The sequence below is a fragment of the Cygnus atratus genome, chromosome 16 (assembly GCF_013377495.2).
Source record: "Cygnus atratus isolate AKBS03 ecotype Queensland, Australia chromosome 16, CAtr_DNAZoo_HiC_assembly, whole genome shotgun sequence".
In the NCBI taxonomy this organism is placed as follows: Eukaryota; Metazoa; Chordata; class Aves; order Anseriformes; family Anatidae; genus Cygnus; species Cygnus atratus.
Window position 1 is genome coordinate 14,081,477 of NC_066377.1, and position 279,763 is coordinate 14,361,239.

General features: G+C 52.4%; 5 protein-coding genes and 1 long non-coding RNA gene across 11 annotated transcripts; 3 read left to right on the plus strand and 3 right to left on the minus strand.

The window, feature by feature from the left end:
* Nucleotides 1-46,975: 46,975 nt before the first annotated feature.
* Nucleotides 46,976-113,977, plus strand: TOP1 (DNA topoisomerase I). The gene is made up of 21 exons (XM_035548020.1): nt 46,976-47,257; nt 47,884-47,908; nt 77,797-77,899; nt 88,040-88,166; nt 88,773-88,828; nt 91,524-91,619; nt 92,895-92,970; nt 93,992-94,089; nt 97,912-98,027; nt 101,355-101,476; nt 102,170-102,292; nt 103,826-104,013; nt 104,585-104,729; nt 105,800-105,943; nt 106,957-107,142; nt 108,387-108,455; nt 109,100-109,214; nt 109,944-110,071; nt 111,140-111,234; nt 112,015-112,164; nt 112,567-113,977. The coding sequence occupies exons 1-21, from the start codon at nt 47,225-47,227 to the stop codon at nt 112,667-112,669; spliced, it is 2,298 nt and encodes a 765-aa protein (XP_035403913.1). The 5' UTR covers nt 46,976-47,224; the 3' UTR covers nt 112,670-113,977.
* Nucleotides 113,978-118,278: 4,301 nt separating this feature from the next.
* On the plus strand, nt 118,279-159,625 carry PLCG1 (phospholipase C gamma 1). Of its 4 annotated transcripts, none has more exons than XM_035548021.2 (32): nt 118,279-118,564; nt 137,054-137,206; nt 138,304-138,397; nt 138,671-138,718; nt 142,059-142,143; nt 142,600-142,683; nt 142,888-142,910; nt 143,801-143,873; nt 144,559-144,660; nt 145,427-145,545; nt 146,216-146,301; nt 146,613-146,733; nt 147,163-147,331; nt 148,015-148,137; nt 149,045-149,146; nt 149,353-149,540; nt 149,740-149,940; nt 150,393-150,512; nt 151,104-151,284; nt 151,630-151,707; nt 152,396-152,499; nt 152,724-152,820; nt 152,897-152,969; nt 153,326-153,483; nt 153,970-154,066; nt 154,600-154,824; nt 155,312-155,460; nt 157,142-157,256; nt 157,432-157,593; nt 157,710-157,798; nt 158,337-158,524; nt 159,020-159,625. In XM_035548021.2, the coding sequence occupies exons 1-32, from the start codon at nt 118,363-118,365 to the stop codon at nt 159,060-159,062; spliced, it is 3,852 nt and encodes a 1,283-aa protein (XP_035403914.1). In that variant the 5' UTR covers nt 118,279-118,362; the 3' UTR covers nt 159,063-159,625. The 4 variants fall into 4 exon arrangements, with proteins under 4 accessions (XP_035403914.1, XP_035403915.1, XP_035403916.1 ...); XM_035548022.2 differs by having other exon boundaries at nt 152,900-152,969; XM_035548023.2 differs by having other exon boundaries at nt 118,280-118,564; nt 158,340-158,524.
* A 3,189-nt stretch (nt 159,626-162,814) lies between these two features.
* On the minus strand, nt 162,815-209,846 carry ZHX3 (zinc fingers and homeoboxes 3). 3 transcript variants are annotated; one of them, XM_050713932.1, is made up of 4 exons: nt 209,758-209,846; nt 191,728-191,834; nt 166,857-169,789; nt 162,815-165,415 (listed from the first exon to the last, which is right to left on the minus strand). In XM_050713932.1, the coding sequence occupies exons 3-4, from the start codon at nt 169,624-169,626 to the stop codon at nt 165,405-165,407; spliced, it is 2,781 nt and encodes a 926-aa protein (XP_050569889.1). In that variant the 5' UTR covers nt 169,627-169,789; nt 191,728-191,834; nt 209,758-209,846; the 3' UTR covers nt 162,815-165,404. The 3 variants fall into 3 exon arrangements, with proteins under 3 accessions (XP_050569889.1, XP_035403918.1, XP_035403919.1); XM_035548025.1 differs by lacking the exon at nt 209,758-209,846 and adding an exon at nt 193,039-193,152; XM_035548026.1 differs by lacking the exons at nt 191,728-191,834; nt 209,758-209,846 and adding an exon at nt 171,267-171,812.
* A 782-nt stretch (nt 209,847-210,628) lies between these two features.
* Nucleotides 210,629-211,519, minus strand: LOC118248779 (uncharacterized). Its single transcript, XR_004778857.2, has 2 exons — nt 211,276-211,519; nt 210,629-210,812 (listed from the first exon to the last, which is right to left on the minus strand). It is a non-coding gene; the product is annotated as an uncharacterized LOC118248779 (long non-coding RNA).
* A 4,951-nt stretch (nt 211,520-216,470) lies between these two features.
* LPIN3 (lipin 3) lies at nt 216,471-225,626 on the plus strand. The gene is made up of 19 exons (XM_050714086.1): nt 216,471-216,662; nt 217,112-217,207; nt 217,935-218,170; nt 218,314-218,421; nt 218,769-218,889; nt 219,050-219,458; nt 220,330-220,429; nt 220,538-220,707; nt 220,787-220,880; nt 221,052-221,121; nt 221,470-221,562; nt 222,007-222,068; nt 222,361-222,490; nt 222,730-222,878; nt 223,027-223,113; nt 224,178-224,330; nt 224,650-224,761; nt 224,845-224,948; nt 225,227-225,626. Exons 1-19 carry the CDS (start codon nt 216,471-216,473, stop codon nt 225,369-225,371), a joined length of 2,631 nt encoding a protein of 876 aa, XP_050570043.1. The 3' UTR covers nt 225,372-225,626.
* A 2,879-nt stretch (nt 225,627-228,505) lies between these two features.
* On the minus strand, nt 228,506-235,134 carry EMILIN3 (elastin microfibril interfacer 3). The gene is made up of 4 exons (XM_035548462.1): nt 234,947-235,134; nt 232,974-233,096; nt 230,948-231,195; nt 228,506-230,400 (listed from the first exon to the last, which is right to left on the minus strand). The coding sequence occupies exons 1-4, from the start codon at nt 235,132-235,134 to the stop codon at nt 228,506-228,508; spliced, it is 2,454 nt and encodes an 817-aa protein (XP_035404355.1).
* Between the last annotated feature and the right edge of the window lie 44,629 nt (nt 235,135-279,763).

Below are 279,763 nucleotides of genomic sequence, written 5' to 3' on the forward strand. Positions count from 1 at the left end.
CCACTTTTTCTCCATGGCTTCCTGGGCATTTGTGAACAAATGGATTATTCTTGGCCTTGGGATTACCAGGAAAGATGGGCTTAGGGTGCGTGGCAGCACTGCTCGGAAGCACTGACCCAGCTCGGCCTAGCACGGCCGTCCTGCAGCTGCCTTGGGGCCACAGCTCTGGGAGAGGCAGCAAAGCCCAGAGTGAGCAAAGCTGACCCAAACACCCACCCCGAGCACCCACACGTGTGTTGGTGCTGTATTTACTCCTGTGATGGCCACCAGCTCCTCTCCTTCTCGCTATAAGGCCGGGGATGACGGCAGGTAGTACAGCTGGCCCAGCTGTGCTGCACTGGTGCCCACAGGCCTTTGGTCCACATGTGGTTCCTGAGGAGAGATTTCAGACTTGTTCCCACTCTGCTCTAATTCCTCCCCCTCAGGTTTTCTGTACAGGCCGATATCTTGCCATCGCCCAGCACTCCCTGTATATTCTCTGGACTGTGAACATAAATGGCACTGCTGCACTAGGGTACTCTGTGACACCAAGATGTGGTATGCACTCAGCTGTCCTAGGTGCATCCTCTCCATGACAAATATTTCTGCTGTGGAGCTAGTTATAGTGCCACCACCCTTATCACCATTGGCCTCCACTAGGACTCAGCACTGTCCACCTCTGTATATGTATTTTGGGATATTTATATCATTGGGACACTGTCATCATCCCAGGTGATTTGCTCCTTAACCCTTGCATACACACAGAACATGGGCAATGAAGACTGTATAACTCAAGCCCTGCTCACAGTTTCATACATACTCTCAGAGATTTTAGGAAAATAAGCAAAGACCAGGATTCACACTCTCATCTTAATGACTTCATATCTTCTGACAGCAACAACATCACTTGAAAAGATTTGCCCTCAGGTGAGCTAAAACAGTGATGTTACTGAGAAGATTGCTGATGATCTTCCTTTGGAAGTGCTTCTCCATCCACCATCAGAAGTGAAGCAGGAACAACACACTCCTGATAAAGGCTGAGCTGCAGACGTGTGTGCAGGTCCTTGCTCCTGTAGACCCTCAAACCTCCCGGAGGGCCTTTGCACCGCTTCAGCTCACCTGGTTCCAGCTCTGCAGCTCTGCTGCCATCGTCTCCTCTCCCCTCCGTATACCATTTCAGATCAGCCAAGTTGCACCCCAGTTATTAACTGCTTTTGACTGACTTCTTAAGTTAATTATAATTTCACAATGCAATATCAAGAATGATTAAAACAATTAGCTTTTTCTCCCCCTTGCAACGCCTCCCTCTCTTCACTCTCCCTTCTCCTCCCTCCTTCTCCTGCCTCCTTTCACCCTGGAATTTTTTAGGTACGCTTCTGCACCACTGCAACAAATTGTATGGTAGGACCTGAAATTGTTGCCCTCTTAAATGCATTAAACTGTTCATAAAGTAATTTGCAATGCCAGTTACCAAACTACAGCGAGCCTCCCAGCCTGACACCTCCCTGGTGCAGAAGGATTCTTGGCAGACATACGCTACTGCAATGCTCTTGCTCACTGTAGTCGATGCCTGAAACTTAGGAGAAATCAATGCAATTATAGATATGAAGGTCCAATTACAGTGAAATGTGATCAGTCTTTATCTCTGAGTCCCTTCAAGAAAATCAGGGAGGCCTTTTCTTCTTTCCCTTGTGAAGGGAGTAGCAATGTGATACAAAAGCATCTTTTGACAGAAGAAGGAAGCAAAGGAACGCCAGTCATACAGCAGGCTGGTTCTGATGGTGTTCCCGACACTGACTTCCCCCTAGTACTGGTGAAATTATTCCTGATTTACACCTTTGTGCATTCATTGTGTCTGGTGAGCCCAGTCCCTACTGACACAGTCGTGGGGTTCCTGGACCTGTGCTGTGTGTGCGGTTGCCTCCTCCCTCAGACTCCTGGCACAATTTTGCACATTTGGGATTTTCCTCAAGGAACTATCACTTCCCTGGTGGGTGTAGACTGGTTTGGACATCCGCAAAGAACAGGGGAGAAGATGGTTTGCAGTCACCATGTAGGCAATATGGGAAGGTTCTGCCCAGTGACAGAATGCATGCTGCAATAACGTGATTTGACCAGGGCATTGACTGCTGCGCACAGGAGGTCAAGATGGACTCTGTCTCTCTTTGCTTTACCTTTATCCAGCACAGCAGGATCCTGACCAGGGCCAGGACATGGCTTTATTATACAAGTAGAAATAAGTAACCATCTGCATTAATAAAGTATGCAACCCTTTACCTCTGTTAATTAGGAAGCAAATAAATTAGAGAAAGAGGGAAAAAAAAAAAGAAAAAAAAAGATATATATCCTATATATTAGCTAATCATTTAATTACTGGAACTATATTAAGAAATACATGTATATATAAAGTATAAAATATGCTCCAGATTAACAAAATATCGTGGTTTATTTCTAGAACTGCAGAACATGAGTTTGCTTGCTCCCAGAGCCAAGTGTGAAGAAGACTATTTAGCACAAGCCTCCTAGCACCTTGCTCTGGGATCCCAAAGCACCCAGGAAGCGTTGACAAACAGAGCTGCCCATCCCCATCAGTGAGGAGCACCAGGCAAAGGGGAGCCCAGGAGCCCCGGTCTCCCATCCTGCCTGAGCTGCTCTGGTGTGATCCCCACTCCTCTTCTGGGCAGCACCCATTCACCTCCCCGAGCCTCCTGCCAAAAGCTGCAGGAGCCAGGTTGTCACCAAGCTGAGATCTGGGGACAGCAGGTAACAAGACAAGCTTTCCCCCATCGCGCTTGGATGTTCGACCCCCATCTCTCATGGGGTATTTTCTTTTCTCATCCCACCACATGAATTACAGTAAGTAATTTGCTTATCTGAGGAAAAAAAAATTCTGTTACTGTGCAGACTGGTTTTGTGATGCTGAATGAGCGTTGCCTGTTAGGGGTGTAAATTTAGAGTTAATCCTGCTTTTTGGTAGTGTGCACTTTCTCTGTAGTTGTTTATTCCGCATTTTGCGTCTGCCCCAGGATGGATTGAAGTGTTTAACCTTTGACTGCAAAGTCAGAAGAATGGCTCACTTGGAAGCTAAAATGTAAATAAATGGATGCATTGCTAAATAAATCAAACCCTAATACATTAAACTAGGGCTGATAAATGTCATGATTAAAATCACACATATATAAAGGGGGCAAAATATCAGACAGTGGGCTTGAAAGCAGTAATTTCAGGGTGTAATTCAACACAGCACATGTAATAGTAACTAAATTGTTTTATTCCTTGATTTTGCTGTACTAAATGCAGTGAATTCTTCCCACTATAGTTGCGAAGCGAACACTAGGTATTATCACAAACGCTACAAAAAGATGAAATATGGGTGATTTATCGATTGATAAAAAAAATCTTTTCTTAGTTACATTGACTAGAAAACACTCCAAACCTGATATACTTTCAATACAGCACAGAAAAGTGAGGAGCTGGTAAATGAACTGTCTCTTTGCCATATTCCTCCTGTAACTGCGTTTGCCTGAGCACATAGACAGAAAAAAAGTTCGTCTCCTGCCCAGGTACGTTCCCCTCTGGCACTAAATTACCAAGCACTACCCCCACTTACAGTCTCTAAAACCATTAGCAGTTAAGAGAAAATAATCCCTGCAATTTGTGAAGCAATAAGTGTTATGTACGACCGAGGAATATGCAAAAAGGAGCGCAGCCACGCTCTGCCGGGGAGCCCAGGCTCAGCTCAGGACTGCCACCTCCCTGCTCCTTGCAACATGCAGAACCGCTTGAAGCAATTCTTCTGTACATATAGATGTTCTCTTTTCTTGTGTCTTGTACTTACCGAGCTATCTCAGGGCGGCAAGCCTGTCTGCAAGGACTTGCATGCTCACACATGTCATTTTTTTGGCTCCCCTGAGGGAAAAGGTGTTGTTTGCCTCCCACGTTGGATTGAGCCCTCTGAACCCAGTGTTTTCACATTCTCCATCACCCTGCTGCGTGTGAATTGTGTACCAACTAAGCAGTCCTTTAGATCACCTTCCTGGATCATTTTTCCCTCCAGGTGCTGATTGAAACGCAAATGAAATACTTTTTTTCTACCAATGATGTCCTTTCCTCACGTACCTGCCTGCAATTGTTATTTCTGAGGGATCTCACCAAACAAGCTGCAGGTTTCTAAAACAGCCCCTTTTCACAGTGGAGGAACCCAGAGCAAAAATGTGTAGCCCTCAGATGTTTGGCTGAAGAGCTCTCTTGTTTTTCTGGGATTTAATCTGTGCCCAGCAGTGCAGGTGGGGCTTCCCTGTGTTTCCTAACCTGCCCCCTTTGCTTCCACAGTGCAGGCCAGCTCCCCCCCACTGGAGGACATGTCCTCCTCCAGAAGGCAGCCAGACCAATTAGGTCTTCCGTCACTTACCAGGAAGACTTGGCCTTCTTGGACTGGTTATTTAGCTCTCCTGCTTGTCACCTTGGGATCCTCCAAATAACCATTCTGTTTCAGCGTGTTCCCCTCTGGCACATTCTCCCAGCAGCGCCGCTCCATCATAATTCATTTCTGCATTTTAGGGGTGCTTTCCTTCCCAATCTCACACTGCCCCCTTAGACTTCAAGAGGCAAGGACTGAAACTGAAAAAACAGTTCCTGGGCCCTACAACTCAACCCAGATCAGTTGTGTGGTCGTGCCAGTGACATAAGGGCTGGAGTGAAAAGAGGAGGAGCTGTAGCACCCTGAAAATTGCAAGAGGAATAATTTACTAGACACATTGATGAGCCAGGATCTGGGCATGCACTTTAATTTTATTGGAGTGGGATTTGAAGTGTGTGTTCTGGTACAATCCTAAATCAAAATGTATTCCTAAAGGGAGGTCTAAACTACTTCTGTTTATAGATAACCACTTCCCCTCTCTGTCCTTGTACCAGCAAGGTGTGATCAAGGCAGCTTCCTAATTTATGAATGAGCTGTTGGGACTAAATCCCAAATGACACTGGGGGTTGGCATAAGAGCATTGTCAAGCTTCCACATCCCAAATCCTGCCTTTCCAAATAAGCACGAACTGACACCATCCAACACCTGGTCGTATCAAGAAAGAACTTCCTTTTGGAGATCTGTTTCATCTGCCGCTACCAACACATGAGCAATGATGATTATTGAGCAGAGCAATTAAAATAGCATAGAAATGGATTTCTTTTTCACCCGTGCAGTTACCTGGAAAACTTTTCATTCCCTATTGAGGTCATCTAGCTGAAATAATAGCCTGTGCAATGCTTCTGTCTCCCGTCTGAAGCCAGAGTCACCCAGACCCTCCCTGAAGCTGGAAATTAAGTTCTCCCTCCCTCCTTAGCCTCTAAACTTTGATCACGATCCCAGCAGATGCAAAATATTTGCAGTAAGAGGTGCCAGTGCCGTCAGCTCACCACAGCAGCTCCCAGTCAAAATGTTTGCATGCACACTTCACAGTATCATTTATCTTGAGGGATGTCAACTCTAAAAATGTTAGCGCATGTCACTGTCAAAGCAAATGCCAGAAATTAGCTTTCTTTCATCTGAAAGAAGAATAATTAACTTTGCAACTGTTTCCAAAAGTGCTAATTAATGGGTTTCACCAACTTGATTTGTCAGGATACATCTTGATTGGAACAACAGCTTGTTCTTCCCCTTGAGGATTATGGCTCTTCTTTTGGACTCTTTTCCTCATCCGCCAATTTATTGTGAGTCGAGAAAAATGGATGTCATTTACAACACAAAAATAAACACGCAAAAAAGGGAAAGCCCCAGAGACATGTTAACATTTATTAATTATTTGTGTACGCTTCTCTATTAAAAATAATGTAGGAACACAGTGTTCCACATTAACAGACTAATCTTTAAGCAAGACAGGATTTTATTGGCTGTTTAGCTTCCTGAATAACCAGGACGAGTCTTCACTTGAGATGTCTGCGTGTGGGGGTGCTCGGACTGGACCAGTGGGTGGGAGCTGATCTCCCTGTCTCGCCTTTAAGGTCACCTTCTGGACCAAACTTTAGCTCCAGAGAGCACATTTTCCTTATTTAAATTCCTCCAACAATTTGCACAACATATTTTCTTTACCAAGCTGTCCATGATATAATAACCTGCCTGGCTTTCAATACTGAGCTCCTTCCCCACTATCCTATGTCATTATTTGGATGCTCTCTTGCCACCGGGCTAGGGTCTGAGCTTTGTCTGCCCATGCTGAGGTGAAAAGTAAAATGCCTAATGAAAAGTAAAATGCCCACAGTGACCAAAAGGCTTCAGCCATCCCCATCCCACAGCCAGTCAGTGGGAGCCAGCACCCACTGCCTGAATCTCTGAGGCCCTTCAAAAACCCAGAAGCTCGGATGCATCTAACAGTTTAAGAGACCGTGGCCTGAAGAAGCAGTGGAGGTCACGACCAGGCTTTACATAAACTGCCTGACAGAGGGTAAGCTCAGACCTTTGTGTGTGTTCCTGGAAATATAAAGTAAATCAGGAAATCAAGTGGAAAATCCAGGAGGTTATTATTAAAAATCCACATCTCAATTATCGTTACAATAAACCTTACACCAGAGGTCATTTACATTCATGGTAATTAGGGAGGAAGGTTATGGGTGGAGAATAATGGTATATCAGCTAAAGAAGAATGTTATTGCAGAAAACCTGTGCCTGACACTGCTGCCCACAACGATCTGGCTGGGCTGGGGTGTGCTAAGGCCTGCGGTCATGCTGAGGCCTGCGGCCACGCTCAGCTGCAAGCAATGCTCCTGCAGCCACCCATCCTCTACAGCTGCCCCCAGCTCCCCTGGGGCTGCTGGGGCACCTGAACCTGTCCTTGCCCTTTCCAGGTGGAGGAAGGGTGGTATATAAAGGAGCTAATGGCACATCACTAGCTGGTTTGCTTGGAGAGGAGCGAGAGGAAGGGTGGATCTCTGGGACAGGTGCTGTGCTTGGTGTTTCTTTTGCTTTTGTGGTATGTTGGGCCCTTCTTGTCTGTAAGGTGGAAAAAAATAGGGTGAGGACATCTAAGTATGACTTACGGTCATGTCAGTTAGTTTCTCTCTCTTTCAGCTTTCAGACTTGTTTTAAGCTTTCTGGGGTCAAATAAGAAAACCTCCAGGTTTGAGGGTCCACTGGGATCAGAGCTCTGGGGGAGAGCTGGGAGCTCTGGTTTTAGTGTGGCCCTTCTTTGAGTTCCTGCAGATTGTGCTGGTGGTGGCTCTTCTCAACCTCTAGTGGGAGAGTGGAGGAAAATAAAAACCTGGAAGCCACAACTCAGTTCGCTAAAGGATAGCGGGTCCCTTCCATGGGCTGTGACCTCTGTTTTGGCTTTTGGTGAGCTGTGCCTTATACTTAAAGCTGGCTGTAAAAGGTTAATGAGTTACTAGCTGTGATTACAAGCATGTTAGGACATAAGGAGCAAGTGGATGTGCATGTTTAAAAGTACATCTAGAAGTAAATGAGGTAGTTATAACCCATGTGTTAGTAGTTTAAATTTCTGACAATTGATGCATTGAGAAGTTTGAAGTAACCTCATGTTTTTGAGCTGTTGATGAACTCTGTTGATGTGTCTGTAGCCTGAGCAAAGTTTTGTACTGGCTTCTAACAGTAATGAACCCCTGAAAATTTTAGTCTGGTGCTTTCCTTGAGGGGAAAGTGGGAAGGGGAGGAGAAGGTACCTCTGAAAGAAGAAAACAAACAGCACCACAGGATGAGGCTAATACCCTGAAGGAAATCACTGTAATGGTGAAACCACGTTTTCTTGCCACCTGGTCACAGACCAGCTTAAAGACTTCCAGCAACTTCACCTTCGGGGATGTCAGTGTTATTTACTGGATGTGTCTACTTAATTTGTTGCTATATTTACACTTACAGTAGACGCTAAAATCCTGTGTCACTGCATTTTTAAGTGGAGTCTATTTTTATCTGTGGAGGAAGGGAAGAATTTTGACATTTACTGGAAGCTGTGGGGTTCTTATCATTCTGAAAGAATGGATAAATATCCAGGAGTAAATCTCTCACCTACTTACTGTTGCTTTTTGAATTTCACCTGCGGTGTCTAGTCAATCCATTAGGTTAAATTTAGGCCAGCAAAAAAAAATATATATATATATATGGTTAGGTCATGATTTTTTATTGGCTTCCTATTTTAAATGGCCCTTTAATCTCAGCTGTTAATATGAGCATATTTGTTCTGGTTTCCCATTTACCTGGGACTGAACACATAAGAATCTCTACAAGAGCTGGCCAAAGTGCAAGTAGCAAGAATATTTTTATAAACTAAGTGAGGAAGAAAAAGTCCTTTTTGCAGGGTAGTTCTGTTGTCTAGTGCATTCCAGGGCTTTTCAGGTGCTGTGACAAGCACTGGAAATGGAAAAGAGTTGGGTGTGAGTCTGAACTGAACGTTGTTTGTGTCCTTAGAGAAACCCTGCTGTATTTTGTTACTTGTTAGCAGACATGGGAAGTTTTGTGATGTCTGTGGGACTGGATGTGAAGAGTAGCACAGAAAATGTTAAACCTGGGTTGTGCATGGAGAGGCAGTGCCTAAAATCACCAGTATTGTCTCAAAGGATGCTACTGGGGGCTTTGTCCTCTACTTCAAAAATCCTGTGGAAAAGAGAAATTCTCAAGATTTGGAAGGATGGATGGAATGGGAGTCCTGCTGTATTGCATCACTGCTGGATCCTTTAACAGGGGAAATAGTACTTTTTCACACAAATGTGGATTTGAGTTCTTGGCTGTAAGGCAGGTGCTGGGGCTCCTTGCTGCTGGTGGCCTCTGGAAATGAGGGGGGCTGGAACCCAGTGCGATGAGCAGCTCAGGAGGGAAGGGAAGGGACTTTCTCCTATGTGGGCTGAGAAGATGCCAAAGCTCTGAAAGTCAGTGGGGTTTTGAGTGAAGTGTGAAACTCCCTCCTTGCTGCGTGCAGGTCCCTACCCTGCATGCACACATGTGAGTGTAATGTGCTGTGGAAAATCCCATGTCTGCTGCAGATGCTGCATGCTTTGAGTCCTTAAGCTCCATGTTATTCCATTTTCAAGGCCCCCCTCCCCGAATGGCTGTGGGAGCTTCTAGGGAGAAATCAAGCTGTCTGCATGCAGAGGCTTGGCCTCTCCCCACAGTGCCAGCAGGTGAAGCTCCCTCGTGCTCTCCTCTGCGTTTCCCCAGCTTTGCTGTCCTCACCAGCACCCTCTCCTGCCTCTGGACCAGAGGTACCTGGGTCCTGAGGGTGCAGGATGGCTCCTGCGCAGCTGCCAGCAGCTGGGGTGGTGAGTGTGGGCTTTGCAGAGGGATAGTATGCAGATGACAGCTTTTGTCTCTGTTTACTGGAGTGCATCTTGTAACCAGATTCCTCCCCAGGGCACATCCCCCTTCCCGCCTCCCTGCTTGCAGCCCCTCTGGATTGGGCTCCTTTACTAAAAATTGGTTGGGAATGAAGGCGGGGGGAGAAACTTTATTAGTGTTATACATTATTTTCCTCCTCTCTGTTCTCCCCCCTTCTCTTCCTGCATGATGAATTGCCTGGTACTGAGATGGTAGCTCCAGCCCAGGCACTTAGCAATCTCCTCCTGGTCCCTTGCACAGACAGATGGGACGGCCCATGTCTTGACCGTGATTGATTAGCTGGAGAAAGCCTGTTGAGTGGAGTTCCATGAAGATTGATGCTTTCTCCTTCTAACAGCATTTCCAAAAAGTTTCTATTACATTTTGATTATGTTTATAGAATCTCACTGGTCTCCAGGAAGATTCAATCTTCTCTTTCCCCTCTCCCCTCTGTGCAGTGTGTGTAACTTCCCTCCTGTGCATATGCTGTTCATCCATCTCTTACTGTTATTCCTTCAGGGGTACCACCCAGAGGTCTCTTAGGACAGTTCCCTCCTTGTGTCCCCTCTGTCCCCCCAGCGAAGGCACCTCTGTGGTAGTTGTTGCAGACTCTTGTAGAGGCCACAGGTAAAGCAGGAGTTCCCCAGCACTGGGTGGTGCCTGCCCATGTGTGGCCTAGAAAAGCTATGCAGCAGGAGAGAGGAGTGCTTTCTGTGGCAGTTTGGTGGAGAAGTGGATCATGGAACCACCAGTGGTGCAGTATCTGGGTGAAGAACCACTGCACGAGGCTGTGGCTCCTACCTACCCACCGATACCTGCTTTGCCCAGCCTGGACTCTCTGTAGCTGGAGGCTCAGTTCAGCCACTTGCATCTAGGTTGGGATGGGCAAGTTCTTAAAAGCTACAGGGCCTTTGGTGACTGAGGATTGGCATGTTTCCCATGGAGGGAGCCAGAAAGATGAACTATTTCAGCATCCCAAGCCACCCTGTTGCAGCTGGGGGGGGGTGGGGAGACAGCAGAGCATGTCCCTGTGCTGGCTGCTCTTCAGCATCACCATAGGAAGATGTTTCTTCACCAGGCCAGACACTCTAGAACAGAGGTGGAAAGTGCACAAAGAAAAGCAAACAGGCCATGTCTTCTGATCACTCTGCATGGGCCTTCCTGCTTTAGAGCTCAGCACTCTTGGGGAGCCATGCAGAATGCAGCAAAAAGGCTGGTGCGGATGGCATGCATGTGTGCCGGTGGGAAGAGGCAGCAAGGGAGGCTTCAGTCCTGCACAGAGCAGTCTGTCTGGGGTTGCCCATCTAGGAAGGCTAATATATTTTTCAGTAGCTCCATAAAATGTGTAGATGCGATTCATAAATAATAATTCTGGTATGGTGCTGAAAGGTGTGCTCACTGCTGCACAGAAGTAAAGATAAAGTCGGTCCGACATCAGATAAATCAATTTTAAAAGGCTGGGCTCTCCAAACTATTAGGAAGCTTCTCAGCTGGTTCCTTATTGTAGCAAGTTGCATTTCAAAATACTAAGAAACTGGCTTTCCTGTCCTTCCCACCTTATTTAATTAAGTAGAGAGATGGTCTCTCTTGTAGAACAAAAGTCAAAGGCAGCCGCCTTTTTTTCTGCCACTGTGTCCTTCCTGGGAAGTGGAGCCACCCCAGTGGATGCCCAGGAGCTGCACGCCCATGTCTGCCCCAACAGTGGGGGCGATCCCACCACGGGGCTGTGCACACCCGTGTGGGCTGAGCGTGGTGCAGGAATGGGGAACTGCTCGTGGCTGCCTGCCTGCGGCTGTCCGTGGGGAGGAGATCCTCTGCCTGCTGCTCTCCCTTCCATCCATAGCTGAGAGATCACGGCTCTGTCCCCAGACTTGGGGTTTTATGGGTGGGTTGAAGGCCTTCCTGTGAGGCTGTAACCGTCTTCGCCTAGCAGGGGCTGCCTTTCCCAAAGGCGGTGAGCAATGCCCCAGGGTAGGCAATGCAGGGCATGGCTGCTACAAGTCGTAAATACAGGCAGGGGGCATGAAGCCAGTGTGCCTGGTGGGCTGGTTTCCTCACCAACCATCTCAGGAGCCCGTCAGGAGAGAGCAGATGCTCCTGTTAGACCTGTGAGGGAGGGATGCAGGGGGCAGCTGCTGCCTCCCATTGGGTGTGGGGTTTTCTGGTGGTCAGGAGCACTTGTGCATCTCCTCTGCCAACCGGTGGATAAATATCCCAGTGGAGTCTCTCCCTGATGGATGTGGGTGTTTTTTCAGCTGCAGCCACATGTTTGCCTGGCCTTGCACTGCTCTGAGCACTGGTGTTGGATGTGGCCACCCTGGGTCAGGTTCCCCCAGGGCAGGCAGTGGGCAGCTGGCAGAGCACATGGTGATGTGTCAGCAGGGCTTGGGAAGCCTGGTGGGCATCTCATAGCTCCTGGTTCCTCTCCAGGTGTTGCTGGGGTCGTGCTCTGCTAGGGGAAAGGCTTTGCCAGCCTGCTGGGCTGCCTGGCGTGGCCCTGTATCACTGGGTGGGCGCACAAGTGCACGGCTCATCCTGCTGGTGGGAATGGCTGATACCAAACTGCTAGCTTCTGCTTTAATTTTTTTGTGCCTCTTGTGTAAAATCCATCTGGGCAGGAAGCCATGGTTTGTGTGGCAGTTACAAATACAGGCGGCAGAGGTGTGTGCATGGGTTCCCCCTCCCTGGGCAGGAGATGCTGTGGCACCCTGCGACACAGCCCTACAAGCTCCCAAGGTGTCTCCCCCACCCCGGTTGCCTTGCCTGCCTGCCCCTGCCATCCCAGGCTATTTTTTAAAATACGGGCCCCGTTTTTTATTTCTGCATTTATTACAAATGCAAATTACAGATGAAAGCATCAACTACACAAACCATTACTCAGAGGAGCATCTTTCCAACTGCTGGACTTGGACTGAACAGCTTGTGGTTAATTTGCTATATAATCACTGCCTGCAACAGGAAAGCAAGTGCTTCAACTGTGCTAATATTATGAAAGGGGAAGTTAACCATAGAGATAAATTCTGAGGAGCTGCAGCTGGGATGAAAGAGGGAAATAAATGTAGCTGGAGTCCAGGCTTCACGCTTGCAAAAGTAGCTGCTTGGATATTTAAAGGGATAAAAGATAAGAGTTCAGGTTAAACGTGGTTTTGAAGTTGCTTTTAGCCTGCGTATTTTTTCCCCAGAGGCAGAGGATCCCTGCAGCTCCCATTGACCCGAGATCCGTGCAGTGCCCCGGCCTGCAGGCAGGCACACAGATGTAACGAACTCCCTGCCGCCCTGACTGCTGGGTGGCTTCCCAGGGCAGCTGCTCCCAGAGATGGGTGCAGGTCCTGTGCTACAGAGATGAGCGCATGGCAATTGAGCTGGCAAGTGTTTACTGCAGGAGGTTCTTTCCCATCGCTTGGCTGCGGTTTGGCCTCTTGCACAAAAGCCAGGGAAGCAGTTTTCCAGGGTTGTTATACGAAGTGTGTCCCCGTTGTATGGTGCTGCAGGGAGGGATCCGTGGTATCTCCTGAAACAGCCGCGGGTACTCAGCAGGTTCACTTACCCCAGACAGAAGAAACGCTGAATGTTTAAGGACAAAATGCTGCTCTGGGCTGAAAGCATTGCTGATTTGTAGTATTGCTGTGTACCCCTTGAATGTGCAGACCTCACCAGTGCTGGCTTAACAGCTGTGCATGAGACTGAAATAACCTGTAGACCTTCCCAAGTGGCCAACCCTCCTTGCCCTGCCATTCCTGTGCCTCCAAATGTACAGCAGTATAACACTCATGCTGTGTTGCAAAGTGCTCTAGGGATTAAAAAAAATGTTCCTGAAGATTATCTCTCAGGATAAATCTAAAGTTTTGTCTAACGCTTTTCTCTGGAGGCTTCTGAGAGGCAATAGCTTCTAGATGAGCAGAGATAGGGGATGTGCAGAGGAGAGTGAATCAGCTCAAGATAATGGGTGAGCTGGTTCTTATGAAGCAAGAAAGCTCCAGCTCCAGGAGCTATGCAGATTCACATCCACCTCAGCCCCTTCTCTGACTCTGCAATGTTTGCTTTGGGTTGCTTCTCACTTTGGTTCCCAGGCCTGGAGCGAAATTCTGGGTTGGGGAGAGGATGCAAAATGTCAGAGGAGATTTTCTTCCTGGGAGAAGCTGATCTGTCCTCTGAGCAGGGACTGAGGTTATTCCCATGGTCTCGTGCTGGGGCAGCTAAAGCATTCCCCAAAATGCTGAAGACCCCAAAAACAGGGGCACTGGAGGTGCTCCCAGGCTCTTCTTTAGCCCCACCACTGTGAGTAAATTGTGCTGACAGTGCAATCCCTTGGTGCTGGAAGAGCCTGTCCCTGCCATTAACTTGGCTAAGCAGCACCAGCAGAAAGTGCCACCAAGTTCCTCAGCATGGGAATTGGCTTTCATGGGACTTCCAGGCCCCCATGGCATATAAGCAGAGCATGCAGTGCGGTGCAAGTAGTCCCATCCCCTGGGATCACCTGGGGATATGAATGGCCATAACAGGGCTCTCTGCTTCAGGCTTTTCCAGAGCTGGCTTTGATTCTTGGACCTTAAACTTAGGGGGAAGTGTTCATTCGGCTTTTTCTTTATAAACCTACGGCATTTTGCCCAGTTTTGAGGTGTGAGCATTTCTTTCTCCGAGCTGATCGAAAGCTGCTGGGTAAAAGCATTCTCCTTGTCCCCTGCTTGCTTGCTACGAGACAGCCGTAACTCGCAGCGCTGACAACTGCAGCTCCACAAGTTAATCATCGACCAGGCAGGATGGAGATGCCCAGGAGCATATGTAAAGAACAGCAGGCTGGAGGCCCTGCGTGGGCAGGCAACGGGAGGGAGTCGCTGTTTGGGGAAAGGGGGGAGAGAAAGCGCGGGTGGCTGGACAATGGCGGGACTGTTGCGTCAGTGCTGGCCTTGCAGTTTGCCTCCCCAGTCAAAACAGATGAGCCATGAAGCTCTGTGCCCGGTCAGGCGAGGATGCTAGGAGGGCACGTCTCATGGGGCAGCGTGTGGCACGGTGCGTGGTGGTGTTACCTCTGCTGGATTTTGGTTATGCCGGCTGCAAAATGCTGAAGCGAAAATTGGGGATACAAAGTGCGAGAAGCTGCTCTGGGTTCCTCTGCCCAAAAGCTAAATGCGTCAGAGCAAACTCACAATAAGTGATTTAGAGAATAATCAATAACATTAAAATCACCTGGCAAGGAGAAGACCCTGCATTTTTAATGCATTTTCTAGATATTATTAAATAATATATCACAGGCAAACTCCTGAGTGATGAATTTGGCAGCTGTTTGCTAGAGGTGATAAATCCAGGTACTATCCTTCCCCCGCCCTCCTTCTGAGGAGGGGGTTGGCACCACTGAAGAATGTCTCCTTGCTTTTGGAAAATGTTTGGCGGGTAGACCCTGAAGATGTTTGGATGCCAAAGGCACACCCTGTAGGTGTGACGGGGCTTTGGGGTCAGGCAGATCTGCAGGTCGATGCACTAATCTGCAACGAGGGGGACCAAGACTTTCTAACCTGGAGTAGTCTCAAATGGCTCTGCATACGGGATGTCTGGTGCTGCTTGCTCAGCTGCCTCTCAGGGGCAGTGAGGCTGTCTGAGACACAGAGGGAGCTGTAAGTGTGGTCCTGGGCATGGGACCACCGGCGTGGTGGGGCTCTGAGCATGTTCTGGTGGCAGGGGAGCAGGATGGGGTCCTGGTGCTCTGTGCATGCTGGCTTTTGGTGTTACAGTGACAAGGGGTGAGCTGAGACCTCGATCTCCCTAAGCACGTGGGCTCATCTGACACCTGCTTCCCCCTGCAGGAGCAGAGGAATAGGAGATTTTAAAAATGATCATTCGCAAGCTGCCTCCCCAGAAGCCAGCCTGGCACCACCAGAGAGGCAGCCCTCCAACAAGCCAGCCTGCCAGGGGACAGCCTGGCAGTGAGGGGAGAGGAAAGGCATTTGTCTGGTTATTCACTTTTATCTAGTTACACTTCGCCTCTCACAGAAAAGCCTTTGAACATAAAATTCAGCAGTGACTTACAATTTTGTGGCTTTGTTTTAAAGCGAAGGCAATTTTTCTAGCCTGGAGATGTAACTGATCTTTTACCTTTGGTTGGGGTGTTTGTTAAAAGAAAGATAAAACACGCTGTCCATTGATCCGTCTTAACCCTGAGTTTTACTGTTGGTGAGGAGGGCAGGATTAACTGTCAGAGCAATGCTGCTTATCCCAGCGAGCGCAGCGCTTCTCCCTGGCACCCTGCTGCTCCTGCAAAGCAATCCTCGTGGGATTTCAGCAAGACCATCCCAGCTCCTCAACCACAGTGGCAGGTTGGGAGGCTTTTGAGTGCAGGGAGACATGCACAGGAGAAAAGCCCAGCAATGATCATTGAAGTGATTCCTTCTGCCTCAGGGAGTCCCCAGGCTGCAGAGGTAGTCTGGAAGGATCTCTGACTTCATGGTGTTCGGAGCTACTCCTGCTCAGCGCTGTTGGCAATGAGGTGCTGGTGACACGGTGATCGGTGTAAGCTGCTCTCATATCCTCTTACAGCAGCCTTTCAAGCACTGGTGTTTGGAACCAATAACCAAAATGTGAATTATCATGAGCAGCGTCTAGCCTCTCTCCGAGCCTTCCAGATATTTTTGTTCAGTTTTTGAGCGAACGCATTAACAGAGCGTGTTTTTTGGTAGATGCTTGTGTGTTTGAAATCTGGATGGCAAGCTTGCTCAACCTTAATTGTGAGGTTTAACCACTCTGCAATTCAGCTCCCTTTTCCAGCACATCTGGGAAGGAGACAGCGAAACAGAGATGCTGGCAGAGGTGAGGTGGAAGCTGTGCTGTTTTTAAAGGAAGATAAAAATGCAAACAAGGAGGGGAAACTGTGTTGCTTTTCCTCCATTTGCTGAACAGAGGAAGATACATGACTGTTCCATGAGCGTGTCCTGGTGCAGTCCAGCCACTGCTGTTCTGAGGAATTTTTCTATGTGCTCTTAAAACAGGTTGGTTTGAAATATCCACCAAATGACTCATGATATCATCAGTATCCAGTATCTTACCTGAATAATGATTCACCGCTGCACCACCCAGTCCTGTCCTGATCTGACAGCTGATCTAAAACACCCTGGGTACACAGGCAGCAAAAGCCCAAGACCCGTTTCAGTTTCTGCACTTGAGGGTACCACAGATTTTTTTTAGTAACTGTGCGGTGATGTTACTGGACTCCTAAATCTTAGGACTTGGGTTTACTGTCCATTTTAATGTTTTTAGTAGCCTTGCATTTTCAATTTCTTGTTTTTTCATAGTAAATCTGACACCAAAATCAGACTGCATTGCAATGACAAATTCAAGTGTTGAGTACGGTGTGACTAACTTGCTTCTGCAGAAGGACCATGTCACCGAGCCCTTGTGTAGAGCAAACTGAAATAGCTGAGGACGCTTTCAGAAGCGGGCTGGCTGGAGCCATTTCTATCACAGCGGAGTAAGGGATATGCCTCCAGCTGGATGTGACCTTCACTAACACAGTGTCTTAACGCGACTCGAGGCTGTAGTTAAGTGTGCCCAGGCTTTCGCTGGATGCTACAGGGTTTTGTCTGTCTGAGCACTTAAGTGCGTGTTACAAGGATGGGAGGGAGCACGGTGTGGAGCCTGGGGTCAGACCCTTCTCATCTAACAGCGTAGTCACAGCTGTATTCTGCAAAACCACAGTGCTGCAGCCCTCCTCTTGCTTGCAGCCTCTGCAGGCACCTCTGTTGGTAGGCTGCACGCTCTGAAGACATGCACCAGTCTCGCAGCCTTGCATGTGGAACAATCCTAATTTCCTCTGGTCCCTGGACTGCACAGAGCTCTGTGCTCTGCACCAGGAGCCTGTTCAGCTCTGAAACAAACCTATGGGTAGAGCCACTCTGGAAACTAGTTAAATTTCTTTGGTGTCAAGTTTTAGGGCACACCCAGGACTTCCCTCATAGGAAAGGGATGGCTGTTGATGGCTCTAGGACCAGGAGTTCCTAACAAGAGAAGTGCTTTCCTGTGCTGGGACTACCCTGAAAGCTGCTTCCTACGTGGTTGCCTTGGTTCTCCAATATTTGATAGAAAAAGATGGTTAAGTGGCAGCAGCAGCTGGTGAGGGAGCAGATGGTACCACCTGCATCATCAGATGCTTTATCACATTCTTTTTTATCCCACAAAGAGCGTCTGGAAAGCAGAGGAGAGCGTGGGAGCTGGTGTGGGTTGTGAAGGTGTGAAAAATCGCAGGTAGCAGCACTGCTTCCCTGCCGGGCTGCTGTTTGGCTCAGCACCGGGCTCAGATGGTGCTGGTGGGGAGGTCTGGGCCCGGCAGTGCCTGAGCCTGCTCTTGGAGGCATAAGGCCCTGGTGCAACCTGGTGGCTGGGGGTCAAAGGATTGGGAAGTTCAGCTGAGCTTTTTGGATGGCAAGCAAGTCCCCAAATTCACCTTGGTCGTGCCCATCCTGGACTCTACCTCCTAACCACATCTCAAAGGAAGTTTAGTTAGAGGCCTGTGATTAACCTTTCTAAGGGGTTCGGTTTGGTCACGTGTGAGTTCTGGGTTTCAGTGTTTCTGGGCCAGCCGGAGTTTCAGCTTCTCGCAAGCTACGCAAAGCAATAAGCTGCAGGTACAGAGGAGGAGGGAGGTTTATGTTTCTCAGCCTGCGTGCTGCACAAGCCAAGGAGTTATCCTGCATCGGACCTCTCCCACGGTCCATCAGGAACACCACACTTAAAAGAAACAAATTAAAGCACAAATCCCCAAACTGATGGGCTCGAGGGATGGCAGGGGGCAGTGACTCCCAGGCTGCCTGCAGGAAGATGAGCCACAGGGATGTTTCCTGCAGCAAATATTACAGAGCAGTGGGCCCCGTGGCAGGCTGGTAGCTACATGGCAGTTGTCTCATTTGTTTATGGAGCAGTCAGCAAAGCCTTTCAGTGCCCTTGGTTAATGTTTGAGCAGGAGGATGTCTGGGTGGGAGGCTGGCATGGGAGGGGAGCCCACGAGGAGGCCGGCAGTCATCAAGCCCAACAGGAAGAGGAGCGTGTAGGACTACAAAGGGGGAGGAAGCTCATTGTGTCCCAAACAAGATGGAAGATGCTGCCCGAGGAAGACAGCTAACTGGTGATTAATTAGAGGCACGCTTTGAATGCCGCATGTGGTTGAGTATTAACAGGGTCTCTGTTGTGCGGTCTTCTTACGTGGTGGTTTCATTGTCTGGCTGGTGTGGAGCAGAGGATTTGGTCACTTCCAGAAGTTTTGTGAAAATGTGGGGATTTCACCTTCAAGAACATAAGGAAAGGAAAAATTACAAAAGGTGAAAAGTCACCTAGAACTTATGATCAGAAGTTAAAAAAAAAAAAAAACTACATTTTGGGGTTTCGTTAGGGGCAAAGGAGGAGGCTCCTGTTCCTGAGTGCTCTGCTAGCTGCATCCCATCAGCTTGCTCTGGGTTTCTGAGCCCAGCCACAAGGGCCGTGCCTGTGCGGTGTGCGTTGTATTCCAGGCATGCCCGTGGGCCCCTGGCTCTGTATTAGTGTTTATAGGAAGTCAATGAGATGGAACTCAATAGAGAAAAGGAAGACTTTAAGAGTCACTGGAAGACAAATGTGAAGGTCTGGCACTCAATAACTTTACTGAATCGTATCTTTGTTGCTGTGTGGTTCTGGGTAGTAGGAGTACAAGAAAGGACAACAGGTTTGTCTCTATGGGCTGTTCACCTTTGCCTTCAGAGAACAGGGGGACGTTTTATTTATCTTTTAAAAAATGATATCCATCCTCTGCTTGATATGAAGTCAAGCGACACCATGAACTGGGAAGGTGTCAAAGGAGATGTCACGGGGTGCCACGGGTGTGCTCACCAGTTCTCCCCATGCACAAGTGTGTGCACATCTCCAGCTGAGACACTGCAGCGGTGTGTAAGGAGTTGGGCCAGGCTGCAGGGGAATTTTGCCTGAATGGCTTGGGCATCCCCTTGAGCACATCCCGTTGGTGGGTACAGGTCAGGCACAGGTTGGGCAGCTTCTGCTGGGCACGATGCAGGCTGGCCTTCTAAGTGAACCTCTGAGGCTCGCCATATAAAAAGTGCAGGTGAAACTAAAAAGTGCGAAGCAAGATGCTCAGGGAGAAATGCATTTGGGATGGATTTTAGGAGGTGGCAGGAGTGCTTGAGCACAGCCCTTCTGAACTTTCAAGGAATTTTACTGAAACTTTCGTCTCCAGCTATGTTTGTGGAAATGTGAAATGGCAATACTAAAAAACTTCTTCATTAATTGATAAATATAATTAAGGAAGGGCATCACATTAGTATTAATTTATATGGCTAATTAACTGAAGTCATTAATGTATACTAATGCATAGTCTTGCTATAACCCTGGGTATTTTCACTTCCTGAACAGTACATTTTTGTACACTATTGTGCCATGGATTAAACAAATGCTTTTAAGCAATAAAACAATCTAAAATCTTAGAACTGAATAGATGCAAGACAGAACTGATGGTGGGCGGGATTCTAATTCAGTTATATTCCCTTCTCTTTTCCCATAAACAGCTTTGCAACATGGGTTTAACACCTCTGGGACAGGTTCTGATGAAGTAGATCTGAATTAACTCCCCAGGTCAGACACTGGATTTATGAGCACCTGTGAGTGCTTGGATTGAGGGTCCTTGCTCTGTACACAACATTCTCATCCTGTAGCCTGTGTGTGTGTACCTCTGCTCTATCCTATTTGCACCAATGTGACAAGCTGCTGTTTCCTGAGCATGGATATTTTCAGGCTGCTAAGTGTCACCCTTACACCAGGACCATGTGTCAATAGCATAAAAGCTGGATGTGCATTTCCTTCACCCTTGCTATGGACAGCAGAGAATGGAGAAGGCAGGCTGCCCCAGGAAGATTGCCAAGAGATGTTTCCAAAGATGGTTTAGGGACATGTGGACGTAATGGCACCGTGGTACAGGGGGGACAACAGAGCACGCGGCTCTTGCATGAGGATCTGGCCTGTCCCGTGCTCACAGGGGAGAGAGGGCATTCATCTCTTCTCTCTGTTACAGCAGCCTGCTCCCTTGGAGGATGCGAGCTCTCCTGTCTCTTGTAGAGGCTTTGAAGAAAAAGTCTTTGTGCTTAGGGAGAGCCCAGGCTGCAGCAGTGAGCACTCACCCACCAGATTCCTCCCATGCAGGCTGTGGCAGTGGCAGCTTGCCATCAAATTCCCAGACCCAGAAAGTCTCAGCTGCATTGCTTCTGGCTGCAACCCAGCTCTGGTGCCGCCTTTCCCCTGGGGCTTGCAGGCTCTTGTGGGCTTGCGGTCCCATAAGGAGTGGGACTTGCTAAATTCTGCCTTTCATACGAACTCTAGCTGCAGTTGCACTGTGGGTCTGAATGAGGCTGGATTCAGATGGATGTGACTAAAGCCCCAGGGCATGAGGACAGGTCCTATGTTCACACAGAGGTCCTAAGGCCAGCCCTGAGGTGTTGCTACAAGCCTTAGGCCTGCGTCTCAGTGGTCCAAAGGGAACCTCTCTGCACATCTACACTAAGTGCTGAGCTGGTACTAATTACAGTTCTGCTAATTGCTCTGAACTCCACTGTCTAGCTGCCTTCCATAGCTAAAGCTTGGCCGTGGCTCTTGCTGAAGTGGAGGACTTCTTGGAAGCTTGATAAAATCTGCAGGGAGACACCTGCCAATCTTCATACATAACATCTTTATTTTAATTTATTGGCAGCACTTGGAGAAATTGGCTTCTCTGCAGCATCAGTTGGACTTCATTAAAATAATAAGAGCTAAGTTAGTAAAAACAAACCTGGCCAGTTGGCAACCTCACTTTTTTCAGGACTGATCTATGCCGAAAGATATAGATTTAGTCCATCTACAGTAATAAAGTCCCATGATCCTGTGGTTAAAATGTCTTTTACCCCTGCTAGCTGGTGCAATTCATTAATTATATGACATTTTCACAATGATCTCTCCAGAAGGCCCTGGATGCCAAGGTTTACATTACATTTTCAATTACAAAGATATCCATATGGTGACTCTGCAGTATGTACAACTGCCTAATGCGCATCCAAGCCCTACTGCAATGCTCACAATGTGCTGGTAAATCATTTTCTGGGTATGGGGCTCCAGCCTGGTTCCTGCACCGGTTGTGTGGTGGTGTTCACTGAAGGAGGGAGTGCTGGGGCTGAAGTGCAAATCCTTGTCCTTTTTGGACCATGGGATTTCTTTAGCCTCTTGGGCTGTGAGGATAAGTTTAACAGTCTGTTAGTGGTCTGGGAAATCAGCAGTGTTGCAGGTGGGGTTTTAGACCCAAACACAAATAGCATCATCCCAGGCATGGATGTCCCAGAGAGCCCCAGAGGAGCTGGCGAAGGGTCAGAGCCCATCTTCCTGTGCTCCCGTTGCCTTGCCCTGATGTCCCTGCGGCAGGATCAGCATTGCAGACACCCATTAAGGGGCAAAGCTGCGGTGTGAGGTGCTGCAGCAGGTATGGAGCTGGGGACGAGGGGGGATTCTGTGCTACAAGACAGTGGCCACAGCAGTGCTCCTTAATGTCAGGCTTCATCCCACCTCTACAGGATCAATTGCTGTTGTAGCAGCTGCTTAACTCACCCCTGAGATCACAGGTGCAATGCAAGCACTGCTTGGTCTGAGGAACTGTCTTGATTTGGATGGACTCCTTGGAGAAAACCTCGTTAAGAGTTCTCAGGTGGCTTGCAGCAGTCTGGCATTTTGGTTCATTTGGTTTTGATGCTCAGTTCTCCCCAGCAGCTCCTACCTGCCTTACGCATCGCGGTGACACCAGGCTGGCGGGGGACGTGTCCTTGGCTGGTCCTGGCGCAGGTCCTCCCATTGTCAGGAGTCGGGGCTGTTTGCACAGTTGCACTCAGATCAGCCCTGCAGTGCCTGTAACCTTAGAGCAGTAAACCAGCGGCATACATATAGTTGAACAATTATATGTATTGTGACTAAATTTCCCCCTGAAGATCTCATTCACGATGTTAGAGTGAAAGGATCATAAAATGAATTAATAGCTGATTCACTGTATAATTTCCTAGTTCAATATACTTTAGTGTACCAGCTAAATGAGCCATACACAGCATTCAGCTCGGCCAGTTAACAGCTTTATCATTGAGATCTCAGGCTTAGAAATAAAAGCAATTCTTCTGAAGTAATTGCGTCTAATTAAAAGAAACATTTAAAAAGTGTAACCAAAAGGAATTCATTTCAAATGGAAAATTAATGCTGAAAAATAGCCCTGAGCTCTCTTGTCTTTGCTAATAGCTAAGCATTCTCAGAATAATTAAACTGTTTTGAAATGTTGATACCTTCCCTGTTAGAAATGATTGCCACGGCCCAACACATTAGCAAGCCCTCGGTGTGGCCCTGGTCTGCAAAGGTGCAGGGCAGCCCAGTAAGAGCTGAGCTCAGTCTGGCAGGGATTGCGAGGCTCTCGCGTGCTTGTAAATTGGGCAGCAGACGGGCTGTTAGGGCACTGCCCCATGCAGCACCCTGTGCTTCCCTGCACCTTTCTTATGGTAAGGCTCAAGAGCAGCCGCTCCCCAGGCTGCTGCATGCAGAGAGGCAGCTCTGGCTGCCCTGCCTCGCAGCCAGGATGGAGACAGCCTCTTATGGAGTCTGAGCGCAGCACCTGCGTTGGGGGATGTCCTCTGCGTGATGGCAGCTCTGGCCCAGAGGGCAGAAATCGTATGGTGTCAGGTCTGGGTGGTGATTTTCTTTGCCTTCCATCTGTGCAAGAAGTGAATTTCCTGTTTGCTGCCTGGTCAGTGCTTTCTTGCTGCTCCAGTGAAAAAAGGAAAGGGCAACTCATCCTGGGAGCTGGGGTCTGCCCTGGGAGACCCTGCTGAAGCACAGCGGCACGACACCAACCTGGCTGTATGTGAGGCTGGAAGGATGGGTCCCCCTGTTAAAAGCAGAGGAACTTACTGAAAATACCTCTCAGTTTAAAGCGTATGCACTCTGCCGTAGTTACTCAGTTCTGCCCAACTCAGCTAGATGAAGCGTGCAGAGGCATTGCCAGGTGGAGCCTTCCTGCTGGGGTGGGCAGCGTGTATCACCCCACATCTCATCAGAGATATTTATTGCCCTGCTTGCTGCTTTTCTGTCGTTTTGCTTAAGCAAGAAGTTCTCTGATTAATAGTCTGGATCCGGCGGCACGAGGAACCATGAAGTCGGTGCAGCAGGGATGTACCATGCCCGAAATGGCTGTTGTGGTGCTTCTTGGCATGCGTCGAGCAGCTGGGTGCCACCAGCACAAGGGTCTTGCAGCAGTGGGCATGGCCCCAATAGGTCATCTGCAGTCAGCAAGTTGCTGTCAATAATTGCCAAACTCTCCCCAGAAATCATTTTCCTTTGACAAGTGACTGAAGGGGAAGAAAAGCGTTGAAAATGTCAGTATCTGGGTTTGGCATTTTTGCACTAAAGCATTTGATTCTTAAATTGAAGCAACTTCCCCTTTGGAAGCAAACACCAACAAGGTTAATCTATTTTAAGTGTTAAAAAGACCCAACCAAAATACTTGTGACCCAAGCGACTTTTTTTTTTTCTGGGTGATCAGGACACAAGTGCTTTTGAGAATTCAACTTTATAATAGTTCAGTGGGAGAACTTGTTCTTAAATCCTTGTGGGATGGGAATGTAGTTTCTCAGGCTGCTGTAAGTGGGAAGCTTGGGGAATCTTTGGGGGTTGGTGCTTGTAATTGCCAGTACCTTCTGAATTTGCTTTTATTATGTTATTTGGTAAATACGACAGAACTGACTGTATTCCTTCCAAGACTCAGTTTTTAAAAAAAAATCTCCCAGCAAATTCTGTGAATGTACAATACTGCAGAATGTAGACAAGCATTTATAGCACTGATCCCACAAAACAACCTGTGTGCCTGCTCGCTCCTCTCCCTGTCCCCAGCAGTGTGCTCTCTGAGGGGTTTCCTTGATCTGCTTCAAATCATAGCGAGCCAAAGTTTTCTCCCTTTCATTCTGGAGACCGAGCAGAAGGGCAGCATCTTTAGACAGGATTGTGCCTCATATAGTGTGGTTTTCTTCCACAAATCCTACCAAAAATACCACAATTTCAAAGGAAATAGGGAAAACTGATCCCTGGTCTCACAGTGGGTCAGTGAACACCCTGACCTGGCCAGCTTGCTAAAAATTCAGCCTCTATTTTCTGGATGATCTAGAACTTTTTTTTTTATTTTATTTCTGAGTTTCTAATTGAGCTAACATTATTAGAAGGTTTAAAAAAAAAAAAAAAAACCTTTCCCAAATTCCCTTTGCGTTTCAGTAGCTCTTTAATATGCAAGGCAGCAAGAGATGAACTGGGTCTAATTACGAGTCCCTGGAGTAGCCAGTCAGAAAATGAATTGATGCCTTTTTCCTTATGAACAATGCATGTACCACAAATTAGAGGCGCCATCACCAGAGATTTAATTACAAAATATCATTACTTTCACACATCATTTCAGATTTGGCCTGATCAAATCAAAGTTGGGGGGAGAAGGAAGGGGGGGAGGCGGGCGAAGGGAAAAACTGCACCACTAGCAGGGTCATTCGTTCAGGGGTACGTGAATGCAGGAGGGAATTGGAGTTGTTGAAGCTTCCCAAAAGGCAATTCTGTGGAGGAGCGGTGTCCGGGAGGAAATCGATTCCCTTCGAGGGTCAAGGGATGCTGCGGGCAGCTCGGCTGCGGGGATCCTGGGGTGGGCACAGCCCGGGGCTGGTGGGGTTTGGTGGGCTTCGCCATCGCCAGGAGATACTGCCCAAAAATTGTGTCTGTGTCTGGCTCCACGGCAAATACAGCCTCGACTGCAGAGGGGGATTTTTGTCAGAGAGGAGAAGCGTGATGAAAAGGTGCTATTGGTGTTAGCAGGGCTTCCTCTGCCTCTGGCAACAGAAGCTGTGTATGGGAAAAATAAAGGCCTAATTCAAGATGCGTGTAAGTGTACTTCAGGCATGCAGCATGTATGTGCCTGCGTCGTTCCTGACAAACCTCCCCAAAAGAGAAGCTGGAGCTAGCTATTTATGCCAAAGTGCACGATGAGTTTTGTCGGGGGGAATGACCGCCGAGGGAGGCCTGGAAACTCATCTGCTGCAGAGCTCAGCCTACTGCTGTGGTTTAAAGGTCACGGTGGTTACCAGAAAAAGGGGCTGGTGTGTGTTGGGAAGAGGGTTTGGCTGCTCTCGCTTCCCTGGTCTCTATTAACGCCTGGAGAATGCAGGAGTGAGCAGCTCATGGTCTTATTTCTAGCAAGGCAGGTCCATCCAGGTGCTTGGGCATCTTTCTCTATCGTGGTGTTTTTAAAGCAAGTCCTGTAAACCTTCAGAGCTTCCTTCAAGCTGAGCAGCCAAGGTGAGAGGTTCCTCCTTTTGGTCCACGTTCACCAAAAAGGATTCGCAGAGTTTGCAGCTTGGAGTGTGCCTCTCCGCTGCAGGAAGGTTGCTGGGTTGATGGTCCTGCGCAAAAATGGCAAATCTGGAGCACATTCAGAAGCTGGATGGCTCCAGCACTGTGCACTCACCCCACAGCAGGAGTGGGAATACCCCAGTGAAATAAAGCATCGCAGCCCTGTAGTGCCAAACGCGTCCCTGAGTGACGATTCTGCTGTTCCAGACCGACACTACAGCACTAGAAATCTTCATTTCCCACCCCGAAGAGAGCAGTGAGGCTGTTTTCCTTGGAGCGACACCTGCCTGGTGCTGATTTAGAGGGCTGGCTGCCGAACAGGGTCACTGATGCTGAGCTGAGGCCATAAAAGCAGCCAGCAGCAGGCGCGGGTGCTTGGGCTGGGAGGGCTGAACTGCTCAGCCTGGGGCTGATTTACAGCCCCGCACCCAGCCTGGGCCGGGGGCTGTGATTATTTCCCAGCTGGACGCACAAGCCAATTGCTTCAAGAAGCTAAAATGCTCTTCAAAATTTATGAGGAAAATGACGGCTTGTTGAATACATGATGTAGCGAGATGTAGTTTTACATTAACTTAAGAGGCATTTATGGGGCAATATTCATCTTCTCTGTATTATGGCAAGTATAATATGAGAGGATGCTATGTCATGGGGATATGAGACCTGACAGATTCGATGTGCACAGAGGGAGACCATGATGAAACAGATAAAGGCAGAAGGAGCCAGAGCTGCAGACTGAAGGTGGATGGGAACTGGAGCTGCCACCCACATCCTCCACGTGCAGAAGCTGAAATTGCTCCACTACCTCTGCAGAGCCACGTGGGCATCCCCCAGCTGATGTGAACTAGCCCTAAAGATCCCCTCGTAACTCAAAGCCAAGCCCAACTCAGCATGTGTGCTGCAAAGCTGCTCAGCTTTGTGTGGGTCAGCAGAGAAGTGATCGAGGGCACCCTGTGGATCCTTGTCCAGGCAGCACCAGGGGCTTGGACCACTGCAAATGAGCTACGGGCGTGACACAAAGAATAATTGCTTCTAATAATATTCTTCCTAATGGTTGGACTTTGCCATGTAAGTGCACAGGCTGAAAAAGGTTTGTGTGGTCTTACAGAGGAAGTGACAGCCTCGCTTGGGGCCGTGGCAGATAGCGTGTATAGCGCTGTTCCCCAAACAGAGCTGGGTATCAGAGCCCCTCCAGGAGGCAAACCCAGAGCTGCTCTTCTCTCCTGAGCATGCACATCAGGCCAAACTCTCCGGCTGCTCCAAAGCAAGCCTTCCCCATTCCCTACAGCCATGTAAACCCATAGCTGAAGTAATTCCCAAGTGATTTCTGTCCCCTGCCTTTAGCTGCAGGTGCAATTTTGCACTTGAAACTGTTTGACTTGGTAACAGAGACCAAGTTTCTATCTAAAGGGAGCTGTGGATTAAAGCAGTGCCTGTGGTGTCCTGAGCTTGGGGAGGACCCTGGGATGCTTCCTGGGGGGGGGGGGGGGGGGGGGAACGACAAGGTATGGTGGGTCTTTGGGTGGCTGAATGTGACTGCACGTGGTGCAGGGAAGGCACAGTTCCCTGCCCCTGGGGATAGGGGGCCAGCAGCACCTGGGCTTGCACCGGGTTAATGCAGAGCAGGGCACCCACCACGCAGAGCAGGGTTGCAGCAACGTTTGTGGAGAGCCAGACCTTGCTCCTTGAGTGCTGTGAGCACCAGCTGGTGTCATCAGCAAAAATAAAACCAAAAGGTGGTGGAGCAACTCCATTGCCCTGCTTTGATAGCTGGGGACCGGAGCAGCAGCGACCAAGAGCAGCGCAGGGCTGCCTGGAGGAGTCTTAGAGGTTTCCAGGAGCTGCAGCAGCCCCAGGGAGATGGGTTGAGGCTGGAGGAGAAGCCTGGAGAGGTCTTTGGCAGAGGAAAGGTTGCAAAAGCTGTGCTGAAAGGCAGAAGAACAGGATGATGTGTAACACCCATTACATTGAAGAGAAATTAAAGGGATTGATTGATATCAATTATCAGGTGCAATTTGTTGCTGCACAATTGACATGTTAATCACCTCCTTGCTGCATTTCAGCATGGCAAGATTTTTTGACCAATTTGAAAGGTTTACAGCAACAATATGATGCTGATTTATCTCTCCTTAATAAAAAAGTGATCAACTGAAACCTGCATCCATCATTCTGTTTATCACTCATGGTGATTTATTAACTAATTATACTTACAGTGGGTCTTTTTCTATAAGTATGGATAACAGAGCGATGCAGTGTCAGTGCAAGTCATAAATAATGCCACAGTACAGTATGTTTAATACTTGCTCCTAGGACCAGCCTGTAACGAGATGCCTTGATTAAGGCAAGCAAATGGCTTCGTTTGTCTGATTTCAGGACGGGTCCTGACATTGCACGCTGAGGAAGCAAGTCCATTTCTCACGTTTCCAGCACTGGACATTGCACAAATGGCCTGACCGTGTGATTCAGATCAGGTAAAAATGCTCCTGGCTTGGCCGGTTTTTGTGGGCATTTGCAAACCCTCACCAGACCTCATTGCACCCCAATGCTGGAAAGCAGCTTGGTGTTTCAAAGTGTGTTCTACAGAGCACGAACAACCCAATTGCAAGAAAAAGGAGTTCACTGTGGATAATAAAACAGCAGTAAGGAGCTGATAAATATCAAATTTCCCAGGAAAGGGCAAAAAAGGGGGGAGGGGGTGCTTTTAAGTAACAAGGTACTAAGCCCCCATATCTGATCTTTCAGTTTTGTCTACTGAAAACACTTTTTACATCTGCAGGCTATAGTTACTGGATAATACAGATTCTGAGGATTTCTACCTCGACAAAGATGTGGTCAGTGCCCTTGCCCTGCACAGGAGGATGAAGTGACTCTATCAAACAGCGCTTCCTGGTGATCGTGTCCTCCCAAGGAGCAAACTCCTCGAATGACACATCAGGCAGTTCTGTGCCGTGTTTCCAGACTGCACAGCTGAGATGTCAGTGTGATCCTCCTTCCCTACAGAGATATTACAAAGTGTTTCACCGAGGTGATGGCATTACCAGAGCAGTGCAGGAACAGGCTGGGCATTTTGGGGTCCTTTCCTAAGAAATCCCACAGAGCCCACTGACATTGTGAGATCTGAGCTGCAGAGCAATACAAGGCACCAAGTGCACAGGGCTGCTCAGCTCTAATGGCACTTTTCTTTTCCTAAAATCAATTGGAAAATAATTTGGGTACTTTCCCCAGCATTTTCGGCTTAAACCAGAAGCACCCTCTAAATTTCGCACCTTGATGCTTGCCCATAAGTGTATGTGTAGAACACATTTTTTCCCCTTCTGATCTTTTACTGAAAATAGAGTCTTTCTTAAAATAAATCCCATTATCTTAAAGGTTTTTTCTCCTCTTCATCTACCCCTGAATGAGGTCCGTGGTGAATATTCTGGGCCTGAACTCCCTTGGCCTTGTTTTACATAGGTATTTTTGGCACTGATGTTCTCTGTATTAAGAACCACATGTAAATGTAACAAACTGGCTATTTCCCATCACCCTGGGACCCTGCTGCCAGCCCTGCCAGTGACTCACTCTGGACTTGTCTCTCTTTGCTTTCTACTCTGAAAATATCAGATGTAGCACATATATTCTTTGGGAGAGAGCATCTTATTTTGTCTGGACATCTGAGAGACCTCGAACTAAGCCTCTGTTGTTGTTTTACTTGATTTTTTTTTCTCCACCCCAGTACCACACAGCTGCGTGGTGAGTACAGCTCCCTTGCCCAGTGAAATGCAGCCCCCTCTGGCACCGAGCAGCACACAGCAGCAGCACATTGCCACATCGCAGCACGTTGCAGGAGGCCAGACGTCGCTGCTGCCCTGTCCTGGGTCAGGAGTGTGGAGGGAGGGGGAATGTAGGTGGATGGCGTGTGATTAATGCTTTAACAGCAGCATCTCTTACCAAGAAAGAACACTCAAAACAGCAGTGAATAACGAACTTATTGCACAAGTAATAGTTCAGATGCAAGGCAGAAATGATGAAAAAAAAATCCTTGTTTGGAAATGTTTTAGCATGGTTTATCAGCACCAGTGCTGCTGGGCAAGGCGTGCAGCTGCGGAGATGCTGCAAAAATTACCTTACCTCCTCCTGGGGGAGCAAACAGCGACAGAGCCATAATTCATAGGGGGCAGGCAGTGCTCAATAATTAGGGCATCATTTACACTGAGCAGGTTTGGGGCAGGACAAGAAAGAGACACTTTGGGTTGTTCTCCTCCTTCCCCAGATCTTGGAGGGGCGAGGATGCTCTGGCAGGGCAGGGAGCAGGCGCCTTGTCCCATGTCACTGCTGTCGTCTGCCTGGGCTGCCAAGGTGCAGGGGAGCAGGAGGGCGGTGTGACAGCCACCAGCATGGGTGGCAGGATTGCCCCCTGCCCCAAGACCCCCCTGACCGCACCGGGGCAGCCACAGCAAAGGAGTTAGATTTACCTGCCTCGCAAGGAAGAGGCTTGCAAGGGAGCGGGCAAGAAAAAAATTACTTAGCTTCATCTTTCTCCCATTTTAGAAAAATTAATTTTTGAGAAACCTTTATATAGTTTCCCTGTTCCTGGTCCCTAAATCAGGCAGCCTGACAGCCCGTCCAGGGCTATTTATGGGCTCGCTTGCGAGGCCTATCCTGGGCGAGCCGGGCTCCATCTGCAGACCAAGAGTGCCATCTTCTGGGGGTCTGCAGCCGTGGTCCCGGGCTCTCCCCTGTGGTCGTGCCATAAATCTCGGTGCAGAGAGGAGTTTCGGTACAATGGGCCTCGTTTTTAGGATTCCCACCGTTGTGCACCGAAGTTTCTGCCGGCTGTGGGGGCAGCGCCGTGCCCCTCGCCTTCCTGGGGGAAACTGAGGCAGGGAGGTGGGAAGGGGTTCGGCTTCGCTGCCCTCCCTTGGGTGCACGAGCGGCCTGTGCAGCCTCTGAGACACCCAACAGCCCCCCATGGGGTCGTACCCCAGACTTGTGCTTGTTTTGAAGCTCTTCTCAGCACTGAGAAAACAGGGGCCTTCCTTTTCTTTCCTTTATTAAAGGAAAAATTATTTTACTTTTGTAAAGGCTTAGTCCTAGAAACATGCACCATAAAATACCCCTGGAATATCACAAACTCCTAGCCCAATCCCAAGGGAGGACAACCTCAGAGTAAACTTTTTGCTTAAAACTAAGGAGACGCCCCAGCCGGAGCAGCGAGCTGTAGGGCTGCAGATGGAAGGGGGTCAAAGCACTGCCGGAACAGAGGTGGAGGCAGTAATCTGGGGATTGTGCCTCTCTGGCAGAGGTTTCCAAGTCTTTGGTTTCTTTTTCTGTAAAACTCCTCACAGCTTTTTGCCGAGGTTTGATTTATGTGGGTGGGAAGGGCAGCAAGCAGCTCTGCCTGTGCCAGCCCCATGAGAAGCCGAAGAAATGCCCTTTTCAGCCAGCGTGGACTTGTTTGAATGCTGTGGGATGATTCCTGCAGCTAAAGGTGGAGCAGGAGCTTCCCTGGTGCCCAGCGCTGCTAAGCCCAAGTGGGAAGAGTAGATGTGTCCAGGTGATGGGGTGTCAAAAAATAGCGTCCCTTGCTACCGCAGCCCCTATAGCGTTGTGCTTTGGGTCCAGTCCATGCAGCAGCACGCAGGGCAGGCAGCAGCATGCAGGCAGTACAGCAGTGTGCTGTGTGTGGAGCAGCGTGCAGGATGTGCAGCACCGTGCCGTACCTACAGCGGTGCGGTGCTGTGCACCCTGTGCAGCTGTGCATGCCCAGTGCGGGATCCTTGCAGCGGTGCAGGATCCGTGCGGGATCCGTCCCTGCCAGCCTTACGCCACGAGGTGGTGCTCGGCGCTGCCGGGCTTTCTCCTCCTGCTCGGGGATTTCTCCATGTCGGAGACTCGGAAGGAGGCCTGGACACAGCACCGCTTCCCGCTCGTCTCTCGCCTTTACGCTGGCTCTGGTCGTTTCTGCCAGTTGATGGCTCCTGCAAGAGCATTGGGGGGGGGGCAAGAAAGCAGCCACACAGTGATGCAGGGTCCGTGGGGATGATACTGCTTCAGCAAGGGCTTCCACTGCAAACCCCATGCACCTGAGGAATCTGACTGTAAATAAGGCCGGATAAGTTCTCTGGAGGCTGCGTCACTCTTTGGGGTGGATCAGCAGGATCAGCTCTCTGCTCCTGAGCACTCTTTCCCCAACCTGACAGCGACCCCCCCAGTAGCAGTCCTCAGCCTCCCTCAGCATCAGTTCTGTCACTTCACTGCCTTCAGTGGAAGTCTGTCAGAAGGAATTTTGGCAAAGTCTCTGGACCCTGTGGATCTGTCAGGTCTCAGTGTCAGAGTAAAAGGGCAGGCAGCTGGAGAGCAGAAGGTAGGAGGAGATGGGAGTGGTGTAGCACCCCATAAATCGTGTCTTGGTGGTTGGAGCAGGTAGCACCCATCCGCCACCACATCAGCACAACAGAAAACATGGGAAGTTGCAGCCTGGTGTTTGGTTTGGTTTTGTTTTGTTTTGTTTTGTTTTTCTCTCAAGTGAGAATTTAGAGGCAACTTCCCTTTGCTGTGCCTGAGAGAGGCGTTGGGCCCTGGTAACTGTAAGGGGCTGGAAGTGGGAAACTCCAGCTCGTATCCCGTTGGCCTCCTGAGCAGCTGATTTAAGCCGTGTTTAAAAAACAAGCATGTGTAGTCGAAGCTGAACGGAGCTGAGCAGCTCTGCTCTGCAAACAGGAGATTTCAGACTGACCTGTGTTGTATTTTTGATAGACGTATACATAAAGCTGGGGCCAGATCATGGCTACGGGGGATGGAGCTTGGGGACTTAGTTAGAGCTTGAAGAGAGCAGGGGTGAGTTGAGCAGATCATTGGTACCTAGGGCAATGGTTTTCAAAGGAAATAGCAGGCGTTAGTGTTCAAAATTCCCTGCAGCTGAGTTGAATATCTGACTTTATTAGGCTCTGTTTGTAAATATTTTCTTGTGTGGTGAAAATACACAGTTATAAAGCTGAATCTCAAAATGCTGGGACAATTGCATGGGAAAAAAAAAAATCTTACCAAGTGCACCTGGATTGTTGCTGACTTTCAGTCAAAACAGCTGAACTTCAGGCGGGTCTGGAGTGAGTCCTGAGTTCCCATCCATTGGGTGCTGGAGCAGAGGGAATGGCACCTACCAAATCCAGTCCACCTGTGGCCCAAGCACATCCTGACCAAACGCTGCCTGGAAGCGGGCAGGGCTCGCTGCGAAATGACTCCAGTGATGGCTGCAGGGGAGCTGGGGTGAAACTTGGTGCAGTTTTCGGAAGAATGATTGCCGCCAATAATACCATAGGCAAGATTTCAGAACAAAGGCTTTTTCTCATGAGTTAGCAAAAGCAATGCTAGCTATTTACGATTTATACCTCCCTTATAAATTACATTTTAAGACTAGGATTCTGTGTCATCAGAAAAGATGCATTTTATTTTTATATAGCGTCTTTAACACACACTTAAGGAGAATGATAGTAGTGTCAGGGGCCCAGGGTGATTTTTTTTTCTTTTTTCTTTTTTCCTTTTTTTTTTTTTTCGCAGAAGGGTTTCAGCCTGTGAAGTTGGAAGTAGGGAGCTACGGTGGAGCTGCCAGTGACAGATTTAAGGGAAGGGGAAGAGGCAGAGATCAGCGTGACGGGCACAGTACAAAGAGATTGTGCATGTGTGGAAAGAGGATCCCATGGGAAATCCATGGCAGATCTGACCCCTGGAGACGTGTCAAGTCCCATGTGCAGATCAGAACGGCCCCTAACATGGCGTCCCATGTAACTGGCTCCACGCGTCCTCTCCCTGCCCAGCCCATCACGCAGCTACAGTTGGGAAGAGCTTGAGGGTCAAGCTGTGTTCGAGTACCTGTGGCTGCATCGCTGTGGGGTTGTGACATTCCCACGCGCAGGATCTGCCTCAATGCAGGACGTGGTCATTACCTCTGCCACCGTGAACTGTGCAAATCTTGGGTCATGCGGGGCCCTGGCCCATCTCCACAGCGGCTCTTGGAGTTTTCTTCGGCTTGTGGCTCTACGTGGTGTAAGAGCTGCTGCTTTTGTGGGTTTAGGGGTTGTTCTTAGAACACTAATAGGTCATAGAGTATGTCCTGCTGGTTTAGAAACTGGGAAGCAACAGGCTAGGCATGTTCAAAAATAAGTGCTCTTTTATGCTGCAATGCCAGCCCCATGATGCAGTCGCTGGGAATTTGTAGCAACATAGTTCAACACCTTTTCATCCCCAAAGTTTCCAAGATGACTCAAAAAAGTGAGGAAGTCATTGACTGGTGATACATTCACTCAACAGCTGTATTTTCCTCCTGTCCCTCTCAAAATTTGCCCTTACAAAGCAGCATCCGACCATTAGAGGACTTTTTCTAACCACGCAGCATCGGTTGCTGACTAGCGGTTCCTCAGCAGACACAGCCCTGACTTTTGCATGATGCTGCCTCCCAAGGTACATATATATAAATATATATGTAGGTAACTGGATCCCCAGGGCTGCTGCTTTTCTATCCACAGCCCACAGGGAGCCACAGGGAGGTAGCACCGGGGCAAGCATGGACGCAGGTATCGGCCTTCTCCTTCCTCCCGAGGGGCTGAACCTCCTCTGGGCTCGTAGAATCACAGAATCACAAAGGTTGGAAAAGAGCTCCAAGGTCATTTGGTCCAACCGTCCCCCTACTACCAATGTCACCCCCTAAACCATGTCCCTAAGCACCACGTCCAACCTTCCCTTGAACACCCCCAGGGACGGTGACGCCACCACCTCCCTGGGCAACCCATTCCAATGCCTAACTGCTCTTTCTGAGAAGAAATGTCTCCTCATTTCCAACCTTAACTTCCCCTGGCACAACTTGAGGCCATTCCCTCTAGTCCTATCACTAGTTACCTGCGAGAAGAGGCCGACCCCCAGATCCCTACACCTTCCTTTCAGGTAGTTGTAGAGAGTAATGAGGTCTGCCCTGAGCCTCCTCTTCCAGACTAAACAACCCCGGTTCCCTCAGCCCTCACAGGACTCACAGCCCTCACGGTTCCTCACAGGACTTGTGTCCCAGGCCCTTCACCACCTTCACCAGGAAGGATCCTTCACCAGGAGAAGCTCCGCACCCCGCTGCAGAGGAGAGGGCTTGTGGAAGGTCCACAGCTCCACAGCTCCCTTCCCAAAAGAACTGTTGCGAGACGGATTTGCAGAGATTTGTTTTTCTAAACTTTTCCTGCCTGTGCGGCAGGTTAAAGAGCTCTGAAATGGAAGGATGGGAAAACAGCATAGTGGGTCATCTCCATGGGAACGTCACGGGAAGATTGATACATGCCCCGAGAGGCGGGTGCACGTATTAGCATGTTCCAGATCCTTTCCTGCAGCATTTTAATTTATTTTCTTTTTCCTGCTGAGGAGGAAGAAAAAGAGTGTTTTCAAGGAGGAGTGAATGTGACCATCTGAAACAAAGAAGACCACGGCCCTTCCCTGCAGCAGGCCTCTGATGCCGCATCGGAGTGAGCGTGAGGGCCATCAGCTCGGCGTGGTGCCAGGCCCGGGCTCTGCACCACGCTGCTGTGTCGTGGCAGCAACCTGGAGGATCAGAGGAGGCCAGATCATCTCCACCGGCCTCCATTTGTGTGGGAGCCGCTCGAGAGCCCTGCTCTGCCTGGCCAGCGCTGAGGACAGCCAAAGCCACAACATCGAGAGTGATGCTGGGGTGGGGACAAGGCCTTTGATCTGCTGGAGCCAAGAATGAGAGGTGCATGACCTGACACAGCCCCCTGCGATCTCCTGCTTGTTATTCTCCCAAAAGCACATCACCCCGGGAAAAATCCGAGGCTTCGTTTCTGAGACCCAAGGTCTTTTCATGTGCAGCACCAACTGCACCTACTCAGGCCACACATGTTGCTCACCTGAGGCCCTCTTGCCGCTGCCATGAGTTTTTGGGCACAGGGGAGCCCGGCAGGTCTCCTAGAAAACCATGTTTTAGCTCAGCTTTCAGGGCTGCAGTTATCCTCTTGTCCTGTGTCTGCTCAGCACCCAACAAGGAAGATCCCTGGCTGTGACAGCCCAGCTCCTGTGGGCATTACTCCAAACTTACCAGTAACAAGAATAGTTTAAAATATTCTGAAAAAAACTGCTCTCAGCTATATAGTAATTAGTCATTAACAAATCACAACACTCAGGAGGAACTTCAGTGTTGCAAAGTCGATTTTAAGAGCCTAAGTGGAAGTACGTGGGTGCACAAAGGGAGCTGTACAGGTGGAGGATGTCTGGCTCGTGCTGCCCCAATTCGTTTGCCGGGGGGGAAACTTGGATGGCCGATCCCTGCGGGGCAGGGGATCAGCTTCAGCATCCTCGCGTGCGGCAGGATCACAGAGGAAAAAGCTCAAGGTGTGCATTTACAATAACAGCAAGAACACTGATGTCCCCTGGGTGACATTTCAAATGCAAAGAGTAAAAATCTCAGTTCCTGTTATAACTTTGTTTCTGCTGTAAACAAACCCAAGCAAAGGCCTCGAGCTGCCCGCAGCGGAGCTGTGACTCGCTGTTTATTTTCATTCCTGGTCCGAGTGGTCGAGGACTCAGCCACGAGCCGAGGAAGGGGGATGAGGAGCAGTGCCTGAAGAGATGAACCCGCAGAGGCGTTTCCCAGATGTTGACCCAGCATCAGGCATGTGAAGAACAGGACGACAGCAGCTATGTATGGCAAGGCCAATAATTAACCCAGCTTCCAGGATGTTCATCGGAGCCCAGGGCTTGTGGCAATGGAGATCCCACGCGCCCACCCCAGCTCTGCCCTGGGCTACAGTTCCATCGGATGTACCGTGCATGGGAAAAGTTTGCAGCACGGAGCCAACAGAAAAGATTTCTTGCAGTTTTGATTTCAGTCAGTCTTAACAGTTGTTCTTCACCAGCAATATCTGATTGCACCCTCTCTCTCTTCCTGCGTTAATAGGCACAGCTTCTTATCTTCCTTTCAAAGATGCAGTCGTTCATTAGCTGGCACATTTTGTCACCTTTGCACACAGAGACATGTAACTACTACGGGCATATTTTTGTCTAAAACATTAATCTCATTCCACCTTTATTTTTTAGTTAGAAACGTTGTGCTTGGAGGAGAGCAGGATGGGGATGCAGCAATGCGGCTCTGTCATCGGGGCTGGGTGAACACGGTGCCACAGTGCTTCCCTTGTCCCATACACAGGGCAGCCTCCGCACGCACAGCCCAGGAGTTTTCTGCCAATTCAGAATCACCTCTGTTAATCACTTTATTAATTGCAAAAATAAGCCCTTACTATGTATCACTTGGTTTCAGATTTTGGCTAGCTGTGGGAAAGATTGGCAGCCAGGGCACACAGGCTGGATTTATGGGCACAGGGCACAGAGAGGTAACACTTATTTGGGCCATGCTCCCAGAAGCTTTTAAACCAAGGCAGAGCTCTTAAAGACACATTTATTTTTTTGCAGCCAAGGGGTTGTCTGAGAATGAAACTGATGATTTTAAAAAACAAAAATGAAAAAAAAAAAAAAGAGAATTGAAACTGTGTAGGCTATTTTCATCCACCAAGATGAATGAAATGTGAAAAAATAAAAGAGGTTGCAAGTTCTGAATTCTAAAAATGATCAGTCTGAAAGCAAGAAAATCCAAGCAGGTGCCCTCAGCTCCAAGCACTGGCAAGGCAGGCGTTTCTGACATTTGATACCGGGAGCTTTCAGCAGTCACACGTGGAACACCACGGATCTGCTCTGCAGGGCTCTTTAATGACCAGATGAGACCCGCGACACGCGTGCGCTGGCTGCTCTGCGCTTGCTGATTATTCCTGGCTCCAAAGCCCTGCCCGCTCAGCCCTGTGCCCCCTGCACGTCCTGACCGTGGTCCCCCAGCCTTCGCTAGTCCCGGTGACTTGGCTGCGGCCACGAAGGGCCATCAGGGAGTGTGGGGCTCGGGGTTCCCTTCTGAAAAATGAACGTGGGGAGAGCTGAGCTGGCTCTGCACTGAGGTCCCTGCAACACTGCCCTGGAGCAAGCAGAGGGCTGGTGATAAATCAGGTCGCAAAGCCTCAGCGCTGAGCTGCAGCTGCTCAGCTGCAGAGCCTCTCTCCCAGCCATGCTCCTGAGCACGTCTGCTGGGACTTCTGCAATCCAGATGTTCGCAGCGAGCAGCTCCTATCTATTGCCCCCCGTCACCCGAAAGCTGATCACATCCAGATCCTTCCATCGGGCAGCAGTGCTAGGAGCCAGGAAAGCCCCTTCCAGCACAAAGGCAATGCTAATGTGAGGCTGGGGCCCCAGAGGTCAGGGCACCGAGGGCTGCAGAGATTTCCAGCCGGCTGCACTTGTATTCGGGGCATCCCCTGCCTTTGTCGGTGACTCTGACCGTCAGCTGCTCCGAGGAAAGGGGCAGCTGCCCTTGGGACGTGGAGCAAGGGACATGCCGGTGTGACTCTGCCAGTTGCCACCTCCCTCCCTGCTGCCCCAGCTGCCCTAGGGCAGGAGGGGCAGAGGATTCACAGCAAGCAGGGTTTGCACCATGGGGAAATGGTGAAGTGAGGCAAGCAGCAGAAAGCACCCGTTCAGGAACACCCCCAACCTCTCTAATGCCTGAAAATGGGCTCAGCTTGACAAAAACTTCCGAGGCTTAGTGAAGGACACCAGACTTTGAAATCTCACCCACTGGACAAGGAGCTGCAATTCATCCTGGTGAGATTACCCTGGTCAAAATCGGAACAGACTGAAGGAAAAAGGGCAAAAGCACCTTCTTGCCCATAAATTTCAGTTCGTGCTCAGGGGCCAGCAAATATCCTTCCATAACTGAAGCAGAAAATACCTCTGCCTGCTCTGCTGCTCCTGCCGCCAGACCTGCCTCTCCTCTGTCTTGCTCATGGCAATTTGGGTCGGTGCTATTCAGCTGCATTATATTTAAATTACTGGCCAAGCGATTGCATTGCATGGTCTTAAGCAATATAACCACATCCTGACTGCCCCCAGGGTGCCTGTAGCAGTGTGTATGTGCTGACGGTATGGATGCTTCTTGCCCTGGTGACTGCACAGACACACAAACAGGGCGGCTGGGGCTTCCAGAGGCGTTGCTGAAGTTTATTAGCTTTTATAACAGCCAGGAAGATAATTGGATCTCAGACACATGCCTGTAATTTGGTACAGAGGAGAAAAAAAAAATGAGGCTAGGTGAGGTGTAAATCAGGAGTAACTCCAGAGCTGCTGGTGCAGTCAGAGCAGGGCAGGGCAAGCCAGAGCACAGCAGGACCCAGGACATGGTGGGCTTTGGGCAGGGTCTGTATGGGATGCGGTTTCGCAGCGTGGTTGATGTCCGAGTGCTGTGCCTGGGAGCAGTACCTGCACCCCTGCCTCCAAAGCAACCCAGTGCATCACTCCTGCCTCTCCTGCTGGCAAAGCCCCCTGCTCTTCCTCACCCTGCCATTGCCCCCAGACCCCGATGGGCTCACATCCGTGGCCTCACAGAGCTCAGCACCTCTCCATCCCCACGCGCCGAGGGCGGGTGTTCTCATGGGATCCCCCCAGGCAGCGGAGAGGGGTGCCGTTGGAGGCAGCGCGCTGGCGGTCAGGCCAGAGGCGGCACTGCGAACTCTTCTGGATCCTGAGTCAGGAGCTGTCTGTGCCAGGTGGCCGCACCGTTACGTGACGCATCCTGCATCCCAGCATCTCGTGTGCCCCAGCTCTGCCCACATGCCTGGGAAAACCCTTCCAACCCCTCTCTGAGCCATGTTGGACCCATTAGCATCAAGTCATGCAGGAGACCTTCTATTTATTCCTTCTGATCTAGCTTGCTCTCAGCACGATCACCAAAAATCGCTTCCCAGGACTGCAGGGGCTGTGTTTTTTGTGGGCAGTGTGGGTGGAAACCGCTGTGCCATGCTGAATTCAGATGCACCCCCCTGGTGAAAGGCTTAGGAAGTACCTGCTGTCTGTGCCGCAGGTGCTGCCAGCACCTCGGGGCTGCGTGGAGAGAGGCTCAGATGCTGCCTACCTGAGAGCAGAAGCACTGATCCTGCCCCCGGCTGCCTGTATCCATGCCACATTACGCTCCTGGTTTCCCACGCAAGCACCGGGGTCTGCTCGCGCAGAGCTCCTTGCAGATGACCAAACCAGTAACAAAAAGGAAGCACCCTTATCACTGTCAGCAGCCTTAGATTAAATTAAACAGTTCAGATAGCTGCTTACCCACGCTGCTGTGCTATCTCCATAGCATCAGAGCTCTCTAAAGCCATGATTGTGTCTGTTTATCCCTTTCTGTATAAATATAGATATAGATGTAGATGGCACCGATCCAAGACTCGATCCCTTGGGCGATCCCCTGGCTGGTTGCGGTCCGTGCTGCTCTGTGTTGCCTGCTCTTGTGGACCTGGGGGGCTGCTGGCGGTGGTTGGGGTCCAGGGGTTACCCCGCAGGAGTTCCTCCATCCACCTCTCCTTGGCTGCCTTGACACCGGACATTACGGCACCTTCCCTCCTCGCAGCCTGCCTGCCCCACTCTGTACTTTGGTCCAGAAAAAAAAGGTCTGTTTTAAAAGAAATAGATGTTTTATTGTTGTGTTGTGGGCTTTATTTATTTATTTTCCTTTTGGGGGGCGAATGGGAGGTGTAAGTCTGCAGTTGGGTTCGTTTTTCTAACCTCAATGAGTAATTTCCCACTCGTTTCAGCCTCCTCTAGCATGAAGGTGTGCTCACATAAGGTATAATCACTGATCTAATTAAATTGATTTGCTACTGTGTTAAATCAGCACAGCTATACTGAGCAGATTGGCTCTAAGTTTCTATTCTGCCTCATCATAAAAATCATAATAACAACTTCAAGACATTAGAATTCCAGGAGAAAGTTACGCTTATTACTTAAAATTCAGTCTTATTATTCCTGGGATGTAGATTTTTGAAAGGGGCTATGAAATCCTTGGTGCTGGCAATATTTATCTTGATTTTCTTTTTTATGAAGATCTCTCCAGGACATGCAAACATTTACTAATGTTCCCGAAGGGTCTAAGGAGTTTATGAATCTAAAACCCACTGAAGGTGACAGCTCGCTTTTAGAAATGATAATTAATATAAATATATTAGTCCAATAAAAATCTCTTTATTTTAAAAATCTGCTTCATGATCGTTTTCATTCATGACTTGAGGTTTACTATTGTTTCCTTATAAGGTACCTTCTCTACCTCCTTCCTGACAAAGTTACTCTGAAGCAGTTATTTCCACTTGTGGTTCTGCAGGATTTCCTGATTACTCTTAAGATTTGGTAGCCGTGTTACAATATTAACATTGCAAGTTATTTTAGGAAATATTCGTGTTCTAGCTAATATCAAGTTAAATTTCAGAAGAGCAATACAAATATTTTTAAATAGAGCTATCTGTTTGGATACAACGTACAAGTTTGATCAGAATCACTCCAACAGTGGTCCGTTACTTTCCAGTTCAGGGTCAAAGAGCTGAAATAGCAGCTCACTGGATTTTCACGCAAGTAGCAGCCTTAACCCCGTAATGGGACAGCACAAGGCTTAGACAGAAGCATCTCCCAGCTCCCTTCATCCCAACGTGACACAGTCTGCAGCCACCACATCCCACTGCAGCATCGCACCCAGACATCACACCCAGGCAGCATGCTCGTGCTGTTAATCAGGCTGATGGGGTTAAACCTAATAAAAGCCCTGGCTCCTTTGAATCATCCTCAGCTGGTTAGCAGAGGATCCCACAGCTGCATTTCTCACCCCATCACCTGTGCTGGTAAGGAGGCTGCCAGCAGCGCTTGTGGGATGAGGAGCTGGAGCACAGCAGGGGTGGCAATCAGTTTTTACAGCCCCAAAGCCAGGATTCCAGATGGGGACAGGCACTGGGTCTGCCCCCTGAGATATGGCACGGCAGAAACCCTCGAAGCTGCTGTGGGGAGCAGAGGGAGCTGAGATGCCCGTGGAGCTGGGGTGGCCCCCGAGCCAGCCCAGGGACTCGCCAGCAGCCCGGTGCACGCAGCAAGGTGCAGAGCTGCCACGCGGTCCTGCCAGCCCACCCGCTGCCACGTGAAAGCAGCAATTTGGTGAGCACGGAAGCTGCTAGCCATTAGTAGGGCCACCTGTCACCTCCTGGCTCGGGGAAGAGCTATTTGCACATCTTTCAGGGTTTAAGCTCTGAATGCACCTCTACTAGCTGAAACCCCTCTGGGAGCAAAGGGGATGTTCCTTGTGGTTTAGGGGCTCTCCTTGAGTTCTCCAGGATGAGATGAGGGCTGGACTCATCACTGTCCCAAAGCCCCTGGGCTACAGTCTGTGGCACAAGTCTTGGGGTACAAGGGCAATGGTGCTCTAGTGTGCTGACATGCAGGAGGCTGTGAGCGTGGCGGAGTCTGGGAGAAGGGGGATTACGGATGCAGAAGCAGGGCAGGGAGAGAGAAAGCACATAGGGGTTGGGTAAAAACATCTCGGTGGACTTAAAGGTGGGTCTGCGATGGTGCCAGCCTCGCCCTCTGCACCTGGGGCCTCACCAGGAGCCTCTGCTGAATTTTCAGCTCTTACTGCGGATCTGAGCAAAGCTTTCCAAGCCCCCATTTCAAAAGCGCTCCCCGGTGCAGCAGGGGCAGGCTCTGGGATGCATCTGGCCTGGTGTGCAGTGATGAGTATCAGAGCTCCCATCGATATTTTGGATGGTTTTCGGCTGCTCAGATCTCCTGGAGCTCAGCCCAGCATTCTTCACGTGGCGCAGCTCCAGAAATGGAAGCACTCCAAGTGAGCAGTTTCTTTCCCAAAATGGGGATTCTTCTTTCCTTTGGATGGAAAATACTACAGACAGGGGAAATATTATCTCATTGTACTGTGGAGGAGCACCATTTATTAACTGTGGGTACCAGATTTAACTCGGAGTATTTTTAATAGCAGTTCTGATAGAAATAGAAACATTTGGACCCTTTCCTTGCAGTATCAGGAATCTGCATCACAGAATTATGTCACTATGTGAGAAATAGCGACCAAAATGGGTTGAGGGAGAAAACGAGGTGAAACCGGCTAGCCTAAATTCATGAGAAATTAATTCCAGGGGTATGGATTGTTCCTTACCTCAATTATACTTGCACCACAGTGCTCAAAAGGAGCCATCCTATTGCCTCCTACACTTGCCACGTTAAGCACGTGGCTTTTCTGAGGAATATGTGCACCCAACTGCATTCAGCATTAGGCAGCAGCAGCCACAATCACACAAAATGTACCTGGACTTCGTGTGTGGTAACTGTCATGAGAAAATGAAATTATTTATTCTTTAGATTATAATCCAAAATCTCTTCTTCCCGTTCCTTTTTTTTTTCTTAATATTGTGTATAATATAACCAACCTTTCTACCACTTGTGGCTCCCTTAATCGTGGCAAATGAGGGCATAATAAATGTCAACTGATATCAGCTCTTATTTTGTAACAAATAATTTCCCAGGACATCTGCAAGCCTCTCCCATCCCAGGTGAAACTCAGTAATTAAGACTGACCTTTGCAAGCTCCCACTTACTGTGGTATCTGCTGGTTCTGCTTAATTTGGTCCCGTCTTACACCTAAAACTGTGAATAATTGCCGTGGCTTATTAAAGTGTAAAATAAAGAGCTTCCAAAGCATTCAACAGTACATAATAGGTACAAATGTTTTGAGCAGGTTCTCCTAATAAAAAGTGAGAGGGGAGCCGTACATCTGACTGCTCCTATTTCGTATAAGTGTCACTTTGTTCTAGTGACAGCAGGGTTCAAGGATTACGCTGGTCTGGAATCCTTCTCATCAGGCAGGTCTCTCTGGCTGTGAAAAAAATGTAGACTAGCAATGTAAGTACCCAAACCACAGCCTTTACAGCAGAGCTAAAACTCAGAAATCACAACGGGCTTCTGAAGATGGGATTTTAGGGTTTAAATCTGTTTTGTAACTGGTCTTTTGTTAGCTCTCCATTGGCAGAATGAACTTGTTTTGTATTCAGAAGCTTTTTGTATTATTATTATTTTTTCCCTAAAACATTAGTGCTAGAAACTTGTTAGAGGGAGCCGCAAAAGCTGAGATTCTTAAGAAGTAACATCATAGAAAACAAAATAAGCAAGTTTGAATATCTTGGGACTGCTAAAAAATGGGGAGAGTTGGCAATGTTGTGCGCCTCGTCCTGCACTCTGAAGGAGGGTCAGAGACCTGAACTATTGCAATCAAAATATCAGGACAAGTACTTTATTTACTTATAAAATCTGCTTCGCATTGAAACTTAAAAAGCAGTATGTAGTAAAGTTGAATATAAAAGAATTAACTGAATGAACACTACATCGATGTCTTCACGTGAGGCTGAAAACAAGGCAGTGGCTTGGGAAAAGGGCTATGGAGGATCCGGGGATTTGGATGCACAGGTTTCGTGTCCTGTATAGGTCCTAGAGCCTCCCACTTGCTTTCACCTTCCACTTCCCAGCTCTGAAACATCTCAGCCCGAGCTGTTTGACGTGCTGTGGTGTTCCCTCCCCCTGTTGGCCGGTGACCTACTTGGAGCAGCGACGTGCTGCTGAACGGCCGCAGCTGCACCATCTCCATGCCCAGGCCTGGCACAGGTGATGAGCTGCAGTGCTGCCACCTGCTCTCCCAGATGGATGCTGGCAAGTGGAGGACCAGGAAGGACTCGGCTCCTGCTGCCTCCTGCTCTGGCCTGGGCACCACGATACCACAGAGCCCGTGCTGGCTGTGGTGCCCAGGGAAGGCAGGAGCCCTGGTCCTGCTGCGTGTGCTGGAAGCAACTCCCAGCTGGAATGGGTCCCTGCTTCTCTCAGGCTCTGCAAGTGTAGCACTGTGCGCTCTTTCGGATGACCTTTTCCAGCAGAAGTGGAGGATGAAGCACCCTACAAAGTCACAGCATGGATGCAGGCCTGGTCTGGAAAGCAGATTTCCATGCACAGAAGCAAGGACTTGGGCTGGAGCAAGCCGCAGGATCCCATTCTGACACAGAATCGTGTCAGCCTCAAAGCTGGTCAGGGAAAAGGCACCCACCTCTCTCCTAAAATGCGTGCCCTGAGCCTGAATACAGCAAGAAGCCCCAAGTGCACCAAATAAATTAAAGCTCACAGTTCACCAGGACCAAGAAGCAGAGGCTTTCCTACAGATTTTATATGCAGGACGATTTACGATTTAATTTAAACGTGCAGTTTCCAGCTGTTTCTTTTTGCAAGCAATCACCTAGGCTACATTAACCTGATGGTGACGTACTGCTGTCCCGGGGAGCCCTCAGAGAGACAGAGCGAGACCACAGCGCTCAGAGCTGCGAATTTCCCCAGTTATCTTGGCGGGGGTGAACACAATTTTGCCAGCGAAGCAGGTCCACACACCTTTAGCGTGTCGTTGCCAGCCTCTGCTGTCGAAAGGGCTGGCTGTACAGCAGCGTGTCTTTTGTGGGCTGTTCCCTTCCTTCGCTTAGAGCCTCCCACCATCGAGGGACGCGAGCTGTCAAGGGGGTGAGGGAGGTGCAGGAGGCCTGGGAAGGTGCTGCAGTTATGTTGGAGCATCACAGAGCAGGTTATAGGTTTGGAAGGGGGCTGTGAGTTCAGAAGGCTTTTTGTCATACAGCTTGTGGCAGTGGATGTGGCCACAGGTGTTACGCTTTGATACACCTCTGAACAAATTCTAATTCTCCCTGCCTCTTGGGTTCTGCCAGGGGAACAGCGGCGGTGCAGCAGCTCCTTGCAGGCTCTGGTCAGACCTTAAGCTGACCCTGTGGGAGACTGTGGTCGTTATCAGGACCTGAGCTCGCAAATCGGGCAGCTCCCTTCGCAGGCAGAGCTCGGCTGGCTGCCAGCAGACTCGCAGGGAGTGCAGTGCTGAGCCTCCCGTGCCGCTTTGGAGACTCCCTTTTGCAACCAGAAGTGCGTTCAGAAATGCCTCTGAAGATGGCAGCTGCTAGAAGAGGTAGTGATCCTTCCCTCCGAGCGGGGCTGGCTGCAGTGTGGTGGGGGTTGCGGCAGATCCCTTTCTTGTGAGGCCTCATGAGCAAGGCTTCTCGGGGGCCTGGAGATACGTAATCTTTAACAAAAAACCTGCTGCTTCAGAAGAAAGGGCTTTTAGGAATTTCCAATGCCCAAATCTGGATGTGCCAGACAGCTCCCGGGCTGTCCACCGTCACAAACCTCAGCTTGTACACCTCTGCATGGCAGTGAGGGTGGGCACAAACCTCTGGCTGCTCCGAGAGCCCCCTCTCATCTCGTTCTCATGAGCTAGGGGCAAGCACCTCTTCCAACAGGAGAGGTGTCTGAAACAGCCTTTTGACTATGTTTAGATTTAAAAATCTAACAGTGACTAAAGCAGTTTGCATAATAAACAGCTCTAGAGCCAGAAATATTTGTCTGCTCTGGTTAAAAAAAGGAAGTCCTCAGATCCTCTTCTGAAGACTGCAAGAAAGTGACAGAGCTTTCCCTTTGCAGCACATAAATATGCAGTGCAAATAGGTGGCTGCTGTCCCTGTTACATTTTGATGTATCTCTTCAGATAGCCTGGCAGGGCAGGGTTATTTTAGTGTCAAATCAAAGCCCTGCTTGTGTGTAGAAGCTGAGGAGAGGTGCAGGCTGTGTTGCAGGGTGGAAGCTCCAAGAAGACTGGAGGCAGTCCTGGGAGCCAGGTACCAGCCACGCATACTAAACCTGCCATTTAGCACACCGAAGAGAAAACCCCTTCGGTAGAGCTACTGCAGAGCAGGAGCAAACGTCCTCAGACAGGGCTGGGGTGGGGGGCTGTTGTTATAGGAAGGTACGTGATTCGTTCCCACGTTAGCTAAAAGAACATAAAGCTTTTGTTTTCTTTTGACCCCCAGTTTCCTCACAAGAGGAAAAATTAAAAGGCCTGTTCGTACTGAGAAAAAGCAGGAGCCGCTGAGGAGCCCCGCACGGTGCCGCCGCCCGGCTGAGGGGCGCTGAGGGGCCACCCCGCTCCCCCTCCCCACGCGGCCCGGCGCCGCCATGTTCCGCTGCCAGCGCGGGGCGGGGCCAGCGCGCCGGGGGGCGGGGCTCGGTATGCAAAGAGAGCCCTGCAGGGGTGGGGCGGGGCGCATGCGCAGCGGGGGAACGGGCTCTTACACAATGCCGCGGGTTCGTCCGGCGGCGGGGAGGGGCGTGGCGGAGCATGCAAATGAAGGGCAGCTTGCGCGGCGCGATTGGAGGAGAGGGAGGAAGGGGCGGGGCCGGATATGTAAAAATCTGTGCGGGAGGGGGCGGGCGAGTCGGCGGCGTTCGGAGGGAGCCTGAGGATGGTGACGGGGGGCGTGGTCTGTATGTAAATATACCCGATGGGGGCGGGGCTTGTATGCAAATGAGAGAGCTGCCGTTTCCTGGCTCCCGCCCCGGCGTTCTGTCTAACATAGCCCTGGCCCCGCCCCTTGGGTAAACGGCGGCGCGGCTGCGCAGTGCGCCGAAAGTCGGACTTAGCGTCTGTTACACAACGGCTGGGCAGCCAGGGGCTGCGCTCTCGGCGCGTCCCCGCTCCGCGCGTCCCCGGCGGCTCGGCTCGGCTCGGCTCGGCTCCCTTCCTTCCTCTGCTCCTGCTCCGCTCGGCCTCCCGCACCCTCCGGCATGAGCGGGGACCAGCTGCACAACGATTCCCAGGTGAGCGCCCCTGCACCGCCCCCGTGCCCCGGCGGTCCCCAGCCCCTCGCCGCCCTCCGGGGGGGGTCCCTGGGGGGCCCGGCAGAGCCCCCCCCCGCTGCCCCCCTCAGCGCTGGGGTTCGCGGCCCGGTGCTGCCCCCTGCCTGTCCCCCCGCGGGGTGACCCACGGGGCTGGGGTGAGCCCTGTCAAGCCGGCCTGCCCCCCCCCAACCCCTTGCTGAGCACCCCCCCGGGGACAGGTCCCCCCTGAGAAGCGGGCTGGGGGACAAGGGGCCCCGGGGAGAGGGGCAGGGGGCGGCGGGGCGACCTCCCCCCATCACCCCCATCCTCATCGCAGGGTGTTTTTTTTTTTGGGGGGGGGGCACCCCGGGGAGCCGTGCGGGTCCGGATCCCCCCCCCCGCCACGAAGGACACCTTCTGCATCGTGCTTCTCATTTGGTTATTTAATTCTCCTAAAAATTAGAAGGAACTGGGGGGGGGGGGGGGGGGGGGGAGAATTGGGGAGGGGGGGGGGGAGGAATGGGGGGGCATGGGGGGGGGATCCGTGGCCCCGGGTAGCTAAAGAACTGACCCCCCCTCCCGGGACGGCGCTTTTCACGGCCTCTCCGTGTCTCCTCTCCCCGCAGATCGAGGCGGATTTCCGAGCCAACGGTGAGTGAGCGTGGCGGCCCGGCCGCGCCGCGCACAGACATGGCGTCCCAGAGACTAAGTCCCGGCTCCGCGCTCACCGGCCCCATTGTTCCCATCGAGCCGCCCCGAACGCCCCCTGGCCGCCCCCCCCGGCCCCCCGCGACCCCCTCCGCCCCTAGTGGGGGCACCGGAGGCCCCCGATCCGCTCCCCTCGGCCCCGCCGGGGTCGCCTTTGGGCCCCGATTCCTCCCTGGAAAGTCGCCTTGTCGACGGTCGGGACTTAGTCTCTGCGCCATTTTCTTTTTCTCCTCTCTTCTGTGTGGCTTTCGCTCCTTCTCCTCCTCCTCCTCCTCCTCTCCAGCCGCCGAGGAGCTGCCCTCCTGCCGGGGAGCCGGGCAGCCAGCCCCAGCCCCTGCTCGGCGAAGGGGAAAGCGAAGTTGTTTTATTTATTTTGGGGGGTTAAATAAATCCCCGAGCCGTTTTTATCGCGGCCTCCCTTCCTCCCTCCCCCCCCCACGGCTCCCCGGCCCTGTTCCTTTCAGGGAATCCCTCCCTTCCCCTAAAATGAAAGGTGATTGCAACATGTTGCTCTTCAGAAGGATCTGCTGCATCCATTTTAAGAAGGCTCTTACTCCTTTCCTGCCTAGTTAACTGATGGAACTTTACCTTGCTGGGTGGGGCTTTTTAATTAAAATAAAAGCCCACGTTAGGATGAGAAAAAAAAAAAAAACCAACAACACAAGCAGTGCAGACAATTCCAGAAAGGTAGACAGCATCGCTTCCGTAAGTTTGCAAGCTATAACTGTTCATTTCATTTAGACACACTGGAGGAGTCCTGTGATTTTTTAAATTTATTTTTATATATCTGAATATATACATATATCTGTCTGTTATTTCTATTCATATATATTCCTATAAATTGTCCACTAAACCTCATAGCTACTGCCTTTTTTGACTGTACATTAATTTTTCCAGGATGCTAAGTGATCGCAACCCCCCTCCCCGTGCCATTAAGTGCCAAACCAAAGGGTCTGAGCCAGGTGGGGGGAACTGGCAGGGTCCAACCTACCTTTGTGTGCCTGTGTTGTTGTCACGCTCTTTGGGATGTTTGAGGAACTCTGAGCTCTCCCCTGAACGGTAGAGGACAAAAAATGCTTGAAGATGGCTTTGCTTTACTCAGTGCTCTCTTACAACAATATTTAGCATGCTTTTCTGGGCAGTGCCCATGTGCCCTGGTTGCTTTGTAGGATAATGTGTGTAAATATTTACAAATCTACGTTTGTGTGCACCTCTCTTTCTGTCCATTCATCGGAATGTGATTGTCTGTGTGCAGTTGGAGTGTGCAGTAGTTTTTGGACTTTATTCCCATTCTGATGCTATAGCAAATCTCTAGGAATAAATTTTAGCAGGAAGAAAAAGGCAAAGTGGATTTCCCAAGAAGTGCACTAGGAACTCTTGAGGCAACTTAAATACAAGCATGTATGTGAATACTTGTAGCCTTTTTATGCTGGGAAATATTTGCCTCGCGATCATTTCTATTTAGGGAAAAGTACTCCCTGGAAAGCTTCAGTTACTTGCTGATTTACATAGGGGAAATGATGCACATTCGACCCTTCCCCTTCAGCTTCCAGTGAAGCTCCTTGAGGGTTTTCTCTCCTCTATTATGACCATGGGCCATGTTATTCTTACAGGGTTTTAGGCATTCAGTGCTTAAAACTCCCCCGGTTTTGATTTCTACCATGTGTTGGAAGAATTCAGGACACAAATTTAAAGTAAGATACCTTGATGTAAAAACTGAATTCCTGGTAAATCGAACACACGCAGTGAATTTGTACCAGCGTAGGTATCAGCACCCTTTTCCTCCTATTGAAATTATTTTTATGGCTGTCACAAAACATTGTGGCCGATCGGAGGTCCCGAAAATCCAAAATCCTCTTCAGTGGTGAAAGGTGCGTGTAACCCTGTTGGTCTTGTTACGAGAATAATGCTGAATAGTCGCTGTCCTCCCTGACCTTGTGACCAGGACTGATCTTCCTGAAAACCTGTCACCTCTGCTTGTGCTGCGGCTTGTTTCCTCCACCCAGGAGTTCTTTGCACTTCTGTGTTGGGAATTGTCACGCATGGTCTGAGAAAAGCAGCTCTGCTTTAGGCGTAGTGGTGATGCTCTGGCTCTTATTCTAGTTTTCATCCTATTTAGTGGCAGAGAGTGGAAGTGGGTGGTGGGAATCTCAAATACGTTTTCTTCTTAGAATTGGCTTGTGCTTCGGTTATTGTCAGACGGCTCTGAGCAGTAGAGGCAAAGTTTCCTTTTAGGCTGCCTTTGGTCTTCACGTTTGGGGAAAGGGAAGTCTTTCTGAGGGCTAATTCAAACTGTTGAATGGACCAGCAGTAAACGTTTTCATTAACAAAAAGTGCTTTGGGTGACTTCTGATTAGTGTATCAGCCATAGGGCAACTTAAGCACTTGAAAGCTTCCTGTTGTTACAAATGTCTTTCATATTTAGGTCAGGGGACATACTGCCTTCCCTGTGATCATACAAGTTGTTGCAGCCGAAGCAGGGTGGGTGGAGGTGGATCTGCCAGCTGATTGCAGGTCACAGAGGAGCACGCTGGCTGTAGCAAAGAACTTGGATCTTATTACGGGCCGGTTTCATTGATAGCAGGATACTATTAGGTATGAGAGAGGATGCCACTTGTAAATATGTGTTCTTGGCTATTTCTCGACATCGAATAGCCAGATCCCTCTGGCTACTCTAAGCAAGAGTGTCCTGGGCAAATTCCAGCTTGGGTAATTGCATTCCATCTCGATATCCAGATTCTCCCTCCTGTTTAATTTGGCCATAGTGGGTAATTTTTTTCACCTTAACTGTATTTTTAGTGGCGGTACACACTGCAAAGAATTTTCCATGTTCAGCCCTAGCAGTGGCTGTTTGCAAACCATCCTGAGAACAATATTGTGCTGAAACAGTAAGTCTTTTCTGCACGTAACATCCTACAGTCTTCAGCATGCTAGAAGGGAAGCGGTAGTCTAAACCTGTCATTTCCAAGAACAGCTTGGTCATTGAAAATGACCCCTTCTTCACAGCTGTGAATGTTGAGTCATAACTGTGTACCCTGGAGTACAGAAGAGATTCTGATTTTTTTTTTCTCCTCACTTGGTGAATTTGAGATCACTTCAGATGTAAAACCTGCTTGGATTCTGTTTAGTTTAGCTTTAAGAGCTTTATTGCTAAGGTTGAGTATAACAGCTTCTTGCTCCTGAGGACAACGTTGAGACTGAAAGGAATTTATCTTAACTTTCAGTTCTCTTATTATGCTTGTGGGGTGCAGTAGATAAAACTTATTTTTGGTTGCAAAATGATCAAATTCAAGACAAAGGCTCCTAAACTGCAGTAACTGCTGCAAGTGCCGTGGCTGTTTGTCAGCCTGCAGGCAGAGCTGCTGTAAGATCCAGCACTTTTTTAAAATCCAGCACTCTTCTAGGTAGGAAGGGAAGGCATTACCCGATGTGAAGAAAGATGACTTGACCAATAATGATAAGATTGAATTTGCAACCATTAGAGTATGTTAACAGGAGTCATGTGTGAATTTGATTGTCTGTCTAGAAGAAGTCATCTAGAAGTCAAGCGTGTTTGAGTGGGAGGCTCGCTTTAATTGCGATTTTGGGATGGGGGTGGTGGTGAGTCCTTTCTGCTCCAGCTTGTGCTGCTTATCAGAAACTGGCAGGTTTTTTTGTTGTCCTGAATGCTTATATGGCACCTCAGTATATCAGGGTGAAGATTTGAAGGGGCGTGAGCAAGAGGGAAATGTAATTTAAATAGCCAGGGTGCTGAACAAAAGCCTTACAAGTTAGGGTATTTCAGCACCCTTGTGTTCCGCATTAAATTCACATTTCCTTTACTATGACAGAGCTGGGCACATAGAAGGTGGGGATGGCTTAAATGCTGACAGGCTGAACACCGACACAACAGAGGTCCTGAAGGTTTTTCGGTGGTTGGGAACCAATCTGCTGGCGCCCTGGTTTGTTCTTCCTCCCCTCTGCCTCGTTGGTGTCTTCTGGATGGGCAGGAGGATTTTTGGAAGGAGAGCAGGGTCACGTCCGCTGGGTCTGTGTACCTTAGCGCTGCTGCGGGAGCCGCAGTACCAAACAAACCTCCTGAAGTTAGGAAGCTGGAAGGTAAACTCTTGTGCTCTATCCCTGCACACATCAGGGCGAAAGCGTCTCTTAAGTTCCCTGGGAGCGTGATGTCATCGGCGCTTTTAAATGTCAAACGTTTGGCCAGGGATCCACCATACAAAAGGTAGCTAATGGTATTTAGAAGCAGATTGATATCTCCGCGGAAAATTTCCTTTCCCTTTTTTGTGCTACGTTCCTTAGGACGCACATTTCCACGTAACTTGTTCCTTCCAACACAAGCCTCGAATCTGCCTTCTCCAGCCCAAGACTCTGGGCGAGCCAGCGCTGTGAGCAGTGCTGCCCACAGCCGGTCCTCGGAGCAACACTCGGGGCAGTTTTAAATCTGAAACTTCAAATCTGAAAAATATTGCATATCAGACCCTGATCCTTGCAAGGTTTTTAATGTGTGTATGGTTTTTTTTTTTTTATTTTGTTTTGTTTTTAGCATTGGTTTCTAGCATCTCCAGCAATCTTTTGCAAGGACTGTAGGATATAACAGTGCAGCTTTCCTACAGGAGTCCCCGAGATGCTGGCAGTGAGGGTATCCTGCAGTAAGTTGATCATTTCTGACACGTCTCAGAAAGGCAGACTGCAGGGAGACCTTGTGAAATGTAAATAAAAATATTGTTGGTAAGCTGCTCTTGCGTATCATGCGCTGCATAAGTTGTTTGCATGTATTTTCCCAGCAGTAGCATCAGAAGGGCTTTGTGAAGACCTAGAGGTCTGTTGTGTTAATTGTTCCGACACGTTCAGCGTTCAGGTTAGGACTTAATGGGTGTCTTGTGGGAGTGGGGAGTTGAACGCATTTGTTATCTGCGGCCAACTTTTGTTTTTGTTAAAACTCAGCAGAATTACCTAAATGTGCTGGAAGATGTGTTTTGGGGGTTAATGGCCTGTGTGCTTTCTACTTTCAGATTCTCTTAAGATGTCTTTCCTTTTACTGCAGTATTAAGCAATATTCCTATCGGGGCTGCTTTGTTTACTTTGTAAAACATGAAAAAATTTCAACCAAGGAACCAATATTTATGTAAAAGTGTGGCTTTTTACATGGCTTTATGTAAACTAGGCACACGGCTCATAAGCATAATCGAACAAATTCAGATTTAATTTCATTTTACAACTGTGATTTCAGATATTTGTCGGATAGTTCATTGAATTCCAACCTCCTGAGTTGTGCTGTCAGCAGAAACTGCAATAATATGTAATTATAGCAAGTACTTAACATCTCATTGACTCAAATTCCTCTGTTAATGATTTCACTGGATTCCTGTTAAAGTAATACCTGCTGAAATAGCACAAGTCACTGCCCTCTTAGAGAGACTCGGGGTCAGATTCTTACTGATGGTGTAAATTGCTGTGATCCCACTAAAATCAGCGGAGTCCTGACATTATACCTGCTCCTTTGTTGTTGAACCGGAGGGATGGGCTTTAATGATACACTGACTTCTTTATGAAAAAGATAATTTAACTTAAGAAATCAGCGCAGATTTCTTTCTGCGGCTTTTCAAGATAGGATAGTTTCTCTTTCAAGTCTGCTTGAGCTGGCTGGGCTAATAAAATTCCTGATATCCTTGTAAGACATGCAGTCATTCAGAAATATTTATTGGCTTATTAAATCGAATTGCCTTTGCAGCTGCTAGTTTTATGGAAACTGCCCCAAGTTTTACATAAAACCTCACGCTGAAACATGAGAGCAAAATGCTATTTAGCACTGTGTATTCTGCTCCTGCCTGTGTCCTTAAAGGAGTCGTAGGTGCCCAAATCTGAGAGAGGATCCTCGTAGCAGAAGGCGGTGCGTATCACCTTGCTTTTCTGAGGCTGTTTTCTTTGACCGAGGCAGCGTCAGATGACAAATAAGCCCAGCCATGCCTTCTCCCTGCATGACTATCAGTTCTGAGCTGTTTAGCACCGTCAGCGTTTAAATATGGATCATCATTAGACTTCAAAACGCTTTCTCTCTCCCCTTAAACGAACAAGAGGAGGGCAGGGACTTGCTGGTATTCCAGCAGCGCCTGAGTTTGTTGCTGACCTGTGCTTCTGAAAGAGCAGCTGAAAATCACAGCTTAAAAACAAGTCTTCAGCACGGTGGGCTGAATCCTCCTGAACAGTATTCCCGGTTGCGGCTGTTCTTCCTCTGTTCTTAAATGCCTGCTCCAGGGAGCTCCCACTCTGGCTGGTTTAACACGGGAATTCCTGTGGTGCTGAAGTGCTCTTCTGGGCAGAGCCTTTTCTGCTCTTTCCCAGTTCTGCAGTTCTGCAGAGCAAGGTGTAGTGGCTGCCCGGTGTCTGCGGGGCTGAAATGTTTCTTAGCACAGCATTTGTTCACAATGTCCTTGCTGACACAGACGCTAAGTATTTCCAGTGGGTTTTATCGGGTTTATCGTTACAAATCTTTTCAATGCTAGCTTTTTAAACTGATAATGGTAAGGAGAGAGCTGCAGTAACATCTCCTGGTATCACAGAGGTGGACACTCGGAAAGTGACGTGAAGAAAGGGGTGAAGCTACTCCTGTGGTCCACGGGGTATAAAGAACAGTTGTTAGTTGCTGTTGGCCTTAGGAACATGAGCATTATGCGTATTTTTTTTTTCAAATTGAAATTTGCTTCCTAAATTTGGCCTCAGCTGACGAACAAGTGAGAGCTGCAGACCTGAGACTGAAAGCAGAGAGAACAGAGCTGCAGTCAGTCCTGAAACTCATTCTTTTGTAGCACCTGCGTAACATCAATGGTCCGCAAACCTCTTTGAGGTAAAAGTAGCATTTTGTTAAACCTCAGCCCGCGTTACAGTGTCAGCAGAGATGCAGGTGTGAAATGTTCCTGTCCTTGCAATAAGCAATACTTTGGGAAATCCTCCAGCACAAGGAGTGCTCCTGATGCTCTTGGGGAAGTGGGAGACCTCAGCAATTAGTTCCCCGTTAACTGCTAATAACAGAGAGGGAGCTCTGCAACGAGGGAAGGTGAGCGGAGAAGGGATTGCACCTTGAAAAAGAATTGCCTCATACCTTTGTGAGATCTGTTGCAGAGTTGTACTGACGTTTCCCATAGTCTCAGGCCTTTTTGTCTGTTAGAACAACACAACTGAGTGTGGAAAAAGAAATGGATGGATAGGTTTTGTGAAAACTACGTTTTATATCGTTGCTCCACTCGGGGGTGTTACCTCAATCCCAGCAGCTTCGCTTGAAGCTGGTCGCTGTAGTAGTTCAGCTTGCACTGACAACTGCTCTGCGTCTTCAGGCCGCCAGTTCCCACCCCAAAGGAGTCACAAGGACGGATCAGGCAGCGCTGAGCCTGCTTTGCTCCTGTCATGGAAAACTTTGGAGGCAGGGGCTGGGAAACGTCTGAAATACGTATCTTGATGGGATGGGGGCAGTGCAGGCTCAAATACGGGAGGCATGGCAGGAAAGCTGGTGTAGGTACTTGCCGTTCAGCTTCAGCAGACAGTGCCTCATCAAGAAAAACAACACGTCTCCACCTAAAGTACCTAAATCGTTTCTTAGGTTGGAAGGCCATAACCCCTGAAACTGGGATGATTGTGGGGTGAACAGGGGCAGCATCGGGCCATTGGGAAACTCTCTTGTAAGAAGGATCCTGTCAGGCTCTTAAAGCCAAAAGGTGCTTCTCGCAAAGCTGCTGATCAGCAGATCCTTTGGGCTTCTCTATCGATATTTTGGAAATGACTGCACTTGTTCATGTTCACGAGCTCACCATATGTTTTGTGCAGCTGTGAGCTGTGGGGGTGTGCGTCTGTATTTTTATCTCATACCTTCATCAGTGAGAAGGGGTTTTTAAGGAGCGTTACAAAAACAGCGGCTTCCTTCGGAGCATGGCAGAGTGCTAAGCTTTGTGGTGCCCACCAAAAAACGGAGATTAGCTCCTTTGTAATGGTGCCCTGCGTGGATGGCTGCCTCTTACAGACAGACGGACACAGACATACCCCATTTTAGCACGCAGTACAGCTCTCTTTGAGGGAGGACTGCTCCCATTCTCAGTGCAACCATAGTTCGGATTCCTCAAAATGTCCGTTTCACCTGTAACGCCATTTTTCAAAGATTTCCTACAAAATAAGATGCTGGTGACTTTCGCTAATTGCTGCTGAGTTCGAAGTCCCTCAGTCATTTGCAACATCACAGTAATCTCTGCAGCAAGCATCTGGGACCTCGCTAGTAAAGAATTCTGCGGTGTGAGAGAGTAAATGATGGGCAGAAATGAAATACGAGGTCTCATGTTCAACACGGGTAAGACTGCATGCGGCTCGTCCATCTGAAACAGACTGGGCTAATGCCTGAGCATTGTTCAGCAGCTCTGGAATGAGCTTCCCAAATGCTTTGTAATTCCTGAAGCCTTGGGCATGCTCCACTACTCAGCATATGCTGCATGGGACTGGAAGTTGTCTCGTCTCCATCCAAGTGTCTGTCGTTCTGGTGCAGCTGGAAGGTTGGTGTGGCAGTGCCTAAATGGAATAGCGTTAACAACTTTTTCAATATTTTTTTTTTTAATCAAGCAGGGATGTGCCTTTGTGGTAAGAAGTCAAGAAAATAATTAGTAAGAACGGAGTAATGCCCAAGCACAGATAACTTTTTAACTTCTCCTGGCGTTTGTCGCTTACTCTGATCTATTGCCTAGCACAGCTTCTTACACGAGAATATAAATCTCAGAGCGTTACCCGGGAGCTATTTTCTTCCTTTATTTGCAACCTTTCTTCCCTACACCTTTTAGATTTGAATGGCAACATGGTATTTTTTTCCTCGTGTGTAGCACAGCGTAGATGATCAGTGTTTTAGGGTCAGGGCGATGTACTTCGGCTGAACTTTTTATCGATGGCGATGTATCACTGCCCAAGGCTTATACTGCAATATTTGAACAAGGGCCAGGTTTGTCAAACAGCCGTTCGTCTTCCTCGGAGCTTGCAGTTCTTGTTTTGGAGAGATGGCTCGAGGTGGCCTAAAAAGACCTTTTTGGGAAGAGAATGAGGAAAAAGTGGAAGCTCACAAAAACATTTGTTTTCCTCTGGAATATGACAAATGCCTGTTGTGGGTTTCTAAGTATCAGAAATAAGAGTTCAGAAACCCATAGTGGTCTTGTAAGCGAAGCGCAGAGAGTTCTGCAGTTGGGATAGCATGGTAAGAGACAGGCTGCTATTTCTGCTGTCTGCAGAGCAGTTTTATGGGGGGAAAAGTACAAACGGTGGCAGGGGACAGGCTGTAATGTCGCTTGTGAAACAAGGTATTTGGGACACCTGATAACCAGGTAGGAGGGCTGCCTTGCTTGATCTTCGCTGCGGTGGACGTGAGTCAGAGGTGAGCTTGTCCTGTCCCCGGGGAATTCAGCAGCTCCACGAGCTGACGATGGTTATTCCAGCATCGGGCTTTGTGCGATGCTGCCGTGCCAGCTCTCGGCGCGGTCTGTGCTGCTTGGTGATCCTTCCAGGCTGTGCGAGGGTGCAGGGTCGAGTACAGAAAGAGACTTCAGAAGGTGGAGGCAGGGAGCACCGGGGAGGGACGTTCTGTTACGGACCCTGTGCCTGGGCTTAAGGTCCTTTGTGCCATGTACATTGTTATCCTGTCCTAAGGCCCTGCTGTTTAAATAGGCAGCCTGGGAGAGGGGGAGGGCTGTGCTCTTTGCAAAGGTGGAGAAGCGAGAACAGAGTGGGAGTGACTTCTCCCAGCACAGAAATGGGCACAAAGCTGTCTGCCTAGGACTAAGGTTCAATTCCAACTTGGACTTTTGTTTTTGATCTTTAATTCTCTCCAGTCGACGACTGAAATGGTTAGGAAAAAACAGTACAAAAAAACACCCAAACCTTTCTGCGGTTTCAGCTTATATTTTTAGATGCAGAATGCACCTCGGAGCTAAAGCCTGTATTTTTTTTTTTTCTGTACTAAATAATTTGACAAATATTAAAATGTTTTAAAATGTTGCATGTCGGGTTTTGTAATCAGTGAAACTGCTGGATTTACAGCAGTGAGATCAGTGGTTTCCCGGTCTGCGTGCGGGGTTCTGGCACCACGTACTTCTCAGGTTAGTCTCTTGCACCACACATGCCAGCACACACGAGTGTCTGCTAACTGTGCCTTGAGCAATAGGAAAAGCATCAGCAGAGCATATTGCGTCTTTTGGCAGTTTGTGAATCCTAGCAAGCATGTGAGTAAGATCAATTACCGAAGAGATAAAACAGCAGGGAAGGGCAGGTACCAGTTCGTACTTGCCTAAGAAGGTACCCTTACGAGTTAGACGAGCACTCTCCATTTTAATCGAGCCGTTTGGGAAGCTGGAAGCAGGAACCCTTTGGAGAGATCCGTGTGAGTATGATTCATTGCAACACAAGCAGCGTGTACAAAATGGAGGGATGGAGTAGCGCTACTGACGTAGGCTGAGGTTTGTACGCTAGAGTTAATGACCACCAGATGGGGAATAAAAAGCTGCCTGCTCCTCTTCTGAGGACCGAGAATGTCATTGGAGCTATTAAAATGTGCTCTCTGTTGTAACGCTTCCTTGTGCGCGGTAAACCCCTTTATGTGCGGATCAGAGTAAGCCTTCCTCACTGCTGTTGCCCCTCAATGCTTAGATTTTAGCTTCGGTTTTGATGGAGGATGAGGTTCCTTCGGTTTGGTACGAGTCAGAGATACAGAGGGAAAAGGCTTGGGTGCTTTCTGGCAGGAGGAGAGCGAGGTGCAGGTTGTGTTGTAGCGCGCTGCCGCGAACTGCCAGATCTAGAGGCAGCAGCTTCGTGTGTCTAGAAGTACAACGCAAAAGATGAACTCTTAACAAAAGTGACATTGATGCTTCGGCAGCGTTGCCCCGTCCCCGCGTAGGTGTCATCTTCATCCATCCTTTTAGCAAAGAAGCAGCGGCACGACTCAGGCGGGATACCTGCCAGTGCTGCTAACTCCGAGTCTCGCAAGGCATCGTGCTGGAGCTGTTTGGACACGGGCTGCAGCTCCTTGCTCCAGCAGATGGAAACACCTCTCCAGCTCTTCGGGATATCTTTGCCTCATGAAGGTGGATAATGAGTTTTTTGAAGAGTCTCTTTTCTTTTTGTTTTCTTCCATCCTCTGGTGTTCTTCCTACTCCAAAACCAGGAAGCCTCTTGGAGGAGCTAGCCTCTTGTCTGAGTCATAATATTATAGCTGGGTATGTCACCTGTGCTTTATTAGGGAAGCACAAGCAAGCTGTCCTTGAAATACCTGTTTTTATGAGTAGATGCAGTCTTCTAATTTAAAATGTGCTTCTCTCTGGAGTTTGATGGCTGTCGTAAACAATTAAGTTTTCCTTTTATCATCAAGTGGGCTTATTCAGCATCACTTGTATTTAAAGCAAGCTTCTTTTTAGGTTTTTAGACTGCTTTAATTGTGTAGATGTGAGGAGAAAATGGGGCTTAGCACTTGACGCTCTGTGCTTGGATTCTTAAGTTGTTGGTGGGTGTCTGGTGCTGAGAGCGTCCAGCACGCTGTGGTTGTGCTTGTCCTGGTCCATAGCTCGTCTTGCAGTGGTTGGAGACAGAGCAGGTAACAATACGCTGGCTACACTAGTAATTAACTCCTTAAATTGAACTTTATGCAGAAGTCAAGCACTGGAATTGATGATCAGTTTCTTGTTTCATAAATGAAGGTGTAAAGCTGTTGCTCTTCAGCTTTTCCAAGCATTGACTTCATGTCTAGCGCTTGCCCCTTCCCTCCTGCCCCGTCCTGTTGTTGAGACATTTGTCCAGTGCCGTGTGATCTGCGGTTCCTGGCACTGCTGTGCCTCGCTGTCGGGGCACGAACCTGTGTGTGTGCTGAGTTAAAAACGTTCTGGTTTTCTGTGCTCGTGAACGTGCCTCTTACTGTACTCATCCTGTGCAACTCTTCTCTCTGTTAGGAATCCGATTTTGGGGTTGTTTTCTGAAGCTGCTGGTGCTGCTTTTGTGAGCCAGATTGATCCGTTCTGCGTGCAGTTTAGCCAAGCAGGTTACGTCTGGTGCTGACAGCAGGGAGAGCTGGTTCGGAAGGTGGGTTGGGTCTGCTAGGAACGGATCGGTGTGCCTCGGGCTTTACTCACCGGCGTGCTCGGTTAGAAGGATCAACAACAATAACCCCTGGCCACGTTTCTGAAGGATCGGCAGGTTTACAGAGTTGTAGTGTGCTGAAGTCAGTGTGTTTTTAAACGGAGTCCTTTGTGGATTTGTGGAGAATGGAGCTGCGGAGCATTGTTTTGTGAAATGCATCCCCTGTAGCTGTATTTCCCAAGACCAAGAAACAGTGTTCAAAACAGATGTGAGCCTCATTTATTAATGTCAAAATCAGTTTGTTTTTAATTTAAGTTCTTATGTTTTTCTCCCTTTCTGTAAATACTCCACCCATCTACCAGGCACAGGAGCCTTGTCCTCAGATGCTAACCCAGGCTACGAAACCTTAAACCCCAGAGGGAGCTTGTTAGCATGTAGTTTGAGGAGCCCTCTTTGCATCACACTAGTGTGTTTGTGTTTTGGGAGGGCAACTGAGCCGGGGAGAGGAACGCTTCTCGGTTTCATTTTTATAGAGGAGTCCTGGAGAACAAGTCTGTCACCTTGCACATGGCAAATATTTACTTTTTGAATGGAATCGAAATAAATATGCTATTAGATTTTTCTAAGCTGAGTTTTTATAGTGCCCCTTTGTGTACACTCATGGTTTAATCTCAGCAGACCTCTGGAATTAGTCTTTGGCAATTAACTCAATAGGTGAATGCAGCCAAAGAAGTTCTCACTTCAATTGTTCTTCCCCAATACTGAAAAAAAATAGTAATTTTGTTGGGGTCTGTGGACTACAAACAAGTTTAATGGCATTTTTAATAGCTGTTTCAGAGACTGGAAAGGTAAGTTTTCTGCTAGTTTTCACTTTGGGCAAGGGCTGGTATTCAACAGGGCTTGCTTGTAAGCATCCATGAGTGTTTGAAGGCTTAAAGAAGGCAAATCAGTGGCGTGGCTCGTAGGTCTTATTTCCATGTTCTGAAGTCAGTGTCACTTCGTCAGCAAGCGTCAGTGATGTTTGCTCGGTTCTTCATCCTGTAAACTATATCCTAAATTTTAACCACCTCCTTCCCATCGTTCCTAAGTAACCAAGTAACAGTAGATCGGCAGCGTTGTTAGTGCTGGTATGCCATTTCCCAAATCCTGTGATCCAAATGGGTTTAAGTACATGCAGAACTAGATTCAGATCAAATTACTGATGGAGATTGATACTCTAAAAAAGACGTCAGTACAGAAATAAGTTGTCAAGTGTCTTTGTATACCGAGTCAAATGAGGTTTCGTCCCTGTTGGTCACTGCAGTTTACTCTTGCCCTTGCTCAAACCAGAATTGCTCTTGCATCCAGCTGTGCAGTAGTTCATAAAGCAACTTCTAAAGCACACCTTGATGGAACAAATGCTGATTTAACTGCACACTTAATCGTAGTGAAGTTAGATTTTTGAGAAAATGATGCTTGGCATTAGCAAACAGTTTCCTTGTGTTACTTGTGTGTGGCTACTGCTTTCTGCACTAAAAAAAAAAAAAAAGGAAGTGCAGTTTCTGTATCATCAGGGCAGCTGTCTTGCTGTAAAGTGCTAGAGCTGAGATTCCAGTATTCCTTACAGTGACTGTAGTGGCACAAAGTATCTCGTTTTATATTTTAATCGCTAGGTAACTGGTACTTTCTGTAAAATCTTTTGTCGTGAAAACCAATGTGGAACTGCTTTCCAGGTCACAGATGCTTTCTCGCGTAGAGGCTCCTGAACTATTTTGCCTCTTAGAGCTGCAAAGAAATGTCCTTAGGAAACCAGGTTAACCTAATAGTGTTTCTAGCCAATGTGGAGTGTTTAGTAACGTCACCACTAGAAGTGAAACGCTACTGTTAAAGCAGTTATTTTAATTTTCAATTTCATCATACCGTTATCTCCGGGGGTATCTTGATCTGTGAGTGCAGGGTGTTAGTCTTGGGGAGGGAACATGAAGTTAAATATCTCACATCTCTTGCTGATTTTCAGTACAGGTTATTTGCATTCATCCTTACCTTATTAGAGCTGCTCATCATGCAGTTTGCTCACTTGCAGGCTTTACGTAATACTACCACTATGCACTAATAAAGACTCGAGGCTCCCGTGTATCGCTATCAGTGCCTTTTCACATCTGATAGTCTCAAGTAAAGCTGATCACAGGTCACAGCTGTGATCACAGGAAAAACAGGGAGTTTGTTCTGGTCTGCAAGGGACTAGAGTACAGGAAGTAAGATAATTGCTAGCTGTAAAAGATCCAAGTTCAAAAATAAACTGGTACATTTAAAAACTTGCAAACAGCGTTGCCTAAATGCATGGAGGCTCAAACAGGTTCGAGTGCGTTCAAGTACTGCGGGTTCAGAAGCCCCTGGCGCTGCTGCGCTCCTCTGGGGCAAGCAGGTTCCCGAGAGGAAGGGAATGGGGGAACCCGGGCACGGATGGCTCCCGGAGCGCCTCGGTCTGGGAAGGGAAGGAAAGGCAGGAGGAAGGGCTGTCTGCAGAGGAGCAAATGCTAAATCACTGCAGTGGCTGTAGCTTTCAAGGTGGCACTGGTCCTCGATGTAAAATTCATCTTAAAATTTAACAGAGGTATTGTTTTAACTTTGACTCTAACAGTATTTGTAATAAACCTTTAAAAATTTGTCTCAACATAAGTAAGACTGGCAGTCAAGAAACCTTTAAAATATTTATTTCCTAGCATTATAGCTGAGCCGTTCAGGAATTAATTATTAGATTGTAAATATTCGTACCAGTTACCCTTGTTTCCTTTGCCTATTTCTGCCATCAAATGAGCAGGTGCAAAGAAATCTCTTAATTTTTCTTTTGGAACACTCCTGCAAATAAGCTGTACCATTTTGTTTTCTCATTTCAGGTTACATTAACAAGGAATAACAAACTCTTGAGTCCCTGTGGGTGCTTCTGTAGTGCTCGTAGTTCTTCGAGCATCTTTCTAAGCCTCTTACCAAGCAACTTCTTAAAATACCTAAGTGATGTCAGGCTTCGTGTTCAGAAAACTTGAAAAATAGTGCGATCGTGTTGCTGTAGCTGTAAAGCAGAACCTCTGAGATGATGGAAGTCATTAGTTAAGCACTTGCATCTTGAAGTGCAGTGATAAACCAACCATTGAAGACTCTTTGCACCTGCAGCATATTTCCTTCAGTTTGAACAGCTCATTTAGTGACTATGATAGTGGAAACCATTTGAAAGCTGAAAAAGGGAAGCTAACTTTCACACCTAGTTATTTCTGCATTGGTAAAGATGTATCTGCTCGTAAAATTGAGGAACAAGTTAACCAGAAGCAATTGGTTCTGTTCAGTTTTCAAGGATTACGCTTCTCTCCTTTTAATAGGGTTTAGGCGTGAAACAAAGTAAATGTTTTTCTCCCATTCATAAGTCATTCAAGGCATTTGTGAATCTTGTGTGTGATGGAATCTGAAAATGTTGCCTGTGAGTTTAATAAAATTTTGATATCCATCCAGAGATGCAAGCCATTCAGAAGGGGGGGGGGGGGGGGGGGGGGGAGGGGTTAGAATATGTAGAGCTGCTTTTAATTGAAGTTAGGAGTTTATTAAGCATACTGATCTGCGATGACAGGTTACATGGGCGTTCAGTTACCTGTGTCGGTGTGATTTAACAGCCGGCAGCTAGTGAGACTTGACCTGTATTTAACAAAACAGAACACCAACACGTAACAGGGATAAAATCAGTGACTTCAAGTAACACTTCCTGTCTGTTGGTTTGAATGGAAGGCTTCTGGTGGAGTGGGCGCGCTGCGTGTAGGAGCTCTACTTATTAGTCATGTAAGTATTGCCAGCACAGCCCTGTGCATTTTAAAACTCACATTTCAAGCTGCTGTCACCTGCACTGCTACAGAGGTGGCTCTCTGTGTCCTCGCTGCCTCCCTCTCAATAGGCTCAGGAGTACTGCGGGAAGTGCGGAAATCTCGGCTGTCATTAAACCTTTTGTTTAGTCCCGTGCCTCCTGTGTATTCCGGCTGGCATCAGATTTCTTCTTGTACGTTAATTGTGGCGATGGCTCCTTAAGGCGGGGGAGCTGCGTTCCCTGCCTTGTCTTGAGAGTGGGACTTGGGGCAGCGCCGGCTGCTGATGAGATGTTTGCAGACAACTGCTGGATTTAGCCTGGCGTGGGTGTGCGATCGCATAACTCACCCGCAGCGCAGGCGGAGGTGAGGAGGTGGTCTGCAGCCAGCCAGCGTGCCCCGGGCTTGGAAAAATGCTTGGAGGTGGGGGGGCACCACGGCACCAGCAAACGCACTGGCTGGGATCGCTGTGGGAGTTGCTTCTACAGAGAGGAAACGAACATGATAAAAGACCAATCGCTTACATTGTTTTGAAATAAACTTTTTATAACACTGGCCCATTAGTTCAGCTTTGTGGGCACGATATTAGGCAAGTAGTAGGATAAACATCTGATTCCGGAGCTTAAAACAGCAGTACTGCTTGGCAGAGCTAATTTCAGCGTCGTACCAGCCGCTTGCTGTCTTGCAGGCTCAATGTATGCCGTAATCCGGAGCAGTACGGAGGCCTTGGGCTGTTCCCAAGGGTGCTGCCGCCTCAGGCCTTTCCTGCCTACAGCAGGCAGAAGACCAGCGCTGGCCAAAGCCACATCTCGTTGTCCAGGGCTGGTTAATAAAGGTCTTTGCGCAATGCCATTAGAGCCTCTCTGAGGATGCTGGGCGCTGCTTGCACTGTTCCTGCGTGTACACGTGTGCATGATGCTGCCCGCTGACAGGAGTCTCGTCGCTGACTGCAGTAGGAGAAGCATTTCAATGCATCTGCTTGTTTTGATCTGTGGGAATTTGGGTTTCAGGGAGCCCCTGTCCTGGGTCAGGCCCGGGATAGCCAGACGTGCCAGCCCTGTCCTCGTGCTGTTGGGGTGAATGCTGGCTTGGTTTGAGCTGCTCTTGAGAATTCCCTCTTGCGCTGAGGAAGTATCAGGATTTCAGGGAATCTTTAAAGAAAAATAAAATAAAAACAAAACTCTTTTTAGTGAATCCAAAAATACTAGTGATTTACACAGCCAGCAAGTGAAAATATTTTTCTAGTTGACACCATTTGCAGAGTAATTATTTCAGACAACACAGCTGTTTTCCTGCTGGCTAATGCAGTTTTTAAAATTGAAACTTTACTTCTTATGCCTCAAAATGATACGAATCTCCTTATTTTTTAATATAGCTGAAGTTTCCATTATCTCCTCTAAGAGCTGGGAGTTAGTTTTCTCCTTTCTTCCTCCTGATTCACCTGTCTTAAAGGTTTGGCTGCATGCGGGAAGCAGCTGTTGACTTTGCATTACAAATTGTGTTGTTTGCACCTTTCTGCTACTGGTACAGAGAGCAGTTGGAGGCGGAAAAACCTTCTGCTAGGGGCACTGACTCAGCCTGTGGATGGAGTACAGTACGTGAAGTTCTCTGACTGCAGCGCAAATGTATCAGGTTGCACCGAAAGGTTTGCTTTGCTCTTGACCCAGTCTTCTGAGGTAACTGGTAAAGCTGCTCCCTGGGTGCTTTCTTGTCAAAAATTTCCGGAAGGGGTGATTCAGCCCACCTCCATGTGTCGGTGATGCAGGCAGGAGCCCAGTCCCTGATCTCCTTGCTGAAGAGCTAGGCTTGCTCCTTCTCCCACAGTTGAACGTAGCCTGGACAAGATTCTCCAAGCCGTGACGGACCCGAAGAGGTTCATCTCAGGAGGAGCTGAGCCTTTTTCTCAAGGAGCCGTGGATCAGCCGGTGCAGGCAGCAAGCGAGCCTGGTGAGCCTGGGCGCAGGGGCCAAGCAGCGGTGAGCTCGGCGATCCAGCACAGCTGTCACGTCCTTCCCGAGGGGGACTGCTGAAGTTCAGGGTGGTGTCCCCAAAGTTCTGCTGGATGAGAACTCAAGAGCTGAAAGGGTCAGCTAGCGGGAAGATAAGGGTTAACTGAGCCATGTTGCTTTGAACCATGTTGAAGTAAGGGATAGGTTATCTTCTGCAGCCGCTGATGACTCCGAAGTCTAAACATGACGGCGTGTCGCAACTACCCGGCCGCAGCGCGCTCCGGAGAAGCGAGGCAGAAGGCGAGCAGAGGCGGGAGCACCCCTGGGCCTGGCTCCCCAGCGGCTGAGCGTGACCCTGGGCCGCTCCTTTGTCTCCATCTGCACGGTGCGGACACGGCTCCTTTGTCTCTTCCTGAGAGCTGACTGCGTGCGACAGCGCTGCGTGGCAGCTCCTGTGCCAAGCCTTGGGTCCGTGCTGAAGGTTTGTTGCTCTCTGACTCCGGCAGTGGGATCAGTCTCCCTCGCATTATCCATTTGAACGCCCTTAAATTTTGCTTTCTTTCATCATTTTGAGCTAGTTTTATACTCCTGTATGCTAGACCGGCTCGTGTACGATCGTCCAGCCCTTCTCAGTCCTTCCTGCTGTGCCGGTTACGTTAACTGCATTTTGCACAATGGGGAGGAAACGGATGTGAATTTGGAGAAGCATGAGATTAGATGGTCTAGTAAAAATCATTCAGTGTTAGGGGATCCAAAGGAAATCCACAGGGAACCTACCTGCAGCTTCTATTTTATGCAACTTTTTTTCCCAAAGCTGATTCTTGTTTGTGTGTTCCCCGGCAACATTCACTTTATGCACCCATCAGCCCTCCAGAGTCCGTCCTGTACACGTCTGTTAGCTAATTGGAATACACGTTTGTAACGAGCGTAAGGCTTTTGGAACCAGGGAGGTAATGAAGCACAGGCTTGTAGCCGTCCTTTGTTTGCTCCTACATTTTGGATCTGATTGGGAAATGCAGACAGAGGCAGAGCTGACTTTGAGATGGGTCACTAGCTAGCCGCTACAGTTGTCTAGCTTTCCACTTTTCTATCTATTAGAACGCCTTCACTGACCCTGAAAAGTAATTCTGGGCTAGTCTGAGGTGGGAGGAGGAAGAATTGATGCTTAGGGAAAGCAAGACGGTGGCTGAACATGACAAGGACTAGGAGTGAAGCAGGCGTATACAAAATAAACTTAGACATGCTTCCAGCGCGTCCTGGAGTGTTCCTGAGTCCCCCAGTGCTCACTGGGTGGGTTTTTCCTTAGACCCTGCTCTGGCTTCCTGCTGTGCAGAGATGTGATAGGCCGTGCCTTCTGAAAATCAAGGCAAAAGCATATCTTCAGTCTTGCTGCTGCTTTAAAGATGTACATGCAGTGCGTAGCTGTGCTTATGCATGTGGGTAAAGACTTCTAAACCAACAGGAAAAAATGCTGAAACTATTTCTGCCCCAGTAAGGGAAGGAGTCTGTTACTGTGCACGCTAGTCAAATTCTGAATGGAGGAGGCTATGGAAAGTACTTCTATTCATAAGATAGTGTCGCCATATAAGAATAAACTTTGCTAGGGGCGAGAACAGGGTGATTCTTACCTTCTTTTCTTAAGAGACTACTCCTGACTTTCCTCTCTTCCGTGCTAGGAGCTTTTTAAGCTGTGTGCTGATGCTGGCAGTTCTGACTTGCTGTTTTATTTTATTCTGCTTGGTTAATGGAAGCATATTAATGGATTTCATTCTCTGACTCTTATTTATGCAATTACAGGAGAATGTTTTACGTCCTGGGAATCCCTGGAAACACATGTTTCTGTTCACAATGAATTTTTTTTCATTTTTGAATGCAAATAGTGGGTTGAAACTTCATTGTTGCCTCTCAGTCGGGAGCCCTTTGGCATGTGTAAGAAGCAGCTCTTAATTTAGCCTTTCTCTACTGATCAAACATGTATTTTCATGCTTTATAAGGCTTCCCCACTCTTGTCCTGTGTGTAATGTGTTCTAGTGCAATTGTTCTTGCAGTGATTTTGTGTTTTTCACTCAATGACTAAGATATGCTGCAGAATAGTCATATGTGAACATGCCACCTTTTTCAGAAGAGGCCATGGAGAAGGCACTGACAGGTCATTAGACTTGCTGCTGTCTGTGGTGTTGGTTTGCTGCAGAATACATTCAGTATAGCAATGTAAGGTCATTGTCCCTTTGTAACACAGAGCATCTCAATTATTTAAGCGTTAATTGCTGATAATCAGAGAATTTAGTATTACCTAGCAGGTGAAAATATTTGGTGCACAGAAACTGAGTGATTAATCCAGCTGGGGAAAAAAAAAAGGGCTCAAAACAAGTGTATTGAAGAATATCTGCCCTTCCCTTTCTGGATCAGCTCTCACAGCATGTCTTGCTTCATCTACCCAACTTCTGCAGGTTTGTTTAGATTGATGAAATGCCAGCAGTGGCATTTGCTTCAGGTTAACTTCATTCATGTCCCTGAGGCCTCAGTCACACAAGATAGGAATGATCAGTCTGTGTTTTTTTTTCTTTTTTTTTTTTTTTTCTGGCCTCCTTAACCTATCCATGATAAGCTTTATAGTTTTGGAAGGATAAATGAGCGTGCAGCTCAGCTTGCAGACTTGGTGCTGTGCCACTGTGCTCTCTCCCTGTTAGCACTTCTGTCACATTGTTTACCTTTCTTCCTTAGATTGAAGTTGCCCTGGGGTTTCGGTGGAGCAGAAGGTGTGTTAATCTTGTTTTGCAAACTTTGTATTTTAAAAGCTGTGTAAGATCCTTGCTTGCATAACAAAACTTCACTGGAGAGAAAGTGGAACTTCTCAATAAGTTCACAGGAATTGTTCTATTCCTATAGACAGAGGCTGGAGACATTTCTTCAGCAATTTATCTATTTATCGGATTACAAGATTAATGAAGAATGCAGCAACTAAGGGGTCTGTCTTGTTCTGAAGCCAAGTATCCCAGCAAAATCCTTTTAAGGAAAAAAACACAATATCTGTCTGCCCCTCTGGTGTATCTTGACTCAAATAACTGAAAAATATGGAGAGGGGCTGTAAGGTCACTGGCTTTACTCTTCCTATCAGTATTAGGCAGTTTTCAAGCTTTAGGAAAGCAGAACTGCAGGATATCAAGTAGTGTGGTCGGTTCTGGCTCAGCCCAGATGTTTGCTTGGTGGACTCCTTTGTGAACAGGAGAGGAGGATGCAGCAGTTCTTTGTCTTGGAAGAACTACCCGGGAAAACAGGTTGACTCAAATCTACTCAGTGTTGATATATGTCTTCATTTGAACCCTTGGAAAAGGAAGAATGCACTTTGCTGGAGTCGGTTTATTATTAAGTTACTGCCTTAGGATGAACTGTTTGCTTATTCTGTTGTACTTTTCCAGACTCTGCTCTCAAAGAAGCTTTCTTGTCTCTTTCCTCTATTTTTTCCCTTGTATGTCTGGAAAATAAATGATGAGTATATGAAGCTTCCAACCAAGAGCTGCTTTCCACTTGTGTTTAGTCAAAATTGATTTAGATGTTTGGCAGTAAAGCATAAAATTTGTGTCTTACTATAGTTTATCAGGGAAAACAGAGAGGTTTCTTTAAGCATCGTTAAGAAAGTGTCAGCCTCCCTGGACTGGTGCACCTGATCCAATGATACGCCTGAAGCAAAGTAAGTTTGTGGTAGCACAGCAACTGTACTTCATTTGAATTTGACTTCAGAAAGCGTTTTGAGTATTTAGAAATAGCTTTGATATCTATTTAGAGTCAGAATAGGCTGTCTAGTGTACAGGCACATCTGTGTAATAATAAAATGCAAAATATTATTGTGTAAATAATAAAATACGTAAAAGTACACAACAGGCCAGAGAGAATCTGCAGCAGTGTTGATTGCGGAGATGCCTTTCAACACTGTAGGTAAAGGATTGCACGTGAAGTTGATTTTGAAAGGTGTACATGTTCTTTTAATTATGGCACTCAAAACGAGGAATTGGAAGCCCAGCAATCTTGTTTTGCTGTTGTAGTGGTTTCCCTCCTTTCTTGGCACAAACTGAACGCCCGGTCCTGCTTCTTTCACTGAACGTCACGCATAGGAAGCACTGCTTGCCCAAACTGTATTTCAGTCAGATCAGATGATGATGTTCTGGTGAATTACTCTGATCGAGGTAATGGCTATGGGGGTCTCAAATCCTGGTCTCGGTGTTTTAGTCACCCTCATTTCAGGACTCCAAATATTTTGCAGCCAGCTATTGGAGAAATAAAACAGCACAGCAAACAGACAAGCAATACCTTTCCAGGGTAAATGTTTTATGTGTATTCTGTAGTTGCGTAAATAGGGCCATTAGGCCAGTAAGTGACTTATCCAGTTTCACATGGGAAGTTTATTTTAGATTATGGTTTTGTGTTCCAGAGTATCATCCACAATACCATCATCTGTCTGTAAAACACCTTCTGGGTATGTTTGGTATGTTTTTTGCTGCTTTTGAGACTTCTAGCTGCATACAGATGTTGTCCCTGATACCTGGATGCAATTCTGTTTTCTGTACAATAGGTTTTCTTCCCCTTTTTTTCAGCTACAGCAATGACAATCCATTTAAACAAAGTCCAGAAACCGTGTAATCAATTACTGGAACACCATGATCATACTGTGACTTTCTCCAACTGCAATACAAACATTGTAGAAAAATATAAAGCTCTTCCACACTGGTCTCTGGCCTTGTAGAGAGATCTTGACAAATTAAAAGAGCTGGGCAATCACTAGTTGCATGAAGTTTAACAAGACCAAGTGCCAGATTCAGCAACCCTGGCTGTATGTGTAGATGAGGACGAGAGGCTGGAGAGCAGTCCCGCAGAAAGGGATCTGGGGTTTCTGGTCAATGCCAAGCCAAATATGAATCGGGAGCATGCCCCAGTAGCCCAAAAGTCCAACCATGTCCTGGGGTGCCTCAGGCACGGCATGGCTAGCCTGGCGAGGGAAGGGATTCTCCTGCTCTGCTCTGCACCAGTGTGGCCTCACCTCGAGCACTGTGTGCAGTTTTGGGTGCCACAATGTAAGAAGGACTTAACGTTATTAGAGAGCCTCCAAAGGAGGGCTACAAAGATGGTGAAGGGTCTGGACGGCAAGTTGTATGAGGAGTGGCTGAGGTCCTTGGGTTTGTTCAGCCCAGAGCAGAGCAGGCTGAGGGGAGGCCTCATGGCGGCCTGCAGCTCCCTCATGAGGGGAGGCCTCATGGCGGCCTGCAGCTCCCTCACGAGGGGAGCGGAGGGGCAGGCACTGAGCTCTGCTCTCTGGGGATGGCGACAGGACCCAAGGGAACGGCATGGAGCTGGGACGGGGCGGGGTCAGGCTGAGTGTTAGGGAAAGGCTCTTCACTCAGAGGGTGATCGGGCACTGGGGCAGGCTGCCCAGGGCAGTGGTCAGCGCACCAAGCTTGCCGGAGTTCAAGAAGCATTTGGACAACGCTCTCAGACACATGGTCTGATTTTTGGGTGGCCCTGTGAGGAGCCAGGAGCTGGACTTGGTGATCCTGGTGGGTCCCTTCCAACTCAGGACAGTCAATGATTGATCAGGAAGGATTATTGTATGTGCCTTTTGAAATTGTAAATCAAAACATGTAAATTCAAGTGACTTGCCCAAAGCCATGACCTGTCTGACAGAGAGGATCCCCATCCCCTGTGCCTCAGACTGTCCAGCTTTCTGCATATGGCTGCCCTTCTGAGCCGTATGAGTTCTTCAGATGGGTTTCTGCATCTCCACACAGTAGCTCCTTTCTCAGATGAATGGTTTATAAATTGACCAGAGCCTCACAAAGCAACCTTTACACACATGGAATAGCAGTTGTTTGCTTAGGTAACCTGCCAACCACATCACTGTTCATGTTAAAGATCTTTGATATTGACTGAATGTTACAATCTTTCTACTTGCAAGTGTAATCTATATGTTGTCAAAGTTGCTCCAACATAAAACTGTTGTGATCAGATGCCTGAGGCAAAAGTACATGTTCTTTGCCAGGAATATGAAGAGTGTTTTAGACACCTTGAACTACGTTCACGTGTTTGAGCATTCATAGCCCTTCCAGGCATCATTTAACCAATTGAACCTTAATGAATCAAATAGTAGTCTTTTATAACCTGTATATGGGAAATTAGAACTCAGAAGTAATATGATTTAGGAAAATAAATGGTAACAAATGGTAAAATTTGACTTATAAAACTTGAAGGTAAGAGGCCTTTTTGTGATCATCTACACTTCAAGATGACTGCTTCTGGGAAGAGCCTGGGAGGAGGAGAAAAATCTGTGAAATTGTTTCATTGAGGTAATACAGGTATTTTTTGCTTTGCTTACTTTTATGTCACAACAAGTGAGAAGGAAATTAGGCTAAACTGTAAAAATGCTGTAGTTGTGTAGTAAATGGTCTAAGAGGTGTTTCAGCTGTAAAGAGACCACCAATTTCTCAGGTGAGGACGGCTCTTGAGAGAAGATTTCGGTTTGACCAGTTTTTGGAACAAATCCAGTATTACTGAATTATCTCTTTCAGCTGCATAATTTAGCAGTGGAACTGAAGGGTTTTTTGTTTTTTGTTTTTGGTTTTTAAGACTTTCTTCCCCTTTCCAGAGAAGAGACTGAAAAGTTGCATACATACAATCACCCTGCTGTAACACAATACATCCTCTATTGCAATTGCGAAGGATTTCTTGCTTGTGCTTCAAGTTTGAGATGGATAAAAGTCCCAGTAATAGAAAGCACACCACACTCCTATATACCAATGATTCTGAGAAAGTCTTAAAAGCTTGTATGTTTCTCTTGTAACCTGTAACTAGTATCAAGGCACTGGACCTGGGGCAGGAATTTCAGCCCATTTGCTAAAGCAGAAGTGTCATGGAAGTAACAAGTAGTTAAAATGTTTTTTTGACATAGTAGTGTGACTTTTCCCCCCTTTCTTCATACTATGTCTTCGGATTTGGAGACAGATTTCAGTCCCAAGAATCAAGTAAGCTTAAATTGCCATTCTGGATATCAGTGTAGATGGTGCTTTGAACAGACAAAATATCAGCATACTTACTAGATGAGGTATTTCTAGGCTGTCTAATGGAGAGAAACAAGTGGGGTATTGCTGGAACCAGAAGGAAAATACAAAAATCCCTTATCCCCAAAACTTAGCAAAATATAACAAAAGAACAGACTGTTGGCAGAAACCTGTCTGTAAACAGGTTGATAAAGTATTCAAATTGTACTTGAAAAAGCTTACAAGAACATGAACCCAAAGATGGCAAATACGGAAGGCTAGTAGATTTATCTTAAAAAGCTACTGTTGATGAGGAATTGGAGTTACCAGGTGTTAATTTGCCAGCTATCTCACTTAGTTTAAGAGAAATGAGAAGGGCCAGATTGTTGCTCTCATCCTTTTTTCAGCACTTAAAAAGATGATTCTAAAGCAAACTGCCAACGAGATTCTCCCAGATCATATTACTAGCTGCGCTGATTTGTTGTACAAGAGCCTATGTCCCTCTATGCAATTTCAGGGTTTAACTAGAAATGTTGCCACAAAAACTGAAATATTAATGTAAGGAGTAGGCCTGCTTCCCTTGATACGTAAATAAACTTTATTGGGGGAGCGGGGAGAGAAGAGTGCTCAAAAGGATTTTAAAAGCAAACGATTTTTTTGTATGAATTAAAAGAGTATAGTTCCCTGTACATTGGTTTTGTGGCCAGCCCAGCCCGTTAAGGCCAGGGTCAGTCCCATTGAGGAGGAGGCTGCTGGCACGCTGCCTCCCCAGGTGCCAACTGCCCACCGCAGGAGGGCTTTCTCTTCCTGCAGCTCTCTTCTCATCATGCTGTAGTTAAATAGATGCCTGGCCTTTTACAGCCCTGTTCCTGGATAAAGAGTAAAACTGCACTGTTCCAGTAATACGTGTATACAAGTATTGCAAATACGGTTATGACTCAGCCTTTCCCCAGAGACTTAATGGCGGGGGGGAGAGACGACAAAACAGGGCCACAGACCAAAAGTGCTTAGAATTTCCCATCCCTAAATCAGGCGTCCTTGTAATTAAACAGAGTTCAAAGATGAATCAACATACAAAAATGCAGAGCTGCTCGTGATTGTTGGAGGTACAGAGGGAAAGGCAGGAATAGCAGGGGGACTGCGGTAATCTTTTGGAGACATACCAGGCTCAGCATTAACAGACAGGCATCCAGTGCCAGAGACATCAAGCTCTCTAGAACAGAAGAGATGCCAAACGCTCTGTTTGGGTTAGTGGATACCAAAGGGAGAGCCTTAGGGGTGGTGGATCCCTGCCCAGTGAGCGTAACCCCTGTCCCTACTGTAACCTTGATGCTGGAGAGACTCATTGACTTCTGAAATCCTTTAAATGTCACACGGACGTTTGGGCATTTGAACTTTGCTCACAGTAGATAGTGGAGTCTGCTAATGCTCCTGGAGAAGCAGTCGTATTTATCTCCTTGTTTAGCACGAGAGGGAGCAGACATAAGGAAAGACATAAAGGGCAGGAAACAAATGTAAATGTGTGTGATAGTGTCTGACCTCACTCCAGCTCATGTGAGGCTGGATCTGGTCAATTGTTAGTCGGCTGCAAGCTGGGGGAGAGTTACTGGAGGCTGAAGGATTCTGCTAGGAATTGATACACTAAGCACATCAAAGAAGATAGACGGTAGTCATGAGCATTTCCATTGATCGCTTCCGTATTAATGAGGTTTGGTGTGAGGAGCTCCATTGTGTTCTAAAGTTTCGTTCTAAATTCAGTTTTCTGCTGCCAGTGTAATGTGGTGGAGAGGATGTCATACTGGTTTCTGTGAAGTGGGGACACAAACTGGAATAGCTGAACTTGTTTTGTCAGCCACCAAATAACCATCAGTTTGGTCTGCTAGATAAAGCCAGTCTGGAAAAAAATATATGACGTGCCATTGTGTCCTTTTTAGCAATCCAGTCTCCTGACCTGCATTCAGCTCCACCCTCAAAAAAATAAAAATAAAAAAAATCTGAGAGCTTTAATGCCTTCTGGTGATGTTCATGTGTCAGCTCAGGATTATTTAATAAAAGCTTTAGAAGTTCTCAGTCTTAACCTACCTTATGGCATGGTGTCAGAAAGCAACAGCATCGAGTCTGAGCGTTAGGCAAATATTCCAGAGTAATTTAATTCTTAGGAGATGTGTCTGGGAGGTAGTATGCTTGCCTGCATGGAAGTACTGAATTTCAGGTGTTGTCCGGTGTGTTGAGAGGCCCAGTACGTATCCAGTGTTGACTGCACTCAGGTTAAAGCTCTCCCACCAGCTTTTCCCTTCTGCTTGCAAGACCACGCACACAACCTCCTGTTCCCCAGCCGCTAAAGCCTGCCTTTTAGCCAGAATACCTCTATAAAAAGGCCTTTCTGCTAGAAGTCTTTCAGCAATGGAAAGCTAGGGAAGACAAATGCCACCAAGCAGAGCTAGTTTAAATTTTTTTTTTCACTCTTGTACCAGGCTTGCGTTGCCTGAAAGCAATGAGTTATTGTAAGCAGAGCAGAGGATTGCGTTGTTGGGCTCCAGTGACTCCATGGGTATGGCCCTAGAACTACTTCTCAAAAGCAAATACTAATTTCAGCTGGAAAGCACAAGTCAGTTGGAACGGCATCTGGAGATGAAAGGAAAAGACTGTTCTGTTTCGTGGGGTTTTGCGAAAAATGATCACGTGGCTCTAAGCTCTAAAGAGAATAGTACTGAATAGTTGCACACATTTTCCATCAGTTTGTTGTTATAAAAAAAATTGCGTGTTGGTTTCTGCTCCCTTAAAAAATGAGTATGTTGTAAAATGAGTGTGTGTATTTCTATGTGTAGCATCGTCGTGTTTTTTCTAGCGATTTACCTACTCATCAAGTGTCAATAGATGGCTGTTCGCTTCAGCCAGTGCTTTAGGAATTGGGGAGTGAACTCTGTGGAATAAAATGCAGGCAGTTTGCAAACAGCCTGAACTTCCAGCTCCTGGCTAAATTGAAGAATCTGAAGTGTGAAATGTGCTGCGAAAACACTTTTGCCAGTGAAATGTGTGTTGTCCTGGTGGGAAGGAGAAGGGTACCAAGAAATTGCTTCTTGGCACTTCAGAGAGCGTAGGTGTCCGGTCCCTGCACAGTTTGTTAGAGGTTGCTGGGAAATAGGTTTTGTTGTTTGGGTCCTCGCAAACTCTGAGGTGGTTATGCAGTAACACCAAATGTTGCACAAATCCTGCCACGTACCTGGGTATCAAAGGACAGAAAATTCAATCTTGCTCTTCAAATGTATATATGGCGTGGAGGGCAGCACCGGGCAGTGTTGCCAAGTTTGGGAGGATCGAGGCAGAAGGCAAGTTGGAGGCTTCAACGTCGACATTCGTGTGTTGGTTTGTGCTGTTAAAACAGCAGTAAACTGCAGGTGTGTGAAAGCAGCACCTGAAGTTAGGGCAGCAGCAGGTTGCGATCTGTGGAAGTGTGTGACTGGGGGGCTCCCCCCAAAAACCGGTTGAATATTTTGAGTTTGGAAGCACTGTTGTCAGGTAAGGAGAAAAATGGACTTGTGGCAAAAGACGTGGAGGATGAGGCGGTTCCTGGCTCTGCAGTGCATTTCCCATGCGACTGGGGAAATCTCAAACTCCTTCTGTTGCAGTTTCCTATTCTCATATGGGGGCAGTCGCCTTTTTAGAGGCATGTTAACATCTTTACAATTGATTAATCATGACTACCTCACATCCAAGATCTGTGGTGGAAGTGCTGGCACTATTATCCAAAAGCAGTTGCCAAAGTCATCACAGCCTTTTAGGTATCCTGAAGAGCTATTTAATTTTAGTTGCTTGAGAAATGTGTATAAAAAAAAAAAAAGAGAGAGAGAAGTTGAGGGGAGTGTTTTGGCATGGGTTACAGGAGTGACCTTGCCTGTAGGTGGTTGTGCCTTTTGTCCTGGGTTTGAGGTGCTAATTCAGCCTCAGCTCCTTCCTGATCTACTTATAAAGAACATTTATGGGCCTAAAAATGCTTGTCAGTGCTTAGTTAAAATTCCAACTCTGTTGCTCTTTCGCTTTGGCGGATCTTGTTTTCTTTGGTGCTTTGGAAGGACCTCATTGTTTATTGCACGGTGCAGTTGTCACCGCGGATGGAAAATGTTACTGGAAGTAGAAATTGATACCACTAAAATTACAGTGTTTGTGTACACTCAGTATGTGTGCCATCTCCTATTTCTGACTCGTCACTTAAATTGGACCAGTCCTGACCTGTGTAGGTGGGTTTCCACCAGCATGTGCTCATTACAGCTCTCCCGTTGCACTGTCTGGGCCCTGTTATGGAAGGGAGGTAAGTGTCTCCTAGTGTCTCCTGCAGGAGACGGCAGGAGGAGAGAGTTCCCTGTCTGTTTTTCTTCCTCCATCTTTTGTTTTCCTCTTCCTTCATCACTTGATCTTTCCCTCGCTGTGTGCCTGTCATGCCATGTGGGCATAAAAATAAGATGATTTTAAGGGGGGGGAGCATTGGTGCTCTTTGTCTAGACTAGATACTTGTGGAAATAGTGACTACATTTTAGATTCAGCAAGCCTAACGTTTCAGCTTTATGCTCCGTTTCTGTATCCTTGTAATCTATTTGACATGAAATATTGACAGGCATAGGAAGCCAGGTTTCCCATCTCTGCAGAAAGATTCAACTTGCTATAGCCATACTTAACTAGTTAACAAAATGGGTCATGTTTCTTCAGGATCTGTAAAGGTTTTAAAGATCATTGAACTAAGGACCGTATAAATGCAGCTGTTGCCAAGGTAAATTAACTTGTCCTGCAGGAACAATGAATCCATTTAGGACCTCTGAAAACTAAGATTTTTGTTACAAATTTTGCATCTCACGAAATACTGGAATGGGGTGGGGAAACATGCAGAGGTTCATGAGGGAGGCATGGAGTTTTCTCCCAACTTCATTTCTTAATTTTTTTTGCCTCTCTGCTTGCAGATTCTCACAAACACAAAGATAAACACAAAGACCGAGAACACCGGCACAAAGAGCACAAGAAGGACAAGGAAAAAGACCGGGAAAAGTCCAAGCACAGTAATAGGTGAGGAAAAAATTGACCAAACCCTCGTAGGCTAAACCTCTGTTGCTCATGCAATCTTAGAATTTACGAGTGTAGGTGATTAAAGTCTAAATTTATGTACTTGCATGCATTTCTATATGGGTAGCTTAAGCTGTGCATCTTGCAAATGGGATCCAATATTTTTGTATATAAGATTATTGTAGCATAGTGTGACTGAAGGTGAAAACTAGTTTAACCTCATCTTCATGGAGACTGATGAATTTTGGTCGTAATCTTTTGTGTGTTTGCAATTGTTTGTCAGAAACGTGGAGCTCTCATAAGTGTTGCTGTAAACCCTGCTGTTTTAGCATAGATGAACCTGATGTGACTACTCAGTCTCCCAATAATTAGTAGCATCTGGAAAAATGGTCCCCTGGAGTGATGGCAATGTCCTTGGCCTTTTCTTATAACGACTGAATATCTCAGCGCTGTCAGGCAGCTTGTGGGGTAATCCTTTTTACATTTGCCAGGCATTATGAGCACGTCTCAGCTGCTGGGTTAGATGATAAATCTGAAAGGATTGCCTGCTGGTTTGTCTGGTCTGCATGACAACTGCACTGCCACTGTCTGGGGAATGTGTGTCACGGGACTCACCTGCAATATCATCCACACTGAACATAAGATAAGCATTTGTTTACTCTGCGATGAGGGGGGCACTTGCAGTGGTGGTGGGTTCCACAGTCCAGCCTATCTCCTAACGTAAGGTGTGAATTATAAGAACCGGAATATGCAGGTCTGTCCTTGGTGACTTGGTATAACACAGTGTGGGGCAGCTGTGTCACACACAGGACGTTACACAGAGAAGCTTTCCCAGTTGTAACTCCTGACATGCAAGTGCCATGGAGTCTACGTTGCGTATTTGCAAATCAGGCACTGGAGGGTAAGTTTCTGTCCCAGCACTTGGTGAACGGCAGGGAGTGTTGGTTATGGCCAAGCAAATGTTCTTAACTAATGGCTGTGCAAATGTGACAACAAATGTGACAACACAAACTAAAAACAGATGAGTAGTCTGTATTAACAATTTCTATTAAGAAGCAAAGAAAAAAATGAGTGTGTGCTGAGCAGTGGGTTTGTTTTATTGGGGTCACGCTTTTCCTGTGACCTTTTAAGAAGTTGTATAGCTTTCTTTAGTTTCTTCTCCACAAATGGATGACAGGAAAAAAAAAAATCTAGGCAAATTAAGTTGCAGCATTTACTGGCTTCCATGGCAAAGACTAAATGCTTTGGACACATTGTTTGCACTTTGCTTTTTCTCATATATTTCTATTGCTGTGTTTTCTGATTTTTCTTATATTCAAGCATGTGCCCCAAAACGGATTTTGCCTCACATTTCCAAGTGTTTATCGCTTCACTTGGAAACCATTCTCCTGCAATCTTAGCAAAGTACATTCTTTTGTAAGGAGTAATGTAAGCACGATCTTTTCAAACTTCCAGAATTCATTAATGATTTGGCTTTCTCTGTGTAGGAGGTGGAAGGATATTTTTAACTGGAAGAAATATTTTTCACCAACTAATTATGGCTTATAAGTTGAAGCTGCCCGGTGCTAATTGTGTAAATAATAAATAACAAAACATTAAAAAGGAGATAAGAATGGCTAATGTGTTGTGTGAGTTGTAGCTTTGTCATGAGCTGATATGTAAACATTCTTTATCTTGAAGTAATTCCTCCCTCCCTTCAGCATTGCCTTGAAGTCCCTGTAAGAAAGGTAGCACTTTTTCTAGACACTGCGCTTAAAGCTTCCAGTTATTTTCATTTAAATATTCGTTTGTTCTTTGAGCACGATATACTGCACTTTTCCTTTCATAAAAGGACGCACCTGTGTGGATAACGTGACTGAATGCATGTTTTGCAGGGTTGTTCTTTGAGGCGTATTTTGGGAAGAGATTACATGATATTGCCTTGCCCCTCAGGCCGCTGCACAGGGTGGGACAGTTCCCCAGGCTGAGTGCACAGCTTGCAACATTTTTCTATGGTGTTTCCTGCGTTTTAAAACCGACACCTTAAAAATTAATGTATTGGACTGCTGAATCATGGAGGTGTCATTCAGGGAAGATAACGTACGCAGAAACGTGTGCAGTGCTCTGGTTGGATCCATCCTTCAGGAGTCTTCTAAGATCTGCACTGCCCCATTCGTGCTTACTCGTGCACGAGGCCTGAGGCCACTGGCGGTGCAAACCCAGCTGTCTTCTAACAAACCTTTTAGAAATAACTGACCCCGTAACTGAAATTTAAGCACTTCCTCTCCGAGTCTTTCGATTCAGCTGTCATGCATGTAATTCCATGAATATTAAGCTGCCCCTCTAAGGGTTAGAGTTAGGTAACAATTGTCTTATGGAGGAGATAGCCCAACAGCTCACAGCATGGGGGTGGAGGAAGATCTGTGATGAGCATGGAATTACTTAGAGGGGAGCACTTAGGAAGGACCTGAATGGAGCATGTTCTTGTGGCCCGATGAGTGCCAAGTGTTGATGTGGAAGGTGAGACTCCAAGGATGGCAGGGAGCAGACTAGTGAGTTACTGGACAGGATGGGGAAGGACTGGAGCAAGCTGCAGAAGTGTACAGTTAGAAGTCCTGTCTTTGAAAATGTGGAGTTTCATCCTAATACAAAACCTGGGGTGGTTAAACAGAACGTGAACCTGGGAGGGGGCAGAAACCAACAGCATCCATCCTGAAACTCCTGCTGGTCCTGCACATACTCCTCGATGAACTTCAGTTATGGCTCTGTTAATACGGTTGCTGTACAAAACTACTTCCTTGGACAGAACCAAGAGTAAATGAGAAGCCTGGGCTTTAGGATGGCCTCTGTGACTGTGCGACTGGTGTGAAATAGTTGGGAATCATTTCAGTGACTGTCAAGCGCCTCTCGCTATCTTGCTGCTAAGCAGACAGCTTGCAATGAACAGGTTAAGGGGACTATTGATCACTTGGCCATTTTTAATAGCTTTTGATTTTTACCAGCAATTGGAGGGGAGGAAGCTGCTTTGCAGGGAAATACTGGAGAATTGTCCCCTGTCTAAAGGGTTGTCTTTGCTGTGATGTAACAAGACAGAGTTCTTCTTGGAGGAAGATGTAAAGCACAGCAGGTGAGCAGAGGCAGTGGCTGGTAGGCTCTGAGAGGCTCTGCCCTGCTAATGGGAATCCCAATAGCCATACGTTTTGCATTTGGCAATGAAATGTGAGTGAAAATAGCTGTTGCTCCACTAGAAATTAGACAAAACTTACAAGGTACCAAGAATGTGGGATTTTCCAACGGTTTCTACCTGTACGGGGAGTTCTTACAGCATTTGATACAAACCTCTTGCTAAAACTGAAAATGAATCTTTTAGAAAATTTTCTTAGATTAATAGAATTGCACTCAATCCTTGAGAAGTTCCATTCTGGACTTCAAGTCATCAGCTTTTATATTGCAGGAGATGTTCTGTATCTTTTTTAGCTCTTAAAGAGGTTGAGCTGTGTGTTAGCAGAAATCCAAGCCGTTGTTGCTGGAGAAACTTGGGCTTGTACCTGTGTGATGTGTTGTGCAGCGCATGAAGCATCCCCTGACTGCTTCCTGAGAAGTCTGGTATTGCGTCACGCATTGCATGCAGTTTTAGAGCATTGTCTGGTTGCATCCAAAGCAGATCATTTTTAATGTCTGTCTGTGGTAGTTTCACCATTTCATCTCCTGCCCGGTACTAAAACAAGGTTTTTAAAATAAAACCTACGTCAAGAAGGCAGAAAAGCTCCCGAATAAATGTTTCCTGTATCCAGACTTTGAAGGAAGGATCTACGCTGTCAAGATAAATCCCAGAAATACCTAAAATAGATTATCTTAATTTCATACGGCAGAAGTGTGTGGACTGGGATGTGGAACTTCCTAATTTTGCTTCTTGCTTTCTTCCATTCCCACTCAGAGGGTGACACTCCTGTACCTTAATCACTTCCTTGTAGCTGTAGTGAACTGGGAGAGCCTTTCTGTGCCTCATGAGGGTCTTCTCAAAGATCTTTCACCCTCCAAGAAAGTGTAAAGCCCATAAAACAAAACTCAGAGAATAAATCCACATCATTATCAAGCAGTCACTATCAAGCAAAGTGTTTTCTTTTGTTCCTTTTCTCAACCCTTTATTTCCTGATTCCCCAAAGAAAATCTTACACACACTCATTAAATATAAATGCCGGTAGTTAAAAAAAATAAAATGAAACAAATCTGATGTGGCAATAGGTTTCTGATCTCTGGGAGTGAGCATTTCAAACAAGGAGACCATGTAAAATAATGAAATAATGGTCCCTCTGAAGCCAAGGCGCGTCAGAGATGGGTTTTGAAGTGTTCACAGTAATGAGTGTCTTTCTGCTGGGTGTCTTGGGCTTTGCGTGGAGCGTGGCCTGCGCCGTGCAGAAATGGCTGTGACAGTGAACGGGAGTAAAGGGGCTCCTCTCGCAGTGCTGATCCCTGCTGTCAGTGTGACAGGCATCTGAGCTGCAGGAAAAAATCCTCTGTCAGATTGCGTATTCCCTTCGTTTACAAAATCTCCTGTGATCACAGCTTGAGATGAACAGAAGCAGGGAACATACGGGATTTATAGACCTGATCTTCACTGGCATCTTCTGAGTTTTGTGGTTTTGCTAGGAAAAACAGATCCAAGGCATTTGCTTGTGGTGAATGAAAATAAATTTCAGTTCTGGCATCTCACACACCTCCTGACTGATTTATTACGTGATCCCGAACTGCGAGGAACTGTGTGCATGTGGGGCACGAAGAGGCAGAGAGATCTGTCTTAGGGTTTCAGCGCCCCTGTTCCCCTGGTGTGGGTGCTTTGGTTTTTCTCCCGCTCTTGAGTGCACAGTTGACCTCCATTAGCTTTCTAACGTGATCCCTTCTAGTAGCAAAAATTTCTGCTTTTTCATTTAATGGTGTACCTGATTTTCTAGCACAGGCGTAGAAAGTACTTGCTCTGCCTGATCCTCATCACAGTGTGCTGGGAGTGTTTGACTTCCGAGTATTTTTATCACCTATTGATTAATGCAGCTTTTTATCTCGTTCCCCTTGCTGAAAGCTTGATCTCTTATCTGTGAGCACCGAAGGAAAGACTCCAACTCTGGGAAAAAATGGCTTCAGATTTTTACCATATTGCTGAAATCCCAGCAGAACCATCGAGGCTCACGTGCTCATACCCTGTAATACCATACGACAGCTCTCTAGCAGCGAGCGCTAAACACTGCAAGGCAGCTGAAAACTTGTCCTTTGCTGGGGTGCCTCCTGTTCCTGAAACTCTCCCCGCACAGCCAGCCAGTCTTTGGTATGCGTTAGTCTGCACGTGAGCCCATTTTTCCATTAGTACCATGCTACGTCAAAGGAGACACGGGCCGCGTGACGTAGGCTTTGTCCCTTTGTGTTTTCAGATTTAGCTAAAGTCACAGCTTCCTTTTATTTTACGCTTCAGTTGTGCTGCAGCAGTTAGCGAGGAGGCAAGCGGAGCTCTGCTCGCGGCAGGCTCTGCTGCTTGCTGGTAGCAGCTTCTCAGTCACAAGCTAATTACAGCTGAGAAAATGAGAGAGGAGAAATAAGAGACGCTTTAGATAAAGCACCCTTCCCAGCTTGTGATTCTGAAGCTGGAATGGAAGAGGGCCTGGGAAGGGATTATTAACGTACACGAATGGCACCTGAAGAATGCAGCGTTGAATTACGGCGAAGCTGTTGTAGTTCGGAGAAGGAAGCTGTGAGCGGCACATCTGCCGCTCTTTGGAAGCGCTTTCCACTCGCGGCTTGCCCAAGTGGTCGCAGCCGAAGCAGCTGCTGCCAGGTGCCTGCTCTCCCTCCCTCTCCTGCCTTCCCGCGGGCATCCTCGCCGGGCACCGCAGCTGTACTTGCAGGGGAGAGGGTCGCTTCTGTTAGGTTTATTGCCTTGGGCACGTCATCCTGAAAGCTCCAGGGCCTTCCAATGCCCTTGCTCACGCTAAAACTCTGAGGCAGCATGCTAGCAAAAAGGCTGCAGTGCGCTAGGAGATGCACTGCTACTTGTCCGCCCTTTGTCTGACCTACGCCAGTGCCATGGGATGTCCCTGGGTGGTGCAATCCCTGGTTCTGCCTGCACCATGGTGGTGTTACGGTATCCTACTCGCTTGTACTTTACGTTAAAAACGATGAGTGGAGCAGATTGGCAGCATTAAGCACTGCCAGAGGTGCAGAACTTGGAGTGCTGTTGCGGTGCTTCAGTTGTAATGGCCGGGGTGCAAAGGAAGGTCTGGTGTTGCCGGCGAGGCTGGGCATTTCTAAACCAGCGTGTGAACAAGTGCGTTGTCGCCGGTTGTCCTCTCGTCAGGCTCACTTGCAGTGAAATTGCCTGTCTTCTGGGGGTTTTGCCGTCCTACCTCAGTGACTCGAAGCTGGTTTGTTGGCAGAAAGGTATGTGCAGCAAAGGATCCGCAGTGCTCTGAGACAGGGATTCAGGATAAAAAACATCTGGGTGCCAGTGGTATCAAGCCCTTCTTGTTCAGTTGTTCTGTTTGTTTGCTTTTAAAGAAAAGTGAGTTTTTTCCTCCGATTTTGAATTGGCAAGGAAGACAGACTTCGGATCTTTAAATTGTTCCCAATCCCTCCTAATAATAGCTTTGAGGATGTCTGGAAATAGCTTTCTGATGGAAGGCTGAAGCCTCTACTTTAGGGTAAGGATGGCATCCTGTTGCCTTCTCTTTTCTTTCGAGATTAGCGTGGTGGTTAAATTGTGTTCCCCTGGAGGCTCGCATAAGTGTCTTAGCTAACTGAAAGACCAAAGCTGCTCAGCTTGCTGGCTGAAGTTGGTATGTGACAAACTTGCTTTGCTTTTGGAGAAAAATAACTTATTTTTTTTAGGATTGTTGGTTGGTGACTTTGTTGTCAGCGTGTTCCCAAACGAGCTTTATCAAGAGACGCAGATTTCAGGCGCTCCCAGGGAAGAGTAGCACATGCCTTCATCTCTTCGTGTCACCTGGGGAATTTCTTCCAGCCGCATACCGGGGCCAAAAACCAGGGCCTCAGGTCTGGCCACCAACGCTTTTGTTTTGAAAACGAAGCTGCGGAGCGAAACCAGAGACTGACTTATCTTGGGTTATCTGAGCCCGTGTTGCTTCAGTGAGAAATCTGCTTCAGTGCTTGCTGCAAAGCAAAGAGGAAGGATGGTCTTGTGATTTATTTAAGAAAAGAAAAAAAAAAAAAAAAGAGGACAGACTGAATCAGGAATCCAGCCATCTTGCTTCTGACTCCAGTGATGGTAAATGTTAGCTTTAGACTGCATACTGCTTTTCAGTGGTGGCCGTGATGGTGGCCCTCTCAACAGGGACATCATTCAGGTTTCTACTGAAGCAACCAAAAGTTTTTAGCACTTTTTTCTTCCCGCAGTAGCGTGTAAGCATTCAGCACACGTAAAGACTGTCACTGCTTTTCTAGGCCAATGGGATTTTCTGCCTTTTTCAGTTTTAGCTTTGCAGGTGTAGATTGCCATCTATTAATCTGCTTTTAGTCACATTTTGTGTACTTCCTGGGCTCTACTCAGCACACTGAAAGCTAGTGCTTTTGGCTGCCAGTGAGAATGAGTATGGTGCTTCTGAAAACTTACCTTTTAAAAAAAATAATAATAATCTTTCTATTCCAAATTCCCAAGCAACAGGCACAGTCATGAGCTGTACCCTAGAGAGCTAACCCCATTGATGGCAGTGGATACTGTGCTTTGGAGATGCAAACTGTTGACAGAGTAGAACATGTTATTGCAAGTAGAATTTAAATACCAAATAAGAACAATAAAGTGTCAAAAGCAAGATGGATCTAAGCCCTGTGTTTCTTTGTTTTTGTTTTTCCTCTGTATGATGGTACACGTTTCTAATTGAAATACTTTAATCTTTGGTGAACGAGGTGCCAGTCTTGTATGCAGATAACAGAACAAGGTGTCAGGTCAGAATTTCCAGACTTCTGAGTTTAAAAAAGATTGCTAACACCCATGGGGTTTTGTGCTTTCAGTTGCTCAGTGAATCTAGTTGAAGCAAAGGAAGAACAAAATGGGTATCTCGAGTCTGAGATACCGATGAATAAACAGGATAAAGAAACTGGAACGTCTAATCTGAGCGAGAGTAGCAGGCATCTCCTGGATTTCTGAGGTTCAGTGTCGGGATGTTCTGTATGTACTTGCATGTCTTGATGACACCGTGTACACAACACGATCTGCTGGGTAAGAATAGTCTGCAGTTGTTGAACCTTCACTCACAGCCAACATGTGGTGCTGTGCGTCTGTCTGCAAGAATTTCTAGAGTGCCAGTGGCCTTTTAATGTTTAGGCATTTCACTTTGGTTTTATATGTAGCATAAAGAGAAGTTGCTAGAGAGTTAAAAATGAAACTGGTTTCTCTTCCTACTGGTCTCTTTTGATGCAACACAGTATATGAATGTACTGATTTCCTCTAGAGATTAGTTTTCTTACTTTATCCACTTGGGTTTGGAAGGCCAGCGTATATTTATTGGAGTATGCGCCACCCTAAGCTTGAATAATTGAAACCTTTCGTAGGTTCAGGGCCATTTGTGCTGGTGTTACGTGAGGTTCTGAACCTCGCTGGACTTTACACTGCGGCTGGGTGTGGGTTGACGTGTTTGTGACTGGTTGCCTTCCTCTTAGTCACACGCAAACGTTAAGGGAGCTGGTTAACATGCTGCTTGCTTTCTGTAGGCATCAAACATCCAAGCCTCCTGCAGTCTGTTTTTTTTTTTTATAGAAACAACACTTGAAGCCTATGTCTTCTTTAAACCTCCCCCTGGCATTCCAGGCTCGCTGTTTTCCAGGGCTGTATTCTCCCAGGTTGGTTTGGGCTTCACTTCAGTGTTGAAATAACCAAAGCTGCCTGCTTCTGGTACAGCTTCGCATTAAATTGCGTCTTCTGAAGGAGAAGCAGAGTGTCCCAGAGAGCAGCAGGGATGGAGCGTGCTGTCAGATGCACGTGTGAGGAGGAGTGTGAACTGCCAGCGTGAGGAAGGCAGCGGGCTTGGTGCCTAACCACGCCCAGCAGAAGAGAGCCCAATTTCCACTGTGCCTGTGGCTTGCTTGAGCCCGCTGTGATGCCGGAGTGCCCCCAGCCATATATATGGGTGTGTATTGGAGGCACACTGAATTGACAGGCTTCTTGTTTGGCTTCTACAGCAGCGCGACTAAGCCACGTGCTCGGTCCTTACAATTTGTACCGTGAGTATGGTGAGAGCATTTCCTCGTTTTCTGGCTCCAACCAGTCATTCCACAAGAAACTCATTTTCATTTGTAAGCAGGGGTGTTTCCTAGCTTGCTTTCTGGTTGAGGGGGAACGTTGGAAAATGCGATCTAAATTTACCCAAACGTCTCAGAAATCAAAAAGGGGTGAAACTGAATTTAAAAAGTACCTCAATTTTATTTTCCTTGGGGGTATCTTTTTCCTCTTTTCCGACTTGGGGCATTAGGCATGCAGTGCTGTAATGTCAGGCTGAGCTGTAGCAGAGCAGACGGCCTTGGAGGCTCCTCTGGTGGGTGCCCATCCCCGTCCCGGCCTGCAGAGCCAGGGGACTGCCGCGGTGCTTCTGGGGCCCAGCTGCTGAAACAGCTCCGGGTGAGGACTGCGGCGTTATTCCTGCCTTTTCTGTTTGACTTTGCATAAACACAAGGACACCGCATATCCTGTTCGCTCTGGTTTTCCCATCTGTTTGAGAACAGTAGAGATCAGCGATTTTCTCTTGGTTCCAGAGATGAGGGCTGTTAAACTTGTTGTCGGAACAAAAGCTCACATGGGCATTGACAGGATGGACAGCTCTATTGCAGTGACCTTTTATGTGGACGTAAAGAAGAAAAGCAGAGACGGTGGGAATTCAACCTGAAGCATTGTACTGCTTTAAGCGTAGCAGTTGTGGATTTCATTGGCAGTCCAGGCCGACGGGGTTTTCCTGATGGGAAGTGGTGGCTGTGGTTTTGCAGCGCGTTCCTCTTCCTCCTGAGGAAAATGGAAGACATGTAGCAGGAGGCTGGGTTGGATCTTCCTGTTCAGGCTATCACTGATGTTTTGGGGTTGGTAATGATGTGGGCTCTCTTTTTACCATTGGGGGTTCAGTGTATTGGTTACATTGCTTCGAGTGTCCCCAAACATACACTCTTGTCTTGCAGTGAGCACAAAGATTCCTCGGAAAAGAAACACAAAGACAAGGAGAAAACCAAACACAAAGATGGCAGCTCAGAGAAACACAAAGACAAACACAAAGATAAAGACAAGGAGAAGAGAAAGGAAGAGAAGGTAGGTGTCTCCTGTGGGACAGATGAGAGGATGGTTCTGGTTTATACTGCTGAATGGTGAAAATTCAGTGGGGTGCATGTGGCTTATGCCTCAGAGTTTTTATTAACCTGGAGAGGGGTATCCCAACACTGATGACTAGAGAGAGATGTGTTTTGTGGAGTGCTAGATGAGAAGATACAAGGGCTTTATCTGCAGGTATTGGGAATGGAAACAGTTCCTCAGTGGAGCTGCGTCTGCTTGTTTTACATTTTTCCATGTTAATATTTTTCACTTTGCCAAGCTTAAATTCAGAGACAAGGAAGGAAGAAAAAATCTTGTTAATCTCATTCCTTCTGTATGAGGACAAACAGACAAGCACTGAATGTTGGACTGATTATACACTTCAGTTCCTTCCATAGCTGGGAGTCAAGGGCCAGAAAATACCGAATCAACTAGTACTTACAGAAAATGTTGGCTCCTTGGTGCGTCATGTTGTTCTCAGGACTGCAGGGGATAAAGGTACCCTTTGGTTCCTTCAGCAAATTAAGTATCCTGCCTGTGGTATATGTTGGAAAAACAAGGTGCTCTGGGCAGTGCTAATCAGCTCCTGTTTCTCTTGTTTTTCAGATGAAATCTTCTGGCGATATAAAGATAAAGAAGGAAAAGGAAAATGGTTTCTCCAGGTAAGAAATAAGGTCTATGATCTGAAAAAAGTAGCATTTTTGGCTTTTTAGTTGCTCAGTTTTGACTACTCTCACATGGTCTTGGGGAAAAAATTGTGAATGCTTTTGACCCCTTCAGATGATATATCCTTCCCGTCTGAGGGAACTGGTAATTGATCCACTGACTTAGTAACTAGAGATGAAGCTGTTGAACACCTGGTGTCTGCCTGCACTTGCTGGCTTTGTCCAAGTATCAAATAGTTGATTTCTGCTCAGAACAGATTGAACCATGGAAAAATTGATAGTTGGACTTGAAAGCACCTCTGTTGTAGTTGTAAAAATGGGTACTTGAACCCTGCGAGTAGTCTTTTGGAGATGGGACCTTGTAAAGGCAGTCCAGATTGCCTTTGAGTGTCTTTCATGTGAGTGACTAGAGGCTAAAGCCTTTCCAGGTAAGGGAAATGGTTATGTAAAATGAGGTACCTTCAGAAAAATTCTAATGTCTGCTAAATTCCTCCTACTTATAGAACTTCTGGACTTAGGTGTTGGATCAGTCATCACTGAATAGCTTTATCAAAATCCTGAAGTGAGCAATTGTTAGCAAAATATTTTTTCTTAATATTTGACCAGCTAATATCTGCCACTTAACCAGTGGCTGAATTTAGACATTTTTAAGGTGGTGCATCTGGTCCACTGACATATTGGAGATGTATCGGGTGTGATAGGTGTGTCTGTGTGTGTCCATATCTGTTTTCAGGATGTGTTTTCAATCGTACCCATTTCTGAGTCCACTTAGAAAACCAGTAATTAAAAAAAACCTTCTTGTCTCACCATGTTCTGTGGATGCAGAGAGTTTGGGAGAAGGCATCTGTCTAGCCAGTGCCTGTTAGTGATTCTTTCCACATTTTGAATGTGCCCTCACCCGTTTCATTTTCTTACTCCTGTTTAAAAATGCAGACTCTGTAGTTATGCTTGGCACAGGAAAGAGGCGCCCTCTCCAGGCCTTTTGGAGGATACTCTGGAAATAAAGCAATGATGTTTAGGTGGTTTATGGTGTAGACTATTTTTATAATGCTTTCTGACCTCTACCATTTGGCAGAATTTCATGCATGTGCTAGCCTTGTCAGGGACATTGGATGTTCTCACGTCAAAGTAACTGGGCCTTCTTTTGGTCTGAGTGTTTTCTGTGTTTAAAAAAAAAAAAAAAAGCCCGGAGGAATCATCACTATTGTGCCTTCTTGAAGGCCAAGATCTGGCTAAGAGCAATTATTCTCCTGCTGAAATGTTCTTTTACAAGTTCAGATGGTTTTGATTTTCTTCTTTAAGACTTGGTAGCATGAGCAATATTACAACCTCGGGAACAATGCAAGTCAAGGTTCAGCTTGCTCATACAGCTCCTTTCTTTTAATATTTTCATGCTTTATTTCCCACTATTGCAAAACATTGGGAAACGTTTCAGTATTAAAATAGATAAAATTCCTAACAGCTTAATAAGCAGTACTACTAGGTTTCTGCCTGGAAGAGAAAACAAATGGGACAAATCTCTTTTACCATAGATGTTTTGCAACTGTCTGCGTGCTGCAGACTCGTGTCTTAGTTGATCATATGTGATGCCGCAGAAATGGCTTCTTACAGTAGCACGTATCTGTTTGCTCTGAGTTGCATCTGCCAGCACTGCAGTGGCTTTACAGCTGTGAAAGAGCAAACTGTCTTGTTCTGCCTCATGGACACATTACCAGCTAAAATAAGACTCCAGAATGTCTCTTGCTGTCTGTGATCTACAAAGCAAAATGCTGCTTTTTTTTCTCCCACCCCACCCAATCGCAGAACGTGTGTGTTGACTTGGAAACTGAGTCAATTTGATACAGAAATTTTGGATTGAATATGAATAGGAAAGCCCAAGATGGCACTGTTACTTTTTGTACCTGAGTAGAGTATCACTAAGTGCTTCAAAATGTAATTTTGGGCTCTTTGCGATGTCTTTTTATTTATGAAGATAAGTGAAATGCTTCTGTGAAATCTAGAAATAATGAGCATGTTTAAAGAGAGAGTCTCTCTACCCACTCATACCGTATTTTTCTGCTATTACTGGTGTCTGGGGGACATTATGGCTGAAAGCGTTGAGCCTAATTTAATATTTGTGGTTTGAGAGGAACAGGATTGTTTGCTTCCCGCAGTTTGGATAGTGAAAATAGACTAATCAATTTACCTTTGCCAGATCTTTGTTTCCTTCTCTGCTTTTCATATGCCTCAATATTTAGTTGGCAAAACATTCAGGAGAATAGCTTTCAAGTCTCTGCTTACTTGACAATCTTTTACTTTTATCAGGCTCAGTAAGGATATTGAGCTGAAACTACGTAACGTCCCTATGTGACTACACACATGCATGGATTTCAGTTTTGTTTTAGAAGTGCTGCAGTTGTTTTTCCTCAGAATCTCAAAGAAACAATGAAATCCAAGCTGTTTGTTGAACTTGATCTCTGCGTTGCTTGAGAAATAGCAAATGTGTAGATGCTGAAAGGCTTTTTCCTTGTGCTGTCTGTGGAAGTTCAGAGAACAATGCACCTCAGGTGTTTGGGGTCTGAGGAAGGCAACCCAGACCAGAACTGGAAGGACGTGTCTTTTTTGCAGATTATCATTTCTTAAACTGAGGTGGTGCTGGTTGCTATGAATCTTGCTGTTTGAAGTTTAGAACCACCTTTATTTCTTTTTGTAGTCCGCCACGTATTAAAGATGAACCAGATGATGATGGATTTTATGCTTCTCCTAAAGAGGACTCCAAACCACTGAAGAGACCTCGAGAAGATGATGAGTAAGTGGCCTGGGTACTGGTGACTTGAATGCTTGCCTTTAGTTTTCAAAGCAGAACACTAAGGGAGCAGGTAGGATATCAGATATTCAGCATGTGCTGGTTCAGATGTGGGACTGAAGATCTGAGACCAGTTGCCTTGTGCTGTGAGAAGTTCTATGAGCAGGGCAAGGGTAGTATTTGTGCTGTCTATGGAAAAATACCATTATCTGCTTCTGCAGATAGTGTTGGAAATTACTGCAGTGTTGGTAAATAATAATAAAGAAAAAAACACGCAGAAGGTAAATGGGGAAAAGACAGTGATGAAGACTGTAAAGCCTAAACCTGAACAAGTGAGGTATTAATGCTAGCTAAGTGGCTGCAGTGGTTTCTGTTGGATGAGGAAACAACTGCTCAAGAGGAAGAAAATGCAGTCAGCCTGTTCAGGGTAGGGAGGAGGTTTGCATGCACTGCTTGACATGATTCCCTTTTAAAAAGTTCTTAGTATGTTGTGGGTTATGCTGAGGGTTTGTCTAAATCGAAAGAAAAATACACATGATGTTTGATGTATAATAGCCCACCCAGTAAAATAAAAGTGCAGCTCCATCGTGCTGTGATCTGTCACCATCCATGTATGTCCAACTTTCAGATGGTGTGACCTTGTTAGAGGTCTCGAGTTAAAGGGTTGGAGGAGTTTAACCAAGGCAGCATTCTGTTCCTATGTGGTAGTTCTCAGTTTCCAAGAGAGACGGGTGTGACATCTTTTCTTTTGTGTAATCATTTGCTGCCTTCTGTTAAGTTTTCATGACCTCCCATCTTGTGCCTGCAATGGAAAGATTAAGAATTTGCCAGCAGTCAATTTTGCTATTGTTCAGACTAGTGGGGGATGCAAAAATTGGGCCTTGTGGGCAGATCCCAGACTGATGACTAGAAGAGGGGCAGCGGGTTGGAGGGGAACATGCCACTAAGCTTTTGCTGATTTATCCGATCCCATGCAATCACTGGGTGGCTGCTAATGCTCTTGAATGGGTTCTTCCTCAAGGAAGATTTTTGCTTCAGCAGTCTGAAACTTCTGGACAATTATTTGCAGCAACAGCCCATGTTTGTTTGTTTTCTGTAGGCTGTTCTCCTGGATAGGGATTATTCAGCCTTCTGAGAGAGCAGGGCACAAAATTATGTTCTTTAGAGATGAAATATGCCAGTAATAGTATGAACTTGCACACAAGTTTTGTATGTGTATGATTTTATTTTTATACTCAAAAGTTGATTATTTTCATCAGCTAGTCTCTGTTCTTACAGTGCTGAGTACAAACCCAAGAAAATCAAAACAGAAGACATAAAGAAAGCAAAGAAAAGGAAACAAGAGGAAGAAGAGGTAATGCAGAAGACAAGCTTGTTTCTTGCAAGAAAAGCAAGACTGACAATTTGGTGTTGAATTATGTAGAGCAGGGGGAATCTGATTCAAGGGAAAAAAGGCAGGGACCAGTCCTGGGACAAAGCTGCATGTGGTAGATCCACTCTGATGGTGCGAATTAACTTGTCTGTGCCATAATGGATAAAGTCAGGAGACGTTTCTCTCCTACACGTAAAACGAGAGATGGAGAAGATGCCTCTGGAATGTGAACTCACGGCCTGTTCTTGGCAGTTCAGTCTTTCTGTTAAGAAGCTTGCAGAGGGTAGAGGAGCCTTATTAACAATATTTGGTAGTTGCACAAATGATGTAGCACAGTTCAGAAGCAGAGGAGATAAAACCTAGATTAGCTGCTAGAAAGACACTTAAAGCTTTTAGATGAAGCCTAGGATGGAAATTAGGAAAGGGAGTTGGCATTGAGATGTTAGCCATAATTTGAGACTAAAGCTCTGTGTTGCTGCATCTAGCAAAGACACCCTTGTGAAGCACATGTTGCAAGCAGCCTCTGGTAGCATGGTTTATTCTCTAGTTTTTAATAGAAGTGTCTCTATAGTGAACGTATACCATACATTCCCCGAAGCCACCTTACAGAGCTACAGCTGTGCTTTGTAGCATTTGCCGGAGTAGATACAACTAATGCAGGCCCAGGAGGGTGTTCCTATAACTGAGCAATCATGTTACTGCGGCCCAGACTTGCTGCTTATCAGGTGAGGCACAATAACTGGCTTTGTGCACTTAACATGCCCCACTTCTATAGCAAAATAATTTGGCTTAAAACTTTGAAGTGGGGCCATCAGTAGACTTTGACTTAAGAAGATGGTCTAAGAGCACACTTAGGTATTGAGGCCGTGGTAATTCAGTTGTGTGTGGCCAAACTAATGCATCCCAAGAGACGGTTGTTTAGTTTTAAAGCATCTTTTCCTGGGAGAAGAGGAAGGAGCGGAATGTGGTAGCTTGTTCTAACAGCTTCTTACTCATTTTACAGGACAGCAAAGCAAAGAAAGCTAAGAGCAAAGATAAGAAAGTTCCTGAAGCAGACAAGAGAAAGAAGCCGAAAAAAGAAGAGGAGCAAAAATGGAAATGGTAACTATGTATTGATGATGTCTGCTACCCTCTGCACCTGCACTTTCCCTGTTACCTCCCATGCTGACTGAGTAAGCACATCTGACTTTTTGTTGATTCATGAGGATTTGTTCTGAATAATTGGCTTACTTTCCGGTAAGCTTTAAATAAACTTCTCATTGAGGATGTTCATCCTCTCAAGTAGAAGTGAAAATCCCTTCTTTGCTATACCAAAGACAAAAAATGTTTCTATCTGTAGAACAGAGAGGGTACCCATAACGATTAGCTACTGATGTTCTTGTGCCCAGAACCTGGCCCTTACTGACACTCTTCAAAGCAATATGAAAGCTTGTGAGCTTGGGCTATCAGCAGGAATGTTATAAATGTGTGCAAATGTATTAGCTGATATGGTTCTGATGTAGCTTTATTTTAGTAGGTCTTCTCTGTGTTGTATAAGGCTACAACATTGAGTGTCCACTCTGCTATTTGAGTTGGATGTCAAGTGTGTGCCTCTCAAAACCGGTCCTGTCTCAGGCACAAGAATAAACGCTGGTCAAGCGACCAGTTAAGCTTGGGCTATTTGGAAAATGAATTTTCAAAATAAGCTTTGAATGGAAAGTGCTTTCTTGTTCATGATCCTAAAGTAAAATCACTAACTGACGTTGTTTTATTTGGCACTTAAATTTTTAGAGCCTTTTCTAATAGATCTGAACTTCATGGTTTGTGTGGAAGACAGTCCTACGCTGCATCAGTAGTTCTCTATGAGAAAGATGCTAGATTTTTTTAAACTATCCATAGTAATATAATCTATTGTTAATGCTAGATTTGAGGAACTTGTGTGTTTTGACGTTATTACTTGTGTGTTTTGAAGTTCAGACCTTAGTACTTCCCTAGATTTACTGTGTATGTGGTTTTCAAAAGCGTATGTGTTTTCTGCACTCCTGTAGTCTTCTGTAATGTGTTTTTATGACCTTTTGGAGAAGATGTTTCCATGAGCTTTTTCTTTCCTCAGATCGTTTGGCAGTTCTAAATAGATCTGTGGTGTCAGAGGATTGCAAAGGCATTCCCTTAAATCCTTTCAGGCTCAGTCTTTTACATGTGTACACACGCACACGCACGCACCCCTATTGTTTCTATTATTGATTCACCTTTAAAAAAAAAATCTTCTGCAGTGTTCATAGTCTGCATATTCCTTTGATTGCTACAGCTTCCTCAAATAGAACATCAGCACTTGAGTATTTTTTCGTACTTGTCTTCTCTCCGAAATTTAGTTTTCAGGCCTTTCCCTGTAACTGTTCTGATTTTTTTTTTCTTAGCAGTCTGCTTTTTCTCGGTCCCTCTGACAGCACATTTTCAATGTGCTTTGACATTGAAGGAACTTGAAGTGAGAGAAAGCCACCAAGGGTCTCTTTAAGCCTAATGATCTGTCTTTTTTGACTTTGTGTCAGCTCTCCTTGCTGGTTCTGTCTGACTTTACTATAACTAATACCACAGCTCCCTTTTATTGTAGTCTGTATCCTTCAACAGCAGAGCTGTACTGGAAAGCCTTACAATTCTCCCCTCATCTGCCTCGGCAGCACAATTCCAGGTAGATGTGTTAAGCTCTGAGATTTGTGCTTACTGTTGAGGGGAAAACTGCCTTTGAAAGCACGTTTTGCAAAACCTGGCAGTAGGTAACTGCATCCTTCTGCTGATGGTTCGTGTCATCCATCTGCGGCTTTGTATAGCATGTCTGCTGGACAGGGTTTCATCTGCACTTCAATTGCATCTCTTAAGGGCATTTTATGTTCCATCTGAGCCAATTTTCTGAAAGTCTGATATCTTTTTTTGGCTGCTTCCTCAAGCGCTTGCTGCCTTGATCATTTTCATCCTCACTTACATGGATGCTTGATGCTAGCCGTTCCCAAGGCATTGGCATTGTTCATCACCACGTGGAGATCTTTCTTAGAGGTCGTTTTCACACCCTGTCAGCGTGAAATATGAGATCCAGAAGCACACCTTACGAGCACTTCTCCCACCTTGCGTTACAATAAGTTAATTACCTTGAAATAACATATCCCTGAGGTACATTCTGGTTTTTGTCAGAATTTTCTGTTTTCATTCCAAATGAAAACCAGTCCTAAACTACCTTCCTGAGTCACCCTGGCATTCGTGGATTTGGTGCGAGGTTTAAATAAGGAGCCTGTGTGACTGATTGGCACAGTTTCTGCTGAAATTAGTAAGGTGGTTTTCCTGACAGATACCATTCTCCTTGCTCCTGCCAAAACATTTGCAGAACGTTGCTCTAGGATCAAGAGCTACCACAGGCAGGTTTTTTTATTGTTTAAAACCAAATGAGGACCAAAAAAAGGGCTGAACTCAGGAGGCTCACTTCTGTCTTTTGTCTTGATGTTTACGTACGAGGTTTAGGAAGGTGGAGTTGGGGCTGAAAATGATTTGTGATCTCTTTGTGGCAAACTTTCTGGTAGTTGTGGGTTTAGAAACCACCGTATGGATCTCATGTTTCCTTATAGCCCTCCCAACAGGCGTAGTATGCTTCAGCTATCTAATTACCTTAGAATTACCTTACCTAAAGAAAAAAATCAGGTCTAGTGCTTCAGTCAAAGGTGGTGCCTTTCTAGCTAGAGTAAAATACCATCTCATACAATTGTTATTCTTCCTAAATTACCGACGTACAGGGACTGCTGAAGCATTTTGAGTAATTTCTAGCAGAAGCTCTTTTCTCCGAACAATGCTCATCTTCTGTACAGTGGCCATGACGTCTCATTAGGAATGAAGTATTTAATTGTGCGTCACGCTTCCTGAGATGCACTGCAGTACGTGTGCATTTCTTCTGGGTGCAGCAGCAGCTGAGAAGGAAACTACTCCATAGGGCTGGCACAAGGGGGAAGTTTAAACTTCTTGTATCGTCGTGGCTGCTCAACAGAGTGGTCTGGGTAACTCAAAGACTGAGCACTGTGACAGGTTAATGGTCTTCCAGTTGATTGATCACTAAGGTAAAACAGCTTTTCTCAGCAGGGGATCCTGTGCCAGCTGTATGGAGCAGGAATGTTCGGGTAATTGTGGAAGAAGCGGAGAGGGGAAGGAGTATGGAATCAGTGGCTTGGGCACGGGACACCAGGAGCTGGGGGTGGAAGCGGGCCTGGTGGGACTCCTGTCCCGTGTAGAGGAATTGCTGACCCTGTGAGTTTGTTCAGCTGGAACACGGGATTGGTGGCGCCTACCTTGCTGTGTCGAGAAGCTTGATGTGTCATTTACAAAACACTTTTTATAGAGGTGCTCCAAGGCAAGTTTGCTTTTTTCTTTGCTACTCTGCTTTTCTTCAAGAACACTTCTTCGTACCCAAAGAATTTCAATGAATTTAAAATGACAAAGCAGGTTTTAGTCTTGTCCAAGCAGGTTTGTTCTCATTTAGGTCGTAAAGGAACATCTGTTTCTTTATCTCTGCCCTTAATGGGATACTTGTCCACATCTGAAAGCAGCTGCGTAATATACTACAGTTGTTTGGCTTTGCTGAGCAGGCATCCTGGACCTGATGTTAGATCACAGCTGACTATAATTTGGCATGATCCTTGATGCTTTACGAGACTGAATTCTTCATTTTCTCAAGTTCTAAGCTTTTTCATCTGTGTCTTTGTGAAAGGAGGAGCAAGTGGCAGGTGAGGACTATTTGAGGCCTTTTGTTTAAAAAAAAAAAAAAAAAAGTGTGAATATTTGTTCTTGGCCAGTGTCTGGCACAGTAATGACTGCTTTCTAATTTTCTGTAGCATACTCTTACACCAACATAACAATAAAATGAAGACTAGGAACTTAATTATACTGGTTCGTATGTTTCTCTTGAAGGTGGGAAGAAGAGCGCTACCCTGAAGGAATTAAGTGGAAGTTCCTAGAGCATAAAGGTCCTGTGTTTGCTCCGCCATATGAACCTCTGCCTGAGAATGTCAAATTCTACTATGATGGTGAGTTAATCTGCAATTCCAGCTTGCATTCTCAGGGCATTGTTGCAATCTTCTGAGGAGATGAGGAGGTGGATTTGTTTCAGTGGTTAGTTTAAGAGAAGTTCTTCAACAGCTTAGAAAAGGACGGGTCTGTAGAAGTAAAGGGAACAGCCTGCTGAATTGACACGGAGATGAACTTGTTCCCATTCTGTTGTGGTAAATCTGTCAGCCTCATTAATAATGTGAGAGGGGGTCTTATGCCCAAGAGTAGCATTGTGTAACCAGTACAGTATATAATTAGAGCTACTTCGTCACTGGTCATCTTCAGGCTTGCTTTGTGTTCCTCAACATTATGAATTGAAATTTCCATAATCTGTAATTAGTTTTGTGATCATTCAGTGGCGTCAATGGAACAAAACTAGATAGTTTTGTTACAAACGATTAGGATCTTGCAGGAATGCATGAGATCAGCCTGATCTCAAGACTGTAGCCCTCCAGTGTATGTCATGCTCCCATTTAGCTGCTATTGTGCGTCGGAGAACTAATTGATGTGGGGTTCTAATCCGCTGGGCTGACTGGTTGTTAGAGGCTCATGTGGATAGGATTATATGATGTGGTGCCTGATGGAGACTGGACTTGATGACCCGTGTATTTCCTTCTAGTTCTGTGATCATGTTAAATGAAGGATCAAATTAGCCCAGGATTAAATTAAGTGGGAGGCATTTGAGTGGATGAAAATGTAGTTTTTGGCGAAGGGGACATCTGTGCGTGGAACTCTTCCAGAAGCAATGTGATATTTTCATGTGACGTGACGCATATTAAAATACTGAGAAATAGGCGGCACTCACTTTCAGCAACAAGGTAGTGAAATAAACATACTGCATCCTATTGAAGACCATCTCTAAGCAAACAGCACAATGATCAAGGATGCCTATTTTCCTCTAGCTGTCTTAGGGCTTGATAAGAAGTTGTAGCAAGGTTGGAAATATTTTTCTCCCTCTACTGAAGAATATATATGATCTCTCCTGCTGTCTAGAGAAGAAGAGGGGCGAATTATGCTATAATTATCCCTTTCGTGCAGGCAGCAATGAGCTTCTATCTTGCCACCTATTTCACAAAACCTCCTGGAAATGCAGGGATTTGTTGCAACCTCTGTCTTTGTCATGGCAAGAATTGATCAATAGGCTCAAAAATTAGGGGCGGGGATGGATCCTGGCAAACAAAGCAATCGCATACATCTTCCCTGAGAAACCGGGGGGGAAGGGCATCAGATGGCTGAGTTACACAGCAGCTGCTGAGACCGCTGTCTGTGCTTACAAGGCATTGTCTAATTTCAAGATTATCCTAGGATGATTTGTAGAGTCCAATAATCACACTGTGGCTGGCCAGCCAGCTGCCAGAGCTCACTGGAGGAATCCCTCCCTTGCCTGGTGATTGCACTGCAGCGAGACTGGCCCTGATTTCATCCAACACAACTGCGGGGCTATTGTCAGTGCTTACAATACCGCGCTCAGGGAGTCTGAAATGCCAAAAGCCGTCTTTAAGGGCTTGGCTATATTTTTGAGTGACTATGGGTTAATGAGCTACTGCTCGTACCACAAAGGCGGCTTGAACTTGTGTGTTTAAGGCAGCTTGAACTCGCTGTTTTTCTGTAGATGGACAAGATAACAGTGGAGATGATGGCAGTGGTGTTTGTCACTGCGGTGTGGTCTCTTCTGCCTGTTATGTCCCTGGGTTTGCTCCCTGACTTTCGGTTTTTACGACAGCAAACTAATGCTCAGGGCTCTGAAATAAATCTGTTGTGTTTTTTTTTTTTTTTTAATATATAATACTGTCACTGAGAGCTTTTTCAAACTTTTTTAAAAGTGGGAATTATGTACAATGAAATCTGTTTTAAAGCGATTAGGTAAAGATGACTGAGCCTGTACTACTCTTTAGCAATTTGGGAACAACTTTGGTCATTTAAGCCGCATAATGTGTTGCTTACTTGATAGCCTCTTTCAAGCTAGACTTGCAGCCTGGAAAAAAAACACTTCCCTTGCTGTCTCTCCCTTCCCCCATTTCCTGTTGTAGGCAAACAAATGTAGTATTTTAGGTTGCAGCTTACAAACTGGCAGAGTTTCTGTTGGTTTTGTTTAATTGTGCGATGTTCTCAGATCACTGGGAGGACTTTTTGCCTAAGTCCCGTTTTACAAGACTTTATGGATCTTCAGGCTCTATAGAAAACTCCCATGCTTTAATTTTGGAGATGCTGTAACTTTTCCAACCATGGAGTAAATCAAAAGCATGCTATTTTTTTCCACTAGCATAGGATCAACCGTAGTGTTTCTTGTATTGACTTTTGTGCAGTAAAACAGTCATTAAAAAATCCCCAGGTGCTGACTGCCTGCCAGCCCACGGGGACTTCAAATATTCCTTGCAACTAGCTGGAGATGTGAGTTGCATGCAAAGTCCTTCACGGGGTTCGCTCACATGTTGTCAGGAATGCTGTCTGGACTGAAAAGACGCTCAATAGGAATGTTAGATGTTGTTGAATCTACAGCTCTGGTGTTGCAGCAGCCTCCGTTCCCTTGTGTCCTAGTCTTTTTCCTTGCAGCAGTTTCAGTTTGTACTGCAGTCTTGCAGATAAGCTGAAATGTGACCCCCCTGCTCACCCAAAGCTCAGTCTGTCTCAAAAATGACTATCTTTTGAGCCTGATTTGGAGACGGAGGAACGCATTCCCACAGTGAAGGATTCAGGCTATTAGCAGAATCCTGACACATTTCCCTGCAATGAAGGGGAATTAAATATTTGGCATCGCTTTCCAGCCTATTTGTGGTGTGTATATATAGGAAGGGCTCTTCCTGGCTAGAAATAGCTAAAGGCTAGAAGGGGTGTTCCAAGGCATGTCTGTCTGTGGGTAGGAGAGGAACACAGAGCCTGTATTTCCCATATGTCTGAGTGCCGGAATATGAATTTTAATGAAATTCCTTGCCTCTTCCACTTCAAACAGCAGTATCTCCCCAGGAGCGTACGCACCACAGGGGAGGGCTCAGCACAGGGTTTCCTGCAAGAGGCCTTTTCCCCTTCCTGCCCTGCATCTCTCAGACCTCACATCAGACTGTTACTGCTTTTTTATAATGTTTAACTTCCAGAGAGGACTTTTTTTCAAAATCTTTGATGGTAGGTCAAGCAAGTGTGTTCCTCTGTTTCTTTTGCCCATCCAATTTGCAGTACTATGTAACACTTCTGTGAAAAACTTCAGAGTGGTAAAAGTATGCTGTCCTTTAAGGGAGTTACCGTGGCTTCTTTCTGGCTTCAGTTCCTAATTTTACCACGTGCTTTAAAAATACAACCTTTCTTTGTAGGTAAAGTCATGAAGCTGAGCACCAAAGCAGAAGAAGTTGCCACATTCTTTGCAAAAATGCTTGATCATGAATACACTACGAAGGAGATCTTCAGGAAAAATTTTTTCAAAGACTGGAGAAAGGTATGCGGGTAGTCTCGGGCTATGGTGACTGCAGGCGTGGCTGGTGTCTCCTCGCTGCTAGGCAGTGAACAGAGGCTGCTGTCCTAGGCTCCTGCCTAGGAGAGCTAGCTTGTGGCAACTGCAAGTTGCCTCAGGCCTTTGCCATGAGGTTTCCAGTTAGTCCTGCAGCTTCTCCAGGAAGGAAGGCCCTCAGATGTTTCTAAACTGAATGTCAGAATTTTCCGAACCAAATTTGCCTGTTGCGTGATGGGTTATAGCTGATCTGACCGTTAAATGCTTTGAAGGGCCTTCCTTATAGCAGAAGGAAGCCCTTTCCAAAGACCTAAAAGCCAGACGTTCCTCAGTGAACCTACCAGCCACAAGGTCAACCCTTTAGATTAGATGACCCAGTTCTCCTAGATGGGTTACTGGATTTTACTCCCTCAACAGCGCCAGCCCCTGTTAGTTGAGAGCGGTTTGCAAGGTGGTGCAGCATTGCCCAGGGCTTGCAGAGATGAGGCCACGCATTGTATACGCCCTGTTTCTTGTCCTTTGCTCTTTGACCTTAGCTGGAGTCAGCATGTACAAGAATTTGGGGATTCTTGGGGGATTACTGTGAGAACCTATGCGTTGTCTCTGTTTAAGCTGTCACGGGTAGGGTGAGCTCTATTATACGTGTATGAAAATGTAAAGCACTACTTTTCTTTCTGCAAGGAAATGACCTCTGAGGAGAAGAGCACTATCACCAACCTCAGCAAGTGTGACTTCACCCACATGAGCCAGTATTTCAAAGCTCAGACAGAAGCTAGGAAACAGATGTCCAAGGAGGAGAAACAGGTACCAGAGGGGATTATTCTAGGAGACTTCTTGATGCTTAGCTGGCTTGTAAACATCTTAGTGTAATTGTTCCTCTGCCTGCCTTGCCATTTATAAGTCAGTGTTTACTAGCTTTCACACTATTACATTCATGTTAATTGTAGAAATCTTTACTCTGCAGCTTAAGTAGTGCAAAGCACTGTGTTTGCAGCTGGACCTTCATCCTGACTTAAAATGATAGTGATCAGGGTTAAGGCTCCTGATCCTGCTTAGGTAAATAAAGAGAATAAGAGGTGTTATGTTTGATGGGACCCTTGGTCCCTGGCCAGTAATGAGCAGTGTATGCTCAGGTAAGGACAGATTTTTATTTTAAGAGTTCCTTAGTTTTGAAGGGCAAAATCGAGGATAGTGAAATGGATGTCTCAGTGATAGTTGTGAGTAAGATATATTGAGAAAAAATCTTTAAAATTAGGTCTCCACTTAATGCAGTTTTGTAATCAAAAACGGAATTTTATTTTCAGTAGCATGGCTACGGTGGCTTGTGGGCAAAAAAGTAGATTTTGAATGAATGAAACATACTACATGAAACGTACTACAATAAAAGTTGGAAACTGGCCTCAAGTTCTCAGTTGATCCTTTCCAACACTACAGCAATTCTCCTTGGAGTGAGGGGCCTGGTGGCTTGGAATTACAGCCTTTGGGGTCAGGAGTCCTGGCAAAGTAGAGAGCCCATGTCATATTGCTGTTTCAGTTTGATATACATGGGGGAGCCTTTCCCGGTTCCCACTCACAGTAACTATTGAAGTGGAGCAGAAGTGGCTTTTACTGTTAAGTTTCTTAGCTTGTGCACCAGTGCTGTCTATGGGACAGATAGTTTATTTTGGGCTGAGATGCTTTTATTTTTCCCTACTTTTCCTTCCATGTTATTAGAGTTCAAGCACAGAAGTATGCAGTGAAATCTCAGCACGTTCTTAGGAGACCGTGTTCTGCCTTTGAGACCATTTGCTGACACAGACTTCACATGCCTTTAGCAGCAGACTGGAGACATTCCTCTGCCTGCTTTCTGATGCTGAGTTCAGACACAGAAAGCTTTTTTTTCCCCCTATATAAACAACAAGATGTAATGTCCAGTGGATGTCACGTGCGTGTTCTGGGGCTGAATATAGATTCTAAACCAGCAGTACTGTGGTGGGGCTGTTGTACTTAAATGGCCTTTGTAGATGTGGTATGTGGTAGAAGTAAATGCTTCTGTTGTGGCAAAGTAGGGCTGGTGAAGATAAATATTAATCTGTTCCACTCAAATACAGGTTTTAAGAGGGGTTTTTGTACATTCTTTCCTTTTTTCCTGCTTGTCTTGCTTCTTGCATTTTATGAATACTTACCTGAGCAGTCTGCTGCCCTGTGTGTTGGTCCAGCGCTTGGCACGACCGGAGTATGGCTTTGAGTTGGTCTTTGGTGTTACTGGAGTGCAAATATCAAAAATATTCAGTCTTATTATGTAGAGATGTGTGGTGCTGGGCATAGTATTTCATCTTTGCTTTTGGCTTTTTCCAGAAAATCAAAGAGGAAAATGAGCGGCTATTGAAGGAATATGGCTACTGTGTGATGGACAACCACAAAGAGAGGATCGCAAACTTTAAGATTGAACCTCCAGGTCTCTTCCGAGGTCGTGGGAATCATCCCAAAATGGGCATGTTGAAGAGACGCATCATGCCGGAAGATATCATCATTAACTGCAGCAAGTAAGCACTGGGTGCTTTGCTTTCTAGTTAGGATAGCTTTTCTAAAAACCGGTAGGGGTTCCTGTGCAAGCATGTAGAGATACACATGCTGCCTATCTTAGACTTAACGCGGATAAGAAACTGAGTCATACAAGCAGAGACTGAACAAGACTGTCACGAGTTTCATGTAGAACATTGTCGACGCATTTTCTTCCTCATCCTCGTGTGCTTATACATTCTTTCCTGCTGCAAATGCCTACCGTTAATTTTCTACTAGGTAGGTTGTCCTGCTTTGTTAAACGCTAGAGGTTGATGGGCTTCTCTTTGGTCCTGTCCTGATAAACATCTTCACTATCATAGTGTCCACAAATCAAAGTTGGTCCTAGGAATGTGTTCCCACTGATAGCAATTACACTTGATCTTTTGCTACTCTGATTCACATGATTTCCCACTTGTTGAAATTTGTAATTGCTTTGCCTTGGTTTCTTCACCTGTGCTTTCTTCATGTGATGGTATTCATTACTTCTCTCCATTTTGAAGCTTAAAAATCTCTTTAAATAGCTTTTTTTGTTGTCCTCTTAACTCTGTGCAGGGATTCCAAGATCCCTGCCCCTCCACCAGGACACAAATGGAAGGAGGTTCGGCATGATAACAAGGTTACCTGGCTAGTGTCGTGGACTGAGAACATCCAAGGCTCTATCAAATACATCATGTTGAACCCCAGCTCAAGAATTAAGGTACAGATTTAGTTGATAATAGTGAGAAGAAAATACTGGTCATGAAGCAAATGTAGCTGTTGGCTAGGAGAGTGATAGGAAGTAAGTATCTTGCTATTTCATCCTGTGCTGATTGAATTCATATGAAAGTACACATGCTTCTGTTCTGCGTTGAAAAACAGAATGCAACTGCTGCACAAGAGAGATGAAATCTGAAAACTCTGTACCTATTGAAAAGCAATATTGTGTCATTCCTTGTAGGAATCCTTTACTCTTTATAAGCTGAAAAGGCGATAATTCACCCAAGAATTGACTTGTTCTGGTGGATATTTTATCTTCTTTTGGCCCTGATTTGGCCCCTGCCTGATCACGTAGTGAAATTCTAGCCATGGGCTGATGATTAGTCAGTTCTAAAATTTAAAACGTGGCCAGGTTACTGGCTGAGAAGACTGATAAGGAGCCCATGGCTGAAGGAAAGCAAACCCTGCTGTGGGAGCAAATAAGTGGACAATGGATCGGTTCCATAAAAGAAATGATGAGCCTGTTGAAAGATAAGTAGTATCCAGTTTTGGAGATAGAATTTAAGTTCTTCTCATAAAATCATTTTTCGAAGAGATTTTTTTTCCTGTATTGGAAAGGAGGAGTTTGTCCTACAAGTGTGAGAGAAATCTGTTCCTTGTTAATTTACATCTTTTTTTTGCTATGACTTGAACATATAATAAAACTGATGAACTGAACTGGTGGTGTTGCTTGTACGTTTTATGGGTATTTAATTAAACAGATGAAAGAATCTGAGCGTTATCTGAATAGAGCAGAGGAAACCATTTATATATTGAGGAGCACGGAAGACATAATGTCTCCTTGCGTCTCTATAGTTGCTTCCGTGCAAGCACTTCCATATCATGGAAATCTGAATTGCTTACAGCTGCCTGGCAGCATAGTTTGGAGCTGAGCTGTTTTAGCAGTGAAGTCTCAGTGCTTTTGTGCAATGAGACCATTTGCCACTCATACTTGTAAAACCTTGAGAGGCAGATTGGAACTGGTCCTCTGCCTGCTTTCTGATGCTGACTGTATTCCAACTTCCTCTGCAGGGTGAGAAGGACTGGCAGAAGTACGAGACAGCTCGGAGGTTGAAGAAGTGTGTAGATAAAATCCGAAATCAATATAGAGAAGATTGGAAATCCAAAGAGATGAAAGTACGGCAGAGGGCTGTGGCGCTGTACTTCATTGATAAAGTAAGGCTCGTTCCCCAGCATGCTCCCCCTACCTTTCCTGTCCTGTTGGGAATACTCGGGACTGCTGTGTGTCTGTTCCTAAAGCAGAATTGAGCCCAGTTACTAAGGTATCCTGAGACTTCCTGGTGGGCAGGGATCCCACCCCTCTCCTTTTCCTTCCCATTACCTGGAAATCAAGAGCAATAAACTATTGTACTGACTATGGCTATTTCAGGCAGCATTGTTTTAGCTCAAAATTCACAGCTGGGTTCCAGAATCTCCCAGTTGGATTACTGGGAACTTTGTGTGGACCTTTTGTCTCCAGCTGTTTCAGTTTTCCTGCTGGGAGTTCTGCTACTTGGTCACCTCATAGTCGCGAGGTTTCATAATTATGCTCAGTTTTTCACCGCAGAATAAAGAAAACTGAAGTTGTATTGATTCACTTAACACTATTTAAAGCCAGCTCCCATAGAGTTGTTGCCCTACTACGTTTGATTTTGACCAACCAAATTAACAGTTTGTGTTCAGAATGGTTTGATGTAAATGGGGGAACTTTGTCATATATGCTGTTTAAAATGTGTTTCTTTAGCATACTGTGAAGAGTAAGAAGGTGCATAACTAATGAACTTTCTGATTTTATATCAGGTTGAATTCACTTGGAAGTCAGTCTAATATTTTAAAAAACAGCAAACATTTTGAAATGAACTTTGTTAGTTGATCAGAACTACCCTATAATTCGAGTTAATTAATGTGAGAAAGCTGGTAAAACATCTTGCTTTAATCTTCCTTTTTAAAATGAAGGTAATTTGGTAGATTGATAGAAGACTTTTGGCATTAGTGTAGGGTTATTTAAAACATTTAAAGGCAACCTAGGGAGTTTCTGAGAATTTTGTTTTGTCCCTTCAAAAGCATATTTCTCCCTCTTCTACTGTGGACACTCCTGATTTGTAGGCCCATATCTGAAAGCTTCTAGTATCTATCCACTACTGAGATAGTTCGAAATGCTTACCTCTCTTGTCTTGGTGTAAATGTAGCTTGCTCTGAGAGCTGGAAATGAAAAAGAAGAAGGAGAGACAGCTGACACCGTGGGCTGCTGCTCTCTGAGAGTAGAACATATCAAGCTGCATCCTGAACTGGATGGCCAGGAATACGTGGTTGAGTTTGACTTCCTCGGAAAAGACTCCATCCGATACTACAACAAAGTCCCTGTGGAGAAGAGGGTAAGGCACCTCCACGAACACATACACAGTCTGAAATGCAGAAAAATCCGGTCAACGTGGTCTTAGTGGCAGTAAGAGGGTACTTTGTCATTGGTCAGAAAGCAAGTCAGTTGATGTCCTTCCCTTCTTACTGGTTGTGCCTTGGAAAGGGAGAAGGCTTACGCACTGATACTTCTGGTCTGTGTACATGGGTATCTACCAACCACGACTACTTTCTTAGTGTTATTTTCTTTATTCCTGTCGCCCACCAATTACTAATCTGTTGCGATCTTGGCATTATTCCAGAACAAATCCCCATAAAGCAATGTGAACTGGAGGGCACTGTCCAAAAAGGCTGCTTTTGTGGGTATAACCAGGCTTTGCACCTCACCCACACTTCTGCAGTTAGCACAGCATGTTAGATAACACGTGCAATACTGTGGTGATTGTAATGACAAAGAGCCGTAAGTGTCAACCTCTTGGCAAATGAAATGCTGGGGGGGAGATAGCCTATAGCTGCTATAGGAATCTAGAATTCTTATTTCTTTGTTTAAAGGGGGAAAAAACAAACAAAACAAAACAAAAAAAACATTTTTCAGTTTAAATTTATTTAGTGTTGATCGCTCTTGGTGTCTCTTCTTTAATGCTTATAATGGGGAATTGATTATTCTGGAACTAGAAATCTCTCTGTCTCTCTGTATAATGTATCTAGAGAGGAAGAACGTGTGTTGATGAGAAGCTGGGAACTAGGGATTTGGAGTACACAGAGCTGGGATTTGTGGTCTCTGTGTAATCAAAAAGGTTTTGATTATTTCCCCGCCCCAGTGAGACTTGTTTGGGATGGACTTGTGTCAAACATTTACTGCAGTAATGAGAAGGGCTGGGTTTTGGTAGCTTTAACTCCATGGGAAATTGCTCAGGGGTCTCTTTGGTCGGAATAACCATGGAGAGTAAGGGGAGTAGGTGGTAGCTTTGGAACCTCTTTCTCTGTTAGGTAGCTAAGCCAGAGCAGAATCGAGTCTTCTGAAATATGGATCTAAAGAGTGAGCATAAAGGACATCAGATGCTCAGGACTCAGGATTGCTGGGGAAGAACTTTAAACATAAGTGTTGTCTTGAGAGATGATGGCCTTTGCCTATTGGGAAGTAATGTCCAGCGTCATCGGTGTTGCCTGAAAACAGTTTAAGTGGTGTCTCGGCAGTGTTGCTTCTACCCAGCACTGTTCAGTCTGAGTGCCTTAAGACGAGTGTTTTGTCTTCTTGCAGGTTTTTAAGAATCTCCAGTTGTTCATGGAGAACAAGCAGCCTGAGGATGACCTCTTCGACCGCCTCAATGTAAGCACGTAGTTACTGGTGAGGAATGGTGGTAGAGCACCAGGCTCGCTCCGCACCAGGCAATAATAGCTGCTCTGTTCCAAAAATGGTTTCAGTAGCAGGTTTTGTTTCTTGTTTTTTTCAGAGCTGTCCTGGGTGACCTGAGTGAAAGACACACACCTGAGTGAGAGTCTCTCTCAATCTGGTGTCTGTATTGCTCACTGTGCCTGCAGGTTCCTGAAGTGATGGGCTTTTGCCCTGTGGAGCTTGGCTGGCTCTGACATGGGGAGGTTTTTTCAAAGTTCAGAAAAGATGATCGTGAGTTGACAGATTTTCAGATGCCATCCCTGGTTGCACATTTGGCACTGTGGTGGTTTAAGCACCTTCCCTGGGATGGGACAGGCATGTCCCTCCTACCTACTGGGAACCAAAACCTCTACAATGAAGAAAACTTGACTGTTTATGATACTTGATCCTGGTCTAATACTTGCTGGTTCTTTACTCACTTTTCCTGGGGTTTCAGTGAATTTTTGGCCATGGGGTGTCAGGTCTGAGTCCACTAGTTAGGTTTTGGCTGTGAACTGTGTGTCTTCATTAGCAGTGTGCCCAGAGGTTTCACTACTGAAGTCAGTTCTAATGCTGTCATCTTCTTTCTGCTTCTTTAGACCAGTATCTTAAATAAACATCTTCAAGACCTTATGGAGGGACTGACAGCCAAGGTATTCCGTACTTACAACGCCTCCATCACGCTACAGCAGCAGCTCAAGGAGCTCACTAATCGTAAGTCCTGTCCTTGCAGCTGTGAGGGGAACAGTTCCCATCCTGCAATCCAGACCTGCCTTCCTCAGCTTAACCTTGTATCTGCATACCACTGCCTGGTTGCAGTTCTCCCAGTGTAAATGTCAAAGAGCTGAAGTCTGACCAAAAATCTGCTGCCAATCTTTTGGGGGTAGCTGAGCAGCCCAGCACTGGGGCAGTGCAAAGCTCATCTGTGAGCATACTATGGTTTGCCTGCCAAGATATGCCTGGCTTTAACCAAATCTTCCACTTGTTTCCTCTTAGCTGTAAAAGGCTGTAGGTGGCAGGCAAGGCAGATACATCTGTAACAGCCCCATGTTTCTTGGCTGCTCATTAACAACTTCTCTGCTGAGCACCGCTCCCTTGCACTTCAACAACTTTACAAAATGGAGACGTTTGGAGGAAACTGAAGTCCAACAGCATCTTGAGTAGTATGGTCCTGCTGCCCTCTACTCACTCTGAGCATGGATGTGCTTCCTGAGTGGCAAATGTCTTTGTTGCTGTTGATGGAACCAGCACAGAAAGTTAGGGTTTGGGATGGAAGTGGTCAGGCTCTTAGCACTGTGGTTAGAGCGCAGTGTTGAGACTGTTCCATCAGAGAGCAAGGTCACTTCTGCAGTGGCTGTGAGATTGCAGGGATGGTGGGATGCTGGCTGGGACTCCTTGGCCCTGGAGAATACTGGTTGTTCACCACTTTCTTGTACTTTGCAGCGGACGATAACATCCCAGCGAAAATCCTTTCCTATAACCGTGCCAACAGAGCGGTTGCCATTTTGTGTAACCACCAGAGGGCTCCGCCGAAGACCTTCGAGAAGTCTATGATGAACCTTCAGAGCAAGGTACTGTAGCAAAGTACAGAGTTGCTGCATCTCACAAGTCATGTTTCCTTTCAGATGAGGAAAAATGGAAGCAGAGCCTGCTCTCCCCTGTCAGGAATTGATCAGTGCTGCATCAGAGATTGGCCTGCTTGGAGAGGCAGACTCTAGAAGCACAATATAGAGCTGAAAGGACCACACTTCAGTTAGTCGTCTTTTACTTTTAAAGACCAAGACCAGACCCTTTATTTGCCATCCATCACACAGCAGTGTTCTGCTGCCATCAAAATTTCAGGGCAGCAGCCTAGCTCTGATCTGCGTCCCCTAAAGAGCCCAGAGTGGACATCCGTTCCTACTGCGTGAATCCCAGGCCACTGTCAGTGCAGGCTGTGTACGTGGTGCGTTATGCCCCTCTGACCTGACCTCTTCCTTTGCAGATTGTTTCTGGTGAAGGCCATGAGGTCCAAAGGGGTTAGGTCTGTTCCTGGTCTGGCGTTAGAATAACCTTCACATAAGGACTTCTGGTTTGGCACTGCAGTGACCCCTGCTTCTGTAACACCTAACATGGCTGCCTTCACCCTAGATCTTAGAGCCTGGGGAATGGTTGAAGGGGCTGAAAAATGCTAAATCTCCCTGAATTCTAAACTTACCAGAGGAGAGCTGCCTGAAGCCTTAACAGTTTTCAGCCTGTAGGATTTGGTGGCAAGAACCCATCCCTGCTGAGGGAACAAGGATCATCCTTCTGTGGTGCCATCAGAGCTGGTACTGGTGGGACACGCTGGAGACACACTTGGGTGTAGCTGTGTGAGAAAGCTTCTGGTAGCTTTTTGTCAGCGCCACCGTGTCTTTGGCCTTATTTTGGGGGGAACACAATACTAGGGCCCTGTTTTCTGAGGGGAGCTTTTCACCACGATAGGACTTGCAGCAAACTGAGAGGCTAGTGGCCCATTTGTTCTGCAGAACTGTGTCTGAGAGCTGATAAATTCTGACCATGCTCACAAACTCGCTCCCTTGGTCATGCTGTCCAGGGGTGACCGTCACAGTTGTCTGCAGATTGTTCACAGTGCTGCCCTCTGGTTTTGCCTCTCCTAGATCGATGCCAAGAAGGAGCAGTTAGCTGATGCCAGGAGAGAACTGAAAAGCGCCAAAGCTGATGCCAAGGTCCGGAGGGATGAGAAGTCTAAAAAGTAAGGCTGGTGTTACGAGGCTGTGCAACGCTCCCAGTACTTTGAGCTCCAAATGGGTGCTTCAGCCCTGTGTTCTGTTTCCCCAGCCTGTGATCCAGGAGATTTGGGAAGACTTTCTCAAGCTTTCTTGTCCCCTCTTTCTTCTGTGCATGAAGAAATGGCCTTCAAGCTGAGGAGCATAGGGTGTCCCGACACTGCGGTTCCTGATGTGGCCTCTAGCATTAGTCTGCACTGTGTCCCTGAGCACCCGCCAGTGCCAGTGTAGCCACCCTGCTGCCCAGGACCAAGCAAAGTAATGGATCGAGCGTGCAACATTGCCATCTTTAAGGGGAGCCAGGAGTTATCCACTTGCAAATGCACTTTCCTGGATCCTGCTCTGCTCTGTTGGAAGCTCACAGTGCAGATGTTGTGTGCGCTCTGTGCAATAGTCACAGGGGTCCTGAGTTAAGGGAGTTCTGAAGGCAGAATCTCTATGTGACTTTTAGAGAGGGAAAGTTGGGCTGGATTTAAAGCGGGCGTAGCATCAGTATAGTTGAGGCTGTTGCTTCCAACCCTTTAAAGCAAAACTGCTGCTTAGGATTTCTGCGCTGCCTCTTTGAAAACGTCTATTCTTAATTGCATGTGCTGATTGTTTTGTGTCATTATCTGTGCTGACACAACTGCCTTTTGAGGCTGGTGGCATTGCTTATCTTGAGCAGAGTCCCTTTGCCTTCCTGCAGTGCTGCTGTCTCAAGCCCAGTAGGGCATCAGGCATTAAATATTTTTCCTCCCTCACCCCAGGACAGTGGAGAGCAAGAAGAAAGCAGTGCAGAGGATTGAGGAGCAGCTGATGAAGCTGGAGGTTCAGGCTACAGATAGGGAGGAGAACAAGCAGATTGCCTTGGGCACCTCCAAACTCAACTATCTGGATCCCAGGATCTCTGTTGCTTGGTAAGCATCTGCCCTGGGCTGTGCTGGAGGGAACTGCTCCTTCCCCTGTGTGCAGTCCCGCAGGTAGTAGACAAGGGCTGTGGCTGAGAGCAGTGCCCCTGTGCACATAGAGACAGACCTCTCTGGCCTTCCCTTACATGTTAAAATGGTTTGGGGAAGCTTTAAACGAATCTCTTGAGGCAGATGTCATGTGCCAGCCACTGCCAGCGCTGCACTGGGAGGTGGTGGGTCAGAGAACCTGCAGGGTGTGCTGCTGGGAGGCTGCTCCTGCTCAGCTGGGCGGTTTGTCTCGCAGCGAAGCAGAGCTTGGAAGGTGCTGGGGGAAGCAGAGCAGCTCTGCTGCACCACGAGGGGCTGGGGGCCTGTGTTGTGCTCACTCTAACGGCATCTCCTCTTCTGCAGGTGTAAGAAGTGGGGAATTCCTATAGAGAAGATATATAACAAAACCCAGCGAGAGAAATTTGCCTGGGCTATCGACATGGCAGAGGAAGACTATGAGTTTTAACCTGTTTTTAATGAGCTGAATGTTATGGGGGAAAAAAAAAAAGGGGGAGTAGCCTGGTTTTTAGGAAGATTGATAAACTGTGAGCCTTACTTGTCCTTGGATATGCTGGGGAAGGGGGAGGAAAGGGGCAAGTGAGCATCAGATAAAACAGCCAACATCTTGTAGAAAGCATAACCTGGAAATATCCTAAAGGAGCTGAGCCAGTTGTCCTATGGACAACTTATTTAAAAATGTTTCAGAGATCCAAATTCTAGCTGTCTGGTTTGTGTGGTTTTTCTCTTGAGGCAGAGCAAGTGGATGGGGGATTTGTCAACCTTCCGCCAGGCAAATTCACCATCACACTGAGAGCGTGGGAATCTTTAGCTACTGTATACAAAATCCAATTATATTGGTGCGTTTTTACAGTTAGGGTTTTGCAATAACTTCTATATTTTAATAGAAAATGGACTCCTTAACCCCTGCCCTTCCCCTCCCCCTCCCGCCCCATTTCAGAATTTAACAAAAAAAAAATTTAAGAAACCCAACGCACCTGTTACAGCTGTCACTTACAGTCATGGAAATACCCAATTTTTTTTAAAATTGTCACTTGAAACAGTCGTGGCATCGGAACATGAATTCCAAATATCCACCGCATTTGTTCAAAGCAAAGCGTGATGGGAAATCGGCCTCCTGACTTTTGAGTGTTCCTTTTTTTTAAATGTGAATTTTTATTTCTTTTAATTATTTTAAAATATTTAAACTGTTTTTTCTTGATCTTAAAGATCGTGTAGATTGGGGGAGCGGGTGGGGGGGGCCGTGTGATAGGGAGATGCGTGTGAAATCTGAGGACAAGTGAAATCTGCAACTAATGACATTCCCATCACCCTTTGTTCTGAGCACGCTCTGTACACTTCAAGAATATCTACTTTTTAGGTTTGTCAGACTGTTTTACCTTTTCCCCCCCTTTTTTTCTAAGCCCCACTCCCCTCTTTTACTTGAAAGATTTTATTGTGTAAAAAGAAGTTTCACAGGTCAATAAATTTCGAGGGAAATGAGCATCGGTCCAAAAAGGAAAATAATCGAGATTTTAGGGCTTTTATTTTTTTCTTTTGTAATTGTGTAAAAAAATTTTAAAAAATTAAAAAGCAGAATTTTAATGTGAAACCTTTTTTTGCTATAATCATTAGTTTTAGAGGCATTGTTAGCGTAGTGTGTGTGCGAAGACCATTTCCTGCAGCCTTTCCTCAACAAGTATCTTCTATTTTTATCATGAATTCCCTTTTAATCAACTGTAGGTTATTTAAAATAAATTCCTACAACTTAACTGAGTGTTGGCGTCCGTGTGTTCTTTCACCTCAGGCCCTGGGCCGAGGTCCCCAGTCCTGCCCCTAGCTTGGGGGGCTGTCAGGCTGATGCCACGCTGGATGGTCCCAAAAATGGGGCTGAGCCCCTGTCCCCGCAGCCCCGTAGAGCGGCTGCTGCCTCCACGGTGAGGCCTTGGAGCCTCACTCGTCCCACCGGGGCTGCACAGAGGATGCTGAGCGCATGGCAAGGTGTGTGGGGAGGGACCAAGCGACGTGCCTCCACCAGGGATGAGTTGTGTGTGGGTTCAGAAGGATGCCAGGGATCTAAAAATGAAGCAGCTGGCTGCAGCTGGCTTTTTGGAGGGGACGAGGCTTCCCACGGCAGCTGGAAGCAGTTGCTGCAATGCTTTAACTCTCCAGTGCCTTGTGCTGAGTCGTGGTGGCCCTGTGGGCATCTCTGCTGTGGTGCTGCCGAGGTTGGTCAGCGTGTTTTGGAGCCTTGGTTAGAGGCACGGGGAGCTGACCGGGCTGTCCCACCAGCCTGGGATCTCGCTGCTTGTTCAGGAGCTCGTGTTGGTGCCAGGGCTTCGAGGGGTCCCTCAGCATACCTGGTTCCCAAATCTTGTCTGCGCTCCCTACGTGGCAGCGTGCTTCCCTGGCTTTGTGCAAACCGCAGCGAAACAGCAGCAGCCTGACCTACCGAGCTCGTTTGGTGCAGAGCCGTTCGGGCCCTGTGCTCACCTCGGCCTGGGAACCCCTCGCCCCGTGGGGCAGCAGGATGGGGTGAGATCCGAGCTCCTGGCGTGCTCTCTGCTGCCTTCCACCAGCCCTGGTGCTGGGAAGCAGCCTGCGGGGAGCCGAGCCTGGAGCAGACCCCGGCCCCTTCCCCAAGGCTGGAGCAGCGCTTTTGGGGCTCCCAAACCCCCCGAGGGTGGCTGCAGCGTCAGGGCCAGCCCTGCCGCCCCTCCCCAGCCTGCCCAGCTCCCTGCTGGCATGTTTGGAGGTGCTTTGTTGTGGCTGCGAAGCCTCACGGCTTGGCAGCAGGCACCGTTTACTCTCTGGGGCCTTTCCAAGGTGCAGCACAGAAAATGCCAACTGACGAGGAAAAGGGCTCATTGTGCTCCCAACCTGCCCGTGCCTGGAACAATGCGGCCCGTAAAAATATCCTTTCTATTTATACAGCTTGCCCGAGTGAACCTCCCGGATCCCGTGCTGCTGAGCAGGGAAAAGTGCTTCTCCCCTCCCCTGGCAGCTCAGTGTTGATGGAGAAACGGCCGGGAAAGCTGCTGCGTCCTGCTCTGCATCCCACCAACGCCACCCTGGAGCACCCAGTCCTCTCCTGCCGGGGTGCCCCCACCTTGGGGTGCCACCGCTCGGGGCAGCTTGCCTCCCCCAGCAGTGCTGGGCCGGGTGCTGCCCTGGGGTGGGCAGTGGGGGCTGAGCCCAAACCTCTCCTGGCATCACGGGTGGTCCTCCTGCTCCCTGTGCCGCCGGGGGGCTTTTTGGGGGTCACCTGGGAGACGTCGGGGCCAGGCGTGCGGCTCCTCTGGCTCCCAGCCGGATGGAGGGAGGTGGGTTTGGAGCAGGGGGGACCCCAGCCCTGTGCCCGTGACCCGGTTTGTGCTTGGCAGTGAGGGAAACCGAGGCAGCGAGTGGTGACGTGACTGGAGCAGGGGACAAAACGCCCCTAAACTGGACCCCGTGTGCTGCAAAACCCTGCTGGCTGCGGCCCCATCCCCCTCGAAGCCTTACGGGCTGCAAATTGGAACCAGGTGAAGGCAGGAGGTGAAAGAAAGTGCGTGTGCCTCGCAGCCACTTCGGGCAGCGGGCTCAGGCTGGGGCAGGTTTCCCCTCGGGTGTTTTATATAACCCAGCGGGGTTCTGAGGAGCCTGGAAGGGGCAGCGGGACCCCAGGGGCAGGGCGAGCAGGAACGGGGGGCACTCGTGCAGCAGGCACTGTGCCAGCATCGCCAGCTGCATGGCCCCAGCGGGTCTGCTGAGTCCATCGCGGGCAGGAAACCTCCTCGTGCTGCCCTGTGTCTGCTGCCAGCACCCCGGGACAGGGCAGCTCAGCACCACCGCACCTAAGGTGCTCCAGGACTCTTTCTCCAATTGCTGCAGGGCCAGAAAAGCTCTTCCCCAGGTGATTCTTCTCAGCTGTTGGGTTGGTTTTTCACTTGCCCACCCTGGGGGCTGTGTTTCCAAGTGCAGCAGCGCAGAACAGATGGGGTACAAATAAATAACCCCGGGGGGTTCACCTCTCCTGGGGACTGCAAGGTGCCAGGTACCGCTTGGGCACCTCCTCACGGCGCGTGGTCCCTGGGGTTTTGTGGTGGTGCTGGGGCACTCATGTCAGAGGGATGGTGAACCAGGGTTTTGTTTCCCTGGGTTTTGCTCCCCAGCCCCAGAGCGAGGCTCTGGGCTTCTCCAAACAGCGCCTGCGAGGAGAGACTTGCAGCAAGTGCAAGGGGGAATTTCTCCAAAAGCAAAGCGCCCCCAGCCTGACCCGCTGCACCCCGACCCCAGTGCGGGGAGTTGGGCTGGGACAGCCGGGGACCCGACGGATGTTTCTGCTGGGGGCGATCGCTGCTGCCCGGAGCAGGAGCCGGCACCGCCGAAGGATGCTGGCAGGCAGCAGGCAAACAAAAGCGGGTTTGCGTGCTGCAAAATTAAACCGTGAAATTCCTCGGCACGCAGCATCGCGGATGCTGGAAGATTATGCAAGCCTACAAAGCGATTAGGCAAACTTGGAGAAGAAAAAAATCCAGCCAAGACACCTCATCACAAGGCTCCACCGCCTGCCCGAGCGAGCCAGGTCTGCGGAGCCGGGTGGGGGGACACGGGGGGCTCGGACTCCCCCAGCAGCATCTGCCCATGCTCTCCGTGAGCGAGCCCAGGAGGTGTTTGGGAGCAAGGCAGTCACCTTTTCTGCTTCTTCGATGGCCACGCTCCCTGCTCAGGTTTTGCCCTCAAAAACAAGGGTGTGCCCGTAACGCTTGGCTATTTCAAGGGCTCTGGGAGCCGGCTGCTTCGTGCTGGTCCCGAGCGGGGCCGCTCCACCAGCAAGGAGCAGCTTCCCTGGGGAGCAGGGGGCCGGGAGGAGGCCCCCCCCGGGCTGGAGGCTCACCTGGCCACCTCGCCAGCGCCGTCGCACTCCATTGTGGGGCAGGTCCAGGCTCTTATCCCACTGTTGGTCCTTTCCTGCCTTCCTAATGCCCTAGAATTGGGTAGGATCCTAAACTGGGTAGGATCCTAAACTGGGTAGGATCCTAAACAACTGTGAACCTTGTAGGGCTGCTCACGCATGTCCCTGTGAAGCCTCCACGCGTGTAGCTGGGGGTACGTCCCGTCAACCTCCCCCGGTGCCGACCCCTGTCCACACCACGCTGCTCTCCGGCACCGGGGCCGTGCTCGCCCTCACTGCCTGCCGGGCTGGGCGACGCACCCGGCCACCAAACCCCAGGAAATCACGGGCTTTAACCACATGAACGGAGCGAACCACCCCGAAACGCTGCCGAATTCAACTGCTTATTCCCTTGCAAAACCCCGGTTTTGTGTCCCCTCCGCCACGGCCTGGGCCCCCCACGCCGAGCGGCCCCGTTGGCCTCCCCCTGCTACGGGGCACGGCCGTGGTCCCGCACGGCTCCTGCAGCTGTTTGGCAGCCGCACATCTGCCGGCCAGCTGAGCCTGGCTGCGGGGCCGGGGTGCTGCCTGGGGGGCCCGGGGGGTCTCTGCCCCCAGCCCCGTGCCGCCGCCTGCTTCATCCGGTGTCCCCAGGTGCAGCTGCCCCCCCCCCCCAATTTGTCCCCCAAAAGGTCCGATTTGGGTCCAGCCGCCAGTGCAATGCTTGCGGGGAGGTCTAGGGACCTGCAGCCCCCCGTTGCCCTGAGTGTCCACCCCAGGTTGGGCCCCCCCCCGCCGGGGGCCGTGTCCCCCGGAGCACGAGGGGCACTGGGGTGGGAGCACGAAGCTCTGGGGGCTGAGCCGAGGGGCGATGGCGTGCGGCACTCCACGGCCCCCCAGTGCCGTGAGGAGGCTGCGGCGTGCCCCTGTCACCCCCCAGAGTCCCCCGCTGGCTGTGCCGCGCACCCCACGGCCCCCCTTAACCCCACGCGTGTCCCCCCGTCCCGTCCCGTCCCGTCCCCCCCATTCCCCCCAGGGCTCCCCAGATGAGGGGAGCCTCCCCGGCTCCCCGGCCTCAACCCCCCGCGCGTGGGGGCGGGCGCGCCGCGAGGCTCCGCGCTCCTCCTCCTCGCTCCTCCTCCCCCCCTTCCTCCTCCTCCTCCTCCTCCTCCTCCTCCTCCTCCTCCCCGCCGGCCGGGCGGGCACGGGGCGCGGCGGCGGCGCTGCGGGCGCTCCCGCTCCCGCTCCCCTTTGTTCGGAGGCAGCGGCGGAGGCTGCGGGAGCCGATGGCGGCCGGGCCGGGCAGCGGCCCCGGGGCGCCCAGCGAGGCGGAGGCCGCTCACCTCTGCCGCAGCCTGGAGGTGGGCACCGTCATGACCCTCTTCTACTCCAAAAAGTCGCAGCGGCCCGAGAGGAAAACTTTCCAGGTGAAGCTGGAGACCCGGCAGGTCACCTGGAGCCGAGGCTCCGAGAAGACCGAGGGAGCCGGTGAGTGAGCGAGGGGGGCTCCCCCCGACCCCCCGGGCTCCCCTCGGCCTCCCCCCGACGCCCCGGCCTCCCCCGATCCCGCAGCCTCTCCGCCCCCCCCCCGGCCCCCCGGTGTCCCCCCGGTGTCCCCCCGGTGTCCCTCGCCGCCCCCCGGCCGGCCGGGGAGAGCCGGCGCGAGGCAGGAAAGGCAGGACGAGGTTTTCCTGCTTCCTGCGGGCGGTGGGCTGGGGGGGGGGGGGGGACACGCAGCCCCTCGCCTCCCTGCGGCTCCCCGGAGCTGCCCCGGGGGGAGGCTCGGTGGGGAGGGGAAAAGCAAAAGGGGGGTGGGGAGGGGGGAAATAAAATAAAAATCAAAACCTAAAAAAAAAAAAAAAAGGAGCAAGCACCGCTGCGTGCCCGGCGTCCCCGCGGGGCGCAGCACGCGATGATGGGGACGGTGGCTGCTTGTGGTGCCCGCGGTTTGGTGGTGCCCGGGGGGAGCCCAAAGGCCTCCAGTGGGCTCCAGCAGCCTCCTGCGGCCCTAAGCCCCAAGGACGGGCGCGGAGCGGGCGCCCCTGCCCTTGCTGATGGCACCTCGGGGCTGTGGCAAGGACAGAGAGGAGGAGGCACGAGCGCTCGTTGGAGCCCTTTTGGGGTCGCATCTCGGAGCAACAGATGAGAGGAAGCAGAAGGCGCACGAGCCACCCCCAAGCGCTGTAACGTGGGTCCTGCCTCCTCGCATCTGCCCTGGGATGCTGCGGGGTCAGGGTCGGCGGTGTCGGCCTCGGTGCAGCCCCCGCGAGCCGTGGTGGTGGCGGTGCGGGGTTAGGGGCAGAGCAGCGGTCGGGCAGGGCAGGGGAAAGGATTTGTAAGAGCTGTGAGCGTGAAACCACGGAGATAGGTGGGAAGGGGGAGAGGAGGGAGGCCCTGCGCTAGAAAACTTCCAGCCTGGGTTTCCTTGGCTGCTGCTTCGCTGTTTTATTTTTTTATTCTTGGAACTCCCTGTCCCACCCCGAGCGTCCCTGTTCGGTGGCCCCGCGCGGGCGATGGGGTGCTGGCCTCGCCACGGGCCGCGGTGGAGGTCGTTGTCTTCTGCTGGCCCTGAGTGACAAGGTTGGAAACTTGGAGTCTTACCGGGGCCTCCGGCGAAGGCCGGAGGTGGAGGCGCCGGCTGTGCCTCTGTAGCAGGACCCTGAAATGCCGGGGCTTCCAGTATGGGGCTTCGGTTCTCCTGCCCACCTGGGAGCCTTCTGGCTTCTCCCCAGCAGCATCTCCAGGCACGTCTGGAAGGAGACGTGGGCCCCGTTGATGTTTTGGTGATGCCGAGTTTTCCAAGGAGCTTTAGGGCAGCGGGAGCAAGGGAGGAGCCTGAGGTTCTCCATTTGCCCAGGCTTTAAGGCACGTTTAAATGTCACCATTTTTAAGGCATGTTTAAAAGACACCGGTTCGTGGTGGGAACAAGCCCTGGGGGGACCGACGTTCCCGCTGGCCTCCTGCGGGCAGACCTCAGCACCTGCTGGAGCCTCAGGGAGGCTGGGACCTCACCTCGGGGTGAAGCTCTGGCTTCGGCACCAAAGCTGGGGCAGCGACGATGGCCGTAATGCTGCGCCCATGAGGGCTTCTTGTGCTCTGCCAACGGCCACAGGCTGATCAGTAAATCAGAGAGCGTGTCCCAGGGACTGAGACAGTTACATGAAACTCCACGGGTTGCCAGCGAAAAGAAAAATGCTGGTTGTGAACTCGGACCAGCTGGGTCCCTCGCCCCACCTGGGGAGTCCCCGGGGGGCTGCCCCGGGGGGAGCTGTCAGCCTGGTGGCCGCAGGCTCCGTGTCCCTGCACGCTCCTCGCGGGGCACGCATGCCTTTTGGCACGGCGAGGTGGGAGAGGGCGTTACGGCAGAGCTGCCGTTTCCCCAGCCCCAGGCTGGGCTCCTCTGGTGTTCCCCAGCCCCTCCTCTTGCCCCGCTCCCTTTGCGGGACTTCCTGCATGGAAGCGTGGCAGTTCCAGGTGGAATTAAGGGGTTGTGTGCTTAAATAGTGCCTGTTGGGCTGGCACGGTGTGCGGGCAGGCCAGGCAGTGCCACGCTGCTGGTGTCCAGCGTTACCAGGCAGTTGGCCAATTCCCCCGGTTCATGGGATTTGGTTTCTGTGTGGAAAAGGGATGCCTGGGAAAACCCAGCTCCATTTGGCATGGGAAACGTGCTGGCTTACTGCCCTCCTGGCTCATCCCACCCTTTACCAGTGCAGTGTTCACGTGGCCACGGCGTGAACCAGCTGGGGAGCTGACCCGGGGCGAAGCTTCCAGCCCAGGGAGCTCCGGCCAGGAGCAACCACCGAGCCGGGCCGGGAGCAGGAGGCTGGGGCTGACGGGGAGGGTTGGGGATCGGTCCCCGCGGGGGTACTGCTCGGGACGTAGCTCGCATGTGTGCGCAGCTGTGAGCCGAGGAGAACAGGCAGCTGTCAGGAGGTGTGATGTGCCTGGGCGTGGAGCAGCATCTCCGCCGGGCAGCGCCGGGGGGTCTGCAGGTCACCAACTGCACAGCTCGTGGGTCAGGAATGAATGGTCCCGTGTTTCCTGAGGGATGGAGAACGGAGAGGAGCTTTGGATGCCCCTGGACGCAAGTTGGTTGTCTAAGTAGGAACGATCCTGCGTTTTTTATCCGTTTTGGAGCAGGAGAGCATCTGCGTCGTATCACAGAGGTCTCAGACTTGGGTTGCATCTGTGTAGAGTCCGTGTCTCGGTGCAGGGCCTGTCTCCCCGAGCACCCCAGCGTGGCGGATCCATGCTCTGCCCCCGGCAGGCTTAGCAGCAACGAGCTGTGCGTTTGGTGGGCAGCGCCGGGGGACCAGGCTCCACCACCCACCTCGCTGCAGGACCGGGGGCCGCAGCTCGGGAAGCCCCACGCTGCGTGGGAGGCAGGGCAAGGAGCGGCAGGGGGCTCGTCCCCGGGTGGCTTTGGGCACGTGGATTGAGTCTGTGGCGTGCCGGGAGGAGAGGGCTCATGGGCACGGCCCTTTGGTGCTCCTTGGCGCGGTGCTTCCAGGTTCAGGGCATCCGTGGCAAAGCTCTTAGTGGCGGCGAGCTCGGGGTCGTGCCTCGGGGGTGGCATCGCCGTCGGTGCTATTGAGCGCTGGATGCGCACGCAGAGGCGCAGGCGAGCGGGTGCCCTCGTTGTCCCCACCAGACTCACCCACGTCACCTTCCTCCTGCCTGCTGGCCAGGGTGCCAGGGCCGGGGGGACCCTCGCTGGTGTCACAGCCCCCTCCGTCCTCGCTCCGTGACCCTTGTGTAGCGCTCTGTGCGCGCTGCATAAAGAGCCACCTTGTGCGCTGGGCAGCGCCGGCCGTCGACGCGCGTCCCCCCGGGGACCGGCATCGGGCAGCAGGCAGAGCGGGGCTGCAGCCAGCTGGGCGCGGGGATGAAAAACCTCTTCTGTCCCATCCGTGCCCCGCCGCCTGCTTCGCCGAGAGCCCCTGCATGGCCGGGAGCTGCTGGTGGAGCGGGAGGAGGGGGAGACCTCGGGAACGGGGGGAGCAGCTTGCTTTATAAAGCTGTGGCCTCCGTCTCCCGGGCGGTTTTGAAACCAAAACAATGGGCGAAAAGCGATCCCGGTTCGTGCAAAAAAAAAAAAAAAGTTGTCATTTTTTCAATTCCTATTTGTTTTTATCCAAAGTGGTTTCAGTCAGCTCGAATTATCAGTGCGTTGCTTTCGTGCTAATCACCTCTGCAGAGGGTTTGGCTGTGATGGTGGGAAGAGCTCTACTAATTTTATATTCTTTTTGCTAATCATCCAAAGCAAAGTAGAGCTAATCCCTTGAGTCCTTTGTCTTTTATGCATTTTTTTTTTAAAACTTCCTGCGTTATGTAATTCTTTTTTAATGCAAAAGGGTCCTGCCTTCATAACTTCACATACTGGGGGGTTATAGGCCAGTTTCTAATTGATCTGTTTTCCTTGAAACACGTCAGAAAATTCAGAGAGCGAGCTGAAAATTTGGAGCAGATGTTTGTTTTATAGGGGAGAGAGGGGGGGAAGAAAAAAACCACCTCGAGAAAACCCTGGATGCATTCTTGCTTTCAGTGAAATGAGCTCAGTCCCGTGGAGGTGGAGGGAAGCCATCGCACCGAGCCCAGGCCAGTGCAAAAGAAAAGGCAGGAACAGTAAAATACAAATACTACAAAGAGACTGAAGGGCAGCTCATGCTCACCTCGTCCTTGTGAGCTACGTGCCTCTTTTGTTAACCCACCAAGGCACAGCAAAAGAAAAAAAAAAAAAGCCATCCAGATAAGCTTTGGGGTTTGGAGCCCTTGGGATTCCAGCAGGAGTGGCTTTGGGGAATCAGCAGGCTCCGGAGTGGGACTTGCATGGGGAAGCCTGGGTCGGTGGGCTGGGACCTGTGCTCTGTGTGCTCCTGCCGTGGACCCGTGGAGTCTGTCCATCCGGCTCCTTCCTTTGCCAGGCGGCCCCTTGCAATGTGTTGCTTTTTTATGGGTTTTAAACCCAGTAATGCAAACGTGCTGGGGAGGTTCTGTGCAGCATCGGGAGGGTGAGCAGCAGCCAGTCCGGGGACCCCGAGCGCTCCCGTCTTTAAGGAAAAGCGATGAGGCCAGCCCTCCTCCCAGCCCGCTCCGAGGGCAGGCAGTGGGGTGCTGAGCGTGGTGAGAAGCATCCAGAGGAGCTGCATCTGAACAGCTGCCTCGTGGAGGAGACCCTCGTGCTCCTGGTGCCATCAGCCCCCACCTCCAGGGGCAGCTCCGTTGCAGGGTTTCCTACGTGGCTGTTAACGTGCCCTGTCTGCGAGCCTCGCGCTCATCCAGCACGTCTGGTGACCTTCGCCGCTCTTTTCCTGAGCCTCCCGGTCTGCACCGCGGGGTGGCTGCTCCTATCAGTGCTGGCAAAGCGTTCGCTCGGCCCCGTTATCTAATCGGGGCGCTGCGAGCACCCCGCCGGCGTGCGGCTGCCGGCAATACCCATCACCGGCCCCCGGGAGCGGGCGGGCGGCCTCCTGCCTATCTGGCAGATTGCAGGGGGAGGCGAAAAGGCTCGCCCGCGGTCTCAGCGGGAGTCGGTGCTGAAGTCCCTGTCCCCAGGCGGTGCGTGTGGCAGCGCGGGCTTGGCCTCCGGGTTGTAGCCAAGGTGCAGCCTTCATCTGGGTTTTGTGGCCCTGGGAGCGCAGGCACTGCTCTTCAGCTGAGACGTTCTCCTGCAGAGCTCCGGGACTGCTGCGTCCCCTGGGAGGTGACCGAAGTGACGCTGCTGCGCTGCGATGGGGACACAGAGCAGGGACGCATCCCCTTGCAGTCGTCCATGGGCCGGATTCGGCTTCCTTTCTTGAGTGCAACCATGAGCATCTCACTGCTGTGAAGATGCGGAGTGGGAGAGGAGGTGCCATGGACAAGCCACCAGCTCCCCAGGGAGCTTTTCTTGCCCTGAGCTGCCACCGTGTGAACGCTCCACGGTGCTGTGAGCACAGCAGGAGCCCTGCGAGTGCAAGCACGCACCCTATAGCTGAACCTTCTCCTGGTGTCCTGCCCTGAAGGGCTGCAGCGGCTCAGCTGGTGGAGAGTAGCTCATGAGACTGCTGGAGCTCGAGCACATCCATGTGTCCGTGTCCGGAGTGGGATCCCACTCGGATCGCTGCGAACACCAGCGCTGGACATCTCTTCCGGGTGTTCTCGGGGTCAAAGGAGCCAGCAGCGCCATCAGGAGCCGCAGGGCAGCGCTGCCACCAGCGGGGACAGGGCTGGGTGTGCCACGTGCTGTGTGCCCCTTCCTGGGCTGCTGCGGGCTGGACAAGAGCTGGCACGAGGTGGGGGGACAGGGGTGGGTGCGCAGGGGGCCAGGAGGAGCTCACAGCCCCTGGTGGGGAGGTGCAGGCCTTCAATCACAGGAAAGAACGCGTGGCCCGGAGTTTAAACCATTGGCTAAACCTTATTACATAATAGAAGGAAATGGGTGAAATGAGTGGGGAGGTGTTTGTTTGTGTTTTTTTTTGTTTTTTTTCTTCTGGTGTGCTCTCAGGTTTAAGGGCAGTGGAAAGCAGTGAAATGAAAATGTAAGCCCTTACAGTGCTTTGGGAAAGTTATCCCCCTCCCACCCGCATCCCTTCCACTTGGCCTGACAAATTTGGAGAGCTGGTGGTGGAAGGATGCTCCGAGAGAGCAACTGGCACGACGCCTGCCTGGAGCAGGATGAAGGCAGCGGGTACTGCAGAAAGGTTCCTGCGTTTGACAGGTACCTGCGGCTGTACGGCGAAACTTATTTGGTATCTGAAAGCTGGATGCTCACGGAAACCTGCAGCTGTTCGAGCAAGCTCGTACCAGGGAGGCTGGGCGGCTCATTTCCGTGTTTGATGCTGGCTCCCTCTTCCTGGTGTCACGTATAGGATCGCCCTAATATCTCACACATCCTCTGCACAGCCATGGAGCCCTGCTACGCGTGGGGGCAGCTTCGGTGCGCTCGCAGCTGCTCCACTGCTCGTCTCCCACCCGCCGTGTCTTCTGCCGCCGAGGTGTCCCCCTGCCCAGAGCCATCAGAAAGGGGGCACGGTGACAACAGCTGCTCCCAAGGGGACTTGGCAGCGCTGGAGAAAGCTTCTTTCCTCCAAACGGTTTTAGTGCTTAAGTTTTGTGCTTTGAGGATTTTTATGTTGCACAAAGAGCTGCTTGTCAGGGGAAACACCCCCCCTTTTTTTTTTTTTTTTGAGAGGGAGATTTTTGATGCTGATTCAGATTAGAAACTTCGATTTCTGAAAATTTTCTGCCCTTCCTGAGGCTGCAGGGTGGGGTGGCACTTCTACAGGACAGCCTTCGCCCTGCTGGCTTTGCTTTTTATCCCTCTTTTCCTGGCGCTGTCCATCTCCGGGCACCTCAGTGCAGCCCCGAGCCCCACCACGCCGAGGTGGTGTGGGGCCCTCTCCCAGCTGGGATGGAGCTGCAGCCCCTGCCGGCATTGCAGGGGGCAGGGGTGGGCACAATTCAGCCTGCAGCGTGAAACAGGGCTTCTGGGGTTAAGTCATTTCTGCCCCTAAAAAGCAAAAGCTCGAGGGATGGAGCATCTCATGGAAGCTGGCAACGTGAAGTCTGGAGGGGCCAGCAGGGCTTTACGAAGCTGACAGCCTGCACTCTGAAGTCTCACCAAAACTGGGATTTTTGAATTGCTTTTCGTGCTGAGTGTGTGGTCAGGTGGCTTTTCAGCTCCATTTGGAGCTGTGCATTCTGGGTTTAGCTGGCTGGAAAGCCACGTAAAACCATCCAGACTCGAAAATGGACCTTTCTCTTGCTTTCCTCTGCAGCTCGTACCTTCTATTTACAAAAACTTGTGGGTCTGAGGTTTCAGTCAATAATCTCTTCTCGTGTTGCTAATGTGGTGCCCAGGAGCGTGCCTGGCGTTCTGCAGGCAAACCAGCCCGCATTGTTGTTTTAAAGATTTTCCAGACAAAGGTCACAATCCGGCAAGTGGGCTCCCACAAAGGGGATGCTTTGCTGAGCTGACTTTGCCTGCAGGCCTCGAGAATGAGGAGGACAGCAGCGCTGCAGCAGTGAAGTCAGAACTGTGCCTGTTGGGCTATTTTTTCCCCCACCACTGTTACAAAGGCATTTACTTTCTTGAGCGTGACTTTTTTTTTTTTTTTTTTGCCTTGACACATTAAATAACCATTCCTGGATTGTCGCAGGCTGCCATGCTCTCTGTGGTATCATTTTGCATCCTCTGGTGTGAAGCATGTGGTGCTGCCACGCTGTCTTCTGCCACCAGCCTCACCTGGCTGCTGTGCCCCTGGGCTGCTGCAGCACCCGGTGTCCGGTCGTGTCCCTGCCACAGGTCCCCTGACTCACCCCGGGGCATGTTGCAAATTTCCCATTTCTCTTCCCCAAATCGTGTAAGGAACTGTCAATGCTGAGACCACAACGGCCAGGACCTGAAACCAAGGTCGCTCGCCTTCCTGGCAAGCATCTGCTCCACAGTGGGCCCTGGCTGCCGACCCCTGTGTGGGGCAGGAATGTGCCCCCCCTGCTTTGCGGACCTTTTTGACTCCTTTTGTGACTCTGCCAGCCCAGGGCAGCGGTCGCCTGGGCTGGTTTTGGATGAAGTGATGCGGGCAGGCTGGGCCTGCGTGCCAGGGCGAGCGGTTTCTCTGTGTTCCTTGTCCCCGAGAAGCCTTCACGAGTGCGCGCGTGCTGGAGAGGCATCAAGGCAGGCTGCTCCCCGCGGGGACGCTGGGTAGAGCAGCTGCTCGAGAGGCTTTTTCCTGTTTACTCACTCCAAGAAGTGCCGGGTAACGTGGTGATTAAAAGACATCCCTCCTGCCTGTGCCTGCGTTGTCCTCCTCCTCCTCCTGGCCCTGTCTGCGGGGTCACCATGTCGCTGCATCTGCAGAGCGTCATAAAGATGGCGCAGGTTATTTGGTCGCTTTGCTGCGTGCGTGCTGCTCTATTTCCCTCCTCTTCCTCCGCTCTCTAGCTGCAGGGTCTGCTCTATTGATCATCATGGCTCTTGCAGCCAGTGTGCCGGGTCCCAGGCCAGGTCCCGGGGCGGACACAGGGTGTCCAAGGGGACTTTCACCCCTCCACACCCTGCCTGCACCCCATGGATCTGCCTTCCAGCTGCTGGAGAGGCGCGGGGCCGGGTTTGTTTGCCAAGCACTCAGGCACTGCCTGACGACATGGCCTTTCTCCACAGGAGCTGAGGGCGAGCCTCAGAAAGCCCTGGGCCGAGTCAGGCCACAGCAGGTAGTCCATGAGCAGCTCATCAGTAGGGCCAGCCCTGGTGAGGAAGGCTTCCTTTGTCCTCCTATGGCTGGGACACAACTCAGCTTGCAGTGAAGCCTCAGAAAGTTTACTCTTTCTGAGAAAAAAAATGGGTTTGCTGTTAACCCTGGTGCAGATCAGTGCATGAGCAGGAGGTCTCTGGTGCTGGGGACCAAATACCTCACAGGTGGGGTTTAAAAATACACAAGCAGTAGCAGAGCCTGGCTGTGAGGCCGTGAAGACCAGCACCAAGAGCTCCTGCTTCTTCCACGTGAACTGAAGGTAGCGCCTCGTCCTGGGACATGTCTGCCTGGTGCTTGGATGGTGCTGTGCCCTGGTGCCAGGCTGCTCCAGTGGCCGCAAGTGACTCAGTACCAGGCAGGATCTTTATATTATTCTCTCCTTCCCAATTTTACTCCGGCACTGAGGAGCTCAAGCATTTGCAGCGACAGGAATAAGCCACCTCGTTGGTGCTCATTTAGTGTTCCGGGCAGCAGTCATCTTTGCTGTGAAGTTACTGTCACGGAAACTCAATTGCGTCGAGGGGTGGGATGGATGAAAAGTGAGTCATGGCATCTGAGCATCGCTGGCATTTGCTGTGAGTGTGACAAGTCTTCTGTTTCCACTTCTCACCTCTGTGCTCGCCCCGTCCTGGGGACAGCCTGTGGTCACTCTTGTCTCCATTTACCTTGTGGCGAGCCATGACGCTCTGGGCACAAGAGCCAAGAACATAAAACCCCCCAGAGAGCCGCAATGTGAGCGTGCTGCTGTCGGGCACCCAGCTCCACCGTGACTCCCAGCTGGGCCTGCCATGCCGGGAGCGGCGTGAGGCCTGCCCGTCCTCCCTGCTTGCTCTGTGCTCTCAGCCCCATCCTGTTCCCCTCATGTATGGTGCTGAGGGCTGTGCTGGCAGTGGGGGGGGAGGGAGGCGTGGGGATGTCTTAAAACATCGCTTTAGGCTCCAGGAGGGACATGGAGATGCCGCCTGGCCCCTTGCCTCCCAGACGCGGTGCCATGTCAGGTGCCTCCCCTCCATCGATCTGCCTGCGTCTTCTGCGGTACCTTTCGGATCTGGTTACCACTGCACGTCTGCTCTGCAGGGAGGGAGGGAGGCTGGAGGAGCTCTTCAGCCTCCCCCATCCTCCCCCCCTTTTATTGCCTTCCTGTAAGGCCGTTATGCTCCTAGCTGGGGCAGGGCTGAGGGGACGGAGTCCTCGATACCAGGCAGGAGAAGGTCACCTTGGGGTGGCTCGTGGAGCTGTCCCGGCCCTGCCAGCCATCCAGCAGCACTGCTGCGGAGCTTCCTCTTTCCATGTGAGTCAGTGGAAGCTTCTGCCTCTCAAACGGAGCAGGCCGGTGACTGAGGGCTGCCGCCGGCTGTAATTTATCAGGAGAAGGGATGCATTTCTTTAAAGCAGCGTCCAGGCAGGCCAAACCCAGGGCTCAGCCTGGCTGGTGTTGCTGCTTGGGATGGACACACGCTCCCACACCCTGCATGGTGCGGGTGCAAGAAGACTGGGGGCTTTCATGGTGCAGGCCTTGTGCGTGGTGGGGAGCAGGCCTGGCCAGCACCATGAACACCCAGCTTTGGCTTCAGCAGCAGCCAGCGATCCTGGCACAACACCCCCAGCTTCCCTGGACATAATTTCTGTGGAAAACAAGAGGGGACGCAGGAGCAGCCCTGGAGCAGGGGATGCCATCCGGCTGCCTCCTCCCCATGGGCGGGAGGGGAGCAGGGCCCTGCCGCTGCCTCCCTGACACCACCAATGTCCAACAGGGGCAAGCGGTGTGTCCCTGACCCAGGCACCGGGCTGGGGGGGTTCTGCCTCGTGAGCTGTGACTCTGCGTTTGTGTTCTGCAAGGATTGTCCTGCTGCCTGGGGCTCAGCCCTGCTCGTGGTGGCTGTCCTGAAGTGGGGTGCCTGCACCCCACTGGAGACCGACAAGGAAATTGCAGAGAGAGACCTCAAACTGCACAATGGTGGCTGGTGGGAGGGCGCCCGGGGGGAGCTATCCGATAGATTTGCCCTGTCCTTGGCCTTTCCTGAGGCGTGCCCTGCTGGCCAGCCCAGGGACAAGGTGTGGGCTGGGTGTGCTGTCACCAGTAGTCACTGAGGGGATGTCTCCACCCCGAGGTCCCAGAGGCTCATGAGGCACGGAAGTATTTGGGGAACTGCTGCCTGCAGATCTGTGGGCTCCTGGTGCTTTGTCAGGGGCTCGGGCTGTGGCAGAAACAAGTGGCTATGTCTCACGGCTGGTGTGCCGTGTCCGCTCCCCTGCTTTACTTGCTGCTGTGGTTTCTTGGCCTCCTCGGCTCAGGGATGGGCACAATGCTGCCATGTGTGTAGCACAGCGGGAGGTGCTGAGGGCTGAGGTTCCTGTGGCCTGTCCCCACAGGTGCCGCCCAGGGGACTGCAGCGGAGGCTGAGGAAGGAGCTGGAGCACCCCGCCAGAAGTGGACGCTACCTGGCGTGAGAGGTAGTGCCCTGCTCGGCCATATGGCGGTGCTGGGGACGTGGCCTGGTCCGCAGGGCAGGGAGGCAGCTCCCGAGCGTGAAGCCGGCCCTAGGAGGCTGAGACAGGCACAGTGGAAACTGCCAGCCTTTGCATCCCCGCTCTGCTGGGCTGCGGGCAGAGATCGCGAGATAGCGGCATCCTGCTTTGCTCACTTGGGGGACCAGCTTTGGGTTTTTTTTTTAACACATGCCTTCTTGCAGCTGAGAGTAATCTGGAGAGATGTGCTGATGATGCAGGATAGGCAGTTGTCAGCCCCCAGCCACCTCTGCTGCTAGCAGCAGGAGGATGTTTGTGAGATCTTGAAGGTCGCCTGCGTGAGGCCGAAGCTGGTGGAGCAGCAAGGCAGGGGCTGCCTGGGAGAGGTGGGAGCTGCTCTGTAGGGGCAGGGTGATGCCCTGGCACGACCTTTGCCTCCCTGCTCCAGCCCACAGCACCCAGGAGGGAGGACAGGCAGGCAGTTCCTCATGTCTTGCTCCAGACCGCATGGCTGCAGAGCTGTGAAGGCTGAGAGAGAGAGCCGGGGATATTCAGCCTGGGGAAGAGAAGGCTCTGGGGAGACCTCATTGGAGCCTTTCAATACTTAAAGGGGGCTTATAAAAAGGATGGAGGACTCTTTACTTGGGTAGATAATGATAGGACAAGGGGGAATTGTCTTAAACTAAAAGACGATAGACTTAGACTAAACGTTAAGAGGAAATTTTTCACTGTAAGGGTGGTGAGGCACTGGCACAAGCTGCCCAGGGAAGCTGTGGATGCCCCATCCCTGGAGGTGTTCAAGGCCAGGCTGGATGGGGCCTTGGCCAGCCTCATCTAGTGGGTGGCATCCCTGCCTACGGCAGGACATTAGAACTAGATGATCTCTAAGGTCCCTTCCAACCTGAGCCATTCTACAAAGCACCTCCAAGTCCCCTGCGCATCTCCTTGTCACTTCCTCTGCCCACGATAAGGATTTTGGGGGGGGGGGGGGGAGGGGGGGGGTTGGGCACAGGGAGGGGGAGCAACCAGAGTTCAGAAGCCACAGCACACGTGATGCCGAGGTGCAGCCGAGAGAGCGGCAGCTCGAGGCGAGGGCAGGAAGCCCCAGTGCCCACAGAGCAGCTGTTGGCCCCCACGTGCTGCCTGCGCTGCTGGGGGGGCTGCTGCTGGGGGGGAATCCCACGAAGCACTCTGCCCCGTCCCTCCAGCGGCGGTCAGCAAGGATCTGGGCCCCGGGTTCGAGCTATTCGCAGCCATCCAGGCGGACTGGGAACTCCCTTGTCCCATCAGAGCTGTTTGTTCTGAGCATCCTCCCTGCCAAGGCGCTCTGTGGATGCAGCTGCCTCTGCAGCAGAGCCATCGCAGCAACCGCTTCAGAGCAACGCGCAGCAGCTCAGAGCAAACACTGCAGGTTGCTGCTGCGGGTCGCGGGTGAGATGTACCGACTTGCTGGAGCAACCTGAGGCACAACCGAGCCAAGTCTGGAGGGGAAAATAGCTTAACCTGCATCTTCTCCTGAGACCGGAGAGGTTCCTGTGCGTGCATTGCAGAAGCAAGAGTGGTGGGACCCAACAGGCCCCCAAGCACCAGGGCTGCCATGTCCCTCCCTGGGGCAGTAGTGGCAGTGAGAGAGCTTTTTGAAGGGTTTTCGGGTGCCTCACTAAAATGGCAGGACGTCCGTTTTCGGTTCACAGAAGGGACTGGGGACTTGCTGGGGCATAGGGCTCTGCTGTGCCAGCATTTCTTTTCTTTTGGTTTCCGTGAATGCCTCAGCCCCGCAAAGGAGCCATCAGGTCGGATTCGAGGCCCCAGCTGGTTTATTGTTTCTCTGGCTGGAGCAGCCATCTGCTAATGCTGTGGGATCGTATTCCTCCAGAAACCTGAGAGCTGATGCACTGAAGCACTGATGGCAGCGCGGCGTGGCCAGGAGGAGGGTGCAGAAACCCAGCGCTGCGTCTCCGTGCACAGACACTGTTAATTCACCGTTGCACTGCCTGGTTTCGTCTTGTCTATTAAGGAAAGCTCGTGGAGCTAAGGCTGAGCTGTTACTGTGAAAACCTGTACTAATGAGAGATGCACGGCTCTTCCCTCTGAGATAGGTTTCTAATGCGGTGAGGTTCCCGCTTTCTTTTGGATGGGATATTAGGCATTGTAGCCCGCTTCTGGTATTCACCAGGGGCACAGCACGGTTTTGTAAAAGCCGCCTTAATAACGACTGCGGTCCAGTCAGGTTCAGGCTCAGATCGTTGCTGCCTGCAAGATGCCCGCATCATCCCTGTTGGATGCGGCACAGTGCACAGCAGACGCGCCATCAGGAGGATTTCAGCATCATGCAACCCCCGGCACCTGAGTTGGCTGCGTTTTGGCAGGGACGGATCCACGTGTGGACACGGGACGGGCTCACGCGGAGCCTCGCAGACGAAGGGGGCTCGCTGGCTGCTGCGGGGCACGGCGCCTGGCTCCAGACCGCGAGGTGCTGGAGGCTCTGGCCCCGCTCCAGCAAAGCACTTAGCGCTCGCTTGACCGTTCCTCTGAAGCCCGGTGGGATTTTTGCGTCTCCCCGCGTGGCATTCAGTTGCAGACAGCGCGCCAGAAGCAGCCCGGGTAGGGCGAGGGCAGCCCAGCCTCCTGCTGCAAACCTCTGCAGCAGCCAGCACCAGCCCGAGCAGCACGTTCAGTGGGCTCCTATCAAAGTATTCAGGGGGAAATACCACTGCTTTATTTTATACCCCGTGCTGTTACGTAATAGATTTCTCTGATTTCTGCCCCCGCACACACGTACAAGACGGGTCTTTTTTTTTTTTTTTTCCATCTTCCTCACTTCTCACTTTCCCTGCGTGCCGGACCTCCCTCCTGTGAGTGATGGGAAGGCCAGAAATAATCATTGTGTTCAGGGCAACGTACACTGCCAAAAAGCATGAAGACATTTCTTGCTGGCTTGGTACTGGAGGAAGAAGCCCAAAGGCTTCTCTGCCGCCACAGGACAGGATCAGCCTGTGCCAGCTGAGGTCAGGCTGCAGTGCGAGTGAGCGTGCGGCTCTCCCTGCGCTGTTGGTCCCCACGCAGCCGCGCTGCACCCAGATGTGCTTGCCAGGGGGGTGGGTGGGTGGGTGTTTGCTTGGAGGCTGTCCCTGACAAATCCATCCTGGAAGGTAATCTCACCTAAATCCTGTTTTTGTTTTTTTTTTCTTCTTTTTTAATCAATCTGACATCTTTCCAAAAACCCTCTGGAGGTGGAGATTTTGCAACCCTTGGAGCCTGTTGCAGGGTGTCCTTATCCTCATGCGTTACAATGCCCGATCCATCACGGGTTATAAGCGAGGCTTGGGTGAAGTTCCAGTTGTGAACAGCTGAAGGGTGGATCTGGCTTTCATGTAACCAGAGGGGAATTTTTTTTTTTCCTAAGTGGTGCAGGGGGTGGGTCTGGGACCAGCTTTTTCTTTCTGGTGTAACCTGCTCCTGCGGAAGGGAAGGCTGCTGGCCCAGAAACGCGACCGTGTCCTTTTCGAAAAGGCATGTGGAGGTCAAGGCTTTCTCTCCCTCATCCTGCTGCTGTCCACGTGGGATGAAGACCAGCGCCTGCTTTCTGCAGCAGCTGCTCCGTCCCACAGCGTGCTCTGGGGCAGACCAGCGGGGCGATGAGATGTGGTTCACCCCGGTGACAGGTTGCCTCTCTTTGACGGGTTTATCCAGGGTTATCTGGCACTTGTTCCTCCGCCCTGGCACATGTGGCCCCACCAGATGCTCTTCCCCTAGTCCTCGGCAGCATCCCTGGTAGGTCATTCCCAGCACAGACCCACGGTGCGGTGGGACCTCGAGCTTCCCCGTCCGTCTGTCCTTGAGGGAAGCCCAAGAGAGAAGAGCATGGTGGCCATCAAGGAAGCCACCTTCTCGGTGGCCCCTGGCACCTGCCACAGCAGTTGTGGTCAGGGCAAGCTTCGGGGCAATAAAAAGAAAAGTGAGCGGCCCAAGCTCGCAAGAGCATGGAGAGAGGTGGCAGCAGGCTCTGGGTTTCCTGTTTGCCTTCCGGAGGGTGGCTGGTGTTTGCTGAGGTATCTGTGTTTTACTGGTGGCCCTCGCAAGCAGAGGTGGAAATATTTATGGGCTGGGGTTGCTTTGGTGTCTGGAATAGGGTGCCAGGCCTTGGCGCTGGTGGGGAGGGCTGGGGAGCGTGGCATTGGGGTGTGTGGGACAGGGTTTCGGTGCAAGCAGAGGGAAAGAGGAGACGTGAGACGTGGCTTGTAGGCTTGCACCCTCTGCTGAAGCAGAGCTGGGGCGGCCTTTCCTCCCCTCCCCACTGCCGGCTGGCTGCTGGTCCCAGGCTGGTGCCGGGGGCTTGAAGCCTGGCAGGGGCACAGCTGGTGTGGAGACACCTCGCATATTCGGGATGGTGGCATCCGTGTTCGCTGTGCCTCCTGCTGAAGTCATTTCCTTCCAGGGTGCAGGGGGCCGGGAAGGCGCTTGAGTCACTCGAGGCAGTGGGGCTGGAGGGGGATGATGGTGCTGCCGCGCGGCAAGGTGCGAGCTGCAGAAACCAAACCCTGAACCGCCTTCTCCCCAGCGCACGCGGGCGTGTTTGGGAGGATGAGAGAGATGAGCAAGCAGCTGCAGGCACGCGTGGGCTGGAGCTCTTTACCTGCTCCTCTGCGTGCATGGTGCTCGCGGCAGTGCACCCCAGGAGTAGCCCGCACCCCTGTGCCTTCGTTGGGTGCCCCGTTTGCTCTGGGGGCTCTCCCTGGTGTGGATTTTTGGCGATGTGGTCTGTAAGGATAGCTCGCAACCTTCACAACCCCGCGGGCACTTTGCAGCGAGAGGCGGATGCGGGACAGAGTCAGAGCGCCGCGGTGCGCCGGCACGGTGCGGGGTTAGGCCCTTGGAAGGAGGCTGCCGAAATAGCAGAGACAGCACATGCTAGTGGTTACCGCCTACCATGCAAACCAGCTCTTTCCCACTGCTTTTGTCAAATCCTCCGACAGGAATAGCCTTTGCTGTGCGTGTGATGGATGCAAAGACCGCAGCTGTGATGCATTTTTTATGCTAGCGATAGAAGAACATGTCATGCCGCTAAGGTTGTGAGCACGTGGATGGATTACGACGGGGCAGGCTAATGTTTGAACCTCCAGACAGCCAGTTTCTAAAGGGCAGGTGATGCCTTAGAAAGGCACAGCCCTGCTCGTTTTAGGGAGCTCGTTCAGCTGCCCTTCACAGCCCAAGGAGCTGCATCTCTGTGCACTTGTCCTTGGTTGCAGTGGCCAAACGGGGTCTCTCTGTATCAGGAAATGAGGGGGCTGTGATCGTGTCTGGATGCACACCGCTGTGCTGCGTGGTGTAGCCTGTCCAGGGGTGAAAGACCCCTTGACAAGGTTTCAGTGGGATTCTCTTCTTTATACATGTTTTGGTGCACATGTAGAGTGCACAAGCCAGCACAAAATGGTTTTATAGCAAGCATCCAAGGCTGCTGCTGTGACTGCTTCAACAGCAGTGGTTTAAAAAGGTTCCCCAGGCTCCTTGTGCAAGGTTTGGGACAAGTCTCCCCAGCACCAGGCCACATCTCCCGGCTTGCTGTTGGGTTTGCTGGGAGCAGGCCCTTTCCCCCGCGAGCCGGTGCAGCACTGCCAGCCTCTGCTGCAGCTGCTGAGCAGGTCGTGTTTCTGTCTAGCTCTAAACTACAGCAAATTGGAATGAAAGGCGAGTCGATCCACAGTGACTGCCCTAAGTGGAGTTTAATTGGGATGAATTACACGCCAGGTTTGCAGTAATCGCCATCCCACACTGCTCAGAAGCATCGTCTGCTTTGGAAACGTGACTCAGAACTGTTGTTATTTGATTCCCCCGAGCATTTAAGAAACTCTTTTTCCAGGAAGCAAAGATTCTTGGGTTTGGGGTTTTTTGTTGTTGTTGCTGCTGCTGCTGTGTTCTCTTTGTTTGATGGTAATGAGCGTCCTTTCCCAGAATTTCCTCTGGGGAGGAGGCTGAGGCACTCTCTCCCCAGCATCCCTCCATCTCCTTCGGCTCGCCTCGTGTTTAAGATCCTGGCACGCTCTACCCCGCTGCAGCTTCCCTCGGCCGTGGTGGCTGGGGTGAGTTAGCTGCTGCTTTCCTCCTCCTTGAGCGCTGGGGAAGCCGTAGCTGTGCCCAGCCTGGTTCTCACCTCCCTGCCACGTTCCTTGTCGCACTGCTGCCCAACGTGTCACCTTTGGGGGAGCTCCAGGAGACAGCTGCTGAGCTGCGACACCAGCCCCGCGGCCTCGGGAATATCCAAAGGACAGTGCTGTCCCCGTGTCACTGCTGGTGCTGCCCACTCTGCGGCAGCCTTGGTCTCAAAGAGAAGCTGGAATTGTTAAAATAAAGCCCGTGGGACTCATGCAGATGAGGGCAGGTCCAGGGGTCCTGGTACTGCTTGGAGCGGGACAGGGGATCACCTCTCGAGAGATGGGAGAGCTGTTGGGGCAGGGGAAGGTGCCAGAAACTTCAGCCATAATTTAGGGGGAAAGGGGAGAAGGGAAGAAGAGGGGTCACAGAGTTGTTTAAACCAGGAACCGACTCAGGTTTCAATATCGAACTTGAATTTGGATAGGAGTGGATCTTGAACCCATGGTGTTTGTAAGACGCAGAGGCTGCAAGCAGGGTTTCATTGAGCTGGGCAGAAGGCTGTGCCCCCAGAGGTTTCACCCCAGCAGAAAGGCTCTCGTTTAAAAAGAAAACAAAATGACTCTCTTAAAGGCAAAAACCCCTGCAGTTCACAGACGTAGGTTGAGCAGAGGAAGAAAGAGTGGGGTGTGAAGCTGACGGGCGAAGGAACCTGCAGGAACCAGAGCTCTGCCCTCTGCTCCTCGCGACTGGGGAGCGCCTGGGTGAAATATCGAAGCCTCCCTGGGGACACGGGGACAAATAGGGACAGGGCTGGCTGGGGAGGCTTTCTGGGGAACCAGCATGAAGGGGCTGTGCTCGCAGGCTTGTGTGTGCATGGTCTCGTAAGTATGCTGAGAGAGAGGTAGAGGCAGGTACCCAAGAGGTCGGCTGCTTCTGGGGATGTGCGGGCGCTCAGCAGGCACCCGTCGTACCCTTGCTTTCCAGGGAAGCGCAGCTGGGGCTGAGCCGTGGAGAGCTTGGCACCCTCCTGCCATAGCCACCACATACCAGGGGGCAGTCCAGCTGCACAATCCATGCCCTTCCTCCTACTCTGATGTGCCATTTAGGATCTACAGAGCCTCATCTTCTTGGGAATTTCAACTCTTCACTGAACTCTTATTTTTCCCCCTTTGTCTCGTAGTGGACATTCGTGAAATCAAAGAGATTCGCCCAGGAAAGAATTCGCGCGATTTTGACCGGTACCAGGAGGATCCATGTTTCCGAGCGGACCAGTCTCACTGCTTTGTTGTCCTCTACGGCACAGAGTTCAGGCTGAAGACCCTCAGCCTGCAAGGTAAAGCACTCGCGGCCCCTGGGCAGGGCGGGCAGGCCCTTCACAGACTTCCCAGGCATCCTTCCAAGGGTGAGCTGGAACAAGTCCCCGGACACATAGATACCTTTTTGGCCATGCTGAGGGGATGCCTTTGGAAGCAGGTGACAGCAGTTCCCTGACGGGTACACACTGAACCAGGCTCTGGTTAAGTCAGTTAATTCACCCAGTGTAGCCAGAAGTTACATGAACTGAACACCCTGCTTCAAAACTTGCAGTAGTGTTCTTATCTCAGCTTGGCATGTCAGTGCTCGTCAGCTGAGCGTCATCAGCCGTACACATGGAGGGTTAAGAGCTCGCTTGTCCCTGCTCTGCAGTCCTGAGCAAGGAGATGTGTCTGGCTGCTGCTGGCGGCACGGGGTGACTCTGGTGCCTCGGTCCCAGCTTTCCTAAACATCTCGTCCAGTGACTTAAGCCGGACTTGGAGCACCCAGCCTTACGCTTTGCTGCTGAAAGAGCAGAGCCTCATGCTGCTGAGTTTCCTCTTGTATGGAAGACAGGCTCGTAATCACTCGCTGCAGTTCAGCTGGTGGATCTGCCGTGTTCAGCTAGCAGTACTCATCCTTGGGTCTCATTTAGACCCCTGTAGGCAAGCACAGACGCAGGCAGTCATGCTGACCCCTGAATGTCCATGGCACATCTGCCTTCTGGCTTGTGCTGCAGCCCGCAGGGACAGAGCCAGCCCTTCTGCCCTCGGGGAGGCTGCAGCAGGAGCCGGGGGAGGCTGAGGAGGAGCTGGCAAACCTTCCCGGGAGCTGCTGGCCCCTGTCACCCAGCCCAGCCTGGGCATTGCTCCTCGGGGACAGAGGTGACACCCAGCTCTCAGGAGGGGCGTGGAAGAGTGCAGGGGCGCGGGGTCCAGCCAGCCACATATGTCCCGGGGGGGCAGCAGGAGCTGGGCAGGGAGAGGAGCACACCAGAGCGTCTGCAGGGGTGGGAGCTGTTGGGAGGGGGAGAAGGAAGAAGGAAGGCATTCAGGACACCGGGGGTAGCCTCAAGAGGGGCTGGTGACCTGCCTCTGTGTCCCTTCCTCCCATTTCTCCTCTTCCTTCTTTCCGCAGCCACATCCGAGGAGGAGGTCAACATGTGGATCAAGGGGCTGAACTGGCTGGTGGCAGATACCCTAAGGGCTGCCACCCCGCTGCAGATTGAGAGGTGGGGAGCTTGTCCCTGTCCCGTGCTTGTGTTATTTTCCCTTCTCCATCCCTTGCGGTGCTGCTCCCACCCTGGAGCGCTGTTCTGGGGTCAGACCTGTACAGCAGCACGTGGTCGGCGGTGCCCGCAGCAGCTGGGCTGGGCGATGAGGTCTCCTTCCCCCTCAGGGCCGCAGTGACCTGGTGCTCCTGTATGAGGGGCTTCATCCCATTGACCTGCCGTCCTACGGCATCTGCAGCCAGGCAGAGCCTGACCTCGTGCCTCTCCTTTCAGGTGGCTCAGGAAGCAGTTCTACTCGCTGGATCGCAACCGGGAGGACAGGTAAAAATGGAGAGAAAACGCTCATTTGCACACACATTTGTACAAAGAAGCCTCACCCTACCCAGTGCCAGAGTCCCCGTGTTTAACAGAAGCCCGAACCAGCCACTCAGCGCTGCTAGAGCCCCCAGGAAGCCCCCCGGCACGGTGTCCTCCCAGCCCCTGCTCGGTTTGGGTGCTGGATGAGGCCCCTGGTTTGCAGTTCTTGCAAGAGAGGGCTTGAGCTGTAAGCACCTACCTCTGGCTTAAAAATCCACAGCAAAGGCTGGGGTCTCTGTTGGGTCCTGTAGGGTTTTAGTTTTCACTTCCAAGAAAGCTTAATCCAAGCTCCAGTACTTCCCTGGCTCATTTTCACTGAATTAAAAAAAAATATATATCAAAAAATTATCTCATTTCCCTGACCTGTTTCTCAGCGATTTGGACCCAGGAAGACCTTGAGACCCCGTAGCTGTGGAACACCCTCACCCCCAGCTGGCAGCACCGAAGGAGCAGAGCTCCTTTATCCTCCTCGAGACCTGTGGCTCACCCAGCTGCGCCCTTCATCTGCCCAGGCTTTCTGCCCTGGAAGCAGAGCCCCTTGTCGGGAGCCGAAAAACCTTCCAGGGGTCAGCTGGACCCGGCTGACTAGGAGACAGGAGTGCTTTGCCTTGCTGCAATCCCAGCACAGAGGATGCTCTCAGCTGTTAATCCCCAGGGTACCGGGGGAGCCTCACCTCTCCTGCTCCCCCTGCTTAGGTCAGCCGGGGAGGTGCCTGTGGGTGGCAGCGATGGCAGTGCTGCAGACACAGGCCCTGTCTGTCCTGTCCTGTAAGCAAAGAACTGATGTGGCCGAAATTAGGGTCTGACTTCTGTTGTCGTTGGAGGGGGAGCGTGCTGGAGGTAGCCGGCCCCATCCCACTGCTCGCAGAGGGTCATGAGAAACCCGGGCTAGATGTCCGTGCTGTAACAGCCTGCCGCTACCAGGAATGTGGGACCAGCGACTCCCCCAGTCCCTCCTGGTTTTGTCTTTGCAAGGATTTGTGCCGTGGCGAGAGCAGCGCGGTGCATTGGGGTTTGGTGGAGGAGGGGTAAATCCTCTCCAAGGCAGAATGGGAAGGAAAAAGGCACCTTTAATCCCCTGCAGCTGCTCCGCACGTGCCACACACCTTTCAAATCCCGGCTCAGGTTTTATGCACATCGTACTGGTGTTCGCTGGGGACTGGGCACGGGGGGAAGGAGGCAGGAGTGCGGCTTGCTGGCTGCTTCGAGCAGAGCCCTCGTCCTGCCGCTGCGGCCGGGTCCTTGGTGTGCATCACTGACCCCTTTGTTTGAAAACTCTCTGAATTCAGCAATGGGGAACGTGTGTGGGGGTGGCTGCGTGGGGGGTTGGAGTGTGAATGCAAGAGAAATGGAAAAAATTGGTCCTTTTTCTCATCCGGTTACACAGTAACGCTGCTGAAATGGCATCGGGACAGGACGAAAGAGGCTGAACGTACAGCTTCGTCTGCCCAAGGCACGTTCAGCAGTCGAAAGGCAGTCTCTTACATCTCTCCTGTTGTTTTTCTTAATATCATCTTTGTATTAGCATTTAGAATTAAGCCAGGAAAAGGCCATGTATTCTTTATCTGTCAGTCAAGGGAAGGGGATTAAATGCAAAGCATTTAATTGAAAGAGCTGCTGCTCCAGCCCAGGCTGTGAGCGGCGCACAACAGAAATGCTGCAGCGTAGAGGGGGAAAGCAGAAAGGTTTCAGGCCTCCCCATCCTACAAGCATCCGTGTGTTCCCTGCAAAGCAGAGACAGCAACTACAGGTCCCGGACAGACCCTTGGATGATATCTTCCCGTGACTTTGGTGTCACTTTTTGCAACACTTTTTGTCACTTTTTGCACACTTTTGGTGCGCTTTTTTACTTCTGAGCCAGGCAGCGGGGTTTGAAAAGGGAGCGAGGTGTTCTTTAAACACAAACCACCCGCAGCACAGGCAGGTTTGGGGCAGCTGAAGGCCTCGTTCCCCATGCCCACCCCCTGCTGGGGTCCCAAGCCAGCAGCGGTCACCGGTGGCCGCGTGCCCCTGGCCAGAGCCCACCCAGCCGCGGGCCTTGCAGCGCACAGATGCTGCCTGTTTGCACTGGCGGCCGTGCCTCTGGGTGTTTGTTTTTCCAGGAGAGGTTAGGTGGGAAGAGGAGGATAACAGGATGCTGGTTTTTTTTTTCCTAGCTCCAGGGGAGGCCATTTCACCTCTGGCTAGGGAAGCTGCCTGAGCCTGGGAGCAGAGTTAGAGCACCGGGAGCGGGGAATGTTTTCATGCCCTTGGAGAGGGCTGGATCCGTCCTCTGGCTTCTTCATCCTAAGCCCTTAAAAAAACTTCCGCAGAAGAAGAAGAAAGTTTTTGTGTGTGTGTTGTGTGTTTTTTTTTAACTTTCTAGTCTCAAAATAGTACCAAGTTATTTTTCCAAGCTCTCCAGCACTTTAACCTTATTACTAACACAGTAAATAAAATCATCCCATGCCCTGCCTTCCTACCAGAAACAGAGGGGAAATACTGGTCGGAGCTTTTACACGGTTTGTTCTTTCCTCTCCTTGTTTTGTGACCACGATGAGCAGTGCCTTGGTGCAACACCCCTCGGGGAGAACAGCCCACTGGTGCTGGGGCAGGGCTCTGGCGGTGGCCGCTGCATCCCATCCCTTCCTTCCTGCCAAAGCTCCTTTGTGGGCTCAGCATCACAGGGAAGGGATGGCCCATGGCACACAACCAGCACATATCACATTGTCCCTGGTGTATTTATTTGGGCCCAAGTCCGTGAGCGTTCCCAGTGCCAGGCCTGCCTTGCAGGATGGGGCAGCATCCTCCAGGGTCCCGGCTCCCACTTGCTTTTGAGGATCAGGCACAAAAGCACCACTGGTGATCGCTGGGCAGACTTGGAGGAATCGTTGTCAATGCAGGCGCTACCTCCACCTCCTTCTGTGTGTCAGGGATCAGGTTTTGGTCTCCCAGCTTCCATGCTGGGGCGCAGATGCTATAAAAGTGCTTCTGCCCGGTCGCTCCCAGCAGCCGGCAGGCGCCATGTGCCCGCTGCAGCCTCGGCTCCCAGGGGCCACATGGGGCGAGGATGCTGGGGCTTGCCCCGCAGTGCCAGTGGCTTGCAGGAGCTATCTGCAGTTCCCAGCAGGATGTAGGCAGCCCTGTCCCAGCTCTGTGCGCTCCTTGTGCACAGCATACACGCGAAAATGTAAAACATTCTTCCCTTTCGCCTTTGGGTCCCAACCCCAGTGTGCTCCCAGGGATGCGCATCCGTCCTCGCCTTTCACAGCTGATGCCTTGGTCCCAGAGCTCCTGAACACGTTTTCCCTCTTTGCCCTGCCAGGATCTCTGCCAAGGACCTGAAGAGCATGCTGTCCCAGGTCAACTACCGCGTCCCCAACATGAGGTTCCTGCGGGAGCGGCTGACGGTGAGCACGTGGCCCCGCTGCTCTCCCCTTCGGGCTGGGTCCCTGGGCAGCACCGCTGCCTGCCCGCGGGTCAGCTCACCTAGGAAAGGTCCCACCAAAGAGGAGCGTGCACCTTGTCTCTTGCAGTTTCTAGATATTGCAGATATTCCCTGCCACCAAAAAAGGAAACAATCTTTTTGTAACTATTCAAGTAAGCTGTAATGCTTCCTATGTGGGTGAGCCTGGGGAAGCACGTAACGGGGGCTTAGGATGCGCCCATGTCCTGGGTGCTGTCAGGGTCCCGTTGGCCCCAGTGGAGACATGCGAAGGTAGGAGGCAAAGTCTGGCCATGTTCTGGCCTTTCCCTCCTCCTCTGCAAAATCCTGGGGGCAGGTGACACCCGCAGGTGACAGGAGTGCAGTCCTCTTGCTTGTGGCCCTGTAAAACCTCGGTGTTTGTGGTTTTTTTTGGCTGTAGGACGTGGAGCAGAGGAACGGGGATATCACGTACGGGCAGTTTGCACAGCTCTACCGCAGCCTGATGTTCAGTGCCCAGAAAATGGTAAGAGCTCAATTCTCCAGGCTGGGGCAGGGGAAGCAGAGATAATATTTATTACTGGGCATCCCCTCTTAATTGCCTTCTTAGCCCTGCCTCCCTCCACTAATAGCTCCCGTTTCCTACCTCTGGGCTAGGGAAGGCAGGGAGCATGTAAGTTATTGCTTTTGCCTGAGAGCCAACCTAATGCCTGTGCTTCTTCTTTTGCAGATGGACGTCCCGTTCCTAGAAAGGTGGATAACTTTCTTGTGCTTGCAGGGGAAGGGGCTGCTGCTTTTTGCTCCATTGTGTGCTTTGGTGCCTGCAGCAGTGGGTCTGGGACGAGGCATGCTGCGTGCTCCTTGTCACAGCGCTGCGTGTGTTTCTGTGCGCTGTGAACAAGCACCTTTGTCGTAGATGTTTCAGGTCAAGTTGGGGCTCTCTTCCTCCCAGATGCCCCGCTGGGAGCCAGCTCAGGTCAGCTGCACCCAAAAAAAAAATTGTGTTTTTTTTGTGGAGTAACGAGACCCCCTAGAAGTTTCCTCCAAGGTACCCTCGTGGTTGGTGCTCACTGGGCGCTGTGGCCGTAAGCGATGTATTGCTCTTGGGCTCCTCTCCAGGCAGTCCCTTCCCTCAGCTGTGCACAGCACTGCCAGCTCCGTGTCTGTTTTCTTGTCTTGGTCCCAGGCATGGCCCCTGGTTGTGCACTACAGCTTGGTACACCCCTGCCCTGCCTCCCTGAGCCCCCAGCCTCTGAATACCTGGAGGTCTGGCCTGGCTGCAGTCACCCTTGGCAGCCCCAGTCCTCTTTAGCTCTTTTCACGCTTTCATACAAGAAGAAACCCTGTTTTTGTACAACTCAGTCCCTCTGACGACTTTTGCTGCCCTTGACTGGAGTTTCACAGCCCTTGAGCAAAGTTTCACATCGTCAGCCCCTTGCTGTGAGCCCTGGGCTGCCCAGGAGCACCGGACGAGGAGATGGAAGCTCAGCTGCCGTGTGTTTGCCATCGTGCCTTGCTGACCATCGTGCTCAGTGCACGGCGTGGGTCGCCTGCTGTGCCGCGTGGCTTGCGGGTGGCCTCTGGCGCGATGCTGCAGCCAGGTGTTTAAGGAGTGACTGACGTTTCTCTCCTTGTGTTCTCAGGGGTGGAGAAAGGTCCGAGCACTTCAGGGTGTCGCTGCTGGAGTTCCAGAAGTTCCTGCTGGAGTACCAGAGGGTGAGCTCGGGACGGGCGAGGGGAGGGGATAGCTGTAGGGACCCGCTTCTCTGCGGGGCTGGAGTTTCACCAAGTCCTTGGGGCTGGTGCAGAAGGCAGCCAAAGCTCCCTGGTCCATCCTGAGCAGCAGCTGATCAATCTGCTTGCTGCCTTTGCTTCTAAAAGCCATCTTTTGGAGGCATTCGGTGAGCTCAGTGTGTGCTCAGACACCCACGTGGGTGCCCGCAGCCTGTTTGCAGAGCGTGCAGACCCTTCTTGCAGGCTCTCGCAATGCCGTGCCTCGGGTGGGAGCACAGGGCCTCTGCTGTGTGCCATTCTCCCATCTCCCACAGCTGCAGGGAGGACAAAACGAGGCAGCAGAGACGCAGCCGTTCGGGTGACTTAATGCAAGACAGCCGGGGAGAGAGAGGAACCAAAGGAAGCCACGCTGGCTTCTGCTGCGGGGGGAGCTGGGAGAGCAGACGTGTGCAAAGGAGCTTTCAGGAAGAAAAATGCACAATGCCCAGACGATGTAGACCACTTAAAAAGGGGCCAGATTGCTGCAGTTGCGCACTATCTGGTATTTGTGCTGATGTTTGAATTCCCAGGCAGCGATGGTTAAAGCTTCTAGTTGGGCAAGCTGCTGTGGTTTTGAATAACGCTTCCTGAAACGCTTCCTCCTTGATGTCTCTTCTGGGGTTTGCAGGAGCTCTGGGCTGCAGATACCCTCCAGGTACAGGAATTCATGTTCAACTTCCTGCGGGACCCTTTGAGAGAGATCGACGAGCCGTATTTCTCCCTGGACGAGGTACGGCACCTCGGATGGGTGACGGGAGGGCGGGAGGTGCCCAGGGGAGGGGGGCTGCGTCTTCGCGGCGTGACAGTGCTCGAGGGGAGGGTGCTGTAAGCAGGGTGATCCCATAGGGCAGCCGTTTGCTGAGCTGCTCAAGGGAAGGTTGGCACAGGGAACGACTTCTGGGGCCTCTGCTGGTGCTGGATGTGTGCAGCTGGGAGCCCTCCTCGGGCACTTCATTTGGGGAGTGAGAGGTTACCCAGGGGTACACGTCCTTTTGCTCCGTGCAAGCATCTTTTCAAAGCAAGGAACTTTGTTACCAGCCTTGCTGGAAACAAAAGAATAAAAACAGCTGGAGATCACCATGTCACAGGCCCTCTGGACCAAGTCCCATCCAGAAGTCCCTTGATCTGCGTGGCCGTAGTGAGCTGTTGCTGCCGTGTGAGCTGCAAAATAAAATGCAGAGCTATTTATTTGTCTCCATCTGGGGCAGTCTAAGGATTTGTGCGCAGATATCTGGCAGGGTGCAGAAGATAGGTGCTAGTGCCTGGAGCTGTGTTGCTCAGGCACGCTGGGTCACGTAGCTGTGCACTGGGCAGGATTCGGTCAGGCCCCCGCTGCCTGGTCCTGGTGGAGCCAGTTGGCACCTCGCGTTGCAGGATGCGGTCTGTGCTGAGCTTAGGAAATAGCTGCTCGCCAAGGGCGAGCTGTGTGTGTGAAACTGAACCGCAGCGCCCAAAGCCTCCGCATCAGTAACACGCTTCTGTTTCTTCCTGAGCAGTTTCTCACCTTCCTGTTTTCCAAAGAGAACAGCATCTGGAACTCGCAGCTGGACATGGTGTGTCCGGAGAACATGAACAACCCCCTCTCCCATTACTGGATCTCCTCCTCGCACAACACGTAAGGACCCCGGAGTGGCTCCCTGCGCCTGCCCCTGCCCAGCGTCCCGTGCTGGGGGGCTCTGGTCCCAGCGAGCTGACGAGCAGCCCTTTAGACATGGGATCAGCACTTCAGACACCCTCCGTTTGGTGTCCCAGTCCTCCCTTCATGGTTGAGCCATCCGTGTTGTGCTCTGACACTGGCAGCACAGCACATCTGCACAGACTGGGCTTTGAGGTCCCAGGCTGTCTCTCGGGCAGTTTCCTTCCACGGGCACCATCGCCTTGCACAGCCTGTAGGAGGAGAGGTGCTAAAAAACAGGCAGGCTGAAATTGGCCATTTGCTTCTCCCCTGGTGGAAGCATTCTTTGCCAAGGGGCACACGCACTGGCTGTGCTCCCCGTTTACCCAGTGCAGTGGCAGCACATCAGCCCAAATTTAAAGGACTGAAAGCCTGGGGAGCAGACGGTGGCTGAGCTCCTGCCTGCAGGGGCTGGACCAGCTCTCAGAGCAGTGGCAATGGCGCTGGGTGCAGGGGTGTTGTGCCACTGGCATCGATATCCCTCCTAGGGCTTGTAGGAGCCATGAATACAGCCCTTGCAGTGGGGATGGAGCCGCGAAGGGCTGCGATGTCCCAGGAGTCATCCCCACCCTGCCTGTGGCTGATGTGCTCATCTTCCCTCACGTGGCAGGTACCTGACCGGGGACCAGTTCTCGAGCGAGTCCTCGCTGGAGGCGTACGCCCGCTGCTTGCGCATGGGATGCCGCTGCATCGAACGTGAGTACCGGTACCACCAGCAGTTTTGTCGCCGTTGTCGCGACAGCTGGCAGCGGTCGGCCAAGTCTCCGTGCGGAGGCAGGGCTGCAGGAGGCGGTGTAACCACCGCGGTGGGCTGGAGGGGCTGAGGCCGTTCGCTGCACGGTGCTGCCTGGTGCCTGCCCGAGCCCTTGGTCCCCCAGAGAGGGCTGGCCTTGCACCTCTCTCCTTTATTTCCACCCAACGCGAGCTCCCAGCAGCGCCCAGTCTCGTGTCCGTGTCCCGCCAAGATTGCAGCCCCTGGGCTCATTTCCTCCGTGGGTCTCTTTCAGTGGATTGCTGGGATGGTCCTGACGGCATGCCGGTCATCTACCATGGACACACCTTAACCACCAAGATCAAGTTCTCTGACGTCTTGGTCACTATCAAGGAGCACGCCTTCGTCACCTCCGAGTGAGTACCGCAGGCACCTGGGCTGCCACGAGCAGAGCTGTCAGAAAGGCAAAGAGTGGGCAGGCACCACCTGCAGCCAGGCGAAGCCCACCTGTACCAGGGACCTGGCACAAGACCGTGCATCTAGGACTCAGAGAGAAGAGAGCGTGCTGTTGTGGCTCCAGCCAAGGGGAGATTTCACCCTGAAGAGTCTCGTGGGAGGGAAGGCTGTGGGTAAACCTCAGCAGCTTGCCAGTCCCCTGCCCACAGCCAGTGGTGGGGACACCTTGCTGGAGGCCATTTACACTGAAGGCTCGAGACAGCACAGCTGCAGACGCAGCACAGAGAGGTGTGGGTGCAAACTGCTCTCGGAGGGCACAGAAGCCAGGTTTTCAGCGGAGCTTCCTGCAGACATGGCTCCAGTAATGGCAGCTCTTTTCCTCCTGCCAGTTTCCCCGTCATTCTGTCCATCGAGGACCACTGCAGCATTGCTCAGCAGAGGAACATGGCTCAGAATTTCAAGAAGGTCTTTGGGGACATGCTCTTGACCAAACCAGTAGATATTTCTGCTGACGGGCTCCCCTCTCCAAATCAGCTCAAGAGGAAGATCCTCATCAAGGTGAGCTCCCTTCCCCAGCAGGGCTGATAAATGGAGAGAGTAGGGGCAGGTTTGGCTTTGGGACCGTGGGGAGCTGCCTGCTTTTGGAAGGGGTTGGCTGTGGCGTGAACCCTGAACCGTGGTTGTATTTATGTCAATGTCCCTGGTTAATTCTACCTTGAGAAAAAGGGTTGGGTCTGGATACAGATGGGAATTCCCCCAAAGTTTTAGGGTAGTTTGGCTTCAGGTCCCTCCCGTAGCCCCATTTTGTGCGCACTGTGGGTGATGACCTCTGCCTGCTTCACCGCTGGAATTTCTCACTCTGGGGTTACCGTAGCCCCATACCAGCCGCAGAGGACACCGTCTGCGTGACTGACAGTGCTCGGGGTGGAAGTGGAAACCTGCTGCTGAAAGCATGGGGAGACAAAGAGCTTCTCTTGCTTTGTAGGAGCTACTGGGACATGAGCCCAGCAGCTGGGTGCTGCCACGGGAGGATACTGGTATTTCTACTGCAGAAATCACGTCCGGGAAGACAGGGTGGCACTTATCTCAGTGCCATGAGATAGTCTCTTACCTTGGTCCTTTTAGTCTGGGGGGACCCGCTGCAGGAGACCTGGAGTTTCAAGGCTGTTCACTGGGAAACCCGTGCTGCTTTTGGGTGCCCGCTCCCCTCGAGGTGCCTTACTCACTCTCTTGTCCCACAGCACAAGAAGCTGGCTGAGGGCAGTGCTTACGAGGAGCTGCCCACCTCCGTGATGTACTCCGAGAATGACATCAGCAACTCCATCAAGAACGGGATCCTCTACCTGGAAGACCCCATCAATCACGTACGTGTCCGCCACCGCTACCCCAGGCTCCGTAAATGACACCACGGGGTGCTCGAGGGAGATCCCTTACGCGGGGCCGTTTGCCCCTCCTGGGCCTCAGGAGTGCCAGACCCACGGGTCGCTGACGGCCGGGGGAGTTTTGATGCTGGCTCTCTCCTGTGCTCTCCCCTAGGCGTCTCCCGCCGGCCCTGCTAGCGTCAGAAGGCTGAGCTCAGGGAGCTCTGGGCTGGTGCATGGCAGCCGCTTCGCTGCTCTTGCGCGACCCGCGTAACGCGCTGGCTGCTCCTGCAGCAAGTCGTGGCGGCAGCCCAGAGCCGGCTGCCTCCTGCCCGAACGCTTCCCGCACCTAAAGGAGCATTCTGCTTCGTAAAGCGCTGAGCATTCATTTCAGCAGGTGTGTTTACTTACCCGCAGTCTGCTTTTTCAGCTGCTTTGCTTTGATGAGGATCTTTCAGGCAAAAACGTATATGAAAGAGCCATTTTTTTTTTTGGAGAACAGCGGCGCAATGGTAAAGCCGCACAGCCGTCTCTGTTACCCCCCATCTCTGATAGCCCCCCTGCCGAATCCATGCCCAATGTTTCCTTTTTGCAGTGATTTGCTCTTCATTTGGTCATCTTTTAATACACGCTGGGGTGGCTGCAGCATGATCTGCAGTCACTTCGTGTGTCAGACCTGTCACGTGCAGGTTTTTTTCGCTGCTGATAAACCCATGCTTCAGATCAGGGGCATGCCTTGGGAGCTCCTGTTTCTCTCCACTGAAACCGGTGCTGTTGGTGACTCTCCTTCCCAAACCCAATCACCCCCCGCTGCTTGTGCTAATCGGGAAGAGAAGATCCCACCAACGGGTGCTGGGCCAGCTCGGTGCTTCCTCAGGGGGCCTCTTGCCCAGAGTTTGTCTCCTTGCAGGAGTGGAACCCGCATTACTTTGTCCTGACCAGCAGCAAGATCTATTACTCGGGGGAGACAACCAGTGACCAAGGAAACGAGGATGAGGAAGAGCAGAAGGAGGTGAGGGCTCCCTTGTGCGATGGTAAGTTGTTCCCCTCGGGAAAGGAACTGGCTGCCCAAGGGGCTGAGCACCTCCACTGCCAGCTTCAGAGGGAGATGCTGTGGTGGGAAAGGTGGGAGCCGGTTCAGAAAGCCGCCGACCCTGGTTAAAGCCACGCACGCGGAGCAGCCCCCGCTGACCCCAGTCTGTGCCTTTTTCCCTCCAGGTGAGCAACAGCACGGAGCTGCACTCCACGGAGAAGTGGTTTCACGGCAAGCTGGGAGCGGGGCGCGACGGGCGGCACATAGCCGAGAGGCTGCTGACGGAGTACTGCATCGAGACGGGGGCCCCCGACGGCTCCTTCCTCGTCAGGGAGAGCGAGACCTTTGTCGGGGACTACACCCTCTCCTTCTGGTAAGGGCTCGTGAGCTGCACTGCGTGGCGCTGCTGGGGTGGTCTTCACCTCGGCACAGTCCCGGTGTGCTGGCAGCATTGGGCAGTGGGTCCCCGGTGGGGCACCGTGTCCTCCTCAGCTGCACCGGGCTGGAGATGGGGCTGGTTGGTGCCGTCTCTCCGTGGACAACCCCGGTTTTACCCCATCCCTCCTCTGCAGGCGCAACGGGAAGGTGCAGCACTGCCGCATCCACTCGCGGCAGGACGCCGGCAGCCCCAAGTTCTTTCTGACCGACAACCTGGTGTTCGACAGCCTCTACGACCTCATCACCCACTACCAGGAGGTGCCGCTGAGGTGCAACGAGTTCGAGATGAGGCTGACGGAGCCGGTGCCTCAGACCAATGCCCACGAGAGCAAAGAGTGAGCGCGTGGGCGAGGAGGGCGAGTTGCGTCCGTGGCAGCTGGGACCCCATGGGAAGCCCACCCGGGTCTCCCTGCAGTCCCTGCTTCCCTGCTGGGGCTCTGTGGTCCCCTCCTCACTCCCCAGTGTCACAGCAGTACAGCCACCAGCTTCGTCATTCCCAAAGCTGGCTGTCCCTATGCGAAGAGAGGACTGTCAGGCTTGGCTGAGGTTCCCTCACCTGTGCCACACATCACCAGACAGCTCTGTTCCTATTGCATCCCCTGCCCGTCCCACAAAGGGAGAAGACAGCCCCCGTTGCAGTGTCCCCCGCGTGGTGGGCTCCTCTCCCTGTCCTCCCCACTGGGACCCAGGCAGCCTTTCACGGGGCCGGGGGGGAGCGGCGCTGCGCGCTGTGAGCTGCGCCGGGTGTGTGGGGACCCGCGCCCAGCGCCGTCTCTTCTCCCGAAAGGTGGTACCACGCCAACCTCACCCGCGCCCAAGCCGAGCACATGCTGATGAGGGTGCCGCGGGACGGAGCCTTCCTGGTGCGCAAGAGGAGCGAGCCCAGCTCCTACGCCATCTCCTTTCGGTGCGTCCTGGGCAGAGCGAGGCAGGACGGGGTGCGGGGCTGGGGGTGCGGGGAGGGGGCAGGAGCGATGGGGGGGCTGTCCCTGTGCTTTCCTTCTCCCATGCCGTGCCCGCGGGCTGTTTAACCCTGCTCCAGAGGGGTGGGAGGCCGTGTCACAGCGCAGCTGGCACGCTGCTGATGGAGCGTTTCTGGCCTCACGTGAGCCCCTCCGGAGCTCTTGTCTCACGTGGATGGCCTGTGTAAGCCTTTAGGGCCACGCTCCTCCTTTGCCATGCTGGTCCTCATGAACCCTGCGGGGCCATGCTGTTTTCTGCCTCTCTCCCCGCCCTGTATCCCTGTTTTTGCAGGGAAAGTGGCACCTGGCTGCGTGTCCCCATTGCCCTGCATGGCGTGGAGCATGCCTGGCTCTGGTGCCGGGGTTTGTGGCACACTGCGGCCGTGCAGATACATCCCCGAGGTGACACACAGGTGCTGGGAGATGGCTGCGCACAGCAGCCAGCCTGGGGACACCTTTTTTGGGTTGTCTTTATGTCAGGAGAGAGCCCCTCGTTGTGCTGTGTGCCCAGCGGCTCCTCTCTCTCCACGTGCCAGGGCGGAAGGGAAGATCAAGCACTGCCGCGTGCAGCAGGAGGGCCAGACCGTGCTGCTGGGCAACTCCGAGTTTGAGAGCCTGGTCGACTTGATCAGCTACTACGAAAAGCACCCGCTGTACCGCAAGATGAAGCTGAGGTACCCCATCAACGAGGAGACCCTGGAGAAGATAGGGACAGCGGTGAGTGCGGCTTTTTGGAAGGGCTAAGCCGAAGGGTGATGGAGAGGTTCTGTTGTGAGCTAACGCCTTGAAGCAGCATTGTGTGAGCTGTCTCTGTGCTTCATGTGGGGTTTTTTGCACCACCTCTTTTTTTGTCACCTGTTGGAAACATGTTGGCTTGAGCGAGGCTTCTTGCTGCCCCTCTGACCCATGACAGCCAGGAGTGTGGCTGCACACCCGTTTGCTGGGTGCAGCATCACTTCTGTGGGGTCGCACCCTCCCCTGAGCATCTTCCCCATCTCCCCCAAGGTAGGGGACCTGTTCTGCTGAGCCACAGCTCTCATCACTGGCCCTTTGCTTTCACAGGAGCCGGACTACGGAGCCCTCTACGAGGGACGCCACCCCGGCTTCTACGTGGAGGCCAACCCCATGCCGACCTTCAAGGTACGCTCCCACTGCTTGTCAGGGCCAGCGCTGCTCCCTGCAGCCCCTCTCCATCCTCTGCATCCCTCCCTGCCCCATCTCTTGGTCTCTGTTGGGGAAGGCAAGGACGAGGAGGACCTTCCATAGGGCTAGATAAGACCATAAGACCCACCTCTCTCTGCCACCATCTGTTTCCCTTTGAAAGCTGCCAAGGGTCATTCCCAACCAAACGTTGTTCTTACCAAGAGCTCAGTGGAAGATGAGGACTGGCTTTCCTGCACAGCTTACCACAGCTTTCCAGCTCCCCAGCCTCTTGTAGGGTTTAGCATCTCTGGGACCTGAGCACTTCCCAAGTGTCTCTGTTTTCGAAGAGCTTTGTTATTTTGCACAGTATTTCTAGACCATGCAGGTAGGCGTGCTCTAGGCTGGGTCTGCAGGTTCCCTGGCTGTGCTGTCTCTGCTCAGAACTCTCTATACCAAAGCTAGCAGTGGCTCCTGCAGAGAGGAAAGTGCCTGTGCGGGGCCACACCAGGCTTCTGACCTCTGTGGTTTGGTGTAAACGGGGGTCTTGATTTGGTCTGCATCAGTGGGGTCTGGTGGCAGACATGCCTCAGTCAGCCCGCTCCACACCCCCATCAGTGGTGGGATTTGGTGGCCTCCCCGTGACGGTGCCAGCTGCCCAGCCTCACCGGACCCCTGCTCTTTGCAGTGTGCAGTCAAAGCCCTGTTTGACTACAAGGCACAGCGGGAGGACGAGCTGACCTTCACCAAAAACGCCATCATCCAAAATGTGGAGAAACAGGAAGGAGGCTGGTGAGTTGATCCCGATCCTCCTTTTTCCCTAAGGGACACGGTCAAACCATGGTGTCACCATCCATGCAACGGTGTGTCCCCTTTGGGATGGGGATTGCCCCCAAGCCTGCCGTGTTCTCCCAGAGCCTGAAAGCAGATGGCAAAGGATCCTCAAGTCACCTGGGATCCCAACCCAGGGTGACCTGGGGTCCCACGGTGGGTGCTGATGCTTCCCTCTCTTCCAGGTGGAGGGGAGATTACGGCGGCAAGAAGCAGCTGTGGTTCCCCTCCAACTACGTGGAGGAGATCAGCAGTCCCAGCAGCCTGGAGCCGGAGCGGGAGGTGAGCTGGGGAGGGCAGTGGGGAGGAGCGCGTGTGCGTGGTGCCTGGCGTGACCGTGCCTGCGCTTCGCTCCCAGCAGCAGCTGGACGAGAACAGCCCCCTGGGAGACCTGCTCGGAGGCGTGCTGGACGTGCCCTCCTGCCAGATCGGTGAGTGCCCTGAGGGACAGAGGAGATGCCGTGCTCTGTATGTGGGGTTTGTGGGCTGGAGGGCCTTTGGTGTATGCCTCCAGGAGCCCCTGTGCCCGTTGCAACTGAGCGCACGGCTGCGGTGCGTGCTTGTAGTGTGCTCGGCTGCTGGGCTTGGGCATCTCCCTGGAGCCCGGCTGCAGCCTAGGAGCATTTGGTGCCTGCGAGCAGCCCTTGGGGCCATGCTGAGCTGCTCCAGCACACCCTGAGCCTGCTCTGTCATCCCTCTCCGCTCCCCTGAGCCTCCCCTCCCTCCCTCCCAAGGACTCGGCCCAGCTTCTGCTTGTGACCATTCTTCTGCCCCTTTCCCCGCACAGCCATCCGCCCCGAGGGGAAGAACAACCGCCTGTTCGTCTTCTCCATTAGCATGGCCTCGGTGTCGCGCCTGTCCCTTGACGTGGCAGCCGATACGCACGAGGACTTGCTGGACTGGGTGAAGAAGATCCGCGAGGCGGCCCAGACGGCCGATGCACGGGTGAGCCTGGAGAGCCCTCAGCAGGGGAGACGTCTCGTAGTGTCCTAGCAAAGTTGGGGGATTCCCATTGGCACAAAGGGAGGCCGAGGGAGCAGGTTTGGGTTGGTGGGGAGGGCGGCGAGATGGCTGCCAGCAACTCCTGGCGGGGCAGTTGCAAAGAAACTAGAGCCGAGGCCAGCTCTGCACCTGGGAAGGTTCGCTCAGGGGTTGTGGGGTGGGCACCAAGAGGTGGGGCACCTCCATCCATGGAGGGCATCAAGCTGCTGGTGCCAGTCCCTCTCCAAATGAAAGCCGGGACCTGCCAAGGGCCCTTCCCTTCCCGTGGTGCTTCTGTGGTGTCCCCCCTGCCCCATGCGGACCCGCTGGCTGTGCCCACACCGTGGGCAGGAGCAGCCCCACCAAGCCAGCACTGCCGCTGGTGAGCTGGGATGTCCAACGGTGCCACTCCCAACTGGCCCTGGTGCCTCTCTGTCCCCCTCTTGGCAGCTCTCCGAAGGGAAGATGATGGAAAGGAGGAAGAAGATTGCCCTGGAGCTTTCGGAGCTGGTTGTCTATTGCCGACCCGTGCCCTTCGATGAAGAGAGTGAGCATCTTCTGGTCTCGTGCCACCGCAGGCAGACCCCGTGGCGTTGCAGACCCCGCTCTGTGCCCCCAGGGTGCTGCCCTGGCCTTTGGCTAGCTTGCAGCTGAGGATAGGTGTCCAAAGCAAGCTGGAATGAGTTTAAATCGGAGCTCTGAAAACATCCTCCACCAGAGGGTGGAGGTTCCCTTCCCCATCCTTCTGCTGCTGAGATCTGGCCCCGTCCTGAGCAGCCCCTGGGGAGCGTCGTGCTGCGGCTGTGGTGGCAGAGCCGTCAGGGCCTTCAGCCCGTTGCCTTTGGCACCCAGCAAACCTGCTGAGAACAGAGGAGGGGCTGCGTGGCTGGATTGTGTCTGAGCCAGGGGAGGAGGAGAGGACAGTGTTAGGAAGGGGCATGCGGTGGTTGAAGTGTCTGGAACAGGGATGTGCTTGTGCCTGGAAGCCAGAGCGCTCTGTAGCGGCGCTTTTCCCATCACGAGCTCCTCGCCTGGCCTCGATCACGTTCCTGGCTCACTCTGTGCTCTGCCTCCTCCCAGAGATCGGCACAGAGAGGGCCTGTTACCGAGATATGTCCTCCTTCCCCGAGACCAAGGCAGAGAAGTACGTCAACAAGATCAAGGGCAAGAAGTTCCTGCAGTACAACCGCCTGCAGCTCTCCCGTATCTACCCCAAGGGCCAGCGCCTCGACTCCTCCAACTACGACCCCCTGCCCATGTGGATCTGCGGCAGCCAGCTGGTCGCCCTCAATTTCCAGACCCCCGGTGAGGGCAGCAGGCAGGGGAGGGTGGGTGGGCTTGTCGTGCCCCCAGTGCCCTTACCTCATCCTGGCAATAGGAGGGGCTCTGCAGTTCCCACTCTAGGTGCCACCCTTACTGGGAGCCAGGTCAGCTGATGAACGCACCAGAAAACTCTTTTTTATTTTTATTTATTTTTTCCTGCTGGGTTTTCATTGCTTTTGTGAATTAAGGCATCTTGCAGGTTGGTTTGGCAAGTGCTGGAGGCAGCACAAGAAAGCAGAAAGGAGAGGGAAGGGGAAGAGGGGACGAGCCATGGAGCACGGGGTAGCTGGGCAGACCACATGTGAGAAGGTCACTGCACGGTCCAAGCGCGTGCAGGGCTTTTGGGGTTTCGGGGAAGATGAGCTGGGTTCCCTTTCAAAGGGCATCAAAGGCAAACTTTGTGCAAGGCACAAAGACCCCAGGAAAAGGGGAAGGGGCCTAGGACCCACCTCCTACCTGTGCTCCCCAGACAAGCCCATGCAGATGAACCAGGCCTTGTTCATGTCCAGCGGGCAGTGCGGGTACGTCCTGCAGCCCACCAACATGCGGGACGACATCTTCGACCCCTTCGACAAGAGCACGCTGCGGGGCGTCGAGCCGCTCTCCATCTCCATCGAGGTCAGTGCCCACCTGCACCCAGCCCTGGCCACACGCTGCGGGTGGGAGAGGGCTCGCTGGGAGCCTGGGGTGCTGCTCGGGGGGTGCTGCTCGGGAGGGGGGCACCCGGGGCATATCCTGGGAGCCCTGTGGGACGCTCCGTCCACCCCGGCAGCCTCCACGGCCGGGGTCTCAGAGCCAGCAGGTGGCAACCACGCGCCGTGGGTGCCCTGGCCCTGCCACCAGCCCTGGCCCGCAGGTAGGTGGCACAAGATCGTGCCCTGTCCCCTGGGCTGCCAAGAGGCAGAGAGGGACAGCGTTGGGCTCAATGAGGCCGTGTCCCCTTGCTCTCAGCTCCTCTCGGGAAGCTGCTTGTGGTCGGGGTGGAGTTTTCTGCCCCGTTCCTGGTGAGGAGAGGGTTGGGGGCAGCAGGGCTTGGGCTGCAAATGTTGAGCTTGCAGGGCTGGGGCTGAACTGCTCTGGTTTCAGCTCACGGAGCCGCACTGCAGGGGCACAGGGCAGCTCTCCAGGCATGCAGCAAAGCTTCTGGAGGGGTGCGGAGGCGGTGGCAGAGCCAAACCAGACCATTCCCATGTCAGGACCGACAGCGGTCCTGCTACCCTGCACAGACAGCCCCCGTGGCCTTGGAGTCGAGCTGACATGTATCTGGGTCGGCAGCCTCCTTTGCAAGTCCCTTTGTCTCAAGCAGCCCTCGGGACAAGGCAGTGGGGATCCTGCCTTTAGTGCTTACGGCTTTCTGACAGCATGAGCAAACTCCTGCTCCTCCGAGGCCATTGCTGTTCCGGAGTGATCCCACCTAAGAGAGCCACTGCCCTGCAGGGGAGGACACCCCACTGTGTCCCGTCGGCACCATCGGCCCCTAACTCCCTAAAATTTCCTGGCACCGTTTCTCCACACCTCCTGTTTCCCAAAGTGCTGCTCCCCAAACTCTTCCTGCACCTCGGGATGGAGCTGCACCCTCTGGGTGTCAGGAGTCACCGTGCTGCAGCCTGCTGCTGTCTCCTTTAAGAGATGGGCTCAGCCTTTTGTCCTCTGGCAAAACTGCCCCGTGTCCCCTCCGAGGCCGGCTTCCACAGGCGGAGAAGCCACCTGAAGCCCAGCACGGCTCCAGGCACATGATCCAGCGCTGGCAGCGCGTCCTTCCCCTGCGACAGCAGCGTGCCGGCGTGACATATGGCCCTGGCAAGAGGGAGCGGGGATCTCTTGCTCCTGCGAGGCAGCAGGTCGGCCTTTCAGTTGAGCACAGCCTGCGCTCAAGGCCAGCAGCTCCACGTCCTCCTCAAGCCAAGGCAGCAAGGCCGAGAAGCTCTGACAAAGCTGCGGGTGGCCGACGCCAAGCCCCAGCCACGGCCACGAGCCCCAGCTCGGAGGAGGCGGCGCAGGCTGGAGGAGCGGTGACGCGGGCATGGGCCGGGCTGGGCAGGCTGCAGGCAGGACCGGTGGCAGCTTGGCTGCCTGGCTGATGGTTTACACGTCAAATTGGGGATTGGGAGCACGTCGCAGCCTCCAGGTCTGGGAGCTGTTTCTCTCCTGGGCCAGATAGCACCTCGCCTCTAACCACCAGGTGCAGCCAGGGTGGTTTATCTGGAAAGAAAATGTCTCGGTATGCAAACAAGTGTTTTTTTGTTTTTTTTTTCTTTGTTCCCATCTGTAACAAAGTCCCTCCTGTTCTCTTCCCCAGGTCCTGGGGGCCCGGCACCTTCCCAAAAATGGGAGGGGAATAGTTTGTCCTTTTGTGGAGGTGGAGGTGTCCGGCGCAGAGTACGACAACGCGAAGCAGAAAACTGAGATTGTGGGTGAGTGTGGCAGGAGAGGTGACACGGATGGGTTGGGTTCCCCCAGAACTTTGGCCTCTCTCCTGGCTGTATCGTTAGGCGAGGTTTTTGCAGTAGCAGGAAGGGCTGGGGGGGGGGGGTGATGGTCAGACACCCCTGCCGGGGCTGCTGTTTGACTGTGGTGTTTTTTGCCCAGCGGACAACGGCCTGAACCCCCTGTGGAGCCCAAAGCAGTTCCACTTCCAGGTCAGCAACCCCGAGTTCGCCTTCCTCCGCTTCGTGGTGTACGAGGAGGACATGTTCAGCGATGAGAACTTCCTGGCCCAGGCGACATTCCTGGTCAAAGGCTTGAAGACCGGTAACGTGGTCGGGGAAGCTGTGTGTCGTGTTGGTCCTCAGCGGTTTGCTGCCCACATCCCGAGAAGGGAGATGTTGCCTTTGCTGCAAATAACGCTGGGGCTGTCTCCACTGTAGGTTTCCGAGCTGTACCTCTGAAGAACAACTACAGCGAGAACCTGGAGCTGGCTTCCCTGCTTGTCAAGATCGATATCTTCCCCAGCAAGGTAACTGGGTCACACACACACGGGCTCCCCTCAGCAGGGTTGTTTGGGGCAGATTCTGGCCCAGGCTTCATTTCTCTTCTCTAAATCCCATCACCGGTGCCGGAGGAGGCAGCTGTGGCTGTCCCAGTTCCCATCTGCTCTCCGGGGACATTGCAGCTCAGCACCATGGGGGTGGCAGGGCGGCAGAGCTCTTGGAGACAGATGGCTCTGTCATTTCTTCACTTAAAATTATGCACTGGAACAGGCTGCCTGGGAAGGTGGCGGTGTCCCCATCCTTGGAGGGATTTAAGCGATGTGTGGACGTGGCACTAAGGGACATGGTTTAGTGGTGGGTCAGGGTGAGGGTTGGTCTTGGTGACCTTGAGGGTTTTTTCCAACCTGCACCACTCCTCCACCACTATTAAGGCCAGCACAGCCGCACCCTGCACACCCTGAGCCCATCAGCCCCGGACCCCATGGGGGTCAGCTCTCAGCACAGCCTGCTCTAGGGCACCGTGCCATCCCCAGCCCTTCACTGCTCTGTCTGCTCCCATCCAAGCAGGAGAACGGCGAAATCAACCTCTTCAGTGCCTCAGCCCTGCGGGAGCGAGCTGGGGATGCTGCCAGCCAGCTGCTGGCCAGCAGAGGCAGGGAGGGCTCCTTTGAGGTGCGGTACCAGCAGCCGTTCGAGGACTTCCGAGTCTCGCAGGAGCAGCTGGCTGACCACTTCGAGAGCCGGGAGCGAAGGTAGGCCAGCTGGAAAAGACCCTGAGCGTTTTGGGGCTCCCTGGTGGGAGCCTAGGCCTGAGCTGCAGCCTCATGGAAACAATTCAGGTGGACAGGTGGGGTGAGGTGTGGGGGAGTCACTGCTTTTGGGACGGTGAGGGGGTGGGATGCAAGGTGGGGGTTGTGCTGTAGGAGCCGTGAGCTCTTCCATCCTCAGAGGGGCTTCCTAACAGCTTCTCCCCACCATGGCCAATGTGCCAGGCCCCCTCCTTGCAATTCAGGCAGGGAGGTGGCAACAGCATTGGCTTGAGAGCCCAGCTGGAAAAAAATATCCCAGCTGATGGGAGCTGGGGAGGGAGGGACAGGGCTGAAACAGGCAAGGAGTGAGACGTTGGGGAGGATGCAGCACCAGCCCCCTGGGCCAGAGCATCCCCAAAGGCACCAGGCCGCGGTAGCTGGGGAAGCCAGCACCCCTCGTCCTCCCAGCGCCGTGTCCCCTGTCTGTGTCCCCTGCAGGGTACTGCGACGGACCAGGGTCAACGGGGACAACCGGCTGTAAGGACAAGCGGCTGTAGCACCGCTCGGCCGCCCGGGAGCACCTCCCGTGCCTGTGAGTCTCACGGCACGCTGTGAACTGGTTTCTATGGAAACGGCACTGCTATGGCCTACTTTCAGGCAGCTTTTCCAGTTTCTCTGCTGAAGTGTGTTCAAGTGGAGAACTAAAAAAAAAAAAAAATCGGGGGAAAAAAAAAACAACAACCAACGAACCGCCCCAAACACCCACCAACCTTCACCACGAAGCCCTTAATGAAGTGTATGGATGTGCACAGCCTGCCAGCCGCCGAGGTGAGAGACAAAACTGTCTATAATTGCAAGGAACGAGACGAAAACAAGGGAAAAAAAAAAAACAAACCACACCACCCTCCGTCATCTCGGCGCTGCCGGCATGCGCGGGGAGCCTGCGTGGCTCGGGCGGCTGGAAGCCGTGTGCTGCGGGCTGCGGCCCGGTGGCCTGCACCGCCCGTCCCGTATAGCCACTGCCTACGGGGCCAGTAGTGAAACTCAACGTTTACAAGGCCGCTCTAGCTTTAAATGACAATAAACGTGTCAGTATTACACGCCTGCTGTCTCCATTTTCTGGTGGTTTGCCCCAGCGGTGGGACCGGCCACTGCCCTCACCTTGAGGTTAAGGCCATGGGGAAAAATAGCCCCGGGTTTAACGTTGTTCACCCAAAGGGATGAGATCAGAAGCAGGGGATGTTCCCCAGGGAGGTTTTGGGGGAAGGATTGATCTGTTTTGTGTCACCTTTACAGCCCAAGTGGGCCTGCAATCACCAGTCGACTCTTGCTCGTATTTTACGCTCTTTATTTAGGAACAACCAAAAATGTCTGGTTTCATTTCAACAAACTGTACAAGCAAGCGCTTCCCCTCGCCCACCCTCACATCCACATATACAAAAGGAAGGGAAACTTGCCGTTCACTTCTCAGAAGTGGCATTGTTGCTACAGGGAGTTTGTGCCCTCAGAATAAGAGCAGGTAAAGTCCATAGCAGGTACAAGCTACCCTAGCCCTAGTAATAGCCACAGCCCACAATCACAGGCAGCTTCACTTTTTTTTTTTTTTCTCCTCTTTAAAATCTTTACCAAAAGTAAAAACTATTTCCTGTCTCACACGGTTGCCAAGGTGACCATCGAAAATTGTGGTCTTAAAAAACACGATAAGAACCCCTGGGAACCCCCCACGCCGCCCCGGTACAAGACGGTTTCACGCAGCAGAGCCGCTGCTCCGCGCCCCAGCTACACGGCCACCCTTATGAAAGGTCCCGTTGCAGCTACAATTACATTTTTCTTTTGGATAAATCCAAGCAAAAAAAAAAAAAAATTCCAGGTCATTCAGCACCAGCATGATTTCTAAATAATAATAATTAAAAAAAAAAAAGAGACCCCATTAGGCTGACTTTGTGGTCTGCTGAGAAACAAAGTGATCAACACGCTGTTCCCAAAGTCTCTCTTTTAGTGCAATGTTAGTATGTGCAAGGGGAGTTACAGCCACGTACCCATAACACCACCAGCCAGATGGGGCAGACAGAAAGTGCAATTTTTAGCAAGAAGTTTTCTATGCCATGGATTCCTAGCCTGCCCTTCACTAGCACCAGTGAGCAAGAGTCCTCCTAAAACCACCCTCCATCGGTAAAGGGAAAAACTGGCTTTAATAGTGCCATCAAAATATGGCCAAGGGCAGCCAACAGAGCACTCTACTGGAACAGGCAGCAAGAAAAAAATATAAATAAAAATCACTCCTTCTTAGGTAACAGCGCTCACTTGCTCTGCTTTAAAGTTTTGTGATGCCAATCCAGCATTCCTGGCAGGGAGCACTGCCAGTAAAAGATACAGCAGAAACTAAACTTGCAAGAAAAGGTACAGCTTGCAAGTCCCCCCCCCCCCCCACCCACTTTTGAGTATTGCCTGATCTTTCCCCCTTGGTTGTGATCAACTGAGAAATTAAAATGGAGGTTACTGCAGTGAGCTGAATCACATCAGGCCACAGATGAGAGCTGAAAAGAGTGGAGCCAAAATTAATCTGGGATAACAGGAGAGAGATGTTTAAAAACCTTTCAAATACTGCCCAGTTGACAGGTATAGTATCACCTTAACTTGCCAATTTGTGCCTAAGTGCTGAAAATCATCTTTCTCTTCTGATTCCCAGCAACCCCAGCTTCCAACCATCATCTCATCAGGGCTCCTCTGAACTGTTTCTGCAAGAGGGACGGAAGGGGAGGGAGGAGTGCAAAACTTCTCCCTGTGACCAGAAATTGTTGCTTTGCATTCAAAAAAAAATAGCCAAAACCCTAAATGGAAAACCAGCCTAGCAAAAATTATCCAAACAGACACATCGCAGCTCCAGCTTCTGCACGAGCGCTGCTCTGCCAGGTGAAGGCTCTGCATCAAGCCCTGCATCTGACTACGGGGTTTCAAATCACAGCTGCCAGCAGCTCCTGATTTTGCTGGTGCCCAAGAGAAGCCCCTGGCAGGGAGGGGACAGCAGACACGTTAAATACCTGCAGCTGGAGCTCTGTGTGCTGATGTTGACCGCTGCATGCCGTGCGCTGAAGCAAGCACTTGTGTCCACTCCTCTTGCCAGGGCTGCGAGCCTGATGTGCAGCAGTGCTCTGCTCTCAGGCAAACAGGAATAATGGCTCTCAGGAAATAGAAGCCTGTAAATCACGGTTTGTTTAGTGTTCTGCTTTAAAAAATAAAATAAAAATAATGATTTCCAGGATGCAACTTAAGGAACAGAAAAATTAGCTACCCAAATAGAACACAGAGCTATGGCTAGAAATCAAACAGCTTGGCCTGCTGATACGGATGAATAAAGCAACTCTGTTCCTTGCATCAGGAGAACCAGCAGCCCTTTCTGTGAGTGAGCCACGCACAGCACAAATCAGGGTTTCAGGTTATTAAGCAATTGGATTGTGACCTTAATCTAAGCAGCCTCAGAGACAGAAGTAACAAGATTCACGTGGATTAAAAATGATGCTTACTACTGTGCTTATCAAGCCTGAGCTTGCACGCAGCTGATGGAGGTGAAGAACTTAATTCCCTTCCTTACCGATGCTGGCTACATGACCTCTATCTTACACTCCTCCTTTCAAGTCAAGATAGTCATCTTTGATTAGATGATGATAAAAATTGACACTAAGTGTAGAATTGTGGTGATGCTTCCTCTTACCACCAGAAGAGCTGCTGCTGGGACTGTGGAGCCACCTCTCAATTATTTCTTTCAGTTTCAGATGCAAACATATTATTTGTAATGTCCTGCACCAAAACCTGAGTCTGTTTGGAGATGACACCTGCTTCTCTTCAGCTTCAAAAGAGATGTGATAGGGAAACAGAAGACCACAGAGCTAAAACCCTCAATGCTTCAGCTTATACTTTCATAGAGATTTCAAGTCAACTAAAAATGCAGATAACGAGGAATGTGGGAGTTAGAAAGCAAACGATTACTTTTTGATTTTGATTTTTGTCCCTAAATCTCACCCTCCCCACGCAACGAGCCTTGCCAGCCCGTCTGCTCGGCCTTTGCGTACGAGGGGAGCCTGCATGGAACCACTTTTTAGAATTCCTCTGACCCAAAAGAAAGAAAACTCCTGCTGTGCTTGTATGAATGCATGCAGACAAAGCTCAAAAACCTCAGCAGCTTCCAACCCTCAAGGCTGTTTTTTCTGCGTACACCGGGAAATTCTCCCTCCAGCTCACAAGACTTCTCTTTTCTTTTTTTTTTCTGGAAAACTGGCCAATACAATCCAAGTGCAAAACATCTCAGCTAGTGCATGGAAAAATGGTTCAAAGGGACCAGTTCACACCATCGTCCTTAAGCATTTCTGTAGATGGAGTGGGGACCACTCTTCCAATCAGCCACAGGCCTTTAAAGTGTACACCAAAAATCCCACAGAAAATCACCTTGAATGGGCAAACTACATTTCCAACATATTTATATAGCAAGTAGTTAGTAGAAGTGTACATTTTTAATGTACATCTTAATGCGATAAAGAATCAATGGCATATCTGAACTGTATATATGTGTACTTAAATAAACCTGCATGTACATAGACAATAGAGACTAAATTACCTACCTGTATTTGTTCTCTGAAGGCAACAGTGAACACGCACACACTCTCAGGCCACAAGGCTCCCAGGCCCAGCACCCTCAGCTCTAGCACCACCCTGCTTCCCCCATCGCCCGCAGAGCTTGAGGGCACGAAGGATTTCACCCACGAGGGCTGAATCCTCGGGGTGACGGGCCCAGGTGAGGCGGAGGTGGCGCTGCTGCTGGCCCTGCCTCGAACCAAGGCACGGCTGACAGCAGCGCTGCTAAAGAGAGAAATTTAGGGAGCCTGCTGTCAGCTCGTGGCATTTTGGGGAGGATTCGTCTGGCTGCTAAGGGGGGTTACAGTGCAGGCGTCTGAGCACAGGCACCTACCGGGCAGGCACGTACCGTCAGTGAGAGAAACGTTCCCTGCAGCACTTGTCAGATGGAGCCTCTCCCAACATGTCAGTAAGGCAGCCTCGTAAAGAGGGGACGAAGAAAGAATTGGAAAAGCAAAAGCAATTAAAGGTAGAAATCAGACACCATCTTTGGAAGAGGTTCTGAAAGAGCTTTTTGTTTTTAAAACAGATTTTTTGTAAATCTCTGGATCCGATCCTTTGGGGCTTGCTACCCACCCTTCTAATAAATATCATTTACCACCAACAATAAAGTCTCCCACATGAAAAAGTTCTCACTAAATAAAAACCTTCTACAGAAAAAGCTTGGCTGAGTTAGCTTGGCAAAAATAAGGAGCCATGACTACTCTCCATAAATACATCAGCGGATAAACACCAAAAACTATTTAAGTTAAAGGACAATGTTGGCTCCAAAACAAACCAGGAACGAACTGGCCACGAATTAATTCAAACTAGAAATTTAAAGAAAGTTTCTAACCATTCAAAGGCAGTGAAGTTCTGGAATCGCCTTCCAAGAGCAAAAGTGAAGGCAAGACATGGAACCAATTTTGAGCTGGGATTTGATTAGTTTATGACAGGATGGTCTGACACAGCATTTGGCTAGACTCGTAGCTCAAGAGTGCTCTTCTAGACCTTGTTTTCTATTAGAAAGGAATATTAAAAAAAGCCTTAAGTTGCATCATGCAGCAACCACCCGAGACAACACGGGCACATGAAAAAGCTACAGGTTCTGAGAACCAGGAAAGTGAACTGGGAAATTAGTTTTGGCCTCGTGTGAAATAGCAAAACACTGTGGATGGACCAAAAAATAATAATAAAAAAATACCGGAGCAAATACTTGAAGTTATCAGTGCTGCTGCTGGAGGATCAGTTGTGTAGGGCTGAAAGAGGGAAACTTCCTGACTGCAGAAGAGCTGCTGCCTCGCAGATCCCTTGGAGACAACAATAACTTGAACCACTCGCAGCAACTCTGCATATTCTCCCTATTTGTTCTCCGAGGAACAGCTTGTTCTCTCCGAACAATGAAAAGGATTCCAGGTCAGGATGGAAAAATTATTATGTGCTAGTTCTCAGTGATTAAAGGGAGACTTGGAGATTTAACAGCCTGCTGCAGTCGGTCTCCAAGAGCGAAAGGAAAAATATTTTGGCCAACAAGGGGCAAATGACACCGAACTGCCTCTCCTGGGTTTTCGGGGTCTTGGACCTGCTACTTATTGGAGAGTAATGCAATGCCAAATCTAACCTCATCTGTGTGGATGAACACCTCACTGAACTCCCACCTGACTTAATGCAAGACTGGCAGCTTTCTTCTCAGGTTCTTTTCCTTTCCTAACGCACACGCTCACACATACACACCTGTGCGCACACACCCTGCAGAACCCTTCCTTGCCAGGGCTCAAGGACCAAAAAAGGCAGAGAGGATAGAGGCAGCCATGCCAGCCTTTAGAGAACAAACACCTTAATGGGCAGATGAAAAAAAAATGTATTGTGCCATGATAGTCCATATCTAAGCAACGACCTTGTTTACACAATGTCTGAGATTTCGTTATGCTTGTATAGGCAGCTGTAGGCATCGGTATATGAGTATGAAATCTGAAAGTCCGTCCACTGGAAAGCAAACAAGAGCATCCTATTTCCTGGGTGCGAGCTGAGCTCACGGTCCCCACCTCTGCCAGCTCTCAGCTGTCTCCTAGGCTGGGCCAGAGAGCTCTGCGCTGGGTGCCCAGTTTTTGCACGCACTCTCTCTCGTGTGCTGCACTCAAAGGTCTCATTTATGGCAGTGCTTTATCACCGTGTCCTGCTCCTGAGGTTTGTATCAGGCCAGCCCATGGTCTTAAAGACCAAAAAACTTCTTCTCAAGGGTAAGAGTGGATCCTCTGGGGCAGGTGGTTTGAGTTCAGTCTGTTTCTGGAAAAAAAAAAAAAAACACACAACAACACAGGTGTCAGAGATGCTCCAGCATGCCGCAGGTGCCTGCAATGCGGGCAGAGGTGCTGGGCGGGGAGCAGGGGGTGCAGGTGCACCTCGTGATAGCAAAAGCAGAGGCCTGATGGAGGCAGCTGCAGAGCAAAGCCAGCCCCAGGCAGCTCGGTGTTGGGATGGGGCAGGAAAGCTGCAATCCTTGTGGGAGCAGGGCTGGGTCTTAGCCACCAGCAGGACGGAGGAGGAGCGTAGCCTGCAGAGCTGCACGTCCTTGCCAAGCACCTCCGAGCCTTGTGGGGTCACAGAACCTCACTCTGGTGGCAAAAAGCCACGTCTGGAGGGTGCTAGCAAGGACAGCCACCCCCCACCCTTCCCCAAACCTTCTGCTGCACTGCCTTCCCAGCCTACTCCTCTGGCCACAGCTGCTTCCCAGTGATGCACATCCAGACTTCTCTGCTGCAATAAAGGCAAGTCCCATTCAAACCCACACTTCATTTCCTCTGAATTACAGGGGGAAGGGAACCAATGAATTTTTTACAATTTTTTTTAAAAGGCCTGGCAGAGGTGTGTGGGAGGACCCAAAGCCATGCAGCAGGGCTGCAGCAGCTGGTGGGAGGAGGTGATGCTGGTGGGAGGAGGTGATGCTGGCTGGCGAGGGGCTGTGCAGCAGGACAGGGCGAGCGCAGCCCTCGGCCATCCCCATCTGGTGGGAGCTCTGCCAGGGAGGAAACAGCCCCCAGCTGCATTTCCAAAGAGCCCACAGAGGGCTTGGAAACCACCTCTCTTTTCCTCCACGCACGCCTTTCAAAAGCAAGCCCTGGAGGAGGGGTAGGGCCAGCAGCTGTAAATGCCACTCCATCTCTCCGTGTCCCCTCCTTCCTTGCGGTCTCTATCTGCCCTGCCCAAGCCCTACTAAAATGACAACGCTCACATCTGGAGAGCCGGCAGCAGCTCACAGTGGGCAGCAGGAGAGGGAAGGGGGGAGGCTTTTGTCCACACAGGCAAGGAAGTGAGAGCACCCACGGGCTAACCGTGCTGCCTGGGGCCAGGGGGAGACATGGGAGAAGCTGGGGGCAGAACTGGGAAACAGCAGCCAGACTCCTTCCTTCCCAAATATTTACAAATAAATATTTTTACAAATAAACCCAAGGGCCACATTCCCCCAGGGCAGGTGAAGGGAGGGGGCACTCCCACTGGTTTTGCTCCTAAAGCCAGGATTTGGCTTCAGAAGGGAGCTTGTGGCACCTTGCCAGACCCTCTTCTCCCCCTTTCCTGAAGGAACCTGGGGGGGGTTCCTCACTGCTTCCTCTATTTAAAGCCCAAATAGCAAGCCTGGACACCAAACCCCCACCTAGAGCACTCAGTGCCTCGTGCTCACCCAACCCTGCCCGCGGAGACCTCGCACAAACTGCCCAGGGGCCCTTACCGAGCTGCGCGGCGGGCGGCTGCACGGGGGCACCGGGGGGCTCAGCACCACCCTCAGGGCCGCCTGGCTCCCAGGGCTCGCTGTTCTCCGACACCTCTGAGCAGGCGTCGTACGGCCCCTTCTGGCTTCCCGTTTGGTCGCTGGTGCTGGAGAAGGCATCCTCGGAGGCGCCCCTGGTCTCCTCCTCCGCCTTCAGCGCAAACCACACCTTCACCTGCTGGGCGCTGAGCTGGGCGCGCTCGCAGAGGCTCGGCACGTCGTCCTCCTGCAGCGCCTTGTGCTGCTTGTAGTAGTCCTCCAGCACCTCCCTGCCGGCCGGGCTCACCTCCACCAGGCCCGGGGGGAAGATGCCGCGCCGGTAGTTCTCATACCACTTCAGCTGCCCGTTCTTGTAGCCGTACCGACTGTCTCCAAACCAGCGAATGACCTCAGCCCGCGGCAAGCCCGTCTGGGACACGATGGCGTCGTACTCCTGGTTCGTCGGCCGCTGCGTCTGCACGAACATTTGCTTAAGCAAGTGCCGCTGCTGGGCGGTTTTTTTGAAGTTCAGTTTGGTTTTCGGAGGGGTGGGCGGCCGGCTGGAGCCGCTGTCCCCCTTCTCGCTTGTGGCGATGCCTGGCGCTTCGCTCTTGCCATTGGACTCTGTCACCCGGAGGTTCTTCAGGTTGATTTTGATGGGGCTCACTTTCCGCTCTGCCGAGTTTGGGTTGTTGGTAGAGGCATCGAGAGAGCCGTTTTCGCTCAAGGCCCTCAGGTCATCTGAGGAGTCTTCTCCTTCCCCACAGCCGTTTTCAGCCTCCTCTTCCTCCTGCTGAACTGCCTCCTCCGCTTTTTTGTTCTCTTCTGCCACCTTCTTCTTCCTCCTCTCCGAGAACCAGCTGTCGATCTCCCTCCGTGTCATCTTCGTCTCGCTCCTCAAGCGATTCACTTCTTCATCTGGAGGAAGAGGATTCTGTGCAAAACTGCTCTCCAGGGCCTTGAGCTGCTCGGGCGCGCGCTCCTTGTACTTGGTGGGCGTGAAGTCGGGCGTCTGGTGCCAGGCCTGCCGCCGCGTCGGGTGGTGGGTGACAGGCGTGGCCGCAGCTGTAGACGTCAGCTCCGCTCCCTTGGGCGGCACGTCGAAGGGTATTTCGGGCAGAGAATCGAGAGCACTGTCTCCGGGAAAGATGGCTCTGCCGCCTCGCATGTTCCTGTAATGGTATCTCCTGTCACTAAACCATTTGCGAATCTCCTTGGTGGACAGCCCAGTTATCTTGGTCAGCCGCTCGACTTCAGCCTGGCCGGGGAACTGATTCCTGCAGAAGCTGCCTTTCAAGGCAGACAGCTGCTCGTGGGACTTCTTGTTCTTGTAGACGTTGGGGTCCAGGAAGGTTTGCGAGGATATGGCGGGGCAGGCAGTGAGCACTGACGGGGCCGCGTTCACCACCTTCACGGCCGAGGCATTGCCGGAGCTCACCGTGCTGTGCTGTGCCGCCGGCTGGGGCTTGGGAACTGTCGTCACCGCCAGGGTGAAGGAGGAGCTGGTGCCTTTCAAGCCGTTGGCCATTATGGGCTGTGTGACCAGCAGTCCCCCCGTGCCCTCCGGCTGCCCCACCACGTGGCCCGGCAAAGTGGCCTGGATGAGATGCGGGACGCTGCCGGGGTTCGCAACCAGCGGCGTGTTCAACACAGTAATGGTGGGCTGCGGCACGGACTGAATGACCGTGTTAAACATCTTCTTCCTGGCGTCTTCTATCTCCTCCGGCGACCAGCTGATGCCCTGCTTCAACCGCTGGGCCGTAAACCAGATCTTCAGCTGCTCTTCTGGGTACTTGGTCACCACGGTCAGGTAGCAGAGCTCAGCTTTTGTGGGGTAGGGGAACTTGTGGAAAGAGTTTTTCAGGAAGCTGTTGGAGTCCATGGCTGCGTTGTATGTGGGAATGCTGCTCAGGGGGATCATCACCTTGGGAAGGGACTTGGATGTAGGTAGCTGCTGGTGCAAGGGTGGTTGCTGCTGCAGTGAAACAAGTTGGGCAACACCCGCTGGCAGAACGGGCACGTTTCCGAGGATGGAGCCGTTCACTACATGAGATGATTTTGTCGAACTCGCGGTGGGCTGGCTGACCGGCACAGGCCCGTTTGTGAAGGAAGGCTCTCCGTCTTTTGTCTCCGACTCTCCGCCCAACTGACCGGACACATTCTCCTTCAGCGTGTGGATTTTTTTGGCCTCTGGTTTGCCTTTCATTATCTTCATGATGGGGGTTTTGGTGATGATAATTTCAGATTGACCATCCACTACTTCCTCGGGGACCTCTCCCGGAAGGTCGTGGCTGCTGGCAGCATCACAAAGACTTTGCTCCACAGCCGTTCGATTGTCCTGCTTCACCAGCCTCCAGACGAAGCTCATCTCGCCAGCATGCGACTCTGCGTTGTGCTGCGAGAGCCCTTCGTGGCTCTTCGCCAGGAAGTTGCACGCAACGCACACAAACGCGGGGTCTTTGCTGAAGTCCAAGTGCTCAGAGTCCAGGTGCGCAAAGAAATGGTGAACGTCTTGAGATCCGAAGTCACAATACTTGCAGACAAAAGTATCGCCCTCAGCAATGCTGCGGTGCCCGTTAGACAAGGCTCCACTGTTGCTGGCACCAGCATCACTGGCTGCCGGCCCTTCTGCGGGAGCATCTTGTTGTGTTCCTTCACGATCGTCTTCTGCAGCCTCCAGCTCAGTCTCCTGAAGCACCAGAGTTTTTACTGGTATCATGCAGGGAGTCGTGGATTTTCTCTTGCTAGCCATCACTACGATTAATCCCGATGAGATTATTTTTTCTTTAATTTAAATTAAATTAAAATTTAAAAAGCGCTATTGCAAGTGCTCTGTGGTCTAGATTCCAGCAAATTCATGATGTCCCAAGGAGTTGTTGTCAAATGTTGACAAATGTTCATATTTACCACTGAACCTGAGGACAAGGAGAGGGAGGAGGGGTTAGTTCCCTTGGCATGAGACAAAGCACAGCTATCCTGCTATTTAACTGTTTCACTCAACAAATCATTCTCAGTGTCTTTTGCTGGAAAAATTCAACTTGACCTTGGATTTACCACACTTTCATACACGCAGTCTGTGAATTACCTGTTTAGAAAGCAAACACACAAAGCCAGAAGCCAGCTGTGACGTGGCAGCGGGGAGAAGCTGACCACACGACTCCTTCTCCCCCAGCTGCTCCCTGGAGCCCGCTCTCCCCTTCCAGCTCACAGCCCCAGCTCCCTTCCCCTCCTCCAGCTCGATCCTTTTACCCCCAAACCCACGAAGCAGCCAGTTCCACCCACACCAGCACTGGACGTCACAAGGCAGATCTCAGGGCTATTTTTCCCCCCAAATCTCTTACTTGCGAAAGAATGCCAGGTATTCGCAGTGCCGTGCGTGCACAGCTCCCATCCGCTGCTCGGCTTCATACGCTCCCACGCAGTGAGCAGCAAAACCAAGAGCGATTTTCCCAGCTACGCAGTGCAACCGTGCAATGCCTATTTTACAGCCTGTACCAAACTCTCCTTTGAGGAGGACACGGGCTGGGACGTCCCCTCGCCATGCCCTGCCAGCCCCAGCACCGGTGCTGCTGCGGGGAGAGCGCTGCCCCGGCTCCCTGCACGCCCGGGTGCCCGCCGGGCTCCCAGCCCCTGCCTGCTTCCCATCAGAAAAACCGGATGAAAATCAACATGCTCCCACAGAACATTGCGATTTCTTCAAAATCGGCACTTTCCAACCATCCTGTCGGAAAGCTGCTTGCCAGCTCGAAGCACCATGCCTGTGCCAAAGGCTTCTGCGTGCAGAAAGTCCTGGAGCTGCGCTGCAGACAGCAGCGAGGCTGCAGCTGGAGCCACGTATTTTAGCCATCCTCGCTCAGGAAGCCAGCAAATCATTTCTGAGATTCCCTCCCCACGCCACGCACATTTTCTTATTGTTTTAACAGCATCTGCTGGGTCTTTGGCTGGAACTGCAAGAGAAGGTAAGGCCCCCAAAAGAGCTTTAGCCACCGCCGTGCCGCTGGCCTGCTGCGGTTGTGCAATCTGCACAGCGGATGCTCCATGCCTGAGCTCACGACCCGAGGGCAGTGAAGCTGGCTGCTGTCGCTGGCACCAGGAGGCACTTGCCAAGACGGGTCCTGACGACAGGGAAGGCACGTCTGACCGAGCAGCGTCGCTGCCTTAACCCCCTCACCAACCTTTCTTACAGCAACTCTGCTTTTTTTTTTTTTTTCCTTCTTCTAAACGCTCGGATAAAACTGTATTTTTCCAGATTGCGAGGTCACTCGGAGGCACATGGATGCACTGATTCGTGTTACAAAGACTCCGTGCCAGATTTTCCTGGGATTTACAATAACAGAGAGGGAGCTTTATAAAAACACTCGTAAAAACTTAAACTATAAAAAAACAACTTACCATCCTACCAGATGACCCCAGAGCCAACTCCTACCAGTTAAAGCAGCTGTGCACCCGGAGCTCTCATGTCAGGTATGCCGAGCTGACCCCATGCACAGAGAAATGAAGACCAGGAAAATGACTTTGTGGTGCTTATGCAAGAGCGACTCTGCCTTATTTTTGTTGGTAGCTTTTAGACCAGAGGAATGAAAGATCCTAAAACAAAAATCAGACTGAGGAAGTATGATCTGACCTCTGTAACTTCATTTGAAATTTTTTAAAATGCTGTTCTGGAAAAAATTATGTCAGCTTGCAAATAGGAGAGCCCGGCTGGGCAATTCTGGGCTCAGCAACTCTCCGGCACAATTTAAAAGACTGATGGGAAAACGTAACTTCCCGTTAATGTGGGCTGATCTGAGATTACAAAACAGCCCTGTAAATAGCGTTAGTCATCACTGAACTTGGCGTCAGAAAAGACTGTTTGCTATGCTAAAGCTTCATGAAAAGCTAGAAATTATAACTCGAAAAAATCTATAAATAAAAAAGCATTAAAGCTGTGACCTGGATTTAGACGGTGCGAATTTCATGCGCTCAATACCTGCTTTATGCTGCTCTTATCCCACCTTCTCGTGGTTAGTCTTTCCCTCTGCAGAGGGCCAGAAAGTTATTCATGAGCATTAGCAAGCAGAATACTTGGATGACTATGAATGGGCTTTGCTATTCAGCAGGGAACAGCATCAATTTGACACCAATCCCAGGATCCTCATTTTTGATGCTAAGTTAAATATTACACAATCTAGCAGGGTATGATGACCTTTCCAAGTCGAGTCAATTAGGAAAAAAACAATGAGAATGGCCTGAAGGCTACAAAATATAGCTTTAAAGGCTGAAAGGAGTTTGGTGTCACGGAGGCAGCAGTAAAAGTGAATTCTGTTGCTGCACAGAGATCTGCAGAGCTGCCTTCCCCTCCTTTACTGCACCAGGTTTGCACCGATGCTGGTTTAATCTCATCCTGCAGCTCTCACGCAGGCCAGGGAGAAGCTGCTGGGCACTTTGCGAAGTCTTTGGTTTCCAGCAAACGGCCAGTGGAGATCCAGTTCCAGCATCGCTGTTACTGGAGACAGCTCACGTCTCAGATGGATCTTATGTTGTGGTTATAGATTCACCACAAAAAGACTGTTTTTATCTGTCGACGGGGAGAATTTGATACAGAGCAATCGAGATGCACAAAGCCCCCCATTGTGCCCTTTTAGCGGAGTGCCTCTTCAGAGCATGCAGTCAGAATTATTTGGGGTAAATGTGAACGGTCTGACCCACCTACAGAGAACCTAAAAGCTCCGCGTTTCATTTACCCGCGCATTTGCATCAAGCTCAGTGCTCTCTCCAACAAGTTCTGTTAAAAATGCAATCAAAGCAGCACCAGCCAACACAGCTCTCCTGCTGGGGTTCCAATATTAATGCCACCTGAGAACACAGATTGCAAATTTAGCTGGAAGTGAATCACAGTGCCAATTTACTAGGAAAAAAATTAATCAAGTGTACTGTTTGTCCGTTTCATTTCCACGGAACAGTTGCATAACCACATGCTAAGAGCAGGTTTTATTCACTGCTCACCTTCTGGAATGTACTAATGCTTTAATACACCACTAATATATAACAGAACATACAATTCACTGATCTCTGTCATTGAAACAAGCAAAGATGTTTAACGGATAGGTTAAATTAATGGCAGAAAAATTACTCAATTAACAACCAGCCTTACAGCGGGACTCAGTATACCACCACTGCGAATGCCTCCGACCAATTTGCACAGCCACGTGTGAAGGACTCGATTTACTACGTATTACTTTATGATTAACTGGAAGAAAGATGAGCTGCGTGGAACAGCCACCCTGCTGACAGGAAGAAAAAGGGATCGTGCCTCAACTGATGGTCCCTATTTAATCGACACCTGCTAATTTAATGGAGGGGTAGCATAGCGAACAGCAGCCACCACTCAAATGACCTGCATACCTAAACCTGCTGCTGGAAATTCGAAGGAAAAATGACTTCAGGCAGAGTCCAATGGATTTGGCACCCGAGATGCTCGTAGGGAACTAACGAATGGGCTGCAGGCACGGCCGCCTTCTCAATGAAGCATCGGGAGGGGACTGGGGGCAGATGCAACCTCTGAGGTGGGACCCACGCACGTGGTCCTGCGACGTGGGGGACCCCTGGCACCTTTGCACCAGGCAGGCACAAAGCCAGACAAGTGGCTCAGGTTGGCTTGTGGTTCCACAAGACGTGCTGGGCGGTGATATAAACACCCCTAGCGACTGGGAAAGAAGGAACAGAGGAGGAAGACGGAAAATGTTAAACTCAGGATTGCTGTCTGTGAACACGGCACAGCATTTCTGACCAGCCCTGAACCCCAAACGCTGCTCGAAGCGTTCCCCCATAAGGCATCCCAGCCAGCTCCTGTCCCAACGGCAGGCCCAGGTACACGCCACCAGCTCGCCCCAGAGCCGCTCTGGGTCTGCCGAGGAAAACAATGCCGAGAGACTGGTCAAAGTGAGCTTAACAACTTCAGAAAATTTACTTCTGCAGAGATTAACAAAGGGAGGTTTCGAAATCGGCACTGCTGAGTATGAACTTTCAGCTTTTTCCAGCTTGGCTGGATACAACTGGTTTGGTTTTAAATGTTTCAGTGAATTAATGAGTTAGGTTGTTAATGCAAAACATTCGTTCTGCGCAGCGCCAAGGTCCCCAGTTAGAAGATTAATTTTGTGACCTTTTGCAAACCTCGCCTAGAAACAACAACAAGGAAACCCACCACGTGGCATCAAAAGACATCCAGCGCACGGCCCCGCAGCAGCTGTGGTCCCCCCATCCCATACGGGGACAGCAGCTCTGCCCCCAGCCCAGCAAACGCCAGCGATGCTCCCAGCAGGGACGTGCTCCCCACCGACGTCCTGGATGACAAAATCCTGCCGTGGGGACTCCGGTGCTGGACGCAGCTCTGCCGAAGCATAAAGTGCTCGGTTAAAGGGGGAAAAAAAAAGATCAACACCAAAATAGAAGTAAAATAACAGTTTTCTCAACGCTTTCTGTGCCTGCTAGGCAGGCAGACACACTCCCCAGGTCAGGGACAAAGTTGATGTTTCTGTCTCATAGGGAGCCAAGCACAATATTGGCACTTCAAATAAAAGCGGCTTGTTTTTCAGCTCAAACTCTGCAGGCCCTGGTTGATATCATAACATGGAAAAAAAAATTAAAGAAGGAAAAAAAGTTGCCATTTGAGTGTTTTCTTCTCTTCCCTTTATGCCCTACCTGCAGCTAGGCCCGGAAGACGCAATCCTTCCCTTGGGAAGTCACCTGTGGACTCCTCACCTTTCCACCAGCAATCAGCAAGCAGAGGACGGCAGGTAGAAAAATTTGGAGGTCAGCAACCCAGAGCCGGTGCTGTCAGCAGCGACCAGACGCCGGGGGGTGAGCTGCCTTCCCCCTCCCACCACCCAGCATCCCAGAGGGAGATCCCGGCGCATTTCGGAGCGGGGACCCCACAGCACAGCACAGCACCGGGTGCCAGAGCTGGGACTGGGTGCATTTACCTGGGCGCTCGGGAGGGCAAGGGAACACCAGGTCTGTGCAGCACGGAGGGCACAGTCCCTCTGCTGCCACTGGCCACGGCAGTCCTGGGACTCTTTTTCTTGGGTTAGTCATTAACATTTGTTTTGCATTTCGAGTCCCTTCATGAGAAATTATGTAGGAGTTCATCAGCTATATTAATTATCCAGCTTATTGCCAAAACATGCCCTGCTTGGGCTGGCGGGAGAGGGGAAGGCTGGAGCCTCCTGTAGTTCCCAGCTGAGAGGAGAAGAGGTGAAGGTCTGTCCCACGACAGCTCTAACCAGGGCTTCCTCTCCACAGCCCTGGAGCCATGGGCTTTGAGTACAACAAGAGCACAACAAAGCATGGGGTGAGGGCGTGCGGCAGCAGCACAACCCAGAGAAACCCCGTTCATCCGTCCCGGGGACATGCTACGTGGATGGACACGTGGCAATGACTGGCAAAGACCTCTCTAAGTACTCCTGCGTTCAGCACGGACAGACGCAGAGAGAAGAGCCCACCTCTCCAGAGCACACCTCACCTCCTGGGCGTGGACGGGATGTCCCTTTTAGCTGTGCCAGTGTGGCTCTGTATCAGAGAAGAAAAGGCAGGATTGGGCAGGTTGCGAGGCAGCACGGAGCCCGCGGAGCTCCCCCGGTCCCGGTCTGTGGCTGTGCATCCCTGGGACTGCAAGGCCTGCAGCTGGAAGGGTGCTCATGGCATAGATCTTCTCCAGCAGCCTAAAAGCACCAGCACCAGAGCATCACCCAGGTGAGCAGCGCGCATCTCCACACCGTGCCTTCGCCTAGGGTGCGCGCCTATAGGTACCACCTGCCTGGGGGCAGTCAGCCCACCACTTCTCTGCCACCCAGAGCCCACACCGAGACCACCACGCACCTCATTCTGCAGGGGTTTAACCCTACAAAGGACTGCCAGATCCCGTGAGGGAACACTTAATGAGACTCTCCCCTTGGGCACAGATCGCTGCTGCGCTGCAGGCACTCCAGTGTCAGGTGCGCTCGGCAACAACAGGAAGAGCCACGAGCAGTAAAACAGCAGCAGCCCGAGACAAGCAAAGCCTCTTCATATCTTATTATTCGGTGCCACGCAAATGTACAAACACACGCACCGATTTCAGCAGTTTCAAGCTCCCAGCAGCATCGCATAGTCAACATTTGTGCTAAGGAACAATTTCTCTTTATGCCGACTGTTCGGGGTGCTTTGTAGCTTACGCCTGGCTTTGCAAAGGCATGCACAGTTTACAGGCAATGGAAGCTGGCTGGCTGAACAATCGCAGTCATTCTCCATTACTTGGCAGGCCTGAAGTAGAAAAGCGTCATTTTCATTTAGGGTAGTTAAACAGAGCTATTCATTAAAATTTCGTCCTTCTACAAGCTGCTGCACCTCTCCATTTAAAGCACGCCTGTAAGAGAAGACCTCTCCTCTACCCTGCCGCATTTTGCACTGACCTGTTTCAAGTCATCACCGATTTGTGAGCTACCTTTTCGGATTGGTCTCGTACTTTCAGAACAGCAGCAACTTGCCTTTGTCTTCGTTACCTGGGTAGAGGCTGCTTTTCTCCATTAGCACTCAGGGAGTAATGGTAATTATCTCAGCTTTTTTCAGATGAGCACAAACCCGAGCGAGATGGAAGGCTAGAGAGGGGTGGCTGAAACGGAACGCGATTAGAGTATAAAAATAGGTCACTAGGATAATATAACCTTTAGACTATTGGCAATGTGCCCCCCTTAGAGACAAGCCTGTGTGCTATATTTCAATAGAACGTCAGGAATAAAAAATACACCACACATCAAAACAAAACCAATGATCATCCCTCCGAGCTTTGCGTGCTTCTGTGTGAACGTTACCACCACTAATTCACTCACTCTTTTTCCTCTGCTCCCATCCATTTGACCAAGGACCAAATAAACGTTATGCAATCACACCCTTGACATCTTCAAACAAAAATCTCTTTTAGCATGCAGGCTTCATTACAGATTTGCTCCGAGTCACACTACCTCAGCAGGGTTTACACTCCCAGCGTCCCGGGGACCCACCTCCACGCATAGCTTCGATCCTCACATTTTGTCCATGTTGCAAAACATTCCTGGCATTGCCCCAGAGGAAACGATCTGGCAGACAGACAATCGTCTATCCACACAACCAGCTCTGAGGTGAACGCTACCAGCAGAGGACACCACACAGCATTAACAGGGCTTCAAGAAGTCCCTCAGCTCATCGGCATCTGCGTCCCCCATCACCTCGCACTCGGCTGGTGAATACCAGCAGATTGGCTTGTGCCTAGGCAGGGCCAGTCATGTTTGCAAGTGCACAGGGGCTCTGATTTCAGTCCCTCGTGCTTTCTCTAGGAGGTCTGCTTTTGCTTTAATTGTGAGAGGGATCTCTTTGTGATTGCTGCTTGATCACTGACATCTAAAATGGCCACACATGGTCAGAAGGGTAATATTCTGCCACATCGTGTTCAGAGTTGCACGTGTAGAGATTATTGTCAAGTATCACCATTTAGACAGAGCAAGATCAGCTTTGGTAGAGTTAGCTCTTTGGAATCCATGTGAAAACGGACAGATTAAGAACTAAAATATACCTTTCTGTATTTTTATTATTGGAAGCTGTCAATGAGCTCCAAGCCAAAAATTGGGGGATCTTGGAGTGAAGACTCATGGTTCCCAAAGCAAAACAAGAACCAGAGTTAGAGCTTGGTCACTGTTATGGTTCTGGCAAAAATACTTGAGTCTTCTAAATCAGCAGGAGATGCTAGGAGAAACTGAAGAAGCGTTCACAGGCCTGAGCCCCCTACAGCAAGAGAGCAGACGAAGCACACAAGCCCGCTGTGCTCTCAGCACAGCTGCAGACTGCCCAGCACCAGGGCAAGTCATTTTGTGGGAAGCCTCTAAACCGCATTTCCCAAGCACTTCTGCTCACAACCCCACTTCCAGGTTTGCACATCCACTTCCAGATGGGTGACCCTACTTAGGGGCCACCACCCCGAGCTCAGGAACCACAGCTCTAGGCATTATCACAACATTTACTGCTACAAGAAAACCAGCATCAGCTTTTATTTCGTGACTGAAATGATCCCACTGCAGGACCACAAAAACAAAAGCCTGCTAGAGGGTCACACAGTTTTCTCACCAAGCATCCAAGGCTCTTGTGCAATGAAGAAAGGCTTGCTGAAGACAGGCTGATCACCAGTTACTGAGCAGCCACATAAGGGCAGCGATTCCAGGGAAATTGAGTGTACGGTAAAGGATTCCAAGGTCCAGATTTTAAAATGAGATGTGGGACATGAGTGGGAAGGACTAAACTGAGCTACTAAATAGCACCAGACACCAAATGTGGGGTGCTGGAGCTGATCATCTGCAGCACCGACTGAGGACTATTACAGCACCGCATCCCCTTCCCAGCTGAGCATTTTTGGATTACTTCATTCCCCATGCCCTTTTGCAATATGCTAGCTCTGTGAGCTGCGTTGTGTTCTGGCTCGCCATCAGCTCCCATTTCCCCACTTACAGTTGCTATAACCAAAAAGACAGCTGCAAAACGCTTCAGCTGAAAGCAAGGAAACAGGGCTGGCAGGTCGGGATCGTGGATTTTTCTCCCCCCACAGATCCCGCTTCAGAGTTGTCCTTTCAGACGCAGAGTGCAGCCGATCGCTTTTGCAGCTTATTGAATACGCTGGTTTATGGCAATGTTTTTCTGCTCACTGAACTGGCTCATTCTTTCAGCAGAACAAACTGTTCCACGTTGAGGCAGGAGTTGGCTGTGTTTTAACAAAGGATTTTTCCCTTCTGACAGTGTTTTGCAAAAGACCCAAAAAAATGAGTTTGGAGCCAAGTTACAAAAGGTCAGGAGAGGCTAGTCAAGCCATGGGTGTAGTTCCTGTATGTCACAGCCAGTAAAGGAAATGGGTGGGGAGAAGAGAAATGGCATTTTGAGCTGAAATAATATGTATAAAGTCATTATAATGAGGAATGGGCTTTTGAATGAGGATGGCAAGTATGCCAGCACTGTAATTTCTGCTTTACAAGGGTAGGCTCAGGTCTCTGCAATCATTTATCCGTGTGAAGTATGTATTTGACACAGTTCGAGTAGCAACAGTAGCGAGAAAAAGGCAGTTTTGCTTGCTTCCCCTCCCCAAGCTGATTTCAAGGCGCTACCATACTCTCATCTCCCATCAGCCAAATGAATATTCAGGAGGCTTTTGCCGAGAAAACACCAGTCAATCATCAGCACAATGCTGGGGGAAGAACATACTACGCTGAGAAACGCACGGGGGACTGGCAGCTCATTCCCTGCTCTGCTTGAGCACCCCAACCATTCCTAATGCGGGGCAAAGCACCGCGGTGGAGGCCTGTCTGGTGGAGGCCCACCATCTTGGCAAAGGCCCGCCATCCCAGTGAAGGCCTGTCTAATGGAGGCCCACCATCTTGGCAGAGGCCCGCCATCCCGGCAGAGGCCTGTCTGGTGGAGGCCCACCATCTTGGCAGAGGCCCGGCCCACGCCGCCGCTGTTCCCCGTCGCCCTTCCCTGCCACCCAGCAGGACAGGTGAGCCCAGGGCTGCTGCACAAGCAGCAAAGGATCAGGCCCCAGGCTCCCAGCAGCACTGCCCTCCCTGGACTCCAAGCCACGTTTTCATTTTGTTTGCAAGCAACGAAAGGGTAAGTGGTAGAATTGCAGCCCCACAGGGCACAGCTACCTAAAAGGATATCACCGGAGGGTGACAAAGCCAATTTTTCTGCTTTGGTAAGTCTTCAAACTCCAACTTCTGGGTTATGTTTCCTTCTGCATCAAGACCTCGCTAAGAGGAGCTGACAACAGAGCTTCCCTCTCCTCCTGTGGGAGCTGGGACCACAAATACTTTCTGTGATGGACGACCAGGCTTCTGCTGCAGCCCCGCTCCCCCTTCGGCAGTGCCAGAGTCTGTGCCAGGTGTGGGGCACAGGTGAGCCACAATCGCCTACTCTGGTCCTGTGGATGTTGAAAGGAGGAGAGCCAAGGGGCTCTGCAGCAGCTGACAGTATGTCATGCCTAATGCTTAAGCTTTTCCAGGCCTCAGAGGATCCCTGAATAGAAAGACACCACCCGCCACTGGAACACAGCCACTTTTGTGGCTGGAAGGGGCAGATGTTCAACCCCATACAACAATGCAACACAACAGTTGAGATTGTAAGTGAAGAATGCTGCATCCACTTAAAACTGAAGAGGGAAATTAGGGACACCATCTAATTCTAGAGTCACCATTGTCCTAATGCTTTGAGTTCACATACCTACTGTGCAAGAGGGGCACAGGGTTTTCTTCCATTGCCTTAAATAGCCAACATCCTGGCCCAAAGCATTGAACCACAAGAACTTCAGAAGCATATGGCCAGACTGGCAAGTTTTCAGCTCCTTCAGCTGGAACACAGTTTTCCAAAAGAGCCCGGCTCCTTTTTAGTACCTACATAAGTGACAAGACTTCCAGAAGTCCCCACTTCCCAACAGTTTCTGCTGGCACACAGCGGGCCAGATCATTCAGAGGGCTCAGCTTCCAAATGGCCAAAGCCTTTGCTGAGATGCTTGATGGGAAGCTGAGCTTCAGAAGTCTGCAACACAGCAAGCATCAGGTACTTCACCACCAAGAAGAGTGGTTATGGAGAAATATATAGCCCAACCACCAAACCCTCATTCACTGACCCCAGATTGCTCACATGAGACAGCCTTTCTTCTCCCCTTCTTTAAAACAATCACTACCTCTTTTAGGATTGACACCAAGAGAAAAATGGATTGGGGATTTCATTCTAGATTTCCATGGGCTGGAGATACCAGAATCTCAACTGAGCACCTGCCAGCCAAAAGCAATCCCTGTCACCTGCTCTTTGGTTTGAAAACTAGATTTGTTCAAAACCATTTGTCAAGCCACTCTGGGCAGCAGGCAGAGAAACAGAACAAAGTTCAAGGGTTAGTTGTGATATGAACCGTGCTTGTCAGGATTCTTCACTTCCTCCGGCTGTTTAACGAGACTTGGAATGGATTATCCATGGAGAGGCAATTATTTTTTGCGTTGAAAGCTCACCATCCTCTGTAGGTCAGCTGTGAGCTAAAAGCATCCCAGTTATTTACTGCTGGAAGCTGAAGGAATTTCCTTACTCTCTGAAGACAGACATTTAAAATTAGTTTCAAGTACAGTTGTGATAAACAAATCACGTCCTCCTCCCCTCCCCCTTCTGTTTTTTTTCTGCTGGATTTTTAAACCATGCCTGCTGGTCTCACCGGCCATTTCCGAAGCTGCCCTCTGCAACTCCTTATTTAAAAATCCATTCACAAGGATGCAGGGGAATTATGCAGAGCAACACAGACATCTTCCGAGAAGAATCAGCAAAGCCAGAACCCTCTTTTCCAAGCTCTCCCTTAGACTCTTGATTCCCCAGAGCCCCCAATTTTTGAATTCCTGATACCATTAAAATAAATAAATCGCCAGGAGTTTGACTATTCTCACGGCGGAAGGTTAGGAGTTGGTTCGTTACCTTATTGCAGGGAACATGGGCTAAAAATCAGATGCCGAGGCTCGTTCAGGACTTCAGCTCGTTGCCGAAAGTCAGCTGGTGGTGCCTCTCGCTGGGTGGAACATGAGCTCACCAGCCCACTTCACGTATGCTACCAAATAGCTGCTGGATGCAAGCAGCTTTTGGCAGCCACGCGGGGAAAACGAGAGGTGTTTTAAGGTGGTATGACGGCCTACGTAAAGGGGCTTGGTTCGGGGACTGAGGTTTCCTGCGAGCCTTTATTCAAAATATTGATGTACTAATTAATTTGTTGATCACAAGGCCTTAATATGAGGAAACTCGGTTAAGAAATTCAGGCGTGCTGGAAGAATTGCTTCCTTGCCATGCATTAGCGACTATACCCACAAACTGCCAGCAATCACTAAGCCTCCACTCTGTATTCAAAGCTCTATACAATAGAGTTTATTATTTTTAAGCTTTTCAGACATCACTGTAGCGAGTTTAAGAGCACTATTTGGAAGATTAAGATATGAACACCACCATATTATTCAATTTAGTCTAACACTGAACACTTATTTCTGTAAGTAGTCACAGCTAACACTTCGTTTCCAACCGCCAACAGAGAGAAATACTTACAGCTCTAAGTCACATTTCAGCATGGTCTTGCAAACCAAATTTAGGAAATGAGAACAAGGAAATTACTATCATTATGCAAATACTGCCCAATTACTGCCAAGCCATACAGAACCTGTCTTCAGGTCTCTGCCATAGGTTTTGAAATTACACACATACAGATCACAATCAGGAAAGCCCCACTTTCCGTGTGTGCAACCGAGTGTGAAGTTATTAGTACATCTCCAACAGCTGTATTTTCTAAGTACTCACTATTTTCTCTGTTCACGCGGACACAGAGAGGCATGTACCTCTTGCTATCGCCTGTAGCAGCAGACAGTCAGGCAGCTGTGGGTTTTAACAGCGACATGCCAACCCCACAGGCCCCACTACGTGTGGGATTTGGGTCTCGTTCCCATGCTATCAGCCCGCAGGAGTGCCAAGAGCAGCAGAAATCTTGGTTTTGGCCCCACAGGTACTGGCTCACCTCGAAAGTGTGATGCTTTTTCTGTGCAGCCCCACTTGCAGAATTAAGGCAGCTGCTGAGCGGCATTGCCGGCTCATCTCCTGAGCTCCTATTTTGGGGCCTCTGTGGATGTCACAGAAACACACAACAACCAGGATTGGGAGGGACCGCTGGAGGACAGCTGGTCCATCCCGACACTCAGAGTAAAGAGTGTCCATCAATTTTTAACCAGGCAGGCAAGGCTTCCTATCAGTACCAAGCCTGTTTCCTATAAACTCCTGCTGCATGGATTCAGAACGGCTTTTTGGCCACTTGTGTAATTTACCGAGACCATTAAGTAATACTTCTTTCAAAAATCCAGACGAATTGCCCAGAGAAGAGAGAACAAAGAAAAAAAAAAAAAAAAACATAAAGGCAGGCAGGTTCCAGGACTTTTTACCCCTCCCAGTGACAACAGCAAATAGAGCTTACTAATAGCTGGTTTATTTGCCCAAATCAGACATGCAGACAGGTGACAAGGGGGAGTGATGGGAGAAAAAAGAGAAAGGGCTTGTGCCTGTTTTCTATCACGATGCTGCTTAGATGAGAGCTGATTGCTGCATTTTGTCCTCTTGAAACCATCCCACCCTTTGCAAACAACTGTGCAAGCTGGAGTAGATGGGATGCAGGACAGAACCAACATCCTTCGAGGGGAATAAGGGAATAACCAGGGAATTAAGTGAAATGAGAGTCAATTAAAAAATCACTTTGCCTATCTGAAAGCTCTCATTTCATTAGAACTGATTTAGCTAGCTTGGAGAAAAGCTCTTTCAGGGGTCTAGAACTTCCCAGCCTCTCAAGTGAAAGTGGAGAAGTTCTCATTGCAAAATCCCAATCTATAGCACCCAAAGCATCACAGCCTATGCTATTCCCGCAGAGAAAGAGGGAATAGCAAAAAAGACTTTTTTTTTTTTTTCCAAAAGGCTCGCTTCTTCTTCGGAGAGAAATGGAGGGCAGTCTCATTGCAGCAGTCTAAAACATTCCCCACCATCATTAGGATGAATGGCATAGCATAAATTATTAACTCTGTTCAACATAACTCGGAAAATAGCACGAGAGACCAAACTGTGGGAGGAGTCAGCACAGGGGACCACAACGCCAGAATAACGGTTGCGCTGTGTCAGCAGGCTGTCTGCAAATAAAGGAATCGGGCTGGCTCAGGGGCTTGGTAACAGCATGACGGAGCCGTTCGTTTCTAGGTCAGCAGTTCAAATCAGAGCCACGCTCTGGGAGATGGAGGCACGCTTCTAGACAAGGTGAATTTACAGGATCCGTCCAAACCCCAGCACAGCTCTGCCTGCTGCAGCGTGCAACCCGTCGCTTCTCAGTGCTTGGGGCAGGACGAGCATTTGCTGAGACCGTACCCAGGAACTGCCCGACAGATTTTCATCCCGAAGTCCTGGCTCCCAGGGCTGGGACATTTTGTAGAGGCGTCCATCTAGAAGAGTGCAGGTGCTGGAGGCCACGGGGCTGCAGCCTGGCCAGGGCAGCCTGGGCACCCCAATCCCAAGCAGCTGCAGCCGCAGCTCCCCGCTCCCCCAGATCCACGGGGCAGCTGAAGGCACCCCGGCTGTCGTGCAGATCAACAGGAAAACAGATGCACAAAATACACCGTGAAAAAACACACTGCGGCACTTAAGTTTCACAAGAATAGGTCACTTTCTCAGTTACTGTCCCGAAGCTGTTCAATGTTACTTCATTTTAATTCCGCTTAGAGTTTGAAAGCCCATAAGTTGAAGTTATTTAGCTACTGCCAATTGTGAAAAAAAAAATAAAAATCCAGACACTGTGGACAAAGGAGGCAAACAACAACCCAACGCTGTTTCTCCAGGCAATTGTTTTCTTCCTTGGGCTGGGAGAGAAGCAGACTTGGAAGCACCTCAATGATATTGCAGCAAAACGACAGCGTGTCAAGCTGGATAAAGCTCAGGGCAGCAGGAATTCCTCCCATATACAAGCCCATAATCACCTGCTGGGAAGAGATTAAGTGAATGGACGTCTGCAATATCAGGGGAACAAGAGGAAGAAACGTTAACGGTGTGCAGGACGCGTCTCCAGTCAGCTCAGAAGCACACAAGGCAGCTTCACAGTCAAACCCTGCAAGGGCAATGTCCTTAAGATCAGTCACGCAAACCTTTGTATCAAGCTGCTTACTCGAGTGGCCAGCGTTAGGCAAAACAATCGAGAGGTTCATTAAACGAACTCACCCTGGATTAATGCCATAAAACTGTACATACCTTCCAGTGACAGGTGGAAAAACGGTTTGCAACACCGTCCCAAACACTAAAGAGCTATAGTCACAGCCTCAGTCCCTTCCAGACCATCTCCTTTCACACCCAAAGGACTTCGCCATCACTAGGGGCAGCCCTCAGAATTCAGGGCCAGCGGCTCCCATCTGTACCCTTCATCCTCTCCCCCCTTCTAAATTGGGCTCGAGCCTCATCACACCTGGCAAGTGCTGGTGAGTGAAAAGCTGCTCGTGAAGATTACACACCTCCTCGATTACACACGTTCTTCAGCAATGGTCCCACGGGACCCCAGCTGCCCCCCAGCCAAGCCTTGCTCATATTCAAGTTACAGTGAGGAACACAACGCCTGTGTCCCCCAGAGCATGCGGGTGTGCTGGACGAGTACCCCAGGAATCCATCAACATTAGGAAATTGCAGCTAACCTCCTCATCGCTCCCCTCCTCTGCCGTCAGTTCTTGCCATGGCACATCAGATTTTCCCCAAGGGACACTTGCCTAGCCTCTCCCCACAGCCCCTCCTTGTAGGGCACCCTAAAAGAGGGCTCTGAAGGCTCTCACAAGGCACATCTGTGGGATCTTACTTCTAAACACGTGCATGCCAATTTGAAGCTCAACCTCCCCAGCACACAAAGTTGTGTGAACCAATAAAAGACCCACAATATAGTGAAGTCTACAGCCTTACACGTATGTGTCCCAGGGTGAGGATCATAAAACCCAAGAAGGTTAGACTGCAGAAGTGCTTGCATACAGTGCACTCCCTATACTGGGGATTCGATTCTCCTCCCGGCTGCAGGCAGAACCTACGGGAAGACCTACCCAAAATCTCCATGCCACCTAGGTAACAGCTTCCAACTTTCCCCAAAGCCCTAACCTGAGGGTTACAGACCCCGGAGGAAGCAGTCCCAAGCTGCTGCCCTGCCCCGGACCTGCCCAGCCTCACAGCACCGAGCAGACACCAACAGCGATGCACTATTTAATAGTTCAGGCAAAGATACCCTGGAGAGGAAAGGGTTTGGGGTTTTGGGAAGGGCTGCCACAGACACGCAGAAGCACAGAGTACACAGTGCCCCTCCACTGACCAGGCAGGGCTGAGATGAAAGCCAAGCTTCTCTCCAAAAGGGATGGGTTTTCCCAGCTATTGGGCCATGCCTCTTTCACAGACGATAACATCTTCGCAGGATAAATACACCGAAGATGAAAGAGCTGGCCCCAACTTACATTCCTAACAGCCTGCTGCTAGGTTGCGTTGGTGGGCTCCTCAACGGCGGGCACAAGCCATCGTGCCCGGCTGCAGAACCAGAAGGAGCGATTTGGATTGTAACACCGAGGGACTCCAGAGCAAGCCCCTGCCTCCCCTGCCCTCCCACTTTTCAGGGATGTTGGGAAACCTAACGCTCTTGCCATTTGGGAAGCGGTAACAGGGAAGGCCAGCACTGCTAACCCCACTCTAGAAAAGAGGAAACAGGCATGGAGAGGAAAAAGGGTCTGGCCGAGGTAAGTCCCGTGGGCTCCAGCGGGGAGCAGCTCCAGGTGCCAGCATCTCTGTCCTCAAAGCCATCACCTCTCCCTAGCATCCACCAGGGCCTAAAGCAGAAAGGCAGTGCAGGAGCAAAAGCAGAAGAATACTTTAAAGGAAAACTTCACGCAGAGGTCAGAGGAGCACCAGAAACCTGCTCTACCAAAACCGGCCGTTGATTTAAAGCTAATGGGAAAAAAAAGAAAAAAAAAAAAGCGATGCTGGGGAACGCTCAGGGAGCACACACCTTTGTAGCACGTCTGTGGCTGTGCAGGAAGCTGCAGGTTCTCACAAAGCGAGATAAAGCTGTTTAAATGGATCATCCTATTCTCTTTTCCCCATGAGAACAGAAGAAAGGCCCATAAGATGGTTGGGCCTTCTGCTCTGGGCTCTTCATTCGCTGACCACGGAAAAGGCTCTGACTGCCTTCCCACTGCCACAGCACTCCTGGGCTGGAAGGGAAATGCTGTTACCGGCAGGTTACAGAAAGGGAAATGAGGCACTGAGCAATTTTAAATAGCTCGGCCAAGGTCGCAGGAAGCTTACTGCAAAGCAAGAGATTGAACCCAGGGCTTGCGAGTCCCAATCCAGTTATTTATCAGAAATCATCCTTCTAATAGATCACCTCTCGTCAGAAACCCTCCTAGTTTGCATACAGAGATTATGCTGAATTATACTGGCACAGTGAATTTCCACTCCAGCCCAACACGCTCAAATTGCTGTTTTGGAAATAAAATCAAAGCTGCAGCGTGGAAATAAAATCAAAGCTGCGGCGTGTTCAGCATGCCGAAGCAGACAACTCCCTCGGTGCTGCAGACAGCCCCACCACCACCAGAGTGCTTCTAAGACTCCAGATCAAGATAAGAGGCTGGTTTTGGTTCACAGTTAATCACTTCGTTTTGAAGGGTGGCCTCCCATGAGTAAGCCCTTACCGGTTGGCAAGTTTCACCTCGTGTTTGCATCTTCATTCATAAATACTTCTGCACGTCTCTGGATGAAGCAGTGTTACAGCCCTAGTGCTGCTCCAGTCACCAAAAAGCCTTTCCCTTTGCACAAGGCCTCACCTTGAACCCGGTGTGCGGTCAGTCTCTGTGTTGCTAAAACAAAGACTGAATGCATTTTATCTGGGTTTTTATGGGCCACAGGCACAACTCTTCACCTTCCCAAAGAAAATCTGCGTGGAGCCTACAACACCCCTCAGCCCCAAGGCTCTAAGCAGACCCTAGTCCCCAAGTGGAAACCCTTTGGTAATGCCTTCCACACCCTCCAGGTACCCTGCTTAAGCAGAGCTGCTTCAAGGCATCCCAGTGGCACTGCCAAAATCGTGCTGCCTTGGGGATGCGGGGCTGGGGCCAGCACGGGGCAGGCGGCAGCATCACCCCTACCCATGCCCCAAATCCCGCTCAGCTCCAGCACCTCAAGCAGCAGCACAGACAAAACCTTCCAGCAGGCAGATGCACTTCTAATACAACCGACAGTCAAACCACATCTGGGTATCTACAGAGCTCAGGTAATTTTCAGCTGATGACAAACAGTAAAAGCGTGAGGCAACAGGCCTGGAGAGGGCCGCACAAGGCGGAATTTTCTTTTCCATGCACTACAATGCAGGCTGCTCGGTGGGGGGGTCAAAACTGCATGGGTCTAGCCAAGAAGTTTATGCAGTGTTTAAGCATTCGGTGGCCTCAATCTCCCTGTGTACAAGCAATTTAATTTGTCCAACTCAAATTGTACACAAACTCCGAGCAGCTATGTCAATAAGAAACAGAGCAGCTCTTCTGGGCGGAGTAGGAAGGGAGAGCTGAAGGGAAGGGATGCAAGGACATCAGGAAAAAACTGACTTGCTAGTTGGGAAAACTTCACAGTTACACATCCTGAGTGGGCAGATGTGAAGAGGAAAGCAGAGGTACACACACCACTGCAGTCGGTTCCCAAAACAGCCTCGCAGCTACACGGCCACCTGCTTGGCAATCCGTGAGCTTTGTCCAGAGCCCCAGCCATCACCTTCCTAAGGGGCACCAAAGTCTGTCAGCTCAACAGAAAAAATAAGATAAAATTAAATTAAATAAAAGAGAGAGAACTTGGCCGCCACCGAGATTGTTACAGAATAAAACACCCACCAGAAAATTAAATGGGTAAAGAACAACCCTGCTCCACAAAGCCTTCAAGTGGTGAATTCTTCACGTTGTTCTGCTGCACGCAAACACTTGCTCTAATGAGAAGTGTCTCTCTCAGGGTGAAAGACTGTGGGAACTGAAGATATCTTTCTCCCATCTCTCCTCCACTGGATGAGCAGAGGCAGCCGCTCGGCAGTAGCAGATGACAGCCGTACGAGCACGACGGCCCTGCCCTAGCCGGGTCTGCTTTTCAGGCTGCTCACCAGCAGACCCTGCTGTGCCTCCTGCTCCTCTGCACACAGCCTGACCCCAAACCCAGGTGAGGAGCAGGCTCAGAGCTGTAGCCGGGGCTGGAGACGTCCTGCAGAGCACCCCCTGTACTCACAGTGGCAGCACCACGGACTTTTCATGCCGCAGGTCCTGTCCCCACTGCACCTCGCCGTCTGGTAAGGACAAATGCCTCATCCTCTGCAGGAACCAGCCCAGCACAGCCCTGCGGGAGCACCTCCAGCAGGTCATCTTGTTACTAACAAGACTAAACCAGCAGCCTCCGGGTCCTCGGGCCCTGAACACGGCCCTGAAGAGGCGTGACATGAACAATGCCAAAAATTTCCTTGCTTTGAAACCCAACCCCTGCTTATTTATGTTGCAGGAGCACCTAGGGGCCCCAACCAAGCCAACATCTGCCCTGCAGAGCTCTGCCCACACCGTGGGCCCGCGGATGTGACGGCCAGCTCCGCGGCACCACGCAGCCCATCGGTGCACAGCAGCAATACAGCCCGGCCCCAGCCCGGCTGGGGAGCAGCAGGAAGGGACACCCACGCCAGACACAGGGGACAGGTGCTGCCGGCCAAGCCACGCAGATCCCGGCACCCCGGAGCTCCGCTGGTGGCCACCTGAGCTCGTTGCAGCCTCCCAAAAGCCAGCAGACCCTCCAGCACAAACCCCAAAGCCCGCTAAGCCCTGCCAGCTGCTAACCCAAACACTCAAAGATTGATTCTTAGGAAGGATGAAATCAAGAGGTAAATAACATTTCCAACACACCAGTGACGTGCCAAACACGTCATCCAGCAGACCGTTGGCAGGCCAAGAGCATTTTTCACTGCTCTGACCTCCTGCTGCCAGACCCGAGGCAACACAGCCGTGCAGGAGCCAGCAGCACGGGGCTGGGGTCCCCCGGCCCCCCTGCCTTCCCTGGGCCCTCCAGGGAACACAGCAATTCCCAGGAGGGAAGGAGAGCCAAATAAGTGACGGGACAGCTCAGTACAGCCCGCTTTGTTTTGCTGCGCAAGCCAAGTGCCGAAAGTTGACAACTCCAAACATTTCCTCTCTGAAGGCATTAAATTACCATTTTCTTATTTCAACGTCTTCTACTTGCTTCGGCATCCAGATACACACTTCCCAAATGTACTGCTAGGAATAGGGTGTTGTAAACAAAGTTTTACAAAAAAGGAAGGTTAACACACAGCATATTTTTCCCATTACTTCAATACATCCTGCAAGCTCTCCAAGCTTGGTAGAGAAAGAGTCTATTTAAAAATCTAGGGTGGGGAAGAATTAGCTCACCAAAACCATAAACAGATTTGCTTTGCACTTTTAGTCCAAGAGAAAAACAAGACAGGCTATGTGCATATTGATGCACACAATAGCAAAATCATTTTAAAAACAAATGAATTGGGAGGGAGAGGACATCGGAGAAGGGTGGGGGAAAGGAAGAGTTGAGAAAAAGGGGCCAAGCCCTAAGCGCAGAGATCCTGAGAGTTTGGTTCTCAAAGCTCCTTCAGAAGATACTAGAAACCCTGCATATGCCAGGGCACGGCTGCGAGCATGCAGAGGGGATGACACAATTTGCTATAATGCCACGATCTGTCTCTGTGTGCAAACCTTTGAGTAATAAAAGACATTAATTTCTGCAGATGAAACAAAGGAATCCTTTCCATTTACCTCGTGACCTTCCACACGAATAATCCAAATGCATTATTATAGTCGTGGCAAACACTGAGGGATGTAAGACTTGATCCCCTTCTCCCTACTCTTGCTCCCAAGAGGCTCCGACTCTGTCCAACAAGCTGGGTTGTAGAGTTAAAAGCTTTACCTGCTTCCTCTCACCAAATTCTCCATCTCTAATGGTAAGACAAATTGTGAGAGAGCAACCACATTCCCTGCACTGGCAAGATTACCAATGCAAGGTATTTGAGGGCCCACCTAGCATGCGATCCATCAGCTCTCAAGGCAACTTCAATGAGGACACTTCTCAGGAGACTGAGCAGCGCACGCAGACACCTGTGCTACAGCAGGCTCCGTTAGTGTGTTTCCAGGAGCTGAAGAGACTGGGTTTAGCCTGCAGAACTGGAAGTGGGTCAGGGAAGCTAGTAACAATAAGAGCACCAGGCCATTTGCTGCACTCCTCACAGGTCACTGACCACTGAAGTCCAGGGCAAGCAGGCCCCAGGCATGGCACAACTGGGGTGGAGAAAAAAATCAGAAATCAGTCTCGGGGTGGAAAGTCCCCTTTCCAGAGGGACACTGTCATCTATCTCACAACCATGAACTACGGGAAATGAATTCTCCATCGGTTAACGTCTGCTCACTAAGGCTTAACCACAGAGCTTCATTTCTTGCACATAAATTAACTCTGCTCTGGTATGAGACCCAGTTTCTTCTTCAAAGCTCTGGAATGGCATAATGGAAAAATGGAGGGTTATTTCCAACCACACATTATCCACCCACAGAAGGCAAGGGTGAAATGCATCGCTTTCCTGACCCTCTCACCTGCAATACAAGGCAGATGCACATTTGTTAAGTTGCACAGATTCACAGGGCTGTGGGAAAAACAGACTGGTCTAGCACAAATACACAAGCACCAGCCAGGAGAAGAGTACAAACACACAGGACGTCTGAACTCTCTTGTCAAAGGCACAACATCCAGATGCAAGAAAAACTGCCCCTTTCCTCAGGGGCTGGTGGGAGCACAGCCCAAGACCTATACCAAGTGTGCAGCAGGGAGCAGCTCAAAGGTTAGCAGAGCAAACCATTATGTGATCATTTATTTCAGCCAACGGGCTAGAAAAGCCATCATGAGAAGATCTTAACTACTTTGAAGCCTTAAAGAACGCCCATCTTTCCCCTTTCCTGGTGGCTCACAATTACTACTGATAGGCAGCCACCGAAATCAGTAATTAACCCATAGTTATAAAGCACATAGTTGTTTTATTCTTTCATGTATTCCATTGTACTTCACAATACAAGGGTACCTCCTCCAATTAACACAGTTCTACCTGATCTTACCAGCACAGGAGCAAGTATTCACACCAAAACACCAGATTTCTCCATCCAAGCTAGGCAAGACAGAACCGTGCACCGAACACATCATGTCCTGACAGTGCAGGACCTACCTGCCAGGCGGACCACGTCCTTAACACGTCACCTTCCAGTTCTTCTTCTTTGCTTGCGCGCATCTTTGAAGTGTCAGCAGTCGCTTCAGCCGTGCCGAGATTCAGGGCTGGAAGAGAGCACATTGCACCAAAAATTACTGCTACGGCTCCAAAGGAGAAGGTGACCCTTGGTTAGTAAACACTAACAGTAAAACCTCTACACCAATCAGTTTAGTCAGCCTCCCTGCTCACGCCATCCACCCCACCTTCTGCAATAAACCTTCAGCAAAGCACCCCAAAATGCACACCTCCGATGTTTTCTCCCACTCGATTAGTGAAGCTAGGGCTCGCCAGAAGTTAACCAAGCACGCTGACCCAGCTGCCCAGCACTCGACCACGCTGCTCTTGCCCCAGTAAGAGGAAAATAGAGGAGCACAGCGAGCTAGGCACCGGAGACTATCGGTAAGCGCTCCGCTCATTAAGCGGGCTGAGGACTAGAAACCCCAACGAGCCAGGGACATATTTAGGGAAGCAATCACAACAACCTGACCAATATGCCGCAGCCTGCATCTATATATAACCCGCAGTTTTACTTTTAGCTATGTGCTTCCTCTCTCCCCTCCGTTTCCTCAAGCTGCCGCCCGTCCCCATCCCCGCACCCGCAGACGAGCAGTAAAGCCAGCCCTATGTATTTCATCATTCCTACACTTAACCATATACAGGGATAAACGGCCAAGAGGATTTCTGGGCCTAAGTTCAGGCAGAGGGAGAAAACAGCATATCCAAAAACAGAGAGTCACCCTGGAAAAAGGTGAGCCAGCGCTTGCAGCGAGGATGAAAAATAGGAAAACTACGCTGCGAGTCCCAGGCAAAGGAAAATTTTCACTTGTTGACGGCTCCCGCTAGAGCGTGGTCGGTGACAGGTTCTCCTCGCCCGACGTGCGTCACATCCCCAGCACCAAGTCCAAAGTGCCTCTGCTGCTTCAGCCAGCGCACAGCCTCAGTCAGCCGGCCCTGGCCAAACCCCTGCCGCTGGTCGAATTCCTTCTCTCAGTTAGGACCTGCTCATTTCACAGCCATTTCACTCCCAAACATCGGTTTCTCCCATTAAAATAAGTAAGTGAAGTGGCATGGAGAGATTTAACCAAATAACTAGCACATTCACATGACAACTCAGGAGAGCGCCTCATCAGCCCACCTCAAACCCTACAGACAAGAAGCTGCTGCTCTGGCTGTAGCATCACAGACAGGAGTCCTAGCAGGAGTCAGAAATGAAAAAAGACGAAGAAATTGGGCAAGTGCTGAAAGATGAACTCATGAGCTCTCGCTCACCAGGCGCTCCGGTGTTCAGACACACAGGTCTTGGTCCTTGCTGCAAAGCTGTGCTTGTACAAAGCTTCCCCGCGCGCTCACGCTGCTGCTTGCTGTGCATTATTTTCATGATTTAATGAAATGCAAAATGAGCACAAAACTGGGGGAAAATTGCAGCCCTAAGTCGGGCACACCACCGGAGCTGAGAGAACAAGAAAAAACACTTTAAATGCCTGCTAGATGCCACAGTTTTTTCTTTTCCTCCTGTAAAACGAAGGGAAGGTTTATTCTTAACCAGTTAGGTTTCAACACACTTGGAAAGATCCCACTGTTGAATGCCGGGACCTTGACATAACAGGTGACAACCTCTTACACGCCAGAAAAGGTTTAACGTATAATAAGAAACAAATATTAGACTGCTGATCAAGTGGTTTTTATTCCAGCAATTTGTGTAATTGTCCTGCAACAACTTGCACAACAACACAGTCTCCAAAACTACATGATAACAAAACAGCCCCGGCTGCTTATCTGCCATTCCTTCTTTGATAGCAGCAGCTAGAGAGCCCCAACCACAGAGCTGGTGTCTGTTATACCAGCTCTCTTGGCTATGGTAGGTTTAATATCATCTGCATGCTCATTTAGGGATGAAACATATGTCTAAGATTTTAACAAACAAGATTTCTTGATCCTCGGAGTACCTAAATTAAGAAGAGTGACCTTGATCATAACAGTTTGATCATAACACTTTGCGCTTCCTGCAATTAAAGGTGTTTTAAATAGAAACTCCGGCTTGGAGGCACAGAAAATCTCAGTTTCCCAAAATCTAGTGCTGAAAACATGGAGCAAAAAGCTTGCAGATTTGGCAACGCGAGCCACTATTGCCCTTTGCAGCTCCTTCTTGAATTGCCTGAGGCTTAAACTTCAAGTAAAATAACGCATGGGAGAGGTGGGGGTACGGGAGCACGGGCTGGGGTTTCCTTGGAGCAGTACATGCCTACAGCTCAGCTGCCTATCACAGGAACTAGAAGAGCAGACAAGGATTACCAAGGAATGTTTTTTTTTCCTAATTTCTTGCAGATATAAAAATCCCAGGCACATCTGATACCAATGACACACTCAAACTTGTTCAGGTCCTTCCACGTCAGGGATTTCCGCTGTATGCCAGAGCTATTAATCATAAAACTTTGCATCCCTTCTGCCCTTCCTTTCAAGTATTTCAGTTTCCTCAGGATTGAGTAAGTGCCTCAGAACCTGCAGTGACTGCTTAAGAACGAAGACAAACATATTCCCAAAACATTAGGCTTGATGCAGAGGATAAATCATCCTAATGTACCTGTGGTTTTACAATCTGTAATGTCTGAACCATCTGGGATGGGAGGCTTGTAAAAATAAGGAAGGAAGGAATTCCCAAATTCCTGTGCAGGATCCACTGCTGCGTTTGAGCATACACTGGGTCTGATGTTTAAAACTCAAAACCACTGTAAAGCTCCAAGAACAGATTTCTGGGTCTTCCTTTCACCGGGTAACCTCACCTCAGATTTTTCTAAATGGCTGTTGGCCCTCTTCCTGCTCCATTTTGGGTCCTTTTCGGCATTAGTGGAAGCTGAACAATGCTGTCCCTGATCAAAGCTTCCTTACAGAAGCAATGCACAGGCCAGCCTGATATCTGCAAACAGCAGAGAAGGTACAACAGGCTCTCACCAACCCGCCCTGCAGGAGGTCAAGCCACAAAAGAGCAAAATGATCCTTAAAAAGATGGAAACATCCACTCTGGTCCCCAGCGGAGTGCCAGGATGCTTCACCTTTTTCTTGCTGACTTTCTTTTCTTGTGTTTCTGGGACAGGGAAGCAGTTCAGACGTGTGTGCACTTTGCACGACTCCTGCTCCAGCAGAGCCCAGCAGGTCCCTGCAGGAGCATGGCACTTCATCCCCGAAGCAGACCGCGAGGTTTCCGCGCCGTGCTGCTCCGCGTCCTGGCACCCACAACAGAACAGGCCTGCTTCAAAACATCCTTCTGTTCCCTCCAGCTGCTGTGCCAGCCCTGTTTGTGATGGTCACCAGCGAGCAGCTTTCACAGGTGATCCTGAACTTCCCTTTGCTGCTTAGCACGTCCTGAGCTGACCCACGAGCGGGCTGCTCCTTCCTGGGACACGACCTCTGCAAGGCAGCAGGAGACATGGTTTGCTCGTGCGCCTAGCACAAGCAGTATTCTGGTGCGAGCACAAACCTCAAAGCAGCTTCTCTCTGTGCTCCATTTCAGTAACTCACGGGCTGCCTGAGCCCCGTGAGAGCCAGCGAGCCCTGAGCCAGGCTCCTGCCTGCAGGGTTGGCTCCCTGGCTGTGCCACGCGCACCTGGGGGACACCATGAACACAGAGCTACGCGACCCCGGGCTCTTCTTAGAGCAGATTAAAGGTGGTTGTCACACCTAACAGGGAGTGAAGAGCTCATCTATACCCTGAGACCTAGGACGATGTGCTGCGACGCCAGTTTGCAGCCAAGAAAAGCTCCTTCCTGGCCTGGGATTGTGCACCTCACTTGTGAACCCATAGCACTCAACAGCACTCGTCCAAAAAGGCTTCCAGCTCCCAAGGTACAATTATGGGACCGAAGAGCTACCATTTAGGATCTCCAAAGTGGCTGTTTCTATTTCTCCAACACTTACACTGAGCTGGGAACTTGTCTGTACTGATACTTCTTTGAAGAGAAGTAGCTACCCCACAGACAACACCACTCGCGCCCCCTCTCCTCCTCTTCCAGCCCAAGCGGACCCGTGTCCTGGAAAGGCTGTATCACCCAGAAAGGCAAGTCATACAATTCAGCATCCATAAAATTTAATTTTAGAAGCAAAGAGCATAAAATATTTCTAGCCAGCATCTGCTTTTGTAGGGAGACATGCAAACTTATAGTATCTTTAGTCACTTCGATCATTTTAAGCGCCAGAAAATTTAAGCCACGGAATGCAATTTGCCATCTCTTGCTTATTTTAGACTGAAAACAACCCTTCCTAACCTTACCACGCCAGGCCAGTGCTCTGCAGAGGGACCACAGGAAAGCATCTGGACAACTCCCACTCGTGGGAGAACAAACTGCACCTGCACCACGGGCGCGTTCCCATCACTCAGTATTAGAAACGGATTTCTAATGCATTTTCATCTTCCAGCAACTGACGCACCACAAGCTCTCTAGATCATCAAACCCAGTGTTTAACAGTTGTCACTTTTAGGAAAAGTATTTCTCAATCTGAACTTTTTTCTCTGCAATTTAAGACCATGATCTCTCGTCCCGCTCCCTGTAAACATGGAAAGCCAACACCACCTTCCCTTTCACGCACTTTTAGGTACCTGTAGATTTACTTCCTGTCTCCCTCTTCTCTTATCTGGAGCCAAACAAGCCAGGTTTGTTCAAATGAGCGTTTTCCAGACCTCCAGCCCATCTCATTACTATCTTTTGGACTTCCTCCAGCTGACCTCTTCCCCTGGGCTAAAAACCGAAGAGGACACCTTCCCTTGGTGCTCTGCCACCATGCAGCCACCTGCTCCAGGATGTTCACTTTCAGCTAAAGAGAGCCTAGTTTATGCCCAAGCAGACACAAGCATGGCCCAACTCACATCTGCCTTAGTCATTTTTTCCACCACAAAAGGAAGGAATTAGGAAATTATTCTCATTAAGCTAAAAATGCCTATTGCAGCATTTTAAAACTTTTAAATCCTATTCAGGTCAGATTAAAAAAAAAAGTGGTATACTTGTGGTATGCACTAAAGCTCAGCAAACTGCAGTCACCTTCTCCCTCCAAGAGAAAAAAAAAAACAACAGAGCAGACTCTCACTCCTCTTGTTTTCTTTTCATGGCCCATAAAGATGCTCTTAGGACCACAAGCAAGAGCTAGGCAACCAAACTCCTAAAGATATAAAGAGATAAATTAGGAAATTCTCAAATGTCAAAAAATGCTTGTACGCCATGGTCATGAGGGTCTAAGCTTTCCTTAGAGCCGTCAGTTATCTGAGAGCAGAAATCATGGCTTTTGTTACAAGTTTTACATAAGGCATAACGGTGCTCTGATCGGCTGCGCCATTATTCGGTTGAGCTGAACCAGCAGAGCACCGGCTTCCCTTTTGTCCAAAACCCTCAGGTCTGCAGCATTCCCCTGGGATGCGGGAAACAAACGCCACTCCTGCAGTGCCCGAAGGGTTTTGCATCGTTGGCTTCAGCTCCCAGTGTGAGCTGGGATATTCAGGGATGGGAAACGCTGTCGGTGTCTCCTGGGATCTGCTTCCCGCTGTGAATAACGTACCTAAACGGCCGGGAACCAAGGGACAGAGCGGGTTCCTTACCTCATGACTACAGCGGTTACCTGATGGGCAGGACATGCTCCTTCCCTGCCCCATGAGGGTTTATGCTTGCATCCAGCATCAGGACCAGGACTTGCCGCACCACCTGCCTGTTTCCTAGGGGCAGAGGCACTGCTAGGAGGGAGCAGATGTGGATGGAGATCCCCCCGGCACAGAGGAACAACCACTGATGCTTTATTCTGCTCCTTTTGTGAATCCAACCATCTTCTTCTTCCCTTACCTCCAGGTTTTCCCAAACGCATTTACTGGTCTCATTTCCAAGCAGTTTATGGGAGCAAGAGGACAACAAAAGCAGCACTTGGGATCAGGGACTTTCCCCCCAAAATATTTCCCTTTGACCAAGAAGTTGAAGCGCACTGGGACACAAATTAGTAACGCTGCAGACCTCAACGCTCTCCTCTCCCGCATGCAGCATGGCTAAAGCCAAGGGGTCCCATTATTCATGCAGGGACCTTGCTAGCTCCGCAGTTAGCAGAGAAAAACCACACTGACAGTCCTTGTGCTGTGCACAAAAGTCTTTTTAAGGTTATTTGTCATTTAAGCTGTCAGCTTGAAATCTAATTGTTATAAAAAAATGAATAAAATATTATATATTACATTCGTAGGCTGCAACCGCTGCCAAATTCCTCTGTCAATTTTTACGGGATTATAATCACATTCCTCTTTTAACGTTTTACTCTCTTGCTTCAGTGCCAAAGAGCCAGTTAAGCTACGCAGTAAACTGGGTACTTAAGAAGAGAACATAACTATGATTCTATAACAATCCAAACCAAAACTGAAAACAGAGCAAAACGCCACTCTCCCCTGCTCCAGGGAAGTCTCTAAGGAAAATCAGTGTCAGGTGCTGGCTGTAAAGCAGCAGCCAAACCACTTTCAGACAATATTAAAGCAGGTTTTACCATTAAAAATGTTTTTCTTTTAAAGAAAAAGAATTTTTAATTGTGGGGGGAAGCGAAGCTCGAAGCTCCTGCCATCCAGAAGCACGCAGGTCTCGCAGGGATCGCAAACAGCTCAGCACCTAACGTGACGGAGCGGGCACCTGGCAGCAGAGCACAGGGAAGAGCTGAATGCTCTCGGTTTTAACAACCCTTTGCTGTTACATTTGCTACTCACAAACCCCATCACCTCGTCGTCTCCTTAAACTCTCCTGCTCGAAGCACCAAAAGTTCCCTGTGCTGCAAATGAGCGCTCGCTGCCTTGGTGGCTCCAGCACCAGCCCAGAAAGTGACAGTCGTGTCCATGTCCCGTCTCCTGCAGGGACGTGGCTGGCTGGCTCCTGCCTAGGGACATTAGGGAGAGTTACACAAAACAAGGATTTCGGCATTTGTTAGTCAGCATCTAAATGTCTTCTTCCCCTAAATGCCTGGAGCTCAACTAGGGCTCGCTAGCACAAAGAGGACAAACAAAATTGTCTAGAAATGGAAGCAAAACTTTGTTTGCCCAAATTAATGGGCAACTTTTACATCAGTAACACAAGAAAAATGTCGGGCTTGGTTTTCTTCCCCCTGCGAGGCACTTTGCTGCAGGACAGCGTTCCTTTATAAAAGCATTCCTCTGGAAGCACTTCTCCTGTGAATCTCCCCATCCGACAGCTCCTGTTACAAATCCACGATAAAAGACTTATTCAGCGAGCTTTGGCACACGAACAGCACCCAAACTGTCACTGCCAAGCCATGCAACTTTATCACAGGCTTCATAATATTAGGAGAAAAGAAAAGATGCGCGAGCTGGGAGCACCAGCTAGGAAAAGCCTTGGCTCCCAGGGTCATGAGAAAGTCAGATTTCATCGGCAGGGGGAAGGACACCAACAGAGATAAGCGTCTAGACATCACGATTCTGGAGGAAAACTCCCAAGCAGGAGTGCAACGTGATCCAGACTTCCAAGGACTGACAGATGAGCACCTTTGGTGTATTATCAGTGCATTTTGCGCTGGTGACTTTTGAATTTTTGTGGGTTTTTTTTTTGGTGGTTGGGAGCCACGCTGGCAATTTTAGCTCTAGAAGCACCACCTGGACGTTTTCATCCCGAACGCCTCGCAGGCTCGGTGCCACAGCACTTAACTGCAGGCACAGGGGCAGTGGTGGAGGGGATCTGCTGGAAGCAAGGATGGAGACGTTTTGCTTGCCTTTGCTATTGAGCTGATCTAACCCTTTAACCCGCTGTAAAACCCGAGGTCTTGCTCTCCTCGCCACCCTCCCTTCCCTTGCCTGCAGCCTCCCCATGCCCCTCGGCCCGTGCCAGACCCTTCCCAGAGCCAACCCGGCCAGCAGCAAGCTGTCTGCTACTGCTCCCACACGCCAGATCGGCTGCCTCCAGAGCTCAGACTTCAGTTTGAAGCAGAGCAAGGGGAACACAAACGGAGACCGACCCCACGCCGGTGCTCAGCAGGTCAGCACAAACCAGGCAAGCACCAGGAGCTCGGGGGAAAAGCTTCCTGCTGCAGAACCAGGGCACGGAGCTCCCGAAGCTGCTGGTGAGACCTTCCAGCAGCATCCAGGGCCACGATATCCATCATTTCCAAGGATTTGGTTAAGCTAGAGGCACGTTGTGTGCTTTGTCCACCCTACACATATGTGCATGACACCTACGGGGTATCTTTGCACACATGTACACGCAGCTTTGCACGGCCCCAAGTGCAGCTCTCCTCCCGTTCTCCTGTTCTTTTCCTTCTGTGCCAGGAAGAAACCACACAATCGGACCGGACTGGGCATCCGCGGCACAAGGGAAAAGAAATATTTCAGCCATGAATAGATTTTCAACTGGAATCTCCCAGGAGACGATATTAAAACGAAGGAGGAAAGAAATAAATAAACAGAGGAGAAAAAGAGTCAACTTGTCAGGATTGGCTCTGCCAACTCCTAAAACCGTAATTCAAGCCCCAAACACTGTGGGATCGGCTCCAGGTCAGGAGATCCTGGACAACAACCAGGATAATGCGAGGTGCTGAGGGGAGGGCACCTCTGGACCCTCCTCTGCCTGAGGATGCATATTTTGCCGCTTTTTTTCAATTTTTTCTTAAAAAAAAAAAAAAAAAAAGATTTTAGCTGGCCCAACTGGTGGGTTCCCCAGATGTGGAGTTTAACCCCCAAACTGTAATGTACAGCAAGAGGAACAATGCCATAAACGCGTGGCTACGTGCCACGCTGATCGGGTCTAGTTCTAAAACCGGTTCACCCACCGGTCCAAAAAAATATAAATATCCCCTCTGTTTTTCAGTGCAATATTCCCAAGCTGATCTGGAGAACCCAAGGAGTCACCAGGCTGTAATGAGAGGTTTGTTGCAAAAGGTGTTTGGGACGCCTGTCAGCGCGGCCCCAGAGCTGAAGGCGGCTCTGTATGTAAGGTACCCGGAGCACACACAACGACAGCAGGCTGGTTTGGGGCTTTTATTTAAAAAAAAAAAAAAAAAAAAAAAGTCAGCTTGTTTATTCACCTCAACTGACCTTCCCTGGCCTCTGTTTCGTGAGAGTATTTTCAGCCTCTAACTTGATTAATGATGTTTCAAAAAGGAAAAAAGAAAAAAGCCATCAGCGAGCCGATTTAAAAGATACATTTTTATCCATTGCTTATAATGTGATTACCAGCTAAATCTTGCCTTTTTTTTTTTATTACAAAAAAATAATCGGGTGCAGGACGTGCATATTCACTCATTCGTTATTGCAGGACTGTTGACATTAGTTTTTATTTTTAGAAAAACACGAAGTGTTGAGGGGAAGTGAAACAATGCAACACTTCTTTGAGACCGTCCCTAACATTAGGAAAACATACAAGGAAAATACCGTGGCGATCCGCTCGCATACCTTCCAACAGGCTTCAGTTTGTGAAATAATAAATCCCGTTGCAAAGCACTTGGACAGGCCTGACTGTTTAAGAATAAAAAAAACCTGACAGCTGTACGTCACCGTATCCCGAGCCTTTGGGATGGAGGGCAGACGCGAGCAGTGCAGCACAGGGATCCTGGGGACCTGCTCCCTGCGCTGGCATTAAAACCCCGGGCAGCAGCCACATCGCCCTGCAGAAAGCCCCGGCGGGGTGACAGGGCAACACACACCTCCAGATCTAAGTGGTTGCACAGGTGGCTCCATTCAATTCATCGCATTTCTTGCCTTTTCGCTGTAGTGCGGTACACTCGTATTTAATACTTGTAGGGCCAGGGTTTAACAGGCTATCCCCTGCCTTCCTAAATGACGTATTTTTAGGTCTTCGAGCACCGAGATGTATCAAAACTTTGCAAGTATCGCTGAAATTAAGTTTAAAGTGGAATAAGACCACCTCCAAGCAGGTGCTCTCGTTCAACAGCTGGCAGCAGCGGCGCTGCTTCGCTGATCTCTTCTGCGCTCGGAGGGTGAGGGTCGGGGTGCTACAGCCGGAGGATGGCTGGGACCGTTCGAGGAGGGGAAAACCAGCGATCAGCAGATCAGGCAACCTCTGCTAACACGAAACATGAGCACGGGTACCTGCCTGCTCCTGGGGCACCACGCACGGCCACAATTCAGTTTCCAGAACCCCATTTCTTTTTTTTGGTAATTGCACGGAAAACTGCTACGCCGCACCTACCACTTCTCACCATAAAGATCACTGCACTCAGCTTCGGGAAAAGTTAATACTTCCTCCCCACCTCATCTCCTTATTAAGGTAAGATGTGATTTTTGAAATTAATTCGGAAAACAGTGCGCGTTCACTGATCACCTCAGCAGTCAGGGCTTCCTTCACACAACAGTTACATGCTAGTTATTGTAGCGGGGGGATTATTTCCCATTCACATTTGGAATTTATGGCGCTGCAGGGGATTAAATTATTAGAAAAATGCAAAAGAAAAAAAAGAAGACGTTTTAAACTCAACGTAGTTTTCTTTGAATTTTGAGTCTTGTGCCTACGAGGAACTGAGCCAGCCCAGCTCAAGGCAGCGCTGCCAAGCACTAAGGGGCAGAACAAGAAGCCTGTCCCCAGCACGGATGGTGTCCATAATGCCATCCTCTCCTGCCTCACACTAATCATGCCCTTTCCCACACGGCCAAAACCTGTAATTAAAAGGCAAAGCCTCCTGACGCGTGGGACATAAGCCTGGATTTCCAAACGCAGGACCTGCGTCTCACTGCGAGGAGGAGCGCCAGGGCTGAAGGCAGACTCCACCAGCAGCTCGGCTCCTGGCGGCTTCAGCCCCTACCCTGGGGAGGGCAGGCAAGTGGGAGAGGGCAGAGCCCCCGACAGCCACCACCACGGGCTCATTTCTCAAGCTTTCAGGTCTGTCTGCAGTATGTCGGTCACCGATGGGGACCCTCTTCTGAGGGCCCTGCCAGAGATGCCCAGTTTTGCAACGTTAAAAGCTCAAATCCTATTTACTCCCTCGCATCACCTCGCCAAGCACACACATCAGTACGCTGGTGTCACCTACAACAGGGCACTGGGGACACGAGGGACGTCGTGTTTGCTTGGTGGCTGTCCCTGAAAGCAGCAGCTCCTCCTCGTACTCACCCGCTCAGCTCCAAGCGCTCTGCCAGCATGTTGGGAACTACAATGGGGGGTGGTGGAATTAAAAGAGAAAGAAGAAAGAAACCTATCCCAGATGCCGGAGAAGATCAAAGTGGGAACATGAAAACTTTGAAGTTCTTTAAACAATCGAGTCTCTTCTCCTTCCCAAGCAGTGGCTTTCCTCCTGCTCCCCACGAGCCGCTGGGGATCCACAGGCTGTGACTAAGAAAAGCAAATTTACTGCAAATTACTGCAACCTACAGCTGTGACGTTCCTAAGGGAATCAACACCGCCCTGGAAAACACGCAGGTGTCCCCAGCTCGGAAAATAAGGCTGAAAACTACACCTGAAGAGCAGGCATGACGAAGCAGCAGCATGGACTTGCAGCAAGGCCAGGCACTGGGCTACCACAGGGAAACTTATTTTGCCACCATCGTCTACGGTCACAGGCACCCCCCTCGTGTTGAAGGCACCTTCAGGCACCCCGGCCAAGCCCAGCCCTCCCAGGGAGGCAGAAATGCTCCAACAAACAGGATCCAGACCAACCGCCAGCCTTCCTGCTGGGAGCGAACAAGCCCTACCTGATATCCCACCCGTAACAGCCAGGCTCCTTCAGCTCCCCTGGGGGAGCTCCCCAGGTCCAGGGGGATGGAGGCAAAAACTACCCATGAGAGACCTTTGCACAGCTCCAGCCCCCGGTGAGCTGGTCCAAAGTTGCCTCTGCCAAAGCACCGTCATTTCTAAGTGTGTGATAAAAATCCCTGAAAATAATAAAGGGAACAGCTCAGCTGCACTACCAGCATTGAGAAGCTGACGTGTGCACAGGACCAGGCCCACCATTCTCCGTCGTGCACACAACCAACGCGCACCATCCAGCAGCTCACCACCAGCGCGGTGCGACGGCGTAGGCACGGAGGTGAAACAAAACCCTCAGCCCCCTGAACAGGGGAAGCATCAGCACCCAACACAGACCCGCAGAGAGCATCCAGCCCTGCCGGTAAAACAGCCGCGGGTTCACCCGGGTACAGGGGAACACGGCCTCTGTGCTCACCCCCTCCAGAAGCAGCGCTTTCACGAGCGCTGCAGCCGTTCCCAGGGCCAGAAGGAAAAGCAGCCGGCCGTGTACTGGTCTTCACGGGCAGGCCAGAGGGACAGGAAAGGCAGTAAGACGATTCCTTCTTCTGGAAGCTCAAAGCCTGAGAACACAGGAGAGGCCGGGACCTCTGGAGCAGCACCACACATGTGGCTGAGCACCACAAACCTCATCACCCACAACCCCCATCCTCCCCAGCTGTGAAGCAGCATAAATACCGGGTGTGCAGTGTTTTAATTTAAAACACCTGGCTGTTATTTAAAACATCCGCTGCACGTCAGGGTGCACAAACAGCCGGAGGAGCAGAGCACAAGGCAACAGGTGGGCTTTGGCCTTCACGAAACATTCACATCCATCTGCTGGCTCTGGATCCAGCCCACGAGCCTGCTTCTCCTCTGCTAGCACAGCTGAGGCTTTTTCCCAGAATTTTGTTTCTAAATTAGCTCTGCCTCCAATAGAGACACTCCCCTTTTCTTAAATATTTCCCAACACAGAAACAACTCTTAACAAAGCAAGGAAGGACGAGACACATTGCAGAAGAGGAGCCCGCGTTTACACCCTGCTTACCAAGCGCGGCACGCTGGCCCCGCGTAACGCCCTGCACGTGTTAGAAGATGACACGCTTCCAGCGCTCACACCCGCATGACTACCTACAGCCACAACCACCCCAAGAGCCAATTAACCTCGATGCACGGGGTAAACAAGCTCCTCTTGCCAGGACTGGGAATACCACGCTTCAAGAAGCCCCGCTCGTGCCACATCCGACCTGTCAAGGTCTCCGAAGCTGCTGAAAGAGCGGTGTGCTGGAGGTGCTGGGTGAGCTGACAGCCTCCAAGGTTTAGGGATGAGCAGGACCTGGAGCCACCTGGGAAGGTCTTCAGGTATCGAGGTTTGTCCTGGAGTAGCAAAAGACCTTTGCTACTACTACGCTGAGCACATTTGGAGATGAAGAGCTCTCAGATCAAGTATTGAAGGCTTTGAGCCTAATTCCGGTCCTCTGAAACTAACCTCTTTATTTTTACCCCTTTAAGAGCAGGCAGGAAGGTTAAATCCCTCTTCGAGTACACACAGATACCGACAGGTTCCCGGGGATCTGGGACAGACGGCAGGACGAGTTCCGTGGGACGGCCGGGCACGTGCTGCCAGCAGTAACCGTGCTGTCCGTCAGCAAGGTCTCAGCAGGGCAGCGAGCCCCGAGGTACACGGGAACAGCACTGCGGGAAGATGAACCACCAGCGGACCAAAGCAAGTTTTTTGTTTTTTGTTTTTTTTTTTTTGGTTAAGATTTGCTGAGTTCTGGGAGCTTTGTTTTTAAGCTGGTTGAAGCAGTCCCCCAACACAGAGGAATAAAAACAGTTCAGTCTCAGGAACCAGCGCTGATGCTGAGTGCATTGCCTCCTCCCCTATACAGTCTTGGACCCCCGGAGAGTTTTATGCCCTTCGGACAGCCCAGCTGGCAAAGAATGCCTTCAGTTCACACACAGACAGCGCAGAGCCTGGCTGCTAACCCAGAAGACAAACCCTGGTCCTTGCTGAAGTCCTGGCACATCATCACTCCGTGCCTGAGGACAGCCAGCTTCCCAAGTGGAGAGCTTCTTCCAACCTTGCTGATCCTGCCCCTCACCTGCCTGACACACCACGGAAAATTCGGTGTCCCACAGCTGGCTTGAGAGGGAGGAAAGCTCCCCAGAGAACAACCGTTATCCCCAGCACTTTCTGATTAGAGTCTGGACACAAAGAGGTGTCACAGCTTCTGATTTACAACGCCACGGGGGTAAGGTCATAGGAGATGCACAGGCTTCAGATGAGAAGAGACCACCGGCTTGACTCTGGTTACACACAGTCACTAACCTGCATTTATGCACTACCCCAGAGAGCACTGATTATGCATGAAAAGAAACAGCAGGAACAAACAGAATGACTACCCACCCATTTGAGTGTCCATGCACTACTGGCATGACACCTCAGGCAAACAAATATTTGCTTGACCTGTCTCAAAGAGATGTTTCTCTAAGTTTCACGAAAACCTCTCTCTTTATCAAAGCGTCGGAGCAGAGCACGTGCCTGGCCGAAGGCAGCCCACAAGCTGAGCCACAGGTCCACGCAGCCTCCTCATCTTCCTCACGGGAGCAAACTAATGCTTTTTGTACCCATAGCACAAAAAAGCCAGTCTGGAAACAGCCTCAAGACAGCTCCTGAGGAGAGGAAGAGTTAAAGACACTGACACGGATAGCAGCAAGCCTCCTCACCTCACCAAACAGGACACCCCTCTCAACCGCCTCTCGCCTCAGTGAGTTTTGAAGCGCTTGTTGCTCGAACCTGTCCCAGCCAGGCACTGCTCCTCGTGAAGGACACTCTGCAGGCCACATTCCAAGGCTCTCTCCCCACCCTGTTCCTGACATGGCCCTCTCAAGCATCCTTGTATTAAGAGGAGAAAAGAAAAAAAAAAAAAAAAGCTACAAGGCTCTTCTCCTTCCTCTGGAACAGCCTCCCTCAAAGTCTCTCCCCCAAAATGACCTGCTCAGAGGAAAGCAAGCGAAGCCCTATCACCCAGGCTGAGTTTCAGAGCGTTACTGGACAGGATCATTTGGGTAGAACCCAAATGGAAACTCTGCAACCCCAACAACAGGCTGTTTGCTTTTCCAAGCAAGTGCTAAAACACACAGGGGGCCTGGCTGGGGCAGCGAGGGTGGTGCTTGCCATCGGGAGTGATACAAGAGCCATCCCTGAAGCTGGACGCACAGCTTATAAGGCTCACTTCCCAATATTTAAATGTAAAATAAATAATAATGTAGGAATAAGGAGTGAAGAGGACACAGATAAAGGGAGTTTGGTTAAGTATCTCCCTATCAGCTCTGTAGGAAAAGGCAAGGGCACCAGTACACCACTCTGAAAGGAGAGAGGAAAGAATCATAGGATCCTTTAGGTTGGAGAGCTGATGGAGGAGGTTCTGAAACATATGGGAACATCCTCCTTGTGAAGATGAGCCGTGGCTGCGGTGACTGCGACTGCCTCTGGTGACAAACAAACCGCTTTGGCTCTCCTCTTGTGCCATATGTCAACACCAGCTCCTCCGTGTCCACCGCAGCCCTCAACCAACCAAGGCTTTCCCAGTGATTTCACTTCATGCAAACTCGCTCCATCTGCATTTTAAGCTTTGTTATTTAGAACATTTGTCCAGAGAAAAAAAAACACACCAGAAAACAAACAAAGAATGGGAGAAGTACATGACTTTTTCTTCTTTTTAATTAGAAACATCACCCTTCTCCGACTCAGCAAAGCAAGAAAGCCATCACAGCTGAAAGAGGGCAAGAGATGCTGCAGACCTTCCCCACCATCTTACTGCCAGTCCTGCAGCAAGCAGGATCACCTCCAGATGAGCCTCTGCATCAGGACCTAGCCTTATTCTACCTGGAACAGGTGCCTAAGTCATAAACATCATCATCCCAGGCTCCTGTTTAATTAATACACAGGGAGAAGCACCTCCGGGGGTGAATCAGAGTCTGGATGGGGTGAATCACCCTCAGGAATGACAAATCTGTGCCCCGGCGAGGTGGGAGGAACCCAGACCTGGCGCTGGGTTCCTGCTGCCCCGAGCAATCCCTGGATTTCAGGGCCAGGCCAGCTCCCTGCGAGAAGAAGGGCGACAGCAACTTGCACGGACAGCGAGCAAACTCGGGATCCACTCCCACCGCCTCCCTGTGGGATGGATCTCCCCTCGTGCCTTTTTCCATGCAAATCAGGCAGAAAAAGACAGAAAGGCAAGATGTCAGAGGTGGGAAGCGAGGCCTGCCCTAGCGAGGCAGGCGGCACCAAACCAGCAGCCGCGAGTTTGCTCGGGCGCTTATGCAAGCTGGAAGGGCCGAGCAGGACGGCGGCGCCGGGGGAAACGTCTGTTCCCATCTTCTGCCTTTTGTTTGCACAGATTTCCACAGACTCTAAATTATTTGTTTCCATTCCCAACAGCCTTCCGAGTGAGCTACAGCCCTGTCTGCACCAGGCAGGAAACGAGCAGCCCGGTGCCCGGGAGGGGACGCACGCAGGTCTCCCAGGACTCGCTGCCTCCGATGGCCAGCCCCAAGGTCGGTGATGACAACGAAGAGTGAAGCCAAGCACCGGCCTCACACTGCTGAGGTCGGTGTTTTGCTGGAAACCTCGGAGCAGGCTCCCCGAGGACCTTGCTCGGCCTCCAGACCCACTTCACGGCAGGCCACGCAAAGGGGGAACGGCTCGGTAAGGGCCGAACACGGCGCTCCCTGCTCACCGGCAAGGGGACACCAAGTTTGAGGTATTTTATGAGCTCCCAGAGTAGCTGGCGGAGCTGCTTCACACACCAGCACCATAGTAACCGGAGCAGAAGATAAAGAAAATAGCATAGCTCACATCCACGGAGACAGCACATTTTTGGAAGGGGAGAAGAGGAGGTCTGAATAGGGAAAGGAAAAGCTTGCTGCTGTGCACCCTTAAAGCCACCCGAGTGCTGCCACTGCCCGCACCGGGGCTCCCCGCAGCACCCACCACCGCCAATGGGAGGCGGAAACCCACAGCGGGCAGGTCTGGGTCAGCAACTATCCCACCGACAGCGAGGTGTTACCAGGAGCGACTCGGGGGCTTCAAATCGCCCCGGCTTTCTTACAGCAGCAAGAGCTGGGGAGGCTGAACCCCGTCAGGAAAGCCCCTGCTGAACCCTAACCGTCTCCAGTCTCATTAGGGGATGCCACAGATTAGGCTGTGTCAGAAACAAAACGCAGTCCCACAGCCTCCTCTTCGCCACCCCCAGAGGTGGGTCAGGGCTCAAAGACCGTGCGGGCATTGCTGTGCCGCACGTTACAGCGACGAGTTAGGAGGAAACAATAAAGGGGCTGAAGCAGCCTGCTGCCTCCTCCGAGCTGCGGGTCCAGAGCTGTAAAACACACCGAGGTCACAGTCCCAGCCCAGTTAACCGGAGTTATCAGTAAATTGCAGCTTCCCCCAGCAGTAAATAGGAGGCTCGCTTTGATTTGTTTGCTTCTCATCCGGCGTTCTGTGTTAGTTTTCTTTTCCTCTTCCCCCTCCTCATCCCTTAAAGAGCGATCGGTTTGGAATAAGCCGCTCCAGATAGCGAAGCAAACTCCTGGCTCCGCACCCGCGGAGATTCGCCTCCAAGGGGACCCGGGGCTGGGGCAGCAGGCGGGGGCCAGCCGGGGCTGCAGCTGGGCCGGGACGAGGAGGACGCCCGCGGGGGGCTGAAGGCTCCTGCGGGGCAGGCAGCCGAAGAAGGGCCGGCATGCAGCCCCCCAGGTACCCAGCGGGACGCACCTCGCCTCCCCCGAGCTCCCCGTCCCGCAGGAGGTGACAGCCCTCCTCCAGGCACCCGGGGCTGCCGCACAGCCGCCCGGGCACCCCGCGGGGCGCCCAGGATGGGGCTCAGGGGGTCAGGCACCCCTGGCGGGGGGGGGGCACCCCCCGGGACCCCCACCCCAACCCCTCGGCCGCCCCGCGCACAGGGCACACGGAGCCCCCCCGGCGGCGGCAGCCCCCGCTCAGCCCCCCCCCAGCCCAGGGGCCGCAGGCTGAAGCCCCCTCCCCACGGCTCGGCTCCTACCTGCCGAAAGCGGCCGGGCACCGCCTCCCTCCCGCCGGGGCGGCCCCGCAGCCCCCAGCGCCCCCCGAAGCGGGCAGCCCCGGCCCCCCGCCCGCCCTCCCTCCCTCACCTGCCGGGGCCGCCCGGCTGGGGACGGCGGGGAGGAGCCCGGCACGACGGGCACCGAGGTGAGGCTGCGGCCCCGGACCCTCCCCTGCTCCCCTCCTCCTTCCCTTCCCCGCCCCCCCCCAAGCACTCACCCCCGGCCGAGGGCCCCGGCCCCGGCACCGGCCCCGGCGGCTGAGCGGGGCGGGCGGGCGCCGCCGCCGAGCGCAGGCATGAGCGCGGGGCGGGCGGGCGCGACACACAGCGGCATCAGCCGCCGGGGGAGGGCGGGAGGGAGGCGGGGAGGGGGGGGGGGAGAGTGTGTGCGGCTTTGGGGGGGGGGGTGACGTCACCGCGGCGGCGCGCGCGCGTCCCTGTCAGAGCTGGGCGGCCGCGTGGGGCCGGGCGGTGAGGGCCGGGCGCGCGTGCCCGTGGGGCCGGCAGCCGCGGGGCGCGCTCCCCGGGCTGGGGGCGAGCTCCCCGGGCAGCCGCGCCTCAGGGGCTGGGGCAGCGCCCGGGGGCTGCGCGTTGCGGGCGGCTCAGGGAGCGAGCAGGGCCCCGGCTCCCCGCTTTTTTCTTTTATTTCTGTATTGTCGTTGTTTTTTAATTTAAGCGCGGCTCGGAAGCGTCCCGTGGCTCGAAGCAAGGCACCGGCTTCGGAGCGCGGGTGAAAGGTTTTCCGGCTGCCCCAAGGCGCGCGCGTCCCTCCTCTCTTCCTGGCCTCCAAGCTGGTGGCGAAGCTCCGCAGGCGGCGCGGGGCCGTGCGGGGCCGTGCGGGGCCGTGCCGCACCCCCAGGGCCGCGCGGCCGGGACGGGGAGCTGGGGGCTCCCGGGCACCCGCGGGCTGGAGGCTTCCGTCCTCGCCCCCTTCCCTAGGGGGCCCCGCGTCCCCCGACAGCCCCGGCCCCCGGCGGCCCCCGACTGCGGGGGCTGCCGCGCTCCGCTTTGCTTCCCGAGGGGGCTCGAGCCCTTTGCGTTTAGGGAAGGAACGCGAACTCCTAGCGGGTGGGAAAGTGGGAGACCAGATCCAGACCGGCGGAGCGTGTTTATTATGGAGCAGAACGGGCGGTTTTCAGCCAGTCCTGTGGCCAGAATTCAGGCTTTTCCGATGCTTGCAGTTGGCGACTGAGGATGGCATTTCTTCCTCTTGGGGCAAAATGGCTTTCCACCCACTCCGTCACACACACCACGCCAGTCTGACCTGATCTTTCTGGTAATGGAAAAGAGAAAAAAAAAAAAAAAACACCCTGCGTTTTGCTGTTGCATTCCTGGCTCCAGAACCTCCCCGAGCAAGCGGGACACCTGAGCCTTGCTGCCTTTTGCTTTTGCTGGATGGGAAGCTCACCCCATCCAGCTGCGCTGACAGCGTTCCTGCCTCGCTCCCCGCGTCCTCTTTTGCTGAATCACCCCTTTCACCAGCCCGCGGAGCTCTTTGTTGAGCCAGGGAAGGAAATCGGAGCGGCCAGCTGAGCGAGGCAGGAAGCACCGTGCTGCCGGGCGCTCTCCCTGCTTTTAAAAGGCTGCTTCCCCCTGCGAGGAGCAGGGGCAGCGACGCAGGGCTTGGGAAGGGCTTTTTGCATCCAAGCCTGCGGCCCCGGTGAGGACTCCCCAGCCCTACCAGCCTTGCAGGGGAACATCCCTGCCCGGCTTTGGGGCGCCGTGTTGCTGCTCACCATTGCCCTGTCCCGAATCACAGCTGGGTGCTGGAGCCCCCCGGCCTTGCCATAGCCCCTGACCATCACCGTAAGCGGTCACAGCCTCCTGACAGGCAAAGCTCAGCTCTCCCCTCCCATCCTGGATGAATCCTTGCTCCGCTGCAGTGCCCCTGGCGAGCCGAGCTGTGTCAGTCCCAGCCAGCCGGCTTCCCGCTTGCATCCAGCCTTCCTCCAGATGTTCCACCCCAGGCCCGCAAAGGACCGAGCAGCATGGAGGGTTCAGAGGCAAAGCGTCCCGAGGGGCTGCCAGGCTGCTCAGAGACAAGCTCGAACAGCTGGGAACAACCAGGAGAAATAATGGGATGGCTGAGGGAGGAGGCAGAACTGACACCAGCCCCACCTTGGAGGCATCCTAAGAGCTGGCTGCCTCCCGGCTTTCCTGCAGCAGCTGTCAAAATACAAAGGGGGGGGGGAACAGCCCGTCATTGATGGCGTGTCCCCCCTTTCACCCGCCGGCTGGACGCAGGAGGTGTTTTTCTGGGGCAGAGGGAAATTGAGGAGGCTCTGTGGCTGCTCCAGACAGCCAAGGAGATGGTGGCAGATTTCCTTGGGGATGCAGCTGCCAGCCAGCAGAGGCACAGCGCTCGCAGCCATGCCAAGGGACCTGAGCGCAGCCATCCCATGCCAGGGGAAGCTGCAATCTGAGACGGGCAAGGAGCGCCAGGGATGCAAGAAGCAAGCTGCCAAGATGGACACGCATGTGAGCTTCGCTTTGCACTGGAACACAGGGAGCTGGGGGCACCACATTTCAGTTGACTAATAGGAAAGAGCCATCTTGTTATGAAAAGCTCATTGCAAACGTCTGCGGGTTGTGGAGGTCCCAAAAGGGGAGAACAAACCTCTCCCTGCTGGACCTCTCCAGGTGGGAGGATGCAGAGAACTTGGGGTGCCCAGGGAGCAATGGATCTGCAGGGCTTGCCTTCCCCCCAAAAAAAGCAACAGAGAGAGAATACAAAAAGAACATGCCTTGTGGTTCAGAGGCAGCTGGCAAGGACCAAGATTAACCCTATGGCTTTGTAGAAAGCGACCAGGGCAATGAGAAGGCCAGGAGCTCCACAGCACGGGCGTGACGCAGCGGCTGGGCGAGGGGGAGCCGTGGGTACCGCAGGGATGCTCTGGGTGCACAGCGGTGCCCAGCCGCTGCTGTGCTGGGAGAGCTGCGGCGTCGGGGAGCAAACCTGGTGCTTTGGGAGTCGGGGGAGAAACAGCCGAGCCAGGAGGCCTGGAGCAGGTAAAGGGTGGGAGCTGCTTCTGTAGGGTGCCCGAGGCCCAGCTGCTTACCCCAGTGCCCAGAGGATGGGGGCTTGGAGCCAGAGCAAGGCTGCGCTGCTTGCGTGCTCCTGCTCGCCCTGCCCGCCTTCTCTGAGCTCACCCAAGGATGCGTTCAGCTGGCTGACAAAGAAATGCTGCCCTCTTCTGCAAAGGCATTCCCGCGCTGCTGCAAATCGCTGCCAGTTCCTGCCCCTGGCAGGGGTGCATCTCCCACGGGTGCTGGCCACGGAGGGTGGCTCCCATGCTGACAGCACCGGGTCCGCGGGAGTTTTTCGGGTGTGCTGCCAGCAGGGCAGGCAGCTGCCTCACAGCAGGGACGCGGCCGGAGCCTCCCCACGTCTCAGCAGCTGAGAGCTAACAGCCTGCTGCACGTTTCCATCGCCTCTGTTACCTGGAGCACGTCCTCAGCCCTCGAAGCTCCTTTAACTTCTCCGAGGGGGGGGGGGGGGGGATTTGTTTAGCAAGACTTAAAGAGCTTGGAAAAATCCCCCCCTTCTGCTCTTTTTGCAAAGAGCAGGGCAGGATAGGGAGCTTGAAATAAGCGGACCAAGCACGTGTTTGCATCTCACCAGACTCAAGGCATCCAAGAGCCCTTGCAGGAGGGGCTGAGCCCTGCAGGAGCAGGAGGCTGGGCTCAGGATGGCTCTGGCTTGGGGCATACAACCCTAGGTCAGGCAGTCTTCCCTTGGAAGCTTTTGGCCTGATGTCAGTCCTAGGTTTTGCAGGGAAACATCTCGCCAAAATCCACTCTCCCAGTTTACTGGGAACAGCTAAATGTACTCCCTCTAAATCTCCCCCACACTAGAATCTAGTGAAGGTTTATTCCTCCCCACTAGCAGCCCACCTTCCTCCTAGCCCACAGCCCAGTTGTTCTTATATATTTTTTATATTTTCTCATATATTTTTTCCAAGCACTGCACACGCAGCCTCTGTGTGCCTTTTCCAAAGGGCTCACTCAGTCTTTGCCAGGGTCTTGAGAGCTGGGGCTTCATCCAGTTCATTCCCCAAGGAGTTAAACACTCGGAGATCCGGTCCAGAAAACGAAATAAGGACAATCCTGGGAAACGCCAGCCCTGGGGTCAGGCCGCAGCAGCCTTGCGGGATGCTGGCTGGGGAAGGATGGAGGAACAGGTCTCCGCCAGTGAAAGGCAGCCGGAGGAAACCAGCCAGCTGCAAGGACACACAGCTGCTCCCCGTCTCCAGATCCACCCTCAAAGCCTCCCGGGAGCCCTCATAGGCTCAGCAGGAGGCCTGTGGCAGGGGCTGGGTGCTGTTTGGGAGCTGGGGCCCTCCCCTGGCTCAGGTGAGAGGAAGGAAGTGGAGGGGAGAGGAGGAGCTGTGGAGCAGCGGAGCTGGGTGCTACAGGTGGTGCAGAGCAGCTCGGGGGGGTTCTGATCGGTTTGCCCCGAAGTTGAGAGGGTGCTGAGGTGCCTGGTAAGGTAAGGGGAAGGTTCTGGTAGCTTGTAGCTGCGTGATGGATGGGGAGCAGGGGGAAGGTGCTGCTCCTTAAGGGGTGCGTCAGCTGTGGGACAGCTGTCCCTGTGCCACCTGCCTGGTGCTGGGGACAGGCAGGGACAGGGGGGCTGCTGCTCGGAGCAGAGCCAGGTGGTGAGGGGCCTGGGGTGCTCTGGGGGCCCTCAGCCGGGGGGGTGGGCTGTGGCAGTGTCACCCCCTGGGGGGGCTGTCCCCTCTGCAGGAGCTGTACGGTGAGGGGCTGTGGCCCTGCTCTTTTTGGGAGTGGGGGAGCCCCCTCCTACCATAGGGTTTACTTGTTGTCTGTGGCTTGGTGTCCCCAAAACCCTTTCTCCTGCCTTGTCCACCTGTTATCTCTTTCCACATCATAACTTTCTCTATCTTTGTGGTGGACCTGTTCCATCTATTGCTGGGCAGAGGGCTGTGAGAAGTTCCAGCCTCTCTTCTCTGCCTGCTACTCTTCTGGGTGAAGCCCCCCGAGTGTTAACTTCAGCAAGCTGAAAACAGCCCCGAAGCCATCCTCTTCCCACTGCTCCGAGCTCTGACTCTGTGCAGGTCCCAGCAGTGTGTGGGCAGAGAGCTGGGCAGGGGACAGCCGTGCACCGATGGCAGGCCCCCGTGGAAATTCACCTGGAGAGACCGAAGTGCCCTTTACCACCAAGACCCCCCCCCAGCTCCCAGGCTCTGTTTGCCCACCTTTGTTGGGCACAGAACCCTAATCTGGCCCTAGATGAGTGCTGCCCTGCCCTGTGGAGGGGCACAAAGCCCTGTGGAGGAGATGCTGGCTCTGCAAAGGGGATGTGGCCATGGCATGCGATGCTTCACAGCGTGGGCCTGTTCGCAGGGGCTCTTTCCCATCCCAGCCCCCATGGGCTGTATGTGTTTATCTGCCTGAGCGTTTCCCTGTGCATCCTTCAGGTCTGTCTCAACGTGCATCCCCTGGGAGCGCTGTGGCCGAACAGAGGCTCCTTCTCCCCAGAAATCCCCTCTGCTGCCACAAAGAGCTCTCTCCTGATCCCTGCTGTGTGCTGTGATGCAGCAGGGAGGGCTGCCTGCCCTGGGAAAGCTGGGCCCAGCAGCTCAGTGCCATCAGGGCTGGCCCCGTGACCTGGGCTGGGAGCAGAGCTGACGGAGGCACTGATGCTTCTGGAGCCAGCCAGTGCTTTCCTGCTGCCCTGGGGGGCCTCTGGGCTTTGGTTTATTCCTAGCAGTCAGGGGAGGAGTCATTTAGTCCCCTCCTGCAGGGATGTCTGGGAACAGGACAGGGCTGAGCTGCTGCAGGGCAGATCAGAGAGGCTGGGTGTCTGCGGGGACAGAGGGCTCATCCCTCTGGGTGAGGAGCCAGCACTTGCTGGGTGTGCTCTGGGGGCTGTGCTGAGAGCCCTTGTGGGTGCTGTGCTGTGGGCTGGCCCTGCTGGTGAAGCAAGAGGTCTCCTTTGGTTCTCTGTGGTCCTTCTGGGGTGGCTGTCCTGTGCGCCCTCCTCTCCTCGGGGTGAGGTGGGGTGCAAAAGCCTGCTGTACGTGTGCTGTTCTGTGATCGCTAGCATGGACCATGCAAACTCCAGCTTTGCAGACATGCATCTCTTCCACATGCCTGCTTGAGTATGGCAGAGGGGGGTTCGCTTCTGCTCTGGGTATGAGCAGATGAGATGATGACCATGCAGCAGGCAAAATCTTCCTTCCATGTGTTTTTTCTAACAAAAAACAGAAGCCATGCAACCTCAGAGCCTGTGAAAATAGTGTTGCAGAGCTGTCTGGGTGTTCTCCGCAAGCCTGCGGCTCCAGGCAGCACAGCCCCTGGGAAGAGGCTCCCTGGGAAGCTGGGCAATGGCAGCAGTGGCAAGGTGTGAGGACTGGGGAGCTCTGGTCTTAGCGGGGGCTTTGTCTGCCTGTTTTGGTGAGACTTGAATGTATACTTCTGAGTGAGGAATGTGGTTTTGATAGAAGTGAGCATGTGGTGTATGTAGCAGCTCCTTGCACTTCTCACCTCTCTGCCCTGAGCTTCTAAGGCCAGCCCAGGGCAGGAGGACTCCCTCCAAGCAAATTTGTATGGTAACAGCTTGGTGGCAAGGTGTTGCCTCAAAGTAGTGTTTGCTCTTGCAAGTGACAAACGTGGTGGTGTCCTAATGGCAAGGAAATCTCTCCTCCACGCTGGATGCAATGGTTAATGCTCAGCTTCTGCCCTGTTCTCTGGTGCTCAGTCCCTGGCTGGCCTCCATCAAGGCCCTTTGTATTTTTGCCTTGGTTTCCCTGGATGCTGACCTGTCCCCTTGATAGGGACCTGTCCCCTTGATGGGGCTGTGCTTGCAGCTACGGATCAGCTCTCCTAGAGCAAACTCACACCTAGCTGCCAGAGCCCTTTCCTCCCACCTGAGCCTGTTCCTGTCTCTGCCTTGCAGTCCCAGACAATGAACTACGTGGGGCAGCTTGCTGAGACTGTCTTCGTCACTGTGAAGGAGCTGTACCGGGGGCTGAACCCTGCCACCCTGACGGGCTGCATCGATGTGATCGTGGTGAGGCAGCCTGATAACTCCTTCCAGTGCTCCCCTTTCCATGTGCGCTTCGGGAAGCTGGGTGTGCTGCACTCCAAGGAGAAGGTGGTAAGTGGTGCTGGCCCTGGCAGGATGCACGCTGGTGCCCTTGGGTTCCCTCCTCTGGTGTTCAGAGAGCTGGGTCTTTTCCCCTGTCACAGCTTCTTGTGTGTATGGGGAAGGACTGTGGTTTCTTTCTGGTATCTCTAGATCCAGGATCTGAGTAGTGCCCTCAGTGTCCCCCCCCCTTGGGTTATGGAAGAACCTTGTTTGAGGAAGGGTAGCCTTGTCTAAAGGCATTCTTGCTATTTTCTGGAGGGGATGCCCCTGAATGGAACCTAGCCCCTTTCAAAAGGGGCAGTGCTCCCTAGGAAAATGGGGAGAGGTTCCTGGTCCCAAAGGCCAGGTGGCTGTCAGCCCCCTGAATCCCCAACCCGTCACCTCCCTGGGGAAGTGCCTTGCTGTGCCCTGATGGGTGAGCACGTTCAGGTGGACAGACACCTTCTGCCCTTTGCTAGGTTGACATCGAAATCAATGGGGAGCCTGTGGACCTGCACATGAAGCTGGGTGACAATGGCGAGGCCTTCTTTGTCCAGGAGTCTGAGGAGAATGAGGTCGGTGATGAAGAGGAGCTGCTGCTGTGCATCCCCTCACTTCCAGGTGGTCACAAGGGTTTAGGTGGAAGGACTAGGCTTGGACTGCTGCCCTTCCCTGGGGTGGCTGTATTAGTCCCTGTTCTGTGTGCCCAGAAAGGTTCCTGCTCAAGGGATCTTACCAGCGTGAAGCACCCTGAGTGAGCGTTAGACCAAATGTCCCCATCCCAGACAGGCCTTCCTCCCCGGGCATGGCTCCTGGCCAGCCTGGCAGGTATCTTGAGCTTGGGCTCTTGAGGGATCTTGTGACAGGATGGAAGTGAGCCAGATGTTGTGGCAGGCTGCTCCACTGGTGAGCAGGGTGAGATCAGTTGTGGCTTCTGGAAATCTCAGCCAACTCCCTACCAGGATGACTTGTGGCTGCTGCTGGCTTGGGCTGGTTTTGAGAGCAGGGAGAAGGCACTAGAAACAAATCCCATCTACACCCTTCATAATTCTAGTCTTGTGGTGCCATCTCCTGCCTGCATCCGCTTGTCCTTATTAAGGATGTCTTTAACTTGTGGCTGCATAGCTCTGTTTTTATTTGCATGTTGGATGCACAAAACCTTCCCTGTAGGCCTAGACACAACTACCCCCAGGGGCAGAGCTCAGTGGTGCTGTGATTGTGGAACATCTTGGATAGACAAGAGCCATGGGCTGCCAGCCTGGAGAGGAGGGAGCTGATGGCCTCTGCCCATCCCTGTTCCAGAGGAGCAACCCATCCTGCCTCTGCACGTCTCCCATCCCCATGGAGGAGAGCCCAGAGAGTGCCACTCAACCCTCTCATGGCCAGGAGGCCCCGAGCGCTGAGGTGGCCCTGCGCAGGAGGAGGCGATACAGGAGGAAGCCCAAGAGGAAGGAGGTGACGGGCCCCGCTCCGGGAGGCTGCGAGGATGCCAGGGGCGAGGTGTCTGTGGAGGAGCTGCTCAAGCTGCCAGCCCCCGAGTGAGCTGCTGGGGCCAGGCCTGTAGGCCCCCTGGGGGTGTCCAGCAGTCCTGGAAATGGCAAATTTGGGTGTTGCCAGCTTTCCAGCAGAGGAAGCTGGCTCTTGAGAGTAGTGTAACTATATACTCCTGCTTTCTTTCCAGTGATTCAGTGTATTTTTCCTTCACTGATCTCCCCGAAGAAGAAACCGGGTCACTGCAGGCGCAGGAGGTCCACCCTTACTCTGATGGGGAGCTAGCCTCCATGGACAGGTAATGGATGGGTCCAAGGTGGTCTGCACCCCTTTGGTGGGAGCAGAGAGGTGTGCCTCATGGCTGGGGCAGGTGGTCAGCAGAAAGGGCCTGGAGGTGTCAGGAGAAGGCAGCAGCCTTCCTGGCTGATAAGGTGTGGCTGTGGAAAAGCTCAGGGCTGAAGCACTTTGCTTTCTTGGACCTCAACTTCCCACCAGTCCTGGCAAATAGTAGTTTTATGGGGCAGAACTGACTCTCTGGGAAACCAGCCTTACGGGGCTTTTGGCCCTAAATATCCTTGCAGGTGACAGGAAAGCATGGGGCTATATAAGGTGGAGCAGGCCCAATATTGCCTTCTCTTCTTGTAGCCCAGCCCCGAGCCATCTGTCTTCTCCCAGAAGTGACTCCGAGCTGGAGATTGGGCCACAGGAGAGTTTTGCCCTAGGGGCTGAATCCCATATGCAGTGGGCCTGGGGACGGCTCCCTCGGGTGAGTGCTCTGGCGCCCCTCCAGTGGACAGTGGGAGGGGGTCTGAAGCTCCTGGGGTAAGTGGAGGAGGCTGGGGCCAGGCAGCCTCAGAGGGCTGGCCCTCTTCTCCCTGATGCTTTGAGAAACTTCCCATCCTCAGACCTGTTCTTCTCTTTTTGAGGTGAATAAATCAGAATGGGTTGAACCAGCCAAGTCCACAAAGACTGCAACAACCACTGTCTCTGTGACACCAGTGCCAGTGGATGAGAGAACCCATTTTCTTGCTATCTCTGAAGGTCTGGGAGGAGGTTCATGCCCAGCAGGACCTCAGGACCCACCTTGTTCCTCTGCAGTGCTGGCTGATGAGCCAACACTCATGCCTAAGGAAGGCATCGGCCCTCCTGGACTGATGGATAACCCCAGTGCCATGGGGGCAGAGAGCTCATCAGGTGCCACCTCTGCCCCACAAGAGGAGCAGAAGGGAGGTGAGAGGGTTGTGCTGAGAGCTCAGCCAGATGTGGAGTCCTCTGAGGGAGCTGCTGTCCTGAGCCAGGTGGGCTTGGAGAGCTGTGAGCCCCAGCAGAGACAAGGTGAGCAGATGACTGGTGCTGCTGGGAGCGGTGTCTGAGCCCATGGACAGAGCTGGACTTGGAGAGGGGCTGGGTTCTTGGTTCAGCGTAACCCCTTGACTGTCCTGGATATTTGAGGTGTGACATGTTTGCTTTGCTCCATGTGCCACCAGCTCCTTTGCTTTGAGAAGACATTTTCTGATTTCCTACCTTTAGTGACCCTAGACTTTCTTGCCTAGTTTCCTGAAGTCCATCCTCAGATGTCTGCATTTGTGCAGGCTTAGGCTTCTCAGCAATGTAGACTGTCCCTGAACTTGAATTGTCTGGCAGCTCCTGGCCTGCATCTTCATCCTAAGCATGCCAGGTCAGGTAGAAAATTACCCAGAACGAAGCATGTATGTCTCCCTTGGTGCTGTATTAAGGGCTTTGTTACCTGTCCTAACCAGCCTGACTCCTCCAGCCAGCATAAATTCAGAAAAAAAAAAATCTCTGAAGTGATATTTTGGATTCCTTCTTATACAAAGAGGAAGATCAGTGTTATGATCTTGGAGGTCTCTTCCAACCCAGATGATTCTGTGATTCTGTTATCTTGTATGGTGTTAATTTCAAATGTCACCTTCAGGCTGTTGTAGCATAACATAGGCAGGACTTTACTGTGTCCTTCTTATGAGTGATCTCATGTCAGTGGAAGTATCTTGATGTACTTCTGCTGCTGTTGATTTAAGACAGAATACATTTCTTTACCTACTTGAAAAGCTTTCTTTGTATGTTGATAGTCATAAAATCTGTAGGATGTAGAGTGAGGGGAAATGCTGTTAGCTTTCTTGATGAATTAGTCGAATTACTTTCCAAGCCATCTCTGTATCTGTTTCCTTTCCCTCTGTGCATTGAGGATCCATCAAAAGAAGCCCTCACGTGGGTCCCAGTGATCTTTACCTTGAAGACCTCTCTAACCTGGATGAGGAGCAGGTGGCTCTCTATTTCCCCAGGAGGTATGGGGGGGCCCCAGTGAGCAAGCTCAGACCTCCTTGAGCCCTTACACCAGGGGCATGTCTAAAGCTATTGCCTGATGTTGCTGCTGTTCCTTCTCTTGCTGACAGTGAGGTGGAGCAACCTTCAAAGCCTGTTGCAGACCCCAGCATCCCTTTCTGTGTCCAGCTGCCGTCAGATGTACCTGCTGAAAGCCCCATGGAATCTGGCTCTGATGTGATGCCTGCAATTGCCCTGTCACTGTGTGGAGGCCTTGGGGGCAGCAGGCAGATTTCTCGTGGTAGGTGTGAGGGGAAGGGAGTCTGCTGTCCTGAAACCCATAGTGTATGCCAGTGGTATGACAGCCTCTGTCCTTCCAGAGAAGTTCATGGAGCACATCATCTCCTACCAGGAGTTTGCTGAGAATCCAGGGCTCCTCGATGACCCCAACCTGGTGATCCTGATCAACAAGAAGTGAGTGGCCAGCTCTTCTAACTTTGTCCCTACAGGAACGCCCTGTAGGACTGTGACTCCATCCTAGACAGTGGGTGAGAGCTTTCTGACCGTGCTGCAGAATGGTGACCTGGAAACAGCCCTCGCAGCTCCAAGAAGTGGTGATATTCCCATCCCTCTTGTTTCTTCTAGGTATTACAACTGGGCAGTGGCTGCTCCCATGGTCTTGTCCCTGCAGGCTTTCCAGAGGAACATTCCTGAGGTCAGTGGCATGACACATCTACTGCTTCCCCTTCTCAGCAGGGCTCAAATGCACAGAGGGGCTGCAAGAGGCCAAGCTGCCAGGCTGGAGCAGAGCTGAGCCTCTCTCCTTTCCCCAGAGGTACCTACAGGTGGCTTTTAGATGCATGGGTACCACTGAAGTCTGGAGAGCTGAGGTTTCCTTACCAAAAATTACCTGTTCTGATGTCTGTCTGTGCAAGGGCTGGCCAGAGCTGGGCCTCCTAGCAGTCTGGGAGGGTTGGGGCTGCATAAGTCTGTTCTAGGACTCTGTAGAGCTGGCTGGGGTTGCAAGTGACTGATTTCCTGCTGTGTTCTGCCACACTCACAGCACACCATTGACCGACTGGTGAAGGAGAAGATGCCTAAGAGAGGCAGCAGGTGGTGGTTCTCCTGGAGGAGGCGAGAGTTCCCAGCAGAGGAGGTGTTTGCAGTGCTGGCTGTGACAGCATGCCCCCGGGGAATAGGGGCTGTTCTGGTGGGGAGGAGAGCAGCAGGGTCTTGGGGAGGATGGTCTGAGGCTGAGCATGAGAGCAGCCAGAGGGACCTTATGGCAGTGACCTGGGAAGGCTGCTGTCCTTTCAGGTCTCGTAATGCCAGAACAACGCCTGGTAATGCAGTAGCACAGACCTGGCAGTGGTGAAGCCTCTTGCCACGTGCCCCTCATGCCGCAGGCCAGGCACCACGTGTGCTTGGTCTCCCTGCCCTTCTCTGCCACCAGGTTGCAGCCCCTCTTCCATGGGACAACATCCCCTTGAGGGCAGGGGAATGCATTGCCACTGCTGCTTTGGTGTCACCGCTCCAAGTGGCAGTGAAGCAGCCCTGCCTGTGACACCAAGGTGTTAACGATGCCCCTTTCCACCCACAGCAGCAGTCAAGGCCAGGGAAGGCTAATGTGGGGACACTGCAGCCCAAGTCTGCTCAGCAGAGGTGAGTGCCTCTCTTTCCTGCTAGGAGGCTTGAGCTGGAGCACCCAGGCTACCTTCAGGAGTCTGTGGGCTTTTCTCTTCTAAATGACCAGTTGTTCCCAAATCTGCCTCGTATATGAGGACAGAAAGCTCTTTTAAGGCTCTGGCTGACCCTCTGTCCAGCCAAGCTCCTCCGTGGCCAGGTGGGTGGGTTGTCCTGGGTCCCCTCCAGTTCTCCTCTCATGCTCATAGCGAAATAGCGAAAGCTGTGAGCTGCAGAATGAAGGTACTGTGCTCTTCCCTTTCTTGTGTAGGCAGGAGGAGGAGGGGTCCTCCAGTGACGAGGAGCCCCTGCACCCAGGGGATGCACTAGCAACAGCTACCTCTGCACAGAAATCTCTGCCAACCTACAAGAAATCCCTGAGGCTGTCATCGGAACAAATTGTATGTACTCTCCTCCTTCATTGTCTGCTTGTGTGTTGGGAGGAGACAACCTCTGAGTGGGGTTTTCTCTACTCCTGACCTTAAGGTTCTCTAGGGCATCTGAATACTTTGCCCTGGGTGGCCCCTGTGTAGGGGCTGGGGGTCTCTGGGCTGCTCAGGTGTTAGTCCTGGCCTGTGGAAAGCCTTGGTCTGGCATGTCCCAGTGCTGGTGTATCGTGCTTGTTTCCACTTTGCTGCAGGGGAGGCTGAACCTGCAGGACGGCCCCAATGAGGTGGCGTTCAGTGTGACAACTCAGTACCAGGGCACGTGCCGCTGTGAGGCCACTATCTACCTGTGGAACTGGGATGACAAGGTGGTGATCTCTGACATCGATGGCACCATCACCAAGTAAAGGGCCCTTCTCCCTCCCCAGTGCCGTGTTAGGGGAAGGTGTCCTTCCAAGGTTTGCACAAGCAGCCAGGAGGGACCCCAAACCCCATTGCCTTCTGGGTCCCACCAGGCTGGATCAGCCTAACCTGGTCTCCTTTTCTTTTAGGTCGGATGCTCTTGGCCACATCCTACCGCATCTGGGGAAAGACTGGACTCATCAGGGGATAGCCAAGCTCTTCCACAAAATCCACCTGTAAGTATCAGATCAACCAGGAGACCCCAGAAGGAAGTGGGAGGCTGACGGAGAGACCAAGTGGGAGCCAGTATGGCTGATGGAGGAAGATGACAGGGAGGCTTTCACTGCAGACACTTGAGCTCCTGCCCTGTTACCAGCACTGTGGCGTGGTCCAAGTGTGTCTGTCCTCTTCTCTTGTTGCAATCCATGAGAGCAAAGATGTATTAGAGGGTGCTGTGAGTGTCTGAAGTAGGGATCCCCAGGCACTGAGAATGCATAGTGGTGGAGTCTCTGCCAGTGAGATGCAGCTGATGGTGCAACCATGGGGATGAGGAAACCTGACAAAACCGTAGCTGGGAGGCCATGCACACAGCCCTGTGCCTCTGGGTCTCTGTACAACAGCGGCACAAGGCTGTGCCTAGCACTTCCAGCCCCTTGGATGGGTGCTGGTTGCCTTTACAGGCACCCAGCTGTTGCTTGCCCTGTCCCCCAAGGGACCAGACCTTCCCAGGGGTGCAATGCTGCCCTGGTGCACCCAGCCGAGGCTGGCAGCAGGTCCCAGCTCTGTCTCTGCCACCTGGCCTCTGGCCACTAAGAGGCAGTGTGAGCCTGCAGATGGCTCATCTCCACCTCTCAGCTGTCTCTTACCATCTCCCCTCCTGCAAGAGCTCAGTGCCATCCCTGCCTGAGCTGGTGGCTTGGCAGGGGGCTGTGACCAGCTCCCCACACGCCTTGTTGAGCCTGGGGGGGGATGCAGTGAAGGTGCTGTCATCTACTGGCCTGGTCCAATGTGGCTGAGCTCTGTGCAGGGCAGGAGACAGCTGTGGGGCACCAGGCAGCAGAGGCACCTTGCAGCTGGCGGCCCTGCTGCTGGGCAGGGGGCACATGGCTCCCCCTGCCCTGGTGGTCAGTCTCAGCCTGCATCTCCTCTGGGTGAGGGAGTTGTGAAGGCACCTTGGGTGCTGAAGGGGTGAGCAGGATGTGGGCTCAGGCCAGGTATTCAGTCTCCCCCTCCATCCTTTGGGGTAGGAGGGTGCTGTGCCCAGGGCACAGCTCAGAGGGTTTCCCTGTGCTCTCTCTAGGAATGGCTACAAGTTCCTCTACTGCTCAGCCAGGGCCATCGGCATGGCGCACATCACCAAAGGCTACCTCAAATGGGTCAACGAGCAGGGCTGTGCCCTCCCCAAAGGCCCCATCCTGCTTGCCCCCAGCAGCCTCTTCTCTGCTTTCCACAGGTACCTGTCCTCTCCTCCTTCCTCATGCTGCACCCCTGGGGGTGGCATTCCCCCCCCCCCCCCATACACCTATCTCAACACGGGGGGCTGCTGCAGCCTTAAAGTGCTTCCTGCCTCCTTGGTGCAGGGTGTTGCTCATGGGAGGCAGCAGGGGAACTGCCTGTCCTCCCCGAGCGTTGTGGTGAGGCTCTTGCAATGCACAAAATCCCTTCTGCCTTTCCAGTCTCTTCTTTGAGCCCCCAAAGGGTCTGGCTGCGCGCAGTCCTGCCCTGCGGGTGCCACTCTGACCTCTCCTCTGTGCACATGCATTGTGCTCCAGGGAGGTGATTGAGAAGAAGCCAGAGGTGTTCAAGATTGCCTGCCTGACAGACATCCAAAACCTGTTTGCCACGAAGCTGCCCTTCTACGCGGCCTTTGGGAACAGAGCCACTGTGAGTGGGTGTCCGGGGACTCCGGCTGGGCTGGTGGTGGCGCCTTGCTGCAGCGCTCACACCTTGCTGCCCTCCCTTGGCAGGATGTCTATGCGTACAGGCAAGTGGGCCTGCCCGAGAGCCGCATATTTGTGGTCAACCCGAAGGGAGAGCTGGTCCAGGGGCTCGTGCGGAACCACAAGTCAACGTAAGTGGCCTGCTTGTTCCTCTCTCCTCTGGGCCCTATCTTGTGGGAACTGGTTTCCTTTCCTACCCGCCCCGGTTTAGAGCAGGAGCGGCTCTGAGCCCTGTGCAGTGGTGTGTTGGGGCACAGCTGTGTGGCTGAGCACACAACTAGGGTGCCCTGTAACACTAGGGTGAACTCGGCAGCCTTAATGGCCTAGTTGCGAGGCCGCTTTTTATAAGATTGCTTCAAGCTGTGCTGTTTTGCCCATTATTGCTGCAATTTTTTCCATGACCCTGTAGGTACGAGCGGCTGTCAGAGGTGGTGGAGCTGATCTTCCCCCCCCTGGGGCAGAGGGGGAGCATCGCTCTGGCGTGCCCCGAGTACAGCCACTTCGCCTACTGGAGGCCTCCCCTGCCTGCTGTGGACTCGGAGGCCTTCTCCTGACCCTCTCACCTGTGATTCCCAGGCCAGGACTGAGTGTTACAGATGTCTCCTTGTTTGCTGCGAAGGACTCTTGTAATATCAGGTTTTGGACTCCTATTATCAGGTCATGTCGTGCATGTGCACAAGGACCATCCCTTCTCAAGGTGCAGAAGGGGTGGGACAAAGGGAGCTTTGACCACCAGAAACTCCATTTACTAAACTGAACTTCCTATAAAGATAATGAACATTAAGACACAGGTTTTAAAACCTGGCTCTATCTTAAAGGTGGAGCTGGGTCACTTACTGCTGAGTCTCCGGCATGACTACTGCTACCTGCAGCTTAGTAGCTGGTGGAGTGAAGCTGTTGTGTGGCTTCACTTGTAAAGGTGGATGGAAGCTGTCATTTTTGAGTGCTTTTTCACTAATACTAATAATTAATAAAAGTCCCTTAATCCAGGCTGCCTCTTGATCACTGTAGCCCTATGCATAGGAGTGGGAGCCAGGCTTGGTGTCTGTTCATGATCCTGGCTGGAATTATCCTGCGGGAGGGCCTACATGAAATTCAAGGCAGACAGGAGCACAGCTGGGCTCCTTCCTCTGCTCTGGCATCTAGCTTCTTCCTTGACCACTGTGTGCAAGTGTAAATCGTTTCCTGCTAGGCTGCCTGCCCTCTCTTCCTCTCTAAATAGCCTCAGTGTTTTAACTTAACAGAGTGCTGGTGTTATACTTTTTTCCCCGAAGCCACAGAAGTCATTTTGATACTGGAAACCTCAGCGAGAAGTTTTATTTTTTTCTCTTCCAGTACAAACAGTCTTTCAGCTTTTAACTCTGAACAAATGTACAAGGTTTAAAAAAAACACAGCCTCTTACCAGCAGCAGTTACCAACTGCTGTGGAAAGCTGCCCAGCGCAAGAGCAAGCAGGTGGGCATTATCTCCTTCCCTCTCTGCAAGCAAAATAAAAAATGCCCTATTTCATACAAAGTTCCTTTCGCTTTTAAACAGGGTTAGCTGAGAACTGAAATAAAAACTGTATCTTCAAGTGACTAATCAGGAATAGTCCAAACATAGCACCATGTTCTGGAAGGTCAGACTTCTTCCTTGTCCTAGTTTTGTTATCACTAGTCCTGGCTCCCTCTGTGCTGCAGGAGCCTGTTCCTCTTCAGCTGCTTTTTACCCAAACCCTGGCTGCCCAGCTCCCCTGGAAGGGGGTGAGCCTGGTGCTGGGTTCAGTTTTCTCTTTGGTTGCTCCAGCCCTTTTTGTCCCTGGTGTGTGAGGAGGGGGAGGGTGGCTTGGGCAGGATGTGCTTGTATGGTGAGGGTTCCCCTGGACCATCACACAGGGCTGGCTTGAGATCCCTTCCCTGTGCTGGGGGAAGAAATCAGTCTCCTGTTTAAGAGCAGGTTTTTGGGGATGCCCAAAAGCAGCTGGAGGTTGCTCCTCAGTTGGAGAAGTGTCTCACCAGCTTCGGTATGGTCCCAATCAGCCCAGCCACAGGGTGGGCATGGTGCTCACCACTTCCGTGGCCCATCCTGGCACAGGGTGGAAGCTGGTGTGGAAGTGCCCATCAGCTGCAGTGCTGAGCTGGTAGGAAAACATATCCCTCTGCTATAAGGGTGCCAGAACTGGCCAGGTGGAGGCTCTTTAATTTTCTCTTCATCCTTTCTGGTAACAAAGCCCCTGATGGCTGAGCAGGGGAGGATGCCTGTGCTGGCCTCCCTGGGAAAGGCAGATTTTGGTGAGACAGCCACACAGTACAGGCACCTGCTCCATGGGACAAGGCTGGCGTTGCTCAGGAGCACAGCGACCTTTTCCAGTCTTTGTGGGAAGCCTGAGCGAAGTTGGGTAAATTGCTTTGGTTTTTCATACTGCCTCCAGCCCTGCTCAGAGCCTGGAGCACAGCTCAACCTTTCCCCAGGGCTGAGCTCAGGAGAGGACGTCTCAAGATGCCCTGCCATCCTCCTCCTGGGTGCTTGATGGTGGCACAGGTTCCTGGATCCTCAGCATCCCACGGGACTCAGAGGACTGCAAAGAGGAAGCAGGATCCTGGATGGGGAAACCCAGGCAGAGCAGGTGAGTCCTCATGCTCATGTCACGGAGCAGCTGCACCTCACCTGCCCTGGGATGAGATGGGGGAAACCATGTTCACAGTTTAAGCAGTAAAACAGGAGGGAACCAGAGCTGGAAGCCAGGCGACTGCTCCATGCCTGGCTTCGTCTCTTCTGAGACCTACACGCACACACATCTTTGGGAAAGACACAAGTTTTCCATAACCCTTCACATCAGTCCCAGGTGTAACCAGCAAGCAAAGTAAACAAAGTGAATGGGGACTGCAAACCACAGCAGCCCCCAGGGGCCGCGTGGGTTCGTGCAAATGCTGCTGGGACAGTTGACAGCTGCTCCATGTGGCTCCTCAAAGTACAGCAAGGGAAAGGGAGGCAGCGAGAGCAAGCTCTGCACTCCGATGAGCACTGGGACAGTGGATTGTTCAAAGATATATATATATATATACACACATACCATATACACGTTTTCCTAATGCATAGCCTCACGTGCTCTGTAAGGCGTGTGCGTTTGCATGAAAAAGGGAGCAGTATAAATGGATTTACCTTATGCAAGGAGGGCTGCCATCTTGAAGAGGGGAGTGCAGCTCCCCAGGGGCTGTGTGAGTACGTGTTTTCTTTGAAATCCACAGTTCCTGTGGTGAGTTTTGTTCCCTGCAAGGAGCCCTGGCTCTGTTCAATCCCTGGATTAAGATGCAGGTGGTCTTTAGTTCAGAGAAACTCTATTCCTCAACTGACAACTACAGGGTTTTATTCTTCAAGAAGCGATAAATCCACAAAAATAAAATTTAAAAAACGTCCCCGCCTCCAGCTTCCTCCTGAATCGTCCTTCTGGGGTCATCAGCCCCAGAGCCAAAGCAACACCCCCAGCCCCGAGGCAGTTCCCTGCTCCAGCAGGGCTGGCACAGCTGCGAGCTGCAGAGGCGAGCACACAAAAAAAAAAATGGAGGAGGAGGAGGAGGAGGGTGGCAAAGAAGGGTTCGTAGCAGCTTTTAATTTATCTTTTCATTAAAAAAAAATATCCAAAGACCTGTTGTCACCTTGGAGTCCGTGTGATATAAGTTAGTGGAGCAAGTAGCGCGCTTCAGCGCAGCTAATGCTGCTTCCTCTTCGCCTGCTCTTCCAGGTGGCCGACCTGCTCCGCCAGCTCTGAGACCTTGGCTTGGCAGTCAAGCAGGTTGTCCTTCAGCCCCGTTATTTCCTGAGAGTGGGCAGCCAGGGTCCCGTTCATACGGTCCATGTAGTCCCACAGGCTGCCCGTGTGTTTCTCCAGTCCGTCCCTGATGCCGTCCAGGCTTCCTGTGACAGCGCCCAGCCTGCCGCAGACCCTCTCCACCCGCGCCACCCGCTCGTCAAAGTGTGCCACCTCCTGCTGCAGGTCCTGGGCCACGCTCCTGCAGGAGCTCAGGTCGCTGACGATCCGGGCTTTGAGTCGCTCCAGGTCTCCCTTGAGGTTCAGGACTCGCCGGTTGCTGAAGAAGAGCTGCGAGCCTTGGTCGTTGACTTTCTCCTGGATGGAGTGGACCTCGTCCTCGATCTTGCGCTCGTGCTCATCCAGCGAGGAGTTGATGTGCGTCATGGTGTCCGAGTACTGCGAGACGGAGTCCTTGAGCCCCGTCAGGGACTTGCTCACGGTGTTCAGGTTGATCTTCAGCAAGGTGATCTCTCCTTGCAGAGCCCCCGCCGCCTCCTCCTCGATTCGCCGCTGGATCTCCAGGATGGTGGCATTCAGCTTGCGCAGGAGGTCGTAGTTGCTGTCCATCCGGAGGAGCAGGTCCTGGTTCCTGTTCTGGCAGTCCTCGATCTCCGTCCGGAAGGTCTCCACGTCTCTGGAGGCGGAGGTGCAGCCCGAGGAACAGGTGCTCTCCAGCGTGACGAGGCGACTCTGCAGCACCTCCAGCTTCTCGTCCGTGCGCTTCTTCATGCCAGCAAGCTCCCCCTCCAGCATGGGCACCACCGCTCCGTCCATGCCCGCGGGAGCACTGACGTTGTTCAGCTCCCCCACGATGGTCATGAACCTGTCCTCCAGGGTCTGCATTTTGTCCTCAAAGGCAGTCCTCATGCCATCCACCTCTGCTACCACTGTGCCTCTCATGCTGTCCTCTATACCGGAGCAACAGCTCCCTGTTTCCCTCTCTGTGGCGTTGAGTCTGGCTTCCAGGTCCTCAAAGCGCCCTTCAAAGAGGTTCCCCAAGGTGACAGTGGAGATTTCTCCGTCCAGCTGTGAATGCAGGTTCTTCTGGGACTCCGAGATGCTGTGAAGGCCCTTCTCCAGGATGTTCATGCGATCAGTGAGGTAGTCGAGGTTGCTGCAGCAGCTCTCCACCACCGTCAGCCCTTGGATCTGGGTCTCCAGCTGGGAGATCTCCTTCTTGATCTCCAGCTCCTTCCCGTCCAGCGTCTGCTGCAGCCGCAGGTTGGCGGCTTTCTCCTCCTCGCACTGCTGCCGCACCTCTTGGATCCGGAAATCACACGTGGTCTGGATCTTGCCCAGCTTCTTCTCAAAGCCATCAAGCAGCTCTCCACGCAGGGTGCTCAGCCGCGTGTCCACGTACTCCTCCAGCAGGTCGATGGAGGTGAGGGGCGAGGGCCGGGCCGACTCCAGCAGGTGCTTGATCTGCCCGTCGTGGTCCAGGACCATGCCGCGAACCTCGTGGAGCAAATCCGCCTTGGATTTCAGCACGTCGCTCACCTCCGTCACCTTGGTCAGGATCTCCCCCACCGGAGGGAATGCGGCGACGTCGGCTTTGTCCGCTGCGTCCACCAGGCCATCGGGGATGATGCCGAAGCCCACCGTGGAGTCAGGCATGCCCGGGCTGTTCATCAGTGAGCCGATCATCTTGGTGGTGTCGTCCTGGATGGCCAGGCGCAGGCGGTCCCCTAGGCTGCTCACCATGGTGTGCAGGCTGTCATAGGACTGGGACAGGCGCCTCACCTCCTCCTCCAGCCGCTCCAGGCGGTCCCCAAAGAGCCCAGGCAGCTTCCTGCCTGCCCAGGGGAACAAAGAGAGGTGACAGTCAGTGCCAGAGCTCCTTTAGCCTCCCCCCTGGCTGCTTCTCCATTTGAGCCCTTTTCCTTACTAGCATCAGCTCCCACCTCCCTCTCATTGCCATTTCAGCCAGATCTCTCCCCACCCTTTCTCCTTTCCCCCAGCATCTTTTCTCGATTAGATGGGGAAAACCCGCTCTCTTTCAGTGCGTAAGGTCAAGCCCCCTGATCTCAAGTTCAACAGCAGGCAATGAGAAAAGCCCGGGGAGCTTCATCTTGAGACGCGCTCTATCAACCCCCAAATTAATAGAGAAATGCTTTAAGGCAATGAGGTAAGGCAATTTCCAAGCTACATATTTTGAAAGACAGCAGGTAAGAAAAGCAGGTGAGCCTCAAAGCAATCGAAGGTCAGGTTTCTGGGCAGAAAACAGGCCACCCGCTCGCGTGCCAAACTCATGCTCTGTGCTGGAACAGAAAGGACCAGGAGGTTTGTGACCAAGGCCAGGAGGCGACAACCTGGGAACGTGAAGCAGGCACGAGGTCTCACCGTATTGATTCTTCTTGGGTCCTGCAAACAGGTCAGGGTGGCTTTTTGGATGGGGAGGAACTCTGGGGATCGGAAACATCTTCTGCCCAGGTGGCATTTTAGGGCTGGGATGCTGGGGCAGGAGGCCGGGCTGGTCGGTCGGGCTGTCGTGGCACCCTTCTCCCAGGAAGCCTGGGCAGCACCTCCAGGCCAGCTCGGTCACTGTCTTGTAGCCAATCTTGTATTTGGGTCTGAAGAAGGTGCGGTACCTTTCCGGGAGAGGGGAGGAAGAGAGAAGACAGTTCAGAGAGGCAACCTCAGCTTCGAGAACTACCAAAGAGCGGGGCCGGGGTCTTACTGGGTGTGGGGAAGCCCAGCTGAGACCCAAGCTCTGCACCCACAGAGCACAACCCGCCTCCTCCCACAGCACCCCTCCACCTGGGGCTGCAACTCGGCAGCTGGCACCCCAGCACACTTGTCCACCCTCCCCAGGACCGGTCCACGAGGTGCCAGGTCTCACTGTGCTTGCTGGGGAGGTTTTGTGTGTTAGCATTGGTGTTAAACAAATTGTATTCCTGATGGTAGTTTGGAAAAGCAGCAGGGTGTGTTGCTCTGGTTTCCAGCCCGACAGGTGCTACATGGTTTGGCAACTTCTGGCCTGGAGGAGCACAGGGTGAAGTGATGCAAATGATTCCAAAACCCCCGCAACCCTTCCGGCAGGAGGTCCATGTGTCAGCAGGGAGGGCTCTCAGGGCTTTCCCAGGTGGTGCCCAGAGCCCTCACACTGGGCTGGGACAGGACCAGGACAGGACCCCGGCAGCATCTGTGCCCACCACCAGCTGAGTCCTGTGGGGCTGAAGACAGCGCAGCCCTTGCCACCTCCAAGATCCCAGTGCTTTGAAATTGCCTTTCAGAAAGCTCCTGCCTCAGGTTCTTCAGCCCCTCGTAAACTGGGGTTTGTTGTTTTGAAACAATGCATGCAATGGTCCTTGGTCTTCTCCAGTGCCCTCAGCAGAAGGTTTCAGAGGAGGCAGCACACACATCCGTGCTGCACAGACCAGGACAGTGAGGAACAGAGCAAGACACTTGCACGGGGCAGCCCCTGGTCTGAGCACCATCCAGCACCACCCCTCCGTGTCCCCCAGCTGGGTTCTCAGCATCCCTGCCCACGCTGCAGCCTCCAGGCACCGCTGCCTCCAGGGCAGGAACGACCTCTGTGGCCACCTCTGTGCACAACACAGGGAAATCAGCTCGCAGGGAGGGCAGGAGGAGAGAGCAAGCCCAAACCCTCCAGTCTCTGCATTGCTTTCACATTTCTCAACATCAGTAATTTGTCCTGTGTCTTTGAGAGTCTCAAACAGCATTGGAAAAAAAAAAAAAAAAAAAAGCAAGCTCTTCCTTGTGCTGTTCCTCTTCACAGAAGCTGCCAGCTGCCAAGTTCCTGTGCTCCTTCCTTCCTTCTGTGCAGAAACCTGCCTGCAAGTACCAGGGCAGGAAGAGGCAGGATGTGTCCATGCCCAGCCACCACCAGCAGCATGAAGCAAGGCTGAGCACAGCGCCCAGGACACCTTCCCTGCTGCTTGCCAGGCTCCCAGGAGAGCCCCTTCCAGCCCTGTTTTCCTCAGCACTGCTGCTCCAGTGGGCACGGGGAGGATGCAGGAGCACGGCATTTCTGCACAGAGAGCATCCCCAGCCGGGGGGGCGATGCACAAAGCCCCACTGTCTGCCCTGCCCCGGCACAGTGGGGTGTTTCCCTTCGGCATTTACGAGGTGGCAGAGAGGTTTGCAGATATTTTCCCCGGGGCAGGAAGCCCTCAGCCTTCCTCAGGCTCGCCCCTCGCTGCCACCTTCCTGCCAAATTGCAGTTCTGTGACAAAACGCTTCCCTGCGCTCCCCCCCCGCTTCCCACAGAAACATTCCCCATTTATTTCTGGCGAGAGGCCGAGCCCCCTCCCTCTCCTAAATAATCACACCTTGCCTCCTGCCAGCGCCGCAGAATTAACCCCCCTTCAGCCCCTTTTGCTGCCAGGTGCCTCCCCATACTCACAGCACTTTCCCTGGGCACTTGGGTCCCCAGCTGCACTTGTGGTACTCGGCCTTGACGTAGCTCTCGGCGCCGTCCTGCAGCACGCAGGTGACATTGCGCTGCACCACGTAGGCGCAGTAGCTCCTGGGGGAGAAGCACGGCAAGACAGCATCACCCCCTGCCCCAGGGCCAGCACCACCAGCAGCCCCCCGCCAGGCTGGGGAGGGGGCATCGCCCACCCGAGACAGGGGATGGGGCAGCAGGAGGGTCCTGGTGGAGGAGATGCCAGCGGACATGGAGGCAGGGGCAGAAGCTAGGCCAGGTGGAGGCTGGAAGCCTCTTCGGTCCCTCGGATGGGTGGTGCAGGGAGCAGAGCCTCACCCTCCTGCCTCCCTGGAGCAAGCGGCACAGCCGGGTGCTGAGGATGAGGCAGCCGGGAGGAAGGCTGCAGGGACAGACGGAGGCCAAGGCTGTTCCGCTGGAGGCTGGAGCAGGTGGTCCATGGGGGTAGGGACAGCGGGGACGTGCAGCAAGGCAGCAGATGGCAGAGCGGGAGGAGAAGAGGGCAGAGGCACCGCAGCTCGGGGACGGAGGGTCAGCAGGACAGAGCAGATGGGCCAGAGCGAGCTGCCGGAGCAGGGAGGTGTTTGGTAAGGCGGGAGGACCTGGCTCATCCCCGTGAGCTGCAGCGGTGGCTGCTCTGCCTGGCCGCAGGCTAGGAAGCAGCCTGGCTCCTCCAGCTTCGCCGTGGTGCAGGGAGCAGCCTGGGGCTGCCCAGGGAAACGAGCTGCAGGGCCTCAGCACCCAGGCAGGTGATACAAGGGGATACCCCGGCTGCCCCCACTGTCCCCCAGCCCCACACAGCCCCTGCTCCCCCCACAAGGAGCACCAGCACCCCTTCCCCAGCCCCTCTCCGAGGGCTTCTTCGCACCCCAATTCCCAGCAGCATTTCCAGCCTGCCCAGGTGCAAGTGGCTGTGCCCCAGCAAGAGGCTGCCAAGCTCCAGGCATGTGCAGGGACCGGTGCTGCTCCAGAAGTGAGTCATTTGTCCGTGCGCATGGCTACCCGAGAGCCAGGGCCAGTCACTTTTCTTAGCTGGAGGGAAGGGAGATCATGTGTGCATGTGGAAATTTAGGATCACTGTCTATCCATAAATCCACGATCCACTTATAAATGGTGCAAGCCTCCTCTTTAAGGAAGCTAGTAGCCAACAGAGGCAGATCTGCTAGCCACTGCCCGTGACTACCTGGGGCAGGATGATTCTGGCTCCCTCTCCTCCACAGAAGTCCTTTTCCTTCTCACCCACCTGTGGCTAGCAGTTTTATTGCTCCAGCCTGATGCTTGAAGAGTGAGCAGCTGGAAAATGTTACGGGTTTTGGAAAGCTCTCACTGGCACTGCCAGTATTGTTTGTTTCAAATGTTACTTTATTCATTTCAGCTTGTTCGGAGCACTACGTCCTCCCTTTTGCAGAGAAGCCCGATAAAAACCCCTGCTCTGGCAAACAAGCGGGGGGGGGGGGGGCCACCAAAGTAACACTTTTTCCATTCAGTTGCAAAATGGGTGCATTGTACACGCAAAGCCCACATTCCTCCGCCGCCTGAGCTTTCCAGGTTACTTAAAGCATATTTAAACCCTAGTAATTCCGTGCTCGATGAGCAAGCGGACGACCCCGCGCCGAATCAGCCTGCACCTCCCCGGGCGGCGGCGTCCTGCCCTCCCCGCATCACCCCCGGTACCCACGAGGAACAGGTGCCCACGGCCAGCCCCACGGACCCCCCCCCCCCCCCATCCTCAGCCCCCCCCCCCCCCCCCAGCCCCATCCGCGGAGGGCGGCAGCACCCCCATCCCCACAGCGCACGCACACGGAGCCCGGTCTCTCTTGGCTCCGGGACCCCCATATCCAGCGGGGGCACGGCCGGACCCTCGCTCCCCAACCCCGACCCCACTCCCCGGTGCGGGGATGCCCGCAGGGTCCGCGCATGGGGTCGCTTACTTGTGCTTGCCCACGGGCTTCCCGGGGCCGAGCTGCGGGCTGGAGCCGGCCGTGTAGAGGCTGTACCTGCCGCCGTAGGGCAGGGGGGCGGCGGGGGGGTAGAAAACCCCCTTGGCATCAGCGAGGGCCAGCAGCGTCCCCAGGGAGATGCAGGCGAGCAGAGCCCCGCGGCGCAGCGCCCGCCGCATGGTCCCGGGGCGGGATGGGACCGGGAAAGGGGAGGGGGGGGGAAAGGATCGGGAAAGGGGAAAAAGGACCGGGGATGGGAATTGGGATGGGAATTGGGATGGGACCGGGACCCCGCCCGCTGCGCCCTGCCCTGCCCGGCGGCACACGCCGCTCCGCCGCCCGCCCGACCCCTTTTGTAGGGCGGCGGCGGGGGCGGGCCGCGCTCCTCCCCCCTGCCCTCCCCCAGCCCCCGACCCCTGGCGCCGCGGGCGGGGAGACAAAGCCGAGCCCCCCGCCCCGTCCCATCGCAGCCCCCCCCCTCCATCCCCCCGCACCCCTCGCCCCGCCGGGGGCCGCCCCGACCCCGCGCAGCCCCCGCTGGCCGCCCCATAAAGGGGGCTGGATGGGGCAGAGCCCCCCCCTCGCCCCTTCGCACGACCCCCAGGCTGCCCCTGGCGCCCCCCCGGCGGCGGCAGGTGCGGGGCGGGTGCTCCCACCCGCAGGAGCCCCGTGGCAGAAGGTGCTGGGTCCCTGCGCCGCCCCAGCACCCGCTGCAAAGGTGGCGGACCCAGCACCTCAACGCACCCTCCGTGTGAGCCCTGGGGCCTCGGCCGCTGGGTGAGGGGGTGCAGGGGGAGGAGAAGACCCCCACCCGCGGGGTCACATCCCTGGTGCTATCCAGCAGAGGTCAGCCCATAGCCCCGCAGAGGTGAGGCCACCACCATGCGGATTTTGTCGTGCAAGTGGAACCTGGGCTGAGCATCCCGTGGCACCGGGACACTCGCACCCCTGGGCACCTCCCCAGGAGCAGGTTCTTCACGGGCTCCTGCTGGGTCTGGCAGAGGCCATCCCGGGCAGGGAAACTCCTCCAGGAGGTATGCAAAGCTCCTCCGAAACTCTTGGAGGGAAACGAGCGGCTGAGAAAGAGTGGCTGGGTGGGATCCCAAACACCAGAGTGAAACCTGCTGCTGGGGGAAGGAGTCATCAAGGCTTGGGCTGACGCTGAGAGAGATGATAAGATACCGAGACAAACGGCCTTTTTTCTTTTTTGGTTAAAATGAGCCTTTGGCTGGGTCTGAGGCGGATACGGAAACATTAGCAGGGGAAGAAAATCCATAGGAGAGCCGTGCCGGGGGAGGCAGGCTGGAAAGATCGGGCAGAAAAGCCAGAGAAGGTCTGCACAACGAACCAAGGCTTGCCCACCGCCGCTCAATCTGCTGCAGGGTGTTGCTGCGAACTGCAAAGGGTTTGGCACGCTGCACCCCGCGGTGGCTGCGCTGTGGCTCCTGCATGGTGTGTTTGGCAGCACGTGGAGCAGTCCTCGTCCAGCTGGCACCTGGCTGTCCCCATCTGCTGGGACAGCGCAGCAGGGGCAGTCCAGAAGCAGCTCTGTAACAGCAAACCAAATCTACCGAGCCCGCGTGGTTTCATGCCGGATGCTAACGCTGAGAAGTAACCTTGCGCACAGCCTTCGTTTTTTTTCCCTGTGTTCAGGGAGTATGATCCAGTTTTAATAACAGCGTGCTGCACGTGCGTGTCCGAGGTCTGAGGAAAAAAACATCTGCTGCTGCGTGGTTTCAGCAGAAACCCACGGTCCTGCCTTTCGAACCTGCGGCGTGACGAGCGGGCACAGCGGGGCAGCTAAGGGTGCTTCATCGTCCTCCCCAGCCCGGCTCTGAAGGGGAAGGAGGTGGGAGCCATCGCACTTGCAGGGCTGCGGGTGCACGTGCCTTTCTGTCTGCCTGTCCCTGCTGTCTGACCCCATTTCTGAAACCCTGGGTCACTTTCTGCCAGATTTCATAGCGAGGCAAGATCCTCAGAGAGAATGAATTCCGTTATACTGTTCCATTGTCTAATTGTTTCATGAAAAAAAAAAAGCATCTGGGTAGACAAGAGAGAGCCAAACCTGGGTCCCCACTGAGGAAATGGATTCATCATCAACTTTATTATAAGACATCAAAGAACCCACATGGGAGAGAGCCATTACGGGTGCCCCAAACCATGGGAAAAACTCTCACGTGCCTTATTAGCCGGGAGCTAATCCCACCTTGAGACACGGGGCGGCAGGGAACGGGGACTCGCTGAGCTGCACTCCTCACGGAGCAGCTCGCTTCTCCCTCCTCGGTGCTCAGCCGTGCTGCCGCCGCCCTCACCGCGCGCCCCCTGGGGCCGGCATCCCAGCTCCGGGGAGCGACCACCCCAGGGTGAGCCTCAGCACCAGGGCGTCCTCCCGACGTGGCCGTGTCCCAGGGTTAGCAGAGAGGACGCCAAACTTCATCCCCCAAAGCCACCAAGCGGGGCAGGAGGGCTTTGCCACCCTGAGCTGCCACCAGCGGGCTCTGCAGGCGTGTTCCTTGGTAAGCTTCATGCCCAGGGGTGCCTGCCAGAAGAAAGCCCAGCTTTCCCTCCTGGGAGAATAAAGGGATCATGCCAGAGCTGCTGCTGAAGATCAGTTCTGGCCGCTGGGTAAATCTGAGACCCTCCCCCGGGGGGCTGTGTCCATCGGTGCCCCCCGTGTGAGCAGCCCTGCAGCAGCTCGGCGTGTGTTGGAGACCTTTTTCCCTGCTCTGGCTGCCAAAAGTTGCTCGTTTCTGTCCCCCCGTTCGCAGAAAGAGCTGGGTTTCACCTCTGGCTGCGGGATGCCCAGACTTTCAGGCTGCTGTTACCCAGGGGAGCGGTGATGGGCTCAGTTTGCTCTTGCTGTGGGCACAGCAAGCTGCTGCTCGCCCCACAAAGCAGGGACACGGGCAAACAGATCCTGCCTGCGGGGCGCGGGAGGGGAGCCCAAAAGCTCTGTGCCAGCCTGTCCCTGGGGCACGGCTTCTGCCTGCTGGCTGGCCAGTGCCCAGAGCTTGGCCACAGGCATCAGGACCTGTATCCCGTCCCTGTACCCAGCTGTGCTGCTAGGGGTGAATGTTTTTCCTATTAAGGATCCAGCAGAGATCTGGCTAAAAAGCAGGGACATTGTAGATGGCCCGAGAGGTACCCCAAAATAGGAACTCAGTTGGAGATGAGAGCAGGAGCAGATGTCCTGCGGGCAGCTCTGTCCCCCGGGGTGGGCTGGATGGCGAGGCCAATTTCACAAGTGGATGACACCAAACACTGCCCCGTTCTGCTTCACGTGCTTTTTAATTAACACCTGCATGGCCTCTCCAGCTGAATAATTGCCTCCCTTCATGGGTCAACAAGCCAGCAGCCTCTGACCTCCCGTTCCCACCTGGGTACGATGTTTGGTGTCTGCACCACCAAACCCCCTGCAGGCCCGCACCAAGGTGGGAGAAGTGGAAGGGTGGTCCGGGGGCTCTGCAACGCTGCTTGCTCCTGGCCGGGACCAGCCTTTTCCATCCCCATCCCGAGCCAGCAGGGCTGGGCAGGGGGCACAGGGCGCGACGGTGGGAACAGAGTTGTCCTCGGTGCTGCCAAGGGGTGGGAGCAGGTCCCAGCAAGGGAAATTTAAGATGGATATTAATAAAAAAGTATTCTGGTAGTAACATTAATATAGCCCTGGAGGAGACTGCATTGAGCCATCTGGAGGTTTTAAAGGAAAGGTTAGATAAAAAAAATAATCTGTCAGGACCAATTTGGGGTAGGGAAATGGATTGGATGTCTTCCCAAGACCTCTCCCAGCCTGAGTTTTTCCGAGTACAAATTCATTTCCCAAAGTGGCAAGGCAAGAGAGCAGCTCAAGTTGGAGGCAGAGTTTCTCCCTAATGATCCCCCCTGGATCAGGAGCACTCCTTGACCTGGCACTAACGGAGGCCTTTTCCCTTGGCAGCAGGTCTGTGTCTGTGAGAGGGAGACTTCAGGAAACCCCAGCCCTCCCAGCTGTGCCTCCAGCAGGATCTGTCCAAGGCCACCTCTGCTGTCCCCGTGTGTCTGGAAGACACCGCAGCCACCCCGTGGCTGTTTCCCCAGCTGGGGGGAGCCCCGAGGAGGGATGGGGATGCCGTGTTACCCAAACGGGCAGGGGAGACGTCCCAAATGCCCCAGGAGCACAGCGTTGTGATACCAGCGAGGCACCAGTCCAAGGGGAGCAGTGTCCCCAGCAGGACCTGGGGGGACAGGACCTCTCCAGGTGCCCCAGTTCCCAGAGCAACATAAAACCTAGGACGCTGACCAGGGACATGGCCCAGCTGCAGGACTGGAAGCCCTTTGCCGGTTCCCAGTACACATTTCTCCTGCACCACAGCTCCGAGCTGGGCAGGAGCCCCCTCCCCTGCTGGTGCCCGCAGGACGGAGGGGCTGGCACACAGGCAGGAGGCAGCCGTGGTCCGGCCGTGCAAGAGGAACCCAGGCAACATCACCACGTGCCTCGCTGGGAGGACGCTGAGCTTTTGTTCTCAACCCCCCCCAGCCCCACTCCCAGGGGGTGTGAATGTCCTGCCAGGCTCGGGGCAGGAAGGCAGCAGCACCAGGGGCAGAGCCCCCCGCAGAAACCCCTCGGTGGGGTGGGGGCAAAAAAGGTCCCACCTTTTTTCGCGGGAAAGCGCGGTGACTTGAAGCGCTCAGGCAGCCTTATCTCCGGTTCCGAAAGCCGCACGCTGATCGTTTGTCAAGATCAGCGCATGTGGTGGAAGGGATGGAGCTGTTCCAAACCCCCGCTCAAGTCTCTTCCCGGGCTCGGGGCCATTCACAGAGATGCCAGAGCGGCGGTGCTGGCAGGCAGCGCGTGCCGGGGCTGCGGTTTGGGGAGGGCCGGGGGGGTCAGCCACAGGTTGGGCAGCTCTGGGCAGGGAGAAGGATACCCGGGTGGCTTTATTTATACACCCGCGAGCATCCTTCCGCCAGGAAGGCTGACAGGGCAGATTCGGCAAGGGCAACGGTCAGGCAGGAGGCCTGATGTGGGGAAAGGGGGGGGGGAGGGTGATGGGTTTTAAAAAGCTTTTCCCAACTGTGCCAGCACCCTGGGGACAGGTGAGCATCAAGAGGTGACAGCCGTGGGCACGGAGCAGGAGCATCCCCAGGATCGGTCCCAGCTGTTTCAGCAGCACACAGATGCAGGTGAGGAGGATGAAGACCGAGCAAGGATGAAGGAGGTGATGCTCCCCCGGTAAACCCCAGCACGTTGCTGGTGGGGCACCGGGGACCACACCTCGCTCTGGGCTGGACTGTAAGCCCGAGGAGGAGCAGCCCTGACCTCAGCTGGTGCCATCAGCTTGGGCTCAGCTGGGCAGGAGCCAGGAGAGCTGTAAAAGGCTGCAAGGGGGGCAGTTGGTGCTGGTTGGGGAGGGTGAGGAGCAGGTGTTGTCTGGGGGCAGCGTGTTTCTGCACCCAGGGCATGCAGAGGCATCTTTTTGCAAGAAAAAAGCTCATCAGTTCCTGCCTGCCTGCGAGGATATCACCAAGGTAAGGTGACAGAGGAGGGAAATGGCTTCAGGGTGGGGGCTCGTGGCTGGGCCAGGCAGGGAGTGGTGCTGGCAGGAGCTGAGCTGGAGGGGTGCTGGGGGGGGGGGCAGCAGGGGGCCTCGCTGGGAGGCACATGTTCCTCCTGCGTGTGCTGGGGAGAGCTCTGGCAGCTGACCTGGGGCTTGTTCAGCCTGGCTGGGACCTTGGGGGTCCCTGGTGCCCCCTGCTCCAAGCAGGGTCTGAGCTCCCTCGGGACCTCCCCGTCCCACTGTGCCAGCAGAGGGGCTGGCTGGCCGCTCCTCTCCCAATGCCAGCAGGTTACCCCGCAAATCCCGGGGGGGTTGCAGGGCTCTGGGGCTGCCTGCAGCTGGGAGTGCTGCGGGAGGGCTCCCCCAGAGCGGCTCTGCCACGTCCCAGCCTAGGGGCTGCCTTCAGCAGGAGGGGATGGCATTGTGCTCTACAAAAAAAATCCAGTATTTCCACCGCAGTGGCTCGGTGCTTGCAATTCAGATGGCCCTTTCCATCTCTGCTGTGCCATGTTTTTCCTAGGGACAGTCCCTGGTGCAAGAAGCCCCTCACTGGAAGGTGGAGGAGCAGCAGCCCGAAGCTTTGGTTTAAAGAAATGCCACAAACTGCGATGTTTGATCGCTTTTTCAGGGCCTGGCCACGTCCTCCCCTGAAAGCTGGTGTGCTCTGCAGAGCTGTGCCTCTGGCTGTTGGGAAGAGCCATGTTCCTCCTTGGCTGCGTGCTCAGCTGGGCCAACCTCTGTCTTTCCTGCAGGCCGATGGCAGCAGCCCAGGGATTTAGCCATAAAACCTCTGCTCGGTGACCTCATTGCTGCGCACGGTGGAAGAAAAACACCGCAAGAGCTGAAAGAAAATGCTTTTCCTTTGGGACCTGGGGAATACTGAAGGACACTAGCATGAATTGACCTTCTTTTGCTGTGTTTGAAAAGCCAGCACCAAGGCACAGTTGAGCTAATCGTAACCTTAGAGCCTGGTTTCTGACCCTCCTGCAAAGCCAAGGGATCGCCCACATCCCACCCAACGCTCTGGGGGGCTGCCTGCTCCTGCAGGTGCGAGTTGTGTTTGACAGAGTGACCTTGGTGAGGGCCGGACCTCAGGCAGCTTTGGAGGGGGGTTTCGCTGCCTGGGGGGTGGTGGCCACGTGCAGAGGCTGCTGCAGGGATCCATGAAGGAGCAGCCCGAGGGCTGTCCTCTGTCTCCATCACCTCCAGGGTTTTGGGGGCAGGAGCCACTTGGAGCTTTCCTGGCTGCTCCAACAGCCTCCTTGTCTCAGGGGCAGGTGTGTGTCTTTGGGGTGGAGAGCCACTCAAAGAGCCCATGTGGGACAGGGGATCAGTGCACCAGCTACCCTCCAGGGCAGATTCTCTGGTTTGTGCCTGTTTTGGCCAAGCTGTGGCCGTTTTTCCTGGAGATGAGATCCAGGGGAAGCAGGCAGGTTCCCCGTGCTGTGGGGCTGCTGCCTCTTGCCCATAGCCAAGAGCTGCCTGCTCCAAGCCACGGCAGCGCGGCCCCAGGCGCTGGGCAACTTCTTGGAGAGACCAAAGGTGGGAACAGCCGGGCTGAACCCCTGCTGGTACCCACCCTGCTTGTGACAAGGGGGCAAGGGATGTGTTTTCAGGTCCTGAAAGGAGCCCTTCGGGCCACCCTGCTGCAACCAGTTCTCTGGGGTGACCCTGCAGGCACACGTGCCGTGTGCGAGATGGGGACAGCCGTAAATAACGTGTGGTTATTTAGGCGCATGCAAAGGAGCAGGGAAGAAAAGTATAACTGATACCAGCCTGGGCTGTTTCCAGACCTGCTTGGAGCTGGGACCTCATGGATATTTGGCTTCGCAGGCTTCCCTTTGCTAGCAGCTGTTCCTGCGGGCTCTGCATCTGCATTTGGCCTTCTGCAGCGCCTTGCTGATCTCTTTTCTCACTGTGCAGCAGCATGCGCCTGCCAAGGTCCCACTGACCCATCACCAAAAAAAAAAAAAAGAGAGGAGGAGAACTCGATATCTTCTGCAAGTGAAATAGCTTGGGTTCAGGCTTGGAGAGCTTCCCGAGCTCTCAAGGAATTTCCTGATCTTAGGAATCTGCCAAAACTTGGGATCTGCCTGAATTGGACTGCAGATATTTCCAGAGCACACGCTGCCGTGGTGTGTTTTGGGTTTCCACCTGTGTCTTTGCTGGGGCACGCTCTATCTGAGTGGGTCAAGAAGGCCAGGAAGGAAAGCCTCTCTGCCCGCACTAATGCGCAGGGATTTATTTAACATCCTCCCTGCCTTTATTTTGGGATCGAGGAGAGGTTTGGTTCTGAAATCCCATATAGCTTCCCCGTGCCAAACCCCAGCCTGTCGCTGCAGCCCTCATGTGAACATGGAAACGTGCAGTTGTAATACTGTAAGTCAGTGGTTCACCAGCTGAACTGAAATTAAAGGCATGACCCCAGATTGACCAAAATCCTGTTTTTTTTTTGTTTTTTTTTTTTCTATCAGAAACCGTGCCTGAGGCATTTGCACCAGAAGGCAGCCTCTTTGCTTGTAGCTGGAGCTCGACACTTGTGTGTTTATTGCACATATTTCAAGAGCAAACAATCTTCTGGGTGGGAAAAGCACAGCCCTTCCCCTTAGAACAAACTCAAAAGAAATTCCTCAACTTTTTTTTTTTTTTCTCCCAAAAATTAATGCTGCCTGGATTTCGACCAGGTCGTTTTCGACCAGCTTTAATCTGTGAAATCAACACCAAGTCAGGAAATGCTTACATTGTCTCTGAAAGACAGCTTGGCCAAAACTTTTCTCCTATTTTTGGGGGTAGTTGGAAAGGGGAAAAACATCCCGGAGGGGACGTGTCCTGACCTCCCTGCTGCCCTGCTTGATTTCAGTCCCAGGAGCTTGCTGGTCCCACTGGATCATGACGATGCTGGGATCTGGGGCAGTTTTCCCATTGCTTCCAGCAGGCTTTGGACCAGGGTGCTGGGACCCGTTCCCCTCTGGGCCAGCAGTGCTGCCTTGGGGAAAATCCCAGTCCCCGAGGCAAGGGGTCAGGATTGAACCTTTTGAACCAGGTCTGGCACCAACCAACCCAGAGCTTCCTCGTCGTGAGCTCTCCAGCCCTGACAGTGGGGTCGGAGCCCGTGGTGTCCCCGTGTCCCTCTGTCTCTCACTGTTCCCTCTCAACACCTCGCTGGAGCACAGCAAACGTTGCCCATGAGCGGGAGGAAAAGAAAACCCCGTGTGCACACATGCGGTGGGCAGGGGGAAACCGCTGCCGCAAAGTAAGCGGTGTGCTTAAAGAAGTGTTTGTCTGGGGTTTGTTTGGTTATCCTCTAGGTAATTTCACAGCTGAGGAGGCCGGGCCGTTCAGGCAGTGGCCCAAACAATGTCCCCACTGTCTGAGCTCCGCACAGCTCGGCGCTGCTGGGGGAGCAGAGGGAGACGGGGAGGAGAGGTTCCTTCTGCCAGCCGCAGGCAGCAAACCCCATGGAGGATGCCCTATAATTAAGACGTTGCTCCGACCGATCAAGTCACTCGGCTGTCAGGTTGAATAAACCTCTGGGTGCGAGGGGGGAGGAAGGGACTTTGCTGGAAAGAAGCCCAGCCGCAGTGTCTCTGTCGGTGTCGCTGGCACAGAGCGGGGTGCCTTCGGCTGCTGGCTGGGGAGGAGGTGGATGGGATGCTTCCCGGGGCTCAAGTCTCTCCGTCCCATGGGCTGCAAGTTTTTGGTGCCCTGTGCCACGTTAGGGATTTGTCTGTGCTGCCTGCGCTGACCTCTGCCCCTGCAAGCCCCTGGGACGAGGAGAGCTGGGGTCCTGGACCCCTCACCCGGTGGAGACATGTGCCAAGGCAGATTTGCCCCATTGCCCTGACGTCCCTGTGAAAAACTCCCCTGCCTCTTCCGAAAGCCTCATGCAGCCCAAGCTGGAAACACGGGGGCTCGAGTCTCACAGCACTACGTGCAAATAGCTCGCATCAGCTCATAGCATTGTTCCCAAGAGCCGCAGTGCTCACAGCTCGCAGCCAGCTTGCAGGAGGATCCTGATATTTCATGCAGACATGGCGAGAAACCAGCACTGTTTCCCATTCACAAGGGGTGGCTCCAAAACAACACGGAGATCTGTCACAGCATATATGCGGCATCTGTGCAAATTGGCCTGACTGCCTAAATAATTCCGTATATATTTATAAACTGTGAGATGTAACGTTTTTTCCTGTTTACTTTTCGGTTGAATTCCTCGCTCATGGAAATGCGAGCCGCACCGCAGCGGCTAGACACAACCATTGTGTAGGGAGGACACTGTACAAACTGTCCTAGAAAATTCTGCCAAAGTGCCAGGCCATATCAGCCCTGATCTGCAGCCCCCTCGCCACTTCCCACACATGTCCCCACCTCCACTTCCCCCCCTCCCTCTGCTCCAGCCTGCTGCATTGAACTGAACCCAGCTGGATGCTCCCGTGCCAAGGGCGCGTGCAACGTGCCCAGATTTTCATCGGGACGGAGGTCCCCGTGGGTAGCTGACCCCCAGGTTGGGTTTGGAGCCACAGCAAGGGTGGTGGAAAGGAGGGAGGGGAAGTTTTCCGCCCGGGCAGGAGTTGGTCCAAGCTCCCGCAGACAAATCCTCTGCCTCCCATCCCAGCACGGTGGTGCTGGCAGTGTCCTGAGCAGGCACCGAGGGTGGTGCAGGTGTCAGCGTCTGCCCTACGTGGCTGGGGTGCGGGTGAAGTACCATGACCACTGCCGTGGTGACTTGGGATCCCTTTAGGGGCGCGTTCCTGGGCTCTGCTCCTTCTTTCGTGTGTTTGGACACAAGGGATGGTGTCCAAGTCGCATGGCAGCTGCAGTGCTCCTGCAAGATGCAGCTCTGCAGCGCGTGTGCAGGTGCAGGATTGAGGTGCCAGGAGTGTTTGGGTACCTGTAAGGTGAGGGATGCATGCACGGTGGCTGGTCAAGGAGAGGAGCTTGTGGGGGCGTCAGCCAGAAAGGTGACAGTGCCCTGCTTGTGCCACAAGCGGGGCCGTGAAGGGCCCTGCAGGGATGACGTCGGCTGGAGCTGGGGCTCTCACAGCTGCTGGGGAAGGAAGGGAAAGGAAACGAGAAGGGAGAGGGGATTTTAAACATGGAAAGTGAAACGTGAAACCCGCTTTATGGATGCTCAGAGGCCGCATGTGAGGCTGTCGGCTGCCCAGGTGGGCTCTGGGGGGCGAGAGGGGCTCCCGGTGGGGACAGCAGCCAGGGACTCGTGGTGGGGCTGAGCCAAGCTGCCCACCCTGGTCCCACCACACTGCGGGGATGTTTTGGGGCTGGGCAAACACTGGGGAATGGGACAGGGTTGGTGCTGCAGCCGGGGCTGCTCCGCACCCTGCAGGACCTTTACATTGCACCCAGCTCCCATTCGCTTGCACCCTTGGAGCGACTCAGCCCCAAATATCGGCTGTGGCCACTCCTCCGAAGCAGGAAAGGACAGAACAGCCCCAGCCACCGCTGACATGGACAGAGCGGGTCGGTTAGGGGTCTGTGCGGGGCAGGGGCTCGCAGGCAGAAAGGGGTTTGGTGGGGACGTGCTCGCCCTCGCCGCTCTGCACCGGGGCATTTACACCTGCAGCCCTCACTGCTGTCCCGCGGGGCTGTGCCGTGCGGGCCAGAGCATCGCCATCACTCCCTGCCTCAAACCCACGTCACCTGTTCGTGGCTCTTTGCTTTCACCTCTATTTATACCATTAATTCTATTTAAAACAGCACTGATCACGGTTATTGTGTCACATTAATTTATAGGTTTTCTTCTTGCTTCTGTGCGTTCCGTCAGCTATTTATGGCACGTTTCTTGCCCCTTCCATAGGGGTCTGGGGGCAGCTGTATGGGAGCAGATCTGGGGACCCCACATTTGCTCCCCAGTCTTGGACTGGGGGAGGAAGAATGGGACGTGCTGGGCCCAGCAGGCAGCGGAGGGGTGCGGTCAACCCCACGAGGGGCTCGGCAGCCCCGCCGCCTCCCTGAACCTCTCTAATCTCTTCTGCAATGCGTTCATACCTCTGACCTCCCTGGCGCCCTGGAGAACCAGTGTCACGTTTAATGGTGCCTTGCGTGGAAGAGGGCTTGGGCCGCGGTGCCCGCTGGCCTGGGGAAGCTGGGGCAGACGGGGTGGTGGAGAGCCCTCGGGAGCAAGCGGGTTTGGTGGAGATAAATGATGGAGAGTCGTCGCCGAGTTCCTAAAATTGCATTAGGGTTTGGGATTCATGTGCATGGTGGCCATGCAGCCTTGCACCCCCTTGTTGCAGGGACATTGTGGGTGGCAGCACTGTCCCCGGACCTGCTGGCCCCTGGCTGTGTTTGCACAGTGCCCAAGGCAAGGAGGCTGCAGCTTGGGGCAGCGGCTGAGCTCACAGGAGGATGAATTGGCTACGGGGTGGAGCTGGGAATCAGAAGAACCAACGTTAAAGTCAGAGTCCACGGAAATCCCGGCCTCTGGACACACAGTTGTTTCACGCGGTGCCAAAAAACATCAAAAGGAGGCAGAATGGAAAGTGTAATTGGATGTTTTGGTAATCCCTTTCTGCAGGAGGCACAGCAGCCCATCGGGCCAGAACAGGCAGTGGCTCATCCACTCCTGGGAGGGCTGGGAGAGCCCCGGACACCCCGCAGAGCCCCTGGCCATGGGGTGCCCCAGCTCCTGCCCCTGTCCCGGGCAGGGAGGAGCCATTCCGGGGGTCCTGGGGTGGCCGAAGGGGCAGGGGAGCTGCTGGGGCCACCTCACAGCTGCTGCTGGGTTTATCGGCATTCGGTGCCGGGGATGTCCTCTGCAGAGACGAACCTCAAAATTACACTTCTGGCTGTCATCGGGCAATGGCCGGGCTGCGGATGCGACCTGGCAAGGCTGTCCCTGCACCCTCCCTTGGCCACAACATGTTCCCAGTTCCGTTCAGGGCTCGGTCCCCGCTCGTGACAGTGCTGCTGGGTGAGAAATCCTTAGCTGCATCACTCAGAGCCTTTTGCCTTTGCTTTACGCAGGTGCTGTCCGGGCAGCCCAGAAGGACTGGCCAGAGCCTCGGGTGGGGGCTCCCTCCCTGCGGCAGTGTCCGGGCTGGCACCGTCCCCAGAAGCTTTCACCACAGGCATGTTCGTGGGCAGGATGGAGGAGGTGGGGAGGTCTCGGTGCTCTCCAGCTTTTGGGATGGAAGAGGTGAGGAGGTCTCAGTGCTCTCCATCTTTTGGAGGCCCTGGTACCCCACAGCCCTGCCAGGAGCCCAGGATGCTCCCCCTGTTTCTGCACCAGGGCTTTAACCACTGGGGAAAAACCAATGGCAAAGTCGGCCCTGCTTCCCCCCAGCTCTGCTGTGAAACTGGATCTGTTTCCTGGGATTATGTGCAGCACCTTAAAGAAAATATTTACAGAATTTATATTCACATCCCGTCCACCCTCCTCTCCGGGGGCTCTCCCGTGCCGCGCTCCTGCTCGCACTCCATCCCCCCACACCCCCACCCGCTGCCTTTGCCCCCACAATGCCCGCCTTTGTCAGGGGAACAATGTTTACTCTCCGTCGAGGATGGGGGGATTGGAAATGAAAAGGAGCTGCCCCCCCCCTCGCCCCAGCCCCGTGCTGCACTCTGTGGCAGGAGAAGGAGGAATTCCTGCAGGAATGCCGGGGCGAGGGGATAAATATTCATGTGCTGGGGGAGAGGGAGGAAAGGCAGAGAACGAAGGGCCCGGGACCGGCGTGTTGCGGGGTGCGTAATTTTGTGCCGAATATCAAGGGCGTGCCGGGTGTTCTGCACGGGGTTCGCAGCTCCGGGATGCAGAATGGGTGCGGGAGATAAAGGGTCAGCCCGGGCTGCATGGCTGCCCCGTAAGTGGGGAAGGGGATTTGGGGCTCGGGCGAGGTGAGGGCTGCGAGAGCCGGCATGTGGCTGCAATTAGGGGGATGCTTGCGAGGACGGTGTGCTCGAGCATTACGAATGCACGGCTCTGCCTCCCCGCCCTTCCCGGCGCTGGCCGCGTTTCCCCACCAGAAGCCAAGGTTCCTGCTGCTGCCGCTCGCTGGAAGCCCTCCAGCCACGGGGAGCCGGGGGGAGGCCGGGCGGGGAGGCCGGGAGACAACCTCAGCCTCCGCGAGCCCAGGCACCGCATTGGTGGCAAACGTTCAGCGATCAGTCAATGTTCAGTGATCGGTCAATGGGGAAAAAAGGCAAGCTCGTCCTGGCTGTCAAGCAGAAGTGCCCGGAAAGCCTCCCAGCACCAGCAGACCTCCATCCCAGGGCTCGGTGGCAGCCCGTGTCAGGTTGCTGCTCATTCCCATTGCAGCACTGGCCCCCCGCCAGCTGCTCTAAGCCTTTCCCCATGCGCAAGCAGGGGGGCTGGTGAGGGTGACAGGCATTTGGGGTACTCTGATGCCTGAGGGAAGGGCTGGCAGGGCAGGAACTGCAACAAGTGTTGCACCGAACCAGAGATGGGCTTTGGGAACGGTCCTGGTGCTCTGGTCTGGAGGCCATGAGCCACCTCCAAAGGTGGGCACAAAGTTTGTGCAAGTCTCTTTCTGTTTCCTGAAAAACCCCAGTGTCTAAAATTAAGAAATGCTTGGGCATCTTACTGTGGGAAGGGAAATCATCCTGCTCCTCTCCTGTTTGCACAGTGAGGGCTACCCCATGTCCTCTGCCTGCTCCTGGCACGGGGGGCTCCTGCTGGCGGGGGTTGGCTCCCCCCAGCCCTGGTGCATCCCCCGGACCAGTGACCTGAACGATGTGGGGAACCCCATAGCACGCTTTGCCCTGAGTCCAACATGTGGAACGACACTGCTGGCTCCTGGAAGCAGCACAGCTCTCTTCCCAATTTGTTCCAAAAAGAGAGAGAGAGAAAGAGAAAATTTGCTGTTTCAATTCAGTGCCAAAGCAGGAAATCCTCATTCCCAGGACACCCTTTGCCTGCTGAGCTGGGACACCCTGCTCAGGTACCACATCCTGCAAGGAAGAGGTTTAGGAAGAGGCATCCATTGGGATTTTCATTAAAACCTTCTGTCGTCCCCGTCCAAGAGGAGATTTGGGCATAGGAGCCCGTAACGTGGTCCATCCGTGTCGCAGGCAGGAGCTCCCTGGGTACCCGTGGAGCACACAGCTATCCGTCTTGTCCCTGTTTTCCCGCCCAGATAGCCGGGTCCATCCCCTTCCCTCCCACTCACTAATGTTTTCCTCGCCTCGTTTCCAGATGCTGGAGGACAAACGGGCTGTGCAGTGGCCCTACAGCCAGACACAGCCCCGCTGGCCGGGCTCTCGCACCCATCCTGGGGCTGCCAGAAGCAGGGGCCGGGCGGCCGTGCCGCAGCTGGGGTCCATCAGCCCTGCAGCCACCCAGCCGGCTCTGTGCGCAGGGGGTGGCAGGTCCCTCTTGTCCCTGTCACCATGGAGGGCTGTGGGTGGTCTGGGTGACCCACTTTTGCCCCCGGCCTTTGCTCCTCAAATCAATGAAAACAAACGAGTGGCAGCCGGGCCACCTTTGCGCTCTCCAGCACGCCGGCTCCTGGCTGCTTTCCCCTGGTGCTGTTATCAGGAGCAGGCAGTGGGAGCTCGGAGCATCGCTGTGCCGTCGTGCTTGTCTCCAGGCAGCACACCCAAACCACTGCTCGCCGCCGAGCCCCAGCAGTGGTAGGGATGGCAGAATCCCCACAGGGCTTGGAGGAGAGCGCATGGCCTCAGCAGAGAGGCTGGAAGGCTTTGCCCCCCTCTCTAATGTGATTTCTTGTAATCCCCCGGTGATGGGGAGTTGCAGCTGCTGTCAGATCAGCAGCGCACCAGGACAGCCGTGATAGCTGCTGCCCTGGAGACACCCAGACTCTCATCATCTCCAGGACATGCCAAGGTCCCTGCACTGCTTCAGCACCCCACAAACCACACCTGCCACCAGGGTCACCAGCCAGAGCAGCAGGGATCGGGGTTTTGCATCTGTGAGCTTCACACAGCATGCCCCGTGCCTCCCCATCCCTTCCTCTCCCTTTCTTCGGCTGCGGTACAGCGCTGGCAGCTCGGCAGGGCACCCTCCTGACGCCCCTGGGTGCCCACCCAAAGGCCACTGGGATCCCACTCAGCCCCAGCCCCCAGCCGGTTTGGGGCTCCTCTCGCCATGTCGGCTGGAGGAGGCTCTGATAGAGAGCAGGAGTGAGTTACAGGGTGGAAAGAGGCCCTGCCTTTCTCTGGAAAAGCAAGGAGGATTAAAATCTCTGGTCCCTATATTGCTTTTTCTATTTCCCCTTTTTTTTTTTTTTTTGGTGGTATTATTTGATGGTTAGAGAAAACAATCTGGAAACATAACTGCATAAATTGCTGTTATTTCCGGCTGTCCCTGCAGAGCCCGGCGCTCTCCTCACCAGATGGGCTGGCTGAGAGAGCCTCCAGCTCCAGTGTGGCTCCCCAGGGGCCGCCGCTGCCCTCTCTTCCTTTGCCATGTCGAATCCTGCTCCCACCGTGGGGCTCGCAGCGGGAAGCTGTCCCGCTGCCGAGGCCAGGTAAGGGAGGCAGCTGGGCTCGGCCGCCCCCGCTCAGGGAGACACGGAGCCCTTGTTTGCTTTGGAAAATGAAAACCATGCACAGCCCGCGGCTGGAAGCGGTTGGGAAACGTCGCTGTGTGCAGGTTGGGGTAGGCGCCGGGGCCGCTCCGAGGCGATGGCTCGGGGGGTCTAACACAGCACACGTCTGCAGCAGGAGAGCAAAATGTCCCTGTTTGCAAGCCATAACCCCCCCGAGCTCTGCTCTCTGTCCCCGGGGAATTGCACAGGAGCCTGTGCCCATCTGTCCCCCCCCAGGGACAGCACTGCTCCCTATGCCTCCAGGACACCGCAGGGACCAGGAGGGTGCCCACCGGGCTGCAGGAGCATCGCCAGCCTCGGAGGTAACCCGGGGTGCCCAGAGAAGCACGGGGCATCCCTGAGGTTGTGCCGATGGTGGCAGGAGACCAGGACCCGGAGCTGAGATGCCCGGGATGGGTGAGCAAGGGCAGGGGTGGGTGGGAAGCAAAACCTGCTGCCTGGCGCTGCCGGCTGCAGCCATGCTGGGGGAATTGGCACAGGCTCTTACCGAGGAGGGCTCCAGCGTAGCTCTGCTCGCACAACCACGCACATCACCATGCTCTTCGGTCCTGCACAGCCCAGGCAGCGCAGCCAGCTACAGCCGGGTGGAGGAGGCTGGAAGGAGCGTGACACCCACGTTCACATCCCTGATGGATACGGTCTCAGACCCGGCTTTGCCGCTGGCCGATGGCAGCCCAGTTCATCAAACAAAACACAGCTTCCCAGAGGAAATGGGACAGGAAGGAGCCTACGGAGGTGATCTGGCGATGCGGTGCCCAACGGGAAGGAGGAGAAAGGCAGATCCCTGAGTCTTTGGGCTGCATGGGATGGGCAGCTCCTGCCACGCAGCGCTGTTCCCCGTGAGCTCGTGGCTCCTCCATGTCGTCCCCACACCAAAACAGGCTGTCCCTGGGGCAGAGGCTGCTCCCCACTCCTGCCCCAGCCTGTTGGCATCGCCGGCTCCTGTGCCATGGCCAGCAGACCATGCAAAAATTCCTCAAATGCAGGAGCACTGCTGTGTTCAGCCTCATATGCGAGGAAAAATATGTATATGTTCCATATGCACAAGAAAGAGGCCTTGAAAGCCGGGAGGATACAATGATCAATAAATTATAGCTTGGATAATATTTTTCACCATCACCAAATAAATCAGGCCTTATTTTTCCCCTATGTCCACAGATTTAATGGCAGAAACAGTGCCCTCGGTGCTCGTAAAACTCCATCCTCTTGCCGAAGGGCCTCCCAAACAATTTGTCATTTGGCCTTTGCTTGTTTGCTTTAAAATTAGCTGGTCCAGACATTTAATAGCCCAGGAGCTAGGAAATCCATCAACCTACCCCAGCTTCCAGCTATCTGTGCGTGTGCTCTTAGGGCCACTCTTGCTGGCTGCATTGCAGCGGGGCAGGTGGAAGAGGGGTGGGGAGCCAGCGAGCCGTGGAGTCAGAGACTGCGGGCAATATATTTCGTCTGGGCTTTAATATCACCTTTCTTATTTCTATTTCTCCCGTTCTTCCCATCTTTTCTTCCCCGCCCCGTGGTTGTTTCATCTCTCCAGCTGCCATCAGCAATGCTCTGCTTCCAGCCGCAGCGAGCACATCAGGAGCTGACCCCTGCTCATAGGTGTAAACACTGCCTTGTTAAAAGGGGATAATTACCGGGGTCTGGTTAACCCCGGTGTAAAATCAAAGTGAATGGAGCCCCGCTGAGACTTCCAGCCATGCAGACCATGAAGCCTGCACTCCATGGTAAACAGCCAAAGCTCCACTGCTTGTCAGCTCGGTGCATTCGGTGGAAAGTTAACTTCTTCCTGAAACAGAAATGCTGTCGTTTGGGGGGCATTTCTATCCCCCGGACACAGGACCAGCAAAGGGCTGTGCTCCTGTCCCATCAGAGAGCCTCCCCAGGATTTTTTCTGGCTGCCCGTGGGCTGTTGTGTCAGGAACACGCGGGGTTTTACCTGCAGGGTAAGCGGTGTGTCACTGCGCAGGCTGCAAGAGGCATTCTCAGCCCCAGAGCCCCTGTAACAGGGTCCCTGGGGTCCTGGGAGAGGCCAACCCGGGGCTGTGCACAGGAGGGGGCAGCTCAGCTGCCACCGTCCCTGCTCCATGGAAGAGCTCGTGGGGCGCCGCCACGGAATAGTTCCCGTGTGGCTGGAGGGCTTGTAGGGTAGCCAAAGGGCTGCTGCTGCATTTCCAGCATCTGCTGCCTGACCCACATGGCCATAATGCCCCGTTTCCCCTGGGCCACGAGCAGGTTTTAGCAGTGAGGATGCTTAGGGAGCTCTTCTCAAGCCACAGGGAGATGTGCACCAGAGGTGGGAGCGGAGGGCAGCCCTTACTCCGCATCCTTCCCCCCACACTGCCAGGCCTGCTTTTGCACCCAGGGGTGCTCAGCAGGACCCAGGGGGGATGTGCTGAGCAAGGTGCTGAGCGGCCAGTCCTGCCCTGCACAACCAGAGCACCTGAGGGAGGTTTCGAGGGCAGCCTGCAGGAGCAGACCCCCCTCAGGCTCCTCCAGCCACGCTGAGCATGAAGCCAGCTCCCTCGTGTCCCCGCTCCCTCTCTGACCAGCAGGGCAGGCCACAGACAGCCCCGGTAATGCAACCTGAAAGGCCAGGAATCGTATTTCTGCCTCCGCTCACTCGCCAAGCTCTGCCGTGGCCTCTGTGAAATAAAATGTCTGCCTGGGAGTCAGGGCTGTGACCTAGGCCATGGGCTCGGCCTGCGCTGCTGAGAGGGGCTTTGCAGTCAGAGCTGCAGGCATCGCGATCGCACCCAGGGTTACTGCCCAGCGTGTTTATTCCTCGAGCGAGGAGGACTTCATAACTCAGAGACTCCTGACAATGTATATATATTGAAATCTTATAAGAGTAATGACCATATCCAGTGATATTTTGCTCTCATCCTGCCAATATAAACAGCTCTCCGGACTTACTGAATCGCAATGGGTCAGCCTGAATAATTAGGCTCGCATGTTCCATTTATTACCTCGAAAATCCTTCCTCATTGTACTTTTTATATATATATTTAAATGCAATATGTTTAAATGAAAACCAGATCTGGCTCGGAAGGAATTTGAAATATGAGGCCGAGAGCACAAGAAGCAGCAAAAAGGTCCTCTGCTAATAGGAAAAGCTGGGCCGCCGGGGGGAGGAAGGGAGGGAAGGGCAGGCTGAGGTGCGAGCTGCCCCCGGGGCTGGCCTCGGGCTTGTCTCTGCGGGCGCTGTGCTGCTGGTGGTGCTGAGCGCCTGGGGTGCGGGGGGGAGCAGAGCCCGGTGTTGGGGGTCTGCTTTGGTGTCCCTTGGAAAACAGGAGACCCCCAGAGGGACAGAAAAGCACGAATCCAGGGTGGCGCCAAACCTTGCTTTGGTCAGGGCCCAGACAGTCTCCTGTGGCATCAGCAGAGACGTGAAATGTGCTGCCAGCACCCCAAAAACTGTCCTTGGACGACCTACACTAGTGACAGCAGCAACAGCATTTTGCTGATAATGTCCGGATGGAGCAGTAACCATGGGGAACTGGGTCTGTACATAACCCCTGTCCAAGCCCCCTCTCCCCAGAATGCCATACAAACAAGTGGGGTGGGCAGCACCGTGGTGCTGAGCCACAGCACACCGGGCATTATGGCAGGGGAGGCAAAACGACATGGTCCTTCAGTGCAACAGCCCTGTGTGCTTTGTTTCCACTGTTCTTCTTTTCTCAGTAATATCCCTCAGCAAAATTAAAAGGAATTGTGATTAGCACGGATCTGACAGAGCCCGGTAAGTGGCACGCCAGGAGCCAGAGCACAGCGGGTGTCGGGAATCCCCCCTGGACACTGCACGCCTCAGCCCTGGCTCCCTGAGTGTCTGAGGGCTCGTGGCTGTGGCCTCCAATGGCAGGTCTGTTACTGTTTGGGTTTCTTCTCTCCATACATTTCTTCTCTCCTGAAGACGGAGCAGACAAGCACATCTTGTGTCAGGGCTGTCCCTTTGCCATCCTCCTCCTCAAGGGCTGCCGCAGACACCCCCGACACGGGCACCAGGGAGGGAAACGTGCCCCAGGCTCTGTTGGACCAAAGCACCGCGGTGGGGTCACCGGGAAGAGAGCTGTGTGAGCCACACCCCTGTGCGGGGTGGGTGTCCTCCAGCGAGGCATCATCCAAAACCCCGTCACGGGGTGGGTGTCCTCCATCATCCCAAGCCCCGCCACAGGGTGGGTGTCCTCCACCATCCCAAGCCACTCGAAGCCATGGAAAGCAGCACGGCGCTGTCCGTGAAGCCCCAACGGGGGGGGGTCCTCGCGTGGTGACCCTGCAGCAGGGCTGCGGCTGGGCCCAGCGAGGCCGTTTGGGGTCGGCGCGGAGGCGCGCAGTGCGTTGGTGTGGGAAGCTCGGAGCAGCCCTGCCGGCTCTCCCCATGGTTCTGGCCAGCACTGCGGAGTGCTTCACTTGCCTGAGCAGCGAGAGTAAAAACAAAATGACATTCATTAGATGTTTTAAGGAGTGTTCAGGCATGTAATCCTCCTGGAATGAGGCAGCCATAACAAGTTACTGTAGTTATTGATGGCCATGTCAGTTAGCCTTTTCCAAGGATTAATCACCATCCTGTTCATGCCCTACAGGATGTTTTTATCTCCATTTTCTCCCAGTGTCGCACCATGAAAAGCTGGCTGGTCTGCATGGTGTGGCTTCCGAACCCGGGGGGGAGGCTGGCTCCTCACGCCTAGATCCTAAATATTTAGCAGTCTGGGAGAGCGCGGCATTCAGAGGCATTACGGGGGCAGAGCTGCAGCACTTTGAGGTTTCGCCATGGAGAGGCTGAATTTAAATATCTCCTTTGCTGAGATCCTGGGTGGAAAAAGCCGGGACAAGGCCCCCACAGAGGAGCACATTGCTCGTGCAGCCAGGCTGCCTCCCTGGCTGCCCCTTTGCAAAACCTGGCAGGTCTTGGTGTGCAGCCAACTTCACTGGGAACAAGTGCTTCCAGGAGGCCCTGGCCTTGCAGCATTTGCTGGGGCGGGCTTGGTCAGACCCCATTGCCTGCTCAGGGGGGTCAGGGAGGGGCAGATGCCTTTCATTTACCCGCTGGCTGGGGCGGCTGGACGAGGGCCAGGACTGGGCTCCCCGGCAGTGCCAGCGTAACCGAGCCTGGAGCTGGATTTGGCCTCTTGCCCCGGGTGTTTGTGCTGGCACAGCTCAGCTTGCCTCTTCCTGCTGCACGGGACAGCTGCCGGGCTCGTTTTCACTGCAGCCCTCATGCTGGGGTGGTCCTGAGTCTTACAAGGGCTCCAGAAATCACCCAGCAGGGCTCACCAGGGAAGGTCCTGACCCACTGCTGTGGGGTACGGATTTTTTACTAATGCTGCTCTGTATGGTGGGGAGGGAGAAATTCAAGTCCCAGCCGGGGCTGGCTACGTCCCCAGGTTAGCACATAGAGCAGGCACTTATGTCCTGCTGGTGTCTGGGTGACTTCAGGAGCCAAGCACTGCTCCACGTGGCTGTCCCAATGGAGGCAGACTCACCAGAGCCACCAGGAAATCCACCCACTTATTACAGAAGGGACCCATCGCACGTATTAAAACCAGGCAAGGCTGGAAAAACACCACACAGCAGAGGAATTAGCATTAATCAAGTCTGGCCCCGCAGGGGATCACCCAGTGCATGGCTCAGGTGTGCAGTACCCCAGGCTGGCTGGGGAGTCCTGGGCTGCTGAGGCTGCTGAGGTCCTGGCTGACCGAGGGGTCCTGGTGAGGTCCTGCCATTGCCCCATCAAGCAGGGACCTCCAACGCCATCTCCATCCCCCCAGCCAGCAAGGGGAGGAGAAGAAAAAAATCCCAATGCTTTTCTCCTGCCCTTCAGTGCCTTTTTGGCAGACCTGCTTTTCCCAGAGGTTTCCCAGAGCTGACCGATCTCCTCACCAAACGCTGCTTGATGGAGAGTGCGGCTTGGCAGGCAGTGATGCCCTGCCCTGCGTCCACAGGAGCAGAGACCACAGGAGGGATGCCCCACGGGCTGGGAGATGCAGGGGCCAAGCTGCAGCGAGGAGGAGTGGGCTCAGTTCAAACGGGAGGGGTGTCCTGCTCAGCACCCAGGGACACAGCTTGTCTCCAACAACTGATGCTGCAATGGGGTAAATGAAACCTTTTGTCAGCATCATTTCCTCTGGTTCAGCTGGGGGGGAAACTGCATTTTATAGACCTTTGGCTTCCCATCCAAAGGGGAAAAAAAAAAAAGAGAGAGAGAGAGAGAGGAAAAATGCCCTTTAAATAGAACTTTCCATGCTGGAAGTACCTCTGGAAACACAGTGAAGGGGGAGCCGCCAGCAGGAGCGATAGGTGCAGCACGGCAGGATGGGGGACGGATCGGGACACGGCCCAGGAACAGACATCTCTGTTCTCCTCCCAGCTCAGCTCACCCTGCCGATGCTCTGCCCTCACCAGGGGGAACTAAATCCTGAGCCCTCACCCTGCCCAGGGCTGCCCCACGGAGCCTGGAGGCTGAGCTGATCCCTGTCCTGGCTAGGGAATGTGTCACCTGGTGCCATCCAGACACAGGTTGCTCCATCGCCACCCCCAAAGTGATGGGACACAGTTCTCATGCCCCAGCAGAGTTCCCTTTCTCAGGACAGCCACAGATGCCTCTTCTTTTGTGTTTAATGTTGCCCAGCTTCCGGGTGCACTCTATCCCTCCCCAGGTCAATCTCCCCGTCTACTTTGCCTTTTCCCCAGATTTGTTTAATAGGAGAACTCCCAGGATTATTTTTGCTGCCGGAGCTGCATGCTAGCAGCTGGTGGGAATGTGGGCTGCCTACAGCAGGGAAAGAGAAACAAGATGCTTGGCTCATTTATCCAGCTCCCTGGCCCCCGATAAAAGCCACGCTAGCTTCGTATCCACTGGAGGAGACCACCAACCAGGCCTTTAAAGTCCAGCCACAACTGGGAATTCACGCTCAGCCCACGGTGCTGTGGCTGCAGAGCGCCCTTCACCTGGTGGTGTTGGAGCTGAGCACGGAGCAGCCAGACCTCTGCACTCCTGGGCACATCGCCTTCATCCAGAGCCTTGCTCTGGTGTGCCCCGCTCAGCAGCTCCTGGCTGCATGGCAAAAAAACACAGTGAGCCACGGCAGGGGATGGGTTTGGGGGCTTTTTGCAGTGTAAGGCTGCAGATGTGGGCTTGCACTCAACAGCAGCGAAGCCACTCTGAGGGAAGGGCGCAGCTAGATCTCCGGTGGAGGACATGAGCCATTGGAGATGGGAACGAGGAAGGACGTCTCTGAGACGGGGAGGTGTCTGCAGGTGCTGACGTGTTCGGACGGAAGGACCAGGCTCCAGGCACAGCCACCAGGTAGCAAACCAGTGCAAAGGTGGGAGCTGGGCAGGAGGACGGTGTTGCATTGCTCCAAGTAGCAATAAGGGCTGGTTTGCAGCAAACACTGCTCCACAGACCTCACTCTTCCATTGTCCAAGTAATTTGCATTTATCCTATACTTTTTTTTTTTTTTGCCATTTTCCCCCCTTCTGTGTTATCCCCAATGATCCTTATTCCCTATGGCAATGACTTATCGGTCTTGCTTCGCTGTGACTTGGGATATGTCACCGATGCCATTTCTTGGCTGGGATGAGACGAGCAGGACCCAGGCTGGAGGAGGGCTGGGATACGCCATCGGGTTGCCCCGTGCCTTGGAAAGCAGGAGCAGACCAGAGGAGCTGGGGACCCAGACAAAGATTTACACCATTTCCCCATGTACAAGACCTGAACATTTGGCTTCTGTTGCGCTGAGCCCAGGTGAGGGGCAAAGGCTCAGAGGCCAGCGGAGGACGAGAACAACGGTGGTCGGCGCTCAGCTGCGCAAAGCCCCAGTCCTCCGTCTGAGCTCATCGCCTCGGAAAACATTTGGGGAGGACGCGTCCAGTTCAGATTCGTAATGCGGAGCGGCTTGGCAGGTCTGCAAGCCCCTGGGGCCCTTCGCGAGCATTAACCAGTGGGTTAGAGCAGCCCAGCCATCACTCTCCTTGCCGGGACCTGGATTTCTCAGCGAGGCTCTGCTCAGCGCCACATGATGCGGGGAAAAAGCTCGGCCGGTCCCTTTAAGGCCGAAATGACGAATATATTTCTGGAGGCTCTGGAAAAGAAGTCAAGTCTATTGGCTTCTGCGTCACCAGCACCGGCCATTGATTCCCTGTAAATGTTTCATAGTTGGCCAAACTGGCTGTCGACGGAATAGTTTCTGATTTAACACTCTCGGCTACAGCCGAGACCCAGATGGGTCCCATTAGCTCTGGAGAGCCCATCCTCTCCATTGGCTGCTGGAGGAACACTTCCTCACGGCCCCCTCCTCCTTATTCCCAAATAGACACTTAAGACCCTCTAACGAGATTTGCACTGGAATCCTGGTTATTTCAGCCTTCAGCGGATGTTGCCTTTTATCGTTATTGTTATTTGTCTCATGTTTTAATGCGAAAAAAAGGACATGCGTGGAAGCAAGCCCCGAGTCCCAGTGCCACTCTCTCCCCACTGTTGGGGTCCTCGGTAGCTCCCAGTCCTGCAGCCCCCCCCCGCTTGTCTCCCCCAGCCCCACAAGGGTCCCCCCCCATCCTTCCCTCTCCCCCTCCCACCATTTCTCTCCTCCCCTCTGCCCTTCTCGCTCCCGCTCTATTTAGTCTGTGTTCAAAACCCTGCACAAAAGCTCTTACAGATCCCCGGGCTGTGACCCAAACAGTAAAGAATGTTTATGTGCTGGTCGCCTTCCATTTCTGTGTATTAATATTGCACACACACACTCATGCACTCACACATGGCGTTTCTGGTGCCTCCTCGGGCTGCCGGCCAAGGGAGCCCAGCCAAAGTAAAGGCATCTGGGCCCTTTTTGAGAAAGCAGGAAAAGGAGAAGGAAAGAAAAGGCAAACGCAAAGGCATCTCGCGATAGAAGCAGCCCCCCCAGCCTTTGTCCCTGCACTGCCAGGCTGTGCCTGCCCCAGAAAACCTCCCCGTGTCCCTTGTCACTCCCCACATGGCTGCCGGTGGCTCTCTGGGGACAGGGGTGGCAGCATCCAGCGGTGCCCCAGCAGCACAGGGGCTCGATGGGAGCCACAGCTCAGGGTTAGGGTTTGAAGATGGGGCACAGAGCCCCAGCGTAAGCCTTGTTCCAGCCTTTCCCCCCGGTCTCTGGAACCTGGGGTTCCCGAAGGCCGGCCTGGGTAGTAAAGACCAAGGCAAAGAAGTCCTCCAGTACCTTTTCACCATCCCATGTAATGAGGTCTCCTGTTTTATTCAGCATTGTGCTCACATTTTCCACAGTCTTCCTTCTGCTGCTGTACTTACAGAAGCTCTTCTTGTTGCCATTGACATCCCTGGCCATATTCAATTCCATTTGGACTTTACCTTTCCTAACTTCATGTCTGCATGCTCAGACTATCTGTGTTCCTCCCAAATTATCCATCCTTGCTTCCACCCTCTGCACGCTTCCTTTTTATTTTGAGCTTTGCCAGTAACTCCTTGTTCATCCACCCAGGCCTCCTGGAACTTCTCCTGCCTTCCTCTTCGTTAGGATGCATTGGAGGAGGTGATCCTTCAATGCTGACCGTCTTTCTTGGGTCCCCCTTCCATCCAGAGCCTTGTCCCGTGGCACTGTACTAAGCAGCTCTTTGAAGAGGTCAGGTTCTCCTCTCCCCACATCCAGGTTTGTGAGCTTGCTGTTCATCCTCCCCACTGCCATAGGATCAGGAACGCCACAATCTCAGGGTCACCGCAGCCAAGGCTGCTTTTGACCTCCATGTTCCCTGCAAGCCCTTTGGTGCTGTGAGGATGAGGCCCGGCTCTGCCTCTCCTCGCTGGCTCCGTTATCATGTGGAGAAGGAAGTTCTCATCGATGCATTCCACAGGGCCTCATCTGTTTGTTCCACCTGGCCGGGCGGCCTGCAGCAGACCCCACTATAATGCCACCTAACCCCGTCCTCCCTCAGCCCTAACCCCTAAACCCTCAGCCATCTCCTCACCCGTCCCCAAGCAGAGCTCGGTGCTGGTCCCTCATGGAGGACAAGAGTCCCTCCTTGTCTCCCCGGCATGTCCTAAAGAACCTACAGCCTTCCATGGCAGCCTTCCAGTCATGGTGGCCATCCCACCACGCCTCCAGGATCACAGCAACATCACAGCCCTGCAACCACATGCACGTCCCTGGCTCACCCTGTTTTTTCCCATCCTGCCTTCATTACAGTACAGGAGCTCAGAGGAGCACCCCAGCATGGTGGGCTCCTAGGAAGGGGTTGGGGAATCTGTCCATAATGGAGCCCCGTAGGTATTGCCTCGCCAATCTGCAGATGCTGGAGGTGACCCTGCTTAATCCCCATTTTGTTCCTGTTGTGGTTTCTCCCTCTCACATCGCCCTGTGCCCTTTGCACTCCCTCCCTCCCGCCTCATTCCCAGCTGAGAGCAGCACCCAGGCTGTCGGCCACAAAGTGCCTGCCTGTCTCGCTCCTGTCTGTCTCCTGGTCATTTTCCCTGGTGCTGCACAACGTACCGACCTCTTCTCACCCATCTCACCTCCTGCCCCCCTTCTGCACTGCCCTTGGTGTCTGCAGGGCTGTTTTCTCTCATTTCTCATTCCTCTCTCACAGATGCTGTTGCAAAGGATTTTTTTTACCCTTTCTTAAATCTGCTTTTGCTGAGGCCGCTCATTGGCACAGCTTTATCAAGCAGAGGATTGCTTTTCCAGCTGGCTGGAACTGGCCCTTATCTAGCATGGGACAATTATTGGATTCTTCTGCCACCCCTGCAGCCCCCCACTACGAAAACCTTGCCTCAAAACAAAAACCAAATAAATAAAAAGGGAACTGCAACAGGGCTCCTGACCCTCTAGTGTAAGAGCAGCAAATCACACTCATTAGAAACACCTAAAGATTGTCAGAAACCTCTAGATCTTCCTCAGGTCCACACCCTACTGGCTCACGTTAATTTTCTACTTCAGTAAAGAACAACAGAGGCAGCTGAAATACCTAGACAGCTCGAAGAAACTGCCTGGTGTTCCTGGACCTTGTCTCCAGATCCTGAAATTCCCGAAGAAGAACAAAGCCCGATGCACAGACTGCGGGCTCACCGAGTTGGTCTGTGTGGGATTTCAAGGGGCTGCTAAGGAAGGTGAGGTGTGCCTTGGGCACTGGGGGCTGTGCCATGTGGGGTGTCTGTTGGGCTGCAGAGCCCCACTGTGAGCGGGGTTTGGACAGGAGCAGGCTCTGTTATTTGCAGAAAGTCAGGGTGGATTTTAGCAGTTGCATTTTGGTAACTTACTGCAACGGGCTTGAGCCCACCCCTCTTCTGCCACTCCTCAGAACCCCCTCTGAAAGCTCAGATGTTGGGGCCAGAGCACGGCTGCTGGTTGGAGGATGCTCGCTTTCCTCATTAAGTGCCACTGATGGCAAAGACCTCGTTAAGCTGCTGGCTGGGTGCTCTCTGGCACGGCTGCTGCAGGTGCTGCTGGCAGCGGATGCCGGTTTGCATCCCACGCTGTCTGTGCGAGCAGATCTGGTGGGTGGCAGAATGGTTGTTACTGCCCCCCAAACTGCAAGGAGCTGCCTCTACATCAGCAAAACAAAGTAAAAGTGGCTAAATGTGAAGGTGAAGAGGAGTTTCTTAACCTGGTCTTGCCTGAAGACCCCTATGTACGTGTACTGAGGTCTTCAATGCTGGGGCAAACCTACCAAGCCATGGGCTGCCTGGGAAGTGCCAGGTCTTTTGACTGAGCTCATTTTACTTGTCTACGGGAGCAAAAAAAAACAGTGCCACACAGCTTTACCGGCACCTGCAGGCTGTGATTTTGAGACAGAGCAAGAGGAACCCTGCTCATCAGCGTGGTGAGGGTGCTGCCTTACCCGGCACATGCTGATGGCTGCTACGCTGCTGCAGGCTGAAGGACGGTGGAGTTTGGTCCCTTACCCTCTGCAGGACACACAGTCTAGCAGTGATACCCACGAAGGGAAAAAGCTGCCTAGTGCCAGCAAAGCCACCAAGCCTCCTGCTGGATGCTGTGGAAGCTCCCTGTGCTGCTCAGCTTTTAACCCAAATGATCGGATGGGCACTGCATTTCCTCCTCGCCTTCCAGAAAAATGACCTCCCGGAGGTCTCGGCAGGGGTTAACTCTGCACAAAGTAGTCACGCAATGGGGAGGTCTTCTTCCAGGCACCAAATAACTTGCAGAAGTAATGCATTTGTTCCTAATTAGGATAATTGCCCCATCACTTTTCTCTGTGGCATCGGCCAACCTAACTCACAAATGTCTGAAAACACTAGCTAAAGTATGACCAAATTTAGGAGCTGAGTCGAGTAATATATTGCCTTGATTTGTCCTAAAACATGAATTGGCTGGGAGTCCTCCTGCGTATTGCATTTCCAGGGAACATAAGGAACCCATTGTGTAATTAGTGGTAGTATTTTTCAACGTGCTGTGGTGTGCAGCCTGCGCCGCGCTCTGCCCTCCCGTCCCGGGCTACTGCACCTCCTGGGACCCTCGGTTCATGGCTGAAAGCTGCTGGGGGGGGGGCTACCAAACGCCTGTGTTGCAGAAGTGCTGAGCGTGGCTGTGGTTAAGCAGGAGGTAAGGGCTCACCTGCTCCTTCCTCCCCCCAGTCCCCTGTCCAGAGGCAGCCAGAGCAGGGATGTGCCTTGCTGTAACCCGCCGGGGGGCCAGCAGCAGAGCTGGGGACAGGACAAGGTCCTGTGCTGGAGGGCCCCTCTGCCTGCCTGCCGTTGTCGGCTGCAGCAGTCGATATCTCCCAGCCCATGGGATGTCCTTCGTTGGTGCCTGGCACCGCAGCAGGAAACCTTCCCCTTTTGCTGCAGGGAGGTTGTGGAGCTGAGCCGCAGCAGGACCATGTCCTGCCCCCTGCCCTCCTGCCCACCCATACCCCACTCCCCAAGGCTGGAAGGACTCCCCATGGCCCTTCATGGAAAGAAACCCTCCCCAGGTGGGAAATTTGGTGGATCCGTCCTGAATTGGACGAGAGCTGGGCTCTCCCACACTCCCCACATTGCCTGCAAGAAGTGATGCTGACACCAGCTTTCCCCATGTTGGTCTAATCCCATGTTTGACAACATTCCCTTCTCTTTTCCCTTGCATCTCCCTTTCACCATGCAAGACACCTTGTGTGAGCTGGAAGGCTCAGAGCAAAGCCCTGGGGGTCGCTGCCCAGGCCATACACCAGTGTGCCCAGCACAGGCAGCTTGCTGGGGGACTGGCAGAGGTGATGTCCTGCCTGCAGACTGCCTGGATCTCTCTTGCTCCTCTTTCCCCATCCACCCGGCCCCTCTGAATGCCATACAAAGCTTCTTTCCCCCAGGGGTGTTGACATTTAAAGGTTTTTGGAGAAATCCATTTGCACTATAAAAATGACTAATGGTGAGGCCTGGGAGCGAGTTCAGTCTCCTCCAGGTCTCATCCCCGCCAGGCCAGGAGCTGGCCAGAAAACAAGCGAGTGTGCTTCCCCCTCCCTCGGCCCTGTGCTAACAGCATCGTGCGTTTACCCCTCACATCTCATCTTGAAATGTTGCCCCCCCCCTTGCGACTTTTGGGAGCTTTTTGGAGGGATCGAGTGCTGCTGCCCTGGTTGAACAGCCACGTTGCTGCCCCAGGTCTCTGCTGAGATCCTCTTTGGAGGGGAGGTCACGCAAAGGGTCTGGGGGTGCCGGAGCTCCTGAGGAGCCTGGCTGGGTCTCCTCCTGCTCACCCTTCCCCACGAGCCCTGTCCCAGCCTGGGGACTGTCCCCTGCCACCCACTGTCCCCCCGTGAGGAAGGGTTAATGGTTAAAGGCTCAGGGAAGGAGGTGAGAGTGGACTTTTTGCGTGCCAGGACATCCGCCTGGGACAGCTAGTTGGCCCGTTTGAAGCCTTGCTCTGCTAAAGCCATGCATTTCCCCTCCATAGGGATTTTCCACCCCATCTCCACATTTTACATGGACTTGCTGTGGGGGAGGCCCAAGCTGAAGCGCTTGTTCATTCATTTCACAGAGCTGGTTCCTGTGCCTTGCACCGGCTGCCCCCCGGCCTGGCCATGCCTTCGCCTTTGCTTCCCTCTCCTCTCCCCCTCCACCTTCTTTCTCCCCTTCTCTGGGGCTTTGCCCCACGTCAGAGCAGGGAATTCCCCTCCACCAAACAGCCTGCTCCTGGCACTGCTGGCCCTGCACATGGTGGCTTCATCATAGGAAGAAAGGGGGAGAAAAAAAAAAAAAGAGGACTCATTTTCTTTCAAAAAAACATGGAAACCTTCCCATTGGTGTATGAGCTGATGGATTTCCAATCGGCTCCATGGCCGAGGCGGTCTGCACACGCAGAACAGGGACCTGCAGCCCGCCTCGCACCGTAGTCCTTCTATTTTTTGATGGTAGGGAGGTTCAAGCCGAGACAGAGCAACCCCCAGGGGAGTTTTTCTCGCTGCAGTTCTGTCTGTTTGAAAATCCCAGCCTGGGAGGTCAGCGGTGTCTGTGCAGGACCTGGGCAGGGAGCTCGGCCCCATCCCCTCCGCAGGCTGCAAATCTGCCTGAGCCCGGCCGCTCGCATGTCTGTGCTCTTGGGAAAGCACTTAAGCCTCTCGCTTCCAGTCCAAGTACATCCTGCTTAAATCTCCCTCCTGGATCTGGGCGCTTAATAAGTCTTAGCATTTTATTAGCAGATGCTAATAGCAGTGGCTCGGAGCCGCGTGCTTTGAATTCAAATCCCCCTCGGCTCACTCATCCGCCTGGCCGCTCGGATGCAGACATCTCCCACATCCCCTACGTGGAGCCCTTCCTGCCCGAGGGGTGAGCAGCCAATTCCTGCTAATTGCAGGCTGAATCTCATCAGCACCATTAACAGTGGCCAGCGGTGCTGGAGAGAGGGGGCCACCAAACCTGCAGCCCCCAGACCTGCACCGGGGAAGCAGAAGCTACAGTGTCCAAAAGTGCCTCCAAAAGCCTTCCCTCCCACCTCCGGTGGCCTCTCCAGGGCAGTGGGCCTCTAGCAGGCAAGATGAACCAAGGCTGAGCTGGTGGATATTGATGGCAACGTAGGAACTGGGCCAGAAAGTTGCCTCTGGGTAGGGAGGAGGAGATGCAGTGGAGAGCAACCAAGCCACATCTGGGTTTGAGGATGAGCCAAACGCCTCCGAATGGCTACACGAGGGCTCTGGCTGATACATTTACACCTGCCATGGATGGAGAGACACAGAAGAGGGTGAGAAATCACTGCCCTGCCTGCTGGTGTTTTGCAAGCAAGCCCTGCAAGAACCTCTTTTGCCTGCAGGATGGGCGCACATCCCACAAAATCCCACCACGTCCTTTGGGCTCAGCCCCTTGGCGTTTTCCAGGCTGTTCCTGCAGGCTCAGTGGGGAGGTGGCAGTCTCTTTCCTCAGCTCCTCCCATTTTCCCTCTCCACTTCCAGGTCCAAGGAAACCCCAGACTGGTTCCTTCCTCCTAGCAGCCATGGTGTCCAGGTTTTTCTCACAGCTGAGAAAGCCCCCAGCATGTCCTGGGAAGGCCAGACGTGGTCAGCTCATCAATTCCTCAGTCCCCAGTTATTGTGGATCCCCAAACACGTAATTCTCCCCATCTGTGTGATGGCGATGTGTTGCTTGCAGGCAGTCCCAGTGAGTCCCACAGCGGTGTTCCCAAGAATTGCTCCTCACCCCAGCATTGCCCACCTCTTTCTCATGCATTGCTGAACAAGCCGGTGCTCAGTGATCCTTCTTGCTGACCTCCTCCAAAAACAAAATGCGGGACCCAAGACGGCTGCCAAGGATGGTGAAAGCTGTGCTGGAAAAAAGGAGAAGGGAAAGCAATGCTCTGGGAAGATGCCGCCCCCAGGATGGGGACATCTCACCCAGCTCGGGGGCTGGCTGCTCCCCCTGCTCCGCAGAGGACCAGGCAGATGCCTTGAGTCCAAGCAGCACATCTGGAAGTGGGCTCCATTAAAACAAACCTTATTACATAACAACAGACATCTGGAGCCTGTTACCACTACATTTTTAGTAAAAATAGTTTTTGATATGATCTCTCCGAAGAATGTGGCAGAGGGGCTCGGAGCCAAAGTCCTCTAAGTAACTGCTTCTCATAAAGCATCCCCCTCTGCCTGCTCGGGACAGGGCTGTTTCCTCTCCGTGCACACACCGTGCCTCCCCGCTGGCGCTCGGGCGCACCGAGGGGAAGGATTCGGGCTGAAGGCAGGTGCAGGGCTGAGGGCAAAGCTGAAGGGTTCACCAGGCCCCAAGCTCCGAGGTCTCTGTAGGCTTCACACAGCTCCTGGGTCAAGAGAATCGAGCAGTGTGCACCCAAAGCCTCAGTTAGTCAGGGCAGGAGGCTGTTAGCTCACAGGAGCCTGCCTATGGACCATCTCTGCATGCAGGGAGGAGCCCCCCATGTGCTGGATGCTGCGGAAGTGCCGAAGGGCCAGGGCTGGATGAAACTCGTTGTTTGTGCCATCAAGGTGCAGCACGATGAAGCAAGCCGCGGGCTATGTTCCCCTCTCTGAACTGGGGGCCAGGGTCCGACCGCCTCTGTGCTGCTGCCCTCGCTGTCCCTGAGCAGTCTTCCCCTTCCCCTCCCACCCAAGTCCTTAGGCTGGAGGTACTCGGTGGCCCCACATCTCCCCAGCACAGCACCCCATCTCTCCAGCCCATCCCGACTGAGAGCCCCAGCTGGTCTTCATCATCACCTATAACTTTTGCATCATCCCCAGAAGTCCTCTTCTTACACCTCTCACTACCCTTTAGCAGCCCAAGCGCTCAGCACCCTCCGCCCCACTGTTTGCTGACTTTCCCTGCAGCCTCTGCTGTGCCGAGACTTTGGTGCTCCTGGCCAGGAGGAAGATCCGGCTGGAGCATTCGCCTCCTGTTCCTTCCGTAGGTTTTGAGCCGTGCGATTTCTTTCTGGCGTCGTGGCTGCGATCCTGGCTCCCCCCGAGCTGTCCAGGCCACGTGCCGGCTGCCTGCAGGTCCCTCCCCAGAGGGCTGGGGAGGCTTCGCCTGGCGCTAGCAGACCCTGTGCAGCAGCAGCAAGGAGGGATTTGGCCACGCCGACTCTTTTGCAGGTCAGAATTGGACCGGCAGAGGAATGATGGAAACTCCCTTCCTCACTCTTGATCTATCTGCAAGGTTCTTAAGTGACGGGTGGAACTGGAGTGGGACAGATCCCAGCTGCAGCCAGGAGGGCTGGTGTTGAGAGATCCATACAAGATGGGGGATTTTGCTGCTGCTTTGGGATGCCAGCCCCGAGGACCTCATGTCTGCTGCTGCCTCTCAGCACACATAGCCAGCTCCACTACCAGTGTGGCCACAGCAGCCCAGCCAGCATCTGGCCCCAGCCGTGGCCGTTCCCCAGCTTGTCCTGACCCTCTGGGAGGAAAGCGCTGGGGTTCCTGCCCCACACCTGCCCCGCTGCAGGGGAAAAGCCTGCCCCAGCACAGAGAGCACGGCCCCGCTCCGCCAGGAGCAGAGCAGAGCAGAGGGCTTAAACCATACCTGGACACGTCTGAACCACAAATCCACACGTGGCCATGTGGTAAAAGCTCTTCTGGCACGCGGCAAAAGAGCCGAGCGGCCGATTATTGCAAATGCCTCCCTAAAAGCTCCTGGCAGGGAGGAGGCAGCCGCGCTCAGTCCGGCCGCTCTCCGGCTTGGGCTCGCTCCTGGCATGTGGGTCCCTAGAGGGGAGGGCGAGCAGAAGGAAAGCAGACCCCCGCTCGGGCTGGGGTGGGGGATTGCTGGGGGGATTTTGGCGATTGCCTTGCCACATCCCAGGAACAGCTCTGCTCTCTGTACGGGGCTGGGGGCTGCGCGGCATTAACGCTGTCAGTGCCCTGGAGCAAGGCTGTACCCATTTCCTTTTGCACCAGGCTGTAAAAGACATGAATTTAAATCCAATCTCTCCTTTTTGCTCCCATTTATGCCAACCAGGCTGCAGCTTTCCAGAGGTTATAAGCTGGCCTCATCTGGGCAGATTTTCATGTCGTCACCAGAACACACACTTTGTGTGAAGCCGTCCCCCTGCCCCAGCAGAAGGTTGCTCAAGGTCTCTTGCGGAAAATGCCCCTCGTTTTCCTCGGCCTGCTCCTTGCAAATGGCAGTGCTCATCTGGCTGACATGCGGCTTGCCTAGGAAAGCCCAAGTGGTTAGTCTGGCAAAGCTAAAAGCAGATGACATGAGAGCCCTGTAACTGGAAGTGGCAGGCTGCGTGCATTACAGGTGAGGTTACCAGTTCCACCTACACTGAAAACTGTCAGAAATTTGTAAGAATGCTCCTTGCTCTCTGCTTTTCTTTCTTTTGCTTGGAGACTCTCTCCCAGTGTGCAGCCTCTGGCTGAGATCAAAGCAGTCCCAACTCCCTCCCCATTTCCCATTTGCTGTAGGGGCTCTCCTGCACCCTACAAGCAAGCCAAAGGGGCAGCTCCCGAGAAGCTGCAGGAAGGGAGAAGAAGGGCAAGAGAGAGAAATGGTTCCCAAAACCCTGCTCGGGGCTGATGTGAAGCTGGTGCCTGCTCTTGGCTTCACCTTTGCAGCCATCATCTTGGGAGACGTTGTCCAGCTGCTTCAAGCCTGGAAAAAAAAAGGTCTTTATTTTACATCTCTCCTTTTTTTTTTTTTTTTTTTTAATTTTTAGATTAAAGGGATGGACATTTATGGGAAAGTCCTGCACAAATTTAGACAAAATGCAGGCTGCTGGGGAGAAGGGCTCATGAACTGAGTGCAGTTCCTGTGCTCATCCTTCTCGCGTGGTTCCCCTGCATCTGCTGGTGCTGTTTTCTCTCACACCCTTCCTACCCCTCTCTTTGCTTTGGCTCACTCAACATTGCCACTGATTTTCCACCAATTTTATCGTACAAAGCCTGTGAACAAACACAGTGGTTTGGAGAAAAAACAGAGGATCAGATTAGCTTCAGCTGGCATTCGCCTTGTTATTTCCTACCAGCCCTCAGCCTGTGGATGTCATCTTTTTCTCGCTGGAGCAGTGAAGTTGCTGGACCTGGTGCTTTTCTGTGCTCCTGTGCTCTTGCCTGGTCACTGGAAGCCCTGGAGAACAGCATCTAGGCCTGGAGTGAGGAAAAGGGAGATGTTTCTGCAAGCACCAGGCTTTCCCCTGCCTGCTACTTTCACGCAAGCAGAGGTGAACCCTCCTGGACGCAATACTGCATCCTCTGCTGTGATGCTCGGGCTGTGCTATTTGTCCTGGAGAGCTGCAGGAAGAGATGGGGCCAGGGCTGCCCGACCCACGGAAGGTGGCCCCAGGAGCCCAGGCACCCCACACCTCTCTCCCAGCCTGACACAGCTCGGGGACGTACCTTGTGTCGCAGCACCGGGAAGGTGCTGGCAGGACGCCGGCCATGCTCAGACAGGACGTAGCTCCCTGCCCACAGACCCAGCGTCTGGCCTCACGGTGCTGCAGCATGAGGAATCCAGCTAGTTGAGCAAGAAGTTAAAACTCCGATTTGCAGATATTGTTAGGAACAAAAGCCCAGAGCTCTGCTCATTGTAATATCTGACATAATCGCTGTCATTGTGTACATTCCCTGCTTGAACGTTTGACACTGGGAAAATACTTGCAGTTCCTGAAGGACTGGCAAAATCAAGCAGGAGTGTTTATTCATGCCAGAACCTAATCCAGAAACTCATTTTTCTTTCTTGCTGGATAATTTATCTGAGGAGAACACGGGCTGTGGTGAGCCGGCACCACCCGCTCCTCGCCAGGCTGAGCCGCTCTCAGGCAGTGGGTGGGTAATGGAAACGGGATCCCACTGAGAACCCGTTGGGGAATTCATTCCTAATGAGACATGGCCAGCTCCATACCACCCTCCTGGTCCTGCCCTGCATCTCCCGGCTGATCCCACCACCAGCAATGGGCCACCCAGGAGATGTCCCCGATGTGCCCAGGCTGGAGGTCACAGTGCCGTGGGGCACCCGTACCCCGGTAGTTTCCAGAAGCCCACTGTGCCTCCCGTGGCACACCGGACTGCTCTGCATGCCTTCCTGGGACCAAAACCACGGGGTTTTGGCAAACTGTGGCAAGTGTGAGCTGAAAACTGTCCTTCGAGAGCCCCGTCGCAGGCAGGGCAGGGCAGGGGAACCTCTTTGCATGGAGCATCCTCGCCTCCGCTCCTCCCCAGCCAGGCAGGGCAGCGAGCGTCCCCCAGCCGTGTCCCTCCTGGCACTGCCATCCCCCCGTGCCTGCTCGATGCCTTTGCCTTGCTGCAGAGAAGCACTCGAAGAATAGGAATTTTAAAAAAAGAGCGGGAGAAGGCGTGAGCCCCTTCCCCTACCCCTGCACACCTCGCCAGCAGGCAGGGGAGCAGCGATGCCATTTCCAGCCACAAACACAGCAGCTGGACCCGGGTGGGCAGCTGGACTCTTGTCCCTCGCGAGGCCATCAGGGAGCAAAGCCCCGGCAGCTGCCACGAAGGGAGCAGAGATCAGAAGAGCCTTGCTTGTTTTGGCACTGCAAAGGGCTGGAAATAATGCTTTGCTAATTGGAAAGTAGTCCCTGGGTCAAAGCGGCTTTCCCAGAGCCAAGAGGCAGGCAGAGGAGTGTGAAGGAACCCCAGGATGGTGCGGGGCAAGGAGGGGATGTGGAACATCTGGATTAAACGTCCAAGATTAGGTCTGGATTAAATGCAGGTGCTGGATTAAACGTCCAAGATTAAGTCTGGATTAAATGCAGGCACGGGATTAAATGGCCAAGAGTGAGAGGCAGACAAAAGAGTCTGGCATTCAAGGTTTTGTCCAAATTGCTTCAAAGCTCCCCAGCGAAGGGAAAAGCTGGAGATCCCAGTGCTTCTCCTTGTTTTGCAGTGCAGCCCTCGTGAGAAGAAGGGGAGGTGCTGTGGGGCTCTTGCAGGAGTAACCCCAAACCCCACGGGACAGTCCCCAGCCAGGCAGGGAAGTACCCCGAGGGCTGCGGACAGGCAGGGGATGGAGGCACTGAGACCGGGCACCAGCAGACCCCAGTTCCACCCTCCTGTGGGTCACCTGTGGAACCTCAGGGTGATGGGACCCTCTGAGGTGCCACCTATGGGGCACAGGGCAGGGTTCACCCGAAGGGTCCCGCCTCTGCTTCATCCCCATCAGCCCCGGGCAGGTCAGAGGCCACGAGAACCAGCATGGTGCGGAGCAGAGCGCAGCGTTTTCAGGTCCTGGCCCCTGTGAGCCTCCACACAGCCCCCAGTGAAAGCGGCCCCTCGTCTTCTCCCCCTTCCCCTCCTGCACCCCCCTGGCTTTGGCACCTTTCCACGCAAGGGAGTTTCCACTGCTCCTCTCAAACCGCAGCCCGGGAACGTGAAACCTGGGCTCGATGGAGAGAAGGAACCAGATTGTAGGAAATGCAGCACATGGATAAAAGGGGAGGGGGGGACGGGGCCGAGAAGCCGGTTTTTATTGCTCCCAGAGTCTCTCGCCGTGGTTAGGAGCGTGCTTCTCATTCCAGCACACAGCGGGGCACCACGCTGCACAGAGCAGCCTCTTCCCGACACCTCGCAGAGGCTTCAGGGGCAGCGCTCGGTTCGGGTGGCGGTGGCGAGGGGCTTGTGTTCAGCTCCGGGGCCTTCCCCCCACCTCCAGCCCTGCTTTTCTTTATTTACTTCCTGGGATATTTCCTAATCCCTCCCTTTTTCCATGGCTGTCACAGGCCCACTTCCATGGCCAAGACATGACGGAAAATATGCTTTATTTTTTTCCTGGCAAGTACCTGATTTTTATTAGGGGAAAAAAAAAAAAAAAGACGACCAGACGACCATCCCTCCCTGCCCCCAGAAGCACAGGGAAGGTCCCCATCCTCCCTGCTCCCTTCCCAGTACCGTGGTGCTGGGGTGCCCAGCAAAGCCCCCTCCCTGCCCCATGAATCTGGTCCCCAGGGCTCCCACCGCCCCTGGACCTCCGTGTCCGTCTGCAGCACCAGCGCCCTCCCCTCTGCTTTGCATCCTCTTTTTTTTTCTGCTGCCAAATGATCCAATACCCTAATTACAACACTTCAGCAGGCTGTAAAATTACCAGGCATCCAACAGAGCTCCGCTCCAGAGGCCAAAGGAAGAGGGGCCTAATCCTGTCCCTGCTGAGGGGCCCTGCACCGGCTCACAAGGGATGCTCTGCTCACCACGCACCCTGGCTGCAAGGAGGGAAGGGTCTTCATGCCAAAAAGGTGGGGGCCAGCACAGACACCCCGATGGCCCCATATGCTGCAGGAGCCAGGGTCTGAGGGTCAGGGCAGGATGGGTGCACCAGGGGCTCCCCGTCCCTTCCAAGGGGCCAAACCAGGTGGCCAAGACCCCACTGAGTCCCAGCTGAAGCAGGCTGGACCATCCGGAGAGCCAAATTGGAAGAGACAAGCTGCGGAAAGAGGTCTTTGAGGAGCCCGCAGCGGAGACGGTGATATCGGATAGCAGCGGGACGCAGGGGAGGCTGCGGCTCCGGCAGAGGGGCCAGGGAGGGGAGCGCAGCCACGGGGCTGAGCCGCAGGATCTGGCCCCGTGAGCTCTGCCCCACGGGGAGGAGCTGGGTGCAAGCACAGAGGCACCAGGCACACCCCGCAGCAGGCAGGATTGGCACCCGGGGAGAAGCAAGGCTGGGAAAGGATAAAAATGGGGATTGCTGAGTGGTGAAGCACGAGGTTAGGGAGAGCTGAAGTGGGGGAGCTGCTGGGGGCTGCGTGCTGAGGACCCCAAGGCAAAGAGCTCCGGCTCCGTCCCTGTGGGGTATCGCAATGCGCAGAGCACCTGCAGGTTCAGGAGTGTCCCCAGGGGAGCGAGGGTGCCCTGGGCTGCAGAGCTGCCAGAAGGGGTTGGGGGATTTTCCCAAAGCCACAAGCTTCAGCTGCGAATTCTTAAGAAAAAATATTCTTCATGGAAAGCAGCTGGCATTTCTGTTAATTTAACCCAAAGCTCCCATGTGGGGATAGCTGGCATGGCCAGCCCCCCTTCTAAAACAAACATAAGGAGGAAGGAGATAAAAGCAAAATAACAGATTTTAAGTTTGGGGTTTTCCTCTTGTTTTGCTCTGTGTTTTTTTTTTGTTTGTTTGTTTTGTTTTGCGAGGCAGTGCTGCATTTGCACACTTCGCACTGGGAAATGCTGGCCTGGGAAAATGAGGGGGCATTTGTGGGCTGAAGCCCACCCCAGCCACGCTCTGCAGCAGCCGTAGGCGTGATGGATGACCCTTGTGTTGTTGCTGGTGCTCGAAGTCGAGCCGCACATCGGCGGAGGCTGTGCAAAAGCCAGATGCAGGCTGCGTGCACGGACCCTCCCCGTGGCTCCCCTCCTGCCCCTGCCACCCTGCTGCGAACCCCTGGCCTCCAACACCGCCCTCTCTTCTCACAGACCTCTCTGGACATGGCAGCAGGGTAGGAAGCGAAAGCTTTACTGTGCTTTTCCACCGCGCACGCATGGCCGGGGGCGACGCGGAGCCAACGCAGGATTTGCGCCAAGACGGCGCTCGGCAGCCCCGCTCCGCGTCCAGCTGAGCTGGGTTAGGGTTTCAGCCGCAAGCCACGCGAGGAGGAAGAAACAAAAGCAAGGGGCAGTGAGGCCGTGACCTGAATTCAACTCCAGGGAGCGGGGGTCTCCCCATCCCTGCGTCCCCCCTTTGCTTCCGAGGGTGACTGCTCTCCGTTCCTGGGCTTCTCCCACATGGGGTGGCCGCCGCTGGCAAGGAGGAGGTTGTGCTGGGGGGATTGGGGACCCCCCATGTTTGGTGCCTCTGCAAACCCCTCCCCGGGTTGATGGCCCAGGAAATGCTTTCATTTTAAATAGAGAGCCTGGGAGCAGTGGCCCCCTCGGAGGAAGCTCCCTTCCCCGCTCCCACACTGCAGCAAGCTTTAGATCAATCTAATCTTGGAATAAAACCTCCTGCAATTCATGCAGGCTTTTTTCCCTGTTTCCTTTCCCGTTTGGGCTGACAGCATCAGATCCGTATCTCCCCAGCAGACCGTCCTGCTCCCCATCCTGGAGCCTACCCCGAGCTCCCCAGTGCTCCTGGGGAAACCGCGCTGGTGCCTTCCCTGCCCCTTCCCCTCACCTGGGGCTGCTGTAGCTCTGGGAGCAGGAGGAAATACCTGGCATTCCTGCTCTCTTCTCTCATCCAACAGGCAGGGCCCAGCTCTCGGGGCTCCCATCCCGTTATTCGGGGAGTTTCTCTTCCCCTGGTGGTGCTGGGGCTGGCTGGGAGGCACATGGAGCCCAGCTGCCCTTCCTGGGACAAGATGTGGGACAGGGCACGGTCTGGGGGGACTCAGCAGCACGTGGGGAGGTGGCAGGGGGTTAGGGACAAGTTCTGCTCCTGCCAGCACCTGGGGAGCAGCCCGGGAGGAGCTGAGAGGGGAAAGCGGTCCCCGAAAAGTGAGCCAGAGTTTGGGAGTAGCCCCAGCACAGGTGTGGGGGTGATTTCCTTGAGCCATCAGGGAGATGTCAGTCCCTTGTTCCTGGTTGTTTGGGAACAAGGAGGATGTACGAGGGGGATGGAGGGGACACAGGGATGTCCTGCTGCTGTGCTGGGGTCAGCAGGGGGAAGGGGCAAGAAGGACGGAGAAAGGGGAAAGGAAAGGAAAGGAAAGGAAAGGAAAGGAAAGGAAAGGAAAGGAAAGGAAAGGAAAGGAAAGGAAAGGAAAGGAAAGGAAAGGAAAGGAAAGGAAAGGAAAGGGTGTCAATTCTTTGCTTCTTTTTCCCCTCTGCTGGCCAGCAGCTGTGCACAGCTCCTCCAACATCTGGAGCCTCTTGGCCACCGGCTGGGGCTCTTGGAGGACGTGAGCGCTCGTGCACACACTGGCTGGACACGGCACGCCGGGTGAGGGAGGGATGTGCCTTCGTGTGCCTTCAGCCAGGGTAGCAGGGAGGCCACCAGCTCCGGAGCATTTCCAGCCCCGTCCCTCCCTCTCCTGGTTCATTGCCCCTGTCCCTGCGGGGTGCTCCCACACCAGGAAGGGGGTGCTGAGGTCCCCGTGGGCTGAGCCAGTGGGGCCAAGCCCAAATTTCCATCCCCAGCCCTGCTGCTCCGCTCGAGGTCTCCTCCCTCCCTCTGCCATCGCAGTGGGTGGCTGCCAGGTGAGGGGGCAGCGACGGCGCGAGGAGCTTGGGAGGAGCCCCCCAGCACCCCCAGCCCAGCACCCTCCTGACCCCGGCTGCTGGTGTAAAGAGGATGATTGCAGGACCCCGGCACAGCACGGGAAGCTCCTGGGCAAAGAGGGGAAACCCATTAGGTCTGCATCAGGAGGGCTGGGAGGGAGCTAGGCACTGAAATCTGGGGCATGGCCCTGGCCCCCACGCTGCCCAAGGGGGTCCCATCCCTGTTCTCTGCCCAGGGCAGGAGCAGGAGGGCAGGGAAGCGCTACGGATCCGCCGCTCTGCTGGCGCCGGCCGAGCCAACCCTGCCTTGGCCGGGGCTGGAGACTATTTTTGGAAGCTTTCGAGACTTCCAGGGAGGGAAACGCCTTTTTCTTTCCCTTCATTCACAGACAGGGTCAGTTTGATTTGTTACGTGGGGGGTTTTATTATTATTATTTATTTATCCTCGCTGCTGCTGACCCGGGACTTCGGGCTGTTTGTCCCCTGCCCCCTGGTTTCCCAGCCCAGCCCCTTCCTCGCAGCCCCACTGCTGGGGGCTGCCTCCTCCCCGGCCCAGGTGTGACAACCACCTCCCGTTTCTGGGAGCCCCTAATTCTGCAGTAACCCCCCCAAAACACCATGCAGCTTTCCTTCCTTGCATGCAGCACAGGACCCAGAAAGATCCCAAGCTTTTAGGAGAATTTGTCCCTCTGCTACAGTGCGGGCACTGAGTTTGGCCCTTGACCCGGAGGCAGAGGACAGAGAGGGCCACCTGGTTTGTGACCCGCGCCCAAGGATCCCTCACGTCCCCAGCTCTGTCCCATCCAGCACTGCCACGCCACAACAGGGGACACCACTGCCACAGGGGGGGCAGCCCCCCGTGTGGGGACAGCCTGGGAGAGGAGCAGTGCCCCGAGGGGGGCACCGGAGGCCTAAATGCACTCCCTTGTCCCCCTCCCCTCCTTCCCCACACACCCCCTGGCTCACAGAAGAGGGCAGGAGGGGCGCTGGGGGAGGACGGTTGGGGTCCCATGGCTCGTGAGGGGAGCAGGAAGCCTCGTGGGGGGTCCTTGCCAGGGCCCCCTCCTCCTGCTCACTGCTCCAGCCAGGCACCAGCATCCCCCCTGCTCCCGGCCCTGCACGGTGCCCCGCAGCACCAGGGCTTCGTCCCTGCAAGGAAATCACATCCTCAGGGAGAGGCTGTGCTGGGAGGAGAGCGCCGAGGTGCCCCCTGCACACCGAGGGGGCTGAAGGTGGCACCCAGCAGCCGGGGCAGTGGGGAGCCCAGGGGGCAGCGGCCGACCTCCTGAGCTCTGTCCGGAGGGCTTGGTGACACGTGAAAGCCTTCATTTCACTGATGGAGATGGAAAAAAAAGACCCAGCAGAAGCAGTGGAATAAAATCCCGCAAAACAGCCCCTGGCTGGGAGATGCCAGCTCCAATTCCTGCAGCGCTTTCCCTGCTTGGGGACCCGGCTTCCAGCCTGGCCAAGGAAACAGCAAAAAGCAGGAAGGGCAGTAATGAGCCTGCGAGCAATTAGCACACATGGGGCCGGCTCTGCTCGGCTAACCTTGGCGTAAAGCTGGGGCTGGCGGTATTCCTCCAGCCCGACGCCAGGGAGGCCGTGAGCAGGCTTTGGTCCCAAGGAGCACATGCAATAAAATAGCTGAAATCTCGCTAAAATAATGGGATGGGGTGGACTGCAGGCAGGTAAATCCCACAAAACAGCACAGCATCAATGTCTGCTAACGGCCAGCCTACATGGAGCATCCCTGTGTCCTCCTGAGCTGGAGGTGGGCTGGTATGGGTGTAGGACATGAGACCACGGGGCATTTTGCAGGGTCCACCCCATGGGAAAGGCTCGCAGGGCTGGACACGTGCTTGGAGGTGAAGCCTTGGAGGAGGGCGGCCAAGGGGGACCCCTTGGGGAGGGGTTCGTGCCACCCCAGCAGGCAGCTGCCACGGCTGGGAGCAGCTACGTGACCTCCCTGAGCTCCCCGAGGGACTCACGGACAAGGCTGGACCGGATGGAGGAGCCCTGACCAGGCTTGAGATCTCGCAGCTCTTTGGAGGAGCAGATGTGGTGAGAACCGGGCTTGGCGCAAGCGAGCGCCCAGGTGTTGGAGCAAAGAGAGGCAGGAGGGAAAGCAGAGAGGTGAGCTGCCTCGGGGTGGTGAAAGGTTCCCAGGCCAGGCGCGTTCCTGTCATGCCTGCTGCAGATGGAAGCACAGACGGAGGCTCTGGATGAGCAGCGATGTCTGTTCCAGCCCCCCTGATGTGGTCCCGCCGTGCTGCCCTGGAGACAACCTCCTGGAGAAGCAGGGGAGCAGTTTGGGGAGACAGCAAGCATCTTCCTTGCCTCCCGAATCGCTGCCTGCTCTGCTGAGACATGCTGAACATGGGTCAAGTGAATGCCGCCAAGGGGAGCGCGGGTGGTGCATGGAGAGGGAAGGAGGCTGAGAACAGCCTTTGTGTCCCACTGCTGCAGAGCAGCAGCTCTACATATAACGTGTCTGGAAGCTCGCGGGGTGATCTGGCCAGCGTGGCTCTGCATCCCTCCACCAGGCACCTTCCAAGGGGAGCTCTGCAGCAGCCTGGGATGAAATGGTGGCTCCCAGGCTGAGAAACATCTTCCAGCCCTCGCTGGGCTCCCTGCTGAAGCCCAGGCTGCTGTGCCGTGCCCAGGTGGCGTGGTTCAGACCTGCCCTCCCTGCACAGCCTCACCCCAATGATGAGCCCAGCGGGAGAGCTATGGCTTGGGTAGTTTTGTTTTCCTGTGTCCATTTGGAGGAAATCCATCGAGGCCACTAGATCTACCAGGGTGCCCTATCTCGGCCCATGAAGCTTGGTGCTGACACAGAATTTTGCCTTTCTGGGTGCTGCAGCCATGGAGCAGAACCAAATCTGGGTCTTTCTGGCTTAACTCAAAGTAACCCAGTCCCCCCAGTCCCTCCCTGTGCCAGGAGCACGATCCCTGCTCAGCTCTGGATGCTTCCCTGGGTGGTGGGGGGAGGAGGGTGGGAAGCGAGGTAGCTCCATTCCCCTCTTGATCCCTTGGCCATGAATCCTGCTCAGCTCCCCTGGGGCCACGGGGCTGGGCAGGGGAGGGTGGAATCCTGGAAGCATCCCGGGGATGGACAGAAAGCCAAGAAATTCTCCAGGATGGAAGTCATCCAGCATAAACACAAGGGTTGGGCATGTGTGTGGTCTCCATAAATTAAAGCTACTAATTGGCTTTAAAGTGCCATTAAAAAGAACACGGTCAGGGCTCATAACAGAAGCTGGGAAAAGTGAGCTGGGCCCTATAGCTGTGCCACGAGATCCATGCCATGCCATGCCTCGGTGCCATCACTCGCCGGGCAAGCAGCCGGCAAAAATCCTCCCTGACACCTTCTCGGAGATCTCCCTCCTCAACACCCTCGAGTGATGTCTGCCCCTGTCAACACGCCCTGGCCAAAGAGAAAAATCTCCCAGAGTAGCAGGTGTCCTTAAGTCCTGTCAGAACACATCAGCGCCGTCTCCGGAGCAGGGCTGGCCGGCGGAGCTCAGCCTGACCCCTGGGTCTGGCCGGTCCCCGCAGCACCACCGCAATTAGGGCTGGGCAAGGAGCGGGGCCGGCGGAGGGGAACTCCCAGCACCTGGATCGTGTGGTCCCGCTGCCTCCATCACCTTGGTGGGTGCAGAGGACGGTGCAGGGGTGCAGGTATGTGCAATGGGGAGAGCTGCAGGAACGTAAAA

Excerpts from the sequence above, each read along its gene's own strand:
- TOP1 (XM_035548020.1), top strand. The coding sequence starts at position 47,225 with ATGAGCGGGGACCAGCTGCACAACGATTCCCAG. Across the intron at positions 104,014-104,584 it reads ATCATCATTAACTGCAGCAA|GGATTCCAAGATCCCTGCCC; the intron begins GTAAGCACTGGG and ends AACTCTGTGCAG. Across the intron at positions 109,215-109,943 it reads GCTCAAGGAGCTCACTAATC|CGGACGATAACATCCCAGCG; the intron begins GTAAGTCCTGTC and ends TGTACTTTGCAG.
- PLCG1 (XM_035548021.2), top strand. The coding sequence starts at position 118,363 with ATGGCGGCCGGGCCGGGCAGCGGCCCCGGGGCGCCCAGCGAGGCGGAG. Across the intron at positions 149,541-149,739 it reads GACTACACCCTCTCCTTCTG|GCGCAACGGGAAGGTGCAGC; the intron begins GTAAGGGCTCGT and ends CCTCCTCTGCAG. Across the intron at positions 157,594-157,709 it reads GGTCAAAGGCTTGAAGACCG|GTTTCCGAGCTGTACCTCTG; the intron begins GTAACGTGGTCG and ends TCTCCACTGTAG.
- ZHX3 (XM_050713932.1), bottom strand. The coding sequence starts at position 169,626 with ATGGCTAGCAAGAGAAAATCCACGACTCCCTGCATGATACCAGTAAAA.
- EMILIN3 (XM_035548462.1), bottom strand. The coding sequence starts at position 235,134 with ATGCGGCGGGCGCTGCGCCGCGGGGCTCTGCTCGCCTGCATCTCCCTG. Across the intron at positions 233,097-234,946 it reads AAGCCCGTGGGCAAGCACAA|GAGCTACTGCGCCTACGTGG; the intron begins GTAAGCGACCCC and ends CTTCTCCCCCAG. Across the intron at positions 231,196-232,973 it reads AAGTGCCCAGGGAAAGTGCT|GTACCGCACCTTCTTCAGAC; the intron begins GTGAGTATGGGG and ends TCTCCCGGAAAG.
- LPIN3 (XM_050714086.1), top strand. The coding sequence starts at position 216,471 with ATGAACTACGTGGGGCAGCTTGCTGAGACTGTCTTCGTCACTGTGAAG. Across the intron at positions 221,122-221,469 it reads TCCAGAGGAACATTCCTGAG|CACACCATTGACCGACTGGT; the intron begins GTCAGTGGCATG and ends CCACACTCACAG. Across the intron at positions 222,491-222,729 it reads GGCTGTCATCGGAACAAATT|GGGAGGCTGAACCTGCAGGA; the intron begins GTATGTACTCTC and ends ACTTTGCTGCAG.